The sequence below is a fragment of the Lissotriton helveticus genome, chromosome 5_1, assembly GCF_964261635.1.
Source record: "Lissotriton helveticus chromosome 5_1, aLisHel1.1, whole genome shotgun sequence".
NCBI lineage: Eukaryota > Metazoa > Chordata > Amphibia > Caudata > Salamandridae > Lissotriton > Lissotriton helveticus.
The window spans coordinates 2,040,470,353-2,040,758,710 of NC_136065.1; the positions used below are offsets into that span (position 1 = coordinate 2,040,470,353).

General features: G+C 45.9%; 1 protein-coding gene and 1 long non-coding RNA gene across 5 annotated transcripts; one reads left to right on the forward strand and one right to left on the reverse strand.

Annotated features, from left to right (window-relative positions):
* Window positions 1-822: 822 nt before the first annotated feature.
* On the reverse strand, window positions 823-13,327 carry LOC144753961 (uncharacterized). The gene is made up of 3 exons (XR_013594614.1): window positions 13,250-13,327; window positions 1,346-1,449; window positions 823-1,263 (listed from the first exon to the last, which is right to left on the reverse strand). It is a non-coding gene; the product is annotated as an uncharacterized LOC144753961 (long non-coding RNA).
* Window positions 13,328-13,487: 160 nt separating this feature from the next.
* Window positions 13,488-212,178, forward strand: LOC144756238 (histone H3-like centromeric protein A). Of its 4 annotated transcripts, none has more exons than XR_013595106.1 (6): window positions 13,532-13,676; window positions 89,968-90,266; window positions 161,539-161,663; window positions 181,190-181,267; window positions 208,627-210,548; window positions 211,147-212,178. XR_013595106.1 is itself a non-coding variant. In XM_078645865.1 (5 exons), exons 2-5 carry the CDS (start codon window positions 90,011-90,013, stop codon window positions 208,759-208,761), a joined length of 594 nt encoding a protein of 197 aa, XP_078501991.1. In that variant the 5' UTR covers window positions 13,488-13,676; window positions 89,968-90,010; the 3' UTR covers window positions 208,762-212,178. The 4 variants fall into 4 exon arrangements, 2 of the variants coding, with proteins under 2 accessions (XP_078501991.1, XP_078501990.1); XR_013595105.1 differs by having other exon boundaries at window positions 161,539-161,659; XM_078645865.1 differs by having other exon boundaries at window positions 13,488-13,676; window positions 208,627-212,178.
* Window positions 212,179-288,358: the final 76,180 nt, after the last annotated feature.

Consider the following 288,358-nt stretch of genomic DNA (forward strand, 5'->3'; position numbering starts at 1 on the left):
CCAACAAACAAATCCCACAGTTGAACAACCGTGAATGTATTAACATGTATATGGGACCCCCTCTATATTTACTTTGCAGGTCAGGGAACGAGGGGAGCAACAAAAGCAATAAACAATGAACAATGTTCCCTCACGACCTATATAGTGAAAGTGATACCACTTCTATACTTTTACTCTTATTATTTCACACAGTATACGGCAACATCAACTTTTTTTCATTTGTATTTTTTATTCTGAAATTTTTTATATATTTTTATAAGTACAAAAGTCACTTTTATCAATTTATCATTTAAAACATATATGTTTCCTGAAAATCATTTAGTCGAATACACAATAATTCATTTAAGACAATAAAAACATTTTTGTCTACCGTGCAGAAAAAAACATACTTGAATACACCAATAAACTTCACCACACACAAACTCACTCATTCATACTACATTCGCTCCTTTCTCTGTGTCTGAGGGATCGCAGATAGACACGCGATTTTTTACGCAAGGTCGACGCGTTTCGGTGGTATGAAACCACCTTCCTCAGGACCTTCTGGCAGAAAAGACAGATACTCTTTGCACAAAAATAATCACTGCACGGTATGATATCTGTAACAATAAGAAAATATATATATTTGTAACATGCGTTTTTACAGATTTGTACAAATAAATTTATCTAGGAACCACACTTCCAGTTGCCCTGTGTAGTCATATCAGACCAACATTTCATTTTTTTTAAAAAAGATTCAATACTTTGTTACTGGCATAATTGGTGCATATCCAGTGTAACAACACCCTTCTTTAGCTTCATACAATTATAGTTTGTCGAGATGTCAAACAAATTTAAAAAGAGTCATAGAAAAAGAAGAGAAAAAGGAAGAAAGATCTCTTTGACTTCCTATTTAGCTGCACACCTTCCATTTTAGAAACTTAAATATGATTTATATACTAGAACTATGAGACTCAGATTCTACGCTAAATTCAAAAATTAGGTCTACAGAAATGATCATCTTTTCTTACCCGCAATTTTTAGAGTGGAAACCTGCTTCGGTCAGCTAGTCTCAACTTAAACACCCAAAATTCTTTAGGCGATCCTGCATTAGGTTAGAAATTGTTCTGTATAAATGCATACTAGTAAAAGATAGTGACAAATCAAAATGCTGATATACACTAAACCCAGCTTACCACGTATTAAAAACGCCTATTCCTTAATCTTATGTAGACCTCGGGTTTTTGTCTTGGGTTCTTCCTGTTTTTCAAAAGCCAAATTATTCTGTAAAGAACCAACAGTTTTCTCAGGACTATGTACAGTGAACTAAAGATTATTCATTAGAGAGAAAAACCATAATACTAACCTTTTTATCGCTCTCGTGTCCACAAAATTAGGGGCCTCCTTTTGTAACTATTGTGTTCCGATAGTTTTTTGGTTTTGGTCACGTCTATTTTGGATGTTTTATATCTGTAATTAACAGAATACCAAACGTTTAATTGATTATGTCCTAGGCTGCAGTCTATTTCTTAAATTCGGCTCAAGAATTTTTTAGCCTATAACTTCCCATGTATATCAGCATAATTTAATATACGCAAGTACTAGTTCCCCCCGTAAAACTGGTGTAAAAACATGGTGTCTTAATAAACTTGTCTTTTGCATTTTTCAGTTTCCGTGCCAACTTCTATTCTATGGTGTTCGAGAGTTTTTGCGCAGAGTATGTAGATCTGACGAAACCCAATACCACACTACACTCCCTCAACTCTGTTGGTCTGACCATTTTGCTGTTCCATTTCACATTAGAGTTTTTTCCCATCCCCTACAGCACAGCCGAATCTGACATCTAAAGTCAGAAACTGGTCTAAACTTAACCTCTCAGCACTAAATGAGCAGCTACTTAACACTAAGCCTACCTCTTTTCAACAGCTTGATCTCGTGCCGCTGAGTACCCACATTTGTCACCACTTCAAGGATCTTGTTATCACCTGTGTGTGCCGCTGGGTGCCCGCCTTGAGGCATCGTCCCAGGATTATCGTGAGTGCATGCCACGGACAGCTACAGCTGGGAGCTGCTGCGAGTCCGCCTGTCATCACTGTGGCTTCCTTGTGAGGCTGCCTTCCGTGCCCTTTTAAATCTCAGGTACATTGTGCATCACCGGGTCACGTGGACCCTGGCCTCAAACTAAGTTTGTTCTACAAACTTTTTGAGTGCCTTTAAAGCTTTTAAAGTGAATCTGTAATGTGGCTCCTTGAGCGCTTTTAGCCTCGTGTTTAGTCTATATAAAGATAACTATTTTTCTATAACTACTTGTGGTGTCCGTTTGTAGCGTCTCCTGCGTAAATGTGTATGGTCATAAATGCTTCACACACAGCCTCTGAGATAGGCCTGTCTGCTCGTGCTACGTTACCACAGCGTTGAGCAGGGGCTATTAAAGGGTGTAGCCCCCTTACTCTGAATTATGAAGAAGGATCCCTATTTGGACCTCGGCGCAGCCACTGCCAACTAGAGATCCCCATTTCTAACAGGAGGGTGTCACCCTCTTTTTAGGTTTCGCTTATGAGACATTTTGTTAACTTACAGTGAATTAGAGCCCGCCTATTGCTCGCCATTGGTTGGTTTCATTGTCACTCTCATTTCCTTGCTTCTCTTTGGTCAGCGTGTGTGGGGTTCACTTATTTGCGTTTGTCCCTCCCCTGGAGCATAGTCCAAGTACTGCTTCCTTCCCCAGCGACTGTCCTCTGCTATTAGCACGTTCATACTAGGCTACTCCATAAGAGTGCATGTGCTCGCAGGCCCTCCCACTTCCCTCCTGCATTGTGTTGCTTCTCCTGAGCCTCCCATCCACCTCTCATGTTGCATTGCTTCTACTGTCCCTCCCACTCACATCGTGTGATGTGTTGCTTCTCCCAACCCTCTGGTATTATATTGCTTCTCCCGTGTTCCTAGCCCCCTCTTTCACTTCCTTGTGATGTTTGTCCACTCCCTCCTCTTGATGTCTGAGTTGGCTAGTCCCCACCCACTGTAACAAAAACAAGCATTGGCACAGCCCATAGGTTTCGCCTTTGGGACCTTATAAGTGTTTAGTTATCCAGTACAATATCCTTGGTGCAACAACATGAACTGTTGCATGGCTAAACACTTATAAGATCCCAAAGGCGAGACCTATGGGCTATGCCAATGCTTGTTTTCCTTCTTATGATCCATTTTTCTAAATCCAGCAGTGGAGGGAAAGGAGAGATTTGTGGGATCATATTTATTTTTTACCCATATTTCAATTACAGGACATAAAGAATCCATCTTTGTGTTACCACTCATTCTGATATTCAGATTTTGTATTTCTGATTTTCAATAAAGTGGTGCTAATGTTTTTTGTCACAAATTACGCACTTTTGATGTGTTCCATTTTTCAGGACAGATTCCGCTTTTAGCCGTCATTCCTGATAACTCTTTCAAAAGAGCCACACCCTAAGGAGTCAAGAGATTTGTGGGAAGAACAAATACGATTTACGTTTCGTGGAGGAAATGTAATTTTTGGGGTACATAGCGACTCTCCCGACTAGATATGAGTAGCAGCATGCAGTGGATCATGTGCTGAAAGGAAAGGAAGGTTGAGGAGGATGACTAAAGCTTTCTTATGCCACTACTTAAAACGGTTAATGAACGAAAACTACTTTCTCTAATTTTATCAGGCCTACTGCACATTCTAAAGGTAACTTTCTAAATGGTTTAGTACTTGATTCATTCTTGTTGAGTTCAGCTAAAAACAACAGGGGTGTCTCCCTGCGGCTTGGTCCAGTAAATAGTGGCTCAAAGAGGCAGCAGGGCAGACTTTCTTTTGTTCGGATGTTCTGTGACAGCTTGGAAGCCCGAGGCCTACAAAACAAGCAGTCTGCATTTTTCAAGCACTTGTGCTTGTGGCGGCATCCACCTTGCAGGAGCGAGCGGCGCCGCACAGGGGCCATCTGTTTGTAATTAAAGTGGCCGTGCCGCTGCTCCCTCCCGCAAGGTGGATGCCGCCACAAGCACGAGTGCTTGAAAAGTAAAGACCGGGTCTGTCTATATCAGCCTCCAAAAAAGTGTACATCCTCTATTCATCTTAATGGAATCACTCTCCTAAACGCCTGACAATTGGCATTTTTGGGAGTTAAGAAGTTGCTAGGTATGAACTGTGAATTAGAGCAGCTGAGCTCTTCCTCCCAGCCAACCTCATCAACACATGTGGCCGCTCCCAAGCTTGCTCATACTACCCCCATTACACTCCTAGCATTCCTTTAAAAACATAGAATCTCAAAAGTCACACAATGCAAGGTGGACGTTCATGTTAGGAAAGCGACGCAGGTGAGTGACCTTATGTAAGTACCTCATGGCCACTGTTGTGCATGGCCATTTGTAATCATACCATTGCACATAAAGTAATACATGAAATGTACCTTATCTCATGAATGTGGATTTTTTCTGCACACAAACAGTTTTACACAACAAAAGCCTTAAAGTGTCACCATAGGATAACTAACTTAAAACATTAAAAAGTAACATACAGGGGGAGGAGCTTGGCAGGCATCCGAGATGGCCGCTTGAGCACAGCGCTCTCCGGACCCTCGCCGCTCCCGACATTTTATCCTGGCTGAATCCTGATTTCTTGCAAGAATTCGTGTAGGGGACGTTTGGCTGATTACCCTAGCACTTTTCAGAAATCGATTTGGATCTCGTATTCCTGAGATATGGTGCTCTGAACTTTTGGGCTCCGCCCTTGTGGTGCGCCCGGGACGGGGTGCGGTACTGTAGCCGTCCTGCAATTGAACAACAACGGCAGGAGATCTGGCCTTGTGGGTCCCCCCTTCCTAAGTTTCGGTTTCGATTCCGTTCCGACTTGGGCCACGGCTGTGGATGCCGTGTTGCGACTGAGACTTGGAGGCAGATCGGCTGTTGGGCTTTCATGTGACCTATTTGCTGGTTTGGCGACCTCTACCCGAGTTGTGCCCCCTTTTTCTGTACTTTTGATCCTGTACTTTGGGTGTCGGGCCCGTCGGACCTGGTGGCTTGTCCTGTGACGCATCTTCAAAATGGCGGGCAGAGGGGACAGAGAGACGCGCAAGACGAAAACACCTCTGCGCGGAGCTCCAGTTCAATCAAATGTCATGGACCGTTATACCCATTCTAAGGGGTCCCCCGGAGCTGCCCTGCCTGGTTCTAGTATTGCGTCTGAACGAATTTTGGAAGAGTCGGCGGAGCCCTCCTTACAGGATATCATGGGCGCCATCTCGGGTGTGAGAGAATCCATCGGCCTACAGTACGAGGCCTTGGCCCACAAACTTGACACCGTGGCTATTGAGGTGAATCTGATTCGTGCTGACCTCGGCAAGACGAATGAGAGGGTACAATCACTGGATATTAAATCCTCTAGCCTTACGAATGACGTCTCGGAGCTCCAAACAGAGATTGGAAATCTCCGTCGGGGGAACGACTTCATGACCCGTCGCCTGGAAGACTTTGAAAATAGGGCGCGTCGCTGCAATGTTCGCCTGGTTGGTGTACCGGAAAACCCTGAACCCCACTCGGTGGATCTCCTGGTTGAGGATCTGGTCTTGAACCATTTGGCCCCTTCTGGTCTCACAAAATTTTTCACGGTGGAACGTGCACATCGTGTTCCAGGGGGCAAAGTCAAGCCGGGAGCCCCGCCGAGACCCATTGTAGCGAAGCTTTTTCATTATAGAGACCGGGACGCTATCCTGCAGGCCTCGCGGGTGAAGGGCCCGGTGGCCTTTGAGAATGCTACGGTGAACTTTTACCCGGACTTTTCCCAACAGGTTCAGAGACAACGTATGGAGTTTCGTGGTGCCAAGAAACGTCTCCGGGATCGGGGCCTACGTTACGCCATGCTCTTTCCCACTAGACTCCGGGTTGAATACAATGAACGTACCCTTTTCTTTGATCGGCCAGATGCTGTTAATGACTGGCTGGACTCATTGCCTGACTGTCCTTCTGAGACAGACTCCGCCGCTCACCCTGGCGGTGCCGAAGGTGGTGTGGAGATCTAACTGTTCGGCTCTTATGTCTTATTTTGAATACATTCTCAGGAGTGTTGGCCGGCGTCCCTCTACATTGTGATCATTCTGTCTTTTCGTTTGTTATTTTTGTTCTTGCTGAGGTCGGGGGGTGGATGGAACGGAGACCTTTCCTCCTCCGGGGTCTTTGTGTAGAATAGGGGTTCTTGGGCGACAGGCACACTGCAGGTTGGGGTGGCTCTTTAGCTTTTTGCAGGGGTGCAGGGTGGGGGGTGTTTCTCTTCAGTTTGGGGGAGGGGGGTTGGGAAGTTTTTTCTTTTCTGTGTGTTGTTTTCAAGGCGAGTTGCTCCTGTGTTTGCTGCTGTTTCTGATGTCTAGCTCATGGACGAGGGGTCTTGGCTCGGGTGGTTGGGATGGGGGGTAGAGGGTTGAAATTTCTTTCCTGGAACGTTAATGGCCTGGGAGATCGTATTAAGCGCAGTGTGGTCTTAAAATGTATACGACGTTTGTCACCGGACATTGTTTTCATGCAAGAAACCCATTTGATTGGTAATGTTTGTTATGCGATGAATAGATGGGGCTACCGCCTTGTGGCGCACTCAGGGTTTACCTCCGGATCTAGGGGTGTGGGTATTCTTGTTCGAACCTCCCTCCCCCTGGCTATCGATGAGGTGATTCATGATGACCGTGGGAGATATACTGTCCTGGTGGGTAGATATGAAGGCCGCACCCTATCTCTCTTCAATGTTTATGTTCCCCCGGGTTTGCAGGCCTCTACTTTTACTGACTTGGGCCGTGTTCTGTTGGATCTCCCTGATAGCACTCTCTTTCTTGCCGGTGATTTTAATTCGGTGCTTTCCGGCCTTCACGATCGCCATCCCCCTAGAGATACCCCGCAGGCTCAGCAGTGGTTGGGTGGGTTTTTAGATACCTTTGGCCTTGTGGACTGCTGGCGACTGTTGCATCCTACTCAGCTCCAATACACCTTTCATTCTGGGGCCCATGGCAGTCTGTCCCGGCTGGATTATTTCCTGATGCCCGCAGCCCAATCATCGGCGGTTCGTGAGATTTTACACTTGCCGAGGGGTATTTCTGATCACTCGCCGCTCTGGCTTCGTTTCGAGGTTGGGGTAGAGGCGGCGGGCCGAGTGGCTCCCATTAACCCTTAGTATCTTTCCTCCCCTGAGACTCGTACCCTCTTGCTCAAGTCCATGGATGCATATTTCCTGGAAAATGAGGGGTCGGTCTCTTCGGCTGTGTCCCTGTGGGAAGCTTTTAAAACTGTGATTCGTGGACAGGCCCTTTCCTTGATTGTTGAAGTTAAGAGGGCAGGGAGGAAGGAGGTGGTGGACCTTGAGGGGGAGATCTCTGCTTTGGAGGACGAGTTGGAATCTGGTGTCACGCCTGACAAACTCCATGCCCTGGGTCTAAAACAGTTTGCATATAAATCTCTGGTCACTGACGCTGCAAAGGTGATGTTTCGTGAGCAGCAGGGCAGATTGTACGATGTGGGTGACAAGGCGGGCAAACTCCTAGCGTGGTTGGACAAGAAAGAAAGAGTTAATCGTGTGGTGCCCGTGATTCAGTCTGCGAGTGGTGAGAATGTGATTGATCCGACCGCCATTGTTGATCGTTTTGCAGAATATTTCCGTGTGGTATATGCTCCCGTGTCTGTGAGGGATGTTGCCGACTCCCGCCTTCTTCTGCGTGATATCACTTTGCCCTGTGTCACCGACTTGGACCGTATTGCTTTGGACTCCCCTTTTACGAATGATGAGATAGCCAATGCAGTTCGATCGCTCCGTTCGGGCAAAGCACTGGGCCCGAACGGTTTGCCTATTGAGTTGTACAAATTATGCCCCGATAAGGTGGCGCCGTATCTCCGCGCCATGTTTCTAGAATCTCGTGAGCGGAACATGCTTCCCTATGATCAGCGTCTGGGGACAATCGTCGTCATTCCCAAAGAGGGTAAACCGCGTGACCTCTGTTCCTCGTATAGGCCCATATCCCTATTAAATGTTGAACCTAAGGTGTTGGCTAAACTTTTGGCGACCCGTCTCCTTTCGGTTCTTGGGGAGTTGGTCCATCCGGATCAGTCTGGCTTTATCCCGCATCGCAACACTGCTCTGAATTTACGTCGCCTCCACGGCGCGCTGGCGAGGGCGGGGCTTTTGACTGAACCGGCCATTTTGGCGTCCCTGGATGCCTCCATGGCCTTTGATACTGTGGAGTGGCCCTATTTATGGGCGACACTTGAGAAATTTGGATTCGGGTGCGAGTTTATTAGCTGGGTTAGACTGTTGTACGCGGAACCTCTGGCGCAAGTTGTAGTGAACGGTAGAGTGTCGACCCCCTTCTCCTTGGGCAGGGGTACCCGTCAGGGTTGCCCCTTGTCCCCTCTGTTGTTCGCGCTCGCTCTTGAACCGTTGGCGGCCTGGCTCAGTTGGGAACCGTCCCTTAAAGGTATTCGATGGGCCCCGGACTTCGAAGACCGCGTCTCGCTTTATGCGGACGACATCCTCTTGTATCTTACTTCCCCTCGCAAGTCTTTATCTGTTTTATTTGACGTTCTTGCGTCCTTTGGTGCTAACTCAGGCCTCGTCATCAACTGGTCTAAATCCTGTGTATACGTTTTATCTGGTATCTTGCCTCCGTTGCCGAGTAGACTTCCTCTTCAGGTGGTCCGGGATGGTTTCAAATACTTGGGGGTTTTCGTTACCTTGGATCCGTCCCTTCGTTTTGATCGTAATCTCCTTCCCCCGTTGCTTAGGCTCCGTTTGGACGTTGCCCGCTGGCGCAAACTTCCCCTGTCTCCACTGGGTCGGGCGGCCCTGTTTAAGATGATGTCACTACCGCGGTTTCTCTACGCTCTCCAGAATTATTATGATCCTATCCCCAAGACCTATTTTCGGGAGATTGAGAGCCTTCAGAGGCAACTTATTTGGGATGGGCGACCGCGCATTGCTCTCGCGAAACTTTCTATCCCGTGGTACGATGGGGGCATGGCGCTCCCCGATATTAAGAGATACTACTGGGCTTCCCATCTGTCCGCTATTAATCACGCTATGTTCTCTCCGGGTCGTAATCCGGCGTTTGAGATGGATAAACTTCAGCTTCCGGGAGGTGACTTTAATAGAGTGCTCTATTCTCGCTCCGCTGGGCGCCATCTTGTGGGACCTACTTTGACTGCTTTGACGGTGTGGCGTGCTGCGAATGTGAGCCTGGGCTGGGAGGATCGCTTGACGTTGGCGACGCCTCTTTATGCTTCAGAACGTCTGGGCGGTCTTTGGTCTTCCAAGGGTTTTGACCGTTGGGACTTGATTGGGATCTCTAAAGTGGGGGATGTATATTCTAAGGGTTCTGTGCGCCCGTTTCAGGCCCTCCAGGCTGACTATGTTGGTCAGTACAAATAAGAATGGTCTGAGTGTAACAAATGTACTATACATATACATACAAATTCAAATATAACCATGTTCACCTAGAAAGTTTTAACAAATCAAAAGAAACAATTTAATTTTTTGTATTTCTTTCCGGCGTTTTATTCAATCATTACCAAAGTTGTGTTGAGCAATTTATGTTAAAGACATGTAATTGTTTCGTCATTACATTCTGTATTCGGAATCGGTGCTCTCAGTGAAAAGGGAAGGGTAGGTGAGTACGTGAGGGGGACAGAGTAAAGGTGTTGTGACATAAATAGTTGCATCCAAGTTAAAAATGAAAAAAACCTCTACAACCAAGCTAATGGGCAAAGGTTCCCAGTTTTACATCACACATAGATTTATGAGAATATATCTCTTAATTGGCTCCTATGGTGTGTCAAGGAAAAACAGCGATTCCGAATACAGAATGTAATGACGAAACAATTACATGTCTTTAACATAAATTGCTCAACACAACTTTGGTAATGATTGAATAAAACGCCGGAAAGAAATACAAAAAATTAAATTGTTTCTTTTGATTTGTTAAAACTTTCTAGGTGAACATGGTTATATTTGAATTTGTATGTATATGTATAGTACATTTGTTACACTCAGACCATTCTTATTTGTACTGACCAACTGACCCAGGTCCTGAGTTTTAAGGGCTAACCCCTTTCATACTCACACTCCAGGCTGACTATGGCCTGAGTAGTCGGGAATTCTTTCGTTATTTACAGATCAGGCACGCTTTGGTTTCGGTGTTTGCTCCTGGTGAGATTCCGCCTGACTCTTCCCCACTTGAAGACCGTATCCTTGACGGACATCTTCCTGATAGCACTATCTCCCTGATCTATAAAAAGTTGATCAACAATCGGACTGACTTATTGGCCCGACTTCGGGAACAGTGGATGGGAGATGGGTTGGAACTTGATGATGAGGATTGGCAATCGGCCCTCTCCTCTCCGAAGGAGGTGGCTATACCGGCTCGACTCCGTCTGGTCCAATTGAAGATCCTTCATCGGGTGTACGTGACGGGACCGCGACTGATGGTGATGGGCTTTTCCTCTGATGGACTGTGTAAGCGTGGATGTGGTTTGCGTGCTACTTTCCTGCATATTCTTTGGGAGTGCCCGATGGTGGCTGCTTATTGGGTGGCCGTGCTTGATCTGATGACTGAGGTGACGGGGATATCCTTGCGACCGGAACCTCGTCGCTGTCTTTTGAATGTTTGGGAGCCCACGGACTATTCGGTGGCACAGACTAGATGGGCCACCCTGGGCTATATGATTGCGAAGCGAGATATTGCGCAACTCTGGGGGGCCTCCAGGCCCCCTGCCCTCGCGCAATGGGAGGATAATATGGATTGGTCCATGTTCCGTGAGAAAACTGTTTATGTGGCCAGGGGTAGACCCAGGGCATGGGTGAAGGTATGGGGTCAATGGAACGAATACCGTGGCGACATTTGTACTCCTCCCCTTGTGGACACTATCGAGATTACCCTATCTCCCTAGGCTAGCGTTCCCGGAATCTTCATATAGGGACTGAGCTGGTGTCACCGGCTCTTCCCCCCCTTCTTCTTCCTGATCTCTGCCCCCCTCCCCCCCCCCCCCCGCTCCATACTCCTTAGTGCTTAGGATATTATTACCGCACCTCCGCTGCTGTCCCCCCCTTGCGTCCCTTGGGCTGACCTTCAGTGATACACTCTCGCCTTTTTGTATGTTTGTTCTTTCATATATATAAAACCTGTTTTGGTCCTGTAATTAATGTGGAATATTGCATTGTTGATTGACGGTTACCTCTGCGGGCTTATGTGATATGTGTCTACTCCTTTTTAGCGGCTGGCCCGTGTGGTTGTAGGCCCATCCTTGTACGTTTCTGCTTGCTCAAATAAAGGTTTTAAAAAAAAAAAAAAAAAAAAAAAAAAAAAAGTAACATACAAACATACCAGAATCCAGCCCTGCCAAGGATCATGCATCGGTTGTTAGACTAACGCATTCCAGTGCGGTGATCCACATCACCGCACTGAAATGCCAAGTCACGCATAATAGCGCCAAGCGCTTCCTCAGCTGTGAAGCTAGAGCGCTATTAGCACCACCGGTAAAAAAACCTGTCTGGCTCCGGGCTGCTTGCAAGCAGACGTTGGGGCTGGCTCAGCTTGTGTCTTTTCTTAAGCAGTTTGTTGCAAAAAAATGTAGCATTATTCAATCTCGCCTGCCGCAGCATTAACTGACGTCAGGATTTGACTCGGACAAGTTTAACCAATAAGAAGCGCCGCACGGCCTCATGTAGCGTGGGTAGACAGTGACGTTAGCTGCCTCACACTCCGTGTTGAGGACTGGTCGCAAGGCCTAATTATGCTGCGAGAACTTGCCGCAACCGGACACACACCGTGGCCGGAGGGCTGCTGCACTACAGTCTAGCAGCCATGTAAATGATGGGGCCGGAGCGAGTCATGCACCCACTGCCGCTGATGCCAGGAGCAGAAAGTAGTTGCAGCAGGCCGGCCCTTTCCGCTGATGGCGCTGCCTGCTACAGCGTACTAGTAAGTGTCTGTGTGTCACAAGATTATCTCCAATCCTTCTCCAGTTATTTTTAGCACGTCTCATACTGAGCAAGTAAAGTTGCGGCAGCTGAACCTGAGGCCTCAAAGCCTGTAGCTCCACTGTGACCATTATGGGCTGAGTATACTCAAGCTGCTGCTGGTGCCGCACAGGCTGTGGGGCTGGGGCAGAGGCACTGCACTGCACCTACTCGAAAATCGTTTGCGGAAGTGACAAGCCACTTCTCATTTGTAAGACACATTTGATGCCCTATATCCCCGTTTACAGGGGTGGGGGTCCTCATCATCAGGCAGAACTGTAATCCTAGGTAACGTTGGGACATGTTCTGCAGTGACGTGCCTGCAATGCCACACCCAGAGAAGGTGACACAGAGCAACCCTATGCTTTGTAGTCTACGGGGCCTTGTCTGTAGGTGGTCGTGCTCCTTGCAAAGCCATATGTCTGAACACCGTCCGTCCAAGCCTAAGAGCAGACCTTCCTCAGTCTGCAACCCTGTGATCCCCCAGTATGGCCTCAGTTTGAAGATTATTACAGCTATCGCCTGGCTCAACCGGTCCCTGCTGTCATGTCTGGTCAGCATCGGTGTTCGCAGTTACCGAGTGTAAGGTACAGGCACAGTTCACTTAAAGTTGCATTAAAAATTATACCGCACACACATTAAAAATGAAAGACAAGCGAAACTTAAATAATCAGAAGGAAATTAATTTTTTTACATTACGAACTCCTGATCTTTTTCGTTTCTAAATGTTTTCATCACATCCACCATACTACATAGAAGAGTTAAAGAAAATTAGCATTATTTTGTTTCTATTTTGTTTTACATCTGCAATATTTTGTAATTCAGAATATTGTGTATTTTTACAGGAGCTACAGTCAAATGCCCTGTTCTTATTGGCGTTTCTCTCTCTGTACTTTCAGTTGAAGTTTTTAATAACACTAATGTGCACTCTGGTATTGTTGCGAGCATGGAAGCTGATATTTCCTACCAGATACAAGTGGCATGTATGGGGGGAAGGTCTCTCTATGTGTCGTGTTGGTTAGTATCCTTCCATTTCTAGTGTATTGTAGCAGTTCTAAGATCTTTTTAGAGTTTCTTGTTGCTCAGATGGCTTTAACTTCTAATATGTGTATGTTTCAATCGTCTTCATTACTTGATTTTGCTCGCGAGAAAGTGTCACTCATAGTCATTCAAATATCACTCATAATTACAATGAAATTATGAAAATGTCACACATAGCAATATGAAACCTTGGCAGCTATAAGAATGATCAGGCGCTCTCCTCACCTAGAGGAGGGGCGCACACAATTCAAACACGTCGTGCACAAACAACCCAACCGTGCCGTCCTCTTTCCTTTGTTATTAACACGCGCAAGACGCCCGGTAGCTAGTTACATTGTACGCATGCGCGCCAGAAGGACCGCACGCATGCGCGCCAGAAGGTCGAAACGCTGACGCTGCGAAGAACGTGAAAACAACATAACCACGGCACATGCGTTCTGTTGCCATGGTGAAGTTGATTTTTAAATGACACCGGAAGTGATGTCGATACATGAGCGAGTGCTGCCCGGGCTCTTTGAAAACGTATGTGCTGGGAAGACTGACAGCCACGGAGCGCTGCTTCACTGCACACGGAAGAGCATGGTAGACGATGGGTGAACGAAGGCTATGAGGGGTCGCAGGGAGACACCCTTAATTGGCTTGTTTGCAAAAGGTATTTTTTATATATTATATATATTAACCTTTCATTTTAGTAAACGTTACGTTAACAAGCGGCGAACGGCTTTAGGGGTGGCTGGCTTCCCCCTCCTGAAATGGTGGTTATGTCTGGCACTGCTCCGAAATCGGGTGCAAGGGACTGGTGCTTAACGCCTAGCAAGCGTTGTCGCAGGTGCCTGATGTCACCCGCTGGAGGGTTTAAAGGGATGGCAGGACAGAGCGCGCCAAGTACGCCTAACCTTCCATCCAGTGGTGTTACTTATTTTTTTTATTTATTATATTTAAATTAAGCGTTTTTGTATAGCGCGGACTTTACCCGAAGGTGTCAGAGCGCTTCACAATAGGAACAGTACTGATACATGAGGAGAAAATTACAAGTGAACAAATTACAAAAGCAAACTTTAAGTTACATGAGGCAATAGTGACAATTGTGAGCAAATAAAATACAAGAGGTAGCAAAGGTACATTACAGGAGGAAAAAGTGACGTGTGCAGGTTACACAAGCGTACAAAGTACAAGTAGAGGTATAGTACTGCAATAAATGGCAGACACTCAAGCACAAGAACAAACGTTATTGTATGCAATGGTGGCACTTGTGCAAGTATCTAAAGCAAACACAATGTAAGAGGTAGCAAACAGTGTGTTACAAGAGAAAAGTGACGTGTGCATGTTACAAAAGAGTACCAAACACAAGTAGAAGGATATTACTGCAATAAATGGCAGACACTCAAATCACAAGAACACACTGGGAAGGCACTTATAGGAAGGCGTATGGGTACGTACTCAAGTCGTACTATATACTAATATCACATACGCACATTTCAAACCCACCCCACCAGTTTTTGTTTATCGAGACATTCGCATTCTGGAACATCTGATTCCAAGACACTACTTTTTGCACATTAAAGGCTGGATTACAGGTACCAGGATGCAATGCGTGTAAAGGACAGGTTGAGTGTGCTGGCAGTACAACAGCAAATCGCTGCTTTCAGATTATGAATCCTCACAAACCCCATTGCATAATTAGCATTTTATGACTACTGCAGCTATGCCGTAAAATATTTTTTATATTTTATATTATATATATATTTCTTTGTTTCCTGATTACATTATACTGTCTATTGACTGAAGTCTTTAGGCACCATGGCATTCTATTTATGGCCTCAAGGCAGGACAGACACCATACTTCACCGTACGTACCCCTGCCACCTGCAGATGGGGAGGTTAGAGTGCATGGACCACTGGCTCAGCTTGTGAGTGTACTACAGGGCCACTGGCCTTATGCAACAAGGGAAGACCGAATTATGTAGTAGGGTTGAGCAAATTCACCAAGAAAAGGCAAGTTTTACCAGTATTCATCACGTGCTGCTGAGCAAAAAGCGATGGTGAACTAAACAAGCATTTGCAATGCAATCAGTCTTGCCTTTTGAACCTTATATGTATTTAGCTATGCAGGTCATTAGCCTGGGTGCTGAAACATCTACTGTGCTTTAACATGGAGGTAAAGTTAGCACCAAACTTCGGAACAAGCCAGGTATGGGAACACCTCAAGAGAAATACTGTCTATCAGCAGGAAATTGTATCGTCCAAAGCACTGTTTTTAATTCAAAATCTCCCCCTTGGTAGTCATATCACTGAAAATACAAGATTTGAAAAAAATATTATTGTTCGTGATTGCTCGTTGAATTCAAGTTTCTGTGGCCTCGAATCTAGGGAATGCTAAAGTGATTCTGGTATTTTACTGACTTCTGCAGGTCGCTTTCTATCAAGAAAGGTAAACAGAGGCAGTTGCTAGAAAAATAAAACAATAAAATCCCTAAGCAGAAAGCAATTCTGGTATTTTACTGACCTCTACTGGTCGTTTTCTATCAAGACAGCTAATTACAGGCAGTTGAGCAAGCAAAAAGCAATTCTGATATTTTACTGACCTCTACAGGTCGTTTTCTTTCAAGACAGTTAAACCGAAGGCAGTTGAACAGAAAAAAGTACCAAAGCTAAGGCAGAAGCAGACAAGTCCTAGGGCTGATCTCCAGATCCCACAATGTACCTACAGCGGATCTTTCAGACAGCGCTGTCTAGGCTCAACTAAAAATGGGTGGGTTGAGATGGGAATGGAGGAGACTGTTTGAGAAATATTTAGAGGAAGGTTGGCCATAGTAAAGAGCATTGGCCTTTAGTTGCACTTTTGTTCTTCGTGGCTCGAGGAGAGTTGTCAATTGAGATGGTTGTACCATCTGGCAGAAAGAACTGCATTCCACCTGCTGGTATGCATAGTTTTTCATGTGATATGGCCTATGGTAGCCATTTGTTTAGGAGAAATGCTCTGACCAAGCAAAGATTAAGAGAGTGATACCGGAAGCCTAGAATAGATGGGGAAGATGGCAGAGTGGGTGAAGAGCTGCGTAGAGTTGGTGAATGCTGAAAGGAAGTTGATGGCAATAAACCACCTTTGACTGATGTGAGCCTGGCATGTAAGGTGTGGGAATGGGCTTTATCTACATATTATCAGACTCCTCTTTGATTTGCAATTTGAAAGGCAATGTTTTTTTGTAGTGGCTGATGTATCTATTATAACTGGTACAGGTGAAGTTGTGAGAGATCTATCCAGAATGCACGTTTTTTAAACTTCTAATATTTGATGAACAACTACCTCATTCCATTAAATTATTACACGTCTATATAACTAATGATATCATGGCATCATTAAACATTTTGAGCATGTAGCTGTTTAGTGAGATCTATTTTTAAAAGATACTTTACATTTTCACATCTCGCTCCTAATCTATAAATTAATCTATACATTTGTTGAGTTATTTTTAAGAGAGAGGGACCAAGCAGCTAAAATTCTGATGGATAATGGCTACGTTTTTATTATTGGAAGACATTAAAGTCTATGGTTTTCGGTATAGCAGGGTAACAAGTAGAGCATATGAATTTCCTTAAAAGTTGCTATAAAAGTGCCTGTAGGCAAAAGGTCGATGTTACTAAAGTGGCTGACGAAATGCTAAGCGTGTATAAGAGCACCCAGAATGATGTCAGTGGATGACAACTTTTTCGTGTTCCGTCCATGAAGAGTAAAGTTTGACAGCCTCAAAGAGATGAGCAAGACTGAATATAGAGGCGAAATGATTAATATAATAAAGAAAGAAGGGAGTGATAATTGTCCAGGCAATGCAATTAAAGCGCAACTGCATGCCGGCGCATGAACAATCCCAACGGTGGTTATTTTCGTACAACATTTTCAGAACTGGAATATCATCAAAGAGTCTTCGTTTGTAAAAACAGCAGAAAATGGCACTTAGATTGCAAGCGAGAATAGAGTGACGAACTGGAGGCTGGGCTAAAAGACGAGGTGGATGTTTGTGAAGACACCCATATTGAGAGCAATGTTCCCTCTAATTTGTTTCTCTCTGTGTGCAGCAACGTAAGGTCTCTGTGTGCTGCAGCCAAGGCTATGTGAACCCAAAACCTGACCACGCGTTGGGGCAGCGACTAATATCATATAACAAAAATATAGGCATTAGGACGGGGAGGGCAAGTAGGGGGTATGTAATTTAGGGTGGGGTGGTCGGAGTAGTGGCGACCTTAGCCACGCAAACCCCTTCACCATTCATGCCTTTGCCACGAAAATGCATGGCAAATGAATGCGCGGTTAAGACACATTTGTGGTTCGGGCTGAGTGGTAGAAGTGTGGTTTAGCCACGCATATCTTTATCATACAACCAGTCAAAGTGCATTAAAAACAAGCATTTACAATGCAATGGTTTCGCCTTTGGAAAAGTTAGAGCTATTGGCATTGTAAATGACAACATTTGTATTTATGTGTTGGTTTTGAAAACAGATAAATAAATGGCATTGTCATTTACATTGCCAATAGCTGGCTATTCTGAACAAACCATTGGTATCCGGCCTGGCACTGAAACGAAAACAACTCCCAGAATACCTTAAATAGCTAAATGAAACCTCAGAAGTAGAAACATTATGTCCTGACTACACGAGAGAGGCTGCAATTGTAACTGCGAGGGCCAAATACCACTGAACTGGGAAGAAGACGGTGTACAACTATAGTGGAGGAATAACAACCTCGTACACTACTGCATACCACTGTGCTTTGGATCCAGGAACACCACAGGCCCAGGTTTGGACGCTACTTCAGAAATGCCACAGCACAGAAAGAATAACATTACCTAATGTACTTGCGTAATGTAGTTGGTGCTCATGTAAAGCACTCCAATACCTACTTTTGCGTTATTTAAAACTGCCCAGAAATAGAAGCGGGGTTGAAGTCCTGGCAACGTGTTACAAATGCAGTTCATTAAAAAACTTTTTTCTTGTTATTGAGGCCGCAGAAACAGCCAGTCTCGAGGAGCAGCGTCCAGCATGGGGAGTAACTGTGACGGTGAGTACGCTGTATTCTGGGTTAGTTCTTTAGATGCTTACCGTGCCGCGAGAGCGGGGACGGGGCTTCATGATAGGAGAATAAAGACTCTGCAATGGACAGAGGCTGGTAATCTATAAGAGCGGCATACGTGGCATTGTGTGAGGAGTTGGGCACGAGGTGAGACATACCCTCCTATCTGAAATGAAAGAAGAGGTAAAATGACCGTGCCTCCAGGAATGAAGAGAGATGGAGGCAGACCTTGCTATCAGTAATGAAGGAAGAGAGACCCTGCTACCTCTAATGAAGGAAGAGAGACCCTGCTACCTCTAATGAAGGGAGAGGGAGACAGACACCGCTACCACTACCCCTCACGATAGAAGAGAGAGGCAGGCATCACTTACGAAGGAGGTGGAATGCAGAATCTTTTACAGCATACGAAAACGAAGGAGGGCGATGAAGACCCTGCTATTAATAATAAAGGAATTGGGGACCCACCCCACTAATGTTAACCTGCAATACAGGTCAGTAATTACATATTCATCTTCTGCGGGTCATAACATTGAGCCCTGCAAGGCCAACTCCGATTCCTATGCTTCGGAGGTGGGTACAATGAGCACCATTGAATTGGGCAGTAGTAACACCTGTTGTTTACAGCATCTAGAAACAACAGCATTGAAACTTTATGTAAGAAGTTATCATTGCTAATAAAAGATGAGGAGGGCCTTCTACCACTGACACAAGAACAGGAAACAGGAAAATAAAAAAAAACGGAAAACTGACCCACTGACTATTGGGCAGGATGCAGGCCACACTACACTACAGACAGGAAGTCAAGCACAGCCTGCTCCAATAATGAAAGATGGAATAAGACGGAAACACCAGCGATGGACAGAGGAAGTAAGGCCACCCTGGTGGTCCATAATGTTATAACATGGTCTGCTACGAACCATAATGTACACTGTGTTCTTTCTTAGAAGCCCAAACTCATTCAGTGAGCTCTTGCTTTCCCCTCCCCTCTCCGCTTAAGGGTCATTGTGCACAACCATCTAATCTGCGTGTGAATTAGCAGCCTCATATGCTGCAACAAATAAACTGAAATACTATGGTAGAATGTACGCCATAGAAATAGGTCTAACATAACATAAACGTGCAGTGACTGACTCTCGGGAATGTATCAGCTCACTGCACACTTCTCGATGTGTACATGTCGTTTTTATTTTCAACATTATCATATGCACCCGGGGGTATGAATTCACTTTATCGACCTTGTCATTAGAGATGGGCGTACAAATCATTGCAGCTGGTGTATTTATCCACTCAACAAGCGCTCTTTCTTGTTGCTCTGACCAACAATGAGTTATGTTAAACAGGGGCCGACAATGTCACGGACCATCGCGATTAAACAAAAACATTAAAAAATTAATTTCCCAAAAATACTCTATACGTGCTTTTATCCGAATTGCATCAGAGATACATATCAGGTGTACATTGAACAAAGGGGTTGAATCAAGAACTGCACGTGAATGTGGCTTAACGGCGAGAGCGGCGACTTTGACGCTGGGAAACCGGGTTCGAGTCTGGCGGGAGGCTCAAACATCCTGTGATTCTGGGCAAATCTCCCCGAGCCTAAAAACGAATGTGTCCGTCTGTAACGTATCTGGTGCTCACGTAAAGCGCTCTGATACTTTCGGGTCGAGTTCACGCTATATAAAAAACATAAATCGAACATTCTGAGGTTTAAAATAAAAACTCTTTTCTCAAGCCCACTCGTGAGTTAACATGGTGCGTAGGGAACGTTTCATGTTCCTTCTTCGTAACTTGGGCGGGGGGGTGGGGGATGTTATGACTTCAATTTATTTGGGAAGAGATGAGGAAAGAGCTGATGACCCCCTACAGGGAACAGTTTGGTGCTGTAATTGTTCCAATTGCCTTTACAAAGTGCTTACTGCCCCTGACGAAGCGCGTGATTGGTTCTCGCACAGGATCGATTAGCACGTCGGGTGATCCGCCTCTTTCTAAACGACCATTTTCTCCCATCTGCAGATGTAACCGTTTCTTCAGGAAGTGCTCCATTCACGAAGGCGCCGTCCCAGCAGGAGTGTCGGCTCAGGACAAAGGGCGCCCAAAGGCAGACAGATAAGCGCCATTTACCGTTAAGCACTGCGAATTAACTGTTCCTGGTCCAAACAAGCACCTACGAGGACAGGGGGGGGGGGCGGGAGATGACACGAACGGCGGGAGAGGACACGGACGGGGGGAGGGAGACGGGAAACGTGCACAGGACAGCGAGGGGAGGGGGGACGGCGGGAGGAGGGACACGGAGGAAGGCAGGACAGCAGCAAGCACGGCCCGGCCGGACCAGATTCGGGGGCGTTCCCGGCTGACGTCGCGTGACGTCAGCAAAAGCCAAAGAATCTCGGGAACGCCCCCGAATCTGGTCCGGCATTGACGGACAGGCCCCTCGTCCAATGGCTAGGCTCCATTTATGGAGCCAGCCAATGAATGACGAGGGCCGACCCAAAGCCACACTACAGTTCTCATAAGATTTCTCCTGCGCAAAAGCTGCTTGCGCAGCTTTTTGCAGTCGAAACCTAAAAAAAGTATGGGAACTGTGATGCTGTGTGAAAGGGGGCAGGGTGAGTGAGGTTATGGGCGAAGCTAAAAAAACAAAATATTCTGTAACTTTTCACAGTCTTTATCTTCCGGTAACTACATATAAAATAACAAACAGCTTAAATGAAAAATAATTTTAATCGGTGAGCGATACACTATTGTAGACTATAAAATATCTATTAGTTAATGCATTGCACCAAATCTTGGTTGATGCGTTGGAGAATGGTGACTTGTGTATGTTTAGTGCTACAAGGTCCCAGTCTGTGACAGAAAGCACTGTGAACATATAAGTCATTATGTTGAACTTGCATTACACACGATATAAGACCGGCTGCTAAAAAATGCGCTAAAATGTTTACGATAAAAAATGTTTCCAAAATATAGGTTTTTGGCGGCTATACGTAGGACAGTTTTTGTTTTTTTAATGATTTTTTTTTAAAAGCACACACTTCACATCTTCGCTGGTAGCTAGCTTCCTTACAATACCTCTCAAAATTAATAAATGTGTGTCACCAGGAAGCTTCAAGTGATACCATCAGTTAAAGCCAACACGGATTTCCAGAATCTATTTACAATTGCCGATTGGGCATTTGTGCACATTTACATTTCTTTGCCACTTCTTTCTTAATACTTCACTTGCCAAGAAGGCTTATTTAGCTGTCTGCTCCTCCTTGGGTTTCACAGCTCAGGAGGCTCCTGGAATAGCACTTCAGCGGAAGCTTTTCAACTCCTGTTAACCGTTTACCTTTGACAAAAACTAGCAGAACTGATGTCCTAAAATTAAAAAGGTAATGGCAGGCTGTGGCCCTCAGACACAACACCCCCCATCACTCCTCTGCTCTAAGGCCAAGTAAAAATCTGTCTCTGTTTATGATCCCTGAATGGGAAATGCTAGGCTTTCTTTTCAACCCTCAGCCTCCTCCTGTTAAAAAAAGAAACGGAGCAGGTCTACAAACACGGCGTGTGCTTTCAGATGATTCTGAAAGCACACATCATGTTTGTAGAATGCTGCATTCCTTTTGTTAATAGAGCACTGCTGCGGGTGATTGTGTGCCTTTGAGAACATGTTCATGTTAATTGCACTGCAATTAACATGAACACTTTCTCAAAGGCACCCAATCACCCCGCAGCTGGCTCTATTAACCAAAGGAATGCAGCAAGTGCAGGAGCCACTTGCTGCTGAATGTGTGCCGCTCTTTACCTGCACGGTCTCTCGCAGGATCTGTGCTAGATAAAAGAAACTATGTGCTCAGGGGAACATAGGTGCGTGCATCTTACAGGGAACCCTGGTTAAAAGCGAAAGTACGTTTTAAGGGGCGGATCAAAACTGAAACAATTAGACCCAGTTTTTTGAAGAGATAATGTATAATAATAATTACTACTAGGTTTTGCATCTTCAGTTTTCTATGTGACTAGGGTTGTTTTTAGTTGAAATAAAATTTCTGTAAGACAGGGGTGTTTTCCATTTTGCGTTACAGTGTTTGTATTGTGTTAAGGAAAGGTGGACTATTGTGTATAGAATATGACATTCTATGCTGGGAAGGCAATGTCTACTGCATGTCTCAGTCAAGCGTGCAACCTTAGTTAAAGTTCCCTTTACAATGAGTCCCTATGTACTTTTTCCGCATCAATGCACAGGACAATAATGGATACATGCTGAGCATCTGTAGCAAAATGAAATGAGACTTGGAACGAGGACCTATGGTCTGGAGGCGCACACCTCCTTTTCTGAGTGAGTGGCTATTGTATCTCACAGGACAGAGAACAGGCAGTTGTGGTAGCAAAAGTTTACAGTTGAAGCAGCAGGCTGTTTTACTGGTAAATCTTCGTCTTTGAGTCGCCTGCTTTCATCTCCTGGTTAAAATGGTGTGTGACATCCTTTGAACAGGGTCCTTTGCTTCATCTATGTATGTGCATGATTGACACACGTTTGCTCTTCAAGTATGAGGCTATGCTTGACTGCATGAATTTGAGAATCCATTTTGGAACCCCTGTGGGTGAATTTCTAACAAGATGGAAGATGGTGAAAGACTGCAAGACAGGAATATAATTTGGAAGAATTCTTGAGGTCTTTTGAAATGGACAAGGCTCCCCGAACTGCTTGACTGACTACTATAGCAAGGGTGCAGAATTCCTACAGCATTCAAGACATTTTGTTTGGCCAATAACTGCTTAAGGTGTCACGCTTGAGACTGACCTACTTACCAGATTTATTCTAAAGCTTAAATTGCACAATTCTTGTTCAACCACCAGTCTTAACATCACCTAACTTGACAGCAGTGAATTTATCGCCCTCAAAATGATGAAAAGCTAAATGCACCACCTAGTTTTAACTTGTCTCCAGCCAGTTGCACGAAGCCCTCTGCAGCAGGCACGTCACTCCATTGAGCTACCTGTATAGCTCTTGATTGTTTTTCCACATCGTCCTTGTTCAACCTCTTGTCATTTGTAGCTATGCCACACACTTCATAGAAGCCCTTTTTAGGTTGCTTCTGCCTGGTTTGCTAATGACGTTTTGTGGACCTTCTGAAAGCTTTCCTGGGAATGCATTCTGCCCACTGCTGGCCCTTGGCTTTGAGGTTAGTAACTCACATTTACTTGCTTTCTGTTTGCTAGTTTAATTTGCTTTAGGCTGTCCAGCTCAACAAACCCATGATTGATTGAGCTTGAGTCCGTCCAGCTGGAGGAGGAGTATCTTGTGTTTACTGTATCCTTCTGAGTGCTCGTTTTCAGTAAACAAGCCTTTCAAACTTGTTCTTATCTTGTCACATTTCGTGTGCATTAATATAAGGAGGTCAGATGTCGGGCTCTGTCTTCCAGGAAGCCTAGTGTTAACTTTTCTTTCTCTGACTTCAAAGTGAGAGAATTTATGTGACCATCTTGCTCTAAAAGGGAAAGGCTTTTTCCTAGCACACAACAAGCAATTGCAATGCAATACGTCTCGCATTACTTAAAGTCTAAGCTATTGTTGTTGCAAATAATATTGCAACGCTAATAGCTCATACTTTCAGTAATGTGAGACTTATTGCATTACAAATAAGTGTTTCTTTTATCCAATGAGAGTGCATGTGTGTTGCTTTCCCTCTCACATTCCCACCTAGAGCCCTCTGTGTTGCTTCACTTGAGCGATTGTGCTGTTCTTTGAGAGCAAACTTTTGGTTTTGTACTATCTTTATGATCACATTTTTAGAAGTGTCTTTACGTTCTTTTGCTTTTTTTCTGGGGTCATGTTTTGTAAATTAAAGCATTTGCTCAGTTTTGATTTAACAACGGTATGCATAAAGGCACTTTTCCCTTAGACTTTTTATAGAAACACTTTTTTTTGTTTTCTTCTCGCACTCTTAGTTTGCTTTTTACAACAGTTTTGTCCAAATGTGTGTGTTTAAATGCTACCTAACTTTGTTTAAGGTAATTTTAGTTATCCTCAGAGGTTGCTTGTAAAGCACCTCCTAAGAAAGATTGCCAAACAACACTACTTTGTAATGATCAAATAATATTTTATGGTTAAAGAAGAGCTGAGCATTGTAGATGGAAAGTTGATGAGAAGGAGCCAGTTTGTTCCTCCAGAAGGAATTCATGCACATATTGTTGATATTGCGCATGAGGGGCATCTGGGACGTGGAATGACAAAGAGGAAGGTGAAAGAGTCTTTTTGGTGGCCAGGAATGGATGGTGTGGTTGAGGACAAGGTAAAGAACTGTGTGGCTTGTAGCAATAGTGATCAGACTAAAATTATGAGACAACCTCCTTTGGGTTGTGTAGTTTTTCCAAACAAACAGTGGGAGAAGTTGGCTGTTGACTTTTTGGGGCCTATAGCGAGATTGGGTTCATTTTGTAAATATATGTTGGTGTTAATTGACTATCATAGCAAGTGGTTTGTAGTGGAGCCGGTTGAACAAGTGAATACTTCTGGATTGATTCAGTTCTTTAAAGAGACATTTCTGTAGGAGGGAATTCCGAAGACCATATTATCGGATAATGGAGTACAGTCTATTTCCAGGGAGAAGACTAGTTATTTTGCAAAAATGGGAATTGTTCATGAGAGGGTGGCTTTATTCCGACCACAGGCCAATGGACTGGTGGAAAGGATAAATAGGTTGATCATGGAAAATGTGCAGTTGTCTTTGGCAAATGGTCTTCTGTGAAAGAGAGAGTTGAGGAGGATGATTTGGGCACATAGGACGACTCCCAATTCTGTCACCGGCATGTCGCCTTTTCTGTCCTTGAAAGGTAGAGAACCGGATGTGAAGTAGTGTCCTATTTGGTTGAGGGGAAGGAGTGATGTGATGGTTGATCGTGAGGAGGTGAGAAGGAGAGTGGAAGGTTCTCAGATTAAGAATATGGAGTATTACAATAGGAGGAAATGCGTGAGAGAGTCTTTGATTCAGAAGTGAGATTGGGTTGTTGTACGGAGAACTGGTTTTGTGAGCAAAGGGGCCAACAAGTATCCTAATCCCTGTAAAGTGATGGGGGTTAGAAAAAATGTGGTAATTTTGGATGATGGAACGACGAGGAGTAGGGGATGTGTGCAAAGTTTGAAGATAATATATATATATATATATATATATTTGTATTTCAAGGTGGCTCTTGGCCAAGGAAGGCACACACAGCGGGTGGAAATTATCCTAGTTTATTTGCATCAGAGGTCCACAATCACCGTCATTTCATCTGTTTGGCCGACGCGTTTCGATGCTGTTCACATCTTCTTCCTGGGCAGTGATGACAAAAAACGGCATTTCATTCCCAACCCACTTTCCGCTTTAGTAGTGACTGGAGGTGGGTGTGTCCGCTTAGTAGCTCATGGTTTCTGGGATACGTAGTTTTAACTCATAGTGAGTTCCGTTTTGTCACCATATTTTACACAGTCTTACGGTGGTAAGTGACTTCACCATAAGATTCCAAGCACCACAGTGTGCTCCGATGTTTTGTGTTCCTCCGCAGTATTGCAATCCCGCTGTGCCGATTGACCAGAATTGCATTGGTTGACACGGCTCCTGACACCAGCGGCTCCTTCCTCCTTTCCTAGGCGGTGCTCCTCCATACGACGAGCAGTCGCAGCAAATGTTTGTATTTCAAGGTGGCTCTTGGCCAAGGAAGGCACACACAGCGGGTGGAAATTATCCTAGTTTATTTGCATCAGAGGTCCACAATCACCGTCATTTCATCTGTTTGGCCGACGCGTTTCGATGCTGTTCACATCTTCTTCCTGGGCAGTGATGACAAAAAACGGCATTTCATTCCCAACCCACTTTCCGCTTTAGTAGTGACTGGAGGTGGGTGTGTCCGCTTAGTAGCTCATGGTTTCTGGGATACGTAGTTTTAACTCATAGTGAGTTCCGTTTTGTCACCATATTTTACACAGTCTTACGGTGGTAAGTGACTTCACCATAAGATTCCAAGCACCACAGTGTGCTCCGATGTTTTGTGTTCCTCCGCAGTATTGCAATCCCGCTGTGCCGATTGACCAGAATTGCATTGGTTGACACGGCTCCTGACACCAGCGGCTCCTTCCTCCTTTCCTAGGCGGTGCTCCTCCATACGACGAGCAGTCGCAGCAAATGTTTGTATTTCAAGGTGACAAAACGGAACTCACTATGAGTTAAAACTACGTATCCCAGAAACCATGAGCTACTAAGCGGACACACCCACCTCCAGTCACTACTAAAGCGGAAAGTGGGTTGGGAATGAAATGCCGTTTTTTGTCATCACTGCCCAGGAAGAAGATGTGAACAGCATCGAAACGCGTCGGCCAAACAGATGAAATGACGGTGATTGTGGACCTCTGATGCAAATAAACTAGGATAATTTCCACCCGCTGTGTGTGCCTTCCTTGGCCAAGAGCCACCTTGAAATACAAACATTTGCTGCGACTGCTCGTCGTATGGAGGAGCACCGCCTAGGAAAGGAGGAAGGAGCCGCTGGTGTCAGGAGCCGTGTCAACCAATGCAATTCTGGTCAATCGGCACAGCGGGATTGCAACACTGCGGAGGAACACAGAACATCGGAGCACACTGTGGTGCTTGGAATCTTATGGTGAAGTCACTTACCACCGTAAGACTGTGTAAAATATGGTGACAAAACGGAACTCACTATGAGTTAAAACTACGTATCCCAGAAACCATGAGCTACTAAGCGGACACACCCACCTCCAGTCACTACTAAAGCGGAAAGTGGGTTGGGAATGAAATGCCGTTTTTTGTCATCACTGCCCAGGAAGAAGATGTGAACAGCATCGAAACGCGTCGGCCAAACAGATGAAATGACGGTGATTGTGGACCTCTGATGCAAATAAACTAGGATAATTTCCACCCGCTGTGTGTGCCTTCCTTGGCCAAGAGCCACCTTGAAATACAAACATTTGCTGCGACTGCTCGTCGTATGGAGGAGCACCGCCTAGGAAAGGAGGAAGGAGCCGCTGGTGTCAGGAGCCGTGTCAACCAATGCAATTCTGGTCAATCGGCACAGCGGGATTGCAACACTGCGGAGGAACACAGAACATCGGAGCACACTGTGGTGCTTGGAATCTTATGGTGAAGTCACTTACCACCGTAAGACTGTGTAAAATATGGTGACAAAACGGAACTCACTATGAGTTAAAACTACGTATCCCAGAAACCATGAGCTACTAAGCGGACACACCCACCTCCAGTCACTACTAAAGCGGAAAGTGGGTTGGGAATGAAATGCCGTTTTTTGTCATCACTGCCCAGGAAGAAGATGTGAACAGCATCGAAACGCGTCGGCCAAACAGATGAAATGACGGTGATTGTGGACCTCTGATGCAAATAAACTAGGATAATTTCCACCCGCTGTGTGTGCCTTCCTTGGCCAAGAGCCACCTTGAAATACAAACATTTGCTGCGACTGCTCGTCGTATGGAGGAGCACCGCCTAGGAAAGGAGGAAGGAGCCGCTGGTGTCAGGAGCCGTGTCAACCAATGCAATTCTGGTCAATCGGCACAGCGGGATTGCAACACTGCGGAGGAACACAGAACATCGGAGCACACTGTGGTGCTTGGAATCTTATGGTGAAGTCACTTACCACCGTAAGACTGTGTAAAATATGGTGACAAAACGGAACTCACTATGAGTTAAAACTACGTATCCCAGAAACCATGAGCTACTAAGCGGACACACCCACCTCCAGTCACTACTAAAGCGGAAAGTGGGTTGGGAATGAAATGCCGTTTTTTGTCATCACTGCCCAGGAAGAAGATGTGAACAGCATCGAAACGCGTCGGCCAAACAGATGAAATGACGGTGATTGTGGACCTCTGATGCAAATAAACTAGGATAATTTCCACCCGCTGTGTGTGCCTTCCTTGGCCAAGAGCCACCTTGAAATACAAATATATATATATATATATATATATATATATATATATATATATTATGTGCATAGTTTTATGATGCATATATGTATAGTAGCACTATAGGATATCCTAATTTTGCTTGTTTTATGTTATGCCTATGAATTTTGGTTTTTATTTGTTTAGATTTCTGTCAATTCTGTGAGGGGGAAGATGGTAGTGTTGACTAAAGAATGTTGGGACGTTAGAATGTCATGAAGGGATGACATCAGAAGAAGGAAATCTGGAGAGAGACAGGCGGTGGATCTACCGGCTGGGGATGGGAACAATTTCTTTTAATAAAGAAGACGTCTTGGGGGCGTGGCTTGGATGGCAAGGGGGAGAGGAGCCTAAATCCGGAGCTCCGTCCGACCCCCGGGAAAGAGCCAAACTAACGGCGCGAACGAGCAGCACAAAATCAAAAAAAAGAGAAGCAACACTGATGGGAATGGTGTAGGCACTGGAACGGACCAGACAGAACAGTAAAGCCTAAAAGAAAACAGAGTTTTTAAGCATAAGCCGCGGAGAACTGCCTTACCACGGAGCTCAAAATTGCGAATGGCTGCAATACCAAACAACGAACGAGCGCAAACAAGAACTGAGAATAAACGATACTGCTGGAGGAACAGTGCACCAAAGGTCAGTCGCTCAGTAATGTTACTCAGATAGGCGCCCCCCCGCGGAATATATGGAATAAAGCCGATATTGAGCAATAACAACGTTAAACGTAATCAAGCGCATGTGAAAACGAAACCAACATTGGGCGCAGCCATTTTGGGGGCGAGTGAAAACAAATCCAGGTGCGGCCAAGCTGAGGCAGATAATCGGAACAGAGCTGGTAGCGCGCGGATGCAACAACAGCGCTACCGATCAGACGTGCTCATGAGAGCCATCCTTGGGGCGAGAGGAAAACAATTACAAGCGCGGCCAGGCGGAGGCAGATAAACGGAAGGAAGCTGGAAGCGAGCAGATACAACAACAGCACTAACGATCAGATGCGTTAACGATACTGCTAGAGGAACAGCGCACCGAAGGCCAGTCGCTCCGTAATGGTCCGCAGATGAGCAATAACAAAGATAAATGTAATTAAGCGCATGTGAAAGCGAAACTCACATTGGAAGCAGCCATTTTGAGGGCGAGAAGAACACGCAGATAATTGGAACGAAGCAAGTAGCGCGCGGATGCAACAAAAAACGCTACCGATCAGACGCGGTCACGAGTGCTCCCAATCAACAGTAGTAGAAGGCGGAAACTCCAGAGTGGAGGGGCACAGCCTACAAATCCTGTAAGCTGACCAAGACGAAACCGTTACCTATCGTGGCGCCCATCCGGAGCACCATTTTGTGCACCAAACGATAAGGACAAAGGCAAGCGGAGAGAATAACAACACAAATCCTGGAAGCAGACTAAAACGAAACCGAAGCCTACCGCGGCCGCCATTCTGAGCGCCATTTTAAGCACCAACCGATAAGAACAAAAGCGTGCGCAGTGAATAAGAACCTGAGGTGTGTGAGTAGCAGCGCTAATGGACGTAAACAGCGCAAAGAAATACCCTACAGTCTAACGAGAGAACCCAGCATAAATAAAGTAGTAGACAAAGCTGCAGCAAACTAGAAAGACCCGATTAACGGAACGAGCGTAGACAAAACCTACCATAAACAAAGCTCATCATCAAAAAGGGTCGATAATAAACTACAAAGCCCAGGGTATAATGTCTTAACTACAAAAGAAAAACAGACCAGAGAGCAATACGGAATCTCCAGTCAAGAATAGATCGGATGTCTCTGGTACATTGGACAGCATGCTCAAGAAACTGGCGGAGGTACATGACCTTGCCAGATCTACGAAGAAAACAACGGACAAGATTGAGCTCGAGCTCGCAGCCATCAGAGCAGACATACATGCCACGAACAACAAAGTCGAAGCGGTGGAACAAACAGTCAGCGACATAGAGGACAGGTCACAACTAACGGGGAAAGCCAGAGGCAACATAGCCAAAGCTACCAAAGAACTCCGGAGACAAGCAGCAGAGCTCGAAGACTGAAACAGAAAAGGCAACATCAGAATCCTAGGAATACCGGAAGGTGAGGAAGATGCCGCCGGTTCGTGCATGGCACTACTACAGAACCTCATCCCAAAGCTAACTAATCTGAAATTTGAGGGGCCCTTCGAACTAGACAAAGCGTATAGGATACCAGCAAACAGACAACAAGGAAGCAGAACAAACCCTAGACCAATAATATGCAGACCACTATTGTCACACCAAACCGACCCCATATTTGGGGTAGCGAGAAAAACCCCCAACCTAGTTTAGAACAGTCACAAAATAATTCTCACACAAGACTTCTCAAAGCCAAGGTGGAAATAAGGAAAAGGTTTCTAGCCCTACGCGACAAACTAAGGAAGGAAAACATTACCTTCTCATTCACAGGGCCAACAAGGTTCAGGATCAACAACAAAGGCATCAACTTGACCTTCGAAGACCCAGAAGAACTTTCACGCTATCTAAGAGGACCTCCTACAGAAGAGATGGAAAACTCGACACCGTCTGGGAAAAGAAGCGCATCACCCACCGCCGGAACCGACAGTGGCTAAGCAAATGACAAGTCTACACCCGAACATCTACAACAAAGAACACCTAGGTAGCTAACCGCAAACATTCAGTTGGAAACAAGACACGGACACTACAACAACTTGGTACCCCAAATGCTCCACAAGTTGAAGCCAAGATAACCCAAACAAAGCATACAGGTACCAAGCCAGTAGCTCTATCACCACAACATCCTACCTCAACGTTGCACGTGCAAGGAGAGAAAGGCGGAGAGAATTTGAACTGAGGTGTCCAGAGGCAGCGGATGAACATTATGATACAACTTTCTACCTCAATATCCTTTACAGTCTATTTTCATCAGCCATAAGCTAGCTAAAGACATGTGGCTCAATTCCGGGGGGAGGGCGGAAGTGGGAGGGTCTTGCTGTCGTCCGTCCACAGTACGAGAGAACAATGGGCGAACAGGAGGGCGGGAGGGGAGGGAGAGGAGGGGTCCAAGGGAGGTAGAGTAGAAAGTATAGAATGTATAGTAAGTCTTGTACGTTATGTTTGTCATGTTTGTCTTGTCCAAAGTAATGCCATCAACATAAACAGATCGACGGTAGCATCTGCACAACCAGGCCAAATCTGCGCCGCCAGTGGACAGCATAGTTCCACCACACTGCGGGCGTCTGGGGCCATAAAAAGCACTCGTCAGTATAACCACTACGATGACAAAACCGAGTAACACACCACTCCAGACCGACCTTAAGGTCATCTCACTCAATGTGAAGGGTCTCAATCACCCAGTCAAAAAGAAAAAAATACTAGAATATCTAGCCAAAACAAAGGGAGACATCATACTATTAGAAGAGACAAAACTAGGCCTAGAAGACGCAGACAAAATTAGGGCAAGGTGGATAGGCCAGGTTGCCTGCTCCCCGGCAGTTGGGAAAAAAAGAGGCGTCATTACTCTGGTCAGCAGCAAATCCAAGATTACCATTGAAACATCTCGGCAGGATGAGGAGGGCCGACTACTGATTACACACATGAAGAGGGGAGAGGAGAAAATACTAGTGGCAAATATCTATGCGCCCAACACAGACGACATACCATTCTGGGAGAAAGTAACCAACGACCTGGAAAACAGCACGCCTCACGACCTGATGGTAGAAGCAGGAGATTTCAATATGGCAATAGACCAAACACTAGACAGGCAAGCCAAAAACAGGACACGCACGCCGTCCTCGCACAAAACGTTAGTGAACCTTTGCAGTAAACTAGACCTGGCAGACCCGTGGCGCCTACAACACCCTGACACTAGAGATTACACTTTCTACTCGCACCCACACAACTCTTACAGCAGAATCGACTACATTCTCATAACCGCATCCCACACCCACCTAACGGAACACACAGACATCGCTGCCAGAACGATATCAGATCACGCCTGTATCAGCCTACACCTAGCAGGCAGGCACAACGAGCACCTTACACGAAGATGGCGTCTTAACCCCACAACCATATCAAAACAGGAAGACAGAGTTAGAATTCAGAAAGCTATCACAGATTACATCACAGAAAACGAAACACCAGACACAGACCCGGGCATGCTATGGGAAGCTCTCAAAGCAACCATAAGGGGAATACTAATAGAAATAAAGGCGAGAAGAGACAAAGAGATAAGAGCACAGTTAGCACAACTAGAAGCAGACATAAAACGACTAGAAACACAACACATAAGGGACACCACCAATCAGAACGCACTGACGGAACTCACTAAGAAGAAATATGAATTCAATAGAATACTCAGCGAACGCGCGGGCCTCTGGACAAGGAAATAAAAGGAGATTAACCTCTGCGAAGCAAACAAAGCTGGCAGATCATTAGCGGCCTACCTCAAACGCAAACAAAGACAACACAACACCACATCGATCACTGACAACTTAAACAAATCACACACTCGACACGAGGATATTGTTAAAACCTTCAGAGAATTCTATGTTGAGCTATACAAGAAAGATGAGGGGCTAGACACTGAACGAACAAAAGCCTACCTAGACAAACTAAAGCTACCAAAAATCACTGAAGAAGAAGCAGATGCTTTAGGCCAAGACTTCAAGCCGCTAGAGATCAGGACAGCCATCAAATCACTTAAAGATAACAATGCCCCGGGGCCCGATGGCTACACAGCAATGTTCTACAAATCGTTCCAAGAGCAACTAGTACCCACCCTAACAAAAACATTCAACTTCTGCGGGAAAACTGGGGAAGTCACTGCCACAATGGCACAGGCAAACATTATAGTCATCCCAAAGGAGAACAAAGACCCACAATGGCCTAAGAACTACTGTCCAATTTCACTCATTAACCTAGACTGCAAACTGTACGCCAAAATACTAGCCACGAGACTAAGCAACCTGCTACCACAGCTGATAGGCAATACACAAGTAGGGTACATGAAAGGTAGGATGTCCAGTGACAACACCAGACTACTTTGCCAAGTCATTGAACATTGCACACAGACACAGAAACCAGCAGTCACAATCGTGCTTGATGCAGAGAAAGCATTTGACAGAGTGTCGTGGCACTTCTTAAAAGAATCCCTACAAGCATACAACCTAGGAGATACGTTTGCTAGGAGAGTCATGGCCATGTACAAAAGCCCGAAAGCACAGATCACAATTAACGGCACAAACTCAGCCCCTTTTGACCTACAAAGAGGGACCAGGCAAGGGTGCCCCCTATCCCCACTACTGTTCCTACTGGTTCTAGAACCCTTGATCAAAGACATTATCAACAACAACAGCATAACAGGCATCTCCATCAACAAAACGACAGCCAAACTAGCGGCATACGCAGCTGACCTACTGATAATAACAGAGGATCCCACATCATCCATACCCGCACTCATGACCACCATTGACACATACACCTCTCACTCAGGGTACAAACTAAACCGAGACAAATCAGAATGCATGCCCATGAACATATATACGACCAGAGAGGTACTAGGGAATTCTGGGCTGGTATGGCAACCGCAATCTATTAAATATCTAGACATCAACTTTGGTAGAGACCTAAAGACCACCCTAGACCTGAACGAAAGGAAGACACTTATAAAAATAAGAGACATGCTAGAAAATTGGTCACCCAAATTTATTACCTGGAGGGGAAGGACAGAAACGATCAAGATGATGGTTACTCCTATAGCTAACTATTTGGTTAGTATGCTCCCCCTACCAATGACTTACGACTTCCACAAGAAAATAGATCAAGCAATAAACAAATTCATCTGGAGAGGTAAAAAAAACCAGAATTGCGCTACCAAAACTTAGACTGGGGAAGGAACTAGGAGATCTGAACCTGGCGGATTTAAAGACATTTCAGACGGCCTGCATAGCCAGACAAGGGTTGGACTGGGCTTCCCAAAAACAGAAATACACACCGACCTGGCTGGAGCTAGAAAAAGCTATCCTAGACAACTCAGACCCTTTAACCATCCTCACAGCCAACAAACTGGCACTTAGGAGTAACCCGATATTCAAGGCAACCAGATCGGCCCTCCTCAGGCTAGATCAGAAATTAGAAGTAAGTGTTAAGAACTCGAAATGGATAGCACTCTGGAATAACACAAAAATAAGATACAAAGGGAAAACCCTGGATATAAAATCATGGCGAGCTCTAGGCATCTCACACCCAGCACCCCTAGAAGAAGCTGGCAGTCCCCTCACTTTCAACACCTTAAAGAGTAGGTTCAAACTCTCAGAAGCCGAGCTATACAACTTTCTGACCATTAAGACAGCGATTACAAAGGCGAATCTCAGCAGCCTAACCCCCTCAATCTTCAAATTCACAGAAAACCTAAACAAAATGGGGCACCAAATATCTCACATATACAAAATCCTTCGACCTACTACATCAAAACTCAACGACAAAAACATAAAGTATTGGGAAAACCAGATAGGCCGAACCCTCACAGAACAAGAACCAACACACTTCTGGACCTCCTCCTCGCATAATATAATTTCACCAGTAATCGCACAAAGCAAATTCTGGCTACTGCACCAGGCACACTGGACTCCAACAAAGGTGGCAAAACTTAACCTCAGAGAAAACAGCCAATGTTGGAACTGCAACAAGGCAGCGGGGGACCTGGTCCATCTAATATTCAAGTGTAGCAAGGTCAAAAAATTCTGGGATAGAGTCTTCGTTTTTATCAACCAAACACTAAGATGCAACCTCAAGAGAGAGTTCCATACCCTGACAACAGCCCTTCTTAACACTGAGATCACCACACAGCAAGACCGGAACCTTCTAGACTTTCTCCTAACTAGCGCCATAAAGGTTATACTGTCCAAATGGAAGAACACCGCCAAAGCGACTTTTAAGGGGTGGATAAACTGGGTGACATTCCTGAGAGGGGCGGACAATACGGCTCTGAGAAATACTCCATGGAGGAAACCAACTAGACAGATGTGGGCATCCCTAGACAAAGCACTAGACCCTTTCAAACCGCCTTAAGTAACGGGTAAAGCAGAGAATGTACAAGGCAGAATGTCGCACGCCGATCACCAACAAACGGGCCAACACCTATATGTTACATGTTTTATGTTATATGTGTAGGAACAAACATAAAGCCACCGGAGCCATACCAGGAGTATGTTTACAGCGTTAACCAGCACAATGGACTTGAACCAAACGCCAAGAATATGGTAGAGCAACCTTGTATAATAAGCTATGTAACTTACCGGCGCAGTGCCCTGTCAATGCTATATATGCTCATACTTCTGTGTTCACCGTGTCTATGTAAAAATCAATAAAAATATATTTTTTTAAATAAATAAAGAAGACTTCTTATTTGGAGAAGACTTGTGAGTGTCCTCTTTACACCATTCCAGAATCTTATCAGCAGACGTACAAAGAACAACAAGCATTGGCAAAGCCAATAGGTCACGCCAATGCAAGATAAATTGGCTTTGACAATCTGTTTTTCAGCTATGTTATGCAGCAGCATGAATGCTGTGCAGCATGGTTGGAAGTAAATAAAAGTGTGAAGCACATGTGCCAGAGAGAGAGGAGCATGGAGCTGTTGGGGTGCAGCACATGGGCAGGAAAGCAACACAGAGTGAGCGGAATCACATGGGTGATAGCGAGAGCACCACATAGGGGGTGAGGGGGAAAGAGCCCTACTCCGGGAGACATTTGCAAAGCTCATGCGTTCTCGTGTCGTGCTGAAACAAAAATAGAAAGTGGGGCTTCAAAAGGGAGCATGGGAAGGATACAAATAATGCTTTCATGTTCCAGAGGTGGGGCAAACCCAAAACGAGGAAGTAAAGTGCACACAAGCTAACAAATAATACACACTGGCAAAGCCAATAGGCTTCGCCCACACAAAATCTATTGGCTTGGTCAATATTTAGGTTTCGCCTGAGCCAGCGCTTGAGCTACTCTGGCGAGACTTTTAGTAAGTGGGCTTCAAGCTCACCACGCGCTTTTTGTGTGGCCTAGACCGTGCGGTTATGCGCACAGTTACGCGCCCAGGCGCCACCCGGCTTTCCTGTCTCGTCATGGCTCATTAAGCGTATCGCTCATGGGCACCCTTACAGCATGCAATCACTTTCGCAGCCGGGTCACTTTCACGGCCGGGTCACTTTCATGGCCGCGCGGCCAATGCTTGTTTGTGTTACTGTTATTTGTATCTTACTCTTGCTCTGGATACAAATGTATTAAAAATGTCAAATCTATTGACATTGTCCAACGTGTCATCGCCCTGCGAAATAAATACTCTACAATCCTGCAGCAGGATGGTATTATGTAAGAGATCTCAATCTGTTAATAATGCCCATCGTGCGTGTCTTTAAAACATGGATTTAGACATGTTTAATCCAAAAACTTGCAGTCAAAACTTGTTTTTGTGTGGCATATTTTGTATGTAAACTTTAGTAAGTGGTTCTTGTGACGTGTCTTTCAAAGCGGTAAAATGTGTATTTTGTTTTATAATTTTCTGGTTGCAGCTTCACTATGTTTTTAAGTTTCGATACTAGTTAAAAGTGTCGCCCTACATGCTTCAACTGCCACGAGTGTGCAGCATGCTTCGGCCCGATCTTCCAAGCTAGTGCTGACATTGGTCGCCGCTCATCTGAGAAATGTCTCCTGCCTGCCAAAGCGTTGCAGGGAGTGAGTGTTCTGGATGTGGAAGCGCTCATGCAATTTGACAGAGAGCGGCTCTTTGTCAGCGATTACTCACTGTGGTAATGCTACACAGGCCCTCATCACATCCGTGAACGATAGTCTCTATTTAAGAATGTATCGACATCTGAAACGTTTGCTAATTAATTGATCTGTGGTGGAGTTAATAGTTGAGTTTTCTGCAGTGTTGAACATTTTAACACAGAAGCAGGTGGATGGATATATACGTTTATTCGAATCCTAAGGTAAACGAAGCAGTTCCGAAGATTCTGCATGTACTATTTTAGTACCCCCAGCTAGCCGCACAGATCTGTTTCTGTCGCCATGTGCAGTTTGAATCTTTAGATACTTTTTGTATTTATTTTTTATATAACATGTGTTTTTTTTTTATTATTATATATAATATTATATATAAATATATAATATTATATAACAAGTGCGGGCTGCGATGCATTGTGTTTTTATTATTACGAGGAGTAAAAAGTTATTTTTTTTAGAGTACCTCCACTGCTGCCATGGTTTCATTTTCTTTTTAAATATAGTTTTGCACGGTTAAGGACAAATAAATTACGGTTTCAAAAAGTATACCTGTTGTATGCAGCACTGTTTTGGCAGGGGCTTCCCTCAGGATTTCTGTGGCATGCTATGAATGGACTGCCTTCCTATGTCGTTTCAAGTTTGTTTGCTTACTTACTGCTTTGGAAGTATTTTAAACACGGGAAAAACAAAGGGGATGATGGACGGAGTGTTGAACATTGCAAACACTCACCCCCAATCAACTGATCTGGGTTTAATCCATCATCATTCTTTAGCTCACTCCACCACCCCAGTTCAGACATGGCCATATGCAAATCAGTCTGACCCTGTGCCTCATGGGAACAGTCCAGCCCAAACTGCCAAGCCGTGTCTTCCCTGGACCGGAAACAAGCATCCTGGGACTGGTTTCTGGCTAATCAGCTGTCATCAGCCAGGTTAGCTGGAATCCAGTGGCAAAGTGAGCAAGGGACCCACGTCTGGGCATACCCTGCCAACTTACGGCGAACAAAGCAAAACCAAAGGGGATGATGGACGGAGTGTTGAACATTGCAAGCACTCACCCTCAGTCAAATGATCTGGGTTTAATCCATCCTCATTCTTTAGCTCACTCCGCCACCCCAGTTCAGACATGGCCATATGCAACTCAGTCTGACCCTGTGCCTCATGGGAACAGTCCAGCCCGAACTGCCAAGCCATGTCTTCCCTGGACTGGACACAAGCATCCTGAGATCGGTTTCTGGCTAATCAAACGTGGCCTGCCCAAGTTATGTGGTTTTTCTACTGAGTTTTGTAACATTAGCCAAGAATTACAATTGCGCCCAAGTCAGGAGATACTTTTTCAATAGATAACAAGCATTGGCATAGCCAATAGGTCTCGCCTTTGGTACATTATAAGTGTTTAGTTATCCAGCACAATATACAGGGTGCAACAACATCAACTGTTTCATGGCTAAACACTTATAAGGTCCCAAAGGCGAGACCTATTGGCTATGCCAATGCTTGTTTTTTACCTGCTGCTCAGCAGATGAGCTACTGTGCAACATGGCATGAGGTAAAAAAAAAATTCTATGACTAGGCCAGTGTGGGAGCCAGCCAATGGTAATTATTGGGCAGGCTCTAAGCCACTTTTAAGATTTAAAAACTATATTTTAATTCAAAAGATTTTGCAAGCACAGCACAGGGTTTTTTTGTGGGAGTGAGGGTGTTATTTTGGATAATAGCCCAGGCCGCACAACTGTAAAATGCACTGTACAACCAGCTATGGCTCACTCCTGCTCAGGAAAGCCCTGGAAATTGTATTGTTTTAGAAAGAGATTGTCTGCCACTATGCTTGGTTACCTCTGGTCACCAATGGAAAGCTCTAGATATACCATGATGATGATGATCATGATGATGGCAGTGGTGATGGTGGTTTTCTGCAGAAAAGGAATGATTGTTTAAATGTCCAGAGACAGAACGGCGGCCCCCTGATTCCGCACCTCACGCTCGTTCCAATTCGTAGTGTTCCTGCGCAGCCAACCCCAACGCCAGCCATTGCTTGACGCCTCTGTGCTCGAGATCCAAAATTGTAGTTAAATAAATGGGGGTGCACCAGGTCATGAAGTCCAATAGTCAGATAGTAGTGTAAAAATAGTTCTTTATTTCAAATTCATAAGTCCGCAATACGAAAAGCTTAGCCAACGCGTTTCATTCCTTCACGGGGAACTTCATCAGGGCAAGAAAGTAAAAGATGGATTGTACTAGCTCAGATGGCTGATGTGTGGGTTCAGTTGTGGCTTGTACTGCGGGTACTTTCCGATATAATTCCAGATTCTCAAAGACTGTGTTTAGAAACATGTTGGAGAACAGCGAGAGTGATCACGCGTACAGATAGTCAAATACGTATTTTAGTCGAGTGTATTGTGCTGGAACAAACAAGATTCGTCTGGTTGTGACCTCCGCGATTGTTTAGTTGAGAGATCTCTGTGTGCACACTACTTACTTATGCTTTACTGCATAGATGGAGCAAGTAATGAACTCTGAGGTGCTGGGGTGACCTTTAATGCTGTGTGGTGGTGACGGGCTACGTTCTACGTTTGGCAAACCCAGACACGCAGAATATTAGGCGCCTATGGACCATGTTTAGATGAAGTGGGTAGAGTGTCCTCTAGGAGAGGAGCTGAATTATCACTCACTACTGCCACTGAGCTACAGGCCCAGACTCTGCTCTCTGTATATGCCACTCCACAGAGGCCACATGATGTTTGGTTATTTGACCCCATTCATGAAGTTTACACAACCCACTAGGACTTGAAGAGTAGACACAGTGGGATAGGCCGATGGAGCCCAGCCTTATAGCAATATACCAATAAAGCGTGATATGCATAGGAACTACAGCAAAGTCTAACTCATTTTCACCTATGATGACACAAACGCGCTAAGTTCCATAAAAAGTACCTGTAGGAATTTGAATGGCAGATGTTGGCCACTGGAAGCAGTGCTTGACCCAGACTCCACTGTGTAATGAAGACTTGAAGTCTAAGAGGAACACCGTGTCTGAGAGGAGGTGCTGACATGGGAGTCACGTTGGAGCCAGTCAATAGTAAGGAAACATGACATGGGAACCAGTCAGTGGTATGTGGCCCTTTTACAATTTTCTTTTTTTTAAATACAAGCGATTTCATGAGCACATGCATAGGGAAGATGAAACCTAAAAAGCAAGCAAATGAGTGAAAATAAAGGCAACCATTAGTGAGAGGTCTTTTCGCCAACATATTAGTGCTGTCTGGTAGGTGAGACCTAATTAAAAAAAAAAACTAATACTGATCGTCATCCTGCAGTAAGCTGACCCTTCCATGGAACACACTGATAAGCCGTGGTGAATATTGGTACCAACTGATCTTCTTCTGCCTTACAAAATGTGGTGTTTGATTGTTCTTTCAGGTGAATAGCCTCCGCCACCAGAGATCACTGGTCCACTCGTTTATACAACCCATGATATTCACTATAATAAATACTGTTCGTATAATGCATCTACTTTTGTGAGGTTCTTACTCTACCATTAAATGAGACATTTTTCATTTCACTGTTATTTGTTTTTGGCTGAGCGATCCAGCTACTATTTTGGGATATAGGATTTTGCATTGCTGAGTATGCTAGAATGTGAATTCTCACTACCTTGTAGGCAATGCAGCATATTTTAAAGGTATTGCCGGCAGAGAGGTACCATGAGTATCTGCCTCCTAAAACAAATTGTGGCTCCATCCTATCTGGTACAAATGTTTTGGAAAAATAATTACCAATGACTCCACTATTTGAAACTACTGCAACCTATAAATAACCATGTAATGGAACTTCCTGCATGGCATAAGAGAATTGCAATTCTCCTCATAATATGACGAGCATCTGGATTCCATTAAAGACACAGAGGCTAACATTATGCATATTTCTTTTAACCCCTTGGATACGTCGGACGGCTCTCCCGGCTGTCCGACACTACGGGTGGCGTATGCGTCGGACGGCCGGGAGCCGTCCGAATTGCACACTGCGATAAAATTTTGAACGCATCCAAGTGGTTAATGCTAACTCCAAGCAGCCATTTAGAAGCAATACATCACAAAGTAAAAAGATCTAGAATAGTATCTGCCATGCACATAGAATAGTCTGCCTCTTTCAAATGCGAGGTATCAAGGTAAGTCTTTTCTGTATAACATTTTTTCTTTATTTTCTTTCTTTGTTTCTTCTTTTTTTTTTTTTTTTTTTTTTGCGTTCCGGACGGGAAGGACAATGAGAATTTGATAGATAAAAGAACGAAAGTTGGATGAAGGGAAGTGAAGGAAACACAGAGTTTACATCTTCAGAACATCCTCTTGCAGATATAGCTGTATAGAAGAATCAGTTATGATAACTATCTGAAATAAGAGACAGTATTAGTGTTCTATTTTCATGCAACCTAGGAAAGGTGAAGTGTAACATGCAGAAGTTACAATAACTTTTTTTTATTTCATTATCTTTATTAGTTTTTTTTAAACAATTCACTGAAAGAATGTTGTACGAAGACTTTAAACAGTACATTCAATGAAACTTCCAACAATACATCAAATAAAACTGGCATTATAAATTATGCATCTGTTATTCAGTATTTCATCATCCACTCATGGGAGTGAAAGGGTGGGATAATGTTAGCCTCCGTGTCTTTAGTGAAATCCAGATTCTCTTGTCATATTATTAGGAGAATAGCAATTTCATTAGAAGACAGGTGGCTACCATTTTGCATGTTGATAATTTTGTAAAACATATAGGTGAGACCCGCACTCACATTTCATCAAAGTTCATCAAATGTAGTCATTTAGGGGTGCTATCCTGGTTAGTGCTATGTCCTAGAGCACTATGAAAACTATGTCGAACTAGCTGATATTGAATATAGTAGTCCCAGGATTCACCCACCGCATTTCTGGATCATACAAATCATCATAAACCAGAAGTAATCAATCTTAATCCACATTCATTTTCATTAGAAATGTTTATTGTCCATTTAGTAGAATTGGTGAAACATGATAACTCCAATGTGCAAATGCATGTATAATGCCGTGGCCTTTAATACAGCATATCGGATTTCCACGTTTCGTAATTATGTATTTAACCCAATGCATTTCAGCCCTTCGGCCTTCGTCAAGGGTAACTCTGAAGTAAAGAAAAACATTGTATCAAAAAGTGTTTTTATTTCCTCTAAACAAAACATACTTAACTAGTAGCTTGGCTGTCTAAACTTAAAAAACACTCTAGTAATGAAACCCTCATTTCTTTTAAAGCAACACAATCCACTATTTGTTTGAGCCCATCCCATTAACAATTCACCCGCATTATAGTCAAAGTAGTCGTTTGTTGTTAACCCTCAGTTTTGTAACACTACATCTGACATATGTTCAATAGGTTTACAGTAGTGCATAGAAAAAGTGCTAGAATTAGACCAGTCCTCTGCTTTGAGAATGTCTTCTAGTTTACCCCCCTTTACAAAAGGATTTACTTGCCATAGCACCCCTTATTGAGTGTGCTTGGAACCTTTTACGGTCAATACCGGCTGATTGCATTGCATATTTTACCCATCTTGCTATAGAAGCTAAACTAATGGGTTTGAAGGGTTTCAAAAAAGGAGATAAGTAATTGGTTCACACCATGTGCACGAAGTTCGCTCATTCTTCGCCATCATATTCTTCCATACAATCAACCACACAAAGTTTTGTGCATGCATTAAACCTTGGATAGAAAATTGTCTTAATTCTTTAATAATCTCGAAACTGACACCAAAGGCGTCATAGGTTCTGTTAGTTATTTCCAGCACTTTAACGTCTGAAACTCTGCTGCAGGAGATTAGGCAGAGTAGAGAAGCTAGTTTTATGGAGAGTCTCTTCTTATCAAGGTGTCTTTTATCAGGCCAGTTAAAGAAAAGGTCAAGTAATAGTTTAACATCCCAGAGGGTTTCATATTTTGGTTTGGGTAGTCTCCTTCGTCTGAATCTTTTCATAATTCTGTATATTAGGGTGTTTTCCCCTATGGTCTTGCCATGTATTAGAGTGTGTCATGCCGAAATAGATGATCTCTAGCAATTCATTGATCTGTGCGTAAGCCCTCTCTCAAATTTTTCGACTAAGAAGTTTGCCGCGTGTACGATGGGAACCACAACGGAATCCAAGTTTCTCTCCAGACACCAACATACCCAACTTTTCCAGATGCCATTGTATCTATGGTGGGTTCCAGGTGCCCATGACTCTTGGAGGAGTGTTGTAGCCTGTCGCAAAAGGTTTGTGATATCATTAGATTTCCTGACACTTTCCAGGGGAGAAGGTTCAAAGTCCCTGTCTGGACTAAGGATATTCCCATCCGTCTATGTCTCTTAAAAGGACTTCTGTGGCTGGGATTAGGAAAGGAATTTCGCAGGCAAATTCCAAGCTTGTCTGAAACCACCGTTGAGAAGGCCAGAAAGAGGTTACTAGTATTAAGAAGCATTGTTCCTGTCTCACTTTCTGGAGGACTCTGGATTATTGCAAAGGGGTGGAAAGGCGTATGCTCGAATTGTTTTCCATGGTTGGAGAAAGGCTTTGACTGCTTGAGCATCCAGGTCTTGCATCCAGCTGAAAAAATTCTGCAGTTGGAAAGTCAATCTGCTTGTGAAAAGGTCTATTTCTAGAGGGCCCCAGAACTGATCTAGAGCTCTGAATGCATTCACGTTGAGTTTCCAGTCACTGTGGTCTAAAAGGAACCTTGAATTCCAGTCTGCAGTGATGTTCTTTTTTCCCGGTAGGTATTCTGCTTTTAGGGCGATCGCGTGTTCCAGACAGAACATCCAAAGCTTTTTGGCTAAATTCAATAGGTCTGAAGATTTTTTGCACCCTAAATGATTAATGTATGCGAGAGCCGATATGTTGCCCATTTTTTGAATTGCCGATCTGCCTTGAAGGGAGTGTTTGAAGCTCATCAGAGTGTAAAGCCCAGCGGTTAATTCCAGGTAGTTTGTGGTGTGAGCTCTCTGTATAGGACCATAGACTTCCCATGTTGTGATTGTGTAAGCACATACCCCAGCCATGAAGGCTTGCATCTGACTCTCGGATAAATTCTGGTGAGTTTCCAAAAATTGCTTTGTTGTTCCAGGTATCTAGATTTTCTAGCCACCAGCTCAGGTCTGATTTGCCTTCGTGGTCTAGGGATACTTGGTCTCCGTATCATAGACCGGCATGGAGGACTTAGGCCATTATCTTTTGGAAGGCTTGATAATCTAACGGACCCAGAAAGATTGCTTGGATAGAGGAAGATGGGAGGCCGAGGACTCTCGCTAGTTCTCTTTGGGATAAGAGTTCTCGCTTTAATACCAGTCTAATTGCTTTTTGTATTTTTGTGATCTTCTTTTGGGGTAGAAGTAAACTTTATTTTACTGTGTCTACTGTGAATCCCACAAATTCCAGGGATTTCGAGGGAGTCGTATAGATTTTTGTCGGTTTATTATGAAGCCATGGTTTTCTATGAGATTTTCTGCTGTAGTCCGGTCTTGAAGGATCTGTAAGTGGTGTTGTGACATAATGAGAATGTCGTCGATAGACAATCATTCATATCCCTCTTTCTCTTAAGAAGGATGCTATAGCTCTCATTACCTTGGTGAAGAACCAGGGAGCAGAGGAGAGTCCAAAGGGGAGAGCCTGGAATTTGAATAGACTATTGTTCCATGTGAATTGGAGTTATGGTTGGGATTCTAAGGCCATGGGAATTGTGAAGTAGGCATCTTTTAAGTCTAGCTTCACCAGCCAGTCCTTCACCTCCTGAGGAGGTGTATACCCTCCATTTTGAAGTGTCTGTAGATGAGATATTTGTTCAGTTCTCTCAGATTTATGACCAGTCTTTTTTCTCTACCAGAAACAAATTGCTTACAAATTTCATACATTCCGAAGTTACTTCTACAATTGCTCCTTTCTCTATCATAGACATTACCTCTTCCTCTACTATTTTCTGTTGTTCTATTGTCAGTGTTAGGTTTCTTGGGGGTGAGGGTTGTGTCAGTGTTTTTGTAAATTCTATTTTGAAGCCTTGAATGGTTTCTTAAACCCACGGGTCTTGAGTAACTGTTTTCCTTGTGTGTAAAAGTAATTTGAGTCAACCTCCCACTTTTCCCGGCAAAAAAGGAGAAGGAGGGTTGTTGGTACTCACTTTGGAAGTTACTGTAGCCAAGTCCTCGTGCTTTGAATCCTTTACATTGGTAGGTTCTTCCTCTTTGGGTGTAGAATGGTGGGGGGTATATTCGATTCCTCGTTGTCTATATGAGGGTCTTTGGTAAGCACGACCTGTAGGCGACCCCCTTCTGCTGACCCGGGCAAAAATACTAGGGTTAAATACTTGACGCATTCTGTTTTGGGCCTTGTCTAGGGCTGTGAAGGTTGCAACCTATTTGCATAGGCACTTAATCATGTCCTTGTGGGGGCTAATTTTGGTCAGGACTACTATACGACTCTCTCTGCATTTATCCCTGCGTTCACATTCCCCAGTAGTATCAGGGTTCTTTGACTCCATCCTATTAGTAGTTCTATGTTTAGCGGAGTACGGTTAGTGAGGCTCTCCTTAGCCATATCGATTTTTCTGCTCAGAGGTCCTAAAATATCAAACATGCGATCTTGGCAGGCCTTCAGAGACCTTTGCATGGCATTTCCTGGGACTCTACCCAGTTTAAATAAGAACTTGATTGGCTCTGGATCCAGATTGGGTTGGAGGCATACTTTTTCTTGGACCACTGGTCTGGGACATTCTGCTCTTAGGATGTTTTGTGTCTCCCTTTCTAGAGGGTTCCTAATCCGTCTTTTGAGGTATTTAGCTATGTGATTTTGGGGCCACCATTCTGAGCTCATAGGGTGTCTGATGTTGTATGGAGAAAACATCTCCTCACCTAATGGGTTAGTTATGATTTCTTTAGAGGAAGAAGGTAGTTCTTCCTCTGATAGGAGGAATTCGAGGTCAGTTTTGTCCTGGTCTAGGTCAAGGATCAGGTTTAGGTCCCCTTGTGGTTCAGATTAAAGTTCTTGTGTATCAGGATGAGCACTTAGATATTTGGTGCCGCTTGGGACACCTTGATAGAATGTGTCGCTTAGGACACCTGATACGTTTGAGGTGCTTAGACCTCCTTTATATGATGAGATGCTTTGATCTTTTGCCCCCTTTTTAAATTATATTCCCCGTTATGACCTTTCTGGGATTCGGTAGTGCCATCTTCTTCCTCAATTAGAGGTCTTTTGCTTATAAGTGGCTGCTTGGAGTTCGCATTAAAAAAATATGCATAATGGCAGCCTCCGGTCTTGTAATGAAATTCACCAGCTAACTATGGTGCCTTGCTTAGAGTTTGATTAATGTGATTGACCTTTGACACCCATCATGGCCAATCATGGAGTTTCTATAGGCTCTAAGTACCAGTGGGCAAGCTGACCAGTAATTTATGGATTACTATTATTTCACAAATGGCAAAGAGGGGAAACCTGGAAAAGCTACAAAGTATTCCCTTATAATTACCAACAACTTTGTACTGAGAGCCACTGGTGGACTCGAGCATTTTGTGACAGCAGGGGTAAAGCGAGTGCAAGGATCTACTCAGTAGTGCATGGACATGCCATGGGTATATAGGCTCAGGAGTGGCTAAGTACAAAGTCAGTGGCTGCAGAGCAGCTAATCAGTATGTGCTAAAAGACAAAGATGGTGAATTAGTTTAAACTGAAGTAAATGGCCAAAAGGGCAATCATTTACAAAAACAAAAATACTGTAAATTAATATTTATTCATTTAGAAACCTATAACACACTGAATGAAATTCATAAGAATTAATCAGATATCTGATATTATGGATTCATGTAACTAAACATTAAATGAAGGAGCAGGAGTACAATGACAATCAGATGGTATGTATTTGAACAAGAGGTTTCAAAGGGTTCTTTTAAAAACAAAGTATGGACATCTGTCCAGCGTATTGGTTGTACAAATTTCCATAGACCATTTTGTTTAGATAGAAGTGTGCGATCCCTTCTTGATGCAAGGAACATTCCTGGAAAGCTTATCTCTGTGGTGTAGGAAATGTCTAATAATGATACATCTATGTGAAAGTAGTGAAATGTACTTCAAAGTTAGTTGAGAGAAAAGTGTTTAGGAAACATGAATAAAACTATGGACCTAAACAGACATGATATGGTTATCAACACAATTTTGGCTAAAAATGATTGTGTTTTGTTTTTCAAAGTGTCCATTATAATTTGATGAATTTAGAAAAGTGATTATTGAACCTTACTAACTGTGACGTTTAAATATATATTAGCACAGAAGTATTATAATTTCTGATGGATACATCTGCCAGTGGATTCCACACCTTGTGAATATCCCCCTGCGTCAGCAACGTTCGGAAAATTCTTTTGTAGTACGCCGGCGTGGACGACGTCATAGGAGCACGGCATCACGCGCGACTCTGACTGACGTCACTGACTCCTTATTAGGCCTACGTTGGCGTGATGACATCAGTTCCCTTTTTTCCGCGTCGTCGACGCTAATGGTTTTGAGGGATCTTCTGTTGAGTTGATAGTAACTTTATTACTATTGTGAGTTTTCTGTATCTCTTCGATGTTGATGTCTTCTGTCGTGATGTCGTCGAAGAAGACTGGGTTTAAGCCGTGTGATTCCTGCGGAAAGATGATGTTCATTAGAGATCCGCATGGTGACTGTCTATGGTGTCTGGGTTCGGATCACGACGTCCAGGGTTGTCGATCCTGTTTGAAGATGAACCCAAAGGCTCTTCGAGAACGTGAGGCAAAACTTCTTGTTGCCAAATTGAAGGGTAAGGATGCCAGGAAGAGTTCTAGGTCGAGGTCCCGGTCTGCATCGAAGTCGACTTCGGGACATGCTTCCAGATCGTCGAAGAAGAAGCATAAGAGAAGGAAGCCTAGTTCAAGGCACCATTCCGGAAAACGAAGTAGTCTTCTAGAAGGCATCATAAGGCAGTGGCGGCTGGTGGAATTTGAAACTGGTGGGCCGTATGCATACTGAATCAACGTGAGCGAGCGATCTCAACGGCAATAAGGTGGGTTCGGGGGGGTTCTCCCCCCGTGAAGAAATTTTTAAAAAATGTGCATCTTTTTGGAGCGATTTTCAGCACTATGTCTGTGATAAATTTACTAAAAATTCAGTTCTTCTAGGCATTCATAAAATAAAACTCATACATTATTTCAGAGAATTTCTGGTTTGCCAAGCAAGTCTGACTTCTGAAGTGGGCTAGGGTACTAAGCAAGACTGCTTTGGCTCTACCCTTTGCAATAGAAAACACTAGTTAGCGATGTGAACAAGTTCAATGGACAAACCTGGGGTCTAGGGAGAGTTCCTCTCCTGAGAAAGAAATGTAAAAAAGATTGGCAAATGATGCATTTTAAAGCAAATGAATGCATTGATAAAGCAAGGCTTATTATGCAGTAGGAACGTATAGTCTTGAAATATTAAACACATTAAAAACTGTCCTGTATCTTCTAGCATGATTTTGTTCAACAGTTACTGTAATATGTAAATTGTTCTGCATGACAACTTTTGCCTTTTAAAATGTATGCTTGCCCGGTGTCTTGCACTGCATGCAGCATTAACATTGGAAAATATGCTCTAACTAGACTTCGAGAAGCACCCACAGCTGCTGACTGTAACCAGTCATATAGAAATATGCGCAGATGAGCGAGTTGAGGCAGCCTATCAAGTGTCCTTTTATAACAATATCCCAATAATGTTGACCGTGCCTTTTATTTCATTAGACATACCCTTAGCACCAGAAGCGCAGAAGATTTAAAGTCTCTTGGTTCCAGTGCTAACACCTAACCACTAAAATATATGTAGTGTTGGCATTGGTGGTCTTTTCAACCCAGTGAACTTCCCACCATGGTAGGTGTGCTGTTGGCATGAGTTTGTTTAATTGGCAGGCATTCCCTACACGAAATTAAACCCTCCCAGTGCTTGCAGATAAGGGCATAATGAGGATAGAAAGGGATGGGAGGAGCTGGAGGGAGACAGTGGATAGGCTTTTTTCCTGAGTCCTGGGCCCCAAGCGGCCACTGACCAGAATCCCTGGTGGATGCTATTGTTCACCATTGGTGTCACATGGTCAAGGATGTCATTGGATAACAAACTAACTCTTAGCCCCTTCAAAGGGACAAAGGCAATCTCCGGAGGTGAGAGAGGAAAGAAATACTGTCACAACTAATCTTAGTAAAAAGTCAATGTCCGCAGATCTATGTTTATTAAAGAGATGAGGGGCCTGGTTTGTAGGAGGATGGTGTGGCTTGAACCCCAGAAAATGCACTCCCAACATAGTACATATTAACATCCAAGCCCACAAAGTGTCCTGTAAAATCAAAAAGTGAAGTAGGCCATCCTGAGCTAACATCACAGAGCTGTCTGAAATTAAAAACTAAATAGACAAGTGGAGAAAACACCCAGCCGTTAATAAAACAACAACATAAAACACGTCCTCCCATCAGTGTACGATTGTCCATTCTGCCTCTGGGTTCATCAACTCAAAAACTGCACCTTTATAAAATGTCTACTTTACATTTTTGGAGAAATTAGATGTTTGCTGTGTGCAAAGAGCAATGTTCAATAATAGACATGGGGATGGACGGCTGTTACAACCAATGCGGTGAGATCGCATTCATTTCCTCTCATTGAATTTGCACACAGACTGCCATCTGCGCCTGCCTTGCCAACAAGTGGCTGTAAACATGCAGCCGCAGGATGAAGGCTGGAAGCTATTAAAAGCATCTCTGAGCTTATACAGCCAAGCGTCGCTTGGGAGTCTTTTAAGGCTAATCAAAAAGCCAATACATGCTGCAGTGAGACAATAAAAGCTCCTTTCGTGGTGTCTGATCTGACTAATCAAGTCTATTAGTTGGTGGCTGAGCGAGCTGATTTATCTTTGACTACATCAGAGGGAAAAAACAGAGCTTAAGATGAAAAAGACAAGGGAGATCACCTCTCGCGCGCCACGGCTGACTCTGCAGGTTTACCAATCTCCACACCTGATGCTTCGGATGGGAGGATGGGGGTGGCAAGCCAATGGCGCTTCTGGAATGCAGTGCAACCACTGACATTTTAGCAAAGTAAGCAGTGACATTTACAGCACCGCTTGCCTCTAAGAAATGCGAGCAAACAACACACTATAAACAACACCAGACTCCTCTGTGATGAACTCCTTGAAACCGGGGCATGAAGGTTATCGACCCAAGAGGTGTAATAAGGCTATACTAAAGGTAAAAGGTGCACCATGCAAAAACGTGTCACATAAAGTTACTTGACTATAAAAAGAAAAGAAAACTATAAAAAAAAATCTAGGAGGCAATGGATTTTGGTTTAAGCCTGTAACTCAAACTGATGTCACAAAGTGGAAAGCAAGAGAAGGATTTAGATTCAAATTTGATTTATGTTTTTTAGGTTAATATTCCCAATGTTTGTATTATTTGCATGTGAATGAAATAATCCACTCGTGAGAGAAACCATGCGGCACGGCTTCAGCTGTTTTAATGTTGAGTCTCTTTTTGTGATGCTTAAGAGTAAGACCACTAATCGCTTGGCTAGGATATGCTTTGTGTTAGACCTGTCTGCTTCTGGGAAGACTCTAACCATCGTGATTTATTTTTGTCCCCCTTAGCCTCCCAGAGTTTCTATTTTTATTTTTACATATGTCCATCAGGAATTTTTTAATGCTGTCAGGGGGCTAGGTGTTCCTTGGCGATGACGCCATTTTTCCCTCATAACCTGTGAGGCCTAGTCAGCCCCCTTGAAAATCTAGGAATCTCCAGAGACCTAAGATGGTGTCCACCAACTGCCATAACGGACACCACTGGAGGACAGGTCCATAGGTTAACATTAGGGAACTTTCTAGAATACCCTAGAGAATTCTGCAGGTCTCAGGCCACCCTATATAAGGCCAGTGACCAGCAGCCATTTTGTGCTGACCCCAGAGTAGAGGAGTGAGGCAGTGGTGAGAGGAGGTGGACACACTGAGAGCAGCTAGTTTGTCACTGAGGCTGACAGTTACTTCAGAGGATTGTTCCCCCTTCAGCCTTTGACCGATCCCTCTCTCAAGACAACCCCTACTAACAAAGAAATCGAACTACTGAAAGAAGAAGATCCTTTTATCTCAGCGGCCTCAGCAAAACCACCCAGAACACCCTTAACTGTGGGTATTCCTGACTGACCATATCCAGCGCTGTGCTTACCGGTATTGTGGATCAGCTGTAGGAAAGGTGGGCGTCTGTGGCACCTTAGCGCCTTGAAGAGCGAGGGCGCCGTGTCTGCGCAACCTTCCTGAGAGGCCGGAGCTGTAGGTGACTGAGGAGGGGCAGCGGCGCTGTATTAGCGGATTGCGGGACCCCGGGGGCACCAGCTGCGTCAAGCAGAGCAGGTAGTGCTTCTGCGCATGCTCCCAGCGCGCCCGCTATCGAGAGCAGGAGGGGCCTAGGGTCGGGCAGGCCCAGGAGATCAGCGTCAACGTGAGGAGCAGCGTCCTTCCTATGAGCGAGTGCGGAGGCGGAAGAGGTACGAGAACGTCTGCGCATGCCCGGAGGTTCAGCGCGACTGCCGGCTTAGCTGAGGAGACGCCGGAAGATCTCCAAGGGCGCCGCCTCGTCCACAGTGACCCCCCTGCGTGCGAGCGCTCTCTACGAGGCCAGCGCCACAGCGGACGTCACAGCAAGGAGCCTGGGGGCCAGGGAAGCCTTCCTCAACCTTCCTCGACCGCCGATTGCTGCCAGGTTTCAGCGCGAGCGGGGAGAGCCCTCGCATCACACCCAGAAGCCTACAAGTAAGCTGGTAGTGTGGGAAAGGGAGGCAGCAGCACCAGGGAAAGGAGACAAGACAGTGGGGCTATAACTGAGACTTAGACTGAACTGCACCAGGAAGCCCAAGTGAAGAAAACGGGCTTGTGTTCAGCCTAATAATAACTACAGTGGCCCAAAAGTAATTGGAGCAAAGAGGAGGAAGCGGTGTAGGGAATTACAGGGTTCCTGGGGGAGAAACCCTTGTAGTTTCTTGGTAAATTGGAGGAATAGATCTCCTTTTAGCAAATTGAGCCTTTAAATTAGAGTGTGTGGAACTTGGCTAATATTATTGTGTCTCCCCTTTTTAGTCACATTGCGGGTTGGTTATGCAGTGAAGAACTACATCCAGGTCATTCTGTGAGTTGAGCAGTGCTTTAGAGAGTGGGGTAATGTACCTGCTAATGAGTCTTTAAATACATATTGCACTGTCAGGCTGCATTTTCCTTCTGTAAAGTTCTAGTGAAGTGTATTGTGTCCTGAATAATTCTAAACCTTAAATGTACCTTTGATTCTTAAATTCTGAACAGGAAAAATATTGAAGTGTGATTTGCATTCCATGTAAAAGGTGTAATTTGATTGACTTTCATCCCTGACTAAATAGCATAACAGAAAAACATATTATTTTTATAAAAGGTAACGGTATTTTTCCAAACAGAGGTGTTGTGTCTTTATTTTAGTGGTTCATTACTGAGTTACTGTGAGTGAGACTTGTAAGTACTTAGCCAACGCCTTGAGTTAGCTGTAGACCACTACTGTGCCAAGCTACCATATGTAGGCTTGGGTAATCTAGGTCTAACATAATTGGTGTTTCAGCGGTGGGATCACGGATTTGTACTTACACTCACTTATTAGTAACGCAGTGCTAACCACAAGACCTCACCTGGAGTTTTCTCCCTGCGGCCCTCCTAATTTATATTTTTGATTTTTCTAAATTTACTTCTGGTGGTGGGTGGAGGTTAACCTCAAGTCACTTCGTGGGTTTCTCCTGTGAGTAATTTTATACCATGGCAAAGCTGGAGGTGAATCTTAAAGAGTTGGAAGCCAATACTGTGGCCCAACTCAGGGATTGGTGTCAGCAGAACGGGGTATTTTTCAATAAAGGTGCCAAGAAAGGAGAGTTGCTGACAAGCATAAGGGCATGGTTAGAAGCTCGCCTAAGGGAGGAACCAGAAATGGAAGTGGGTGATGGGGACACTGTTACTGAGGCTGCATTGCTGAATCAAATGGGGAGAGGGAATCTTCTGACAGGTCCCAGGCTACCTTCAAGGGCAAGCAGCAGTGTTTCAGACAGGGGCTTAACCGAAGCCGAGCTGGAGGATAGGAGGGAGGAGAGGAGGTTGAAAATAGAACTAGCCAGGATGGACATGGAAAGGGAGGATAGGAGGTTGGCACATGAGCGAACCATCAAAGAGATGGATTTACAAGCCCTAAACCGAGGATCCCCCAAATCAGAGAATGGTGGCAGCGATACCCAGACCAACATCAAAGAACCTAGACCGTACCTACCAAAAGATATTATGGCTTGTTATGTACCCAGTGACGACATTGCTAAGTGGCTAGCCGCCTACGAGGTCTCGCTAAGGGCCCATGGGATTCTGGAAGTCCACTGGGGAGGTGGGTTGTACAAATACATGCCCCCCACTGGCAGGGATACTTTGTTGGCTCTTGACCAGAGTGAACAGACCTACTATCCGGCTATGAAATCAGCGCTGCTCAAGAAGTTTGGGTTGACCCCTGAGAAATATAGGCAAAAGTTCCGGGGTAGCTACAAGCTGGGCACGCAAAACTGGGTAGATTTCTTGGACTACGCCAGGAAGGCCCTGGAGGGTTGGGTAAGAGGCAGCGAAGTAGGAGACTATGAGGGACTATATGACCTCATACTCAAGGAACACCTACTCGAGAAGTGTCTTCCCGAACTAAGACAGCATCTGGTGGACAGCAAGCTGACCAGCCCCAGGAAGCTTGCTGAGGAGGCGGACATCTGGGTTAGTACCCGGGTGTCGACTAAGGGGACTGGAGGGAATTCCCAGAAGCAAGGACAGGGCGCCCCCCAGAGGAAAGAGGGAGGGGAAACTAAGAGGGAGTTCTCAAAAGGGCCACAAAATACTTCGCAAGGAAGGGGCAGAGGATTCATCCCCAAGAGTAACCCCCCTCGCAACCCTACCCCTGGCCAAAGCCAGCAGCCAAGGGTTGTTCATTGTTTTGAGTGTGGTGGTGTGGGACACTATAAAGGAGATGTGAGGTGCCCAAAAAGACCACCCCCTCCCACTGGAGGAAAAGCCCCGGGAATCACTAGTGTAGTGCTCGGGGAGGAGATGCCTTTGGTTAATGGAGGGAAGCGGGCGGGTGTCACCTTAGTGTCCCTAGGAGATAAGGAGATGGTTCCCAAGACCCAGCTGCCCTCTAATACTACTAAGTATGAGCAGTGGGTCACCATCAATGGCCGTAGAGGGGAGGCTCTGAGAGACACAGGAGCCAGCATGACTATGGTAAGGAGTCAGCTGGTGTCTCCAGAGCAGGTCATCCCAGATGTACTCCATCCCGCCGTAATGGCTGACGGCAGAGTGGGCCACTATCCTGTGGCTGAGGTTCCCTTTGAGTGGGGAGGGGTTGCAGGTCCACTTCGAGTTGCCGTAAGCCCTGCCGTGCCTGTTGACTGCCTGTTAGGGAATGATATGGAGCACAATGCTTGGAGGAGGGTGGAGTACCAGACTCACTCTGAGATGCTGGGACCCCCTGACTGGACTTGCGTCAGCACCAGGTCCGCGACTGCCCGAAGGGGGAGTTCATTGAAGCTGGAGCCTGGAACAATGGCCCAGCCGACTGCCAGAGAGGAGAAGGACAGGAGGCCGGAGGACCCGGCCTCGACATCTCCACCTCGTGAGACAACTGGACCACCTGCGGAGGTGGATCTGGAGTCCACCGGGGAGAATGTTGCTTCCCTGGAAAACCTACCCATCCCAACTGAATGGCATGTGGAGGGAGGTCCTTCCCGGGAAGAGTTCTGCAAAGCTCAGAAAGAGTGTCCTACTCTCGAGGGGCTGCGGCAACAGGCCAACGCCCAGGCAGCGGGAAACATTGAAGGGAGCTACCAGATTTACTGGGAGGATGGACTCCTCTACAGTGAGCCCAAGACACCTGGTCACGGTTCAGCCAGAGCCTTGGTGGTCCCTCAATGCTTTAGAGCCTTTCTACTGGAACTGGCTCATGAGATACCATTGGCAGGACACCTGGGACAGGACAAGACCTTTGCCCGGCTTGTCCCCCATTTCTACTGGCCTCGAATGAAAGTGGCGTCGGATACATATTGTCGGACGTGTGTGTCTTGCCAAGCCAGTGGGAAAACTGGGGTGAAGCTAAAAGCTCCCCTGGAACCACTACCCGTCGTTAGCACCCCCTTTGAGAGGGTGGGCATCGACATTGTAGGGCCATTGGATCCACCAACTTCAGCTGGACATCGGTTCATACTGGTTTTGGTGGATCATGCCACCCGGTACCCAGAGGCAATACCTCTGAGGACCATCACTGCACCTGCAGTGGCAAGGGCCCTGATGGGGATTTTCACCAGAGTGGGTTTCCCCAAGGAGGTCATTTCCGACAGGGGGACTAACTTCCTTTCAGCATACATGCGGGCCATGTGGAAGGAGTGCGGCGTTACCTATCGGTTTACTACTCCCTATCACCCACAAACCAATGGTCTTGTGGAAAGGTTTAACAAAACCTTGAAAGGTATGATACGGAGCCTTCCTGAGAGCTTGCGAAAGAAATGGGACATTCTCCTACCCTGTCTCTTGTTTTCCTACAGGGAAGTGCCACAGAAGGGAGTGGGCTTCAGCCCCTTCGAACTTTTGTATGGGCACCCTGTAAGGGGACCTCTCAGCCTGGTGAAAGACGGATGGGAACAGACTCCCAGGAAGCTTCCCCAGGACGTGGTGAGCTACATGCTGGCCTTCCGGAGCCAAATGGCTAAGTTGTGGAAGCAGGCTTCAGACAACTTGGAGGCCAGCCAAGCAGTTATGAAAGAGTGGTATGACCACAACGCTCACCCAGTGGAACTGGAGCCTGGACAGAAAGTGTGGGTAATGGAACCTGGCGAGCTAAATGCCCTCCAGGACCGTTGGACAGGCCCCTTTGAGGTTTTAGAGAAAAAGGGGAAGTCTACCTATTTGGTGGATCTTAAGACCCCGAGGCAGCCCCTCAGGGTGCTGCATGCCAATCGCCTCAAGCCACATCATGAGAGGCCCGAGGTTGTCTTAATGCTGGTGACCGATGGAGCAGAGGAAGAAGAAAGTGAACCTCTCCCTGATCTTCTCTCGTACAAAGAAAAAGATGGATCAGTGGAGGGAGTGATTCTCTCGCCATCCCTGACTTCTGAACAGCAAAGCGATTGCCGTCAGATCCTGGAGCAATTTTCTCCCCTGTTCTCCCTTGTCCCAGGTAGGACCCACCTGTGTACCCATGACGTGGACACAGGAGACAGCCCACCTGTGAAATCTAAAATCTACCGGCTGTCGGACAAGGTGAAGGCCAACATCAAAAGTGAAGTCGCCAAGATGCTGGAGCTAGGGGTGATTGAACCTTCTGGTAGCCCTTGGTCTAGCCCGGTGGTTTTGGTACCAAAAGCTGCCCCACCAGGCACCACACCTGAATTGAGATTCTGTGTGGACTACCGAGGCTTGAACTCCGTGACTAAAACTGATGCACATCCTATCCCACGGGCGGATGAGCTTATTGACCGGCTGGGAGCTGCCCAATACTTAAGTACCTTTGACCTGACTTCAGGGTACTGGCAGATTTCCCTTACTGAGGAGGCGAAGGAAAGATCAGCCTTCTCTACACCTGAGGGACACTACCAATTTCGTGTGATGCCCTTTGGGCTCAAGAATGCCCCTGCCACTTTTCAGAGGCTGGTGAACAGGGTCCTTTCGGGAATGGAAGCTTTTTCTGCTGCATACCTGGACGATATTGCTGTCTTCAGCAGCAGCTGGGAGGACCATTTGCAGCACCTGCAAGCTGTTCTTCATGCCCTGCAACAGGCTGGCTTGACCATCAAGGCCAGCAAGTGTCAGATCGGACAAGGGTCGGTGGTGTACCTAGGTCACTTGGTGGGCAGAGGGACGGTGCAGCCCCTCCAGGCAAAGATTGAGACCATCATCGCCTGGGAGCCCCCCAAGACTCAAACCGAGGTCCGAGCCTTCCTGGGCCTCACTGGATACTACCGTCGCTTCGTGAAGGGGTATGGCACTATCGTGGCCCCCCTCACTGAACTTACTTCCAAGAAGCAACCCCGACGGGTAGTCTGGACAGAGGCTTGCCAGCGAGCCTTCATGACCTTGAAACAAGCATTGTGTTCCGCTCCCATTCTCAAGGCCCCTAATTTTGCTAGAGAATTCATTGTCCAAACAGATGCGTCAGAACATGGCATTGGGGCAGTGTTATCGCAGCTAAATGATGAGGGCTTGGATCAACCCGTGGTCTTCTTGTCCAGAAGGCTACTCCCCAGGGAAAGGAGATGGAGTACAATTGAGAGAGAAGCCTTTGCGGTGGTTTGGGCTCTGAAGAAGCTGCGACCATACCTGTTTGGTTCGCACTTCCTAGTTCAGACTGACCATCGCCCCCTTCGTTGGCTGATGCAAATGAAGGGGGAGAATCCCAAGTTGTTAAGGTGGTCCATCTCCCTACAGGGAATGGACTTTAGGGTGGAACACCGACCTGGGGCAGACCATGCCAACGCAGACGGTCTATCCAGATATTTCCGCCTTAGTGATGAGGACTCCCAAGGGGTTGGGTAGTTCTCCCCACTTTCAGCTGGGGGGGACGCGTGTTAGACCTGTCTGCTTCTGGGAAGACTCTAACCATCGTGATTTATTTTTGTCCCCCTTAGCCTCCCAGAGTTTCTATTTTTATTTTTACATATGTCCATCAGGAATTTTTTAATGCTGTCAGGGGGCTAGGTGTTCCTTGGCGATGACGCCATTTTTCCCTCATAACCTGTGAGGCCTAGTCAGCCCCCTTGAAAATCTAGGAATCTCCAGAGACCTAAGATGGTGTCCACCAACTGCCATAACGGACACCACTGGAGGACAGGTCCATAGGTTAACATTAGGGAACTTTCTAGAATACCCTAGAGAATTCTGCAGGTCTCAGGCCACCCTATATAAGGCCAGTGACCAGCAGCCATTTTGTGCTGACCCCAGAGTAGAGGAGTGAGGCAGTGGTGAGAGGAGGTGGACACACTGAGAGCAGCTAGTTTGTCACTGAGGCTGACAGTTACTTCAGAGGATTGTTCCCCCTTCAGCCTTTGACCGATCCCTCTCTCAAGACAACCCCTACTAACAAAGAAATCGAACTACTGAAAGAAGAAGATCCTTTTATCTCAGCGGCCTCAGCAAAACCACCCAGAACACCCTTAACTGTGGGTATTCCTGACTGACCATATCCAGCGCTGTGCTTACCGGTATTGTGGATCAGCTGTAGGAAAGGTGGGCGTCTGTGGCACCTTAGCGCCTTGAAGAGCGAGGGCGCCGTGTCTGCGCAACCTTCCTGAGAGGCCGGAGCTGTAGGTGACTGAGGAGGGGCAGCGGCGCTGTATTAGCGGATTGCGGGACCCCGGGGGCACCAGCTGCGTCAAGCAGAGCAGGTAGTGCTTCTGCGCATGCTCCCAGCGCGCCCGCTATCGAGAGCAGGAGGGGCCTAGGGTCGGGCAGGCCCAGGAGATCAGCGTCAACGTGAGGAGCAGCGTCCTTCCTATGAGCGAGTGCGGAGGCGGAAGAGGTACGAGAACGTCTGCGCATGCCCGGAGGTTCAGCGCGACTGCCGGCTTAGCTGAGGAGACGCCGGAAGATCTCCAAGGGCGCCGCCTCGTCCACAGTGACCCCCCTGCGTGCGAGCGCTCTCTACGAGGCCAGCGCCACAGCGGACGTCACAGCAAGGAGCCTGGGGGCCAGGGAAGCCTTCCTCAACCTTCCTCGACCGCCGATTGCTGCCAGGTTTCAGCGCGAGCGGGGAGAGCCCTCGCATCACACCCAGAAGCCTACAAGTAAGCTGGTAGTGTGGGAAAGGGAGGCAGCAGCACCAGGGAAAGGAGACAAGACAGTGGGGCTATAACTGAGACTTAGACTGAACTGCACCAGGAAGCCCAAGTGAAGAAAACGGGCTTGTGTTCAGCCTAATAATAACTACAGTGGCCCAAAAGTAATTGGAGCAAAGAGGAGGAAGCGGTGTAGGGAATTACAGGGTTCCTGGGGGAGAAACCCTTGTAGTTTCTTGGTAAATTGGAGGAATAGATCTCCTTTTAGCAAATTGAGCCTTTAAATTAGAGTGTGTGGAACTTGGCTAATATTATTGTGTCTCCCCTTTTTAGTCACATTGCGGGTTGGTTATGCAGTGAAGAACTACATCCAGGTCATTCTGTGAGTTGAGCAGTGCTTTAGAGAGTGGGGTAATGTACCTGCTAATGAGTCTTTAAATACATATTGCACTGTCAGGCTGCATTTTCCTTCTGTAAAGTTCTAGTGAAGTGTATTGTGTCCTGAATAATTCTAAACCTTAAATGTACCTTTGATTCTTAAATTCTGAACAGGAAAAATATTGAAGTGTGATTTGCATTCCATGTAAAAGGTGTAATTTGATTGACTTTCATCCCTGACTAAATAGCATAACAGAAAAACATATTATTTTTATAAAAGGTAACGGTATTTTTCCAAACAGAGGTGTTGTGTCTTTATTTTAGTGGTTCATTACTGAGTTACTGTGAGTGAGACTTGTAAGTACTTAGCCAACGCCTTGAGTTAGCTGTAGACCACTACTGTGCCAAGCTACCATATGTAGGCTTGGGTAATCTAGGTCTAACACTTTGTGTTAGCATATCTGCTCTACCATGAAAAGTTTAATCCAAATATTCAAATTGCAGTGAAGCACGTGTTGGCAGACCATTAATTGTTTGATTCATGTGTAAAACAGACACACTTTGAAAATGTAAACTTGAAATAACAAATGTAACGACTTTATAGTGCCTGCAAGTGCTTCTCAATGCACACGTAATGAGAATAAAATGTCATCACGTCAGTGCACTACCTCAGTACAACGCACCCTTTCCTCACAACTATCTTCAATGTGACAAAAATGTGGAATTACACATTGACCGTTTCCAATAAAGGGGGTGGTTTCCACAAAGAGGTTACATGTGACATCATAAAGAGCAAAACTCAAAATATTTACTACTGGGCTCATAGCTTTAAATTTACATTGGCGATATGAAGTTTCCCCTGCTCACAAATTTAAACATATGGGCTATTTTCCATTGTGCATGAAGTGTTCTCAATAAAGGACAGAGCATCCTGTTAACAAAACGGTCATGGAGGTTATTATATTGTGTTTTAAAACACCCATGAAAGTGACTGGTAGGGCTGGTCTTGGTGGGGGGAAAGACTTATTTTGAGCGACCATACATTGAATGTAGATGTGCGATGGGCAATGGATACCTTGCTATGGGAGTGAAGTGGAAAGGCAATATTGTCTGGGAGGCTGGGACAATACAAGCGATTAGAGAGAGGAGTTATTCCCAAGTGGGTGTGAATTTCGTCCTGCATTTAACGAGTGAAGCACATAAGTTTTGCATGCACAGTGAAATTATTTATTCAACATCCACAAGGTGGCAGTACAGAGCTATTAATGCTTTTTGATAGAAATTAGTTAATTTCTATGTCAATGATCTCGCTAAAATATACGAGTCTCTGGACAGTTACGAATTTTGTCATGTTATTAGATATTACAACACCTGTTTTATAAAGGATTGTGTTCAGTACATTACCCAGCTTTTGAAACGTCAAAGTATGAAAAGTAGTTAAAAAATGTGCAATGCTTGATTAATATTGGAAGCTTTTAACATTTGCTCCTGCGTCATGCTGACTGACAGGCATTGTCAGTTCTCCCTCGGCGTCTTTGAACGTAAGTAAACTGAGAGTTTACTTCAGTTCAGAGACGCCGAGGGAGCTGCGGGGGCGGGGGGCAACGCCCCCCCCACGCCCCAATGGACGCACCGCCCATGTCGTAAGGACATGGTATCACCCTCTCCAGTTCAGAGTCCTGGAGGTGAGGCCTCGCCTTTGGAGTCACGGGAACATTCACCGGCTCCGGTGTTGAATCCGTCTCCGGATCCATCTCAGTCTTCGGGACATGAGGAAGAAGAAGAGGAAGTTCCTGTTGCTCAGGGTTCGACTACTCCGGTTCACCAACCCGAGGAACAGGAGGAACAAGAGGAGTCGAATCCGGTGCAGCCTCCTCAGGAGCAGCCGGTGGATTCGTACCCTCCTTTTCCGGGTCCAGGACAGGACCCTTCGCATTTTTTTAACGCCATGTGTGGTGTTTATGCTCGGGCGCCGTTCTTACCATTTATGCCAGCACCGGCTCCACCTTGGCATCTCTTGGCGCCGCCCAAGTCATCGACGCCGCTTAAGGCTTCACCGGCACCGGAACGACCTCGAGATCCAGCTCCATGTTCGACGCCGGCTCCAGCTCCTCGTTCAATGCCGGCTCCAGCTCCATATTCGACGCCGGCTCCTTCGGAGTCGATACCGGATCCGACGACGTCAGTTCGAAATAGAGTGGTCGAGGCGTAAAGCACAGCGCCTTTTGGAGGAGAAGAGTTATGGGGAAGCTGAAATTGAAGACAGTGAGCTTCAAGATCAGTAGGATTATTTTGACGATCTACAAGATGCAAGTGGTCTAGAACTGTCTCCTGATTGGGAGTTGGCCACAGTGTCTGATGCTCCTTCAAAAGATGTGGCTCCCTACCATGTGGTAATTAAAAAGGCTGCAGATCTGTTAAATTTGACTTTGCCATATGTTGAATATAAGTCGAACATTCTGACTGAAGTTCTCCATTCACCTTCATCTGTGGTTGAGCCTTTACTTCCTTTTACTGAGGCTCTAACTGATCCCATCTTGGAGGTATGGAATAGACCACTTACAGCTCCTGCAGTTTCTAAGGCTGTTGCAAGGCGTTATAGAGTGGCTCCTGGCGACCCTGAATTTTTGTCTACTCATCCCTTACCAGAGAGTTTGGTAGTACAAGCTGCCTGCTCTAAAAGATCTGCAGGTGCTTTTCCCCAGGTACCTGGCGATAAGGATTCCAAAAAGCAGGACCAAAATGCAAAAAAAGTGTTTTCGTCAGCCAGTATGACCCTAAAATCTACAAATGCCACTTGTTTGCTGGGTCGATATATCCATGCTTTGATGGATACTGTTAAACAGCTATCTCCTAAGCTTCCTGAAGAGGACAGAAAGAATTTTAATGAGGTGGTTTCTGACACGCAGGCTGCTGCTCGGCAGGTCATACAAAGTGGTATGGACACAGCGGATTCGGTGGCTAGAGTCATGGGGTCTTCGATTGCCACCAGAAGAGCTGCCTGGCTGAAGACTTCCGAGTTCTCTGCGGATGTTCAGGCTGCTTTAATGGATTTGCCCTTTGATGGCTCAGGCCTTTTCGGTAAGAAAGCTGATGCTGCATTGGAGAGGTTCAAGGACAGCAGAGCTACAGCCAGATCTTTAGGTTTGCAAACTAGAGGATCTGTGGGCAAAAGATATAGGGGCTTTGGAAGATCTTTTTTTCGTCCCTACAAGCAATCACAGCAACAGCAGCAGCAACAAAATACGTTGTATAAATCTTAGAGGAAAACAAAGGGGTCGTCCTCGAGGACGTCGGGTCTCCTCCTCCTCCTCCTACTCTTCCTCTTCCTCTTCCCACCCCCCTCATACTACAGCAAAGCAGCCCTAGATCCGCCATTCCGGATCATGCGGGTCCTGTAGGGGATCGGCTTACCTATTTTCTACGGGATTGGGAATCGGTCACGTCGGACCTTTGGGTTCTCAATCTCGTAGAGAATGGGTATGCACTTCCCTTTCGGGAATTCCCTCCGAATTACCCTCCTTGCCAAGGTTTGTGCTCGGAGGACCACCTGCTACTTCTGCAGGAGGAAGTCCTGGCATTGTTGAGAAAGGGTGCGATAGAAGTGGTTCCGGAGCAAGAAAGGGGTCAGGGATGCTACTCCCGGTATTTCCTGATCCCAGGAACTTCGTCCAATCCTGGATCTCAGGATCTTGAACCGTTGTTTTTTTTTTTTTAACTTCTCTTTATTGGTTTTTGTAATACTGCAAACTGTGTCCTTAGGTTATGAGAGGTTGCCCTGCCTGGCACAAAGCCTGATTGGTCTGGCAGTAACAAATTTTCCATTAACAGACTTGGGCGCGTTGCAATTAACTTAGCCAAAATCTTTGTGTCACAGTTGAGGAGTTAGTGGTCTATAGGAGTCACACTGTGTGGGCTCCTTCCCCGGCTTGATTAGGGACAATATGAGCGCCTCCCTCATGGTAGCAGGTAAATGTCCCACTTCCAGTGCGTATTCGTATACTTCCCTAAGTATAGGGGCCATCACGTCTATGTACGTTTTATAAATTTCCGCCGGTATACCGTCCGTACCCGTGGCTTTCCCGGACTGAAGACTCATGATCGCCTCCCTCACCTCATCTAACTCAAATGGTGCACACAGAAAAGCCCTCTGTCTGTCGCTAAGCCAGCCCAACGTCACATCTCCCAGAAAGTCCTCTAAGTCGAGCGTGGATGTTCTTGTAGTGGTGTAAAGTTGTTCATAATGTCTCGGAAAGGCGTTAAGTATTGCAGGTGTCTCTCGACAAGCTAACCCTTCCGGGCCACCCACTTCCATCACATATGTGCTACATCGGGGCCGCCCCACCTTTTGCGCCAGAATCTTGCCGGGCCTATCTCCCTCACCATATTGCCAGGCTACCCAATGTTTCCCTCTGAACTGCACCTCCCTCTTAGCCTCGTCCATATATGCCGTGAGCTTTTTCCTGAAGGCTGCCTGCGCTTCGCCCTTGGGATTCGTCGTGAGGTCCAGCTCTAGTGCTTTTAACTCGGTTTCTAATGTTCGAAGGGTGTGTAATATGTCCTTAAGTACTCCTGCTCCCTTAGCTATGCAAAAACCCCTAATCGTCACCTTGAAGGCTTCCCAGACTATCTCCACGCTTTCAACAGAGCCCTTATTACGCTCAAAAAAATCAATGATCTCCACTCGTAGTTACTCCTGGAAAACCGTGTCAATCAGCATGAAGGGGTACAGTCGCCAGGGGCTACGGGGTAGGCTAAGCCAGCAGCAGAAAGACCCATCACTACCGGCGCATGGTCTGAATATGTCCTGGCTAGGTGATCCACCCTGGCTAGCGCTGGCGCCGTCCCTCAGGACTCTAGAAAATAATCCAGCCGTGCCCACGTGTGCGCATGTGCAGTGAAATGCGTGCCTTCTTTCCCATTCAGATACTTATGCCTCCAGGCATCAGTCAACTGGTACTCGGCTATGATATCTGTTAACACCCCCTGCACTCTAGTGTAGTGATGTGGTGCCGGGTGTGATCTATCTAACCGTGGGTTGTAAGTCACATTAAAGTCCCCTTCCCAAAGGACGTGTGTAGAATCTATCTCGAATATTTTGGCCCAAAGCGTGTTAAAGTACCCGGGGTCATCTGTGTTAGGCCCATAGCAGCATGCGAGTGTAACTGTCGTGGTACCCACCCACCCCCATGCTAGGCAGTACCGACCTTCCGGGTCCTCTGCTGTGCCCACAATCCAGAACGGGACCTGCTTTTTAATTAGTATCGCCATTCCCCGTGCATACGTGGAATATGAGGATAAGATCCTATGGTCCGCCCATCTAGCGGCAAAGGTGTGTTGTTTGTGCCGTGCAAAGTGGGTTTCCTGCAGCATGTGTATAGTATGGCGGTCCAAGTATGCTAATATTTGCCGTCTCTTTCTCGGATCCCCCAGACCTCTAACATTCCATGTGATGATCTTCAAAGCACCAGTGGATGGATTAGCCATAATATCCGGTTCCTGTGTTTAGAATGAATGTGAGACATGCATTCCATGCCTGCCCTGACCCAAATTCCTTCTGCAAGCCTCTTTTCCGACGCTGTACACCTTCTACCCTGCCCAACCTTTCCTCTTTTTGTGAACTATGTTGACAGACATCCTCCCATACATAACTAACCATTAAGCTGCCTGTTCCTCCACCCCCCTCCCACTGAAGCTTCCCCAACTTGCCAGAATTGAAGTCCCCCCCCCTTCCCGTCTCAACTCGCATCTCCCCAACAGTTTCCAAGATCCCACCACTTGCAGAGGTGTACCACCATAACTCCAATTTGCAACTGCCATTGTAGCATTCACAGGTAGAAAACACGTCATTCATGTGTAGTGTCCCCCAACAACCCCCCTCCCAACCCCAATCACTCTTCCAAATAGTCGCCCTTCCCTCCGCCACCCACTGAAGCAATCCAAACTTGCCAGCAACTAGAACCCACCCCCTTTCCCCACCTCCCTCAAACATCATCCACCATGTTAGCACCTCTACCCCCTTTAGAACATTAACCAGTGTGGGGGAATACCCGTTTGGGTACATAACCAGACAGTTGCACAGTTCCTCCACTCCCCGCAAGCCCCCTCGAGATGGTGCGGAAGGCCTGAGCTCGGGGGGGCGGGGGGTGAGGGGGGAAGGGTGGAGCCTGAGATTCAAATAAGTACATGTAAATGAATCAATTGGAAAGGTCTCACCTCCCATTAGGACATTCAGGCCATGTGATACATCAGTCCGCTAGTGTCCAAACCACATGTTTGAGATTCTACCTTGAAAAGAAAAAAAGGCATTATTCTATATGTTCATCATCATTATCACGTTCTCGTCGCTGCAGCGCCTCCTGGCCGCCTGCTCCTCTGGTCGCTCGCTTCACTGATCGAAGAAAGTCCTCCACTTGTTGCGGGTTCGTGAATAAGCTCTGAGTCCCTTGATGCGTCACTCTGAGTTTCGCTGGATACAGGAGCGCGTAGTCAATTTGTGCAGCTCGTAATATCCTTTTTACATCCATGAATTTGCACCTTTCCTCTTGCACCATAGGTGTAAAGTCAAGATAAATAGAGAAGTTGTTCCCATCATAGGACAGTGACTGTTTGGTTCCTGCTGCCCTGAGGGCCACATCCCTATCTCGATAGTTCAGTAATCTTGAGATAATTGGACGTGGCGGTGCTCCAGGCGCCGGCCTCGGCCCAAGTGACCTATGCGCTCTTTCCACGATAAACTGCGATGAGAAAGCGTCCTGGCCTACAGGCGCCAACAGTAGCTTCTCAATATATTCCTCCATATGCCCAGTGTTGGGGGACTCTGGTATGCCCGTGACGCGAATGTTATTGCGCCGACTGCGCGCCTCCAAGTCCTCATTCTTGGCTGCTATCGTGCGCAAGATTTTTTCTTCATTCTCGGGAGCTGTATCGTATGCTGGACAGTGACATCATCAGCCTCCGATATGCGACGTTCCGCCTCTGTAATGCGGTCTTCGTGTCCATCCAGCTTATGTGCGATTGCATCCATCCTGGATGACATGCGATCCACCTTGTCCACCACCGTTGCAAAACCCTGACAGATCTCCTGCAATATCGTGCTAATTTCCGGCGATTGATCAGTAGTGCTTCCGCTTGTTTGCGCCACAGTCCCCTGCTCTTGGTCACCTTGCACCTGCTTAGGCCCTCTCTTTCCCGCATCAAAGGTCAGTTTAGGTTGTCTAGCGTCCGGTCGACCCATGATTCAGCAGACAGCGTAGGTGGGGGGCCACCGGGTGGTTCCCTGTGTATGGTTTGGCTGCTGTGTCTGAGCCGACCCGATGAGCGACCTCCGCTCCTACTGGACGGCAGTCTTCACTCATGCAGCAGCCACTATATCGCGTCCTGTATGCCCCCTTGCGTCATCCAGCCAAATATGCGGCCTGTCTCCTTGTCCCCCTCACTGGCGTGATAGGTGTTATGATTTATCTCCAGGACCTCGTGGCAGCACCTCTGCTTCGTATCCAGGACCACTCCAGGGGGACTGAATGCCTGACCATCGCCCCCAGGCACCGCAGCGCCAACACCACAGACTCCCCACACCGTCTAGCGCTCCGCATAGGCCTCTAGCAGCCTCCAGTCTCTATCAGCTCCCAAATGCGCAAATCGTTGCCCCACTCACAACGCTGTTTGCAGTGCTTCTTACAGGGTGCCTCGCCGTTCAACGTCCAGCACCCTCTCTCTAGCCGGGGGGGGGGGGCCGTGGCAGGGCAAGGGGGAGTAAGCCACTCTCCGGGCCGCTCCAACTATGATTTGCCACGCGACGGAAGCGTCACCACTCCCAGGGCCCCAGGCACACCGCCGTCCAACTGCAGGGTGCACTCACCGCCGACTGTATCCCCCGCCGCGCCGTGTATTTCCCGGCAGCAGTTCTCCGGCGCGCCGCCCGCTCCGATATCCTAGCTGTGGTGAGCGAGTTCAAGACTGTCTCTACCCCCCCCGGGGGCAAGCACCCGCCGCCGCCTACTGGTCTTCACGGTCCCGAGCCACCACAATCCGACCGCCGGTCCCCAGGGCAATGTCCCAGTAGCCCAGGGACGGGCGGCCTAACTGCCCCGTGGGACGCCTCGGTGTTTCCTGGACGCGGCAGCCGGGCAGACGGTCTCCCCCGTTCCAGCGGCCAGCGCGGTCTCAGTTTCTGCTGCGCTGTTCTCAGCCTTCTAATCACCGATCTTCCCGTTGTTACCGGAGGTGCAGGGAGGTATTTCCAATCCTGTGCCGATTGTCTCACGTTGTTTTTATGCCATTCACACAGGATAAGTGAAGGATAGGAATCCCAGGAAGCAGGAGCCTCACAGAAGTGCGGCCATACTGCTTGCGAGCTCTCTGGTACCCTCCCAGCGCAACCTGTTCATTGGTGCGGTACTGGATACAACTGTATGTCGGGCATTCCCTCCTCCACTACGGATTCGCGATATACAGGAAATGATTCCTTTATTTCACAATGGAGGGTCGTTCCAGTCTTGAAGGTCCTTCGTCTGCTCGGTCTGATGGCTTCCTGCATTCTGCTGGTCAACCATGCACGCTGGCATATGAGGTCACTCCAGTGGTGCCTCCGCAGGCAGTGGTATCAACACAACGGAGATCTCAGGGAGTCGATCAGGATCTCCAGAGAAACTGCAGCGGATCTGTCTTGGTGGAGTGTGGATGGCACTCTCTCTCAAGGAAAGCCCTTCCAACTACCTCCATCGGTGGCCACAGTAATAATGGATGCATCCACTCTAGGGTGGGGTGCTCATCTGGGGGATCTGGGGGATCTGGAGATCAAGGGTCTTTGGTCTCCAGAGGAAAGGTTGCTTCACATCAACCTTCTGGAATTGCGGGCGATACGTCTGGCACTCAAGGCCTTCCTCCCTTCCCTTCGCGGTCGGTGTGTTCAGGTCCTGACGGATAACACCACCACGATGTGGTATGTCAACAAGCAGGGAGGAGTAGGGTCGCAGTGTCTCTGCAGAGAGGCTCTGCGTCTCTGCTCCTTGGTTCAGGACCATCAGATTTGTCTGATGGCAAATCATCTAGCCGGAGTTCTGAACGTGCCTGCAGACAGTCTGTCAGCAGTTCTCGGCCGACCACAAGTGGAGGCTTCATCCAGAGGTAGTTTGTCACCTCTTTCGGACGTGAGAACACAACTGTTTGTTCACAGAAAATAAGTAAAGTAAATCACCATTTGACAACAAGACACCAAAATAACCATATACCCCACCCAAAATCACTAAGATTTTAATCAAGTAGAAAATGCAGAAAACTGGAAAACCTACTATGGTTGCATCCTGTAGTGTCTTGCGAGTTAGATATGATGAAACCCTTTAGGCTACTGATGGACTCTGTGGAGGTATGACGTAGGGGTTAGAGCGGAATGCAATGAAGGCTAATTTTATTTATTTATGAGATTTGTAGAGCACGCAAATACCCGTGGGTGTCTCGGCGCTGAGGACAACAGACCTGTACCCTATAGCAGAGAGCTTACTGATTGAACAGCCAGGTTTTTGTCCTTCTTCTGAAAACGAATAGAGACGGGCTGGATCTAATCCCAGCTGGAAGGACATTCCAAAGTTTTGCGGTGGCCACGATGAAACTCTTGTCACCCCAAGAAGCAGTTTTTGTACGTGGGACAGTGAGCAGATTAGCTGTAGAAGAGTGCAAGGACCGAGTAGGAATGTAAGCTGCTAAAGCCTTGTTAAGGAACTGAGGTACAGAGTTGCAAGAAGCTTTATAAGCAATGCATAGAGCCTTAAACTTTATGCGGTTTCTCACAGGGAGCCAGTGATATTGTCAAATGATGTGGGAAATAGACTTGTGTATTCAAAACGCACCTGGCGGGAGACTTTACTGGAGGCATACTGCATCTTCCTGAGCATTTTTCTTAACCTGCCCTCGGACCTCGCCGCACCCGCTCCGCGGGTGCCGCATCGCCGGCCTGTGAGTGGGGCTGGACACTGGACCTTGCAGGGAACAGAGGAGTGCTGCCATCGGGCTGAGGGCTGCAGCGGGGCAGCGAGCGTTGCAGGGACTCCATTGCCCAGGAGTCCCTGCATGACCGAGTGAGAGCTTCCGGTCCGCTCTCCCTGTTGGCCCGCCCACCGCCCACTAGGAGGCCTTTTAAAAACCCCTGCCCCCGTTGTAACTTTGGGACGATATTCAAAACGCACCTGGCGGGAGACTTTACTGGAGGCATACTGCATCTTCCTGAGCATTTTTCTTAACTTGCCCTCGGACCTCGCCGCACCCGCTCCGCGGGTGCCGCATCGCCGGCCTGTGAGTGAGGCTGGACACTGGACCTTGCAGGGAGCAGAGGAGTGCTGCCATCGGGCTGAGGGCTGCAGCGGGGCTGCGAGCGTTGCAGGGACTCCATTGCCCAGGAGTCCCTGCGTGACCGAGTGAGAGCTTCCGGTCCGCTCTCCCTGTTGGCCCGCCCAACGCCCATAACGCCCACTATATCCAAGACCTGTTCTCCCGCAGCGCGGGACGCAGCTCGGGGCGAAGACCGGGCAAAGAGCGGGCCGTTTGAGGCCGTTCGAGGATGGAAAGGACTGGACTGGGCCCCCCCCCCCCCTGACTAAATTGTGATCACACGCGCAGGTTTTAACCATTTTATATTTGTTTAATATTTAACATGTGCTCACGGGGTACTCGTAGTAAAACTGCCAAGGGAGGGCTAAAATCCAATGGGACACTCGATGATTTCATTGTCAAGACCAACATAGCCATTGACAATGAAATCACTAAAATGCAACATAGAGTGTCACTGGAGCTAGAGGCAGCGCGAAGACTATCTCAGGATTTAGCATTTTCTAAAAAATCATCTTTAGGCAATATTGCCTCTGCTAAAACTCCTGAACGCCTGTCCGGCCCCCGGCCCCTGTTAGTTCAGGCGGACATCCACCCCCCCCCATCAATCCCTCCACCAGAGTCACAATCTATTCCTTTGTCGATATCCCCTAAGCTCACCCAGCCTCTGATGTTAAAAACCCCAAGTTTAACTTTGGCTATCTCCAAACAATCTGACATGTTAAAGCAGCCAGCTAATGTTAATAAAAGGGATGCTGCACACTTAAGAAAACGTCTTGCCAGGTCAGCTTATGCTCGGAAAAAGGCCAAAATTGCGAGGGCAAATTTTTTTAATAATCGTCGTCTCCTGGCCTTAAATAGAGCAGGCACTAGTGTCGTGCCGACTAATACTTGCACTTTTGGTGTGGACACTGGTATTAGTATAGATAGTACAGACCTAGATCCAAAAATGTGGGAATTAATCCCGAATCCTGTTGAGGGAGCCCCTGAGGCACCGCTAGGTGAGTCTGGCAAGTCACAGGGGTGTGATGAAGGCTTCATCAAAATTGTATGGGACACATTGAAGAGGCTTCTATCCCCCCTGGAACTTCGACTCTCACGAATTGAAAACAATCTATTAGAAATGGACAAAACAATTGTCACTCTAGCTAGTCTTGGCCTAAAGCAGATGGAGGCAAATACCCTACTTGGTGTTGAGAGCATCCCACAGGCCCCAGTTGCACTTATACCGGCCCCACCCTTGCCTAAACCCAAACCCATACCAAAACCTCGCACTAAGGACTGTAACCCTTTAGCTATTAACCCCCATCCTATTGCCCCAATTCCTTGCCCCTTACAGAATAAAGTACCTACAAAAATGGGCTCTCAGGCTAGTGCCCAACAAATAAATAAGAGTGTGAATCCACGCACCCACTCCAAGGGATTTAGAAATGGAAATAGTCACAACTTTCGTGGAGGCTACATTGATTTACCACCAGATGCCAGGTCTTATGTTGCAGTGTTGGCAGGTGTGCCTGTTCTGGAGCCATGGTCTCAAGAGGATCATTGTTCACTAAAGAACAAGGCTATTCATTGGCTTAATGTAAATAGACAACTACCGAATAACCTCAGAAGTAACATCCTAATGGTTCGCAGGGTTCCATGGGTAGGCCCTTCACCCAAGTCAATCCCGGGTGATTGCATAGTTATTTCCTTCGCGGACCCAAAGACTGCTTACCATCTATGTTCATGGGATGTACGAAGCGATAACTCTGGTATTACTGTTAAGCCACTTACCTTTTTTTACCCCCCACGACCACAAACAAACCTAGGAGGGAATTGGTCCACAGTTCATAATACCTTATGGGGTGGACGTAGGGTGGGCTGGAAGGGTCAAAATGGCTGGTGGGAAGGGGTCCCCACTTCGAACAGGTTTGGTTGCCTTGACGAGGTCGATTGACTTCGGAGGGCTAAAGTATTAGCTCACAATTCTGAATCCATCCCCATCCCTGTGCTTTCTGTCCCTACCCCTCTAGAAGTTTGTGCAGAAAATGTTGTTCCCTCTGAAGTAGCAGGGCCAGCTCTAAGACCTGCAATTAGGCTTTCAAATTCTAATTTTTTTGAAACACATGTGGTTATTGATACACCCTTGGAAAGCCCACAATCTGTTTCAAAACCTGTAATTGGCCCTATTGAGATCAGGGTTGAAGAGGCAGGTCTATCAGAGGCAACACCCCTCAGAGTCCTAGTGAGTCCGCCAAGGGTGGCTTTTTGTAACAGTCGGGCCAAGGGGAGGTATGGTACTGTCCCCTGCTGCGCCTGTACGAATGATCCCTCTGGTAGTTCCATCATTGGATACATCAAACATACTGTCTTGGAATGTTGCAGGGGTCAGGGGAAGTTTGAATTCAGAAGATTGGTTGGAGTTTGTGGACAATTTTGATATCATCCTGCTACAGGAAACTTGGGCACCCGACCCAGTCCATAGAGTAGGCTTTGTAAATTTCTTCAAACCAGCTATCAAGGGTGCCAAAGGGCGCGCCTCCGGTGGGTCTCCTGACTTGGGTGAAACAGTCATCAGGATATCGCCCATCGGAGATTCCTGTAGACAACCCGGACCTTCTGGCAATCAAATTGAGCAAAGAGGGCTATCGGGACATGATTATTATCAATGTATATGCACGGGGGCTTCCAGGGGGCCGCTGCCCTGCTGTGTTGGATGTATTGGATCACCTTCTCGCAGGACAGGCCAGAGAAGACTTTATCCTCCTGGCAGGCGATTTTAACTGCACCTTCGAGCCACTACATGTAGCTGGAGACAGCTGGGGCTCTGCAGAAGATGCAGCCTGGAATATTCCAGATTTACTGTTAAATAAAACTGTTAAAGCTACTGAGGCCGCGTTGAACTGGATGGCTCTGTGTCTCACCCAGGGGCTCAGGGCAATAAATGGTCGGTCTAGATCGGACTTGGGTGCTAACTACACCTTTGATAATGGTACGAGGAAAAGCAGGATTGATTATTTCCTGCTGAAGTTGGAATACTGGCCGCAGCTGGTTGATATGGAAGTTGTACCTCGCCCAGAAAGCGACCATAACCCCCTTGCACTTAAATTGAGGTTGCCAGGTATGAAGAGACTAAAAGAATTTGATATCACCCGGACAGGGGATGTTTTCCTGACTAATGACCGTAGAAGGTTAAAATGGTCTAGGCTAGCGGGGGATGAGACCTTCCATGAGAGCGTTGAGATCGTGGTTTCTAACACGTCTAGCGAAATTGTGCGTGAGGAATTGCAGGGGGGTGGATTTGTAAATACTGCTATTGATCTCCACGAGCGTTGTTTTAATGAGCTCAAATTCCTTCTCTCTCTACCAGGTCAGAAGGGTACTGCTAAACAGAATGCAATTCGCCAGAAATGGTACAACAAAAAGTGCAGGGAGGCCCACAGACAACTCGTTAAAGAGGTTAAGTCCCGAAATATGGGTGCGGTTAAGACAGCCAGGGAGCAATACAAGAAAGCTCAGTGGGAAGCCAAACGGGAGTGGTAGGACATGTATTGGTCCGATCTCCTGGACACCTCCACCTCAAATAACCAGCTTAGGTTCTGGAATCTAGTGAAATGGGGTAGGGACTCTGACTCGCGCATCCCTACAAACCATGTATCCCCTGAAGTCTGGGTAACTCATTACTCGGCCGAAACATCTGAAACTCCCTTTAAATTGGATGAGGTATCTCTGTCACCCATTCGAGGGGAGAAACTCATATTCACAGAAACCGAGGTGGAGGTGGAGCTAGCACTTGGCCTGTCCCAGCGGGGTAAAGCACCAGGTATGGACCTAATTCCTGCTGACCTGTTTAAAGCCAACCCCGCTCTTTGGGTGCCCTACATAACAAAGATTGCTAACGCAATAGCCAAAGGGGCAAGAATTCCTAGGTCGTGGAAGGGTGCGGAGATACTCCCAATCCACAAAAAAGGCGATAGGTCTAATCCGGGCAACTATCGCCCGATTAGTCTTATCGACTCCCTCCAAAAAATTATTGCACGCATGGTTTTGAGTAGAGTTCAAGGCTGGATCGAACTAGAGGATATTCTATCTCCCATGCAAGCGGGCTTCAGATCTGGAACGAGCACCATCGATCAGGTGTTCAGATTTTGTCTGATCTACTGGAAGGTGGTTTTGCTCGGCGGCGGTACCATCTATGCCGCTTTTATTGATCTGAAGTCCGCTTTCGATCTCGTGCCGGGGGTAAAACTGTGGTGCGTCTTGAGGGACTTGGGTCTACCAAGGGAACTTCTTGATCTGATGGTTAAAATGCATGAGGATAACTACGCTAGGGTGAGGTGGGGAGGCCAGGGACAAGTATCAAAATCTTTCCCCGTGACCCGTGGCGTTCGACAGGGTTGTGTCCTGGCCCCAACACTCTTCCTGCTATTCATCGATCAAGTAGTCAAATTTTTCGCAGACACTCCCACTGACGCCCCCTGTTGGCAGGGACGAGGTTTCCAATGCTTATCTTTGCTGATGACACTCTGCTCCTCTCAAAAACACGCAGCGGTCTGCAGCTGGCGCTGGATCGCTTTGAGGAGTTTTGTGCCATCAATGATCTTAGGGTAAACGTTGGTAAAACCAAGTTCATGGTTCTTAGCAGGAGGCATCTTGTCCGTAGCTCCGTAAGTGTGAGTGGAGTCGACTTGGAACAAGTCGAAACCATGACGTACTTGGGGGTCACCTTGGACCGTCGCCTGGGTTGGAAAGATCAGGTTGGTGCCCAACAGCTTAAACTTGCCCGACTCACTGGGTGCCTTCTGAGTGAGCAAAGGAGATCAATTACCAAACGGGTTTCCCCAGCGCTAAAAATTTATGACACTAAGATCAACACCGCAATATTGTATGGTGCTGATCTCTGGGGTTATACTGATCTCTCCAGCCTATTCAGAACCCAGTGCAAGTTTTTGAGGGGCTTGATCGGGTTACCCCAATCATCACCTTCTATACCTCTATGTTTGGACATGGGATGCAACCCTATCAATAAGATGGCTAGATTTAGACTGGTGGCCTTCAGGAGGCGTCTATGGACATCCCCTGACCTTACCCTTTTTGCCAGGGAATTGGCCGAAGTTAGGTCAATTGGGGGATCTGGGAGCATCCCCTGGTTAAAAAGTGTAAAATCCATCCTGATTGAAATGGGACTTTAACATCTGTGAATTTCTCCAAGCACCAACGTTTTCCCATCCAAACAGGATTTCAAGGCATTGTATTGGGCCTCAGTCCGTTCATTGTTAATAACGGCCACCAGTTCTGTTGGTCTCACGGGGAGGTTCCTGACCATCAAGTTGGATCCCTCCCGTGAGACCTACTGGGATATCATTACCAAACCACTGGACAAGAAACTTTACCACCAGTTTCGGGTAGGATCACTGCCTCTGAATTCCTTTATAAAAAAATGGGCTAAAGGAGCATCTGAATTTTGTAGTTGTTGTACAAGTTATAAAGAAACTGAGGGTCATTTCCTGTTTGCCTGCCCGATTTATTCTGCACCCCGTACAAAATGGCTAAAACCCTTGTTCCAGCACCTCCCTTATAGAAGGTCCTCGGAGGCTATTCAGGTTTTAAAAACCAATACCTCAGAGTTGATTGTGGTGAGTACAGCCAAATTCCTAGGGTGGTCCCGGGCCATTAGGGCAAGAAGCAGATAACTTGTTAGGGCCTTTTAATTTCCTCATAAAGGCCTCCCCACACCACTCTTAAACTAAATTTTGGGAAAAATTGTATATAGCATGAGGTACGTTTTTTGTATCTTTTGTCTGTCTCACAAATTTTAATACGTTCTGGTCAGGTTTGTCTTGTATTTCTGTATGTTTAATAACTTTTTAAAGATAATGTGTTGTTGTTTTTAAGGAATAATGTAATTATAATGAAATGTGTTGAAATATTGTCTTTTATGATTTTGATATCGAAATAAAGACTTTAAAACCTGAAAACCTGACTTGTGTTTAGCAGTTCCTGATAACATTCTGGCTGCAGCATTTTGAACAAGTTGGAGTTTATAGATGACTTTGTTTTGGGCATTCATAAGAAATCCACTACAGTAGTCAATGGTGGACATGACCAGGGTACTGACTAATGTTTTCCCCGCATTCAGAGGTAGACATGGCAGAAGCTTATTTATCATTTTATCATACGCAACTTGTGGAATGATGATGATACCACCGAGTTGGCATGGGGAACAAAGGACAGTCTGTTGTCCTATATGACGCCCAGATTCCTAACCTTGGTCACTGAAACAGTGCGAAGAAGGCCACCAGCTGGGGGACCAGGTTGGTGATAGCTTACCCAGTATCATCACCTCTGTTTTCTCAGAGTTCAATTTGAGACAAGTAGTGGTCATCCAACTACTGATGGCAAGCATGCCCTTCTGAAAGTTAGCTGCCACTATATCGCCATCATTATGTACTGTGAGCACCAATTGGGTATCGTCGGCATATGATGTAAGGCCCATCCCGTGTGATTTGATGATTTTAGCCAGGTCCGACACATAGATGTTAAAAAGTGTCGGACTTAAAGAAGATCCTTGTGGAACACCACATGGGAGGGGCAGTTGGGATGAGTTAAAGGGGCCTAGATTTACCGATTGTGAACGGTCAATAAGAAAAGAAGACAGTAAGGCTCTGGCTGTCTGTGTGATGCCTATTTGTGTTACACAGTCGATCAGAATCGGTACAAAAGGGGGTGGTGATGGACGGAGCATCTGAACCAATCAAACACTCACACCCAGTCAAAAGATCTGGGTTTGATCCATTACCGTTCTTTAGCCCACTCTGCCACCCCAGTTCAGACATGGCTATATGCAAATCAGTCTGACCCTGTGCCTCATGGGAACAGTCCAGCCCGAACTGCCAAGCCATGCCTTCCCTGGACCGGAAACAAGCTTCCGAGGACCGGTTTCTGGCATTTCAGCCGTCTTCAGCCCGGCTTGCTTGAATCCAGTGGCAAAGTGAGCAAGGGACTCACGTCTGAGCATACCCTGCCACACTTATGGCGGCCAAAAGCGGTACAAAAGGGGGTGGTGATGGACGGAGCATCTGAACCAATCAAACACTCACACCCAGTCAAAAGATCTGGGTTTGATCCATCACCGTTCTTTAGCCCACTCTGCCACCCCAGTTCAGACATGGCTATATGCAAATCAGTCTGACCCTGTGCCTCATGGGAATAGTCCAGCCCGAACTGGGAAGACAGGGCTTGGCAGTTCAGGCTGGACTGTTCCCATGAGGCACAGGGACAGCTTCCCCAGATCCCAATTTAGAATCATCAAATTATTCTAATTGGCTGCATAATGCTTTTAATCTGTTGGTGCCTAATAAGACTTTCTCGAAAATTTGCTGCTCTCCATCGGCCCCCTGGTTCTCTGAACCCCTTGGAGCACAGAAGAAATTGTGCAGGAACCGCAAAAGACAGTGGCGTAAAAATGACAAAAGTCAAGATAAAATTCTTTACAAAGAATCACTTAACAAATACAAATTGCTGATCATACAGGAGAAAAGTAAATATTAGATCGCACAGATTGAATCTGCGCAAGACTCCAACAAACAGCTTTACCAGGTAGTCGCCAAACTGTCAGGACAAGCCTCAAATTGTAATCCAGCTCCATCACAGGCATTATGCGACTCCCTGGCTAATCATTTTTTTGAAAAGGTGAATGACATTTACACCAATTTCTCATCTCACACCCAAACGAATGATCAGCCTTTAAACCTTGACCCCACTAAATACTCTCCCTCCCTAGCGCAATTTGAGAAAACCACCCCCGACCAGATGTCAAACCTAATCGCCACCATCAAGTCCGGCTCTGCCACTGACCCTTGCCCTCCTTCAGTACTCAAACCCCTAGCTGACCTAGTTGCACCATCACTTTCTAACTTCTGTAATGCAATGTTTACATCAGGCATCTATCCCAGAGTTTGGAAAAAAACATTATTCAACCCCTATTGAAAAAAACTAATCTGGATCCGAATGAAACTACGAATTACAGACCCTTAGCTAGTCTGCCGTTCCCAGACAAAATAATTGAAAAAAGTCATAAATACCCAGCTCTCCAAGTACATTGAAGATCACCAACTCTTGGATGACACTCAGTTTGGCTTCCGTAAAGGCCACGGAACAGAAACGGCGCTTATCAAAGCATCAGAAGACATTAGAATTATGCTCAATCAGGGAGGGGCAGCTGTCCTCATACTGCTGATCTCTCAGCAGCTTAGACACGGTCGATCATGCCATTCTGATCGACTGTGGTACAAAAGGGGGTGGTGATGGATGGAGCATCTGAATCAATCAAACACTCACACCCAGTCAAAAGATCAGGGTTTAATCCATCACCGTTCTTTAGCCCACTCTGCCACCCCAGTTCAGACATGAGTCCCATGCTCACTTGGCCACTGGATTCAAGATAGCCTGGATGATGAGGATTATGAATCCGAAACCGGTCCCAGGATGCTTGTTTCCGGTCCAGGGAAGACAGGGCTTGGCAGTTCGGGCTGGACTGTTCCCATGAGGCACAGGGTCAGACTGATTTGCATATAGCCATGTCTGAACTGGGGTGGCTGAGTGAGCTAAAGAATGGTGATGGATTAAACCCAGATCAGTTGACTGGGGGTGAGTGTTTGATTTGCTCAAACGCTTCGTCCATCATCCCCTTTTGTATCGCTTTGTTCGCCCGAAGTGTGGCATGGTATGCTCAGACGTGAGTCCCTTGCTCACTTGGCCACTGGATTCAAGATAGCCTGGCTGATGAGTATTATGAATCCGAAACCGGTCCCAGGATGCTTGTTTCCGGTCCAGGGAAGACCGGGCTTGGCAGTTCGGGCTGGACTGTTCCCATGAGGCACAGGGTCAGACTGATTTGCATATAGCCATGTCTGAACTGGGGTGGCTGAGTGAGCTAAAGAATGGTGATGGATTAAACCCAGATCAGTTGACTGGGGGTGAGTGTTTGATTTGCTCAAACGCTTCGTCCATCATCCCCTTTTGTATCCCATTAGGGATAGCGGCAGCCTACACCACGCCTCTACATCGTCTTCCAGCTTGCTGAACGCGACTCCATAGTTCTCTCTAAGCAGTATTTCCGATTCTGTGTGCAGCTGGGCTCCAAAATATCGCACCGACTCCAGAGACCATTGCAGCGGGTATTCCATGTCAAACTGACTGGTCGCTGGGTTTAGGGGAAAGGCCACCGATTTCGTCCAGTTGACCCTCAAGCCGGAGACAGCCCCAAATCGCACCACCTCTCTAAGTACCGATGACAGATTGTTCTCCGGATCTCGAACATACAGCAGTGTACCATCTGCGTACATTGATACTACGATTTAGTACGTTGGAAAACAGACACCTTCATTACCATGATACTCACGCAACGCGCAGGCTAGGGGTTCTGCCACTAGTGCGTAAAGCAGTGGCGATAGCGGGCAGCCTTGTCTAGTTCCTCTGCTGACCGAGAAGGAGTCCGTCACTAGATCGCCTAGGCGAAGCCTTGCCATCGGTTTGTGGTATAAGGCGCCAAGCATTTGGAGAAATGGCTCGCCCAATCCCAATCTCCGCAACACTTGAGTCATGAACTACCACTCAACTGAATCAAAAGCCTTCTCCATATCGAGGAAGACTGCTATAGCTTTCGCATCTTGTTTAACATGTTGCATAGTGCCCAGTACTATTCGTATATTATAGGTGAGGTTCCGACCAGGAACAAAAAACGCCTGTTCTGGTGCAACTAACTTGGGAGCCAGCAGCGCAAGACGGGTCGCCAATACTTTTGCATATATCTTAGCATCTACGTTAAGGATGGATAAAGGCCTATACGAACCACACTCGTCGTGAGGCTTGCCAGGCTTAAGTATTGACTATCAGCGCTTCCCTCATGGATTGCGGCATGCTGCCCTCTACACAAATGTCATCAAATAGTGTGGACAAGTGTGTGAGTAATTTATCCTGAAATGCTTTGTAGAAGCCCACCGTGAGACCGTCTGCCCCAGGAGCACTACCGGAGCGCATGCCAGCCAACGCCTCTATATTTTCATCTTTACCTATAGGCTGCATGAGGAACTCCCGGTGTGTGTTCGTAAGCATAGGCAGGTCTATATGCTCCAGGTATTCCACTATGTCATCAGTGAGGTCACCACATTTAGAGGTGTACAGATCCGAATAGTAACTCCTAAACCCGTTTGCTATCTCTGCCTCATCCGTGACTACTCCACCGTCGGTTGTCTTTAGTTCGGATATCTGTATCTTCCCTCTTGTGCCTTTCAGCACCCTAGCGAGGAGCGAGCTGGGACACTCCCCCTCTCCGTATGTTCGAGCTGTTGCTTATTTCCCCATGTGCTGAACTTCTCTGTCCGCCTCTTCGTTATATTCCGCTATCAATAACTTTATTTCCTCTGTAACTGTTGTGTCCGGACTGCTTTGCTGCTGCCTCTCTAGTGACTCTAACTGCTGTTCTAGTAGCAGTAAACGTTGCCTAATAGATTTGAGGACGCTCAAGTGTTTGGACATAGCTATACCCCTTATGTAAACCTTAAAGGCCTCCCATATTGATTGAAAACTGTCTACCGAACCTATGTTGGCCTCGAAAAAGACATCAATCTCTTCCGCTAGCTCCCCCCGGAATTGGTCGTCTAGTAGTGAGTATGGAGGAAAACGCCACGTGAATGGTGGGATCTTCTTCGTAGGTGACTCCAGCACCAGTAGCAGGGGCGAGTGTTGAGAGAGAGTACGCGGCAGGATGTACAAGCCTTGATGCGCCCCATTATGTAAGAAGACGCCAGCCAATAGTCAATTCTGGTGTGAATATTGTGGTAGGCAGAATAGTGTGTGTAACCTCCCTGTGCTGTGTGCCTACGCCTCCATACGTCCTCCAAGCCTAGATCAATAAGCTCTGTTTGCAGCGTTTGCGCAGCAGCTGAAGATCTACGCGGTGAGCCTGCTGGTCTGTCCAGCGCTGGGTTTAGTACCAAGTTAAAATCCCCACCCCAAAGCATCTGTGTAGTAGTGTAAGAGCGGGAGACATGCTCTAAATTACTATAAAAATCCGGGGAGTCATAATTAGGACCATAGACATTGATGACTATTAAATCGAAACCCATCCCTTTGCATCTGGATATCACAAAACGGCCCTCCGGGTCCGCCCGCAGTAAAGTCAGTGTTAACTTCGATCTAGGGTTAACCCAAGTCAAAACTCCCCTGGAGTGTGTCGTGAACCCAGCAGCTGTGGCATTGCTCGCCAAACCCCTACTGAGCAACATTTTGCTTGTGAGCGGTAGATGTGTCTCCTGTATCAGTGCTAAATCCACCTTTTGTCGCTGCAAGTAGCTCAGCACCTTCCTAAGTTTGCGGTAATCATTGAGTCCCTTTACATTCCATGTGAGGGTTCTAAGCACAGCAGGCCCATCATTAGAGATCACTTCACCTACCCTCGTCATTGCACCAAAGTATGTGAAGTTCATGTGACGGAGCATGGTGTGGGCCCGATGTGGGCAGTGTGTGCAGTCGGTATCTGACAACCACCCCCATCTCAACCTTGTGTAACAAAGAACCACAGACCTTCCCCTCCCACAGCAGACCTCCCCCCCAACCTGGCCTTGCCGAGCCCAAACCCACCCGTTTCTCCCCTCTTCCCAACCCTCAACTTAGTAAAAGAAAACACTGGTGTGCATTGCGCGCGGGGGCCAAGGTCGCCGAGCAGCTCATATGCTCTGGTGTCGTACATTTCGCTAGCAAGTCTCGACCCCCGCTGCCCCCACGCTCTGCGGTATGCATCATTAGAGCACTGAAAGAATACTAATGTTTGCGTTCAAATAGTCCCGTCCCAGCCCTCCCCCTCCCGTCAGATAGTGATCCCACCCTAGTGCATTCGCAAAGAGGCAATCAAAACGATGTCCAGTTTCCAGGTGTGATCCATATATTGGCAGGGCTCCAACCGTCCCCCTCCCCCCAATGTCATTAGGCCCAACATCTGAATGACAGTCCAACGGTATGAAGCCTATCTGAAAGAAACAGGTTAGTATTAGATTCCTTACCTTAGAATATCCCCAGGCGTCAGTCTGGATCCGGAAACTTTTGCGTAGCAGTACCCCTGCACGTCGGTAGGCGTCGTCTGCAGGCGTCCCCTGCGGCTCCGCGTCCGTCGTCCGCGTCGTGCGCCGTGATGACGTCGCTGGAGTATATAGACGCCGCCTCCGCGCGCTGACGTCAGTTCTTCTTTTTTCCGCGCCAGTTAGCGCAGATCCGAGAAGTGCAGTACTCCTGTCTTTTGAACAAAGTTTTTGTGAATCTTGATTACTTGTTACGGTGCCGGTAGGATGCCCGGTTTTAAGAACTGTGACGGTTGTGACCGCACGATGTCGGTCACGGATCATCACCGACTCTGCCTCCGGTGTCTGGGCCCCGACCACGCCGTGGACGACTGTGTCGATTGCCGGGCCCTGACGAGTAAAGCTAGGCGGGAGCGGTCCCGCAAGCTACTCGAACTACGGCGCCTTCGGGCCCTGTGCTCCCGTCCGGGGGTCCTAGCGGTTCGGGTGTTCCTGCCTCAACGCCGTCGGGTGCTCCGGCTCCGACGCCGCCGACGGCTCCGATCCCGGCGCCGCAGGGACCCTCAGGGTCGACGCCGGCTGGTCTACCGGCCTCTCCGGCGCCGATTCCATCGGGGTTGCCCCCGACGCCGCCCCCGCGCGGCGCCGGTGCTCCGGGGCCGGCTCCGGGCGGCGCCGTCCCCACGACCTCTCCGACTCCGGACGCGGAGTCGGACCGGCGTCGCCCGACGCCGAGTCCGACACCGATGGGGCCTGTGGACCCCGAGGAGCCGGTCTACATTGTTGACTCCGAATATGGTGAAGATGTAGAATACGGAGAGGTTTGGGAGGGGTCTGAGGACCCTCTGTCACGTGAGTGTCAGTACAATGTGGACTGGACAGGTGATTTGGGTGACGCCAGTGGTCTGGACGACTCTCCTAACCCTGGTTTTGTCTCGCCTCCTACTGTGGCTTCGGAGGCTGGGGCTGCTTATTCAGTGGTGTTGATGAGGGCTGCCAAGGCCTTACACCTTGAGCTCCCCGTCGCGGTCGTGAGGCCTAACATCCTCACTGTGGTCTTCAAACCGCAGTCATGCCCACAGGAGCCTCTGCTGCCGTTCAACGAAGCCTTGACAGACGTTCTTTTGGGCACGTGGTCCAGGCCCGCTTCAGGTTCGCCTGTTGATAGGAACGTGGCCAGACGCCACCGTCCGTGTCCGGACGACCCCAAGTTCCTGTCCACCCATCCCACCCCTGAGAGTCTGGTGATCCAGGCCTCGACCTCCCAGACCGCATTCCCGTCGGCCCCGCCCGACCGGGAATCCAAGAGGTACGACCAATATGGAAAGAAGGTCTTCTCGGCCCTGAGTTTGGGACTGCGGTCTTGCAACACCGCATGCCTCTTGGGCCGCTACACCCACTCTCTGTGGGATACGGTCACGGAGTTGCTGCCAGAATGCCCGCAGGAGGTACGGGTAAAGCTCGGCAAGGCTATGATTGAAGGCCGAGATGCAGCAAGATACTCCATCAGGTGTGGTCTTGATACGACCGACTCGCTGGGCAGAGTGATGTCCACGACGGTGGCGATTCGTCGCCACGCCTGGCTGAGATCCGCCAACTTTTCAGCAGATGTCCAAAATACTTTGATGGACATGCCGTTCGATGGCAGTCGCCTGTTTGGCGACAAGGCGGACCACGCGCTGGAGCGCTTCAAGGACTCCAGGGTCACGGCCAAGTCCTTGGGTCTCTCGACCCAGCGCCAGCAAACGGGTTCGTTTCGCTCCTTTCGTGGCCACGGAAGGGGCGGTCCCACACGTGCTGCCAGCCACGCACCGCAGAACACTTCTCAACGCGGTGGCGGCCGTGGATTCCGCCGTGGAGGCGGTCGGGGACAACGGCGAGGTCAGACCACTCCTCTGCCCGCAGCATCAGCCTCCAAATCCTCCTAGTCCGTGCTTTCAGGCCCATGTGACGCCAGTGGGTGGCAGGGTTCGCCATCACCACTCCCATTGGCGCTCTATCACATCGGACAGGTGGGTGCTGCAGCTCGTCCGAAGGGGCTACTCCCTCCCCTTCGAGACCTCTCCTCCAGCCATGCCACCGCAGAACCACCGTGTGTCGGGGGACCACTTGACACTTCTGCAGGAGGAAGTTACGGCCCTCTTGGCCAAGGGGGCCATCGAGCGCGTTCCTGGGCCAGAAGTAGGGCGTGGTTGCTATTCCCACTACTTTCTGGTACCCAAGAAGGACAAGGGGGGCCTACGTCCTATCTTGGATCTACGGAACGTCAACGGCTTCCTCCGGAAGGAGAAGTTCAAGATGTTGACTTTGGCTCAGGTCTTGGCTGCTCTAGACCCGCAAGACTGGATGGTGGCGTTGGACTTGCAGGATGCGTATTTTCACATCCCCGTCCTGCCGGCCCACCGGCGTTACCTGCGGTTCACGGTAGGCCACGAGCACTTTCAGTTTATCGTGCTCCCATTCGGCCTTACCAGCGCCCCACGGGTGTTCACGAAAGTGATGGCGGTGGTCGCAGCTCATCTGCGCCGGTTAGGGGTTTCAGTCTTCCCCTACCTCGACCACTGGTTGTTGAAGGCGGGCTCGCCCCAGACAGTCGTCCACCACCTTCAGATGACGGCAGACCTCCTGCACGAGCTGGGGTTTTCCATCAATGTGCCGAAATCACACCTGTGTCCCCCTCAAAAGCTCCTTTTCATCGGAGCGGTTCTCGACTCGGCGCAGTTTCGGGTTTATCCTCCGGAACGGCGGGTCCGGGATATACAGGCTTTGATTCCCATCTTTCAGCCGTTATCCCGGGTTTCGGTCAGGTTGACGTTGCGGCTGCTGGGGCTGATGGCTTCCTGCATCCTTCTGGTGCATCACGCCCGGTGGCGGATGCGGGCTCTGCAGTGGGACCTGAAGTTTCAGTGGGCCCAGCATCAAGGCAACCTATTCGACCATGTCCTGATCTCGGAGGGCACTGCGAGCCAGTTGCAGTGGTGGCTTACGGACCGCGATTAGGTCAGAGGCAGATCCCTCTCCCTTCCCCAACCGGAGCACGTAGTTGTGACGGACGCGTCCCTCCAGGGCTGGGGAGGCCACTTGGGAGAGACGGAGATCAGAGGCATCTGGTCTCCGGCGGAGTCCCGGCTCCACATCAACATGTTGGAGCTGCGGGCAATTCGCCTAGCACTGAAGGCATTCCTCCCCTTTGTCAACGGGAGTGTAGTGCAGGTGTTCACGGACAACACCACCGCCATGTGGTACTGCAACAAGCAGGGCGGAGTGGGGTCGTGGACCCTTTGCCAGGAGGCTCTGCGTCTCTGGCAATGGCTGGAACGTCAGGGCGTGACTCTGACGGTTCAACACCTGGCAGGTTCTCTGAACGCCAGGGCGGACGAACTCAGCCGTCGGTGCTCGGTGGATCACGAATGGCGTCTGAACTCGGACGTGTCGAAAGGCCTCTTTCTGCAATGGGGAGAGCCTTGGTTAGATCTATTTGCCACAGAAGAGAACGCGCAATGTCATCAGTTCTGCGCGTTGGAGTTTCCAAGACGGCACTCGCACGGCGACGCCTTTCGGCGCGAGTGGAGCTGCGGTCTGTTGTACGCCTTTCCGCCTATACCACTTCTGCCCAGAGTGCTGAAGAAGATCAGGTGCGACCGGGCCCAAGTTATCCTTGTGGCTCCGGACTGGGCTCGAAGGTACTGGTATCCCGAGCTACTCAGCATGTCAGTCGGTCCCTCGATCCGACTGCCCCTTTGGGAGGACCTTCTGTCGCAGCAGCAGGGGACGGTCCTCCACCCGAACCTGTCCAGTCTCCACCTCCATGCGTGGAGATTGAGCGGCGACAGTTGAGGCCATTTGACTTGCCTCCTGAGGTTTGTGATGTGATTCTGGCAGCCAGGCGTCCCTCCACAAAGTCGGTATACGCCTGCCGGTGGAACAAATTTGTGGCATGGTGCACAGCAAAGGCTGTGGACCCTCTCTCTGCCCCTCTTTCCGAGGTTCTCCTTTCTTCTCTCTCTTGCCCAGCAGGGCTCTGCTCTGGGCACTATCAAGGGCTACCTTTCTGCCCTTTCAGCCTTTCTAAGGCTGCCTGATCAACCTTCTTTGTTCAAGTCCCCTATTGTAACGAGATTCTTGAAGGGCATCACGCACATGTATCCACCTGTTCCGTTCGTGATGCCTCAGTGGGACTTCAACCTGGTTCTGACCTTCTTGATGTGCGCTCCCTTTGAGCCACTTCATTCCTGTCCTCTCCGTCTCCTGACTTTAAAGACGGCCTTCCTGGTTGCCATCACCTCTGCCAGGAGAGTGAGTGAGCTCCAGGCTCTTTCTGTCAAACCTCCTTTCATGTCCATTCATCCAGACAAGGTGGTTTTGAGAACTAGACCTTCTTTCCTGCCCAAAGTAGTTTCTGCTTTTCACATCGGGCAGTCCATCACCTTACCCTCCTTCTTCCCGCCTCCGCATCCCTCAAAGGATGAAGAGCGGCTCCATCGTCTGGACCCAAAACGTGCGCTTTCATTTTATATGGATCGCACACGCCAGTTCCGGGTGGATGACCAACTGTGGCTACGTGGGTGCGAAGAAGGGAAGGGCGGTGCATAAACGAACCATCTCTCGGTGGGTCGTCCTGTGCATCAAAGCGTGCTACTCTTTGGCTCGGAAGGAGCCTCCTGTTGGGCTGCGAGCCCATTCCACTCGGGCCACGGCGGCTACTACTGCCCTGGGCCGGGGAGTCCCCTTGCAGGACATTTGTCAGGCGGCTACGTGGGCCTCGCTGCACACGTTTGCGAGGCACTACTGCCTGGACAGTCAAGTCCGGAGGGATGGCTTTTTTGGCCGTTCTGTCCTCCAGGACTTTCTGGTGTAAGCTGTATTGGTTCGCAGACCCACCACCGGGGTTGGTATTGCTGGGGTATCTATTCTAAGGTAAGGAATCTAATACTAACCTGTTTCTTTCAGATGAACAAGTTACTTACCTTCGGTAACGATATATATGTAAGAAACAGTAGTTGGTATTAGATTCCTCACCCCGCCCATCCTCCCCGTTCTGCGAACTGATACATAGGGTTAAGGTCATCCCCTTCAGGGCCCTAGTTTCGCATGGCACCAGTGTTGGTTCTTACATGGCTCTGCGTGTTCTGGCGCGGAGGCGGCGTCTATATACTCCAGCGACGTCATCACGGCGCACGACGCCGACGACGGACGCGGAGCCGCAGGGGACGCCTACCGACGCGCAGGGGTACTGCTACGCAAAAGTTTCCGGATCCAGACTGACGCCTGGGGATATTCTAAGGTAAGGAATCTAATACTAACTACTGTTTCTTACAGATATATCGTTACCGAAGGTAAGTAACTTGTTCAATACCGCCATAGGTATAGTTCCCAATCACTCAGCCTCAGGGGCTGACTTACAAAGTTGTGTGCCCAGTCGCCATAGGCGAGTCTTACCATACAGCACGCCGTTCAAGGTCATTCCTGTTCATCAAGTTGGCTGCTTCCCTCTCCCTCTTCCGACGGTCTGTTAGTACCACTGGTCCGCTCCCCCGACCAGCGTTTCAGCGCCTGTTGTAGTGCCCGCGGGTCTGTAAAGAGGTGCGAGTGGCCCTGCCGATTCACTCGCAGTTTAGCCGGGTATAACATTGCGTAGTCCAGCCCAAGATCTCTGAGTTGCTTCTTAAAGGGGATGAAGTGCTTGCGTGCCTCCTGGACCCTGGCAGTGAATTCCGGATATAGGGAGATAACCAAACCCTCCAATTGCAGTGATGATTTAGCCCTTGCCAGTCTGAGGGCAGTGTTCCTGCCGCGATAATTAAGAAGCTTTGCGATGATAGGACGAGGGGGAGCCCCGGGGCGCGGGCCCAACGAGCAATGCGCCCATTCCACCACAAACATCGTTGAGAACACCCCCTCTCCCAGAAGGGTGGTGAGGAGTCTTTCCACAAACGTTTCAATGGTGCCCGTCTGTGTGGTTTCTGGCAGGCCCGTGATGCGAAGGTTACAGCGTCGTGAACGGGCTGCCAAATCCTCCGTCTTATCCTGTAAAGCTTGCATGATCTTTTCTAGCTTCTTGTGACCCGTATCCAATTCCGTCTGGGCCTCCTCCACCTCTGTTATTCTTCTCTCCGACATATCATGTCTCTTAGCATGTTTGTCAAGGTGCTCCGCCATGCGGTCCATCCTGTAGGTTAGCGCATCTATCTTGGTGCCCAGCGAGGACATGCTTGTCTGTAGGCTCTTTTCAATATATAAAAGCATAGTCTTAATGTCGGGTCCTGCTACCTGGGCAACTTGCTCTGAGTTTTGTCACCCTTCACCATCTTGGTAACTTGTCTTCAACGCGGACTGAAGGGCGCACCGGCGGTTGGGCTCTTGGGAGACTGCAGGGCGCCACGGTCTGTGACGCTCCACTCTGTAGCCCCACCAAGTTATGGGGGACTGTCCAGCAACCACTACTTCCAAGCCCAGAGCACTATCAGTGCGACTCGCCGCCGTAAAGGCAGATCTTTGCAGTCTGTGTACCGTTGCTGGGCCCACCACATGGCGAGGAAGGCCTTCTGTCCAACTCCGATGTTCCCAGTCGATCCGCAGCCTCACCCCCTCTGCGCTCCCACCCCTCTGCACCTCCAGCGGGCAGTAACTTCTATTGCAGTGGCATCGCTAACGTCCACTCAGCGATAGGGGAGTGCCTACTATACATCGCAACTTGCCGCTCAGGGCTCGTGGCCGCCCTGGCAATTCGCCCCTTCTGGCGACGTATTGGCTGTACTCGAGTGCTCCTGCTACAGCTGGACACTGTCCTGATACTCTTAGGGCCCGTGTGCAGCCCACCGGACCCCCTCTGATGGTCTTCCCTCCATGCTATCGCCTCTACGTCAGCGGGGGTGCGTGGGGGTCCCCAGGCTCTAGCGTGAGAATGTTCTCGTGTCCCGGGGTTGAGGACTCGTCTTCGGCATTACTTCTCCCCTGGCTCCACGCTGTAGACTCCCCCACGCCCGTGCAGCCCTGCTTTCCGGGCCTAGATATGTGACCGGCCACGCTACTCCTCCGGCCTCACACCGATCCACAGGAGTTTCTCCGCCTCACTCCCTCAGCGCCCACACTCCTCAAGCGTGTGGGCTAGGTGGGATGGCCCGGGGGGGACAGGGGGGGCGCCAGTGCCCCAGTGTATAGACCCCCTCCTCACCTAGTTTTCCAATCACGCAGATTAATCCGGGGTCTCCGGGCGCTTCACCTGATATCCCTGACAATGTCGCTCCCTCCTCCCGCACGTCTCGTCACGTCCCTCGGCCTCGCGGCACTCTCTGGCCCACGGCTTCAAGGCCTACCAGGTCACGGCCTGCCGCTTCGCGTGTCTCAGCCCAGACATCGCCGAATCTCGGGGGAAAGGGCTCCGCCGGTGGCCCCGCTGGTCGGCTGGCTTAGGAGGGGTCAGGGAACCGAGACAAACGTGCTCTAATGCAGGATATTTTAGGATAGGTGAGATTGCGTGGCGGAGCTACGGGCTCAGGCGACCATCGCAGTTGCTAGCAAGCTCCGCCCCCCTGCTCACAGTATTTTTAAGTGTCTGTACCACTCCCAGAGCACAGATTCATCCCAGAGCTTGCCTGTCCAACAACTCAACAAGGAGCCAATCACAAAACGGGGAAGGAGGACACTGCTTGGCTGTGCGACCAATGGTAAAAACTAAATACTTTTACTGAAGCAAGTGTTATCATGCACTGAATTTACAATAATGCATCTGAGCGAACTGAGTCCTGGGGTGTGAGGCAGTGTACTCCCTTCTTCCTTTCTTTGATAGGGTTCCCTTAATCTTATGAGCTGACTAGTTCTTGTTGCCAGTGAGTAGGGCAAAGACTTGAGAAGACGGAGAGCAGCATTCCCAGCACCTTTAATATAACTTAATACTCTCTACTGAAGAAGGAAAGCAATCCTAAAACACGTGTCTAGAGATACACAGTACTGCCTGCACCAACAATGATGAAAACTAAAGACTTTTACTGAAGTAAGCGTTACCATACAGCAAATTTCCATAATGCATCTGAACGAACTGAAAGCTGGGATGTGAAGCAGTGTGCTCCTTTGTTCGATATGGCTTCTGCTGTTATGCTATTAACTCTGCATCTTTCCCATCCGCTCTGATTGATTTATCAGTGCAGACCAAATCAGCAGCCACTAATCAAAACTATCCCACCAGGATCCACCTAAGGTACAAACTATCGCTGGGCTAAGTGAAGATGTGGACTAGTGACTGCCAGTTGTTTTTTTCTGAGTATGTCTTCCCTTCTTCCTGTTTTTTCATTTTGGGTAGTTATGAGTTCTGTCTTTGGGCCACAAAACACTGACCGGTTCCAGTGACCTGCCTAGACTTCTGTCTTCTTTTATTTCCATTTTCAGTCATTTGGAGGATACACTACACAGGTTTTTATGTACGTAGCGTTAGATCATCGACAAAAGTACAGGCTCTTGAAATCTCTGCAAGATCATACGTTTGCTGACACCTTGTAGGTGATTGAAAAGGGGGTCATGGCTCTGATTCTGATGATAGTCTGTTTTTCCTCCTCAGGTGCATGCTGCTCGCTGGGGAGGCCTGCAAACCCTGAAAAGCTATGCGGCATACCATAAGTCCTCCTAGCACATCTGGCTCGAAGCGCAAGGCCAAGGCGCCAAAGAAGGTGGTAGACCCCAGAAGACCCCCTTCACCACAGCCTGGGCCTTCTACTGAGCGCCGGGGTCAGCCTTCCCCACAGCGCCGGGGTCAGCCTTCCCCACAGCGCCGGGGTCAGCCTTCCCCACAGCGCCGGGCTCAGCCTTCCCCACAGCGCCGGGCTCAGTCTCCCCCACGAAGACGTCCATCTCGAGCAGGTAAGAATTCAGGAGGCAATTGATTTCAGTGAGATGGTGGATTAAAGGCTGAGTTTTGATATTCATATGCAGTACAGTTGTGACCTATGTATTCACAAGTCAAACCAAGAGGGATGCAGTTCCTAAGGAAGGGGATGGGTTTGGTCTATGTGGGGGCAGAAGACTAGAATAGAGAAGGATCTGGAAAGGGGGGGGGGGGAGTGCTCCAATAAGGAGCAAGGGCACTTGCACACCCCGAAAGGTGTCATGCTTCATCATAGGGCAGCTCCTTGTTGGGCCGGCGCTGCAATGCCCAATGGGCCCTGCAGGGGGGGGGCTCTGTGCCAGAGGTCTTCTGTGTTGTAAGTCGGGAGGCCCTATGTGATGAGGTGGTGGGGCAGACGAGTGGTGAGTAGAGTGGATGTAGTGAGCTTGAAGGCAACAAGCCTTGGCAATGCCAATTGGTCTCGTCATATTGATGAGTTTAGTGGTGTAGGTATTAATAAAGTAAAGTATTATAATGCTAATGTTATGTGAAGTTGAAAGGAACAGAAATGTTTTTAAAGTATAGCTTAATGTTTTCTTTAAAATATTTGTTGGCTCTATTTTTTTGTAAGAATCTCTCTTTACGAATTCCCCTCCCCCAGACAGAAAATCGCAGGACGAACGAGTGGGCCCTGAGACATTGCACAACGTAGAAGTTCTTCAAACTGTTTGCACGATTGTGACTGCTTAAGTAATGGGCAACGGAGTGAACTAATGTTACCTTTACACGAGTGTCCTCTTTCATGTTTGGAAAGGGAAGAGCCCTTTATTAGGTCTCTGCTAGCGTAGGCTGCGCACATGCCAGTCTCGCTGGCGAGATTTAATGACTCTGAGTAGCGAGGTTAAGCCCCGCCCCTCTTCTCCATTGGCTGGCCTCCTAAACGGCGGCTAACCATTGGAGAAGAGGTCCTAGTGACGACATTCTTTCGATGTAAGCCCCCTCCTTTTCGGATTGGGGGCGTGTTTTTGACATTCTTTCTAGGCTGTAAACAACAGTCAAAAACATGCCCCCCCAGTCTGAAAAGGACGGGGCTTGGAGACAAATGGCGAGGGTTTTTTTTTTTACGTAGACGAGAGGAGGTTTCGGGGCTAGACGGAGGAAACGCGTGCCCTGCTTCAGACCCTCGTCTCGCAGCAGCAACGAAGTTTACAGCCTGGCAGAAAAGGCTTTTTCACTGTCCTGACAGAAGCTTGTCACTTTTATTCTTTATAATTTAAAACCACAAAGCACCACGCGCGGGCGGAGCAGTGGAGTTGGCAGAAGGAATGTCCCTGGTCTGTGGCTCCTGCAGCAACCCCCGTCCATATGTGTCCTGCAGCAACCCCCACCCCCGCGTTAAACTTTGCCCGCGCTGCTTCTATGTTCTTCCCGACCGGGGAAAGTTCTTAAGTGCGGAGCAGGATGAAAGCTAAGCGAAGTGAGTTGTGTTTGAGTGCCAGGGAGTGGGTTCCAGGCTGGTTACTATGCCAGGAGGCCGCCGAGCGATCATGGTGTGCTTCATTGTGGAGAGGTCAGTGACAAGTTCCGTGAACTTTAAGGTGCGCAAGCTGAGGTAATAAAAAAGTGGACTGAACCGACCGTGGCAAGAGGCTTTTGGTTTTCACCAACTCGACATATCTTTGCGGGTTTATGTGGCACCTACTGTCGACAAAGTGACCACATGTCAAAAATCTTGTGAACATTTGTCCTCTAACGCGAATACCAACCGACCTTAATTAAAAGGCATTGTGTCTAGTATGTTTATGTGTTTGTTTGTTTTTTACGTTTTACGCTGTCCTTTTAACCGCATGCGTGCTAGCGGTTTTCCCGCTGTGCACTGCGTTTTTCTAAAACCCGCGGTTCATGACGAGCTGAGCTCGTCATGAGCGTACGAGAGGCGTAACTCATGACGAGCTCAGCTCGTCATGAGCGTCGAAGGGGTTAAAACAGCGAGGTGGCTGAGTAAATTATAAGCACACCACCCGCATATGAACGGACGCACATGTGCTCGGGCAGTGTGCCTCGTCGTGCGTGCTCCAGAGGTTGACATGTGTGGACACAGCTCATTGTATGCTGCCAGCCATGTGCTCTGTTGTTCCTGCGCTCGGCTCTCACAGAAGGGGTCAGTACTGCTGCAGCCGCCGACCGAACACACGAGGCGAGAAAACACGCAGATGCCAGAACCTTTTCCTCCCCTCCTCCAGCTCGCTGGGACAAAGGCTTGCGTTTCTCCCCTTGGCTCCAGGCGGGAATCCAGAGCTTTTTGTTCTGGTTTGTCAGCCACTGGTGCTTGACAAAGGTGGTGGGAGTCACCCACCCACAAGGTGGTGGTGTAGTGTAGCTCCTATTTTCCCAATAGGCTCTGCGCATTGGAATAGTACCTACAGCAGTAAAGGCCTAGGCCAGACGTTAACTAGGTCTACTACTGTCGAAACTAGACTTAATTTTTGGGTTTGCCACCTAAGCTCAGAGTTCGCTAGAAACTTTCTCGAATGTTCAAGGAAGGATGAACTCCCCTGATTAGACAAGAAGGGATTTAGTTTCTGACAACCATAGAACATGACAACTTTGCTCTCCCCTAATCAAGAGTCAATCTCGAGAGTCGTGTGAGCACAAGGCAATTATTTTACTCAGTCAGTACGTGCATTCTTAGTCTCATCAGAATGTAGAGAAAAGGAAGAGACGGGCGTGTTCAATAAAAGATGTTATTTATTGATCAGTCTCTTTTCTCGTACAAGAGAAATGGATCGATATTATTGCAATACTTATAGTTAAGTAAAGTGCATACATTAGAAGCAATAGTATAAAATAATACTGTAAAAACATTGATATGGTTTCTGAGCCATATGATGTTTAAAATGATTAAAATATATTTACATACACATATACATTTGACTAAACGTACTCAACTGGTGTTTCTAAATACGCCTACCCCGTGTACCTGACCTAAGTCTAATGCGTGGGCGGGAATAGAAAGTTACAGTTTAGTTTAAGTTTGTTTTTGCCAAGTGAATAACTAAAGAATTCTCTAGGAGGGGTTATTCAGTTCTGTACCTGGAATTTAGGATGAATGAGGAATGGTATCTCTTTCTCTGCTCTCGATATTCCAGGCTGCCTGCGAGGGCTGCCCAGAAGCGCCGGTGCTGGGTCTCTCGGCTTGAGATAGCAGCGCGTCTCTCAGCGCGTCAGGAAGGCGGGGCTGCTGCCTGCGGGGTCTGCTTCTGCTCTCGGCTTCGGCAAGTATGGCTGCTCCGTCTTGTCACCACGCGTGTGTTTGCATAGGGCAAGGTCGGCAATATTTATACCTTAAAGGTGCCGAGATTGACGTAAGGATGGACATAGGTACGTCAATAAAGATGTCATACGACTTGCTCGTTAGCACATTCTTTACTAAAGTTCTCTGTGAAATCAAAACAATGGCCGCACGGATTATCCAGGTTGTCATAGGTTTGATTTGTTATGAGAACGTCGTATGCCTTATCAGGGGCTGGAGGAATGTCGCTTGTCTAATTAGATCTCAAGCGTTATGACCTAATCAGATAACACGTTCCTGTGCCGTAGTGTGACTGCGTCAGATAACGGTATCTGCATCATGGGGGATTTCTTGCCTCATGGGCTGACTGTTAGTTAACTAGCTAGTAAGTTTAACCAGAATAGGGTCAGGAATAGGGGGATCGAATCAGAACCTATAGAAATACACGACACCCACTCCACGCTAACTATGGTCATATCTACTAATCTATGCATAGTATAACATAGTACAACATACTATAGAGTATAGTGTATACCTTACCACCCCAAAATACATAAATGCATTTCGAAATTTTCAAATATACTGAAAAATTGCAGTCATATATATTGTATGCACTTAAGCTATGAATTAAATGCAAAAGTGAACACGCATTGTTATGCATTATTGATTGTTGGTATATGAGAAATACACATGAAATGGCTCTTAATATGGCTATACAGAAAAAAAGTCGAAACCATTTCATCACATAAAATCTATTGCGAACATACCAGCGGGCAGCTAAAGTCTATAAAGTCTATAAAGTATCTAAAATAGAAATCTTAGTTCTCTAGGAATAGTCTCTTACTTTAAGCAGAAAATCAGTGTCCCGGGAAAAAATATATAGAAAAATATTTTAGGGGCTTGCTGAAAAAAGTTGCTGTCCGTGAACTGGATTGTAATTGTTCATGTGACTTTATTTTTAAAGTTGAAGGCCGAATTCAGGGAACGCCGTGTGCGAGTTTACTCAAAAGTCTCTATTTCTGTTCCGGAGAGAACATCATATCATTCAGGCTTTCGAAAAAACTGTCAACAGCTTCATGGGAAAGTTCCTCTAAGTCGGAAATAGGGGTAACCATGCATTCATGCGCATGATTGTCTCCATTGACATTCTGATTTGCATTGCTGACAGAAGGTCGTACCTGTTCGATGCTGCTTTCATCTTGAACTTCACTACTCTTCAATCGCAGTGGTGAAGATTCCAGGAATGCCGTCATCAGAATTGGCAGCCTTTGAGGGCAGCACAGTGCGTGAACCTTGGTAGGAACCAACAGTGTATCTGCATCCACCGGCGCATCCGATTGTAGCGTCAGACAGGTGTCTAACACGCATTCTTCTCCGCATAGCAGACACCTTAGTACAGGTAAAACACACCTTTGCCACATTGGTCGAAATGATAGAAACCAAGTCATGTTTAGGTCTCTAAGCCGGGATAGTCCCAGGATTTTTGATATCCGGTCCCGGTATCCAATGGCTAGGATCGTATCTTCCATTGTCGCGAGAGTTTGATCTGTGACATGGGTTGCCATAACGAAAAATAAGGACTAGGAATAGGATTCCTGCAATTAGTCCTAGGATCAGGGGAAGTCCGCCAAAAATCGAATGGACGAAGTCTGGAAAAATACCCAGTATGGCTTTGAATGGTGTTAATGCCATCGAAAATACTGTCTTAAATACCTTTGAGACCCCTGTGGTATCAGAAATATTTAAGATTTCGCTCAGGATTTCCGCGAAATGTACGGGGGAATTAGTTGATAATAATGTATGTATCTCTGCAGTCGTCCTTGCGACTTGTAGATCATACGTTTCTTTAGATGACGTGAGCCTTGTAGGCGTCTGAAGAAGCACTGTTTTCATTCTGCTTAAAGTGTCTATTCGAATAGAAGTAATTTTCAAACTGGGCCATGCCCTCGCCTCCCTGTCTGGAAAGGAGCTGGGGAACAAAGAACGTCCACAGCACTTGACCTTCGCCGTCGTAGTGACGAGATAAGGAGTCCCGGGCATAAGACTACAGCATCTGCGGTCTACAATAAGAATGTAACTCCCATTATAGAGTCTTTGAAAGAATGGTTCTATTTCAGTTGCAGGTGCGCCTTGCTGGTGACATGAAAGGTTGTATGAATTCCCTTCACAGGCTCCGTGCAAACTAATACCGTTACACAGAAGCGTGCCGCTTAGTGACATAGCACAATTGATGCCACTAAGAAACACTTTCTGTCCTTTGTTACTGATACATGCATGTGAATAGGGCAGGTTCCATGTTGTTTTAAGGTACCCCTTTCCCAATTTCTCGTACATGCCAGCCTGTATATATTTTTGGCAGTATTGAAACCTGAAGGTTGAGATTGGAATATTTATGATTCCGTGGATTATCCATTCACTGACAGGTCGTTCTGACATTGTCAACGGTAATCTTTCTAGTTTTTCAATGCTCAAGATTGTATAATCAGCACCCTTCTGCGCCATACCGATTTGTCTATCAGTAAGGTTAAAGATTTGAAATAGTGACGTTGTGTTGATTAAACGCCAAGGCACATAGCCTGAACGCAGATTTTGTAACGTCCAGCCAAGCTGTACAATAGAACGCAATTGTGACTGACCATGTTGTAATAACAGTAAGTCTTGCGATAATATATCGATTGCTGAAGACACAATGCTGTCCAATGAAAAAATTCTGGAGGACAGAGTCATTAACCCATTGTCCACTACAGAAAGTGATTTTTCCAAATTAATACGGTCAATTTCCCGTATTCTTTCTGCTGTCTCAATTTGAGTAACCTTCCAGGCCTCATTGTATGCTGCATATACAGAGGCTGCTATGAAACGCTTTTGACGCTGTTTGCGTGGTCCCATTATGAAATCACGCAAGTCAGCACCATCAGTAAGTAAAGTTAGGTGTTGCTTAATTTCAGGCAGTGTGGAAGTTTGTAGCCATTGAAGGCATAATTTGCCCACACTGTAGGTTGTTATTATCCCTGGGTGATGTCTTTGGGGATATCTAGGGTCTGGCCTGTTCATTTTGAAACCCTGTGTTTTATTCAGGAATCTATCTTGACAGTTATTTGTATCTGTGGGCCAGATCAACCATTGTTTCCAATCAGGATGTGTTCTGTTTTGGTTAAGTATATGGTTTATGTCTATTTCTTCATCTGTTTCAGAGTTATTGCTAAACATTGTTGGCTTTGGAATAGACAGGTTATTTAAATCTTTGATTTTGGCTAAGCCAAGACAGGTGGTTTGTTGAACGGTGTCATTTAAAAATATCATTTGTTCTGGGATCATGCAGGCTCTAAACAAAGCTTCTATACCCTGTACTTGCCATTCTTTTGTACCCCAAACACTTTTCAAATCAACATGTTTGTCCCAATAATCAAATCCAAAAGTATTCATTTTTTCAAAGAAAGAATCTGAATATATCAATTTTGTGTTGGTTATCATGGTTTTCATCCCTGTCTTGTTTGACAATTTGTAATAAAATGTTTCAGCATTAGTTATGTTAAAACCTGAAAAATATGAATATTTGCCATACACGGTTCTAGAGCTCCCTTTTGGAGGTGTAGCACAATGTTCCCATTGATTAAAATTTAAAACATTTCTAGGTTGTGCAGATTTATGCAAGAAATGGTTACCATAATGGTTATAGCAGTACATGCTGTCATAATTTGTAGAACCCTGCAAATAATCATGTTTTGTAAATTTAGCAGACATTACTAAGTCAGACATCATATTGTTTATACTTTCAAAGTCCCAATCATCAGCAAATGAGTTTGGTTTTGCAAAGTCACTCAAGGAGATCTTGATTTGGTGTGGATATTTCAGGATCTCGACCGGACCATAAATTTCATAGTCAGTGTTGTCCCAGGCTACCCCACCAGATATTGGAATTGCTGTGAAGTTGGCTGAAGAAAGTTCTGAAGAAAGTTCTCTTTTCTCGACGTGTGAAGATGTGTGTGGTTTGAGGACCAAGTTGATGTTCTGACTTGCTGTGTCCATTTTAGCATATTTTCCCTCAATGAAGCGTCCCAAGGTAAATACCATGATGAGCCAAAGTATGAGGATAAATGCACCAAAACCCACCCAAAATTCAATCCATGGAGAAACTAGATATGTTTCTTTCAGTTGTTTCAAAAGTTCCTTCGCTTTGTCTTTAAAGGATTTTGATGATGGCTGTGTCTTTTGTTCGCTGAAGCCTTCAGAGGAATCATCGAAGTTGATGAAGTAACCGGATGCAGTTCTGTCAATTGTTCCAATTGGTTCAGGATTTTTGTTTCTTGCATTTTCACTTGGTACTTCTGTATAGATTGGTGTGTCTCTGCTAAATGTCTTTATTTGGGTTTTCAGAGGTCTAAGTTCTATTGCATTGTTGCATAGTCCTTGTTGTTCTTCTGTAGGCGTTTAGAATGTGATGAGCCTCTTTGATAGGACCTCTGTACTGGTAGCAAACCTTGGTGTTCTGCTACTTATTGGGAGTCCACTGGGCCTACTGTTGGTTATCGGCCACATGTTGTGGTTTTACCAGGTCGATGGATACAACTCGGTTCTCCTTTTTTCCAGCAAGTGGCGGTAGTACAACTGATCTTGTCCCGTTGACAGACAATACAGGAACTGCTTTTCTGTAAGAAGGCCCAAATTCCTTCTTTACCGCGATCTTCTCCCTGACTAGATCCCCGACTTTTGGAATCCAGACAGGTCTTGCTGGGACAGGTGGTGATTCTTCAGTGGTCGTTGGCTGTTCTTTCAACTGTATGTTGCTCAGGTCTTTTCTTGTTTTGTTTAAGTCCTGCAAAATAGCCAAACGGTCTTTGACATCAAAGCTTTTTTCTGTTACCACTGAAGTCTGACTATCAAGGTCAGAGATCAACATCCTAGTTCCGAATAATAATTCGTACGGACTGAATCCCTTCAGAGAATTTCTTGGCAAGTTATTTAGACTACGTTGGACACTTATTAGATGTTTGACCCACCCAGCTCCCGAACCTAATACCTTTGCCGTTATAGATTGCTTTATGTCACGGTTTTTTCTTTCAACAATTCCGTTCCCCTCAGGGTGAAATGGACAAGAGTACCGCAATTGCACGCCCATGCTGACCATGGCCTCCTTATAAGCCCGAGAGCTAAAAGCAGGACCATTGTCCGAATGCAGAATGCCAATTGCGTATGTGCCGATAAAGACCCGCAAATCTTTTATAACAGTTCTGGCGTCAGCCGTTCGCTGGGGCCACATCCATATGAATCTCGTGCATGAGTCCACTGCGACCAAGATATATTTATAGTTACCGTCCCTTTGTAAGGGACCACAGTGGTCTAGATAAACACAGGCTAATGGTTTATCCGAGATTAGAAGGGGCGTCTGTGCTGGACGTCTCACAGTTGATACTTTCATTTTTTGACATATTTCACATGCTAGAACATAGTTCCTTGTTTGTCTTCTCATTTGCGGCCACCAGTATCTCTGTTTTAATAATGATACTGTGGCTGAGACGCCAGCATGGGTAGAAGCAAGCCCTTCGTGTGCCGCTATTATTAGTCCTAATCTGTGTTCCATGTTTGGAATTGCCCTATCCCCCACTCCAGGGATTCGAGCAAAAGGAATGGAGTTTGCATCTATGATGTATGTGTAATTGATTGGATAGTTGATCGGTAACGCCGAGCAGTCGCCTTTTGATGACGTTTTTACTGCCAGCACTGTTTCGCCGTCAATGTATTTTAATGTACGCTTTTTTCGATCTACGGGAGCCGGTTTACTGGCTGCCGCTGCGGCTGTTTCAGCCAATGAATTCCCTACAACGTGAACGCCATCACGCTGGTGACTCAGTGAGTGTGTCACGTGAGTCTTTGGTAGTTCTTTTTGTAAAAGAGCTACTTGTTCCCATAGCATTTTATGCTTGATTGTGCCTCCTTTCGCATCCTTGAAACCATTTTGAAGCCAGATCTGCAAGTATTCATTATAAGATTGAACGCAATAATACGAATCGCACACTATGAGTGTGGGGAATTCTCGATCGGTATTTTCAAGCGCCATCTTGAATGCTAGTAATTCAGCTCGCTGAGCTGTGCAATCTCCTAGAGATTGGGTCTTAGTTAGGGTTGGTTTAAATTTCCCTTCGTGCCAACGACCTTTAACAATCGCGCACGCAGCACTGTAAGCTTGTTTACCCCCTACTGCGGGTTGTGCTGATCCGTCTGTATATATTATACAGCCGTATTGGTCTAGAGGCAGAATTTCGGTTGGCAGAGGACATTCGAATTCATATTGTAGAAATTCTTGTGTTTTTAAGTAAGGATCAAATTCGTACACCACGTCTGTTGCAGCAAGAGAGTTAGCCCATTGTATCCATCTCGGATGGAGTGCTTTCGCATTAGGAATGCTTGCCTTTGTTACCGCCTCTAAGGCTGGTATTGGTGTCACGATTATTATTCGTTTACCTTGTGCCAGGGCTCGTTCTTTTGCTATAGCTGTCTGTGTTGCTGTAAGAATTTTTTCCGTTGGGCTAAATTTCATTTCAGCCTTAGTGTACAAGTGCGATTTAAATGCAATTGGTACCTTATCTCCCTCATTAGAGGTTAGGTATGTGAATCCGCATCTCCCTGGGATGACTCGGATCACAAGGTTGCGTGTATTATCACGGGTTTCTAATTTTGTTTTAATTAGCATGTCTGTTTGTAAGGATCTCAAAATTTCTGTGTGTGCTTGAGTCCAACTGGATCTTTTAAAGTCTGGTTTAATTAGATCGTAAAGGGGTTTGACCCTTTCTGCGTAATTTGCAATGTAAGTTCTTCCGAAATTTAGGAAGCCTAGAATTGACTGTAGGTTTTTTAGTGTTTTAGGAGCTTGGATTACGGCACATTTCTCTAGGAAATTGTCTGCCAGGCTTTTGCCTTCACTTGATAACTCATATCCTAAGAATAGGACCGTCAGATGGGCAATTCTGGACTTTTTGAAGTTGAATTTGTAACCCTCTGCAGCGAAACCAAGTATTATGGTGTTCACTCTTTTCAAGTGAGTCTCCAAGTCATCATCTGTTAAGTAAATGTCATCGACATAAGATAATGCTTCATCATCATATAGTTGTAGTAATTCTGTTACTCTCGCTGAGAATACCCCCGGGCTGTTCTTGTACCCCTGGGCTAACCGACAGAATTGTTTTTGAGTGCCATTTACTGAAAATGCAGTTAAATATCTGCTCTCTGGTGCTATGTTTTGACAAAAGAATCCGTTGGAGATGTCCAAGGTTGTTTTGTATTTTTTGCGCACTATGTTATTCATTAGTGCAGCACTGTGTGAGTTTTGCACTGCAAAAGTTTTGCAACATGTGTTAAGGTGTCGGTAATCCAAAACTAGACGGTACGAATTGTCTGGTTTGGAGACCGGAAACAAAGGATTGTTCATTTGTGAGGTGCAAGTTTCAATCACCCCCTGGTATTCTAGCTGATCTAGTATTTCATTTACTTGTTTTTTAGCTTCTTGCTTAATTGGGTACTGCCTTTGTGCAGTAGGTTGTGATTTTAACTGGACTTTGTGAGGAGGAGAATCCTCATCCCATCCTACGTGATTTTTATATAAAGCAGGTGCTAAGGCCACTGCCCACTTTCTAGCAAGTGTGTATTTTTTATGAATCGGTATTTGATTCGAGAAGGCAGGCATAATTACTTCTTCGCCATGAGGGCACTCCCTGACAAACTCCGGTGGCCAGTCTTTTTCAGCTAGAAGGATGTCATAGCCCTTGGATAGGTTATCCCAAAATAGTCCCCTTATTTTCCTAGTCTTATCTCCCTCTATACGTAATGTTATCTCGTATATTTTGTGGGGCTTGCTAACTCTGGTATCTGCAGTTTCCACTTGAAGGTATTCATTCGTGTCCACTGTCTCCAGATGATTCATAAGGACTTTGCGAGCTATGCTCACCTCTGCTGCGCTGTCTAGCATTGTCTGAGCCCATTCTCCGTTTTTCAGTTGTGTCCTCAGTATTCTCGGCATTGTTAACTACCTTGATACTGGCTACCTTCTTTTTTGGAAATTGTGATTTCTTTTTCAGTTGAGCAGGTTCCTTGTCTTTGGACTTGGCGTGCTCTTCTGATCGTCCTCTTCTTTCCGATTTCTGCGAGGAATTCTGAAAAGATTGAGACGGACGTGTATCAATGTCTTGATATCTATCAGGTTTTTTAATATTATCCCTATTTCTAAGGTTATATCTATTCCCAGAGGGTTCACTCTGAGGTGACCTTTGTCTCGGGTTTGGAGATTTCTCTCTTCGCCTAGGAGACCTTCCTCTGGACTGGAATTTCTTTTCTTTAGGATTGGATTGTTTATTTCCATCCCAGTTCTTTTTTGGTGAATTATTATTAAAAAATATTTTTTCTGGACTTGTAGTCAGTTGCGGTTTTACTGGTATTCCACCTAGACTATCTCTGCCTAGTTCTTCATAGGATTTTTCTATGATTCTGGCAATTTCAGCTGGTTGGTCTGCTATATCTGTCTCTTTTAACCTCTGGCGGATCGCCACGTTTGCTGCTTCACCCTTTATGTTGGCTAGTAATATAGCCGAGACCTGCTTGAAGTCTTTCAGTAATTTCATACCAAGAGTTAAAGCAGGTTCTGGACCGTATTCATCTTGAATTTGTTTTAGCACATCTGGTATTACCGAAATGGATGGAACACCGTGCGTTTTTGTGTAGATTGAAGCAAAGACCGTACCCCAAGTGTCACAGTCCTCAATGTGTGGTGCGATTCCCATTGGGAGACATATAGTCAGAATCCTGTGCTTTTCTAATGGGGTGGTGTCAGGAAACACCGCCTCTATTTGGGTGATTTTCTGTGCCAACCAGAATGGTATCTGTTCCCGTTTAGCTGGAACTTTACCTAGGCAGGATTGGATGTTCTGTGGTGTGATTTTATTTGTGTTCCCCTGGTGAGGGGTCAGCTGTGGAATTTTAATCGCTGGCTGAATTGTTGAAGTCCGCATTACATACTGAACTAATTGTCTGTGAATTTTTAGTAGTTGTTTTATCTGTATTAATAGCTCTGGTGCAGTCATCTCGTCGATGTCTGGATGTGGTGTGTATCCGGCTAAGACCGGCCACGTTGCTCCTGGTCTTCCTAAAGGACCGAGCCTTGTAATGTGATTATTATGTTTTAGGGCGCCATCAAATAAGAGCAAATGCTCTTGGAATTTGAGTGGTACTTCCACCTCCTCGAAAGGAGTGTACGTTTCAGGAGGTTCCTCTACTTTGTAATAGTGGAAGTACTTTGTTACAGCATTTGCTGCTGGAAAATGTATCCATGTATAGTATACCTCTGTCTGCCGATATTCGTGTGCCTCAATTACGAATATGACTGTGCCACCTCTAGGTGTCAGTCCATTTTCTATAAGTTTTAAGGTTATAGATCTCCTTTTGGCGACCTGGATGAGTATTATATCCGGGTCTGCTGTTTGCATGGTAGCATCAGCATCTGCTATTTCAGTAGCTAATCTAATTGCCTCTCTTTCTCCATCACTGTCTCCCATTTTACTGACAGGATGGTATTATTTTTATTTGCAGATCAGGTTTCTTTATGGAAACAGAGATTAGGTGCACAATATTTTGGAACTGTTTTATCCTTCAACGTTGACTAGACCAAGAACCATACATAGGAGTTCCCTCCTGCGAGGTTTTGGAGGATATAATAACCTTTCACCCACTCCAGACGTCTTTGGAGTATTTGGGAGAAGGGGTCTGAGTGAGAAAGCACGACTGAGTTACTCTAAATGTCTTACGTTAGTTTTATCGCCCTTTCCAAACACGTTGGGCGCCATGTAGTGTAGCTCCTATTTTCCCAATAGGCTCTGCGCATTGGAATAGTACCTACAGCAGTAAAGGCCTAGGCCAGACGTTAACTAGGTCTACTACTGTCGAAACTAGACTTAATTTTTGGGTTTGCCAGCTAAGCTCAGAGTTCGCTAGAAACTTTCTCGAATGTTCAAGGAAGGATGAACTCCCCTGATTAGACAAGAAGGGATTTAGTTTCTGACAACCATAGAACATGACAACTTTGCTCTCCCCTAATCAAGAGTCAATCTCGAGAGTCGTGTGAGCACAAGGCAATTATTTTACTCAGTCAGTACGTGCATTCTTAGTCTCATCAGAATGTAGAGAAAAGGAAGAGACGGGCGTGTTCAATAAAAGATGTTATTTATTGATCAGTCTCTTTTCTCGTACAAGAGAAATGGATCGATATTATTGCAATACTTATAGTTAAGTAAAGTGCATACATTAGAAGCAATAGTATAAAATAATACTGTAAAAACATTGATATGGTTTCTGAGCCATATGATGTTTAAAATGATTAAAATATATTTACATACACATATACATTTGACTAAACGTACTCAACTGGTGTTTCTAAATACGCCTACCCCGTGTACCTGACCTAAGTCTAATGCGTGGGCGGGAATAGAAAGTTACAGTTTAGTTTAAGTTTGTTTTTGCCAAGTGAATAACTAAAGAATTCTCTAGGAGGGGTTATTCAGTTCTGTACCTGGAATTTAGGATGAATGAGGAATGGTATCTCTTTCTCTGCTCTCGATATTCCAGGCTGCCTGCGAGGGCTGCCCAGAAGCGCCGGTGCTGGGTCTCTCGGCTTGAGATAGCAGCGCGTCTCTCAGCGCGTCAGGAAGGCGGGGCTGCTGCCTGCGGGGTCTGCTTCTGCTCTCGGCTTCGGCAAGTATGGCTGCTCCGTCTTGTCACCACGCGTGTGTTTGCATAGGGCAAGGTCGGCAATATTTATACCTTAAAGGTGCCGAGATTGACGTAAGGATGGACATAGGTACGTCAATAAAGATGTCATACGACTTGCTCGTTAGCACATTCTTTACTAAAGTTCTCTGTGAAATCAAAACAATGGCCGCACGGATTATCCAGGTTGTCATAGGTTTGATTTGTTATGAGAACGTCGTATGCCTTATCAGGGGCTGGAGGAATGTCGCTTGTCTAATTAGATCTCAAGCGTTATGACCTAATCAGATAACACGTTCCTGTGCCGTAGTGTGACTGCGTCAGATAACGGTATCTGCATCATGGGGGATTTCTTGCCTCATGGGCTGACTGTTAGTTAACTAGCTAGTAAGTTTAACCAGAATAGGGTCAGGAATAGGGGGATCGAATCAGAACCTATAGAAATACACGACAGTGGAAGGTAGACAAAAAGGCTCTTTTCAAAATCAGTCCTTGTGTAATTTGAAACCCCTTTGATTCTTTTCCCAAGGCAGCGGCAAATTTCTGTTTTTCTGTGGGAACTTAAGATGTTGAGTTCAGGCAGGGGAAGAGACAAGAAAGGAAACTGGTTCAGCTGCTTTTTTGGAAGCTCGAGGTGAGAAAAGGCGGAAAGTCCCTGGCACCACTCTGGCGTCCTCATGCCAATCCCTCACCACCCTGCAAGGGGCACGAGTAACTCCTGCATAACTGGCCACTCTGAGGCGAACGCACGCCCCTCACTGGGCAGGTGAGGTGTTCACACACTGGGTGGCCTGTGGTTTTTAATCCGGTAAAGTTGGGGTACACACAGCGCCTAGCGCTGTCTGCTTTCCCTTGTTTCGACGACTTTAGCTCGGCGCTGTAATGTCTTAGGCTTAAAGTCTGGTACCAGTCTCTCGATTTCTGGGGAACTTTTGGAGCCTAGAAGCCTCCCCCCCCTCTCCACATGAAGAGTGCCAGGGATGTTATCCCTTCTGCTTCTGTTCTAGAATGTTCCCAGTATCTGTGCTGAGTGCCTGCCACCCCTCCCCCCCCAGTTCCCGGTATGCACACTTTCCTGTCTGTGCACATGTGCAGGTATCTCTACTATCAAGGTATCTCGCGCTCGGCAACTCCTTCGTTCGGTCCTAGCTGTTGGGTCATGAGATCGTTGCATTCTGGGGCCTGTAGTGTCTTTTCGTGTTGTACTGTAAGCCTTCAGTTCCAGCATGATCCGTGTGGCTGCGATCTTTGAGGGGTCCTGTAGGTGGCTAAACTACTAGCTAAATCCAAAGAGCCCCCAGCTCTGTACTGGGGGGCTGCAAGGCTCTGTGTGTGTGTGGCTCTGTGTGTGTGTGTGTGTGTGTGTGGCTCTGTGTGTGTGGCTCTGTGTGTGGCTCTGTGTGACTCTCTGTGTGGCTCTGTGTGTGTGGCTCTGTGTGGATGTGGCTATGTGTGGGTGTGGCTGTGTGTGGGTGTGGCTGTGTGTGGCTCTGTGTGTGTGTCTCTGTGTGTCTCTGTGTGTGTGTGGGTGCAAATGCAATAGGTCTCGCATTTGCGAGAGATTAAGCTATTGGCATTGTAAATGACAATGCCATTTATTTATCTGTTTTCAAAACCAACACATAAATAAAATGTCATTTACAATGCCAATAGCTCTAACTTTTGCAAAGGCGAGACCGTTGCATTGTAAATGCTTGTTAGCATCGCAATGAGTATTGGATGGTAAAAGTGGCATTTTTTTCTTTGGTGAAGAACATTGTGACCTGGTGCAAACTCTGCCTGCTCGGCCCTTTTTTCTACGATCAGCAAACACCAATCTTCTCATTTGCACATTGGTGCAAAATGGTAAGTAATAGTGAACAATCTCCATGTGAGATGGTTGTGTTATGAGGTTTTCCTATACATTACGAAATCAAAGCAGTGTTATGCACACGTTCCCAGGCAATATAAAGCTACTTTACAGAATCACTTTTTTCCCTTTTTAAAATAAAAACGGTCTTTGATAACGATGAGACGTACCCGCGCTTGGATACTCTAAAGATGTGGGACTCCTCTGCTGAATGAACCCTACGCGAAGTCTTGCCAGAACCTTAACGCGTTTTGTCTAATTAACAAAATATGTGTTTTTACATACGGAAGAGGTGGTCCCCACAACGGGTTTTGTGGGACACAAACCGAGCACGTTACCTTTAATTACATCTCCGCATTTAGAGGGAGAAATAGTTGTCAACGTTGTTTTTGCAGTAAAGACTTTTCCACTGTCCTAATGGGAAAACGAATGATTGTCCAAACATTTCAACGTTGATTACGTGTAAAAATCCTGAACTTGTCTCCATTGAGGGTTGAATAAATGAGCACGACTGGTCTCACAACAAAGATTAACCGGCGTTCTCGCAAAATTTAGCATTGAAAGCAAATTGCTCAAAGGTTAAAAATGAGTAGCGATTTTTATATTTTATATTTGTATATTAATTGTGTAGGGCACCTCGTGTCCTTCACAGAAGACATTTATGCTTCGGAGGCTGCAGTTTCTACAAAAACAAGTCTCGGCAGGGATGCTCAACATCCTGTGATTCTGGGCAAATCACGTAATCTCCCCGTGCCCAACAAAATGAAAGCGTCCATCTGTAATGCAACTGGTGCTCATGTAAAGCGCTCTGATACCTTCAAGTTGAGTTTATGCTATATACCCATCCCCCCCCCCCTCCAAAAAGAAAAAAACAGGATGGGGGCTGTTCGTGGTTACAATACCATTTTGTTGGTTTGAGTTCACAGCCTGGGGGTGAGGGGGGCCCCCCAGATGCCTTGCAGGGAGGCCCCCTTAAGGTTTGATACGCCAGTGGTTGAAGTTGGATAAAACTGCATAATAATCAAATATCTAATGCTATGGCAAAGTTACTCCAGTATTGGAACTTTCATAGATTCACATGCCTGAATCATTCCCCGTCGTCGAGACGGGAGTCTCCGGTATATAAAAAAGCAGTGCTTAGTAGTGTAGCAAACTGAAAAGAGGCCTAGGCCCATTTCCCTTTTGCAACCCTTAGCCTTTGTTATGTAAAAAAAGGCCCAAACTTTTCCCTGAACCAATCAGAGCTCCTCACCCTCTAGACAACTCCTGAGAGAACCTTCTGCCCCTCAGATTTTTCTACCGCACGTTGTGCTAGGGAGTCTCCTTTGAGCTCTGCTCAAACTCTTTAATTCTACAGTATTTTGGCTTGAATTGGAAGTTTCTTCATCAACCATGTCTGAGAAGGAGAAAAAAGGTTTATTTAGAGCTTGTTCAACCTGCTCCAAGAAAAGAACAAGATTGCAGACACTCTCTTAGTAAATGACAAAGTACATAAAAAACTCATCACATACTTCATTGTCAGTGGACAATTAGTTTCGACTGCACAAGTCCTATTAAGGCAATCTATGAGTAGCTGCAAAAACTGCTCCTGTTTCAGACTAGCCAGGAGCTTTCAATCCGCCACCTTCACTTGATCTGCCAATGAGCCTTCAGCCAGCAGAAACCTGGTGCAGATCACAGTGGTCCAGGACCGCCGACTTTGGTATATTCTGAGCTAAATAAACTACCTCTGCTTCAAGTTTTTGGTGGGTGTTCTGGGGTGCTGTGGAATGTGCTGGGAACGAGGAATCTTGGGGTGAGATCCAAAAGGGAGGGTTCTAGTATCTGCAGTTCCTGCCTCTTGGGGGAGGCCAGTGGTTGTGTGAATAAAACACCCAAAACCTTACCCGGCTCTTTCCATTTAGGTTTCGAAACGTGGAGCTATTCAGACTGATCTTCACCTGGGAGCTTCTTTGGGCGGTGAGTGAGGAGAACTTAATATGGGTGTAACTGCTGCATCTACACCACTCTTGAGATATTCTCCCTAATAAATAAAAAAATATCTGGCTCTATGGCAGAGTGCCCCAATCACTCAGCTTTATTTGCCACTGTTGGGGTCAGGTCCATCCCCAACACAGCTCATGAACAAGTCACTGGCCAGCTGTCCTCTAAGAACAAAGCACTCACAAACAAGTCCCCAGGCCAGGAGTCACTGACTACATGCGGATTCCATCCCATGCACTTTACTGTGGCCCTCAGTGCAGCATGGACCTCAATGCACATGCGCAGTTGCTGCATTTTTTGTTTAGTGTTTGGCTTCCGTCACAACTATAATGACCAGATCGTCGCATCGCAGAATATACATGACCTACTGGGTTGGAATTATCACCGGTTCCAAGTTCTAAGCATCTACTTGGCTTGCAACAGCCCTGAAAAAGTCTAGGGTTTCAACAACCCATTAACGAAACACGTGTTGGCTGGCTTGCTCAGAAATACAACATTAAAAGTTAACATTACAAATACGGATACCATCGTCTTCATTCATGATTAACAGAACCTGTGTTGTACTGTTCTTTTACTCATTTGCGTGTGCATAGGACTTATTGTATTGATGTTGTGAGTGTTTTAAAAATAGCTATGAGTGTCCTTGGGAACATTTAATTGCTGGACACTGATGATATGACCTGTTTCACGCCTATAGTCTCCTAATGGATGAGTGGCGGTTCATCAAAACTGGGGGGGGGGAAAGAAGGAACTTCATCTTCTCTGAAAAAGAGGGACAAAGTGAAAAGTGGAAAAGAGTTTGTCCTTCTAGCGAACCTCTAAGGGGGATATCGTGGGGTATCAGCCTGGGCGTCCAAGACTGCTGTTACAATGATGGAAAGGAGTTACCACTAAGTCAGTGCTCTAATGTGTGGGACCTACCCACGTTCGGACGCCAGTCATTGTAATGGCTGCCTTGGACGCCCAGGCTGGTCCCACTTCATCCCCCTTAGAGGTTCACTAGAAGGACAAACTCTTTTCCACTTTTTGTTTTGTCTCTCTTCCCGGATTACCCTTGAATCGATGATACAGGGACGGTACACTTTAGGATACCCTTCTGATCATCTCCTCTATTTCAGAGTAGATGAGGTTTCTTCTTTTTTTCCTCCTGATCCTTATGAAACTCCACTCATCCATTAGGATACTATAGGCGTGAAACATGTCGACCTTTTAACCACTTTCACCCCTCATCACACACATCGAGCTGCAGCAGGTTTATTTCAACTTGCCAGTCATGACTCTTGTAGTCTGTTTTTAGCCACAGCATCAGTGTCCAGCAATTAAAGGTTCCAAAGGACACTCATAGCTATTTTTAACACACTTACTACATCCACTCTACCCACCACTCGTCTGCCTCACCATCTCATCACATAAGGCCTCCTGGCTTAAAAAACAGAACACCTCCGGCAAAGAGCCCCCCCTGCAGGGCCCATTGGGCATTGCAGCGCCGGCCCAACAAGGAGCTGCCCTGTGATGAAGCATGAAACCTCTCGGGTGTGTGTGGTCCTTAACTGAGCCCCCCCCCCCTCCTTCCTGATCCTTCTCTTACCTGGTCTTCTGTCCCCCCCCACCCCCTAGACCCACCCATCCCCTTCCTTAGGAACTGCATACCTCCTTGTTTGACTCCTACGTTTTAGGGCATGTATGCTGGACCTAGATCTTAAAAGCCCTTGTCCCTCTGATTATGTTTACTATATATTCACAAGCCTGCGTGTTTCAAGCAATAAAGACAATGGGTTCAATATTTAAAAGATTGCATAAAATATGCTACTTACACATTTGGTTGGGTTGACCGGAACAAGAGAGACTACACAGAGGCACCTTAGCCTGCTCTCATAAAGGGACCATTGTCACATGCCCCTTGAAGAAGTCATTGTTCATCCAGGAGGGCTTAACAGGCTGCTCATTTATCTCTTGTGGATGTATGAGCCATCTGAACTGATGAACATGGGATTAATAGGTGTAAAGCACTGAGATTCCACTCAGAAAATGTAACACACTTTAGCCGAGTTTTGCCGAGTATGAGATCATCGACCACAACTGCTAGAAGGGTAACTAGTAACTGGAAGCTAACTGCATCAATGATCTTCTAGACTGCGTTGTCTGTGTATAGTGTCTGTCGCTCTGATCTGTTTTACAGTTTAAAAGTTGCAGATTAATGGTGATGTTACATTTTTATAGCTTGCATTACATCTACAGCACTACCTTCTCAAATATATATCCTTCAATTCATTTCTGTTATCTGTACTCCTGGAAGCTGTACCAGGTATCACTTTTGGACATCTGAGGGCTGGACGATATCCCAGGAAAGGGTAGGATTAATAAAAGAAAAGTTGTATCTTTTTCCTAACTAAAATTGATTTCTTGGAGTCAAGCGTAATGTTTCTAACTTGTTGCCATGTACAGCAAATTATCTGTTCACCCAACCGGAGCGCTTGTACTCTATACCTTCGGAAGTAGCCTTGGATATAAACTTTGGCCAGATGATTGGTTCAATTGCCTTAGGGGAGAAGGGGGTTAAATGTTCCAACAGATGTAGATTGGTCATTGTTCAGGCTGCAGAGCTTTGCATTAGCTGTAGTTTATGAAAATGTGTTTTGGAATTGTCGATCAAGAGAGCATTTGCATAATCCATTTTGATCTTAAATGGTTTTATTTGGATGCTAATAACAGCTCCACATCTTATCATTTACCTCCAGTACAGCCAGCACCCTTATTGCTTAATTAATTTGAGTCTAATGGTAGCCCGTAGAGACTTTAAGAAACATGTTTTTATTTTTTTGTGTGTCAGAATACAATGTGTGGAGGGCTATGATATAATTACCTGGCAAAACTATATATATATATATACTTGTCCATTTTCCATCTGCTTTTGCTGTAGCTTACACTTTTGGAACCTTTTCACCCATCATCTTCCTGTGTCCTTGTTACTACATAACTGCCACTGTTGTGCCCAGATGTGAGCCTGTGTTTAGTATCTCCCTGGACAAGCAGCAGCTCACGGATGAGGCCCAGGTTGTATTCCTTTCGAGATGGCTCCTAGGGCCAGATATACGACCCTCAGTGTTTGCGACTCTCAATTTGCATTTATTTGCGACTCACAAATTGTGAGTCGCAAACACTGATGTACAACCATGTCTGAGACACTGTTTGCTATTCCCAAATGAGTCGCAAATGATATGCCTCATTAACCCCATAAACTGCTGGGCCTTTCCTCTCCCAGTGCTGAGCCCTTTTTGGCTATTTGAGGTAGTTTGTGCTTATGGCTCTATAACTTTTTTCCCCCACATAAGGTATGCAAGCCAAATGTACGCCCTTTTTTACCAAAGTACTAGGGGTGCTACAGGTAGCCAGGGTTTGTTGATTCCCTTAGATGGGCTGAGACAATAGTCAAACTATAGCAAAAAAAAAAGGGGAAAAGTGCTCCAGATAAATGTGTCTGATTTTTTCCCTAAAAATGGCATCTACAAACAGTTTCGTGTACTAATGTCACCATCTGCCCAGCTTTCAGGAACATGCAGAGCTGAATCAGAAAACCAAATTTTGTGGCATTTGTCTAAGTGGTAGTCCATATTCACAATTTTTGTGCTCTCAACCTACTTCTAGTTTGGGGTGGAAACAAGTGTAAAACCCAAGGGTGATATAGAAAAGTAAACATAATTCTGAATTCAGCAAGGGGTTACATCTGTAAATCCCTCCCGGTTTTCCCAAGGAAAATAACTGTTGAAAAGAAGAAATATTGGAGATGAGTAGGAAAAAACAGGCCTTTCTGATAGATACATCTGCCAGTGAATTCCTCACCTTGTTCCCTTTCTTCCGCGTCGTCGACGCTAACGGTTTCTGGGATCTTCTGTGGTTACAGATAGAGACTTTGTAGCTATTTGTGTATTACTGTTTCTGTTCTTCGTCGAGGATGTCGTCGAAGAAGACGGGATTCAAGCAGTGCGGCTCGTGTGCCCGGATGATGTCGATTACCGATCCACACGGAGATTGCATGTGGTGTCTGGGTTCAGATCATGACGTCAAGGGCTGTCGATCCTGCTCTAAGATGAATCCTAAGGCTCTGTAACAATATGAAAAACATATATACAGTGTACATAGTACATACAACTCAAAACTGCACACATAGTGCGTAGCAAAGGTATAAAAAAAACAATATATATACAAATATAAATATATATATATATATATATATATATATATATATATACATACATAAGAATGCATAAACTCAGGTATAGCAGAGTGGGCAATGGGGAGGCGGGTGGGTCAGTGAGGAATCCACAGGCAGATACTGTATCTACCAGAAAAAGCGTTACCGAAGGTAAGTAACTTGTTCTTCTGATAGATACATCTGCCAGTGGATTCCTCACCTTGTGAATAGAGTCCCACAGCAGTCCCCACTCCCGGAGGAGGGTGTCCACCCTGCTACACAAAGAAATCTTGAGGACAGAGCGCGCGAAGTGGCCGTCCCTCCTCACTTCGGTATCCAAGCAGTAATGCTTCGCGAAAGTGTGAAGGGAGGCCCAAGTCGCAGCTCTGCAAATGTCCTCAACAGGTACACCTCAAGACAATGCAGAAGTAGCAGACCTTGCCCTGATAGAATGAGCTCTTATACCCTCAGGAGGGTCCTTACCCGCCAGGGAGTAGCAAATCTTGATGCACAGGATTATCCACCTGGAAAGCGTGCGCTTGTGCACTGCTCTACCCTTCCGGGAGCCAGCAAAACCAACAAACAGCTGGCCGTCCATCCGAAAGTCTTTAGTTCTGTCCAGATAAAAAGACACCGTCCTCTTAGGGTCCAGACGGTGCAGTCTCTCTTCCTCCTTGGAAGGGTGAGGGGGAGGATAGAAGGAAGGAAGGAAGGAAGGGTAATGGACTGTCCTAGATGGAAGGGAGTTACCACCTTAGTCAGAAAATTAGCCCTGGTCCTAAGAACCATTCGATCAGCATGAATGATCAGGAATGGGGGCTTAGAACTAAGAGCTTGAAGCTCACTCACCCTCCTTGCCGAGGTGATTGCAACCAAGAAGACCGTCTTGAAAGACAAAAACCTCACAGGACACTTGTGTAAGGGTTTGAAGGGAGAACCCATTAAGAATGTTAAGACAAGATTTAAGTCTCATTGAGGCACGATAAATGGAGAAGGAGGGAACTTATTAGTGAGGCCCTTCAGAAACCTCAAAACCACTGGAGATTTAAAAAGAGACGGCTGATCCGGCAAACAGAGAAATGCCGATAACGCCGAAAGGTAACCCTTAACTGTGGCAACAGCAAATCCTTGCTGCGTCAAAGAAAGAGCAAACTGCAAAATATCGGACAGATGAGCCCTCAAAAGGTGAATAGCCTTCTCCCTACACCAAACAACAAATTTAGACCATCTATACGAATAGATGGAATTGGTGGAGTCACGCCTGGCCGAAAGAATGACATCCACCCCATCGTGAGGGAGAGTAAAGGAAATCCGGTTGCCCCGTTAAATCTCCAGGCATGAAGGTGTAATGTCTGGAGGTGGGGGTGTAGAACCTGCCCCTCCATCTGAGAGAGGAGATCTACCCTGAGAGGGAGACGGAGCAGCGGGTGAGAGGAGAGGTGGAGTAGGTCAGTGTACCACACCCTTCTTGGCCAAACCGGGGCGACCAATATGACTTGGGCCCAGTCCTGGCGAATCTTCCTCAGAACCCGAGGAATCCAGGGTATGGGAGGAAACGCGTAAAGGAGTTGACTTCCCCAACTCAACTGAAACGCGTCCCCCAAAGCTACTTGCTTCGGATACTGGAGGCTGCAGAATGACAGGCAGTGAGCATTCTCGCGAGTGGCGAACAGGTCCACTAGAGGAGTCCCCCACATCTGAAAGATGTCGTGAACAACCTCCGGATGGAGCCTCCACTCGTGGTCAGCAAAGAACTGCAGACTGAAAACGTCTGCACGTACGTTCAGAACTCCGGCCAGATGATTTGCCATCAGACAAATCTGATGGTCCTGAACCCAGGACCAGAGACGCAGAGACACTGCGACCCTACTCCTCCCTGCTTGTTGATATAACACATTGCGATCGTGTTGTCCGTCAGGACTTGAACCGAATGACCGCGAAGGGAAGGGAGGAAGGCCTTGAGCACCAGACGTATCGCCTGCAACTCTAGAAGGTTGATGTGAAGCAACCTTTCCTCTGGAGACCAAAGACCTTTGACCTCCAGATCCCCCAGATGAGCACCCCACCCGAGAGTGGATGCATCCGTTATCACTGTGGCAACCGATGGAGGCAGTTGGAAAGGCTTTCCTTGAGACAGATTGCCTTCCACGCCCCACCAGGACAGATCCGCTGCAGTTTCTCTGGAGATCCTCACTGACTCCCTGAGATCTCCATTGTGCTGATACCACTGCCTGCGGAGGCACCACTGGAGTGCCCTCATGTGCCAGCGTGCATGATTGACCAACAGATTGCAAGAAGCCATCAGTCCGAGCAGGCGAAGGACCTTCAGGACTGGAACGACCGCTCCATTGTAGAATAAAGGAATCGTTTCTTGTATGTCGCGAATCCTTTGAGGTGGAGGGAATGCACGACATACAGTAGTGTCCAGTACCGCAACCTATGAACAGGTTGCGCTGGGAGGGCACCAGGTGAGACTTGGGTACATTTATCGAAAAACCCAACCTGTGCAACACCTGAGTTGTCTCTTGCAGATGAAGGAGCACCTTCTCTGGCGACTCCGCTTTGATCAGCCAGTCGTCCAGATACGAGTGCCGCCACCATCACCTTGGTGAAAACTCGAGGCGCAGTAGTAAGTCCAAACGGAAGGACCGCAAACTGGTAGTGTTGCGACCCTACCTTAAAACGGAGATACTTCGTGTGCGACTTCAGGATGGGGATGTGGAAATAAGCATCCTGCAAGTCGATCGACACCATCCAGTCTTCTTCCAACAGCGCTTGAAGAACCTGCGCAAGAGTGAGCATCTTGAACTTTTCCTGTTTCAGATACAAGTTCAAAATCCTGAGATCCAGGATTGGTCGAAGTCTGCCATCTTTTTTGGGGATCAGGAAATACCGGGAGTAGCACCCCTGACCCCTCTCCTGCTCCGGAACCACCTCTATCGCACCCTTTCTGAACAGTGCCAGGACTTCTTCCTGCAGGAGAAGCAGGTGGATCTCCGAACAATAACCTTGGCAAGGAGGGTAATTGGGAGGGAACTCCTGAAAAGGAAGTGCATACCCATTTTCTACGAGATTGAGAACCCAAAGATCTGATGTAACCGATTCCCAATCCTGTAGAAAATGAGTAAGCCCCGCATGATCCAGAATGGCGGATCTAGGGCTGCTTTGCTGTTGTAGGTGGGGGGTGGGTATTAGAGGAGGAAGTAGAGGAGGAAGAGGCCTGATGTCCACGTCCCCTTTGTTTACCTCTGTATGACTTGTACAGAGGGGTCTGTTGTTGCTGCTGTTGTTGGCTTTGTTTGAAGGGACAAAAGGAGGACCTGCCAAAGCCCCTCAACTTCCTGGTGGTAGAGCCTTTCGCTTGCAGGCCCAAAGATCTAGCCGTCGCCCGGCTATGTTTGAACCACTTCAAAGCCGTATCCGCTTTCTTTCCAAAGAGGGCAACGCCGTCAAAAGGCAAATCCATAAGAGTAGCCTGAACGTCAGCGGAAAACTCTGAAGACTTTAGCCAAGCGGTTCTTCTGGTGGTCACTGAAGAACCCATCACTCTAGCCATAGAGTCCGCCGTGTCCATGCCACTCTGAATAACCTGGTTACTGATTTAACATCTGCTTCTTTTTTATTTAGAGCAGAGTACCACACCAAGGTAGTTAATCCTTAGATGTGTATGTTTGTTTTAAATAGATGAAAGGAATAATTACATCAATTTACATGTTCATAACAGTCCGAAGATTTACTCACTGTCCTGCACATCGGCACGTATACTTACAAGTGAATACATATATACATTACTATACAAAACAGAACAAAAAATTCTTGTGTGCATTTGTGACAATTCAAAACAACAATATTCGACAAATGAGTGATTGATTCATAGAAGTACCCTATCCACTATTTCATAGTCAGGCCAATAGCATGCAATTATTTTTCTATATGTTTTGGCCTGATAGCGCAAAGGCAAGTGTTGCAATGAGCATTCAATTATATTTTTTATTGTATGGAAAACAAAGCCTTATGCGCAACAAGAGGACATTCGGATTTAAGACGAATGAAGACGCCTGTGGGCCAGAGCGCCTGTGAGCCGACGCGTTTCCGAGCCTGTCTGTCTACTTGTTCAGGCTCTTCTTCAGGGCTGCGTGGTTGGGTACCTATGTGAATATAAGTGAGGGGCATATTAGACATGGGACCCTTACTGATGTTGTCACTAACGTGCTGAAGCAAACATTGTTTTTACCTTGTGATTCAATTTGACACTTTGATTTTTCATATGGTCAATCGCTTGGAGGACTCCTTGTATTCTGCAATAAAAGCAGTAATATAGTATCTGTACTAAAGTGGAGTTTTAAAACACTGTGTGTTCCGGAATTTCAGAGCGTCACTCACGTGATTTCATGCAAGGCGTTTTCCACTGAATGTAGGATTTCAGTGTTTGAAGTTGACTACCGCCGAGGCTGAAATAATAACAGACGTGCGTTTTAAGGAATGTTCGTCTTTTCCATGGAAAGCAGATTTTTTAACATTAGGTCACAGGTGACTGATCGTATCTGCACTTACTTGTTTATGTTCGATTGAGCGCGGAGTAGCTGGCACCACCTCCTATCTTTTGTGAGATTTCTGGAGCTGTGAACTGTAAATGATATTGCCATTTAAAAAGACGTCAATCTGATCGTCTGCGGTGTTTGAAGGTTTAAGCAAAGAAAACACCTACTTGCGCTATATTTTTAGATGTGCCGGGCGCCAGGTCTCTGCTGCTCGGAGCGTTGCTTGTCCTCGTATTCGTTCCGAGGGAGCCGTTGGTGCTGCAATTAATCAGCATATTACAAGTTTTTAAGATTCAGGTTTCCCAGTTTTGTGTGGAAACAATGTCTGAACGCAGTGCATACGATCATTTACCTGTGAAACTTTTGCTGGACGCTGCTGTCTGCTTCCTGGTTCCTCGAGTGAGTGAATGCTCAGGTCACATGGGTATTTGAAACTTAATCATGTGACTTGGAGGTTGTGGGACTTGTAGTCCAGAATATATTTGGTGATTATTTTGACCGTGGTTTGAACTGACTGGGACCCAGTTACTGATTCTGGCATTCTGTATGCTCGTTCAATCCTGCACTCACGCAGTCGTATTTCAAAATTAAATAGGCTTCCCTTTTTGATAGCAATGTTTCTACATTCCCTCCTCGTGTGGGAACCTTTATTTTTGATAGTACTGACCACTTCAACTCTTTCTCTGTGTGACCAAGGTCAATGCAGTGTTGTACCATTGGTGCAGTGAGAACTTTTTGTTTTATCCTTGATCTGTGCTGCGACAATCTCTGTGAGACTTGTTGTGTGGTTTTTCCAATGTAGAGTTTGTCACATGGACAAATAATTACGTACACTACATTTTTGCTCTTGCAGTTCGTGAATTCCGCATGGGTCCATCTAATGCTGTGATGTTCGAATGTGGAACCTTCAATGGTATTGGGACACGAGATACAATTACCACATTTGTGGTGTCCTTTTACCGGGTCTAATTTCCACAATGTCGGTAAATCACTTTTTGGTTGCTGGATGCCCATATCCGGGTGTCTGTTGTTCAACCATTCATAAAATTCTTTTAGCTGTTCCTCAGTTCCTCTCCACTGACACCAGATATCGTCAATATAGCGATACCAACTGTGGATGTGTATGCTATATGGATTTTGTTGGTAAATGAAACGTTCCTCATACAGTGACATGAAGAGCACCGCCATCTCTGGAGCATAAGGACACCCCATGGCGGTGCCCTTCACTTGCATGTAGAAAGTGTCCATGAATCTGAAGTAGTTGCGTTTGAGTGCCAGGCTTGCCAATTCTATGATGAATTTAGTTGGGACTCTATGGGGTCTGGGCCGTGTTTCAAGAAAGAATTCTATGGCTTCTAATCCCTCCTCTTGGGGGATTTGTGTGTATAAAGAGTTGACGTCAAATGTGACCATCAACTCCTTTGTGTCATCAAACTGAGTGGTTTCTATTTTGGTGATGAAATCTGTCGTATCTTATATATACGATTTCACATCACACATGAACGGCTTTAGGAACACGTCAACATATTTGGCCAGCGGTTCCAGAATCGAGTCACACCCCGAGACTATCGGTCTTCCGGGTGGATGTACCAGATTTTTATGAACTTTAGGTAAAAAATAAATTACCGGAGTTCGGGGATTTCGCTTGTTGAACAACAGACACCCGGATATAAAATTCAGTATGACCAGCAGCAATACCCGCTTAACCTTTCTTGATGTAGAAGTGTTTCAGGAGGATGGCAAGTTAGCTACCACTCTCCATCGTAAACAAACTGACAAAAACACAATTCTACACTATCAAAGCTTTCACCCGAAAAGCTTGAAATCAAATCTACCGTACAGCCAACTGTTACGAATCAGACGTAACTGCTCAAGGAAAGAGGATTACGAAATACATGCAAACACACTGTGTGACCAGCTGGTCAAACGAGGATACCCTAGAAAAATGTTGAAACATGCCACTAAACGTGCATGGTTCACGCCCAGAGAAGTGTTGCTAACAAAAAAAGACAAAAAACCATTGGAACAACTAGTTTGTGTCTCCACGTATGGTCCCCTTACAAATAAATTCAAAGCTATAGTACTAAAAAACTGGCATTTGTTGTCCAACTTAAACATACCCTTTCCAAAGCCCTTGTTCGCCTTAAAAAAGAACAAAAACATCGGACAACAAATAATTCGTGCGGATATGGGCATCCAGCAACCAAAAAGTGATTTACCGACATTGTGGAAATTAGACCCGGTAAAAGGACACCACAAATGTGGTAATTGTATCTCGTGTCCCAATACCATTGAAGGTTCCACATTCGAACATCACAGCATTAGATGGACCCATGCGGAATTCACGAACTGCAAGAGCAAAAATGTAGTGTACGTAATTATTTGTCCATGTGACAAACTCTACATTGGAAAAACCACACAACAAGTCTCACAGAGATTGTCGCAGCACAGATCAAGGATAAAACAAAAAGTTCTCACTGCACCAATGGTACAACACTGCATTGACCTTGGTCACACAGAGAAAGAGTTGAAGTGGTCAGTACTATCAAAAATAAAGGTTCCCACACGAGGAGGGAATGTAGAAACATTGCTATCAAAAAGGGAAGCCTATTTAATTTTGAAATACGACTGCGTGAGTGCAGGATTGAACGAGCATACAGAATGCCAGAATCAGTAACTGGGTCCCAGTCAGTTCAAACCACGGTCAAAATAATCACCAAATATATTCTGGACTACAAGTCCCACAACCTCCAAGTCACATGATTAAGTTTCAAATACCCATGTGACCTGAGCATTCACTCACTCGAGGAACCAGGAAGCAGACAGCAGCGTCCAGCAAAAGTTTCACAGGTAAATGATCGTATGCACTGCGTTCAGACATTGTTTCCACACAAAACTGGGAAACCTGAATCTTAAAAACTTGTAATATGCTGATTAATTGCAGCACCAACGGCTCCCTCGGAACGAATACGAGGACAAGCAACGCTCCGAGCAGCAGAGACCTGGCGCCCGGCACATCTAAAAATATAGCGCAAGTAGGTGTTTTCTTTGCTTAAACCTTCAAACACCGCAGACGATCAGATTGACGTCTTTTTAAATGGCAATATCATTTACAGTTCACAGCGCCAGAAATCTCACAAAAGATAGGAGGTGGTGCCAGCTACTCCGCGCTCAATCGAACATAAACAAGTGCAGATACGATCAGTCACCTGTGACCTAATGTTAAAAAATCTGCTTTCCATGGAAAAGACGAACATTCCTTAAAACGCACGTCTGTTATTATTTCAGCCTCGGCGGTAGTCAACTTCAAACACTGAAATCCTACATTCAGTGGAAAACGCCTTGCATGAAATCACGTGAGTGACGCTCTGAAATTCCGGAACACACAGTGTTTTAAAACTCCACTTTAGTACAGATACTATATTACTGCTTTTATTGCAGAATACAAGGAGTCCTCCAAGCGATTGACCATATGAAAAATCAAAGTGTCAAATTGAATCACAAGGTAAAAACAATGTTTGCTTCAGCACGTTAGTGACAACATCAGTAAGGGTCCCATGTCTAATATGCCCCTCACTTATATTCACATAGGTACCCAACCACGCAGCCCTGAAGAAGAGCCTGAACAAGTAGACAGACAGGCTCGGAAACGCGTCGGCTCACAGGCGCTCTGGCCCACAGGCGTCTTCATTCGTCTTAAATCCGAATGTCCTCTTGTTGCGCATAAGGCTTTGTTTTCCATACAATAAAAAATATAATTGAATGCTCATTGCAACACTTGCCTTTGCGCTATCAGGCCAAAAAATATAGAAAAATAATTGCATGCTATTGGCCTGACTATGAAATAGTGGATAGGGTACTTCTATGAATCAATCACTCATTTGTCGAATATTGTTGTTTTGAATTGTCACAAATGCATACAAGAATTTTTTGTTCTGTTTTGTATAGTAATGTATATATGTATTCACTTGTAAATATACGTGCCGATGTGCAGGACAGTGAGTAAATCTTCGGACTGTTATGAACATGTAAATTGATGTAATTATTCCTTTCATCTATTTAAAACAAACATACACATCTAAGGATTAACTACCTTGGTGTGGTACTCTGCTCTAAATAAAAAAGAAGCAGATGTTAAATCAGTAACCGGGTCCTTGTCTTCTTTCCACATTTGAATATTGTCCTACCCAGTTACATTGTTGGACACAACCCCACTTGTAAAAGACTCTGAATAACCTGGCGGGCTGCCGCCTGAGTGTCCAAGACAACCTCGTTGAAGTTTTTCCTGTCTTCCTCCGGAAGCTTAGCTGACAACTGCTTAACCGAATACATTAAGGCATGCACATACCTTCCTAGTAGGCAAGTAGCTTTTGTGGATTTCAAAGCCATGCTACCCGAGGAGAAACCCTTTTTAGCAGCTTGATCCAATTTCTTGGAGTCTTTATCTCCAGGAACCTGGGGAAAAGAGCCTGCTGACCTGTTCGAACAAGCGGCGTGCACCACCAGACTTTCCGGCGAAGGGTGAGAAGACAAGAACTCAGGGTCTCCAGGAGCCACCCTATAACGTCTCACCACTGATCTGGACACCGCAGGCGCAGACAAAGGCTTTTTCCAGACCTTTAAAATCGGTTCAGTCAGAGCCTCAGTGAATGGCAGAGTCGGCTCAACAACTGAAGAAGGCGAATGTAAGACCTCCGTGAGGATATTAGATTTGAACTCCACTGTAGGCAAAGTCAAATTCAGCAATTCAGTAGCCTTTTTGATTACAACATGGTATGGCACCACATCCCTAGAGGGTGCATCCGAAACCACAGACAACCCCCATTCTGGAGAAAGTTCAAGGCTACTTGCGCTATGCAGATCCTCAAAGCAATCCTCGTGCTCCTGAAGCCCGCCTTCCTCCACTTCAGGTACCCCAAATTCCTTCTCTTCCAAGAGACGCTGGGCTCTACGCCTCGACCACTCTAGTCGAATCGAAGTCGTCGGATCCGGTAACGACTCCGACGGAGTCGGAGCCGCTGTCGAACGAGGAACTGGAACTACAGGAGGTTGAGAAGCCGGAACCATCGTCGAGCCCCGATTCAAATCCCGAGGTTGCTCCGGAGCCGGCGAAGCAGTAAAAGGAGTCGATGACCTCGATGGCGCCGTGCCGAGCCAAGGAGGATATGGCGCCGGCATAAATGGTAGAAAAGGCGCCAGTGCATAAGCTTGGGGGACACTCAAGTTAAATGACAAAGGACCCATGGGACCCGCAGGTGCTCCAGTGGGGTACATTGCCCTCGCATAAACACCAAACATGGCATTTAGGAAATGCGAAGGGTCCTGACCAGGACCAGTAAAGGGAGGGTACGAACCCGTTGGCTGCTCCGTAGGAAAAAAACAGGCCTTTCTGACCACATTTTTATCTGCAACGTCTTGTCACGATGGCCGATTTTACTTAAGCAGTATACCATTGCGTCCGCTAGACCTTTTTGATTGCTGGAATATATAGGGTTTGCAGGCTTTCCAAGAACCAATGACACCCAGAGCCAACAACTGAGCTGCACTCTGCAATGGTTTTGCATAGAGTACCGAGTATAGACCAGTTTTAATATAGTTGAATAGGCAGATGGAAAAATGAGTATGTGGGAAACCTCTGAAATGGGCACAAGATATGGATTGTAGGAGCAGTGGTTATTTGTACATCTCTGAATTTGTGGGTACCCATACTAGAGCGGGATTTACAGGGATTTACAGGGATTAACAGTGTATTCTTCTAAATGTCATGTTTTTAATACACTCTTACATTTGAGGGGCACAAATGTAGCAAAAAAACTATTAGTGATAACAAATATTCTTCTACCCTATGCTCCCCTAGTCTTCTGATAAAAATGGTACCTCATTTCTGTGGGTAGGCCTAAGCCCACGCCAGAAGCCGGCTCTAAACTCAACATGGATGCATAAAATTTTTCCACCGAAAACTGGCCCTCTCTTCCAATGTGGGTCGATCTAGATTTTGGACACTAGCTCAGCCAACACCACGGGAAACCTAGCCAACCTGTACATTCTTTAAAACTAGACACCTAGGGGTACCCATGGTGGACTGACTTGCTTGGCTCTAATCATGTTTTGTTCAACCAGAATCTCTTGCAAACCTCAAACTGTGACTAAAAAGCACAATTTCCTCACATTTCTGTGAGGGAAAGTTCTGGAATCTGCGTGCAGCCACAACATTCCATCCACCCAGCTTTCCCCCCAAGTCTCTCAATAAAAATGGTTCCTCACTTCTGTGGGAAGGCCTAATAGATTTTACAGGAAACTGTCCAAAATGCAACTGGTCATGGTGCAAGTAGCGGCGTCATCATTGCTGAAACGCTGTCTGTAGACCCAAGTTCAAAAGAAATTGGTTCTGTTGGGTACGAACAAAACTTATTTTCAACATGGTCTTGTGAACCAAGATCCAATACCCTCTAGGTAACTAAACAACTGAACCCCCTCTGAAAGAAAAACGAAGAGAATTCTTGCAATCAATGAAAGAATAACCTGCAAGTGACTCGATATTTTCTTTATATTAAATGAATACCACTCTTACATAATTTTGTCTGTACAAGGACTGTCAATATCTCCAATAAAGTGCAAAAGAAAACAGTGATCGAAACAAAAAAACACAATAATGCAAAAGACAATATATACACAATCAATGCATTCAATTACGCAATCTATACAAGTATACAACAAATACAAAATTCTTGTTTCACAAAGGCCATCAACAGATATCAACTTCTTGAACTCTTTTTGATTTCTTTTATTTCATAGGAGTTCTGGAGTTAAGGCGCCTGTAGGAAGTGTCGACTCTATCAGCGCCAACTTATTGGTCGCGGCGGGTCTTTATCAAGACGGTTAGATGCACGACAGTCCTAAATTACAGGTGCAAGCTTGTCACCTGCAGTCAAGATAAAATCTTCTGTTCGGCAAATGGAAATGTCCGTGTCTATAATTAAGTCAGCACGGCGCTCTCCTCAAGACTGTTAACACCCGGCTCGTAATTTCCGACGTGTTGGTCTGTAGACCCATGGCTCTAGTGCCAGACAGGGCAATGTGTGGTGGGGTGCCCAGAGGTTGTGTTGCAACCATCTGTGTCAGGTGACGAGCTGGAGTCGATGGAGCTGGTGTCTGTGGGCCAAGGCTGCGGTGTGAGACGGGGTGGTCGTCGTGTAACTTCCGAGCTGTGCCCTCAAACCACGGTGGAAGCAGCGATGTTTATGTCAGCTTCGAGCATTGTCAGTTAGACCAGGGCTGTAGTCCACAAGTCACGATGCAGGCAGCGGCATCCTTGATGGCATTGTCGGGGCGGTGGTGTTAAGCAAGGCGATGAGGCGTGCGGTGCCCATAGGTCACAGTGCAAGCAGCGGCTCGGTGGCTTAGTCGGTGAGGCCAGGGTTGCAGTGCAAACTGCGGCGATGCCCTCTGCAGTTCCTTCAGGTCACGAAGCCAGCCGCGGCCCAGTTGACGGCGTCAGGCAACTTTTTCTTTTGTTGCAGCACAAAACACACCGTTCCCAGTGCTGATGGCAGATGAACTTGAAGTCTCTGTTGTTGAGACTTTTTGAACAGGAGAAAGCTCTACCTCAAGCCCTTGGGGAAACTCTGGGTAAAAAACAGATTCAGAAAGTCCAATCCAGTCCTTTCACTTGCCAAGACAGAAGCAGCCACTGTAGGCCAACACAGCAAAGCACACAGCAAAGTTGTAGTTCTCCTCACAGCTTCTCCAGCTCTTCTTCTTGGCAGGTTTCTTGTTCCAAAAGAGTTCTAAAGTTCTGGGGTCAGGGTCCCAATATTTATACCACATTTCCCTTTGAAGTTGGCACAAACAAAGTTCCACTGGCATACATAAACTAGTTCTGCCTGGCTCTAGCCCGGTTCACTTCAGTAGGGGGAAACTGCTTATTGGAAGGCATCCGCAGTCCGTTAAAGTGCAAGTGACCGTTCCGCCCCACCCCACCCAACTACTCTAAATGTAGCCAGGTCTTTCAGCCTGGCTATGAGTCACCCAGGAAAGGCAGGGCCCCCCTAAACCCTCCCCCGTGTCTGTCTAGTGTGAGCGTAATATGGAAGCCAGGGGTGAAGCCGGCATGTATGCTATCAGGATGCTCTCTGAGAGGCAGAGGGTGTTCTGTGTTTTCGTCGGTCTGGAGTATGTGGGTGATGTGGTGTTGTAGGCTATGATAAAACTCAGAACCAGCTGGATTGGTGTTCCTTGTGGCTAGGGTATTGGTGGAGTGATGACCTACTGTGATATCAAAGATTCAGGAAGAGGGAGTATATCCAGAAGCTATAAAGGTCTTGAAGTGGATCTTCTACTGCAGGGGTCTCCAAAGAGTAGCTAGGGAGCTACTAGTAACTCACTACCACCCACAAAGTTTCTTTCAGAGGTTAGCCAAGCCCAGTATCCCATTCAGAGAGTCTGTGTATATTAAATAAGACAGCAATGCTCAACTCAAGGCCCTTAGAATGACAGCCGGCCAAACCAATGACAAGACCTTATGATAACACTCAAACACATACTGTGTTGTCTCAGGGTATGCCACATGCACCCTGTAGCCACGATCAGTCTAACTAAAGCACAAGGACACTGGCCAAGTTGTAGGTGCTGCTCTATTATCAGTTGCACCAAGTGTGTAAACAATGGACCATGAAAGAAGTGACCATAGTACTACCTTGAGCTGTAACCAGGGTTGAAAAATAGAAGCATCCCTGTTTTATAGTGACAACATTTGCTAGTAGCTCAGGAGGATTTTCCTTGAACAGAAGCAGCTTTCACTACTGAAGAGGTTGAAGACTCCAGTCCTACTTGAATGAACATTCTTCGCCTCGCTGGGAAAATGGGCTGTTCCATGGGGACAACTGCGTCCGAGTGAACAGAATGGACTGAGATTGTGGAGTGTCTCCTTTTCAGGGTCCGGTGCCGGAGGGAGAGACATTCTTGGTGTTGAGATATCATTTTGCCTCGGCCTTGAAGATGGTTCCGCAAAGCATCTTGGCATCGAATGATTGTGCCGTGGAGTTACCATCAGTTTATGAGTCGTCATTGACAGGTCTCTCACCAGCATCCTCGTTTGCTCTGTGGCCGGTGCCGTCACTGTTTAAGGAGGAGTCCTTAACATTGAGGGCAGTAGTACGTAAAATTAGTAGTTGGTACTTTGGCTTGTGGTGAAAATGTTGTTGGAACTGTAGACCTTTTTGTCAGTGAGCCTGTTGGTGCTGAAGGTTTCATCATCTGTTGATGCACCCGGGAGTGCTTGTAGTTGTGATGGTGGCGTTTTCAATGCTTTCTCTCCATGGATCTTTTATGTGGGTAAACAGGAGGAACCTGGTTCAGTAGAGGAAGCCCCCTCCTCTCCCCTGCTTCTTCCTCGACCCTGAGTTCATTCAATTTTCCTGAGGTGTATTCCTTTGCCGTTATTAAAGCCTTTTTGCAATTTCTTATTGGCAAAAGGGTCAGTCTTTATCAGTGTGAGAGGTAAGTGGACCACACAAAGGTCATAAGTATCAGAAACAGCTTTCTTTCTTGCGCGGGAGGGCACATCACAAAAAGTGATGGCATTTTAACAGAAACAATATTCCCAGCTGTTAAAGCACGGGGAAAATGTTGGCGTCTCCAAGAAAAGTTGAGTGCATGTGAAACAAGCATTTACAATGCAATATGTCTCGCAGCATTAAAGTTTGAGTTATTAGCATTGTGTATGACAATGCGTTGCATCAATTATTTTTTAAACTTTGAATTGGTGTATAAATGAACACCTGGGCTTGGTGGTGCATAGCATGGCGAGAAGGGACAATATGATGTTACGTGGTGTCCTAATATAGCGTGCATAAGTCCTAAATCCGCCTTGGGGCGCTAAGTGACAACAATGAAGACATGGCTTGGCAGTTCGGGCTGGACTGTTCCCATGAGGCACAGGGTCAGACTGATTTGCATATAGCCATGTCAGAACTGGGGTGGCAGAGTGGGCTAAAGAACGGTGATGGATTAAACCCAGATCTTTTGACTGGGTGTGAGTGTTTGATTGATTCAAATGCTCCGTCCATCACACCCCCTTTTGTACCGCAAGTGACAACAATATGCGGAGGAAAGGAATGACAAGTTTAAGCTATCGGAATTGTAATTGTCCATGCTTTTTATTTAAAATTTAAAAAACAATACATAAATAAAAGGCATTGTCATTTACAATGCCAACAGCTCAAACTTGCATAAATACGAGATCTATTGCATTGGAAATGCTTGTTTCGAGTTGGTTGAGCTGCGTGTCTCATTAAGCGCGCCAGCCATTATTAAGCATGTAAATAAAACAATTAAAAAACAACGACCCCTTCTGCTTTCTTAAAAATATTTCCGAGATTGGGCAATGGGAACCACTTTTGTGGCTACGTCCTGACTCCTTGACATATGTCCATCCGGCAAAAATGTCACTAGTGTGCTGAAAGACGTTGTTCAGATCTTCTGCGAGAGTGCTCAGACATTTTCGTGTACTTTTGTGCAGCAAAAAAAAGTCAGTATAAACTGACTTTTCTGTGGGTATTTACACGAAATTCATTTAAAAAATGGGGGAAATCCTAAAGTGTCAATACCATCATGTTTTCAACATCTGAATATCACAACTGCACGCCACGAATTTTAATCCCGACTGGGTTGAGTCAGCCTTTCATCCTTCTGTGCTCGTTGAGCCTTTCATGGTGGCAAACAAACACCATAGGATAAACTGGAGGAGGCACAATATTGGGACTTCCGGGAATGGACAGGGGGCGTCAAGAAATACAGGAGATCACATTATTGCCAAAATAGAGGGTATCGGGGCGAGACAAGCAGCGCATGGAGTCGAACATGTGGGTCCATTGCTCCGGCACTGGGCCGTATTTTCCCTGCTCCGTGGCGGCTATTGATGACAGGTCATCATCGCGGAAAGCTGCCAGCGACTGTAGGCCCTGTGGAGTAGTGGGAGCCCGTATTTAAAGACCAAAGAGGCGACCGCGTTGCAAGATGAAGGGGCCCATCGGATTGTAGAGGTCCAGCTGTGGTGATTGCCCCCAGAACTGCCAAATTTGGGCGACGATGCATTTTACTTCGGTTCATTTCAGCGGTGTGAAGTATGAGAACACCGGGGGACACGACTAAAGTTCAACTCCGGCTGGCACCTGTACGATGCGGAGACAACGCAACCGCTCATCACGCCCGTCCTGCGAGCGCCCCTGGCGCAGCCAGCCTTCCCTCCATAGGATGCGCAGGAGCAGCCCTTACCTCCTTCCAGGTAGCAGCTCCCATTACTGACAGCCGCGGGGAGAGAAGGGCTCCGCCGCACGGGACCTGGTGCCCGCTCTGTCCCGGTGCCCGCCTGCCAATGGTTGCCCCGCTCAGAAGCCCGTCCCGGGGAGGGGGCGGCGGCGGCTCGGCTGCCGGACACAGGCTGTAGTTTCCTTGATGCTGTGGCAGCGCAAACCGCCTCCCGGGTGCCTAGTCTGGGCCATGCTCTTTGTCGGGAACCCCTCGCCTCCTCCGCTCTGACCGCTCCTTCTGACGCCCCAGGAGCGTCCCTCGCACTTTCCTTAAGTTTGGCAACTCGTCTGGCGCTCGCAGGGCAGCCTTGCTTAACCCGTGACCGCCGTCCGGTTCTTGCCGCTGTCCTCCTCACCTCCAGCGCCCGGACCCCTCCTCACTGTTGTGCAATCGGACCAGGGATGTGATGTCAGCGGGAGAGGCACTCACTCTGCTTGGCTAAAAAAACAAGCTGAAGCAGCGCACATCGTGCCTGCACAAAGAGAAACTCATTAAAACAAGAGCTGGCCATGCGCAGCATTCAGAAGCATGGCAGAGTCGGATTCCGACGCGTGCCTTGGGATTGGGTTGCGCGTGTGAGTTGTCTATGTTACAAGCTCACGCGCGACCAATCCGAAGGCGCACGTCGGAATCCGCCTCTGCCATAGACAATGCTGCGCGCGTGACCAGCTCTTGTCTCCACTCGTTGTCGGCTGAGCCGACAGCTATAGTTCTCTGGCGAGAACGCGACAATGCTGCGCGCATGGCCAGCTCTTGTCTCAACTCGTTGTCGGCTGAGCCGACAGCTATAGTTCTCTGGCAAGAACGCGCTTCGCGCGTTTCTAGCTGAGACCTAAAAAGGATTTTTTTCTAAATAAAAAAACTTCAGAAGAAGGAGGGTTGAAAACCACTGAAATGTTCTGATGTCAAGTCAGCATGGCCCCAAACAAGAGCTGGGGCTTTGTGGCGAACTGCCAGTACAGTGCATGTTAGGTAATGGAAGCTGTTGGTTTCTTTAAAGCTACAGTATATGCTGAATGCATATGGTGCACTTTTGATCTGACTGTCATCCTGTTCGTTCATGTTCCTCTGCAATTACAGCAGGTTATCAGGTTCTGTTAACTATATAACACATTTCTACAAATAGATGCTGCATTGTGGTTTAGTTTTATTATGATACTGCAGTCTTCTACATAATATTATGGAGATTTCACCTAACTGCAACTTTAGGATGTCTACAGGCAGGTGGGACTCCTATACATTTATGACTATCGGTGAGAATCCTACAATGCAGAAGTTATGCTTTGGAGGAGGAAGGAAAACAATGCCATAAGCAAGCACGAAAATCAGTGATAAGCAATGGGCAGGCTCTTGTTAGGTTTCACCCTTGCCCAAACACTGCAGGAACGAAGTATGGCCCAACACACTACCTGCACCCTAAGGCTGTTCCCCGAATACCACACAAAGAGCAGACAATTGAGTGCAGGGAGGGAGAGGGAAAAAAGGATCCTGGAGACTGTCGAGCACAGTTCGGACCACCCCAGATAACAGTACGGCCTCACCAGGTCTGCAGCTGGAAAACAAAATAAACACCAAATTACCTGTCTGCTGTGGCTCACACAAAAGGACTCCCACTCCCCTTATCTTTGACCATGCAACAACAACAACATTGACTAGACTCTTACCAGTCCGTGGTGTAGCGCAGTCCTCACTGGGGAGTCATGCAACCCTCTCGTGTGATATAGGGCTGTGATGTTCTCATAGGAAAAGGCAATATTAGGCGGCTACCAGACGTGTCTCCAGGGTATTTGAGGGGAAAAAAATCTGTGCATAGACATAAAAAACCCCTATGGATTCCGTATAAAGTCCCACGAAGCTTCTCAAAGTACAGAAAGTAAACCGAACCGAAGCGTAGCAGCCGCTACCTTCGTCTAACTTCAAACGCGGAAGGACCCAAAGTTCACACAACGATGTGGACAGAATCGCTAGGACGCGGAAGCAGGAGACGCGTCTTTGTTTGGTGCGGAACGGCTTTCCAGGACAAGCCGAAATACGACTCCTCGAACCACCGATTTCCAAGGGAAGGAAGGGAAGAGGGCTAGTCCAAAGGGTATCGGAGCCCCGAATACCCTAACAAAAACAAGGTGAGTGCTCAGGCTCAAAAACGGGAAAAATGAACCACACAAGTCACAAGAGGTGGGGGAAAAGGGGGCAGGAAACAAACAAGCCAAATCCAATGTGAATGGAACACGAGGAAGGATAAAAAGGATAGAAAACTCACGAGCCCGTGAGTGGAAATGAAGCAGATAACCTCTGCTAACAGGAACCAGACCTGGAGTTGAAACCCAACGCGAAAAAGAAACCAACCACTAACACAAAAGTGTGCACAGTATTTAACCAATGGCCAGGTAGGTCATGTGATGCTGAGTACATGGTCAAAGAAAAAGGACTAACGCTGATAACAGTACCTCCCCCCAAGGACCCTCCCCACAGGACGGGGCTTAGAGGGATGTTGCAAGTGAAACAATCTAACCAGCCTAGGAGCATGAACCCCACCCGCTGGTTCCCAAGTACGGTCTTCAGGAGCATACCCCTTCCAATCCACCAGATAATATAGTCAGACTCTCCTATATCTAGAATCTAAAATACCCTGGACCTCGAATTCCTCCTGACCATCAACTAACCAAGGGGGAGGAGGCGGCAACACCTGGGCAGACTCAACATAGGGTTTCAAGAGCGAGGTGTGAAAAACTGGATGGACCCTATATTCTACAAGCAACTTAAGCTTCATAGCAACAGGATTTATAACCTGAGAGATCGAAAAAGGGCCAACGAATCTGGGCTGCAGTTTCTTAGACCCCTGCATCCTAAGGTTTCTGGTGGCTAACCACACGCGCTCTCCAACCTTATATGGAGGAGCCGTGCTCTGTGTATCCGCATGCGCCTTCATAGTGGCATTAGCCTCCAACAGCGTCTCCCTGGCCTTCGCCCAAATGTCACTCAAAGCTTTACACATTTTGTCTATGGCTGGCACGTGTCCAGTGGGTTGAATGGCCATAGCTCTCGGGTGGTATCCCATCGAACAAAAGAACGGAGTCATTCCCAGGGCAGAGTGCAAACTGTTGTTATATGCAAACTCCACCAAGGGTAGAGCCGTTACCCAGTCACAGGAAAGAGAGGACACCAGACATCTGAGGTATTGTTCCATAGTCTGATTGGTGCGCTCAGTCTGCCCATCAGACTGCGGATGATAGGCGGAGGACATTCGTATCTCCATCTTTAACTTTACATGTGAATTCATCTGCTGTAGTAGCTCCTACTATCCGATCGCCAGAAATCATTGGTCTCACTTCCCTTTCCGGCCCCGCATCCCTTGGATCAACATGTATGTGGGAAAGAGCATCTGACTTCTTCTGCTGGGCAGCGGGCCTATACGTAATAACAAAATCAAATTCGTTAAGAAACAAGACCCACCTCATCTGGCGTGGTGTCGCAGCCCGAGCAGAACGAAAGAACTCCAAGTTCTTATGGTCGGTGTAAATAGTGATGGTATGCCTTGCTCCCCATAAATAATGCCTCTATTCCTCAAAGGAAAGCTTTACAGCCAACCGTTCCCTCTCGGCCACAGTATAACTACGTTCTGCCGGCAAGAGTGTTTTAGAGAAATAAGCTATAGGGTGCAGAAGACCGGACTGGACATTCCTCTGGGAGAGTACCCCACCTACAGCACACAATGATGCATCAGTCTCGACATAAAACGGCAGGGCAGGATCAGGATGCACCAACACCGGCGCAGATGTAAATTCCCCAAGCAACTGCTGGAAAGAGGCTTGCGCCTCGGATGACCAAACAAAAGGAACCCCTTTTCTCAACAGCCGTGTCATGGGTGCGACCACATCAGAAAAATGCGAGATGAAGCGCCTATAAAAGTTAGCAAACCCCAGAAGGACCTGTACGTCCTTGGCGGTAGATGGAATAGGCCGGGTAACAATAGACTCTATTTTCCCGGGGTCCATCTGAATCCCTCCTACAGACACAATGAAACCCAGGAACTCCACCTTGGGGGTGCTAAACTGACACTTCTCCAATTTGACAAACAGATGATGGTCTTTTAACGTCTGCAATACCTGTGTTACATGTTTCAGATGTTCCTAATTGGACTCCGAAAAGATCAAAATGTCGTCAATATAGACGATGACGCTTATATCCAAGTACTCTCTGAGGACTTCGTTTATAAAAAACTGAAAGGCCGCTGGCGCATTACATAAGCCAAATGGCATTACGCAATACTCAAACAGGCCGAATTTCGTTTTAAAAGCAGTCTTCCATTCGTCCCCAGAGCGAACTTGGATAAGATGATACGCGCCTCGAAGATCCAATTTAGTGAACACGGTGGCCTTCTTTAACCGCATGCGCGCTAGCGGTTTTCCCGCTGCGCGCTGCGTTTAAAAAAAACCCGCGTGACGAGCTGAGCTCGTCATCAGCCCCGAAGGGGTTAAAAGATCTAATAAGACCGGTATCAGAGGAAGAGGGTACTTGTTCTTCACTGTTACTTTGTTGAGGGCCCTGTAGTCCACACAGGCCCGCAACGTGCCCTCCTTCTTCGGTATAAAAATGATAGCCGACGACACAGGTGAACAAGACGGTCGTATGAACCCTTTTCCCAGCATCTCATCCAAATATGTTTTCAAATGCAGTTCCTCCGGTTCAGATAGTGCATAAATGCGGCTGCATGGCAAAACCGCACCCGAAACCAGATCGATCTTACAATCAAACGTTCGATGCGGGGGAAGACCTTGGGCTTGACCCTCATCGAACACATCCATGAAAGCTGAGTAAGGAGACGGCACAGATACTACCTCACCCACCGCACAGGTTAGCGGAGACACCCAATCCGTAGCCTCCTGGTAGCAATGTTTAAAACCATGCGTGGAATCAAGAGTCACGGAACGACGGACCCAATCAATCTTAGCGTTATGCCTTTGCAACCAAGGTACTCCCAACACTAACCCAAAAGAAGGAGCGTCTATTAAATCAAAACAGACTGACTCGGAGTGACCATTCTCACAAATCAAACATAACGGCTCTGTCTGTCGAGTGATGGACCCTGATGTCAACTCGGTCCAATCAATCGCTCGTACTAGTTCGGGCAACTCCTTATCCACACATGGCACCATCAATTTGTCTGCCAACGAGATGAGTTTCCTGTGGCACCAGAATCCAATAATACTGATACCATCACTCTATTGTTATTGGCAACCAATAAACAAGCGTTGATTATGAAATGCCTGGGGACCCTTTCCACAGCACCTACCACCTCATAGGCCCCCCAACATCCTGCATACCCAGCAACCCACTATCCCGTTGAACACAGGCCACCCCCTTACTCAACGTAGTACTAGATGGCTTTAACGGGCATTCTCTGGCATAATGGCCACCCTGACCACAATACAAACACAAGATCTTGTCCCTCCTTCTTCTCTTCTCTTCTCGTCAGGGGTCAAAGCACTCCTGACACCCCCAATCTCCATCGGTTCGGGTACAGATTTATGCTCCACCACCTGCTTTACATCAGGTCTAACATACCCCCCACGGGAAGGCTGAAAGCGGTTACGTTCCCCTCTGCGCTCCAACAGCCTATGATTTAATTTAACCACAAGGTCAATAAAGGCTGCGCAATCATCAGGGGTGTCAACTACCTGTGACACTATGTCCTTAAGATCGTCGCATAAACCCTGATAAAACAGTGATGTCCTTTTGGCCATAGGCCACTGGGTCTCTCATACAAGTCGATTAAAGGTGGATATGTATGTTAGTAAGTCCTGCCTGCCCTGCCGTAGCTTCAAGAGTTCCGCATCACTCGCCTGCATAAAGGCATGTTTGGCAAACAGACCTCTCATCATCTCCTTAAATGCGGGGTAATTATACAGAACCTGATCGTCGTTGTCCACCAAAGGGACAGCCCATACAGCAGCCGTGCCAGCCAAATACGAGATGATAAATGCTACTTTAGCTGAGTCGTCAGGAAAGGCAGCAGGCCTACACATAAAATGCAGATGGCACTGGTTCATAAATGTGCTGTATTTGTCACTGTCCCCCGAGAACCGCTCAGGGGCAGCCAAAGGCACCGGAACCGGTGTAGTGACTGTGACGGCAATAGGAGCCCCACCGCTAGCTGCCTGACCTGCCCCTCTCTCATACTGAAACGTAGCGGGCTGCAGTACAGTACCCTGTTGACCCCGGCCCTTTACCGTACCCAGTTCCTGTTTCAGCCCCAGGTTTTCTTGTCTCAACTCCTGGACCTGAGCTTGCAATGATGTTATAGCTCCCCATAAATCCTCTAAGGGATTCCCTAAATCATCCATACACGTCCGGGCAGCGCTATATAATTTGTGGGCTTGGTTTTCTGTTATGTTTCACCCTTGCCCAAACGCTGCAGGAACGAAGTATGGCCCAACACACTACCTGCACCCTAAGGCTGCTCCCCGAATACTACACAAAGAGCAGACAATTGAGTGCAGGGAGGGAGAGGGAAAAAAGGATCCTGGAGACTTTAATATGATACTGCAGTCTTCTACATAATATTATGGAGATTTCACCTAACTGCAACTTTAGGATGTCTACAGGCAGGTGGGACTCCTATACATTTATGACTATCGGTGAGAATCCTACAATGCAGAAGTTATGCTTTGGACGAGGAAGGAAAACAATACCATAAGCAAGCACGAAAATCAGTGATAAGCAATGGGCAGGCTCTTGTTAGGTTTCACCCTTGCCCAAACACTGCAGGAACGAAGTATGGCCCAACACACTACCTGCACCCTAAGGCTGTTCCCCGAATACCACACACAGAGCAGACAATTGAGTGCAGGGAGGGAGAGGGAAAAAAGGATCCTAGAGTCTGTCGAGCACAGTTCGGACCACCCCAGAGAACAGTACGGCCTCACCAGGTCTGCACCTGGAAAACAAAATAAACACCAAATTACCTGTCTGCTCTGGCTCACACAAAAGGACTCCCACTCCCCTTATCTTTGACCATGCAACAACAACAACATTGACTAGACTCTTACCAGTCCGTGGTGTAGCGCAGTCCTCACTGGGGAGTCATGCAACCCTCTCGTGTGATATAGGGCTGTGATGTTCTCATAGGAAAAGGCAATATCAGGCGGCTACCAGACGTGTCTCCAGGGTATTTGAGGGGAAAAAAAATCTGTCCATAAAAAACCCCTATGGATTCCGTATAAAGTCCCACGAATCTTCTCAAAGTGCAGAAAGTAAACAGAACCGAAGCGTAGCAGCCGCTACCTTCGTCTAACTTCAAACGCGGAAGGATCCAAAGTTCACACAACGATGTGGACAGAATCGCTAGGACGCGGAAGCAGGAGACGCGTCTTTGTTTGGTTTGTGGGGTACAGAAAAATTATGCACGGTCACTGAGCAAACATACAGCAGGATTAGACATGTTTTAAAAAAGCTTTACGTTTCACCTCCACATGGGCAAACGAAAAGAAGACGGTGGTAATTTGTAGTGGTCCGCATGCGGGGTGACGTGTGTACATGTGTCATTGCGCTCAGATGCTTTTTTTTTATCACCAATCTGAGCTGGGTTAATAAAAATGTTAAAAGTATCGGTAAAGCGAGCAAGTGGGGAAGCAAAGCAGAAGTATACGAGTGAAGAGAAAAGGAGCAAATGAGGTAGAGCAACACTGGTGTGGGGGAGAAGCACACAATCCAGAAAGCAACACTGGGTTTTGGGGGGAGGCATGGAAATTGGCAGCAGGATAAGCACATTAGTTCACACAACGATGTGGACAGAATTGGGAGGACGCGGAAGCAGGAGACGCTTCTTTGTTTGGTGCGGAACGGCTTTCCAGGACAAGTCGAAAGACGACTCCTTAAACCACCGAATTCCAAGGGAAGGAAGGGAAGAGGGCTAGTCCAAAGGGTATCGGAGCACCGAATAACCTAACAAAAACAAGGTGAGTGCTCAGGCTCAAAAACGGGAAAAAGGAACCACACAAGTCACAAGAGGTGGGGGAAAAGGGGGCAGGAAACAAACAAGCCAAATCCAATGTGAATGGAACACGAGGAAGGATAAAAAGGATAGAAAACTCATGAGCCCGTGAGTGGAAATGAAGCAGATAACCTCTGCTAACAGGAACCAGACCTGGATTTGAAACCCAACGCGAAAAAGAAACCAAGCACTAACACAAAAGTGTGCACAGTATTTAACCAATGGCCAGGTAGGTCATGTGATGCTGAGTACATGGTCAAAGAAAGAGGACTAACGCTGATCCTAACAGCTCTAAGCCCACTCTAAGCCCCTGGTATGTGTACGAGAGGTTCTGGCAAAGCAAACGTTCTTCGGTTTCCGTTGGGCTTGATGCCAGAGTCAGTCAAATATCGGTCTCTTGTTAATTGTTTGGCCCCTCTTTGCATCATGCTGCGGTTAAACACAAGATCTTAGTAAGTTTCAAGTACCTAACTTAATCTTGAAATGCCTGTAAATCTAATAAAGCGGTACAAAAGGGGGGGGGTGATGGACGGAGCATCTGAACCAATCAAACACTCACACCCAGTCAACAGATCTGGGTTTAATCCATCACCGTTCTTTAGCCCACTCTGCCACCCCAGTTCAGACATGGCCATATGCAAATCAGTCTGACCCTGTGCCTCATGGGATCTTTTGACTGGGTGTGAGTGTTTGATTCAGATGCTCCGTCCATCACCACCCCCTTTTGTACCGCTTTTGGCTGCCATAAGTGTGGCAGGGTATGCTCAGACGTGAGTCCCTTGCTCACTTTGCCACTGGATTCAAGCAAGCCGGGCTGAAGACGGCTGGAATGCCAGAAACCGGTCCTCGGAAGCTTGTTTCGGTCCAGGGAAGACATGGCTTGGCAGTTCGGGCTGGACTGTTCCCATGAGGCACAGGGTCAGACTGATTTGCATATAGCCATGTCTGAACTGGGGTGGCAGAGTGGGCTAAAGAACGGTGATGGATTAAACCCAGATCTTTTGACTGGGTGTGAGTGTTTGATTGATTCAGATGCTCCGTCCATCACCACCCCTTTTGTACTGTAAATCTAATAAGGCTGCCAGAAACCCACTTCTGTAATAAGATGTGGGTTAGAAAACGTGTCCGCCGAGTAACCAGGTTCTAACAAGCGATTTCTTGTCCTCATCTAATTTTGCCATTTGTTAGTTTTAAATGTACTGCTTTCTAAAAATGTTGTAATGGGTGCAATGAACATTCTGGAAAACTTGCTCGCTCTCTTAGATGTTTAAATGGGTAAAGGGGGAGCCAACTGATGCTCATGAATTGAGTCAGATGAACTCTACTTTGGCCAATGCCTTGGACTTGGGACACACCAATCTCATCAGTCAACTTCTTAAGCAACAGAAGACGTTAATTGTGAAATGTACCGTGATGAATGTTAGAATCAAATCACTCAGACTTCAAAGACTGCAGTTTTTGTTTAAAACAGTTCTATAGAATGAGTGTGGCCCAGGCAGGGTATTGCTTGGATGGAAGAAGAAATGTTGCTGAAGGTTCCAGCTCTGCCAAATTTCCCAGGTCAATGCTTGATGTGCAGCTTCAGGTTTAATAAACAATGCTACAGATTTTAAAGGAACGTACCATGACTGGAGCAGCACACCACAAATGGACCTGGGAACTTGATGGCTACAAGGTTCAATGCTCTGTGTTTAATACTTGGGCCAATGGTAATGGCCATCAACTGCGGAACAAATGGTGGTCCAGGTCACTTTATTAAAATTAATTACAAATCACACTTCACTAATAAAGGTCATGCAGAAAGATTTAGGCAGCTTGCAGGCGTTGGTACCCATCCTAGTAACAAACCAGCATTGGCAAAAGCAATAGGTCAATAGGTCTGTTGTTGACTGACGATTTTTGGCTTTGCTAATGTTTGTAAAACTGTACATGAGAACTACTTCTTGTGTGTAAGTCCACTTTGTGTAAGTGCAGACTGTTGTTATATATATATAGGGCAAACAGTTCTATGGTAGTCTCATCGTCATGACTTTAGTATATCTGTGTATGGTCCCATATAGTAATGGTCTAAAAGCAATTAAATTCCTTCGTGTTTGTAATGTTCCAAATTCAGCTTAATCAAAAAGCAGCGAAAAATTCCTTAAATTGGACTACTTTTTCCAGGTCCAATCAATTTATCAAATCGAAGTTCATTGGTCTTTTGTGGACTAGAAATACAGGTCCAAAAGTATAGTAGTGTAGTAAGTCCTTGATCAGGTCTCAGAGAGTACTCCCGCCATCATTCGAACGTCGTCAGTAAGCTCTATTATTTGCAATGCAATCGGTCTCACATTCGTGATAATTAGAGCTCTTGGAGTTGAAAATGACAATGTTTTTTACTTCTGTGGTTTTTGTAAGCAATGGAGTGATGATATTTGCATAGCGTGATAGCCATTCATATGACTTACGGCGCTGGAGAACCAGAAAATGGGAAATAGGTTATGACAAAAACCTCCTGAAAAGAGACATTACTGTCTTAAATGCTGTCATATCAATTAGTAAGGCAGGGGTTGGTATTTCAGAAGACGGTAAAGTGATAGACATGAAAGAGATGTAGGGTTTGATGAGGAGTTCTACAGCCCAAGCATAGGATATTTCATAAATTCACATACTTAAATTATCTCCTGTCACCAGTCTATGATCCCTGCGAATGTTAGCATAGCAGCGTAGGCCTTGCACTCAATAACACTGAACTTTCCAGTCGATTTTAGTAACCCATCTACATCCTTATAGATGAACTTGCAGCCAATCGGAGACCAGTAACCCCATGAGTTCCCTTGCTATAGGGTTCCAACTGTCAGGTTTTCTAGCAGGCGTCGCAGTGTGGAAACCTCTGAAGAAGCCCTCCCTCTTCAAGTATTTTTACAGCAGAAAACATATTTTAACATTATGGCAGGGCTGGGCCACAAGACATTGATCTTCAGAGCATGTATGGCTTGTGGAAAGGAGAACATCTATATGAATGATCGACATACCAAATGCCTTTACTGACTATACATTCCAGCTACAGGCTGAGGTCAAGCCACAGAAGCTCTGACAAGAAACTTTCAGAGCAGGATATGAGACCCAATGACCCCCTGCTAAGGGTCAGACACCTGGTCAGCTGCTATCCGTGCCTCCACTGGAGGTCCTGACAACCCAAAAAAAACACTGACAACATGAAGAGGAAGGTAGTCCAGTTAGGAAAACGTTGTTTTTATATTTTATTAAGTTATGGGTGAAGATAGAAAATACCGCAACAAAGATAAATATTACTTGAAAAACAGGAGAAAAGGACAAGTGATATGCCTATAAGTACAAACTTCTCTTTGTCTATTTGTCGACAACTAACATGCCACGAAAATCAACAGTAAGTCATTGTCCACATCGACAGATGAGTCATCGACGACATGATTACAGAGCCTACAAAAACCTCTTCCACGCAGCCAACTAGAGCCGAAGAATAATTGGTGATGCAACCATCGACGTAGACACCAGCAGAACTCTTGCCAATGAACAGAGCAACGCCAAAGTCCTCGTTGACAATGCGAATTAAAATCTCGATGAAAGCATTTTAACTAAAGAATTCACGATTTGCACAGCCGGTGGAGAAAAACACCCACCAAAAAATCCATTCCAATTTTAGAACACCTCTGGGAGGAAGGCTTTGTGACAATGGAAAATCCAGACACAGTTAATCTGTACTGTACTGAAAAGAAATACAAAGCCACAAATACAGCACCATCTTGTAATTCAAATCAGGTTAACAAGTGATTCACCGGTTTCTGCGGCTGCTCAGTGAACATTACGCAACCCCTGCAACAGTGTGTTCTGCACTCATCGATAAGGAAGGGCGCACCTGGAAACCAATGGGTAAAAGAGTACATGTATTCACTCTGGACGCAGGAAGATTTGTAGGTGCGTTTGCAATGGTAGCACGTTTGGACCAGCAATTATCGAGTGATATAACTCCTCTGTTTGAGAAACTTCAGAAGGTAAGGAGAAAGCAAAACCCATAATTATTGACGGGTAACAAGCATCTGCCTCCCTAATCGATGCAGCCATGAATGTGTCAACCTATGCCATTCAGACAAATACAGTAATGAGATTATATGGATGGTTGGAAACCACAACATTTAGACCTGAAGTTCAGTCCAGAGTTAGAATTATGCCTTTTGATGATTATAATCTCTTTGTTAAAAAGGTTGATATCACCTAACAATCCATTAAAGTGGATACTGAAACAGCAAGACCGTTGAGTGTACTTCAAAATAGACAACAATTCAGAAATTATAAAAGACAAGAACTTACACTCGGGTGTCTTTTTTTTTTTATTTGATTTGTATTACTCCTACAGGCAATATGGATTAGACTGGCAACATTCGAAACAGCAGAGAAAACCAATCCTAAAACAACAACAGTAACAACAAGGGACAAAAAAGGAAATCAGTCCTCAATATACAATACTTGGGGAGGATGAACATGATTTGCTAATCGAGGAATGATGCCTGTCAAGGTTGCCAGTAGGGGGCAAGGTAGCTTTGTTTAAGAAAACCTGCCAATGTGAAACAGACAGATGGGTATTAGATATAGTACATCGGGGTCACACGCTGGAGTTTTTAGAAAAACAACAAACTGTTCCTCCAAGAAAAGAAAAATACAAATATCTTCCACAATTGCAATTTGAGAAATCCACAATAATGTGGATTTCTCAAATTGAAAGAAAGAGTCAAAGAAGAAATACCAGTTGGAGAAAGATTTCAAGGTTCTCATTAAAGATATTTTCTCATGTTAAAAAGATCAGTGCATTGGTGACCAATCCTAAACCCGAGGAATCTCAGCAGTTTCTTAAAAAGCCAAAGATTTTGCAAGGTTGCTCTACGGGAGATTTTGCCCTTCCTGAAGCAACAATATTTTTTGACATCCATAGATCTGGAGGATGCCGATATCCGTATTCGAATACATTTAAAATCCAGAAGATACCGGTTTCATGGTGGCTGGTCATTACCACTTAACAGCCTTACCTTTTGGCCTAATGTTGGTGCCACATATTTTTTACCAAAATGCCTAGCACTCGTTGCCACATTTATAAGGCGAAGATGAGGTATGGTATAGGCATATATGGACAACTGGCTGTTATGTGTAAGAACTTATAATTCGGCAGTATGCACAACAAACTTAACAAAAAGTCTCCTATTGCTTCTAGGACTAGCTATCATATTTAATAGCAAGCAAAAACCTCACGTTTCTTGCAGCAAAAATCTCAAATATAGCCACAGCATACCCATCTTAACAAAGAGGAGAAAATTGAAACAGTAGTCAATATTCTTGCAGACAAAGAAGACCATCACATTAAGAATGCTAAAAGCTGTCTTGGGGGTAATGTCTACATGCAAACTGTTGATTGATACTTCATTATCACTTACACATGAAGATAAGCCAAGAACAGTTAAGCAACCAGTGGCTGCAGATGTCTGGAGACTTGAACAAAGTTGTCCATGTGACTACGCACATAATACAGTCACTCCTATTACGGTTGATAAGAGACCAATATTGTACAAATTGTACAAATTGTAACAACGGATGCTTCAGTCAAGGGGTGAGTTGCTTATCTGCAAGGAATGGTAACAAATGGTCTGTGGATAAAAGAAGAATGCGACTTGCATATAAATCTCCTACAGCTAAGAGCAGTAAGATTGGCACTGAAAGTGTTTTGCCTCTGGTGCAAAATACGCATATCTGAATATGATAAGACAACACCAAAACCATTTTTTCTATTTTGAATCTGGGAGGAACCAGGTTGCTCTCTCAAGCCAAGGAAACCCAAATGTTATCAGGATCTGTTGTTTGTTACAATGTGGAGCTATCGGTTGAGCATATTCGGATACCCATGAATGGGAGTTAACCCACAACCAACTCAATCTAATTTTTTAGAGAATGGGAACTCCACAATGGGGAAATGTTTGCAGCGGAGAAGAAATGTGTCAACTTTGAAAGCCCAGGTTGAAGAGGAAATGCATTTGCAACAGACTGGACTGGGAAGTTCATTGATGCATTCCCTCAATACATTTGATAATGAGAGTTCTTTGCAAGGTGAGAAGGGAACAATGCAGGATGATCTTAATAGCATCTGCATGAGCTCATCATCATTGGCACTTAGAACTATCGAAAAAGTATGTATAAACACTGATCCAGTTCAAATCAGATCCCCATCTACTGTCAAGAAAGAAGAGAAAAATCTTGCATCACAATAGTCTAGCTCTTAAATTGACAGCATGGCTCCTCAGGGCATGAATTTGGTCATTTGCTGATCCCAGAAAATTGTAGACAAGTACTGATGCTGCTAAAGCATAATTTACGGTCAAACCGTATAATGCAAAATTGAAACATTTTGTGATTTGGGCCAACAAGCAAAAGCTGGACCTTTTACGAATATCCTCTCATAAATTCTTGCTGTAGTTATTAAGCCTGGCTAAGAACTAGCTGCCTGATTAATCTATTATAGTGCATTCTGCTTCAATATCTATATTATTAAGAAGGCCAAATAAATTATCCCTTTGCTCCTAGATTATAAATAGTTTATGAAATGTGTCTTCTGGATGTTTCCTCCATCGCCAAGGTTGGCTTTGGAAAGACCGTTAAATATGGTTTTGGCAGTTCTAATGTGTCTGCCATTTGAGCAGATCCCAAAATCTACTATCCAACATAACTCTTAGAAAACCACTTTTCTACTATCCATCACCTCACCTAGACCACAAGCTCTCTCATACAAAAAAGTTCTTATATTTTGCAAAACGTAAGGTCATTTTATCAGCCAATCCTAAATCCCTTATGCTTTTTGTTTAAAGCAAAGAATCATTCTGCAAATAGAAAGATCTACATTCTTTGGATGTGACTAGATGCCTTACATTTTATTTAAATTCCACTAAAGGTTTCTGCAAATCAGACCAGTTATTTGTTCCCTTCAGACCACCAAACAAAGGAAGCCCGATAATGAAAACAGACTCTAGCAAGATGGATTGTTTTTGCATTACACAATACAAGAACATTGGAATGTTGAGTGCTCTGGGCGTCTAATGGACGGTAACAGCCCGAAGCATCAACATTCCAATGTTTGTTCACAGCAACAGCTGTAAACTAAGGGATTTCAACCCCCTCGGGCTCCGTGAGGCCTTTGTTTTACAAATTAGAACGATAGGCCCTCTAGGGGCAGAATGTTCTAATAGCCTCCAAGTGGCTCTACCGCCCATTAAAGGCCCAAACTTTGTTACGCTGGAGCGGGCCTTTAAAGGCTGGTAGAGCCCGCCATGGCGAGCTTTACAGCTACAGTACAAGCTCATGAATAAGACGCTAACAAGATGAATAAGAGCACACTCTACAATGGCAACTACAAAAGCTCTTTTTGCTAGACTCTTTTTGAAAGAAGATATTTCCAATGCTACGACCTGGAAGATAAAGCATGCATTCTCCAAGCATTACTCAATTGTTGTTGATGTCACCAGTGATGCAGCAGTGTGAAGGGCAGTGCTCAAAAGCCTTTTACATAAGGTAATCCGTAGGCCCTCTGTATTGTGAACTGCTATGATAATCTTAATTTAAGCATGGGACTCTATGAAAGATCCAATTCTGAAGGAATAAAGTTACCTATCTGTAAATCTGGTTCTCCAGCAATGGATTCACATGCAACCCACCATCCTACACTTGTCATGAGGCTTGGGGAAATTGTCATAAAAACATGTTACGAGCTAGAGAGTCTGACCATTGGAAGCCTCTAGCAAGGGAACAGCTGGGGGTGCTGGTCGCTGATTGGCTGTAGTTTGATAGTCTATAAGGATGTGGATAGGTTACTCCCGTCTATTGGAAAGGTTATTGTGTAAGGCCTACACTGCTATACTATCTTTGTTAACAGGGTGTCTCAGTCTGGCGACTGGAGATAATTCAAGCATGTGAATCTATGAAAAATGGCAATGCTGGAGAACCGGAGTTGCAGGTAAGTAACTTTTTTACTTTCATCACAACGTTATATCTCCTAATAGCTCAATGAAGTATACAGGCATTGGTCTCTTGGAAGGTGGGTGGCTAAGCACAGATGCAGAGTAATGTAGAAACATTGAACTTTTGATCCAACTTAACATGTCTTCGTGAAATGTAGTATTTAGGGGAACTGGAATTAAAAAATTTCTCCAGTATTAGGGGTGTCTTTCATAGATTCACATGCTTGAATATCCCCCGTCGTCGAAGTGGGAGTCCCACGGTACATAAAATAGCAGTAACATATGCATGTATACATGAAAAATATCCATAAATAAAAATATACATACATATAATGCAATAAATTGTAAATTCAAAAAGTACCATAGAACATAATAGGCCCATTGAAAAGCCTAAGGGATAACTCACTTTAGTAGCATATCAGTGTCATTATGTGTTGGTCCACATTCCAGCCAATCAGGCTGCAGCCTCCTCTAGAACCTTCTCCTCAGAAGCCCAAGTCCTCAGATTTTCTACCGCACGTCGTGTGAAGGGAGTCTCCCTGAGCTCTGCTCAGTTTTCTTCAATTCTAGCTGTTTTTTCATCAGAAAATGTCTTCTAATAAGAAATCTTTGTTTAAAGCCTGCCCTTCTTGTGGTAAACTATGCCTTTTCCACGAGGATCCACACAGTAAATGCATTTACTGTCTCTACCCAGACCACGAGGTGAAAAACTGTAAGTACTGTCGCACTTTCCCTCCCAAGACTCTGAGGGATAGAGAGGCCCGTCTCCTTCTGTGGCTACAGAAGTTGAAGACTTCAGAGTCTGTGGTTTCTGACGTGGAAAGCCTGTCATCTATTGTTTCTAAATCCTCTCAGAAGCGTGGGTCTGAGACTGAGGTTCCATCTCCTTTTCTTAAGAAGAGTAGACTGTTGGAGTCCTCCAGGATTGTCTCCCCACAGGATTTGCTTCAGGGCACGTCTACGGGACCTGGTTCTCTGACGTCTGCGCCCAAAGCCTTGCCTTCCATTAAAAAATCTGGTTTTGGCTCGTCGACGGGCTCGTCGACGCGTCCGTCGACGTCTTCAGCGTCAACGAAATCAGTGTCTGCCATCTCTACGTCGATGACGACATGTACTATGTCGACCAGCGCTACGTCGACGACGATCACCTCGTCGACGGCGACCCAGAAGGTGAGACCCATCTCTTCTATTGTGAAGATCTCGTCGACGACCGTCAAAGAGAAACCGTCGACGACGAAGTCATCGTCGACGCGAACACAGTCGACGAAGATCAAGCCTTCTAGAAGCAGCTCGTCGACGGGCCCGTCGACGGTTGTCTCGTCAACGGCGCCTCCGTCGACCACCATCACATCGTCGTCGGCCTCGTCGACGGTTGTCATCCCGTCGACGTCCACGTCATCGTCGACGATCAAGGTTCCAGTCTCGTCGATGGACAAGAAATCCTCGTCGACGATGAAAAAACCTTCCATTTCAGCGCCGAAAACCTCTGTGGTGACGACGCAGACGCCTCAGGTTGATTCTAACACTGCCACATTTACGTCAACGGGCTCGTTGACGTCTCATCAACCTTTGCCGAAAACAGCTGCCATCTATACAGTGGTTACTGCTTCTTCTTTGAGGAGAGTACCTCTCGTCCAACTGAGTCCAGTGAGAAGTGGCACTCATCTCCCAGACCAATTGTTCCAGTCTGGTGAGGAAGAATCTGGAAACGATTCAGAGGTGGAAGGACTCATCAAACAGGCAACCAGCCCTTCTGATTTACACATCAAGGAGTATAGTGATGAGGTGGATGTGATTGACAATGTCGAAGATGGGAATGAATTATTTCCTGTTGATGCGTCAGAACCAGTGTCGTCGGAACCGATTACACAGATACCTCTATCTCTGGTCATGAACCTACAGCACATGCTGGATGACTATAACCACAGGTTTCCTCCTTCTACACCTGCCTCTCCGGCACCACCACCTCCTCCGCAGCCTCATCCTCAACTTCCTCAGGCACCTGCACCAGTTTCACCCGCGTCACCGGGTGGTACTCATCCTGACACTGGCGACGAGGATCCGGATCCTCACAATACTGATGACGACAATGACGTCGATATGAATGAGTGGGACAATTACAGGGCTCAAACACCGTCCACTCCGCCCACCTCACCTCTAGCATCGCCTCCAGTAGACATTGCAAATTTCCACAATTTGATGATCCGTGCTGCAAAACGTTTTCACCTCAGTCGAAAAACACCAGCATGAAAGTGAATGCTTCTTATATGATTTTAAGGACCTATCTCAAAGGCAATCTCACACTATACCTATCGTTGATTATATTTGGCAAGAGGGCCTTAAATTAATGGAACGTCCAAATTCCGTACCGGCAGTTTTGCCCAGATTGGACAGGAAATACAAGGCTCCACCGTCTTCCCCGGCCTGTTTGGTGTCTCAACCAAAAGCAGATTCAGTTATAACTCAGGCTGCACAGAAAAGATCACGCAATCCTGCTACGCCACTCACGTCTCCTCCTGATCAGGAAGGCCGCAAGTTGGATTCTATAGGAAAGAAATTCACAACCATGGCGGCTACTACGGTGAGGGCGGCTAATACTTTGGCTATTTTGGGCCGTTACGACCGCCAGATGTGGTCCGAAGTTGCTGCACTGATTCCTCAATTACCTGATGCAATCCGGGCAGAAGCGCAGACCATTATACAAGAGGGGGAGTTGATTTCATCCGAAATCATTGATTGTGCACTTGACATTTCTTCAACGGGTTTTCGTCAATTGGCTGGGGCTGCAGTCTTGAGGCGTCAAGGCTGGTTGAAGTCTACCACCTTCCGTCCCGAGGTACAAGCTAGAGTCCTGGACTTGCCGTACGACGGAGAATTATTGTTTGGTAAACATGTTGATAATGCCCTAGAGGCGATCAAAAAGGACACCGACACTGCAAAGTCCTTGGCTACCCTACAGTAGAAGAAGCGGCCCTTTCGGGGGGCACGAGGTAGAGGCGGAGGTTCCTCTACTTTTCGAGGATCAAATCAATATCGTTCATACAACACCTATAACGATAACCGACAGAGGGGTTCTTACCAATCCCAAAATCGTCAGTTCACCACCAGACCATACCAACGGAAAACTACATATAGAGGTGGCTCAAACAACAAAAAGCAGTGACAGTCTCAGTTCCTTTCTTCTGCCGACTGTACATCTTGGAGGTCGCATCTCAAAGAACTTTTGCAAATGGTCCGAAATCACCTCCGACCAATGGGTCCTAGACGTTATTTCCAAAGGACATACCCTGGAATTCACAAAATTTCCTCCCACTCGTCCACCTTCGGGGCCACCCTCTCCCCATTTCAAAGAGCTTCTGGCCCAGGTGAAATTGATGATCAAAAAAGGAGCCATCGAACTCGTGCCGCAAGGTCAACGCAGCAAGGGGTTTTATTCCCGCTTTTTCTTAGTCAAGAAGAAGTCGGGGGAATGGCGTCCAATTTTACATTTCCGAGCCCTAAACAAATGTATCATTTCAAAAACTTTTCAGATGTTAACTCTGCTTCAAATTCTGAATTTTCTTAATCCAGGGGAATTCTATTCAACAATCGACCTCCAGGACGCATATTTCCATGTGCCAATCCACCCCAGACACAGGAAGTATTTACGCTTCACAGTCGGACAGCTGCACTTTCAATTCAAAGTCCTACCATTCGGCCTTCGATCAGCACCGAGGGTCTTTACCAAGATCTTAGCCCCGGTAGCTGCCTTCCTGCGTCTCCAAGGTGTCCAATTTTACCCATACCTGGACGACTGCCTCATCAAGGCCAAAACGTTTAACCTAACGGAGCAGCACACTCAAGTCTGCGTCTCCCTCTTCCAAACCTTGGGGCTTTCAATCAATTGCCAGAAGTCACACTTTCAGCCATCTCAAAGGCGAGATTTTCTCGGAGCCTCGCTAGATTCTCGGCAGGGAAAAGTGTTTGTTTCCCAGGAAAGACAGGACCGCATGGTAAAGATGGTGCGGTTCCTCCAATCAAAACTGTACGTTTCTGTCCGAATGTTCAAATCATTCCTTGGCATGGCTTCCTCGTGCATCCAACTTATTCCAAATTGCAGATTTCACATGAGGGCTCTACAGGAGGAATTGGACAAGCAGTGGATACAGGTGTCAGGGTCGTTCGAGGACAAGGTTCATCTAACACCTCGCATCCAGACAGCGCTGGAGTGGTGGGCTCACCCTCCAAACATATCTGCGGGCCGTACATTCCAGCACGAACCTCCAACTTTGGCACTTACAACAGACGCGTCTCTCGAGGGATGGGGAGCGCATCTCGACGGCATGTCTGTGAAAGGAAAGTGGACAGCAACCCAACGAACTTGGCACATCAATCGCCTGGAACTCTTGGCGATTTTCTTAGCCCTAAAATCCTTCCAGAGGTTAGTGCAGGGACACACTTTGCTGGTAAAGACGGACAACACCACCAGCATGCACTACCTCAACAAGCAGGGCGGAACGAGGTCTCTCCCACTTTCACAACTGGCACAAGAAATATGGGATTGGGCGATCCAATGTCAAATCCATCTCACAGCCATTCATGTGCCGGGTGTGGCCAATGTTCTTGCAGACTCACTCAGCCGGGCATCGTCGGACAATCACGAGTGGGAACTCAACCAGCCAACGGTCGAGTTCATCTTCCAGCGGTGGGGCCGACCGCAGATGGATCTTTTCGCGACTGCTGCCAACAGGAAATGCCAACGCTTTGCAAGTCGGCATCCCCACAGAGAGTCGAGCGAAAATGCATTTTCGATCAATTGGTTGAACGACTTCATCTATGCTTTCCCTCCGCTTCCTCTGATCCCTCGCCTGTTACACAGGATGAGGTTCCAACCTTGTCACATCATCCTGATTGCACCCAAATGGCCGAGACGTCCATGGTTCCCGGACCTGCTCCTCTTCTCGCAGTCCGACCCATTACCGCTTCATCCTCTACCGCACCTCCTCACGATGCAGCAAGGACAAATCTGTCACCCGGATCCAGCATACCTTCAACTCCATGCCTGGAACCTAAGTACAACGAATTTGCACGTTTAAATATCGACAAGGACTGCAGGGAGGTGTTAGCGCGTGCTCGCGCTCCCTCCACCATAAAAACGTACCAATTAAAGTGGAAGCTTTTCTGTGTCTGGTGCCGCACTAAAGATTTGGACCCAATGACTGCAAAACCTGAACAAATGTTGCCTTTCTTTTTATCACTGGCAAGATCGGGACTGTCACACTCGTCTCTTAAGGTGTTCCTGGCGGCGATTTCCCGTTTCCGCCATGATGGTTCCACATCTCTATGTTCCTTAAGGATTATTAAGCAATTTTACAAGGGCCTTTTTAGGATGTTTCCACTTATCCGTCGCCCTCCGCCTGCTTGGCGCTTAAATTTGGTATTGTCTCAACTGCTTTTACCACCATTTGAGCCTATTCACTCTGCAAATATAACATTTCTCACATGGAAAGTTGCTCTCTTGCTCGCCTTGACATCCTCAAGACGTGTCAGTGGCATCCAGGCGTTTACCATACAGCCTCCTTTCCTACAATTCTCCAATGAGGCCGTGACATTGCGAACTAATCCTAAGTTCATCCCGAAGGTTCCCAGTGACTTTCATCTCAACGAACCTGTAATTCTGAAAACTTTCTTTCCGGCTCCGCAAACTCCAGCTGAGCGGTCCTTGCATTCATTAGATGTCAAACGTTGTCTCAAATTCTACATTCAACGAACTGCAACTATCAGAAAGTCAGATCAATTGTTTGTGGCATATGGTCCAACTTGCAAAGGACAACCTGTTACCAAACAGACCATAACCAGGTGGATATCCTCTACCATATCCTTCTGCCACCAACGGGCTGGGAAGCCCCTTCCTGCTCCAGTTCGTGCTCATTCAACTAGAGCAGTGTCCACTTCGGCTGCCCTTTTTGCAGGGGTACTCCTACGACAGATCTGCAGAGCTGCTACTTGGTCGAGCAGCCATACTTTTACTAAGCACTACTGCCTGCAATCAACAGACGCCGCGGATGCGGCAGTAGGTCAAGCGGTGCTGCGGAATCTTTTCCAATAAAGGTGAGCCTCTGTTGCTACCCGCCTCCAGTCATAAAGGTTTTTTGCTAATAATGTTTTAGTATTTATTGCATATTGTCTAATATGTTTATCTTATTTGCTTGGTATGTCACCTTTATGACTTATGTGATGATTTACTGCTTTCTACTCTTATTCAAGCATGTGAATCTATGAAAGACACCCCTAATACTGGAGAAGAACAAAAGTTACTTACCTGTAAACTGTGGTTCTCCAGTATTGGTGTCTTTCATAGATTCACATGCGACCCTCCCATCCTCCCATCAGAGGCTCTCTTCTCCTCAGGCACTTTATTTACTTTGTGCTACGAAAATCTGAGGACTTGGGCTTCTGAGGAGAAGGTTCTAGAGGAGGCTACAGCCTGATTGGCTGGAATGTGGACCAACACATAATGACACTGATATGCTACGAAAGTGAGTTCTCCCTTAGGCTTTTCAATGGGCCTATTATGTTCTATGGTACTTTTTGAATTTACAATTTATTGCATTATATGTATGTATATTTTTATTTATGATATTTTTCATGTATACATGCATATGTTACTGCTATTTTATGTACCGTGGGACTCCCACTTCGACGACGGGGGATATTCAAGCATGTGAATCTATGAAAGACACCAATACTGGAGAACCACAGTTTACAGGTAAGTAACTTTTGTTCATATGGAGTATTTGAAGAAACAAAGCTGTTTGAAGTGAAGACCGATTCAGGGGCGACATAGCCTTCTTGATTTCCACTGATAATAAATTGAGTGCCCCAGCGCTGTCGCTGAGTGGAACTACGATAAAGGTTGTGTTGATCAGTAGTGAGGAAAAAGGACAACAGGAAACGTCTAATGTTATCCGTACTCCTTGCTACCATTAAAATTAAAGATGGGCATTTTTTTCCTTTGTCTTCTATGCCATGGTTCTTAACAAACGTGTCCTCGAGTTCAAATTGTAATGGCAAAGGTTTTAAACTATAATGTATTATACCAAGAGTAGTGTGAAGCCTCCTTCTGTAGTAAGGGATCTCTGTGTATAGTCATAATCTAGTGAATAGTCCCGCCCATGTGCGTGGACCCCGGAGCAATCAAAAATAATCTCTTAATGTGTCGAAAAATGCAGAACTGCACAGACACCTAAGAGAGAATTAAAGACAGATAATGCAGCCTATATCCACAGGCTACACTGTCCAGTACTTCAACTAGAAATTCCACCAAAAAACCACAAACAGCAATGCCTGTCCAGATTTCCCTTGCTTTAACAGCAAAAACCCTCTAGAATGATGGAGAGGGAGACATGGACAGACAAGCCCCATAGGCTGCCATTATGTGGCTCAGAACAGGATACTGTGCCTTTAAGAGAACTTTCCAGAACTTCACAGTATCCCAGAATGCACTGCAGGTCCCTTTTACTTTCAGTTCTTTTTTCCGGCTCCTGCAAGCAGGACCCTGGAGCATTGAGCTCTCCCTTTTCAAGGGTTTATTGGTGATTTGTTCATTTTTTTCACATATTTGAGTCCTTTTCTGAAGTACTTTGGGGCTTTGCTTCCTGGTGTGTGTTTTGGTGCACTCTTTAAGGTCAATATGCCTGCATTATTCAACAAATGCCCTGAGTGCTCCAGGAAGAAGGCCCAGTCGGACCCACACGAGGTGTGTATCATCTGCCTTCCTTCATCTCATGTCCCAGAGTAGTGTGACATCTGCCAGGGATTCTCTAGCAGGACCCTGAGGGATAGGATGAAGATCAGGCTTCAGGGCCTCGAAGACAGAAGACTGAAGGCACAAGGTGGGTCTGGAGGGGCTTCCTCTGCCCATGCTGAGACCTCTGGGGGGCTCCCCAGGGGCAGGAAGACCAGCAAACGTCACCATTCTCCGCCTGCGTCGATTGCACCGACTACGGCGTCGAGAGGGATGACTACAGTCTGTTCCCCGTCTCCCCAGGGCTCTGGGTCGAAGCGACGTCGCCGCTCGGCCTCGAGGGAACTGAACAGACCTCCGTCGAGGTCTCCGGTGACGATTTCGTCGTCGTCGTCGAGTACTCGACGTCGAGAGGTGACCCGGCGTCGGCGCTCGCCGCCACGGCGACTTCGCCATCGTCGAAGATGAGAAGGTAGTCGTCGAGGGGATCCTTGCCGTCGAGGAGAGGATCGCCGTCGAGGCGTAGGAGGTCGCCGTCGAGGCGTAGGAGGTCGCCGTTGAGGCGAAGGTCGTCGTCGCCGTCGAGGCGAAGGCATTCGCCGTCGAGGGATAGGCGCTCACCATCAAGGAGACGAAGCTGGCCGTCGAGGGGCCGACGTTCACCGTCGGGTCGCCGTTCTTCGACGCCGAGAAGGCGCAGAAGGAGTTCTGGCGCCAGGAGTCAGTCTGGCAGGCGTCAAGTGCCTATGGGAGACTCTCCAATGTCCCAGCCTAGTAAGGAGGGCGGGTCACCAGGCTCGGTGTACTCCGTTGTGTATACCCCTGCTAGGCCGAAGACAGTTACGCCTCCTCCTCCATTACCGAGAGGGATTCCTCCGCGGGTTCCCACTCCGCCTCCACTTCCACCACTTCCACCTCATCCTCAACCTCAGCCTCAACCTCAACCTCAGCTGCCGGCTGACAAGCCTCCTCCAATTCCTCCGAGGACAGTTTCTCTGCCACGATATCCGACTCCTCCAAAGGGGACCCCTCGGCCGAGGGCCCCAGCCAAGCCAAAGTCGCCCACCCCGGTGGAACCGGCGGGGCGACCAAAGCCAAGGAGGTCGCGATCCCGTTCCGGACGGAGGGGGAGATCGCGCAGTCGTCACAGACCCTCAAGGTCAAGACGGCGCCACAGGAGGCGCGGATCACGGTCCCGCACGGACTCTCCCAGGACCAGGACCTACTCCTCGACTTTGTCGGAATCCCCAGGGACGAAAGTGTCTCCTGTGGACGACATCAGCACGTTCCAGGATGTTCTCCTGAGGGGTGCAGCAAAATTGGGAATCACGGTGACGGCTCCAACACCTACAACGTCCGTGATCTTTGAGACGCTTCATAGGAAGCATTTGTCTCGCCCTTTACTACCGCTCGTACCAGGATTGGTAGAGCCCGCGGAGGAACTGTTCCTCACGCCTGCAGTGACGAAAGCCGCTCCATCCCGGCTTCTTAAGAAGTACAGGGCCCCGGATTCCTTCCCGGCTTTTCTGCGGATAGACCCGATTCCGGACTCCGTTATAGTGACGGCAGCCAGGAAACAACATTCTACCTCCCCGTCTTCTACCGTGCCTCCTGATAAGGAGAGCCGAAGGATCGACTCAGCTGGCAGGAAGGCCTGTGGGACGGCGTCTACGGCCATGAAGGCCTCTAGCGATGCGGCTTTGCTAGGGCGGCATGATCGTGCCCTGTGGGAATCCCTCCAGCAGTTCACGGAACTCCTGCCACGAGATAAGAAGGAGGATTTCCAGGAGATCCTGAAGGAGGGGATGCTGGTTTCGAACCAGGTCATCAGCGCGGCTGCTGATATCTCTCTTTTGGCGGCCCGTGGGTACTGTCATGGGATCAACCAGCGGCGCCATGCTTGGCTCAGGCTCACATCACTCAAGCCGGAGGCCCAGCAGCGGGTGGGCAATCTGCCCTTCTCGGGGGAAACCCTGTTCGGAAAGCATGCGGACGATGAGATGGCCCGCATGAAAGCGGAGGCCGAGACCCTGACGGCTGTGGGCTTGGAGAAGCCCAAAGAAAAGAAGGCCTATCGCCCGTTCCAGAGACGGTTCAGGGCACAGGGCAGAGGGCAAGGACAAGCTTCGGGACAGCAGCAGCAACAACAGCAGCAGTTCCGGAGGCCCTTCCAGAGCGCCGGAAGGATAGAGGAAGCCAGCAGTCCTCTACAGCGAACAAAGGCCCGGCTGGGTGTCAAATCTGAGCGTTTACTTCCCCTACATCCGTTACCTGCTCCGGTGGGGGGAAGCATTCAATTTTTTCTGGCAGAGTGGAGAAAAATTACTCGGGACAAGTGGGTGCTGAATATTGTTTGCAATGGATACAGTCTTCGGTTCACCAGCCCGCCTCCATCAATTCCTCCGGTCAGCTCACAGTTTCAGCTGCGAGAGCTCCAGGCGGAGGCCAATGTCCTGTTAAAGAAAAGGGCGATAGAAGACGTACCTCTGTCTCAAAGAGGAAGAGGTCTTGTAATCTCTGTTCTTCCTGGTTCGCAAGAAGGACAAGAACGAGTTCAGGCCCATTCTGGATTTGCGACAAGCAAACAAGTGGATTCGCAGAGCAAAGTTTTGCATGCTGTCGTTGCATCAGATTTATCCTCCGCTGCAACAGGGAGACTGGCTGTGTGCTATAGACCTACAGGATGCGTACTTCCATGTGCCCATTGCACACAAACACAGGAAGTTCCTGCGATTCCAAGTCAGCGCCAATCATTATCAGTACACAGTACTGCCATTCGGACTGAAGTCTGCACCCAGAACATTCTCGAAGTGCATGGCAGTGGTAGCCGCACACCTGAGGAAGAACAAGGTGTTTGTCTATCCGTACCTGGACGATTGGTTGATCAAGGCCTCCTCCTTCTCGGAAGCTCAAGCACACTTCCAGAAGACGTACGTTCTCTTGAACAAGCTGGGGTTGCGCATCAACATGTCCAAGTCGGTCCCGACTCCGGTCCAGTGCATACAGTACTTGGGAGCCTCCATCAATACGCTGTCAGCAAGCGTGTCTCCTACGGAGGAGCGACGATTATCACTCCTTCGGAAGGCTCAGGCTCTTAGGACCACTCCATCTACAACAGTGAGGACGGTGTCTTCTCTACTGGGATCGATGGCCTCTTGTATCTTCCTCACGCCACACGCACGGCTGCACATGAGACCATTGCAGGAGTGCTTGGAGGATCAGTGGGATCAGAGGAAAGGGTCTTGGGACGACAGGATACGACTGTCTCTGCATGCTCTTCAGTCTCTGAAGTGGTGGTGTTCGGCGGAGAATCTCCTGAGATGGGTTTTCTTCCACAAGGACATCCCACGCAGACTATCGTGACGGATGCGTCTCTCCACGGCTGGGGGGCGCACTCCGGAGACTTACAGATTCCCAGACGAAGTCCACGTACCATATCAATTTCCTGGAACTCAGAGCTGTTCACTTGGCGCTGAAGGCCTTTCTTCCGTCCTTCCAGACCAACTCTCTGCTTGTGCAGACGGGCAATACGACCACAATGTATTACCTCAACAAGCAGGGGGGCTCGAGATCGGGCACCCTGTCGCAGGAGGCGCAGGCGATTTGGAACTGGCTTCTGGCCAGAGGACTGACGATAACGGCTACCCATCTGCCAGGTGTGCAGAATGTTCAGGCGGACGCACTGAGCAGACTGATTCAGGAAAACCACGAATGGGTCATAAACGACGAAGTTCTAGGAGAAGTCTTTGCAAGGTGGGGGACTCCAGACGTAGATCTGTTCGCCACCGCCGAAAACAGCAAATGCCGAGACTTTGCCTCCAGGTACTACCAGCCGGGGACGCTGGGGAATGCGTTATGGATCAACTGGTCGAACAGCTTTCTATACGCTTTTCCACCCATTCCCCTGATTCCGAAGGTGCTCATCAAGCTGTCCCAGTCCAGGGCGTGGATGATCCTGATTGCCCCGGAATGGCCCAGGCAGTGGTGGTTCACAGACCTGCTTCACCGGTCTCTCCTTCCTCACATACGGTTGCCATGCAGGCCGGATCTTCTCACGAAGTTCTGGGGCCAGATGTTGCACCCCAACCTCTCGTCTTTGAGTTCGGCGGCATGGCTCCTGAGATAGTGCAATATGGCCATTTGAATCTACCTGAAGATTGCATAGACATACTGAAGGAGGCTAAGCGACCTTCCACTCGGACTTCCTATGCTTAAAAGTGGAAGAGGTTTTGCATCTGGTGCAAGTCCAAGAACTATGACCCTACGACGTGTAAGGAAGATGTCATCCTTCCTTATCTTCTCCATCTGGCGCAGTCTGGCCTTAATGTCCATTCCTACAGGAAATGCCCTTCACAGACTTCCTTCTTTCAAATTCCTGTGATCAAAGATTTCTTGGAAGGCTTGAAGAAAGTGTTCCCTCCTGTCCGGCTTCCTTCGCCTTCATGGGAATTGAATGTGGTGCTGTCCAGATTGATGAAGGAGCCTTTTGAACCTATTCATAAGGCTTCGTTGCAGCACCTGTCCTGGAAAGCGGCGTTCCTCGTGGCCATTACATCGGCCCACAGGGTGAGTGAAATTCAGGCGTTGTGAACCTTATACTGTATTTCATTCTGCTAAGGTTGTTATGCGTACTCACCCTAAATTTCTTCCAAAGGTTATATCTGATTTTCATGTTAACCAGACCATAACTTTACTTACGTTTTTTCAGAATCTGGATAAAACCAAGGATATGCATAGGTCAGACAATTGTTTATCAATTATGGATCAGTCAGGATGGGTCTTGCTACCTCTAAACAGTCCATCTCTCGGTGGATTGTGTCCTGTATACAATTGTGTTACCAAAAAGCTAATAAGACCTTAGGGGGTAAACCTAAGGCTCATTCCACCAGAGGCAAAGCTGCCACGACTGCTTTGCTCAGTAATGTTCCAATTGCAGAAATCTGCAAGGCGGCCACTTGGAAGTCGGTCCATACCTTTGCTAAGCATTACTGCCTGGACACTGATGCCACCGCAGACGCTCAGGTTGGGCAGGCTTCGCTGCGAAATCTGTTTGCACAGTAGTGGTGTTATTCCTCTTTTCTCCACCGCCGCTTTGGTGTGGGGATGGGCTTGCCATTCTATTCACTAGATTATGACTATACACAGAGATCCCCTACTACAGAAGGAGTAGTTTCTGTCCTGTAACTCCAGTTCTGTAGTAGGGGTATCTCTGTTATAGTCATAAGCGCCCGCAATCCTCCTCGGTGGAGAGAGATATTCATGTAAGGAATGCTACAGGTCTGGCGTGTTACGCCTTCAAAAAGAATTGAAAGTAAAAAGGACCGGCAGTGCATTCTGGGATACTGTGAAGTTCTGGAAAGTTCTCTTAAAGGCACAGTATCCTGTTCTGAGCCACATAATGGCAGCCTATGGGGCGTGTCTGTCCATGTCTCCCTCTCTATCATTCCAGAGGGTTTTTGCTGTTAAAGCAAGGGAAATCTGGACAGGCTTTGCTGTTTGTGGATTTTTGGTGGAATTTCTAGTTGAAGTACTGGACAGTGTAGCCTGTGGATATAGGCTGCATTAGCTCTTTAATTCTCTCTTAGGTGTCTGTGCAGTTCTGCATTTTTCGACACCATAAGAGATTATTTTTGTTTGCTCCAGGGTCCACGCACATGGGCGGGACTATTCACTAGATTATGAGTATAACAGAGATACCCCTACTACAGAACTGGAGTTACAGGACAGAAACTACTCCTTTTGATACATGTGACTGTCTAGGACCTTCCAAAAGCAATATCAATCAAACAAACTACAAATGCTAGAGGCAAGTTTCTCTGCGAAAAGCTTAGCTATACATTTTGAGCAATTTAATGCCTGGTGACCTTCAGGTTCCCCAGATTATCTTACACTTCCCAGCAAATGGCATTAAGAACGTGGTAGACTACATCCTAGTACAAAGGCAACACTTTGAACTTTGCATCAACTTTGCTGTGTTGGAACCTTTTGTGAATGACCACTTACGACCATTTTGTAACCTACAAGGATTTGACATACTGATGGAGACAAAAAGATTAATTGGACACTTTAAAGTGGCTGTCTCAACGGTTTAAGGCATTAATATATCTAATGGCCCCAATACCTGTTCCAATCACTGCATCTGTTCCCCATGGAAACTGAGAGGTAATTGGCTTTTATTAGCCTGTTCTGACATTTGCAAGGCATTCTGGGTAAAAAAAACAACAAGCTGCAATCCAGGCTGTCAATACCTCAGTGAATTCTCTTTAATCTTCAGAAATGCCATGGTTTTGTAGGAGTTTCTAGGTGTCCGATGACTCCAGCCTCAAATAATGCAGCAATCCCCGCCCACACACTTGTTCAGTCCACATTGACTTCCCCAGTCCTGCAAGTCGTGGTTTGGTTTACACTAATACATTTTAGTGCTGGTGCCTGCATCACTGCATTAAATAGATAAGTCAAGTAGATTCATGAAAATGTGCGAGGAGAAGCTACAGTTGATTGAATTATAGTGGTCGATGGTAGTTTTTAGAGTCTGTGTTAGCCAGACCTAGGTTGAAGAGAGGTGGGTTGTCATGGGTTGTTATGGAGCCTTAGCCCAGCTAAGAAATCCAACGGGCCAGTGACAGGCTCCTCATAAAAGACAATGACAACCAGAAGGCGTCTGTTCTCCTGCTAGACCACTAGAAGGCATCGGTTCTCTCTGCCAGTGGGAGGACACATCCCAATTTTCTAGGTCTCGCCTACGCAGCGCGCAAGCGCCTCATAGGAGGGCCTTCAGCTGTCGCTCTTCACTTTTTCATGCACTGCACTCGTGCTTGTGGCGGCATCCACCTTGCGGGAGCACGCAGCGGCGCACCACAAGCACGAGTGCAGTGCTTGAAAAGTGAAGACTGCTTTCCAAAGTGCGCACGCGCACTTCTCTCCTCGCCCACACGTCCCGGCCACTCACTCGCTCCGCCCTCTCCTTTTTCTGCTCCTGCTTCTCTTGCGCTTCTTGTTCTAAACATTCATCAGTTTTCCACCCTTGTTGGATATATTTTATTAATGAGGAATCCTTTACTTTTATGCCAAGCTCTCGCCTATCTTTTTTGATGTCTCTTACTCAAAGCGACCGTCACTCTGTTTAGCGCATTTTTTATTTTAAGCTTCCTCCTTGGGCGCCACTTTATTTGCTCAACCAACATCAGCACCCACTCAAGTATAAATGTCTTTCTCTATTTCCATTCTTGCTATGGGCTGAATGTTTTATTATATATGTGCACTGCCTTACCAGTGTGTGTGAGTACTTCTGAGCACTTTCTATTAGGACAGAAAGGAGAAGTCTTTCCACACACAGCCTTTTTCCTTCCATTAGTGATCTCCGGGGACGTTCATCTGGCCGGGACCGAGAAATTCTCCAACTGAAGTCCCTTCCATGGCCACACAGATGTTGCCTTTGACCCTGCCCTACAGCCAAACTCCCCAACGTCTTACTACTTTCTACCCATGCGGGGTTGTCACTTCAACAACCGAGCCTTCCTCCTCCAGGCCAAGGTAAATTCAGTTCCTCCCCTCTTCTCCTCATCAGGGATCGCAGTCCTTTTTTTCAAAACAAAAAAAAAGAACGTCAGCCTGTTAACACTACAGTCAGTCTCTACTGTATAGAGTTTTATCTCCTCCACCCCCCCATTTCAAATCTCGTCACCCCTGCCTATTTTCTATACTGCAGAGAAACTTGACCTAGTCGATCAAGAGATCCCAGAAACTTTGCATAAAGGTGTTATTGCTCCTGCTCCAGCCAAGTGTTGTTTTGAAAGCTCTATTTTCCTAGTACACAAGAAGGAGCAAGCATTTGCAATGCAATAGGTATTTACTCGAGTTTGAGCTATTGATATTGCAAATGACAATGCCTTTTATTTTTGTTTTTTAAACATAAATGAAAGGCATTGTCATTTACAATGCCAATAGCTTAAAATCGCCTAAATGCGAGACCTATTGCATTGCAAATTCTTGTATAACATGGTGGGATAAAGCGGCTAACAAATGGTTTCTGGACATCGTGCATTAAGGTCACACCCTAGGACTCATCAATAAACCTCTGGCACATCTCCGAAAAGTTCAACATAAGCAACTACAGGAGCTCAGAAAAACAATTGCAATTCTTCTATCCAAAAAGTGATAGAAAAGGTGCTGAAACATCACAAAACAAAGGATGCTATTCCGGATTCTTCCTAATCCTGAATAATTGAAAATGGAGACCAATCCAGGACCTACGGAGCAGCAAACCAATATCTTAAGAAGAAACAGTGTTACTGAATGGTAACTCCTTCTTTTAATTCAAAAACATGATTTGCTTTCAACAGATCTAGACGATGCATATTTTATATAACCATACTTCGTGCCCATTGCCAGTTTCTAAGATTTGAAGACTGCCAACATTATCAATTCAGAGCTTTTCTATTTGGCCTCTTTTCGGCCCCATCAATGTTCATGAAATGTATGGTACTGGTTGTTGTTGTTGTCTATCTACGGCAAAACAAATGCATGGCCTGTTAGTATCTATCTTACTGGATGATTAATAGCACCATCATACAATCATGCACAAAAGGAGATACAGTTCACACTGTCCACCTTTGCAAAGCTAGGTTTAGCAGTAAACATCAGAAAATCCAAGCTAGAGTGTGAAAGAGATAATCTGGAAGGTACGTCCATCACAGGAAATGGGAAGAACATTAAAAGACTGGGCATTCCTTACACAAGCCCGAAAAATAGTACCAGAAAGGTTCATAAAAAGACACTTGTCACATGTCTTCATACACCTAGCTACTTCCACATTGTCGCCTATGCATAATGCCAGTGCGGGAGGAATTCAGCGAGCAATGGATTCAGGCAGAAGGCAAATGAGGACAAAATCCATATAACGCAGCATAACGAAAGTAGCCTCACATGGTGGATGATAGAAACATGTTTGCAGGCTTACTATTAATGCTATCAGAACCCCAAGTTTGAATAATTACCAGGATGCATAGCACATCTCTAGGGACAGCTTATGAGCGGACATTAGAACAAATCGAAAAAATCAATGCACATCAATCTTCTGTAGTTAGAAGCAATGGGACTTGCTCTAAAAGGAGTCTATGATAACACGTGTTGATACGCATGGACAGTACAACTATGTACTATATAAAAAAGAAAGGGAGCACAAAATATTTTGCACTGTCCCAAGGACACCACATCTGTGGATGTGGGCACTCGAAAATGATGTGGTTGTTCCAGTGGCGCATGTACTATGGCGAAAAACTCTGCAGGCTTTGTTCAGTAAACCACGAATGGAAATCAACCAACATCTTCTGAACTATTGTTCAAGTCATAGGGACAGTCACAGATAGACTCCTATGCAATAAACACCAACCAAAAATGGTTGAAATTCTCAAGTTGATGCTGAAGAGCTGCAGTTCTGAGGTATGGGAATTTCAGCAGGCTGCATAGCAGTATTTAAAGCGCTACAAGTCCTGATTTTGCATTGATTTACGTAACCGAGCACACAATAAAATGTTACAGACATTGCTGTGGTACAGTCACTAAATGCTGGTGTTGTGCTGTTACCAAGTGTAAATGGAGTGAATTGCTGTAATAGAATGATGTACTAATGAAAGCCCCTCCTCTGTTCTTTCCCTGTAGGTGCTGAACACGGGTCTCCTCGGAGAAAAAGAAGATATCGGCCAGGCGAGCGGGCATTGATGGAGATCCGAAAATTCCAGAAGAGCACAAACCTGCTCATTCATAGGCTTCCTTTCTCCAGGCTGGTACTTGAGCCTCTTTTTTTCACCTGTGGTCGAGAGTTCAGGTGTTATAGTGGTTTACATTTTAAAGCTAGATTGAAGTCCTAGATGCCAAACGAAACAACTGCTTTGTGCCTTTTGCAGTACCCCGTGGCACTTCAGATCTTTCCTCGTTTACTGAGCAGTAATGGGCACTCTAGGGATGTGTGTCCTGTTCACCGCTTTAATGGAAGAGCCTGGTCTGGTCCTTGATTGTAGTGAACACCACAATACCTAGCCTCAGCACACTTGAACCACCTAGGTTGTACAGTAACGTGAACTGTGTTTGTGCCGGATTCAAGTTTCTCCTTGGTTGTGTCTTGATAGTATTGCTTTGAGCTTCCACGACAATGGTTGAGGGAGTGCTGCAGGTGGAGTGGGTGCTGAACAGGAGCACATAGGCTTTCGGAGTGTTCCTAACCTTTTATAATGGGCTCACCCCAGCTACCCGCTACATCTCACAGGGCTTGATTTCTTGTGCATAGCCCTGCGAGAGGCCCTGTGCTAATATACCAGCCCTGTGTTCACACCCTGGGCAGGCAACTTGTGAAAACAAGCAGTCCACACACTATGAAGCTATAGGCACCGTTTAGAGAATTCCTTTTGGTAGATGATCCTTACAGCCATCCTTGTGGGATGTAAGGGCCTAATAAGATTTTGCACTCAAGTGCCCTATGGAACTGACCACACGGGGTAGGAGGACCAGTGCAGGGGTGCCACCCTCTCCATTCAATCCTCCACAGCCGTCTTCCTTGCAGGTCTAATGTAAAGGTGCACACAGAGGTGTGGAATATAAATTGAGTATACAGAAAACTTCAAGGTCCACCTTCTTCTTTTAATCAGAATATGTTAGGGCGAGTAAGCCTTCTGGATTTGCTGGGACAGTCGGTAACAGCAAACGTTGATTAATTCAGTACATGCCTGGGCTTTCAGAAAGGGCTGAGTGAACACACAGAGATGCAAACTTACAGGTTTTTCAATGAACAAGTTAGCAGCCCCTAGCAATGTGGTCCCCATCAAATAGCTCTGAAGCAACATGTTGCTCACTACACCCTCAAATGCTGCTCCTCAGATGATCCAACCCATTTGATATTTATGTTTATCAGTCCTATAATGCCCACGTATTGTTTTTCTTTTGAAAGGGAGGACGAGGAGGCTTTTCTGATTTGGTGACCACTTCTCAAACACTTGTTCCCCAGAGGCACTGACAAAAGCACAAAGGTTTGAGCATCCTAGGGGGTAAACCACGCCAAAGATGCCAGGTCTAACTGTGTGCATTGACTGGAGTCTGGTACGCTATAACATGGCTAGCACGCTTGGATGTGTCACCTCGAATACCAATGCTGCGTCAGCAAGACTTTAACTTATATGGAAAGGGGCTCCTGGTATTGGAACCATCTCCCTAGTTGTATGAGCTTCTGCCAGTTTGCTGTGTTATGAGAGCCTATTTTATTTCCACAATGGATTTGAAAGCCAACAACTAATTGACTTAATAATCCTGTTTCAGGAGACCAGCTCCAGATCTTCATCTCACTGTTTTGAAACAGTCTGCCTTGTGACTGACTGGTTGTTCTCTGTATCTCTATCTGTGTGTGTATGGTATTTTTGTAGCGCAAACCTAGCCAAAAGGTAGTGGAACATTGTACATGGGTCTAAGTATGATAAATGGAAACATGCCAAAAGCAAACCACAATAGTTGCCCGAGTGTTAACATCCGTGCTGGGTTCACACATTCGTATTTTATGGCCTGTTTTGAGTTCACCTCGGGTAAAGCGCAGAAGGCTTTATTATCCAGAGGTGTACTTGTGTGGTCATATTTTATATGAAAAAGCAAGATTTGGTGGCAAAGAAATTCTTGCGGCAGGAGATAGTGAAGTTGTAGTCCCATGCTACTGAGAAAAGATTTTTTTTCTCTTCATCAAACATCAGGTGTATTAGTTAACGTACTTCGTGCCTCAATGCTCAGGATAGTGCATTGCAGACAGTTATGTAGCAGTGGGTTGGAATCTGACAGCCTACACAAAATCTGGGTGCAGGCTACTGAAAGTGGCCAAATGCATTTGACAGAGTCTTCAGTTTGCTGGGGGATTTGGTCTATTGTTTAATTGTTACACCTCCAGTCGGGAGACACAAATTGCACACTCTAATTATGGTAAATTACTTTATCTCCCAGTCCCTCAATTTATAAATTTGTTAAATTGTGTATATATTTGTGGTAGGGAAATGTAATAGTTTACTGTCCATGCAAATTATTTTCCATTTCCTGGTTACTGTAATCTGACTTCTGATAGATACATCTGCCTGTGGATTCCTCACCTTATGAATATCCCCTGCTCCAGCATTCCGCAGAATTTTTTCCTTAGCTCTCCGCGCTGACGAGGTCGTCACAAGGCCATGGCTTCGCATGCGGCTCCGCATTACGTCACTGGAGCCATAAGAGGACCACGCCAGCATGATGACGTCCGTTCCCTTTTTTCCGCGCTGTCTACACTAACGTTTTTTTCTAGGACTCCCCAATTCTTTCGTCTGGATACTTTTGTTTTTTCAATTGTATCTCTTTCTCTTTTGACATGTCTGTCCCGAAGAAGTCTGGCTTTAAGCCCTGTAAGGAATGTGGAGGGTATATGTCTATAACTGACCCAGATGAAGACTGTCTTTGGTGTTTGTCGTCTGACCACGACGTCGAGGATTGTTCTTCCAGCAGGAAAATGAACCCGAAGGCTCTGAAGGAACGGGAGGCTAAGCTGTATAAGTCTAAGTCGTCGACTTTGCATGACTCCAAGAGAAGACATAAGAAGAAGAAGAGACATGCTTCTCGGCGCCGATCGTCGAAGGTTGTGGTGTCTAAGTCGCCTTCTTCAGCTCCTCGACGTCGAGTTAATGACTTTCTCTCCTTCTCCTTCAGTGTCTCCTCAGGCGACTCCGGTCCATTCCCCATCAAACAAAGGTACTCCAGAGTGTTCACCTACGCCGAGGTTCTCGCTGGCTCCGGAGGGAGTGTTGAATCCGGCTGATGCTGAGGTTCCTTCAGCCCCTGCGGATGCGCCTGCTGGTTCAGCGGCTCCGTTTCCAGATGTGCCTCGTTTGGATCTCGAACCGGCTCATCTTCCACAGTTTCCGGCTCCGGGTTCAGATCCATAGTGTTTTTTTAATGCAATGTATGGTGTTTTCGCCAGGGCCTCATACCCCTCTGGTGCACCTGCAGGTCCCATGGGTCCTTTGGCTTACAATTTGGGTGTGCCTCAACAGTATCCACAGGCCCCTTTTGTGCCCTTTATGACAGCGACGCCGTCCTGGCACTTTCCGTCTCCGAGGATGTTGACGCCATATGGGCAGTCCCTGGCTCCATCCCGAGAAACTTCTCGGATTCGATCGGCGCCGGTTACTACAGTGGAACCTTCTTCGACGCCGCTCCCAGAGCATTGGACGCCGTGTGTGGTGCCGCTTATTCCGCAGCTGAAGATGCGCTCGAGGAGAGAAGCACAGAGGTTATTGGAGGAGGAGCAGTACCAGGATGAGAGGGAAGAAGGAGAGGTGCATGACACTCAGGATTTGTTTGAAGACTTGTGTGAGGGAAGTGGACTTGATGTTTCTCCTGAGTGGGACTTTGTTTCTCAGAAGGCTTCTCCCTCAAAGGAGGTTGCTCCATACCATTCTGTGATCAGAAAGGCGGCGGATCTTTTGGATTTGCAGCTTCCTTTGGATGAGTATAAGCCTAATCTTCTTACGGAGGTGCTCCATTCTCCTCCTTCGGTGGTTGAACCACTCTTACCATTTAATGATGCTCTGACTGAGTCAATACTTGAGGTTTGGCGCAACCCTCTGTCTGCTCCTGCAGTTTCAAGATCAGTGTCCAGAAGGTATAGGCCTGCTCCTGGGGATCCAGTGTTCCTTTTGTCTCAACCCTCTCCTGAGAGCTTGGTGGTACAGGCCTCTTTTTTTAAGGAGTCTACAGGAGCTTTTCCGCAAGCTCCCGCTGACAGGGATTCAAAGAAGCTGGAACAGTCTGCGAAAAAGGTCTTTCCTTAGGAAGAGGTGTGGCGCCGCGGCTAGGACGACTGACTCCGGAATCTGGGGATCACGGTTCAATCCCCGGTGGCAGATTAGTCCAGCACCATGTGACTCTGGGCAATAGCTTGCTTAATCTTCCCGACGGCCCCCAGCGCCTAGAGACCCTAACGGGTGATTGTGCGCTTTACAAATGTGGATTATTATTATTATTATTATTTCAGATATCATGGCTCTGAAATCTACCAACGCAACTTGTATCTTGGGTAGATATATTCATGCCTTAATGGACTCTGCCAAGCAGCTTCTTCCTAAGTTGTCTGAGGAAGACCAGGGAAATCTGAGTGAGGTGTTGGCGGACTCTCAGGCTGCTGCCCGTCAAGTCATCCAGTCTGGCTTGGACAAGGCTGACTCCGTTGCCAGAGTGATGGGCTCGTCCATTGCAACAAGGAGACATGAGCGGTTGAGGTCTTCTAGGTTCTCTCCCGATGTACAGGCTGCCCTTTTTGATCTGCCTTTTGATGGATCTAGACTTTTAGGTGAAAAGGCGGATTCTGCCTTGCAAAGATTTAAGGACAGTAAGGCAAAGTCTAAATCTTTAGGTCTGCATTCACAATCGAGAGGTTATGGCTATAAAAGGTACAGAGGCTTCGGGAAGTCTTCCTTTCGAAGTTTCAGACAGCCTCAGCAGCAGCAGCAACAACCGCAAAACCCCTTGTATAAGTCATATAGGGGTAAAAGCAGAGGTTGCCGATGTGGTTCCTCCTCCTCCTCCTCCTCTACCTCCCCAGCCCCTCCAGGTAATGCAGGAAAGCAGCCCTAGATCCGCCATCCTGGATCATGTAGGTCCTGTGGGAAGTCTGCTTACCCATTTTCTACGGAATTGGAAATTGATCACTTCAGACCTTTGGGTTCTAGGTCTCGTGGAGAATGGGTACGCCCTTCCCTTCAGGGATTTCCCACCTCCTTATCCTCCTTTCCAAGGTTTTTGCAGCATGCGTATTTTCACATCCCAATCCTGAAGTCGCACAGTAAGTAACACCGATTTACGGTTTGGTCGCATCATTATCAGTTTGCGGTCCTTCTGTTTGGTCTTACTATTGCACCTCGAGTCTTCACCAGGGTGGTGGCAGTGGTGGCTGCCCATCTCAGGAGGGCAGGGATCCCGGTTTTCCTCTATCTGGACGACTGGCTTCTGAAAGCAGAGGGACCAGAGATGGTGCGTCATCATCTGCAGGTAACAACTCAGCTGTTGTTCAAATTGGGTTTTTCAATAAATGTGCCCAAATCTCACCTGGTGCCCTCTCAGTGCAACCTGTTCATAAGTGCTGGACTGGACACTACTGTGTGTTGAGCATTTCCTCCACCACAAAGAATTCTCGACATTCAGGAGATGATCCCTTTATTCCACAATGGAGCGGTTGTTCCAGTTCTGAAGGTCCTTCACCTGCTCGGTCTTATCGCCTCCTGCATTCTGTTGGTCAACCATGCACACTGGCACATGAGGGCACTCCAGTGGTGCCTCCGCAGGCAGTGGTATCGGCACAACAGAGATCTCAGGGAACCAGTCAGGATTTCCAGAGAAGCTGCAGCGGATCTATCTTGGTGGAGCGTTTAGAACAATCTTCCACCTTCCTCCATGGAAGGCCACGTTGATAAACGGATGCCTCTACCCTATGGTGGGGAGCTCATCTGGGGGATCTGGAGATCAAGGGTCTTTTGTCTCGAGAGGAAAGGTTGTCTCATATCAATCTTCTGGAATTCCAGGCGATTCGTTTAGCGCTCAAGGCCTTTCTCCCTTCCCTTCGCGGTCAGTCGGTTCAAGTCCTGACTGACAACACTGCCGCGATGTGTTATGTCAACAAGCAGGGAGGAGTAGGGTCGTACCGTCTCTGCAGGGAGGTTTTGCGACTCTGGTCCTGGGCTCACGACCATCGTATTTGTTTGATGGCAAATCATCTAGCCGGGGTGCTGAACGTTCGTGCAGACCGTCTCAGTCGGCAGTTCTCCGCTGACCACGAGTGGACGCTTCATCCGTAGGTAGTTCGACACATTTTCGGACGTGGGGGACTCCTTGGGTGGACCTATTTGCTACTCTCGAGAATGCACACTGCCCGTCATTCTGCAGTCTCCAGTTTCCGCTGTAGGGAGTGTTGGGAGACACGTTTCAGTTGAGTTGGAGCTCACAACTCCCATACCCTTGATTCCTCGGGTTCTGAGGAAGATTCGCCGAGACCGGGCCCAAAGCACAAGTTACTTACCTTCGGTAATGATATATCTGTAAGATCAGTAGTTAGTATTAGATTCCTTACCTTAGAATATACCCTGGCGTCAGACTGGATCCGGAAAATTTTGCGTAGCAGTACCCCTGCGCGTCGGTAGGCGTCGTCTGCGGCTCCGCGTTCGTCGTCTGCGTCGTTGGCGCCGGGATGACGTCATCAGAGTACTTAGACGCCGCCCTCGCGCACTGACGTCCGTACTTATACACAGCTTTTCCGCACCAGAAACGCAGAGCCATGATAAAAACCAACACTGGTGCCATAAAAACTAGGGCCCTGAAAGGGGATGACCGTAACCATAGATATCGGTTCGCAGAACGGGGAGGATGGGTGGGGCGGTAAGGAATCTAATACTAACTACCGTTTCTTACAGATATATCGTTACCAAAGGTAAGTAACTTGTGCATCTGAAAGAAACAGGTTAGTATTAGATTCCTTACCTTAGAATAGATACCCCAGCAATACCAACCCCGGTGGTAGGTCTGCGAACCAATGATCACACCAGAAAGTCCTGGAGAACGGAACGGCTGAAAAAGCCATCTCTCCGGACTTAGCTGTCCAGGCAGTAGTGTCTTGCGAACGTGTGCAGCGAGGCCCACGTAGCTGCCTGACAGATGTCCTGCAAGGAGATACCCCGACCCAGGGCAGTAGTAGCCGCCGTGGCCCGAGTGGAATGGGCACTTAGCCCCCGAGGAGGCTCCTTTTTAGCCAGAGAGTAACAAGCCTTGATGCACAAGACGACCCATCGAGAAATGGTCCGTTTGTGCACCGCCCGTCCCTTCTTAGCGCCCACGTAACCAACAAAGAGTTGGTCATCCACCCGGAACTGGCGTGTGCGATCCAGATAATATGAGAGTGCACGTTTTGGGTCCAGACGGTGGAGCCTCTCTTCCTCTTTCGAGGGATGCGGAGGCGGAAAGAAGGTGGTCAAGGTGATGGACGGCCCGATATGGAAGGCTGTGACTACCTTGGGCAGGAAAGAGGGTCGCGTCCGCAACACAACTTTGTCCAGATGGACAGAAAGGAAGGGAGGTTGAGAAGAAAGAGCCTGGAGCTCACTCACTCTCCTGGCAGAGGTGATGGCAACCAGGAATGCAGTCTTAAAAGTAAGGAGACGAAGAGGACAGTTATGAAGTGGCTCGAAGGGAGCGCACTTCAGATAAGTCAGAACAAGGTTCAAGTCCCACTGAGGCATCACAAAAGGAACAGGAGGAAACATATGAGTGATGCCCTTCAAAAACCTATTTACAACCGGGGACTTGAACAAAGAGGGCTGATCAGGGAGCCTTAAGAAGGCCGAAATGGCAGAGAGGTAGCCCTTTAGAGTGCCCATAGCAGAGCCCTGCTGGGCAAGAGAAAGAAGAGAGGAGAACCTCTGAAAGAGGGGCAGAAAGGGGATCCACAGCCTTTGCTGTGCACCATGCCACAAATTTGTTCCACCTGCAGGCGTATACCGATTTTGTGGAGGGACGCCTGGCTGCCAGAATCACATTACAGACTTCAGGAGGCAAGTCAAATGGCCTCAACTGCCGCCGCTCAATCTCCACGCATGTAAGTGGAGACTGGACAGGTTGGAATACGTCCCCTGCTGCTGCGACTGAAGGTCCTCCTGAAGAGGCCGAGAATCGGGGGATCGACTGACATGCTGAGTAGCTCAGGATACTAGTATCTTCGTGCCCATTCCGGAGCCACAAGGATGACTTGGGCCTGGTCGCGCCTGATCTTCTTCAGCACTCCCAGGGCAGACGTGGTATAGGCGGAAAGGTTCTCTTCTGTGGCGAATAGATCTAACCAAGGCTCTCCCCACTGCTTTAAGAGGCCTTGCACCACGTCCGAGTTCAGACGTCATTCGTGATCCATCATGCACCGACGGTTGAGTTCGTCCGCCCTGGGGTTCAGGGAACATGCCAGGTGTTGAACCACCAGGGTCACGCCCTGATGTTCCAGCCACTGTCAGAGGCGCAGAGCCTCCTGGCAAAGGGTCCACGACCCCGCCCTGTTTGTTGCAGTACCACATGGTGGTGGTGGTGTCCGTGAACACCTGCACTACACTCCCCCGGACAGAGGGGAGGAATGCCTTCAGTGCAAGCCGGATCGCCCGCAGCTCCAGGTTTATGTGGAGCCGGGACTCCGCCGGAGACCAGAGGCCTCTGATCTCCGCCTCTCCCATGTGGCCCCCCCCAGCCCTGGAGGGACGCTTCCGTCACAACTACGTGCTCCGGTTGGGGTAGGGAGAGGGATCTGCCGCTGACCCAATCGCGGTCCGTGAGCCACCACTGCAACTGTCTTGCAGTGCCCTCCGAGATCAAGACATGGTCGGACAAGTTGCCCTGATGCTGGGCCCACTGAAACTTCAGGTCCCTGCAGAGCCCGCTTCCGCCACCTGGCGTGATGCACCAGAAGGATGCAGGAGGCCATCAATCCCAGAAGCCGCACCGTCAACCTGACCGAGACTCGGGATAAAGGCTGAAAGATCGGAATCAGAGCCTGAATATCCCGAACCCGCTGTTCGGGAGGATAAACCCGAAACTGCGCCAAGTCTAGAACCGCTCCGATGAAGAGGAGCTTCTGAGAGGGACACAGGTGCGACTTCGGCACATTGATGGAGAACCCCAGCAGGTGCAGGAGGTCGGCCGTAGTCTGGAGGTGGCTGATGACTGTCTGGGGCGAGCCCGCCTTCAACCACCAGTCATTGAGGTAGGGGAAGACTGAAACCCCTAACCTGCGCAGATGAGCTGCGACCACCGCCATCACTTTCGTGAACACCCGTGAGGTGCTGGTAAGGCCGAAGGGGAGCACGGTAAACTGAAAGTGCTCGCGGCCTACCGTGAACCGCAGGTAACGCCGGTGGGCCGGCAGGACAGGGGTGTGGAAATAGGCGTCCTGCAAGTCCAACGCTACCATCCAGTCTCCTTGGTCTAGGGCAGCTAAGACCCGAGCCAAAGTCAGCATTTTGAACTTCTCCTTCCGGAGGAAGCCGTTGACGTTCCGGAGGTCCAAGATAGGGCATACGCTTTGCCTTTCTTGGGAACCAGAAAGTAGTGGGAGTAACAACCACACCCTACTTCTGGCCCAGGAACGCGCTCGATGGCCCCTTTGGCCAAGAGGGCCGTAACTTCCTCCTGCAGGAGTTGCAAGTGATCCCCCGACACGCGGAGGTACTGTGGTGGCATGGTTGGAGGGGTCGCCTCAAAGGGGAGGGAGTAGCTCCTTCGGACGATTTGCAGTACCCACCTGTCCGATGTGATGGAGCCCCAGTGGAGGAGGTGATGGCGAACCCTGCCCCCCACTGGCGTCAAATGGGCCTGAAAGCTCGGACTAGGAAGGCTTTGAGGCGGATGCTGCGGGGGTGGATGTGGACTGGCCACGCCGTTGTCCCCTGTTACCGCCGCGACGGTAACCACGTCCGCCACCGCGCTAAATGTTAGTCTGCGGCCCATGGCTGGCAGGACGTGTGGGAGCACCCCTTCCGTGGCCACGAAAGGAGCGCTGGGCAGAAGATTGCTGGCGTGGGGCCGACCGGCCCAAGGACTTGGCCATAGCCCTGGAGTCCTTAAAGCGTTCCAGCGCATGATCTGCCTTGCCACCGAAGAGGTGGCTGCCATCGAACGGCATGTCCATAAGGGTGTTTTGGACATCGGCCGAAAAGTTGGCGGACCTCGGCGTGGCGGCGAACCGCCACAGATGTGGAAACGCTCTTCCTAGCGAGTTCGTGGTATCTAGTCCACATCTGATAGAGTACCGCACTGCGTCCCTTCCCTCCGCAAGGGCTTGAGCGAGTTTCGCCCGGGCTCCCTCCGGGCACTCAGGCAGCACGTCCGCAACCGTATCCCACAGAGAGTGGGTGTAACGGGCCAAGAGGCACGTGGTGTTGACTGACTGCAACCCCAAACTAAGGGAGGAGAACATCTTCTTTCCGAACTGTTCATACCTCTTGGATTCCCGATCTGGTGGTGCCGTCGGGAATGCAGATTGGGAAGTAGAGGCCTGGATAACCAGACTCTCGGGGGTGGGGTGGGTGGACAAGAAACTAGGGTCGCCCAGAGATGGGCGGTGGCGCCTAGCGACGTTCCGATCTACAGGAGGGCCTGTAGTGGGCCTGGACCAAGTTCCCAACAGGACATCTGTGAGAGCCTCAATAAACATCAGTAGAGGTTCTGGGGAGCTTACCTGCGGTTTAAGGACCTCTGTGAGGATGTTGGACCTCACTGTGGCGACGGGGAGCTCAAGAGCCAAGGCCTTGGCTGCCCTCATCAGCACCACACTATAAGCTGCCCCCTCCTCCGTAACCACAGTAGGAGGGGAGACAAAACCAGTGTCTGGGGAGTTATCCAGGCAACTGGCTTCCCCTAGTTCCTGTGTCCAGTCCTCATATGACTGGCACTCTCGTGCCAGGGGGTCCTCAGACCCCCCCCCCACCCCCCCCAGTCTCCCTCGTCGTCCATGTCCTGAAATTCAGGGATAAAGAATGGACTCAGATCCTCGAAGTATTTCTCTTCGGCAGCGCCGAACGCGGTGTCGAGCGACGCCGCTCCGGTGCCAGATCCAGACAGAGGGTTGGACCAGGGACGGCGGCGTCCGAGGACGGCGCCGGGGTTGACACCCTAGGGATCGACGCCGGCGGGGTCGTAAGTTCGACCAGCGGTGATCCAGAACCGGATCCGGCATCGGGACCGAAGTCGCCGACGGCGCCGGAGCCGAAGCACCCGGCCGCGGAACCCGACTGGGGAGAGAGTGACCTCATGGCCATGAGGAAGGCATCGATCTCCTCCGGCGTCGCGTTCTGCCCAGGGACCGGCGGGTATGGAGCAGGCCGCGATGCCTGCGGAGCCGCGTGGGCGGTGTCACCCGAACCCACGGCCGTGTCGCGCGAGTGTCGGGGGGGAGTCAGAAGAGCGATGTCGCCTCTTCGGCTTCTTGTGCCTCTTACCTGAGGACTTGGAGCCCGATGAGTGGTGTTGACTCGCCGAGCTGTGATGACTCTGGCCCCGCGACCGGTCCCTCGACCTCCTTCCGGACCGGGACCTCGAGCGGCGCGGGGCCGACTGCCGGAGCTGAGACGTTTGCTGGACCGCTCCCACCTAGCCTTCGACGTCAAGGCCCGTCAGTCGGGGCACGACTTGTCATCGTGGTCGGGCCCCAGGCAATGTAGGCACCGGCGGTGGTGGTCGGTAACCGACATCAGTCGGTTGCAGTCAGCACAGGGCTTGAACCCGGGCATCCCTACCGGCACCGATAGAGTCGGTAGACTCGAAATGGATCCAAAAAGGATCGAAAAAGCTTAGTCAAAAAGTGACTAAGGGTACCACTTTCTCCGGACCTGTGCTTCCTGGCGCGGAAAAAAGAAGCACTGACGTCAGCGCGCGAGGGCGGCGTCTAAGTACTCCGAACGACGTCACCCCGGCGCCAATGATGTCGACGACGGACGCAGAGCCACAGACTACGCCTACTGAAGCACAGGGGTACTGCTACGCAAAATTTCTGGATCCAGTCTGACGCCTGGGGATATTCTAAGGTAAGGAATCTGATACTAACATGTTTCTTTCAGATTCATATTGATCGCCCCGGATTGGCCAAGAAGGGTGTGATACACAGACCTTCTTCACCTCTCGCGCACCCTCTGCCCGTGGGATTTAAATCTAGTGTTAACTTTTTTAATGGGTTCCTCGTTTGAACCCATGCACAGTTGTCCTTTGAGACTGTTGTCATTCAAAACCGTCTTCCTTGTGGCGATCACGTCGGCCAGGAGGGTGAGTGAGCTTCATGCTTTGAGTTCATAGCCATCTTTTCTGACCATACATGCTGAAAGGATGGTCCTCAGGACCAGGGCTGCTTTTCTGCCTAAGGTGGTAAGTCCCTTCCATCTAGGGCAGTCCATTACCCTCTCTACTTTCTATCCTCCCCCTTCCAAGGAGGAGGGGAGACTTCATCGCTTGGATCCAAAGAGGGCGACTAGTTCTATTTGGATAGAATAAAGGACTTCCATCAGGATGATCAGCTGTTTGTGGGCTATGCTGGACGTATGAAGGGCAAGGCGGTGCACAAGCGCACTTTATCCAGATGGGTCATCTTGTGCATCAAGATCTGCTACACTCTGGCTGGTAAGGAGCCTCCTGAAGGCATTAGAGATTATTCCACCAGGGCTAAATCATCTACTTCTGCCTAGTCTAGGGGTGTTCCTGTGTTGGACATCTGTAAGGCTGCAACTTGGGTCTCCCTACACACTTTTGCGAAGCATTACTGCTTCGATTCCGAGGTGAAGAGGGACTGTCATTTTGCGTGCTCTGTTTTACAAGACTTTTTGGTATAGAGGGTTGACACCCTCCTCCGGGTGTTGGACTGCTGGGGAATTCTATTCATAAGATGAGGAATCCGCAGGCAAATGTATCAATCAAAAGAACAAGTTACTTACCTTCGGTAATGCTTTTTCTGGTGGATACAGTATCTGCCTGTGGATTCCTCACTGACCCACCCTCCTCCCCGTTATCCACTCTTTTATACTTTCAAAGAGGTATTGGTTAATATGGTTATTTCATATTGTCATTTTGTATTTCCTCTATTTGCCTTTGTGTAGGCTTATAGAAAATGCGTGTTGTCTTTTGATTTCCTAATTCATTTTACACTGTGTGTATTGTATGAATACTGTGTACTATGTATACATTGTCTCGATGGTCGGTCAGTCCATTTTGCCTCGGTGGCACAGAAAAAATGGGTAGAATTGACGCCCTCACGCAGACGTGGTCCTCTTATGGCTCCAGTGACATCATGCGGAGCTATGGCATTGTGACTACCTCGTCGGCGCAAAGAGCTAGAGAAAAATTTCCGAGGAATGCTGGCGCAGGGGATATTCATAAGGTGAGGAATCCACAGGCAGATACTGTATCCACCAGAAAAAGAGTTACCGAAGGTAAGTAACTTGTTCTTTAGCTATAGCTCCATCAACAAATACTGTTCAGTGTCGAACACCTTGATTTTAAGATCAATCAATCAGTCGGTATTTGTACAGTGCAGCTAATCGCCCCTGAGGGTATCTTGGTGCTTAGGTGAAGAACCATCGAGGGTGCTGTTCGAACAGGGACTTGGGAGCGAGGTGTTAGAAGGAGCGTACTCTGCTGTAGCTATGGCGTATGCACGGGGCCTGAGCCAGGGGAAGAGATGGAACAAAGGTTTCTGGATGGCTGGTGAAAGTTCAGTCGGTGGTTCATGTATGCTGGTCCTTGTTTATGGAGGGCTTTGCAGGCGTGTCAGTAGTTTGAATAGGCATAGTTTCTGAATGGGAAGCCACTAGGGGTTCCACAGATGCTGGGTGATGTGGGTCTGTTTGGATAGGTTGAGGATCAGGCTGGCCTGCGAATTCTGTACTGTCTGGAGCCTTCTCATGAGTTCGGTGGTGGTTTTTGCGTACAGTGCGTTGCTGTAGTCCAGACGGCTAGTGATTTAAGGCTTACATTACTGTTTTTCTGGTGCTTGTGGGGGAGCAATTTAAAGATTCTTCAGAGCATGCAGATGGTGGGGAAGCAGGCAGAGGAGACTGTGTTGATCTTTTGGTTCATGGTGAGTTTGCTGTCCAGGATGATGTCAAGTTTCTGGGCGTCGTCATTTGGTTTGGGAGTGGGTCAGAGTTCAGCAGGGCACCAGATGCCGTTCCAGAGGGAGGTATGGTTGCCAAAGATCAGCACTTCGGTCTTGTCTGTTTTGACCTGCAGACAGTTTTACTTCATCCAGGCTGTGGCATTCTTCAAGCAGTTGTGGAAGTTGGGCTTCGTTGTGGTGGGGTCAGATGAGAGCGAGAGGATGTGCTGGGTGTCGTCTGCATAGAATATGATGTTGATATTATCGGTTCTGACGATGTCGGATAGAGCCGTCACGTAGATGTTGAAGAATGTAGGGCTGAGGGATCAACCTTGGGGGGACACCGCAGATGGTGCTTTTGGGTTCAGAGGTTAAGGGGGGGGGGGGGTGACAGATTCTCTGCATGCATTTTGTGAGGAATGATGCAATCCATCTGAGCGAGTCTCCAATCTGGTGCAGTCTCTTAATGAGTGGTGAGAAACCATGTTGAAGGCTTCAGAGAGGTTGAGGAGGATCAGGAGCAGCTGATTCTCCTCAGTCGAGTAGGGTGGTGCGGGTGTCGTCCGTGTTGGTAATCAGAACAGACTCTGTTTTGTGGTTGGTTTGGAAACCAGACTGGGAGGGGTCTAGCAGATTGTTTCCCTTCAGGTGTTTGGTGAGCTGACAGTTGATGGCTTTCTTCAGGACCTTGGCAGGAAACTTGAGCAGCGAGATGGGGCGGTAGTTCTGGAGATAGCTGAAGTCTGCTGAGGGTTTGTTGAGGAGAGATCTGACCTCTGCGTGTTTCTATGCGTTGGGAAAGGTGGCAGTGGTATTGGATGCATTGAGGATTGTGATGAGTTGGTGGCTGATCTTGTTGCTTCTTAGGTTGAAGATGTGGTGGGGTCAGGGGTCACTGAGTGCTCATGAGTGGATGGAGTTCATTATGGCTGTTGTGTCCTGTGTGAAGAGCTGTTCTCGTGCAGTGAGATGTTGTTCGGGGGAGGCTTCTGTTTGAGTGGAGTGGCGGAGTCGGAGGAGGTCCATGGTTCAGGGCTTTAAGTTCCTGTAGATGGTGGTTATCTTATTCTGGAAGTGATTTGCTAGAGTATCTCAGAGTGCCTGTGAGGGAGGGATCATGTTCTTGGTGGCTGATGGGCAGGAGAACTCTCTGATGATGTGAAAGAGTTCCTTTGTGTGTTTAGCACTAGCCTCAATGTGGTCTGCAGGGGCGTCCGTTTTTGCGTCTTTTGAGTTGTTGGTGGGCTGACTTGAAGCTGGCTCGTCTGTATAATCTCTGCTGGTGTGCCATCTTCTCTCTAGTTGTCTGCAGCTTTGTTTCATTATGCTGAGTTCCAGAGTTTACCAGCTAGCTTGTTTAGTGGGTCTGCGAGTTTTGGCTGGTTTGATGGCGGCCGCTCGGTTGGCGGCATTGGTGATCCAGGTGTTGAGGTTCTCAACTGCCTGTTTCATGTTGGTTGCGACATTGAGCTGGGTGGTGTTGAGGGCATCAGTCCATTGGTTCTGTGTCAGTTTTTTCCAGCTGTGGAGGGAGGTGCTGGGAGGGTTGGGGTGGTGCAAGGTGGTCCTGTGATGGTGTAAATAATGGAGTGGTCAGTACAAGTGAGGTCTGTGGTATGGCTGTATTTGACTGTTGCTGGATGTGGAGATAGAGTAGGCCACACACTGGACCCTGTCTGTGGATTCTGCAACCAACTTGGTGAGGACGATATTGTCCATTCTTTGCAGGACATTGGCAGAGTTTGTGTATGTTTCGTCGTCCAGGTGGTAGTTGAGGTCTCTGATGAAGGTGTAGTGCTTAGAATCTATGGCAAGTGGGTCGATGAAGTCTGTGAGTGTGTCTTAGAGGCCGGTCTGTGGTCCTGGGGGTCTGTAGGCGAGGGTGATTTTGATGATTGTGCCTTTGATGGATTCTCCTGATACATAAAAAATGTTACCTTCTTAAAGTCCTTCTTGAATGTCACGCCCCCACCCTATCACACATTCCTTTTCTGTTTTCATCTTGAGCATTTCATTATGTTACAATGTCTCAAATCTTGCAAACTTGCGGCATCCAGTGACCATGACCTGGTGACGTAGAAGGTGGCCTTCTCTGAGAGTGTTCCACAGGTGGTGGCTATTTTAGACTAGCCATACTGAAAAAGCTCTTTGGCTAGACAGTAACTGATAGTTGGAACTCTAGCCCTCGTTTAAAATCTGCTCTGCAATTTTTCCATGTGTGGAACAGAAAGGCACGTAGCATAATTTGATGGCAGCTGGGGTGTGGACAGACAGCGGATGTGTGCTCCGTTGGTGTACCAATTCCAAACCTGACTGTCAGTCTGTGCCTGACCACGTTCGCAGCCAAGAACCAAGGTTCTCCCCTCAGCCACCGCTACCCTTCTGTGCTTCTCCATGTTCTCAACCTCAGCCGCCACTCACTGTACAGTTGCCTTGCCACGCCACGCCACTCAACACAGAAGCAGCATTCACATGCACTTCCTATAAGTTCTCATGCACTCTCCCACACACTACACCACCCACTCCTGCACCAACAGCACCCAGCAACCAACTTCCTCACTCTCGCACAAACCAGCCGCCCGTTCACACAGACCAAACACCACCCGCAAATCACACCACACTCGCATGCATGCATGCTTCTCAACATTTGTTCACTCGCCAAATATGCACTGGAGATATGGGACCTACTGCACAACCATGCTTAGGACCTGCTCTTCCTCACAAAAACATGGCTAAACCAAACCTCTGCTCGGACATCATTGACGGCTATGCGATCATTAGGCAAGACTGTCAGCAAAAGCCTGGAGGTGGAGTTGCCATTATTTTCAAAGATACAATCAGCTGCACCACCTACACAGACATCCCCACCACCTACATGGTACACCTCATGTTCAAGATACATATCAGAGCCAACTTCTTCCCGGGATGAACCGTTGTATACAGCCCACCAGGATCCTGCACAAATTTCACCAGCTACCCCACCCCTCATCTTCAACAACAGCACCATCCTCCTCCTCAGAGACCTTACTTTTAACCTAGAAGACTACACTGACCCAAACTATACAACCCTTCTAGAAAACCTAGCAAACCTGGCTACACCCAGCAACTTACCGAACCCACCCACACCACCAGACACCTGTTGGACCCGATTTTCTCCTCAAACGGCAACCTCACAGTGGACAACCCAGCAACTATGACCTGGTCAGATCACGCTTCCGTCAGTTTTAGCATACCCAACCCGCAGGACCACCGACCTGCCACCATAGGAACTGCCTGCCGCAGCTGGAAAAGCATCATAGAATAAAGTCGACTTCAGCCCTCTCCACACACAGGCCTGAGCACACCAGCAACTTGCCGAAAGCCATTGTGAACCTCAACAGCTAGATCACCACCTGCACTGATACCCTAGCTCCTCTCAAGCGCAATCCATTGGCATGAGCCCAACCACAGGCCAGTTGGTACACAGAGTCCCTGGGGCTGACAAAATGGCACTGCAATAAACTAGAGCTCTAATGAAGAAAAAGTCAAGACACCACACATAAACATCTTCAAATATGCACTCAGACGCTACCACCCTCTTCAACGCATACATGATTCCTCTGGCTAATGTGATCAATGCACATGACCTCAAAATATATTTTTCTACACTGATGACACATCTCATACTTTCCCTCTCGGACAAGACCCCCAATACGAGAAACTAGTTCACCGACTGCATGACCGAGTGGATGAAAGTCACCTGTCTCAAACTCAACACCAACATGAGAGAAGTAGCAATCTTCAGCAAAAACACCTCACCATGGGACTCCAACTAGTGGCAGACCGGACCCACATCCAGCACTGACGCTAGAAACCTCGGAATAATCATAAAGTAAACTGGACATGACTGCACATGTCAACAACTGTTACTGCATCCTGCTTCCAAACCCCGAAGATACAGAGGAAAATCTTTAAATGGGTTCCAAGCAACATTTGAAAAACTGACACATCTTTAACCTTGCACAAAATACTCACATCACGCCACATCTCTGGGAGCTGCACTGCCTCCAGACACCCAAATACAATCCTTTCAAACTCCTCGCACACTTATTCAAGGCACTACACAACTCTGGCCTCACTTACCGGACTGCTACATCTCCTTCCACCGTATAATCTAAATAAGAGTCACAGTCAATCTCATAGGCAGCTTTATACATGAATTCAAGGAGGCCCAAGCTAAAATGGCAAGATGCCTAAAGTACAGACTTCTACCGGGTATTTTATGTCCGTAAACCATAAAAGGCAAGTTAAACTCACATCCAATCAGAATACAGTAACAAGGTGATTACTTCATTGTCATGAACAAATACATCATATCTAGTTGTCCTGAGAGAAGAGAATGACACAATCTGTAAACATATAACTAGTCAAAGAAGGAAGATGGTTTGTGCCACTGGCGTGGCAGAGTGAGTGATACTTATTTGCCTAAAGATAGGGAAAGTAGGGGATTTTCTAATTTTTGATAACAACACAGTTTGAGCAAATGCTTTGTCCAATCAGGGTCAGACGCTTAGTCCTATCTATGCATGGTATGCGAAGGATGGCTGCTGCTGAGCCAGTATGCTAATGCATGTTGCTAGTTGTGTGATTGAGTAAGACTTGCATTGCAAGCTGTCTAGTTTAGATTGGTTTATGTGAGATCATTCAATTTCTGTACATATTACTCCGGCCTTGTCATCATTGAATATCACAAAACGAGACCAAGACGAGATTGATTCCACATAAAATAAAACACGCGTTCACATCAACAACCACCCAGACACCACCCGCTCTGCAGGACTCCTTCTCGCACACATGCCAAGCATAAATAAAACCAGATAAGGAGAACGTGAGTTCTCTTTATCGCTCCTGAAGAGTGGAACAGCCTTCCACTCCACATAAAAGCCTCCTCCTCTCGTTTTGATTCCCCGAGAAGTTGAAGACCTTTCTTTACGAGTAACCAACCTACCACAGGCGGAACTAGGTACACACCTGCTCAATACCAAGATACTCTTGCGGGTGATAGTGCGCTTTACAAATGCACATACCATTACGTGGCTGTACGTAGAAGCCACTTAACAGCAGGAACTATGGAATGCTGCATCATTTAACCCAATCAGTCTTAAATTCTCTCCCTCTCGTGCTGACGCTGTCATCCCTACATTGAACTCGGCTCCTTGTATGTAGAGAAAGCAAACTGTGTGGGGACAGTGGTCCATTTGGAGTATCCCATTCTTACAGGTTTCATTGAACCTTTCCCAGCACTGCCCGTTCTCACTGAATTTCCTATGTGCCTTACTGATGGGCTAACCATTCTACAGCTATTTGTGTAGAGGGTGAAAAAAACAAATGGAAGTGTTCCTGTTTGTCATACAATTCTAGATGTGGGAAAATGTAAATGCTACTTTAAAGGTGTTTCAAAAGAGTTGTAACATTCTCTCGAAATATGGAGAAAGGTCATTGCTGTGAGTGGGTGATTTGTACCAGTTCAGGTGTAAAATTGTTATTGACGAGTAACTTCCCTTGATCATTCCATCTCAACTCTGTTAGAACAGTTTTGCCTTAGTTAGGGATATTTCAAGAATTCAAAATGTTAACATCTGTGCCACGCATTCTTCCTCTTCCACTTCGTAGGTCCGCGAGATCACTTCAATGTTCACGAGGGAGGCCGATTTCCGATGGCAGGCAACAGCCCTGCTTGCACTGCAAGAGGTAAGAGAAGGGTTGGCTTGGGCTGAAGAGTGAATGTGCTGTCGTGGTAATTCATATGTATGGACTTTCTCTCTGGCTGGCTTTATTTCTTTAAAACACATGTGTACATTGTCACCTGAACAACTTCTAATATGGATCAAATGTTTTGTCTGTCCTCCCTTTAGTTGTGGGTATTTTTTCTCTTGTTTGAAAGTTGGTCTGACTTTCATGCCCTGCGATTAGTGATATTTGTAGCTTATTTTCTCTCTCTCTCTCTCCCTTCAGTGCTTTTTCTCTTCCTTGTTTTTTATATGTGTTGTTCTTTTTACTCTTTTGATACACCAGGTCTATTGCCACGTGACTGACTTGACTCACCTGATTCGCTGCCTTCTTGCTCTTGTTTAGTTCTTGTTGTTTTCAATTCAATAACTCTTTTTCCAAAATATTATCCTTGCTAGAACTTTAATCTGTACATTGTAGGAACTTCAGTGATCATCAAGTAGTGACTGCTGCCTGTGTGTGGAGATTCCATAAATCATTAAAATTGAGCCATGTGGTAAACAGGGGATCAGTTGCTGGATTTAGGGTGGTAAAGCTTGCCTGGGTCAAATATGAGCCCCCCATTTAAATCCAAAACTGAAGAGTTCTCTTAAGCGAGGAAACTCCAGTGGGAGTTGTTGCTGACAAGGGATGTAGCAGTAAATCATTAGCAAACTCACAATCCGAGATGAGGTCCACTTAAATATCCGCCTCCTTGCTGGTCACGAGGGGTGAAGAAACTAGGTCCTTGTCATCTATTACTCTAACTCTGCCATTGAGAGCAGAGGGCTCGATAGGATTTTAGAGCACAGCTGAGCATAAGCCAAGATTGGTAGAGCCGTTGGTAGGAGGATTGGGGGAGGCTATACTCTTGCTTTTGGATGGCCTTCTTGAATATACCACAAGTGTTTCCAGTGTTTGGCCTACTGGCAGACATGTCATACCAAACGTGCAAGGGTAAAAAAAAGATTGATCAGTTGTAGGGCAAGGGGGTCTTGAAGAGCCTGGCAGACTGATGAAAGGCGCTCTATGGAAAAGTCTGGGGAAGCCTGTCATGTTTAGGTGGAATTGACAAAGAGCTTCATAACATGCCTTTACAGATGGGAGGAGAGGAGGGGCCCGCCATGCAAAATTATCAGAATCATTTATTGTAAGGAGTCCTCAGGCAGTAAACCTGAGAACATTTGGCCATGGAGATGTGAATTCCCCATGAGCTGATCTTCTTCAAATTGGCTACGACCTGAAAATGTCACACGGTCTCCATTTCTTTGGGTAGATTGGCAGGACTTCCCTCTTCCTTCCCTTCTTTATAGGTCTTGCCTGTCAGCGCGTATGCGCTATTGCTGCTTGGGGTATTGTATTCAGTGAAGGGTTTGCAGACCGCCCATTACTTACTATTTGGTGGCTTCATTTTCACTCTTCTTGGCTGCCTCATAATTGGCCACCATATTGCTCACGTCACTTCCTATGGTCTCCCTGGCACACAGACCAAGTACATATTGATTTCGTTTGATTAGTGTCCTTGCGCTGCCTCGTCTTGCTTGCCCGTCCCCGACCTCCACCCTTTTTGCTGCTTGCCCACCCCTCCTCCCTTCTCTCGCTGCTGCTTGCTTCACCCGTTCCTGCATGTTGCCCAGTTTTGACTGAAATCTGTTATTTAACCCTTTCGCTGTTAGGCCCCCTCAACGCCCCCCCCCCCCCCCCCAACGCTAAGCCTTTTTTGTGTGGCTATTCTGGTTGTTCACGATTAGGCCCCTGTAACATTTTGTCCACATAAGGTATCCACGCCAAATGTGCGTCCTTTTCTTCCGACATCATGGGGATTTTTAAGGTGCCTAAAGTCTGTGGATTCCCCTGGAGGGGAATTAAATTATCTTAAATACAGGTACATTTGTTTTATTTTGGAAAAATGGGGAAAAGTGCTGCAGAAGAAAGAGTCTGTTTTTTTCCCCTGCAAATGGTTTCAACAAAGGATTTGTTTGTGGTGCTGGAATCACCATCTTCCCAGCTTTCAGGGACAGGCAGGCTTTTGTCAGAAAACCAAAATGTTCTACAGTTATTTGCCATTTTACCGGGACATAGCCCATTTTTCCTATTTTTTGTGCTTTCAACCTCCTTCCAGTTAGTGGTCGAAATGGGTGTGAAAGTAATAATGGATCCTGGAAAGCTATACATTCTGAAAAGTAGAAAAAAATCTGAACTCAGTAAGGGGTCATTTGTGTAGATCCTTCAAGGTGTTTTTTTTATAGAAACAGTTGAATGTAAGAAATAATAAAAATGTTTTGAAAAAAAACAGCCCTTTGCCCAAACGTCTTCACCTGCAACTTCTTCTAAGTATGACAGATTCTTTAAAGCAATACACCGTTACATACGCTGGAATCTTCTGCTTCTGGGGATGTAGAGGACTTGTAGGTTCACCAAGAACCTGAGAAACCCAGAGCCAATACCTGAGCTGCGTCTTGCAATGGTTTTTCATTGTGTACCGGGTATATATAGCAATTCATTTGGTAAAATATAAAAGTGAAAAATCGGTATCAAAGACGCCTATGTATTTATGAAATGGGAACAAAATATAGTGCTTAGAAGCAGTAGTTATTTGCACATCTCTGAAATTGTGTGTACCCGTACTAGCATGTGAATTCTAGGACATTTTTCAAAGGGACTTCTTTTTTACACATTGTCTTACAATTTGGAAGGTAGAAATGCACAGAAAGTCAATACGTTATAACAGTTGCTCTACAGTTCTGTGTTCCCCCTAAGTCTCCTGATAAAAAATGGTACCTCACTTGTGTGGGTAGGCCTAGTGCCCACAACAGGAAACGGGCCAAAACACAACGTGGACACACCACATTTTTACAGTGAAAAATGTCCCTTTTTTGCAAAGTGTCCATCTGTGGATTTTGAGCCCTAGCTCTGCTGTCACTTAGAAAAACCTAGCAAACCTATACATTTTTGAAGACTAGACACCCAGGGGAATCCAGGATTGGGTACTTGTGTGGCTCTCATCAGGTTCTGTTACACAGAATACCTTGCAAACCTCACACTTTGTAAAAACAAATAAAAAAAAAAATCCTCATATTTCTGTGATGGAAAGTTCTGAAATCTGCGTGGATGCACACAATTCCACGTACCCCGCATTCCCCAAAGTCTCTAGATAAAAATGGTACCTCGCTTGTGTGGGTAGGCCTCATGCACGCAACAGGAAACTGGCCAAAACACAATGTGAACACACCACATTTTTATAGTGAAAACGGACCCTTTTTTTTTTCAAAGTGTCTACCTGTGGATTTTGAACCCTAGCTCAGCTGGCACCTCGAGATACCTAGCAAACTTGTACATTTTTGAACAACAGACACCCGGGGAATCTAGGATGGGTTCACTTTTGTGGTTACCCAGGATCCCTTGAAGACCTCAAACTTTCTTTGAAAAAAAGACACATTTTCCTCAAATTTCTGCGATAGATCCACAAACTTTCACCCACTCCACATTCCCCAAAGATTCCCAATAAAAATTGTACCTCACTTGTGTGGGTAGTCCTAGTGCCCACGACATGAAACAGCCCACAACACAACGTGGACACATCACATTTCTACATTGAAAAATGACCTTTTATTGCAAATTGTCTAGCTGTGGATTTTGAAACCTAGCTCTGGCAGCACCCAGGGATACCAGGCAAACCTATACTTTTTTGAAAACTAGACACCCAGGGGAATCCAGGATGAGGTAACTTGTATGGCTTGCACCAGGATCTGTTACCCAGAATCCCTTGCAAATCTCACAAATTGAGTTTGCAGGGAATTCTGGGTAGGAAAACGTTGGGGGATCCATGCAAGCCAAACCTCCATGGACTCCCCAAAGTGTCTACTTTTCAAAAATGTGTGGGTTTGGTAGGTTTCCCTAGATGGCTGCCGAGCCCGGGGCCAAAAACCCCAGGTGCCCCACCTTGCAAAACCAGGTTGTTTTGTGATCAGTCATTTTTATGTCTCCACAATATGTTTTGGGCCCTTGCCTGTCGAGGTTACTTGGCCCACCCACACAATTGAGGTACCATTTTTCATGGGAGATCTGGGGGAATGCTGGGTGGTAGGAAATTTTTGTCAGCGGGTGATCCCACATCTTTCCCACACAGACGTTTTAGAAAAATTAGATTTGTTTTCCATCCGAATTTGAGGTTTGCAGGGGATTCTGGTTAGGAACGCTTTGGGGGATCCACACAACCCATACCTCCCTGAACTCCCCAGGGTGTCTAGTTTTCAGAAATGTGTGGGTTTGGTAGGTTTCCCTAGATGGCCGCCGAGCCCGGGGCCAAACACCCAGGTGACCCCTTGCCAAAACCAGGCCATTTTATGAGAAGTAGTTTTCAAATTTCCAAAGTACGATTTGGGCCATTTCCTGTTGCGGCCACTATGCCTACCCACACAAGTGAGGTACCATTTTTATCCGGATACCTGGGAGACCGCTGGGTGGTAGGAAATATGTGGCGGCTTGGCGATCCCACAACTTTCCCACACAGAATGTTGAGGAAAATGTGTTGTTTTTTAAAGCTAAATGTAAGGTTTGCAGAGGAATGTGGGTAGGAAAATGTTGGGATATCCACGCAAGACACACCTCCCTGGACTCCCCTGAGTGTCTAGTTTTCAGAAATGTCTGGGTTTTGTAGGTTGCCCTAGATGGCCGCAGAGACTAGAAAAAAGGGTTAGGGGTTCTGCCCACCTCACCCTCCCGTACCTGAGCAGGAGACATCCAAAGATAAAAAAGTAGAAACAAATGGTACTGAAGGGATCAATCTACTTTTAATTATCAAACAAGACACAATCAATTGTCTTGTGATTTGCGAATTATATGCAGCGTAAGTATATATTAGTTTTGCAGCGTGAATCTTTCTGGATTCACTATGCTGTGCATATTCCGCAATCTGGTGGTTGGGTCCGGATTCGTAGTCTTTTTTTCTCTCTTTTTTTTTTTTTTTTGTCGTAGCCCAGGTGGGCGTCGACGTCCCACCATTTGGTGTACCTTCGGTGACGTCGGCATGCTTCCGGCGGAAGCTACCACCCTTGGGCGCCATCTTCAGATTCTTTTTTCCGCCGTTGGGTCTGGATCGTCGCGTGAAGCTCCAGAAGTTTTTGAGGAGGAAAGGAGAAAATATAGCAAATCTTCAACAGAAAAGACCTGAGAAGATCGGGAGAAGAGGACCTTTAGAGAAGAGACGACGAAGAAAGGAGAGAACTTCGAAATCTTCGACGTCCTGGGAGGAATGCGCACACAGGGGGCCCCCTGAGCGCAGGGATGTACAAGACGCCCTTTAAATTCTGCAAGAACTGCCACCACAAGTTCGCACAGAAAGACCAGGACCCAGTCTGCAACCTCTGCCTGCCTATCGACCACGAGAGCAGAGACTGCAACGCCTGCTCCGTCTTCAAGCCGAAGACACTCCGAGTTCGAGAAAGACAGAGGACGGCTCACCACACGATGCAGGGCAAGGGCCAAGCCCCGACGCTTTATGAACTTGGCCTCTCCACAGACGACGAGGACAACATCGCCGAAGGCCCAGATGACTTCACGGTCGCTGAGACCGATAAGAAAACGCCTGATAAGGTAGGAGAGTCTACGACCCCGAAAACTCCCACAGGGCCTCGAAAACCAGAGGCAGACTCTCGAAAGTCTGAGCCCAGAGCCTCGAAAGGAGCACCGGCGCCGAACAAATCGACGACCGAAGCTGCATCCTCCGAAAAAAAGCCCAGCGGATCCTCCGAGAAGGACTCCCGGAGGCCGAAGACCAGCGAAAAGCAAAGGTCATCGAAGCAAGCCCCCCAAAAAGGGCCTTCGACTTCAACGTCGAAAGAAAAGGAGCCGAAGAAAGCTTCGATGGCGCCGCCGAAAAGGCATCATGCATACACTTGGTCCCCAATGTACGCCTACAAATGAGACCACTCCAAGAGTGGCTACAACAGCAATGGTCAAAAGCTACAGGAAGTTGGGAGGATCTAGTGGTTGTAACGCACAGGGTGCAGGAGGAGATAAGGTGGTGGACCAGGGAGAGAATAACAGAAGGGAAACCTCTAACACCACCGGACCCAACAGTGACCATCACCACAGACGCATCCCAGAAGGGGTGGGGCGCACACATGAACAGGCTCAGAGTGAGGGGTCTGTGGAGCCCTACAGATGCAGTCAGGCAGATCAACTACCTGGAACTGAAAACTGTGTTGCTAGCCCTCAAGGCTTTTCAGAAACACCTGTACAACCAGAAGGTGCTAATACAAACAGACAACACCACAACGATGTTTTACATAAACAAACAGGGGGGAACTCAGTCGTTCCCTCTGTCAAACTTGGCACAGGAGATCTGGAAATGGGCTATACCACTAAAAATAGACCTGCTAGCCATACACCTGCCAGGGAAGGACAATGTAGAAGCAGATTGGCTCAGCAGGCAGACCTCAGCGTCCCACGAGTGGGAACTCAATACTCTATTCAGGAAATGGGGCACGCCAACAATAGACCTATTTGCAACACACCGGAATGCAAAATGCCAGTACTTTGCATCCAGGCAACCAGAGGCACTGTCCAAGGGGAATGCCCTATGGATAAGCTGGTCGAAAACATTTGCCTACGCTTTTCCCCCGATACCACTGATCCCGAGGGTTCTCAACAAATGCATGAAGAGCAACATGACGCTCATCCTTGTGGCACCACAATGGGCCAGACAGACCTGGTTTTCTCAGATAATGGAGATGGCGCAGGGGCCACCACGCAAGTTCTCAAAAAGAAGAGACCTACTCTACATGGAAAACGGAGAAATCCTACACCCAGAGCCAGAGAGCCTCAACCTCTCAGCCTGGCTCCTGAGGACTTAGAATTCGCACACCTAAAACTACCAGAGAGCACCCTGCGGGTGCTACGAGAGGCAAGAAGGCCCAGCACACGCAAGTGCTATGGGGAAAAATGGAAAAGATTCACTCAATGGTGTTGCAAGAAACAGCTCCAAAGGAAACTGACCAAGGAATCCACGGTGCTAAGGTACCTCACGCACCTAATTAAGGCTAAGCTAAGCTCATCCTCGCTGAGGGTGCACCTGGCAGCGATTGTGGCATACACAAGAGGAGAAACAGGGAGAAGCTTCTTCACATCTCAAGTCGTAAAAAGATTCCTGGAAGGAGCTAAAAGAATAGCGCTGCCAAAAAGAATGCCGCCAACGGCATGGAACCTAAATGTGGTACTGACGGAGCTCATGAAAGCACCTTTCGAACCCATCCACAAAGCATCACTGCAAATGTTAACAATGAAGACGGCCTTTCTGGTAGCAATCACCTCGCTACGGAGGGTGAGCGAACTGCAGGCACTCACACTGCAAGAACCCTACATCCAGATACACAGTGACAGGATCGTGATGAGAACAGACCCACACTTCATGCCAAAGGTGGTGTCAAGGTTCCACATGAATCAGAGTATTCAGATCCCTAGCTTCTTCCAAAACCCCATTACAAGCGCAGAGAGGTCACTCCACACCCTAGACGCTAGAAGGGCTGTGATGCACTACATTGAGAGAACGAAGGAACACAGGAAAACAAAACAGTTCTTCGTATCCTTCGCAAACAGTTACATGGGCAAACCAGTGACTAAAAACACCATAGAGCGATGGATCGCACAGACAATACAATTCTGCCACAAACAAGCTGGCCAGGAGCTAACTGGAGGGGCACAGGCCCACTCCACCAGGAAGAAAGGAGCAACAATTGCCTTTCTGGCCAACACACCAATCCAGGACATATGCCTGGCGGCAACATGGGCTTCAGTGCACACTTTCACTAAGCACTATTGCGTGGATGTACAGATGAACAAAGAAGCACAAGTAGGACAGAAAGTGCTTCAACATATATTCAACAACCAACGCTCCTCTTCCACCCAACCGCCACAAAAGTGAGGAAAACTGCTACAAAATCTATGCACAGCATAGTGAATCAAGAAAGATTCGCGCTGCAAAACGAATAGTTTCTTACCTGTCGGTGTAGTTTTGCAGCTTGAAGATCTTTCTGGATTCACTAGCGAACCCACCCGCCTCCGCCAGAAAGATGAGGCTGGAGAAGAAGGTGGAAACACATAGAAAGAAAGCAAGTTGAAACTTAGAAGATACGTGAAAAGATACGTGAAAAGAATTACGTTGAAAAAACGATTAACAAACATAGCCATGGATTCACTACAAAGACAGAAAAGGAAAAAGAGACAGAAAAAAGAATCCGAAGATGGCGCCCAAGGGTGGTAGCTTCCGCCGGAAGCACGCCGACGTCACCGAAGGTACACCAAATGGTGGGACGTCGACGCCCACCTGGGCTACGACAAAAAAAAAAAAAAAAAGAGAAAAAAGACTACGAATCCGGACCCAACCACCAGATTGCGGAATATGCACAGCATAGTGAATCCAGAAAGATCTTCAAGCTGCAAAACTACACCGACAGGTAAAAAACTATTCGTTCATATACACATATATGAGCGAACAGCCAGAGAGGCACAATATAAACAGATAACACAATCTATATACAACACATCACATGTACATTATATACAAATACACAGAACACTATACAATACCAAAAACACTTCTCTGTACCCTTGAGACAAAAGAATATATATATACACCAATTTACATATGTACCTCCTCTCAATTTGGGGTGGAGTACACAACAAAATGGTAGTCCCAAAAACAAAAACACCAGGGGGTTAACTTATCAACCCAGCCTACATTTGTGTTGGTGCGCCTAGGAAAAAGTCCAATCTTCCTTAAATTTTTACAGGGGACTCCGTTCAAAGCCTAAGGTGTCGACGCGGTCGCGTTTCAGCCAGATGATATAGGCTTCATCAGGACATGGGCGCTCTATTCTTCGCGGCCCTGGCTAAACCTCGGGCTGGTATCGCCGGCCCCCCACAACCACCAAAGTGGGTGGGGTAGGAACCACCGTCTAGACTCTATTCCCGTAGACTCCTTATATCTTCATAATGTCCGCCCAGATAGAGAATAATCTCTGAAGAGGCTCAAGTCTCGCAGTCTTCCTTCAGCATCCAAACAAGGTCGGCGGCACGTTAACTCAGTGCTCGCTCCAACGCCTCTCCAGCCAAACCACCAGAGAATCAGGGATGGCCGCAGAGCCAGGGACCAAAAACACAGGTGACCCCCCCCCCCCTTTGAGAAACAAGGTCGTTTTGTGATGGATAGGTGGGCACCTGTCTATTTGGTCCCAGGTTTGCAGATATCTTGGGGAACCTAAACAACCCAGACATTTCTGAAAACTAGACACCCGTAAGAGTCCATAGATATGTGGCTTGAGTTGATCCCCCATCATTTTCCTTCCAAGAATCTGCTGCAAACCTCAAATTTAGCTACAAAGTCACATTTTCCTCTAATATCTGTGTGGGGAGGTTGTGAGATCTCCGCATAGCACACATTTCCGACCACTCCACGTTTCCCTCAGTATCCCGATAAAAATGATACCTTACTTGTGTGTATGGGCCAAGTGCCTATGACATGGAAGGGCTAAAAACCTGTAGAGATCGAGGGGGTCCAAAGGGGCAGTTTGTTTATACATTTATGAGCTGACGCTACTTTGGGCACCCACACTAGTGAGGGCTAATTTTTCTTGGGAGACCAAGGGGAATGCTGGGCAGTAGGAAATGTGTGCCTGCGCAGGGATCCTACAACTTTCCCACACAGAAATGTGAGGAAAATGTGACTTTGTATGTAAATTTGAGGTTTGCAGGGGATTCTGGGTAAACATCTATGGGGGATCCATGCAAGCCACACCGCCAGCCAAGAGTCAGTACACGCACACCACCATCTATGCACAGCACCGGTATTAAGACATAATATCGAAGTAAACATATAGAATGGCCATAATATCGAATTAAAAATATAGAATGGACAAAATATCGAATGGACACAATATAGTGGTTAAAAATATCGAATTGAAGGAAAGTAATATCGAAGTCAAAATATCGAAGTATATAATATAGGCATCAAAATATATCGAATTTTTAATAATATCGAATTTTTTAAAGTGTTTTGTATGTTAGTGTATGTGTGAAAAGTGTATATTTTTGTAATGTATGTTTAATTTTTTTTAAGTAATGAATTTTATGTTATTTAATTTTAGCGTAATTTAATTCTGTAGCGGGTTGTGGGTTTATAGGGGAAAAGGGTGGGAAGTAATTTAATTGTAATTAATTACATATTTTAATTTATTTATTGGTATTTATTTTTAATTATTGTTAAATAATTTTTAATTGATAATTAATTTTTATTAATTGGTCATTCATTTTTATTAATTGATTGATAATTATGTTAATTTCATTAATGTATTTTCCGTAGCAGGTTGTGGGTTTATAGGGGAATAGGCTGGGAAGTAATGTAATTGTAATTAATTACATATTAAAAATACTTTTTGTGTATTGATAATTAATTTACTGTTAATTATTAATTGGTATTCATTTTTTTTAATAATTCGATTTTGTTATTGAAAATTAATTTGTTAATTAAATATGAATAGGGAATTGATTTTTAATAACTAATATTTCTGTAGTAGGGGATCTCTGTGTGTAGTCATAATCTAGTGAATAGTCCCGCCCATGTGCAAGGACCCCGGCAATCAAAAATAATCTCTTAAGTTGTCAGAAAATTGCAGAACTGCACAGACACTTAAGAGAGAATTTAAAGACAAATAATGCAGCCTATATCCACAGGCTACACTGTCCAGTACTTCAACTAGAAATTCCACCAAAACAACCCACAAACAGCACAGCCTGCCCAGTTTCTCCCATAGAGAAACTTCTATCGCCCAGCAAAAGCCTCTGGAATAATAGAGAGGAAGGCATGGACAGACAAGCCCCATAGGCTGCCATTATGTGGCTTAAATAGGATACTGTGCCTTTAAGAGAACTTTCCAGAACTTCTCCCAGTATCCCAGAATGCACAGCAGGGCCCTCTTACTTTCAGTTCTTTTTAAAGGCGTAACATGCCAGACCTGTAGCATTCCTTTCATGAACATCTCTCTCCACCGGGGAGACGGTAGGGCGCTTATGACTATAACAGAGATACCCCTACTACAGAACTGGAGTTACAGAACAGAAACTACTCCTTCTGTAGTAGGGGATCTCTGTGTATAGTCATAATCTAGTTCTTTTTTCCGGCTCCTGCTAACAGGACCCTGGTGCATTGAGCTCTCCCTTTTTCAAGGGTTTATTGGATTTTTTGTGCACTTTTGGCTTTAAAAGTGTTTTCAGTTGTTTCCCTTCACTTCTGTGTATTTGTTCAGGCTTTGTAGGGCTCTAAAATGCCTGCTCTCTTCGACAAGTGCCCAGCATGTGGAAGGAAGAACGCCAAGACTGATCCACACGACGTCTGCATACTATGTCTCCCTGAAGCACATGTCCCTGAAGATTGTGACATCTGTCAGATCTTTTCTACAAGGACCCTGAGGGACAGGCTGAAGATTAGGCTTCAAGGCCTGGAGGAGAGACGACTGCAGGCTGCAGGTGGGTCTGGGCAGGCTGTGAAGGCTCCCTCTGCCCCTGCTGAGGCCTCTGGGTGGCTCCCTAGAGGCAGGAAGCCCAGCAAACGGTCCCGGTCTCCGTCGATCGCATCGACGGCGACGTCAAGAGGGATGACGATGGTGAGTTCCCCTTCTCCCCGGGGCTCCGGGTCGAGACAGCGTGGACGGTCGACGTCGAGAGGCCTGGATAGGCCGCCGTCGAAATCACCGCCGACGGCATCTTCGTCGTCGTCGACGTTAGCGTCGAGCCATCGACGTCGAAGAAGGACCGACAGGCACCGGCGCTCGCCGGCATAGCGACACCGCCGGTCGCCGTCGAGCAGACGGTCGCCGTCGAGGGGATCCTCGACGTCGAGGACCGCGAGGAAACGGTCGACGCGGAGGAGTCGACGCTCGTCGTCAAGGACTGACCGTTCGTCGTCGAGGAAGAAGCACTCGACGTCGAGGAGACGGCGTTCGACGCCGGAGTCGCGGGGTCGACGTTCGACGCCTGATAAACGACGCTCGACGTCGAGCAGAAAGAGATCGGCGTCTCCGAGGCTTTCCGCCTCCCCTAAGCGGCGCAGAAGGAGTTTTGGCGCAAAAAGTCACGCTGGGTCTGGTGAAGGACGCCGGAGGCGTCGCTCACATTCTGGAGGATCTGGGTCGCAGTCTCCTCCCCCGAAGAAGTCACCGGGCTCGGTGTACTCAGTGGTTTATACACCACCTCTGCCTAAAACTCCTCCTCCTCTACCTAAGGAGGATCCTCCCACCAACCCGCCGCTTCCTCCACTACCTCCACTTCCTCCTGCGGGGCAACCTCCGCCACCGGTCCCACCTCATGGGCCCGCTCCTCGGCCGGAGATACCTCCTGTCCTACCACCGAGATCGGTGTTACTGCCTCCGCTCCCTACACCGCCTAAGGGGACTCCAAAACCTAAACCCCAGGATAGGCCACGGAAGACGCCTCCACGGAAACCTGTGGAGCGCCCACGTACTGGGAGATCGCACTCCTGTTCCAGGAGGAGGGAACGATCGCGCAACAGGTCGTCCACACGGTCGAGATGGCGCCACAGGAGGCACAGGTCTCATTCCCGGACAAGGTCTTCAGGGACCAGGGACTATTCTCCGACCTTGTCGGATTCACCGGAAACAAGGGTTTCACCAATTGATGATCTGGTGTCTTTCCAGGACGTACTTTTATGAGGTGCAGCGAAGTTGGGCATTTCATTGACGGTGCCCACGCCCAAGACATCGGTGATCTTCGAGACGCTGCACCAGAAACATCTGTCTCGGCCGCTACTACCACTGGTACCGGGCCTGGAAGATCCGGCCATGGACCTTTTGCTCACCCCCTCGAGACTGCAGAAAAAATACCGGGCTCCTGACTCGGATCCGGCTTTTCTAAGGGTGGAACCCCCTCTAGATTCTGTGATTGTGACGGCAGCTCGTAAACCGCATGCCACCACTCCATCCTCCACAGTTCCGCCAGATAAGGAATCTAGGTGGCTGGATTCGTCTGGGAGAAAGGTTTGTGGGACGTCGGCGACTTCCATGAAGGTCGCGAGTGCCACGGCCTTGTTGGGGCGGTATGGCCGAGCCCTCTGGGAATCTCTACAACAGTTTGTGGAACATCTGCCGCGTGACAAGCGAGAAGATTTCCAAGAGGTGTTGAATGAGGGGATGTTGGTGGCGAATCAGTGCCGCAGCCGACTCTTCCCTGCTGGCGGCGCATGGTTTCTGCCATGGGATTAACCAGCGAAGACACGCCTGGCTCCGCCTCACTTCACTGAAACCGGACGCTCAGCAAAGGGTTGCCAATCTACCATTCTCTGGCGAAACCCTGTTCGGAAAACATGCGGATGATGAAATAGCCCGCATGAAGGCAGAGGCAGAAACGCTCACGGCGGTGGGTTTGGAAAAACCCAAGGAGACCAAGAAGGCGTACCGCCCGTTACTGCGGCGGTTCAGTGGCCAAGGCAGAGGGCGTGGACAGTCTTCAGGACAACAGCAGCAGTTCAGAAGACTGTTCCAGAAGTGCCAGAAAGGCAGAGGCGGCCACCAGTCGGCAACAGCGACTAAAGGCCAGGCCGGGTCTAGGCCCTGAGCGCTTACTTCCCCTGCATCCGTTACCCACTCCGGTGGGGGGAAGCGTTCAATTTTTTCTGGCAGAGTGGAGAAAAATTACTCGGGACAAGTGGGTGCTGAATATTGTTTGCAATGGATACAGTCTTCGGTTCACCAGCCCGCCTCCATCAATCCCTCCGGTCAGCTCGCAGTTTCAGCTGCACGAGCTCCAGGCGGAGGCCGATATCCTGTTAAGGAAAAGGGCGATAGAAGACGTACCTCGGTCTCAAAGTGGAAGAGGTTGTACTCCCGGTTCTTTCTGGTTCGCAAAAAGGACAAGAACGAGTTCAGGCCCATTCTGGATTTGCGACAAGCAAACAAGTGGATTCGCAGAGAAAAGTTTTGCATGCTGTCGTTGCATCAGATTTATCCTCAGCTGCAACGGGGAGACTGGCTGTATGCCATAGACCTACAGGATGCATACTTCCATGTGCCCATTGCACACAAACACAGGAAGTTCCTGCAATTCCAAGTTGGCGCCAATCATTATCAATACACAGTACTGCCATTTGGACTGAAGTCTGCGCCGAGAACATTCTCAAAGTGCATGGCGGTGGTAGCGGCACACCTGAGAAAGAACAAGGTTATTGTCTACCTGGACGATTGGTTGATCAAGGCCTCCTCCTTCTCGGAAGCGCAAGCACACTTCCAGAAGACGTGCGTTCTACTGAACAAGCTGGGGTTGCACATCAACATGTCCCAGTCAATCCCGACTCCGGTCCAGTGCATACAGTACTTGGGAGCCTCCATCAATACGCTGTCAGCAAGCGTGTCTCCTTTGGAGGAGCGACGATTATCACTCCTTCGGAAGGCTCAGGCTCTCATGACCACTCCATCTTCAACAGTGATGACGGTGTCTTCTCTACTGGGATCTACGGCCTCGTGTATCTTCCTAACGCCTCATGCAAGACTGCACATGAGACCGTTGCAAGAGTGCTTGGAGGACCAGTGGGATCAGAGGAAAGGATCTTGGGACGACAAGATACGACTGTCTCTGCATGCTCTTCAGTCTCTGAAGTGGTGGTGTTCGGCGGAGAATCTCCTGAGAGGGGTTCCCTTCCACAAGGACATTCCCACGCAGACTATAGTGACGGATGCGTCCCTCCACGGTTGGGGGGCGCACTCCGGGGACTTACAGATTTAGGGGACGTGGTCACAGACTTAGTCCACGTACCACATCAATTTCCTGGGACTCAGAGCTGTTCACTTGGCGCTGAAGGCCTTTCTTCCGTTCTTCCAGACCAATTCTCTGCTTGTACAGACGGACAATACGACCACGATGTATTACCTCAACAAACAGGGGGGCTCGAGATTGCGCACCCTGTCGCAGGAGGCGCAGGCGATCTGGCACTGGCTTCCCATCTACCAGGTGTACAGAATGATACTGATTGCCCCGGAATGGCCCAGACACAGTGGTGGTTCACGGACTTGCTTCACCGGTCTCTACTTCCTCACATGCGGCTGCCGTGCAGGCCGGACCTTCTCACGAAGTTTGGGGGGCAGATGTTGCACCCAAACCTCTCGTCTTTGAGTTTGGGGGCATGGCTACTGAGATAGTGCAATATGGCCATTTGAATCTCCCTGCAGATTGTATGGACATACTGAAGGAAGCTAAGAGACCTTCCACTAGGACTTCTTATGCGTACAAGTGGAAGAGATTTTGTATCTGGTGCAAGTCCAAGAACTATGATCCGACGACATGTAAGGAAGATGTCATCCTTCCTTATCTTCTACAGTTGGCGCAGTCTGGCCTTAATGTCCATTCCATTAAGGTTCATCTAGCTGCATTGACTGCCTACAGGAAATGCCCTTCACAGACTTCCTTTTTCCAGATCCCCGTGATTAAAGATTTTCTGGAAGGCTTGAAGAAAGTGTTCCCTCCTGTCAGGCTTCCTTCGCCTTCATGGGAATTGAATGTGGTGCTGTCCAGATTGATGAAGGAGCCTTTTGAACCTATTCATAAGGCTTCGTTGCAGCACCTGTCCTGGAAGGTGGCGTTCCTCGTGGCCATTACATCGGCCCGCAGGGTGAGTGAAATTCAGGCATTGTGTTGCCAAGAACCTTATACTGTATTTCATGCTGCTAAGGTTGTTATGTGTACTCACCCTAAATTTCTTCCCAAGGTTATTTCTGATTTTCACGTCAACCAGACCATAACTTTGCCTAGGTTTTTTGAGAATCCTTCGTCTCCAGCGGAAAGGTCGTTGCATTCCCTGGATGTTAGGAGGGTGTTGAAATTTTATCTGGATAAAACCAAAGATATTCATAGGTCAGACCAATTGTTTATCAATTATGGATCGGTCAGGACGGGTCTTGCGACCTCTAAGCAGTCTATCTCTAGGTGGATTGTGTCCTGCATACAATTGTGTTACCAAAAAGCTAATAAGACCTTAGTGGGTAAACCTAAGGCTCATTCCACCAGGGGCAAAGCTGCCACGACAGCTCTGCTCCGTAATGTTCCAATTGCAGAAATCTGCAAGGCGGCCACTTGGAAGTCGGTCCATACCTTTGCTAAGCATTACTGCCTGGATACTGATGCCAGGGCAGACGCTCAGGTTGGTCAGGCTTCGCTGGGAAATCTATTCGCACAATAGTGGTGTTATTTTTCTTTTCTCCACCGCCGCTTTGGTGTGGGGATGGGCTTGCCATTCTATTCACTAGATTATGACTATACACAGAGATCCCCTACTACAGAAGGAGTAGTTTCTGTCCTGTAACTCCAGTTCTGTAGTAGGGGTATCTCTGTTATATTAAGTAATCAATGGGATAGGGAGGAGGAATGGGTGTCCATTTGCTTCCCCTGGATAAGTATTGAGGTTATCAGATGCAAAAAAATTGCAAAGAAATGGACACTTGTAGCAGATCTAAACCATTGGATAGATTGGTTATGGTATTCTCAAAAACACAATGTTTTTGTTGGTATTGCGGTATATATCTTTCATCCGCCCCTACATTGTTGTTGTGGCAGTTATCATTGAATACCATAAAAGTGCAAGGTGCCTGCCTCATCCAGAGGCTCCTCTGGTCTAGATTCGCAGTGTCCAGAGATCAAAAGGTGAGGTGAAAAATGAAGAAGTGGTAACCCCAAGAAAAAAAATTTTAATTTAAAAATTAGGTCAACACCCAATTTTTTTTTATTAATGGTGTGGATCTAAAGGGTAAAATAATAGGTACTTGTACTAGATCAAGTAACTGGATCTAGAAGTATAGTGTTAAAAATGGTGTCGACATGTTTCAGCCCCCTATGGCTCAACGGAGTCTGCAGGGCTTTCGTCAGGACTAAACAAACATACAAACATTAAATAGTTACTCACACCATTTGTGTAGTTACTACGATGGCTTACTGGTTAACTAGTCAGTGGCCAATCATGCTCTTTCAACCTGCAAAAGAGGGACACAAAACAGAAGAATACAGTACATATATTGACATATTTTTGTATGTACGAAGGCACCAGAGTACGTATTGGTCTCTACTGAGCTATTAAGAAATTACAGAAAATTTTCTGATGTGGAGTTTGGAACAAATAAGGCAAAGAACTGAAAGGCTGAATTGAGCGACTATGCTGGTAAACGGGTCCTGCATTAGCATGGCTGGACCATTAAAACACTGCCAGCATAATTGTGACATTACAAGTAAAATGAGGGGGCAAGTGGCAAGGTGTCAATAATGTCAAAAAAATAAGGTTGCTTTGCATAGAATACACCGCTATCAAGGTTTACAGTCATTTGAGAAGTGCGGTGCGCATATAAACTCCAGTGTATGAGACAGAAAGCTATGAGATGTTTCAGGTAATAACATTAGTGCAATTGCAAACTCATCGCCAATATGTTAGTATTCATGGCGTCTGTGTGCTCTAGTTGTATGAAATCAAACGCTGTTACACAAAAGTAGCGCGGAGCATATATTGAAGAACTACGGGGCATATCGAAACACAAATGCAACTGAAGTATGTTTTTCAAAAGTACCCGGAGTGCGAGCGCTCTTACCTAATGTTAAGTAACAAGAGGCTCCGTCAGGGGATACCAGCTATTTTATAGCCACAGAGCTGGGAGAAAAGAAGAAAATGAATCAATAAGCAGTCACCTTACCGCTAGTTTTCAGAGGGAGAAAACACACATCCGCCGCCATTACCCGCGTGGGAGGAGACTTCCACCACTTGTGCTGACTCTGCCCCTGGACTCCGGGCAGACGTCAAGGCACGTATTTAAAGCGAGACACGTGATTGTTCCAATTTGAATGGAAAACTTTATCCTCTAGGATTGGGCTAAGTTGGAATAAGGTTTGGATATATGAATATATGGATATGTGTAACATAACACAGAGTGCCGCAGTAGTTTGGTCCAGTGTATTTCAGGATAAAAAGGAATCATGGGGTGCACTGCTCTAGTCGATGATTTTTTTCATTCATTAAGTGCGGATATAGTGGCTCACATGACAGAGTTTGCTCTAAAAAGTTGTTAATGTGTGGCGAACTGATGCCAGGGTATATTATCATTAAGTCCCCAGATATGGGTTCTAAGACGATTTACCCATCTCTGCTCTTTTTCGTACAGCTTTTTCTCGGCATTGCGTGTTTTGTCTGTGAGCATTTCAATGACAGTCCAGCGTATTTCATCACATGTGTGTCCTGCCTCCAAATAATCGGCACAGAGTTTGGTAGTAGTTTTTTTGAGCCTGATATTGCTCCTATGTTCGCCTATGCGAGTTTTTATTTTTCGGCAGGTCATCCCAATGTAGGTTTTATTACAGGGACAGTTGGCCATATAAATTACATAGGTGGAATTACAGTTTGTATGCTGTCTCTGGGTCCATGTGAGATTCTCTGAAAGTTGTAACTGTTTTGAAGGAGTTGTGTACTTGCAAGCTATACAGTTTCCACAGGGGTAGTGGCCTGTGACTGGGGCCATCGTAATGTCTCTAGGTAATTCCATTTGTTGTATTTTCCTAGGTCGAGTGTGTACCAAAGTATCACGTGGGTTTTTAGTTCTCCTATTGGCGAACCGGGGTTTTGGCCATTCAAATTTACCGGTCGTCAGGATTTTCCAGTTTTTGTTAACCAATTTTTGCATTTCATAGGTGGCTGAACAGAAAGTTGTTACACATGTGACTAGATCTGCTGGGGTTTTTTTTGGGATGAACCTGTAGGAGACACGCTCTCGGTTGGTTGTTGGCGCATTTCATACATCTGCGGATTGTTGCCTGAGTATAGTCACGTGCTTTCAATTTTTCGCAGAGTACCAATGCTTGCTCTTTGTAATCCTCATTTTTGGTACAGTTTCGTTTGATTCTAAGAAATTGACTGTATGGAAGATTGTCTCTTAGTGGTTTGGGATGGAAACTTTTATAAGAAAGTAAACTGTTTTTCGCAGTGGGTTTTGTGTAAGTCTTACTTTGTAGGCTATTTTCAACAAAAATGGTTAAATCCAAAAAGTCAATTGTGGAGTCATTTGCTGTATCTCTTCCAGTATACCGAAGGGGCAAAGGCACTGCCCATGGAAGTACCATGATTTTGTAAATATAGTACTCCTTCATATTCAAAAAAATTAAAAAGCGCTTAAAGAGAATTTTTTTGAATATGAAGGAGTACTATATTTACAAAATCATGGTACTTCCATGGGCAGTGCCTTTGCCCCTTCGGTGGCTGGACTGTATGTGAGTCAGTTTGAAGACCTACATGTACTCAACGATTCCAACCCGTACTCTTCCAGTATATTATACTGGAAGAGATACATAGATGATATTCTCCTCATATGGGACATCAAAAACGACCTCGAACTTTTCATAAATTGGCTGAATGAGTGTGACCCCTGGTTAAAATTCACATATACAGCAAATTACTCCACAATTGACTTTTTGGATTTAACCATTTTTGTTGAAAATAACAGCCTACAAAGTAACACTTTAATATCCCCCTCATCAATCCTAGGGGGTCAGGAGGGGTCTACCTTGCCCCCTTTCCTTCATTTCCCCCTTCGTTTTTCACCACATCTTGTCTCTCGATCTTACGGAGAGACAAGATGGCGGCCGCTCCGGACTGTTTAGAATGTTGACAGACACCGGAGAGCCAATCAGCTTTGCTTCGCGAAGTTCCGTGACGCGTCCGGTACGCGAACCGGGGCTCTAACCGGACTGCTGTCACAGATATATATATTTTTTTAAAACGTTAATTTCTCAAAATCCACTGGAGCACATATATTGAGACATAGCAAAGGCACGTCGGGCAAACCATATCTACAATTTTGCCAAGTTTCATGTAAATCCATTCAGCCGTTCGAGCTAAAAGGGAGTCCAACCGCCCTATGGAAATTAACATGGGAAAAACGCGTTTTGGGACCCCCCTTTTTTCTCGGCCCCCCCTTGACGAAAACCCCCCAAAATTTCAGGGGCTGCTCAGAAACAAAATGTGACATTTTCCTGAATATTTCAGCCAATTCCGTCCACCAACGCCAAAGTTATTAGACATAGAATTTTCAGAAATCCCATAGGAAAAAAATCCTAACTATATATACCTACTGGCTATCGCCATATGTATATATATATATATATATATGTATGTATATATGTATGTTTTAAAAAATCTAATTGTATGTTTCTTTATTTTAACTTACATTAATTATTTATTAATTTTATGGTTATTTACGTTTTTTAAGTGTGTTTAGGTTAATTATATTTATTATTTTATTAATTTTCAATTACTTTTAAGACATAAAAAAAATTCGATATTTTGGCTACCTATATTTTTTACAACGGTATTTTTGATTCGATATTTTTGTACTTACCTGTTTGGAGATAGGAATTCGATATTTTTGCATTCTATATTTTTTCCTCGATATTTTGGTAGTTCTATATTTATGTAATCGATATTATGTCAGTGATCCCACAGCACCATCCACGCACACCTCCAGCCAACTGCCATCCACATACACCGCCAGCCAAGCACCATCCACACACGCCCCAGCCAAGCGCCATCCATGCACGCCACCAGCCAAGCGCCATCCATGCACACAGCCAGCCAAGCGCCATCCATGCACACCGCCAGCCAAACGCCATCCACGTAATCCACCAGCCAAATGCTATCAATGCACACAGTCAACCAAGCAATATTCACGTACACCGCCAGCCAAACGCCACCCACGCACTCTGCCAGCCAAGCAGGGCCAGACTGGGAACAGCAACACTTGCCTATGTGGCTTCTAACTGGCATACCAAAAAACATATCCCTGGTGCCTAGTGGGCTTTATGCCCCCTCCCCCGTAGGGGGCAAGTAAGGAGCTATTGCCCTGATCTGCCTTCCGGGGGTGGTGGGGCAGGAAGCCTTATTTGGTAGTTCTTGGCATCCCCCACCCCTAAGTATAAAAAAGAATCCCTGGTGCTTAGTAGGCTTTCTGCACCCCACAGGGACTGATTAAGAACTATTGCCCCTGTCTGCCTCCCGGGGGAGACAGAAAGGCTGTGGTAATTTTTTAGGGGAGTGGAGGCATTGGCATGGCCATTTTGGGCAGCCCCCACCTCTAGGTATATAAAATAAAAATCTCTAGTGGGCTTTCTGCCCCCCCTCTTTTGCCGGGAGGGCAGATCGAGGGCCACTGCCCCATATGCCTTCTGAGGGGGCAGAAAGACGGGGAAGGGTATTTTTTATTGGGGGTGGGGCATTACCATGCCCATCTCGGGCAGCCCCCACCCCTTAAATAAAATAATTTAAATAATCCCTGGCATCTATTGCGCTTTCTCCCTTTTTTTCTCGACCCCCCCACACACCCCTGGGGAAGATCAGGGGCTATTGCCCCATCTGCCTCTCGGGGGGGGGGGGCAGAAACACTGTTGAATTTTGCAGATATGGGTCATTGGAATGCAGAAAGACTGATTTTCTAAAATATGTAAACCTGCGAAAAAACCTGTGAGGGGTACTGCAACTACACCTAACAGGGTCGAGATGGACCCCGTTCCGTCACTCCCTACTATAGGACTCCCTGTCTGGGCTACCCATCTGATAATCGATCTACAGACACACATGGAACAGCTTATCAATTCCCATTTTAAATCATTGTCCACTAGGATTGATAAACTAGTTTCACTGATCAACAGTAAAGGCCTAGGGCGAGTCCAGCCAACCGGCCCAACGGGAAATCCTGACACTATAGGAGCCCCAAGCACATCTAAGCTTGCTGCTAAGGGCCCTAACCTAGGTGCGAGTACCTGTCCTGACTCCTTTACATCTGCTTTGATTCCTCTTAGTCAGTTGAAATCCACCACAGCTCATATGGGGTCTGGCCAAACTAATCGCCCTATTCCACCTTCTGCTGTATCTGGTTCTAAACTATGTGACCCACTCCCTCCTCTGACTACCTCGGGAAATATGGGTTCAGATTTGGTTAGGCCCCAACCTAACCCTGTACCGAAATTCGGAAATAATTGACCTCATAAATCCCCCCCTCGCCCCCAGTTACCCCCAGAGGCATCCCCATATGTGGTGGTGCTTACGGGAGTACCCCCACTGGCCAGTGAACGAGGGGAAACTTTCCCTGAGTTAAAGAATAAAATCATCTTCTGGCTATGGAGTAATAGACCATTAATGGGTACGGGTCAGGGGGAGATTTTGTTTGCACGAAGAGTCAGTTGGCTGGGGACTAGACCTAAAGACATTTGCGGTGATTGTGTCATTGTCAACTTTAGGGATCCTAGTGTGGTGGGACACATATTAGCTAATGGAGGGTCCTACAAAGCAGGAGCTATCAACACTTTCCACCTGGGGTATTTTTACTCCTGTACCCCTGCTTCAGCCAGACTAGAGCCAACCTACACCCGCCATGTCAGGCAGGATCTTGACTATAACATACCATTGGGAAATAGATATAGCGTATTGGTCACTGTTGATTGACTCATGCCATCTTTGGGCGCAGATGGAATGGATCTGATTCTGGTTGTGAACCACGTACTGGAGGGAGCCAGCCCAGTGGACGTGTCTACTAAGCAGGCCCCTAGATCTGAGAAGTGTAGTTGAACGGTAGTGTTACCGACCCGAAATACTGGTTCAATAGGGCATGAAAGGGAGGTGGACACGCCCTCAGACTTGGCTCCCCCACCCCATATCTTGCATCAACAAGTCGAGGATCCATCAGCAGTGGTGGGGACACGTAGACCACTCATTGGGTCTTGGAATGTAGCGGGGTTGGGGGCAAAGCTGCATAACCCGGAATGGGGAGAGCTGATGGATACCTTTTGATCTATGCCTGTTCCAAGAGACTTGGCTGTTGTCCATTCCGGTTAGGGTAGGATTTGCGTCCTACTACTCACCGGCCGTCAAGGGACCTAGGGGTAGACCCTCGGGTGGGCTATGTATTTGGGTTGCCCTACACCTAGGTTGATCCGTTAAGACTATAGACTCTCATTGCCCGGACATCCTATGTATTGTACTTAACTTTTTGGATGGTCTGGCGTTGGCAGTGATTAATATGTATTTACGTCCTCAACCACACCAGTTGGGCTTATCAACTCTGGATGCCCTAGATTCCCTTCTCCACTCGCTTTCTTAGTCGTATCACCAAATAATTGGCGCTGACCTTAACTGTCATTTTGAACCGCTCTGGGGAATTCCCTCGGTAACCTCGGACGAGGATGAAAACTGGCTAATTCCGGACTGTACTACATACCTGGAAAAGCGCTTACTGCCCATGGCCCTTGCGATCAACAATTTGGTCGTGTCACATTCTCTTAGAGCCTGTAATGGCACACTTCTCCCAGACGTCCCGGGCACATCCACTTTTAATAGGCCAGGCAAAAGCACGTCCATAGATTATATTATGGTATATGTAGAATTCTGGGCCCGTCTAAAAGCCTTTTCCGTTATTTCCAGGGTCGATAGTGACCATAACCTACTGTCACTTGAACTATTAAATACCCTGGGCCACAAAAACATTTTGGGGAGAGTTGAGCTCCCCATAAATTCAAACCTTGTCACGGTGGCTGGTGGTAGACGAATTAGGTGGGCAAAGGTAGCGCTAGAACCTGAAAGGCTAGCTGAGGTATACGGCCATGTCGCAGGCTCTCTAATAGAGGTCTCCCACCTTTTGAGCTCTAATTGTGAACTGCCCCCCTGCCCCTAAACCCCCCCCCATTTCCAGGATTTTCAGCGCATCCATATTAAACTCCTCTGCTCCTTGGCCGGTTATTTTTATACGACCAACACTAAAAGGCCAAGTGGAAAGAAGTGCGACCACTGGTTCAATAAAAGCTGCAGGTTGGCCAAAAACATCCTGATAAAGGAGGTAAAATCTGGGTCCCCTTTAAGTATCAGAAATGCGAGGTATACTTATAAAAGTTTGATCAAGGAGGCCAGTTCGGAGTGGGAGGCGTCTAGGTGGGAAAACATTAAGGCAGCCCTGGAAGCCCGAGATTATAGGTTGTTTTGGAACCTTGTTCGATCAGGGTCAGTGGAAGGATCGTCCGCCATCACTCCTAATCTTAGTGAAGAGGTCTGGCTAAATCATTTTAAGCCTCTCTATTCACTCAGTAATCCTGATCCACAAGTAGATTTAGTGAATCAAATAACCCTCCTTGAACCACCGCTCCTGGAGGCCAGGAGCGCTGATTGTCCTCCGTGTACCCTCTTAGAAGTGCAGGCTGCCCTTAGAAGCTTGTCGATGGGAAAAGCTCCGGGCCTGGATAGGGTCCGTGGGGATTCATATAGAAGTGAGCAAAAGGTTTGGGCCCCTTATCTCCAGGTTTATTTTAATGCCATCTTACAGGGTCTGGAGATCCCCCTAACTTGGCTGGGAGCGGAAATCATCCCTATTCATAAAAAAGCTTCCCCTCTTGACCCGGTCAACTACCGCCCCATTAGTTTGATTGATGTCCTCCAGAAATTATTTGCCTGCTTTCTTCTAGCCAGGTTGCAGAGTTGGATGGATGAACATCACACCCTAACCTCCCTGCAAGCGGGCTTTAGAGCAAAGGTTTCTACCATAGACCAGCTGTTTAGATTACAGCTGGTCTACTGGAAGACGGTCACTATTGGGGCAGGTAGTTTATACTTGATTTTTGTGGACCTCCGGTCCGCTTTTGACCTGGTCCAAAGGGACAAGCTGTGGGCATTATTGCTGGAGATGGGAGCCCCGGTCTACCTGTGCCATCTATTTAAACGTATGCACCTTGGTACATACGCTAGGGTGAGATATGGGAGGAGTGGGGAGTTGTCGGCTCCGTTCCCGGTGGAAAGGGGAGTGAGGCAGGGGTGCGTGTTGGCCCCCACACTCTTCTCCCTTTTCCTGAACGGGCTGATAGACCATTTATTGGGAGCAAAAGATATGGACTCCCCAAGCCTAGCGGGGCGTAAGATACCTGCCCTCATGTTCGCTGATGACACCCTCCTACTGTCAACACCATCTACGGGTGTACAGCGAACTCTAGAGGCATTCTGCTCCTTCTGCAGATTGAGGAACCTGGAGATCAACCTTACTAAAACCAAGTTCATGGTCTAGAACACCAGACTAGCCAATTGTCCCCACCCCCACTTGGATGGAATGGCACTGGATCGAGTGTCAACCTTTGATTATCTGGGGGTCACACTTAACGACAGAATGGACTGTGGGTCCCACATGGCTAAGGCCAACCTGAAGCAGGCTCACTCATCTGGTGGGATTTCAAAGGTTTTTAACGATACTTCGCTCAAACTGCTGGGTCCGCCTATGGAAATCTATAAAGCTCAGGCGAGAGGAAGGGCGCTCAATGGCGCAGACCTATGGGGCCACGTGAGTGCTGCTCCCCTGTCTCTGACTGAGAATAGCTTCCTTAGGCGTCTTTTGAGGCTCCCCATAAGTACCCCCTTGACACCTCTTCGGCTGGACTTAGGATTGATACCCATCCAGGAGATCGTATCAAATCGTCCCCTCCTGTATTGGAGACGTTTGTGGTCGACCCTGGAGCTCTTAAGTTATAGGGAGGTATGGGGATCTCTTGTCTAGGAGGAGTGTGGGGAAAATCCCTTGGTTAAACCACATTAAGCAACTCTGTTATGCCATAGGAAGGGGGGATATGTGGTCGTCTCCCGAGGAGAGCTGTGCTTTGTACTCTAAGAAAACACTAAGCATGGCACTTGAGCGTTACCGTACGGAACGTATAACAACAAACGCGTCCATAGGTAGGCTGACCAGCACTTTGCTGGACATCAAGACCCATCCACAATTTGAGAAATTTTTGGATGATATCCAACCCCTCTGGCTAAGAAACTATATAGCAAAACACACAAGATGATGGACGGAATGTTGCACAATGGCAAAACATTCACCCCCAGTCACAGATCTGGGTTTAATCCATCGTTATTTTGCTCACCAAGCCACCCCAGTTCAGACATGGCCATATGCAAATCACTTGACCCTGTGCCTCATGGGAACAGTCCAGCCCGAACTGCCAAGCCATGTCTTTCCTGGACCAGAATCAAGCATCCTAGGACCGGTTTCTGGCTATCAGCTCAGACGTGAGTCCCTTGCTCACTTTGCCACTGGAGTCAAGCAAGCCCGGCTGAAGACGGCTGTAATGCCAGAAACCAGTCCTGGGAAGCTTGATTTCGGTCCATGAATGAGGTGGATGTCTGACTAGACTGAATGCACCACTGGTGGTAAGGACTGGACAGCCAAACCTCAATCAGTGACAGCTGCACATGAACTGTAAGACTGAGTGCAATTTTCCATGGTGTAGTAGGAGTGGCGATCCTAGTCACAATCTCACTACTGCATTGGCCCTGGAGGGAACCATGTAAATTGAGGGGAACCATGTAGACCAGAGGAGGAACCAGGGAGACGGCGAGTAAAGGTACAGCCTGATCTGTGTATTAACATTGCATCTTCCCTTTATCTTGTGTCTAGTATTTAGCTCTAGTGCATTTAAAAGTATTTTTATTCATGAAAGTTAAGCAATGGATTGGATAATCCATTATTGTACTCCTGTGTGATTGGCAATTTTAGAGCTCTAGCACCGCCACACACCCTATCTGAGAAGCCTATTCACTGCTTGCCGTCGTGGTCACTGAGATTCCAGTTCTGAAGGGGTTGAACATGGACCAGTTTGCAGAGCCATACTAGAACAGACACCAGATAGAAGAGGCAAATGAGCTCAACTGCAACCGTTCAGGCCCCGTAGCCCCTGTTTGACCCTTGCTCCCCTCCCCAACAGCGTCTAACAGGTACCAAGACTGCAAGTAGTTCTCTCTAAAGAGTACAAGTTAAAACATGTTCCATTAATTATTGACTCCACTGTTGCCAACCTAGGAGTGTGGAGCATAGGTGCCCCAATACAGCAGAGTACGATTCTGCTTGGGAGCACCATGCCGCTGGCCCTCCAGTGGCCTCCAGGATTAAGGCAGCAGTACGGTAAGAACAAAGGGAAATTTAAACTGTTGCATACATATAGGCATGAAAGCCCATGTCATCCTTTTGTGCTTTTGTAGTGTCCTGCTATTCTCGCCTAGGTATGCAGCTCTGCTCCTTCATTTTAACAACTGTCCTCTTTGTTCTCAATATTGACGTCTGTTTAGTTTTGTTTTTAGACCTTGTCCGTTCTTGCTCTTCTGGCATTCCTTTTTACTATACAGATCTCCAACTCTTTTGACAGCCCTTTTCGCCTGTTGGTTTATTCTGGTCTAATTTTATCTGTAATGATCAGTCACATATCCTCACACTTTTCTGACTTTTTCCTTTCAGGCCGCAGAGGCATTCTTGGTGCTTCTGCTCCAGGACTCCCACTACTGCACTCTCCATGCCAAACGGAAGACGTTATATGTTCAAGACATCCAGCTGGCGCGGCGTCTACGTGGTTTCGATGGCATGCTTACATGACCCATCACCATGATCGGATCAAACCAACCATTATGAGCATCACTTTTAAAGTTGAGTCTGTGGTAAAGCAAAGAGTGGGACTTTGGCAAAGGCCAGGTACTCTACCAGCATGAGGCCCCCATTGAACTGTTAAACCACAGACGAGCCTTATGGACCAGCTCCGTCAATTCGCAAATCCAGGAAGCGCACTGTACTGAAGAGAAGACTTCATTCCAGAATTGTGGAATGTAAACCACAGTAAAAGTTTATGGCCCATTGCTGTCGATATGAGTGATGGAGAAGTCCTCTTTTAAGAACTCCATGAATATATTTGGTTACCCTGATATTTGTACTGACCCAAGGTGATCGAAGAGGAGTCGCAGTAAAACAGCCCCTTGCTCCTCCTTACATCCCCTAATAACCTTTCATAGTGAAAAGGTTTTGAAGAGTAATTCCTGTCCCTCAGTCACGCCGCAGACTGTTGTGCCATTAAATTCGGCATGTTTTCGCCGTTTTTAATTTTTATATTGCATACTGTGGTGGACCAAGGCAATTACATTTTTTGGCCCACCTCTTTGAATCTTTCCTCCATTTAGGAAATGTATAGATTGACTTTTTATATATGTTGACTTTTTAATGAAAAGGGTTTTATGTATTTTATATTCTGCATTCTATGATTTTAAATTTATAGGAAACGAAAACCTATTGTAGTCCTCTAGATTATTTACGGTAGCAGTTGACGGTTGCTTTGGATCTGCATTGCTTTTAATGTTCAATGTTCCCATCATTTTCAACTCGACTTATTCCAGACTGAAAAAAATAATGTTTTTAGTTTAAAGTTTTATATTTCGATCATTTATGTACTTATGTTTAACATTCTCCCTACTACCTGCACTATGCGACCCCTCATGCTCCTCATTTCCATTTTTGCTCTTAAAAAATGCTAGCATGGAGGAGTTCCAATTTGGTCCGTTTCCCTCACCTACCCTGAGCTTAATTCTCTCTCTTACTGACTGTTTCTTCCTCTTTTCTCAGCTATTCCTTTAATGCTTTCTAGCATGTACTAATTGTCTCTCTCCTTGTAAGCTGTCTCAATTGTTACTGATACAGAGGCCCTTATTTCCAAGTCTCTTTTCTCCTGAGGAGTTGCTCCTTTTTTACTCCATTGTTTCCTCCAGTCTAGTCTTCTCGGGCTTGTTTCTGCTGTCCCTTAGTCCTAGTGTTTGCTTTTTATGTCTCCAAGCAGTTGTTCCTATTCAGTGCTCCATTGCCTGCTACCCTGGTGATTGAGCCTTTCCTGCTTTCCCCTGCACGACTAGCTGTTGTTGTTTTCCTTCTCAGATTTCCCACCTGCATTTTTCCATTTTCCTGTCTCTTCAGCAGTTACTGCTGCCTCTATCTGCCCCTCATCCTCGTGGTAGTTTCTGTGCTTCCCCTTCATGTGCCTTTCTCCACCTGCTCATGCTTATCTGATCTGTCCTCCAAAGCAGTTTCTCCTTGTAACTACCCCCTCTAGCATTTCTTGATTTCCCCTACTTTGTCTGTCCCCTCACCGTTCCTGCTTCCCTCACATCACCCTGTCTGCAGCCTCCTTCTGTCCCCTTCCTTATACTCCGTAGACCCTGTTACCTCTGCTTCATGTCTGATGCTCCTAAAGCTTTCAGCGGTGCTGCCTTTCCAGCTGCTGTCTTTTCACGTTCTAAACCTTTGTTACTGCTGAGTGCTTTGTATCAGCACCGTTTTTGACGATGCAAAGGAGCCAAAAGCACTATAGACAGTGTCCAGGCTTAATGCAGCCTTTACCAGTTGTGGTTTCTGACACATAAATGCGGTGGGGCGCGATTACTCCATACGTTAAAACATACACACATCAAAGAACTACACTCAAACACATTAAAATAAACATCCAAGAAACAAACCTTTTTTTTAACCTTAACCTGCAGAATGTCCTCTATCCTCTCCAGCCCCTGCTCCAGACTCCTCCAAGCACAAGGTGATGTCACACAGCCAACTGCCTTATCCAATCCATATGCTGCTCTCATGCTGTGAAGCAGCTTGATTGAAGCATCTGGATTGACTGAAGCAGGCTGCCTAAGCTCTCTGAAAGGCACTGGAGGCTTGTGCCTGCTCTCCAACCCAGCTATCTAAGGAAAGCTGGGTTGGAGAGTTTGAATTGTGCATGTTTGTTTGGCCATAGCAAGGTAGCCAGCCAAACTGACATGCGCAATTCATACTGAAGGAGCCACTCGTCGTTGCAGCCAATCAGCAGCACTGGCCCAGCCCTGCCTTATCCATTCGGCAGAAAGCCGGAAAAAAATAAATGGTAAGAAAACCCTTTTATTACCATTTAATCTTTCTGTGTAGTAGTGTGGGAGGCGACGCTCCTCCGCTGCTATGGAGGAACAGCCGCAGGCCTTTGCCCATAGCTTGTTTTCAGTTTTCATAGCCATCATGTAGTTTGACTGGATACCCTATACATTTGAAAAAACGTTTCCATAATTCCTCATCTTATTGGCGGGGGTGGTGGGGTGTATCTCATATGGTGGAATGTATAAAGTAATCAAATGTTTCGTTTTTTATTTTATTTAAAACAATGATTCCTCTGAGTGTGCAGAAACCGGTTTCCAAGTTAGGGTTTGCTTCTGAGAAAGTGGCTGTGAAAGAACTGAATGCCTTGAAGCATGGAGAAACAGAAATATTACCCACTGTAAACCAAAAATCGATTGCAGGGCATCCATAATTATTGTGGCGGTTTTACAATACAGGATATTCCCTGTTAAATGTTGTTTCCTAATTTGGAAACTGCAGTAAAATCTCAAGTCTTGTATACCAAAAAATGGCGTTTCAGATACTTTTTGCAAAAAGTGTATTTTGGAATCATATTTGAATCATATTTGAAATTGCTATCCATTAGTTGTTCATTGTGTAAACCAGAGGTTAGTTATTAAACACATTTATTTAGGAAAACAAGTTTGACATTTTACCATAGTTCTGTTTTTGATGCATTGAATGGAGTAAAATTGATGACTCAAAGATGGCCACGATTTTTATCTAGTGTGTACCTGTTCCATTTGAATCTTTTCACTAATTGTACAGTACCTTGTTTTTTTTTCTTTCTTGGTTTGGAGTCACATGCACAGCTAAGCTATTAAGTATAGTTTTATTTACCCTCCATAATCCGTTTTATTTAGTAGTTTTACTAAAATCCCAAGTAAGACTCGTGCTTTCTCCATTGTAAATATGCTGTTTCACATGCAAAAGTTCTGCTTTTGACATCAGTGGCGTTAGGTTTTTTATCCAATAAGGCTGTTTTTCTCAGACCCATGCTGAGGTAAAAGTTGATTCTAATAACTGTTTTAATTCTGTTTTCCGCTTCCTATTATGATTTCAATTTGTAAATTTTTGTGCAAAAGTCAATAAACATGTAAGAGTATTTCACATTGTTGTACTGCGTTGTCTTTTACTAACAAGGCTGAGTGATCTGAACTGTTAGGAGGATAGATCATTTTCTCTAAATGGCAGCCAGGCCCCTTCAGTCCGAGTGCCCAGCTGAAGATACTTCCAGTCTGTGCACACCCCAGACAGGTAGACTCTGCCGGGAACCAGCTATTCCTTTACTTATCTTATGAGTGGGTGGCATCTGCTTCATGTTCATCTTGTGTTCTACTTTCCTTCCTTCACAGTTCATAATAACAATATAAAAAATTCCAGCAATTCGCATAGTATTGTGCTCTTGACTGCATGATACATACTGTTAACACTGCCTTCATCTATTTTTATAGTTCTCCATGATTGGATCTTTCATAGATTCACATGCTTAAATCATCTCTGTCGTCGAGGTGGGAGTCACACAGTAACTTCTATAAAAGCAATAAATGCCATACATAGGCTACCGTGCAATGAGAAATCATCACTGCCATAACCTATACACATTCTTTTGTAAAAAGAACCAAAGTTGAAACTAACCAATCAAATGCCTTCACCCTTTAGAACACTCCAGAGAGAGGCTGAGTCTCTTAGATTTTCTCCCACACGTCATGTGAGAGGGAGTCCGCCTGAGCTCTGCTAATTTTTCTTCACAATTTTGCCATTTCTTTAAACCCTGTTACCAGAATGTCAGAATCCCCTCAAAAAGGACTCTTCAGATCATGTGGATTTTGTGGTAAGATGCGTTTGCATGTTAAAGACCCACATAAAGACTTCATTCATTGCTTGCATCATCATCACAAAGTTAAGGATTGCAAGAGAAGGAAGATTATTAATCTGGCAACCAAGACTTTTAACATAAATCTGAAGTGCCTTCTTCGGATGCCTCTTTTAACTTCCCTCAATGTAATTTTACGCTCCCGCCTTGGAGCCTTCGCCCTGCTCCCTGCCTCAGCCTGCCAAAACGCCTGTCCCACCCCCTGAAGCTAAAAGCAGGTCTGATTAACTGCCGTTCATTGCCCCGCCACGCCAACGAGATATGGACGTCAATAATCTCTGACGCCTGGGATATCCTGTTCCTCACCGAGTCTTGGCTCACGGATACCTCCTCTCCCGATATCCATCTTGCTATCCCTCCGGGTTACCTCTTAAAGGGCATCAATCGTGAAAGGGGCAAACCAGGAGGTGGTCTTGCCATCATCCTAAAATCCCACCTCACTCTGTCTATTACCAAATTAACGAACATCGGGATGATTGAAGCTTTGCACTTCACTATCTCGGATACCGCGGCAGTAGTTTTGGCGGGCATATTATTCTACAACCCTCCTACTGCCTCAACTCTCTCTTTAACGGCACTCACCCACCTGTTGGCGGATCTCTCCCTCAAACACCAACATTTTTTGGTGCTAGGAGATTTCAACCTCCACGTGGACAACTCTCTCTGCTCAAAAGCTAACAACCTGCTAGAAACAATGCAGAGCCTGAACTTACTCCAATTAGTTAAGGGCCCTACACACACAGCTGGGCACACCCTGGATCTTATCTTTGCTAATTTTTCTAATATCACAGTATTTCCTTCCCTCCAGCTCACCTGGTCTGATCATCATCTTGTCCCTTTTAACCTAGAGCTAAGTTCAAGACCTGCCCCTACTGTCCTGTAGGAAAGAGCTAGGGAGAAAATGGCACAAAGTTACCCGTGCTACCTTAGACCCCCTATTCAACTTTCAGCCAGACCCTCTATCCTGTGACATTGATGGAAACGTTTCTAGACTCAACTCTGCATTGCTCCTTGCCATCGACTCCATTGCCCCCCTCAAACCTATCTCCTCTGCTAGGACCCGCCCCTCTGCCCCTTGGTTCTCTACAACCCTCCGTGAGGAAAAAAGCCGATGCAAACTACTTGAACGCAAGTGGCGGCAGAACTACGACCCTGATTCCAAAGCTATCTACAAAACTGCTCTGAAAAAAATTCTTAAACAAAAAAAAGCCACCATGAGAGACTTCTTCTTATTACAAATCTCCAACGCTAAAAACTCCTCAAAAACCCTGTTTAACATTGTCAAAGAATTTGTAAACCCCCCCGCTAGGGTCACGCAGAATCCCTCCAGCCAGGTACTATGTGATGGACTCTCGGACTACTTCCTTGAAAAAATTGAAAAAAATTGTACCTCATTCCCTAAGGTACCCCCCCTGATCCCCCATGTGATTGCCCCGGAATCCGCCTCCTTGCAGTCCTATAACAAGTTGTCTCTTGAGTCCGCACTCAGGCTATTCACCCAATGCAGATCTGGTTCCCCCTCCGACCCAATTCCTGCCAAGACCATGGGTGACCTAGCCCTCTCACTGGCCAACCCTTTTCTTTCTATCTGGAATGCCTCCCTCCATCATGGCATTTTCCCAACTACGTGGAAAGAAGCCCTGCTAGTCCCCATTCTGAAAAAAACGGACGCCGATCCTACTAAATTTTCCAATTATCGCCCCATCTCCCTCCTCCCCAAACCCGCAAAAATTTTGGAAAATGCGTGCAGCTGCAACTAACAGAGTATCTGGAAGATAACTCCCTGCTGCACGACTCCCAATCCGGATTCAGAGCAGGTTTCAGCACTGAAACTGCTCTCCTGGAAGTGGCTGAGACTATCCGGGAGTGCGTGGATAGGGGTGAGGAGGCCATGCTGGTCCTCCTCGACCTATCCGCCGCTTTTGATACGGTCTCTCACAAAATCCTACTAAACCGTTTAAAGCAGGTCGGAATCGGTGGCTCCGCTCTCGCCTGGATCGAATCCTTCCTCACTGGCAGAACTCAGAAGGTGGTGCTTAGGCCTTTCAAGTCAGAGGGTAAACCCCTGCTATGTGGTGTGCCGCAGGGCTCTGCCCTGAGCCCTCTGTTTTTTAACGTTTATCTCGCACCCCTGGCCCCAGTGGTGGAGTCCTGCGGAGTCAGAGTGGTCTCTTACGCTGATGACACTCAGCTGATATTTTCCTTTAGAGACCACTCAGACTCCACCTTTGCCAACTTCCGCCAATGTCTGAACAACATCTGTGACTGGATGACCAACAATCACCTTAGACTGAATGCTGACAAGACAGAAGTCCTGTTTTTTAACCAAAAAACACCTATCTCTCCCAGCCTGTGGTGGCCCACTGCACTTGACCCTGCGCCCACCCCTGTCCAATCAGCACGTAACCTGGGCTTCCAGTTCGATAACTCACTCTCTTGCAAAGCACAAGTCAACAAGGTCACCTCTGCCTGCTTCGCGAAGCTGCGCATGATTAAGAAGATCCTTCCTTATCTTCCTTTGGACGCCCGCCGAACAATCACTCAGGCCCTCATCACTTCTCACCTAGACTACGCCAGCAGCTTATATGCCGGTGCTCCTCAATATCTGATCGATCGGCTTCAGATCGTCCAGAATGCGGCAGCCAGACTGATCGGAAATATTCCTTACCGTCAGTCGGTTGCCGCCTATCATAAAGAACTCCATTGGCTTCCCATTGCAAGCCGCATTCAATTTAAGATCCTCACCCTCGCCTTTCAAGCCAGCAACGACCTCGGACCTGCCTACTTAAGAAAGCGAGTGTCAATTTCTCAATCTGTCAGATCACTGAGATCTAACAACTTACGCCTTTTGATTACACCTCGCTTTCGACGTTCCAGAATGGGCGGCAGAGGGTTCAGCGTAATCACTGCCAAACTTTGGAACTGCCTCCCTCTTGACCTCAGGTTCAGCCCGTCTGAATCCATCTTCCGTGCTAAATTAAAAACCTGGCTGTTCTCCAGAATATGATCCCTGTCTTTTCAGACGCCGGTCCCACCCCTCCCTCCCTGAGGTTCTGTTTTTAGCGCCGGGACACCCCTCCGGGGGTAGCTGCGCGCTGTATAAGCTACTTAAATAAATAAATAAAGAAGGCAGTGTGTGATCTCAGATTTCCCCTCCATCCAAGAAAAGAGAAAGGTTTCGAGACTCCTGAGGGCCACAAACATCTTTAAAAAAGCATCATCATACTTCTACAGGTTCCTCAATCAAGGACAAACATGCAATTCCTACTGAGATACATTCTGATCCCCCTACTTCCACCTCTCTGGTGGTGTCAAAACCAAATAAATCTTCCACAGACTCTTCATTATCAAAGCACAAATCAGCTGGTAAATTCTCCTCGTCGACGGACACAACGTTGAGACATTCGTCGACAAGTAGATCACTGATGAGGGTGGCTTCATCAACGCCTGTGCCCGCTTCGTTGACGACACCAGTGCGGCCGGTATCTCCAGCACTGTCGACAACTATCCTGTCGACGACAGTCAAGCCAGTAACACTGTCTACGTTACAGGTTCCGTCGATGATACCTTCATCTGCGTCTGTACCTCTATCGACCTCCTTGTCGACGATGACTACTATGACGATGACCAAAGTCTTTGATACTTCTACCACTTCAGCATCTACTACCACCGCATCGTAGACGGTTACTCCACCGGCACCAGTGTCGACGAAGAGCTCGTTGATGACTCAGTTATAAAAAGACCTTCATCTTTACTGCTCACACCAGTCTTTCTCTCGTCGAAGACAGGATTTTTACAAAATCCTTCCCTGGTTTCACCTTTGCGACCAGGAATCAGAGGATGATTAACTTTTTGCCAAGCTTCTAGCCCATCAGCGCTTAATGTTAAATTTCAGCAAGATGAAGATGATGAGGGAATGTATTATGCCCAGGATTACCGTCATCAGTACTAAGAGCAGCAACCATACATTGACACTTATCATGAACCCATAGTTCACGTCAAAGTTGCATTGATTCAGGACCTACAGGCAATGATTCAAGATTATCGCACAAGCTTTCCTTCATCTAAAGACGTAGTTTTATCTCCTCCTTCAGTCAGACGAGTGTCTCTGCCTCATATATCACCTCCTATGCCTTTGATGTCACCGGTTTCAAATGTAGCCATTCCCATGAAACAGGATGAGGAGGTTAATCAGGACGACGGTTGTGAGGAAGGTAAACTTCCGGACACCCATTTTCAAGTCAATGAATTGGATGTTTATTTAATTCCCACACCTTTCCGTCCCATTCCTCAATCAACAGATTCGCCACTGGAGGACATAGGTGGTTTTCATGCCCTGATGGAGAGAGCAGCCTCCAGGCTCAAACTTCCCATGCAAATTAAACAGTCTGACTGTTATTATTTTAAGGACCAGTCCAGGTAGTCTGCTTAATTAATTCCTATAGTTGATTATATATGGGAGAAAGGTGTGAAGATTATGAAAACACCAGCTTCAGTGCTCGCAGTCCTTCCCTAGTTAGACAACAATTACAAAGCTCCAGCTGACACTCCAGCTTGTCTGGTAGGACAACCAAAACCAGATTCGGTAATTTCCCAGGCTGCGCAGTGCAGATCCAAAATTCTTTCTATGCCAGTCACAGCTCCACCTGACAAGGCACAGAGCCGCACAGAGAATAGAACAAGAAAGGGCTAAAATCAAGGTGTGCGCATATAACCTTGTAAAGACCACTGAAGGAATGGAATCTTACCTATATTTGCTACACAATGCACAGGAAAGGTTTTTAATGACCCGTTTTAGGCTCAATTTTTTACCATATTTATTGGGATCACCATTAGGTTATTCACCGACTATTGAGCAGAAGGGAACCTGCGGCTGCGACAATAGGTCTCCGCAGGATTCCCTTCATTTTATATTGATATGTTCATTTTATTCTGAACCCAGGCGTAGATTCTTGGTAGATATTTTGAAAAAATCAAATATAAAATGTGCTAAAGAGGCTTTGATATTTTTACAGCAGGCCTCGGACCCCCTTACATTGTGTTGTATCATTAATTTTATTAAAGTAGCTGTCAGACTAAGAGCAACTAGAGGGGCGGGGGAATTGTGAGAACTGTGAGAACTCTGTGATTGTTTTTAATGGATTATAATGTTTTCTTTATTTCACTGGGACTTTGGCGTTGTACTTACACCAGGTTACATGTTAATTTTATGGTTTGTCTTTTTAGAAGAAATGAACTCAATATACATTGAATGTTAGTACTTTTATGGTGATTTTTAATCATCGAATAAAGAATCCAAATGAAATTAAATGAATGTATTGGAAAAGGGTTACCACAACTTCTGGCACAATAGTTTGAGTTGCCAATTGTTTAGCAATTCTTGGGAGATACGATCGCCAGATGTGGTCTTATATCTCACCATATTTAGATCTTTTTCCATTAGAAAAAGCAGGTGGCACGAAAGATACTAATGGAGAAAGATCAGCGTCCAAAATTTGACATTATGTGATGGATGTGGGATCACTCGTCTTAGGACAACTAGCAGGAGCAGCGGTTCTTAGATGCCAGGGCTGGCTTAAGGCTATCACCTTTCGGCTGGAGATACAAAGCAAAATTCTAGATATGCCTTTCGATGGCGATGCCCTTTTTGGTAAGCACATTGATGATGCCTTTCAGTCCATCAAATCCAATATGGATAGGGCCAGATCCCTTGGGTCTCTACAGTTTAGAGGTGCCGGAGGTAGAGCTACCTACTCCTTCTGAGAGGGTTACCTTGCATTTTATTCATTTCAACCATACCAGTCATTTTACCTGGCCTACCAACAGCGCCAGGCGTACCATGCTCAACCAGCGGCTGCATATCCTAGACAACAGTCCAGACATGACAGCCATCATAGTCAAGGGTCGCTGTACAAAAACAATGACTGCTCAGTACCACTATCTAGACGGCTCCCCTCCTTTCATGAGGGTATTCATCGCTAAATAGTACCACTAATGGCAACAGATTTCTATGGACTGGTGGGTCCTGGATCTTCTCAAGTATGGCCATACATTAGAGGTCACGGAATCCTCTCCACCTCTTCCAGCACCTCCAACACACTTGCATATGCTGAAGCAGGAAGCATTCATTGTTCCACAGAAGGGGGTGATAGATAGAGTTCCATCTTCTCACAAGGGAATGGGATTTTATTCCCCATTTTTTCTAGTAAGGAAAAAGTTAGGAAAAAGGCATCCCATTCTGGATCTCAGACGAATAACCAAATGTTTTTGGGTTAGTCGCCTGAAGAATGTTTTTCTGCATGGTCACACTACAGGAGATAGTGCAAATGCTCAATCACATGCCCAATCTCAATTTGCAGGATATGTATTTCCATGTCCCTATACATCCCTATACACCCCAAGCAAAGAAAGTTCCCCCGTTTCACTGTAGGAGAAGATCATTATCAGTTCAAAGTCCTGCCATTCGGCCTATGTTCAGCCCCTCGAGTTTTTACAAAGTGCCTTGCCCCAAAATCTTTGGTTTAAGGGTCTTCAACTTTTTCCGTATTTAGACTGGCAGGTGAAAGCTCCATCTTGCCAACAAACAAACGAAGCCAAGTTTACATGACTGTGCTGTTTCCATTTTCTGGGGCTTGTCAATTATCAAACATCCCAACGTTCTCTAAAGCAAAGGATAACTTTCCAGGGGGCAACTCTAGGCATGTTACAGGACAAAGCATTTTTGTCAATAGAAAGACAGAAGACAATAATAAGCCTGGCAAACGACCTCTTCAAAAGAGTTGATTTCTGTCTGTCTCCTCAAATCTTTACTGGGCGTGATGTCCTCCACCATCCTTTTAATTCCTTGCGCCTGTCTCCGAATGAGACCCATTCAGGAGCAACTGCACAGCCAATGGCTTCAAGTCACCAGATTGTTTGATGATCTGGTTTGGGTCACGCCTACAATGAAAAAAAAGCACTTCTTCGGTGGCAGTCCTCCAAAAACGTCTCAGAAGGGCTAACTTTCCTATCGATACAAAAGGGGATGATGGACGGAGCATTTGAACAAATCAAACACTCACCCCCAGTCAACTGATCTGGGTTTAATCCATCACCATCCCAGGATACTTGTTTCCGGTCCAGGGAAGACATGGCTTGGCAGTTCGGGCTGGACTGTTCCCACGAGGCACAGGGTCAGACTGATTTGCATATAGCCATGTCTGAACTGGGGCGGCTGAGTGAACTAAAGAATGGTGATGGATTAAACCCAGATCGGTTGACTGGGGGTGAGTGTTTGATTTGTTCAAACGCTCTGTCCATCATCCCCTTTTGTATAACTTTCCTATCTCCAGTTCCTCACTTAATTATCACCATGGGCGCTTCTCTGAAGGGTTGAGGAGCGCATCTACAGGAGCTTCAAATCAGAAGCAGATGGCGTGTCGCGCTATCCCAAATGCACATCAACTTTCTGGAATTAAGAGCCATTGCTCTAGCACTTTAGTCTTTCCTTGCAAGAATACGAGACTCTTCCATCCTCATTTGGGTCTACAGTTCTCATCAGAACCTATAATACCACCTGCATGCATTACCTCAACAAGCATGGAGGTACTCGATCCCACATCCTGTCCATGGAAGCGCAAAAAATATGTAACTGTGCACTTTTGCACCGTTATCTCGATCTAAGCGGAACATCTGCCGGGAGTTCAAGAACAGCTGTGCAGACACTCTGAACAAAACCAGCCAAACTTGCCATGAGTGGGAGCTAAATCAACCAATTCTTCATTACATCTTTCATCAACAGGGCAAGCACATTCTAGATCTCTTGGCTTCTCGAGAAAATGCCAGTTCTTCACCAGCAGGGAACTTCAGAGAAAGGTCATGGGGGAATTTCTTTTCGTTAAGTTGGCCAGGGACCTTTGCTTAATCTTTTCCCCCATGCCATCTTATGCCTACGATTCTCATGAAAATGAAACCATGCCGGCTGATTCTAATAACTCCTCGCTCACCGTCTTGCTTTGCACTTCCAGAATATCACTCTCCCACACGGTGGCTCAAACACGATTAAGCAATAGACACAACATAAAAATCTCCTGGAAAGGGATTTCACTTTATAAAATAAAGCACATGAGAGACTCTTTTTTCAGATAAGGCTTGGGATTTTATTCATTCAATGCTCTCTAACGGAAAGGCTTTCCCAGATGTCAAATAAGCAGCATTTATATATATATATAATTATATATAAAAAAAATATAAAAAAATACATATATTATATATGTACACACACACACGCACACACACACACGTACACACACACGTACACACACACACACACACGTACACACACACACAGAAAAATGTTAAGAAAAAATTCATAATACAGGATCCTGCTTCAATTTTACAAATATGTTGTTATTTAGTCACGCGCACAGAACCATCATTGTGGGGACTTGGACATGTGTTACCATCCTTGTGGGGACCTACTCAATAATTCTCATTTGTGATTGAATACACTCATTATCTAATAGATAAATGCTATTTTTCAGTGCCATACATACATAACATGATACTTTAGTCAAATTTGAATAGGTCACTATGTCCTAGGTGCACCTAGAACAGGTATTTGTCTAATAATGCATTTTACAGTAGAAAATTATCATATCTATAAAGTGCATGAACAGGGATTCACGGATGTTTAGCCTATTACTGAGTGCAAACAAACATTAAGGAATATGAAAACAACACATAGTTAAAATAATTTAGAGGGTTAAGATCCTGCAATGGGGTCAGATGGCAAAACCAAGTTGCCATCTGACCACCTAGTTGTTTTTCATCAACCTCACCAATTGGCACCATCTTCGTATGGCTGTGCATTAATAGTCTCCAAAGAGATGGCATGATATTATAATAATATTCTAGAGCTGACAAAGTAAGTGTACGATGATGATAATTTTCAAGCCCCCACAGAGATATTGCATGATTAGATTAATGCCCAAGCCCCCACAGATATTGTGGTTTTGGTGTACGATGATAGTCATGCTGCAGTTCATGCATAAATAACACTATTACAGTAATGCACAGGTCCCACAGAGATAGTTTGTGATTATAGAAATGCCCAGGTCTCCACAGAGATAGTGTGGTATTATAGCCATGTTCAAGTCCCCACAGAGATAGTGTGTGATCATAGTAATGTTCAAGTCCCCACAGAGATAGTGTAATCATATTCACGTTCAAGTCCCCACAGAGATAGTGTGTGATCATAGTAATGTTCAAGTCCCCATAGAGATAGTGTGTGATTATAGTCATGTTCCAGTCCCCACTGAGATAGTGTGTGATCATAGTAATGTTCAAGTCCCCACAGAGATAGTGTGTGATCATAGTAATGTTCAAGTCCCCACAGAGATAGTGTGTGATCATAGTAATGTTCACGTCCCCACAGAGATAGTGTAATCATATTCACGTTCAAGTCCCCACAGAGATAGTGTGTGATCATAGTAATGTTCAAGTCCCCATAGAGATAGTGTGTGATTAGTCATGTTCCAGTCCCCACTGAGATAGTGTGTGATTATAGTCATGTTCAAGTCCCCACAGAGATAATGTGTTACTATAGGAATGCCCGGACCCCCACAGAGACAGTGTGTGATTATAACCATATTAAAGTCCCACATAGAGAGCATTATGATAGTGCTGTTCAAATCCCTGTAGAGAAAGTGTACGATGAATCATTCTGACATTTCTTCAGAATTCGTATAGCACTTAATTATAGTCACTCTCAAGACCCCGTTGACAAAATGTGTGATTATATTCATGTTCAAGTCCCCTCAGAGATAGTGTGTGATTATTGTTTTGTTACATCTCCGCAGAGATAGTATGTGATTACAGTCATGTTCGGGCCCCACATAGAGAGTGTTATAACAATGATGCTGAGGTTCTTGCTGTTATAACAGTCATGCTCAGGCTCCTGCACAGGTAGTATGTGATTATAATGATGCCTAGGTGCCTGCTCAGGTAGTGAGTCATTACAGTCATGTTCAAGTGATGTTGAGATATGTTGTGATTATAGTGAAGCTTAGGTCCCCAAAGCGATAGTGCACGATTACAGGGATGCCCACTAAGTTGGTGATTATTGACCTATAGCGAAAGTGTGTGATACATGTTATGTTCCAGTCCCTCTAAAGACAGCCTGTTATGATATACATGTTGATGTCCCTGCTGAGATAGTATGTGATGACAGTCATATTCAAGTCCCACAACGTTAAAGTATATTGAACCCACATCCCCACAGAGATAGAGTGTAATTATAGACATGCCAGGTCCCCATTGAGATATGTGTGATGAAAGTCATGTTCAATTACTCAAAGATAGCGCTTGATTGATTATATTGATGCCCAGGTCCCCACAGAGATAGTGTGTGATTATAGTGATGTGCAGGTCCCCACAGAGATAGTGTGTGACTAAAGGGATGCCGGGTCCCCACAGAGATAGTGTGTGATTATAGGGGTGCCAGGCCCCCACAGAGACAGTGTGTGATTATAACCATATTAAAGTCCCACATAGAGAGCATTATGATAGTGTTGTTCAAATCCCTGTAGAGAAAGTGTATGATGAGTCATTCTGACATTCATTCAGAATTCGTATAGCGCTTAATTATAGTCACTCTCAAGACCCCGTTGACAAAATGTGTGATTATATTCATGTTCAAGTCCCCTCAGAGATAGTGTGTGATTATTGTTATGTTACACCTCCGCAGAGGTAGTATGTGATTACAGTCATGTTCGGGCCCCACATAGAGAGTGTGATAACAATGATGCTGAGGTTCCTGCTGTTATAACAGTCATGCTCAGGCTCCTGCACAGGTAGTATGTGATTATAATGATGCCTAGGTGCCTGCTCAGGTAGTGTGTCATTACAGCCATGTTCAAGTGATGTTGAGATATGTTGTGATTATAGTGAAGCTTAGGTCCCCAAAGCGATAGTGCATGATAACAGGGATGCCCACTAAGATGGTGATTATTGACCTATAGAGAAAGTGTGTGATACATGTAATGTTCCAGTCCCTCTAAAGACAGCCTGTTATGATATACATGTTGATGTCCCTGCAGAGATAGTATGTGATGACAGTCATATTCAAGTCCCAAAAAGTTAAAGTATATTGAACCCACATCCCACAAGAGATAGAGTGTAATTATAGACATGCCAGGTCCCCATTGAGATATGTGTGATGAAAGTCATGTTCAATTACTCAAAGATAGCGCTTGATTGATTATATTGATGCCCAGGTCCCCACAGAGATAGTGTGTGATTATAGTGATGTGCAGGTCCCCACAGAGATAGTGTGTGACTACAAGGATGCCGGGTCCCCACAGAGATAGTGTGTGATTATAGGGGTGCCAGGCCCCCACAGAGATAGTGTGTGTTTATAGGGATGGCAGGTCCCCATGGAGATATGTGTGATGATAGTCATGTTCAATTACTGAAAGATAGCATTTGATTGGTTATATTGATGCCCAGGTCCCCACAGAGATAGTGTGTGATTATAGGGGTGCTAGGACCCCACAGAGATAGTCTATAATTATAGAGATGTCAAGCTCCCCACAGTGGTAGTGTGTAATTATAGAAATATCCAGGTCCTCACAGAGTTGGTGTGTGATTATAGCGTTACCACAGTCCCCGCAGAAATAGTGTGTGATGACAGTCTTGTTCAATTCCCCACAAAGGTAGTGTTTGATTGATTATATTGATACCCATGACCCCACTGAGATAGTGTGTGATTATAGACTTGTTCAAGTCCCCACAGAGATAGCATGTCTCCACAGTGATGTCTGTGATTATAGGTATTATGAAGACTACAGATAGTCTTAGTCTGGTGGCTTAGAAAACGAATGTAGCCACTTTAACAGTGGCAGCTGCTCCGCTAAGGCATCATTGGCATCATAAATCTGAAGCACTGGTGCTAAGGTTAAGCGTCAGTAGTTCCACCTGGGGTTTCCATGAGAGGTTGGAAGATAGAGTATCACTTAAATAATTGATAACATCTACCCTCTCGAGTGGTAAACGCCACAGCTCTAATCTGCCTCTGAATGACTTATGTTTTTTAAAGGACAAACAAATAGTCTTAACAAAATTGATCTCTAGATATGAGCAGAGAAAAAATTCCTTGAATCTGGATAATGTGTGCTGGAGTGTCTCAGAGATCAATAAGGTGTTGTCCACAAATGGCAGTATAGCTGTCTTTGTAACAGCCAGAGAAGGGACAACAATTTGTGAACTAGAAAGAAAAATTAACAATATCATTAAGAAATAGAGAAAACAAGGTGGCACCAGAACGCAGCCTTGCAGACTCTTTTATTAATGAGGAGCCAGTCAGATACTTGGCCCTGGCTACCCCTGGGCATAATTTTCCTCATGTATACGAATCAGTAAACTCAGGTGGTTCTTAGGAATACCCATGTCACCCAGCACTTGCCATAGCTTTTGTGCGTTGGACAAAGTCAAAAGATGATTTAAGATCGACAAAAGCAACATAAATACTTCCCCCACCGATCTCCACAGTCCTCCAATACAGAAGGAGAAAGCGAAAAACCTGGTCCATCATGGATATTTTTTTCGAAAACCTGCCTGGAATTATGATGTCATTTTCTATAGTCCACTCCTGTATTTTGCCCAAAACTAACAAGCAAAAATATTTGTATGCAGTCGATCAGACTGATTGGCCTGTAATTACACTGGAGCGATCTATCACCTTTCTATTGGGATGACCTCCGCTTCTTTTCAGGAGTCAGGTATTGGGGCTCTGTGTGCAATAGAGTTTGAAAGAGAGAGGCTATACCAGCACCAGTTTGCTCTTTCCTGATGAAATTTGTCTGCAGGAATGCCATCTGGTCCTGGTGCCCTGCTTCTGGAAACTGCATCCAAAGCAAGGGAAACATCAGCTAGATCAAATCAAAGGTCAGATATGTGTGTACTCACAGTAAAAAACTAAGACTAAAGTGATGTTATGAACTCTAAAAACACTGAAATTCAAACTGAAATAGTTAACTAAAGAAACTGTAACTCACATTTCATCATGCAGAATTTTGGCACCAATTATGTCATTTCACATGTCATCCATCATTGATTTTATCAAGGATGTCACAGAACATTTCATAAGTGATATAATATGTGAGATAAGTAACACATGACGAGGGAGCTATTAATTAAGTTGATAGCGATATGAGTTTTTTATATTGCTCTAAATTTAAAAAATATAAATAAATTTTATGTATATTAATTTCTAACATAAAAATATGTTATACATTTTTTTAAACCTTGATAAACTTTTTACATGTTCATTATACTTTACCACAGGGAGAGCACCGCCCCATTTCATCCTCAAACAAAAGTGATGCAGATGTGGTGCAAAGTGTTGTGTTGGAATTTACTTTCCAGTTCAAGTCCCTATTTCTGTTGAAAAGTTGCCAAAAGTAATGAAAAGTAGCGCTCCCTGCCACTTTGCGCTATCTTGTAGTAAGGTAGCATTCCATGGGTGATATAGTGGCATTCCCATTGAACCACCCATGGTTTTTGGTGCAAATCCATATCGACTATCATTTGTAGATAGTGTTTCGGTGTGTATGAGATAAACATGGACTTTTCCTGCATGTACTGTGAGAGACATAGAGAGAAAAGCTTTCTCTGCTGAGTATAACTAAGCTTGCACTGCCACTCCCCAAGATTTCTACTTGTTTTGTGCGTGAAAGAAGTAACACTTCTCTAACCTGTGCTGTACATATTCTGTCTATACAAGAAAGAAGTTTGCAGTCCTACCAATGGTGGTACAACTGTTAAGTGTGTTTGGAGCATGCATTGGTGTAAACTGAATAGTACCTATTGTATATGTGTGAGAGAAATGTACAGTCTATTTACAATCCCCTGTTCTGCACACGCGAGAGGCGAATATATGACATTACAATGCAAACAATTACAACGCATGCTTTTACAACGCGGTTTTTACAGCAAAACTACCATTTCATTGCATGATTGTACAATGCATGCCAATAAACGCATTTTTAAAACTACCATTACAATGAATTCCATTACAACACATACCTTTACAATGCATACCGTTACAACGCATAATACTTTTAGTGCAACAGTAGGGTAAGTGTTGGATAGTGTGGGGGTAAAAATGTATATTCCCACTCCAGTGAGTGCAACAGTACTGAAAGTGTTAGATAGTGTAGGGGTAAATATTACAATTCCCATCTTCCCCAAAACCTATACCCACCCTAGAACAAAAAAATCTCCATTACTTACCTTATAATGGGTTGTGATGCATGAGTTGTAGCGACATGCGTTGTAATGGATGTTTCCCGTGAGAGAATACTGCATTGTGTTGTACCTGTCCTGTAAGTGAAGTGACACTTGCAACACTAATGTCTAAAATGTTCTTTCTCTGTATTTTTGGAAGCTTGTTCTATACCTGTTAAAATAACTAAGATTATCTAGGACTCTTGATGATCTATGATGCACCTATTGTATAACCTATTGTATAACCCTTAATATAGGTTCAGCAGTGAGGGTAAAATACTGTTCTACCCAATCGTAACTGGCCTTGTGTTCTCAGACTCCGATTTCCTTGCTGCAGGAACACAAGTATACGAGACCCACATTTACCCGTAGTGAATTAACCCACCAGAATGTCTGTCTGGTACAAAGAAAACTGAGGCTGAGCTGCAAGACTTACCTCACCTCACCCCTAAATCCCCACCCAAATTAGCCCATCCTATTTTACTTAGGGGGACAGGTAATGTTGACAACATATTTGTTCCCTTTCCCTTGCCCCATTCCCTTCCCAAATTCCTCACTGGCCCTGCATGCCGCATCAGAGCAGGTGCTAAATGTGAGCATTATTCCACATAGAACTTGAAATTCTATGTAGAATTTCCACCTGATTAAATGGGTTTACAAATCATTCGCCATACTGTAGTCATGAACTTGTAATTGCATGGTATTGGCAGCTTGTAGCTTCACTGTGTTTACAGGTGCAGAGTATCCACTCCACGAGTACAGTGCAATATGTAACCAGGCGCTGAGTGTTAAAGAAGATTCAGAAAACCCATGTAATTCCTTTAAAAGCCAAGAAAACTCACTTTGTCAGTGTAGCATATCTTTTTTTTGTACAACACCATGTGCAGTGTTGAAGGTTGAAAAGACATAGGAACAAACATATTCCTACGAACTATCTATGCATTGGACAAATATATGTTTATAGTTGCATATTTTGCTGTTGTGGATATGCATGGAATTATAACAAAACCATGTGAAAATATCCATCATTTTGCATTATATTTTAGCATGTAATGCATCCTTCCATCAATTTTTGGACCAGGATAGATAGCATTTAAACATAAGCTCCGCAAACAACACCCAATTGTGTTCTGCTGTTCTTGTCCTTATGTAATAGTTTTTTACAACAAATTGCGCCATTTGCAGTAAATGCGTACCACGAACGGTGTATAATTATGCAAAGTGGCGTAATGGCATAATTTTGGGAATCTCAAGCAAGAAGAGTGGCCCGAAATTCCCAAATTCATGTGAATTATGCCAGTGTAATTTAAATTTCACCCTGGTGAATGCTTTATGGCAGAGTAGCTGCATCAAAAAGACACTCAGCTAGATTCATCAAAGGGCCGTTTTGTGAGTCTGTAATAGCGATTCATAAGGAATCGCTATTAAGGACTTGCAAAACGGGATTCATGTAGGAATCGCTAAATAAATTGCGATTCCTACATATTCCTTATTTCCGATTAGCAATAAGGATGCGATTTCAAGGGTGCAAGGGTGTCCAAAGGACACCCTGTAGCACCCCTGAAATGTGAATTTACACTGATGTTGTGCACACACATGTCCATTTAAATGCATTTTTCTAAGTTTTCGCTATTTACCACGAAGATTGACTTCGTGGTAAATAGCGGTCCTAAATTGCGATTTCGCAATTTGAAAATAATTCATGAATTGCATTTAAGGAATCTCAAATAGAGATTCCTTAAATGCAATTCCTCGCAAATGTACGAATTCTTTATTAGCAAATTTTGCATTTGGGATGATGAATCCCAAATGCAAAAATTGCACTCGCAAAGGGCCAGATTCTCAGAATCTGGAACTTTGCGAGCGCAATTAAGCTTGATGAATCTAGCTGACTGTTTTATCTGTGAAAAAAAATGGTTTTAGCTATGATAATGATAATATTCCTTACCATGACGTGCACAGCCCAAGTTAAACAGATCACGTTTAGGGGCCATCATTACCGAACCTAATTACATTGTACGATCAGGATTTTACCCATCAGTGATCCCCCAGTGTAGTCTGGCTCTCAGCCTAGTAAGTTATCTTTTTGGCCTACCACCACTGCAGGATACAGTGGTGGTAGGCCAAAAAGTGGAGTGGTGTGGCTCACTGGTTAGAGGCGGCAGACCCAGGAGCAGGGGACGGCCCGGGACCAGGGTTCAATTCCCGAAGCGGCAGGGTCTTGGACCAGGGTCAACGGACTCGATAATTCTCGCCTCAGTGCCTACTCTAACCAGGGATCACACTCGGTAACTCTGGGCATTAAGCTTGCCTCATCTCTACAACGGCCCCCCACAGACGCCGGGGATGCCTGGTTTCACCTTGGAGATACCCAGTAGGGACCATCTCACAGGGAAAGCCAGGACGGGTTCCCCAGTGGTCTACAGCGCAGAGATACTCCTTCGGGAGTCGATTCTAGCGCTTTAGAAACCTTCAATCAATCAATCAATCAAAGCATAATTTCAAACTAATTTGCCTCGTGCTTATATAGAGCTGGTGTTTTAGTAACGGTCATATTTGTGTGTGCTATTTTTTTTCACAGTGTGCCTTTTTGGATCTACACTATGCTAGTCCAGGAATGAGATACAGACAGTGCTCTTGCAGCGATACTCTAGTATCATGGCCTGCAGACATCAAATAATTTGAATACGATGCACTTGTATCATAATTGAAGTTTTTGCCAGTTTCTCTGCACTTTGACACCCAGTGGAATGAATGTGTGCTCAGTGCACTTCATGGGGGTTGAAGGCTGCCCGAGTGCCCCAAACCATGGCGTTTTTAGTGTCTTGAGATTCTTGTGGTTGTGTCACTTATTTCACACTAAGCACTGTCCCACCCGAACGGAATGCAGCATTTCCCCTTCTATCTCTTCCCGGCTAAAAAATGAGAAAGGCTTTAGCTGCCCAGATCAGAAAAACGTAAATAAAACATTTCAGAATGTTAGGAACTCCCCTCGTTTCTTGTTTTGTCTGTAATACGACAAAAAACAATGCTGTGAGACACGAAGGACAAACAAGTTACTTTTACTAAACAAGGACATAGGCAGGTCCTGCAAGTAGGCTTTTACAAAAGAAAGACATTCAAAAAGACACACTGCCATCAGTAGCTGTTGGAGCAGAAGCGCCGCATTAACAATACAAAGGTTTCTATGGAAGCACCTTTTAAGTGACCGGCATTCAGGTGTGAATGTATGCAGAGTGCATCCTTTGACTTCTCGGCCTGGAGACAGAGGTCACATTCAAAGCGCTGAACTACGCGCTGTGGGATGAAAGGAGTACCTCTCCCCACCCCCATCCCTTAAAAGCACGTTTTGGTTTTGGACTTGAAAGTGCAACGGAAAGGAACATTCAGAAAAAAAAAGAGAGAGATGGGGTTCTACATATGTTTCACATTATGTCTGCACTGTATTTATTTCAGCGTCCACGGAATTTACATGTATGTGACAATTGTACACACCCAATGATCGGCCAAAACCTACGATTTCAAATTGCAACCTGTAAATGAATACATGAAATATGTAACACATTCTACTACCGTTAATTCTTGCCATTCTAAGTTGAATATTTTTAAACAAATAGGATTAGGGAAAGAAACCAAACGATTTGGTACAATTAAAAAAATAATTTCTTTAAAGTATGTTCTATGAAGAGACACAATAAATGTACATCCTGCAGTTATTTATAGCAAGTTCAATCTGCCTTTTTGATTGTATGTTGGGTTTAATGCATTGAATATTGCTGGTTATAAGTTACACATCTCCTACAGGGCAAATTGACTTTGCCACAGATTGAACTTGCTATAAATAACTGCAGGATGTATACTTATTGTGTCTTGATTTAAATCCAGGACCTTCTTCGACATACAAACTGCTACCCAGGTCCTGTGACTAATTGGGTTAACCCCATTGATTCAATGGTCTATGAAGAGACACGGCACCAGCAAATTACATGCTGCTACATATTTGGGGTGCACTGCAGCTACTTACCAGTGCAGGAAAAGGGTTTCTAGACCGGAATAAGTGTTTCTGATCTCTCTAGAAGAAAATGTAGTAGCTATAGGCAGATTCACACTTGCTGTATATGCTGGCTTGAACTTTACATTGAATATATATATATTGGGAACGCAGTGTTTAAAGCAAAATAATTGAACCTTGAGTGTAATAAAGCCAGAAATGTAGTTTATGTTAGCAGTAGAAAGCTTTTTGGATTCTTAAAGAAACACACGGGACTTACTATCAATAATGCAGCAGGTGAAGTGACCTAATGGACCAGGGGCTTACTAGACTCATTGTTACTATTATTCTACCACCATTGCAAGGATTGGCAGACCTATTTTCTCTGCTTGCATTAGGGCTCAGCACAACCATGCTACTTCAATTAAACACTATCACTGGTGGGGCCTACTGCTCAAAACAGCACGGAAATCAGGCTAGCTTTGGGCAAAAGTTAAATTACAGTGGCATAATTCCTGTAATTGTGGATTTTCACATTATGCTTGTTGTGCGAATTTGCCAAAATGACACCATTATTTCACTTTGCATATTTAAACATCATATGTCTATGAGGACATATTTCAAACTAAAATATAGCATGAAATGACAGATTTGCATTTTGCGTAATACATTTTCTATGTACAATTTTGGGGGACAGAATCATAATGAAGGCAATTTATCATACCTAATGAATTCCAAATCTGAGGTACTGAATTTACTTGTGGGGGAGGCTATAAATAGCACCCCACCTTCCAGGACACTCATCTAACTTAAATGGATAGGAGGAAGTGTGATTCTTGAATGTAACTAAAGCATTTTATAGTAGCATGTTGTCATTTACAGCCAGCCCATTTTCCATTGAAATGACCACTAAATTTGCACACACATACAGTTTTACTGATAAAACCATACACACAAAAATGATACTGTGCAGGAATTGGGTTTATGTGAATCATTTGAGCATGGCCAAGTAAGTGTCTTGATTTGTTTTAATCCTATTAAAATCTCTGTTTCCCGCACACTTCATAATTACAATACAGTGCTTAATTTCTGCTTTCCTAACTGCTAGATGTATACAGTTCATTTACAGGTATTTACATTTTGTTGTGTATTGCAAAAAACAACATTCTACATTGTCACATAATTCACTTTAAAAACTCCTTTTACTGTCCAGTCAGAGCAAACACAATGAGATGATGGACGGAGCGCTGAAACTTTTCAGACACTTACCCCAGTCACATATCTGGGTTGAATCCATCATGGTTCTTTAGCTCAATTCGCCACCACAGTTCAGACATAGCTATCTGCAAATCAGTCTTGACCCTGCCCCTAATGGGAACAGTCCAGCCTGAACTGCCAAGCCATGTCTTTCCTGGACCGGAAACAAGCATACTGGGACCGGTGTCCTGCTAACACCCCTCATCAGCCAGGCTAGCTTGAATCCAGTGGTAAAGTGAGCAAGGGACCCATGTGGAGTAGTGTGGCTCACTGGTTAGAGGCGGCAGGCCCGAGAGCAGAAGTCAGCCTGGGACCAGGGTTCAATTCCCGACGCGGCAGGGTCGTGGACCTTGGTCAGCGGACTCGATAATTCTCGCTTCGGTGCTTACTCTAATCAGGGGTTCCACTCGGCAACTCTGGGCATTAGCTTGCCTAATCTCCACAACGGCCCCACCAATTCCGGGGATGCCTGGCTCCACCTTGGGGACTCCCAGCAAGGGACCATCCCACAGGGAAAGCCAGGACGGGTTCCCCAGAGTTATACAGCGCCGGGACGCCCCGTTGCTGGGGCAGCTGTGCGCTTTACAAGTATACTACATTTACATTTACATGTCTGGGTATACCCTGCCAATTTAGGTCAAACAAAGCAAACACAAGGAGATGATGGACGGAGCGCTGAAACGTTTCAGACACTCAACCCCAGTCACAGATCAGGGTTGAATCCATCATCGTTCTTTAGCTCACTTTGCCACCCCAGTTCAGAATCCGCTATATGCGAATCAATCTTAACTCTGTGCCTCATGGCACCCCCTGCTGCTTCGAGTCGAAACAGAGCTTGCGTTTGATTACAGGAATGCTCGAGCCCCCAGAGAGATCTGTTTTTATAGTGATGTTCAAGTCCCCACAAAGATAATGTTTTATTATAGTTTTTTCAAGCCCCCGCAAATATAGTGTGTTATTATAGCGATGTTTAAGTCCCCACAGATATACTGCATGAAGATGATTGAGTTTAAGTCCTCATTAAAATAAGGCCCGATTCACAATGGTAAACTTAGATTAAAAATCGAACTTTTCTGCTTTTCAGTTTCAACAATGTAAACTGAGACCAAAGTCTAACTTTACTACTTATCAGTGTTCACAAAGACCCATATAGAGAATGCAAAGCTAATGATGCTCAAGCATGTAATTACAGGAATGCTCAAGTCCACACAGAGATGGTGTGTGACTATGGTATTACCATGTTTGCCAAAGAGAATGTGCGTGATTATAGCCATGCCCAGGTCCCCACAGAAATAGTGTGATTATAGAGATCTTGAGGTCCCCACAGAGATGGCATGTGACTATAGAATTACCACGGTTGCCTAAAACTGTACGATTATATGTCGTTGACTTGGGGAAGAACAACATGATGTGGAAAGACTGATGCTCTGAAAGACTTTTAACTGCTGCTCATACGATCATCTTATAAAGAGTAGGGCATGTTATAAGAAAAAGAAGGCAATAGCACTATAAAGGACCTGCTTTTAAATATATCTTTTTTCCTTTTTTCTAAAACACAAACATAGGCATGCAGTCAACATTTGTATCTGAATGTAAATACAAGTTAAAGCTATTGGCTTTCTTACTGTTTCTGGAAAAAAGGTTATGCCATCAAATTACAATAGAAATGTGTTTTAGGTGATATAGGCATCTTTTAGGGTTTAGGGTGCGTACTGGCTTTTGGGTGGCAAGGTAATTTCTAGCGTTTAGGGTGGATATGGGTTTTTGGGTGGTAAGGTATTTTTTAGGGTTTAGGGTGAGTATAGGTTTTTAGGTGATAAGGGCTTTTTTAGGGTTTAGGGTGGGTATGGGTTTTGGGTGGAAAGGTATTTTTCAGGGTTTAGGGTGAGTATAGGTTTTTAGGTGAGAAGAGCTTTTTTTAGGGTTTAGGGTGGGTATGTGTTTTTGGGCGGCAAGGGAATTTTTAGGGTTCAGGATGGGTATGGATTTTTGAATGGTGAGGTATTTTTCAGGGTTTATGTGGGTATGGGTTTTGGGTGGCAGCTGAATTTGTTAGATTTAGGATGGGTATAGGTATTTGGGTGGAAAGTGGTTTTTTTGAGTTTAGGGTGGGTATAGGTTTTGGGTTGGTAAGAGCTATTTTAGGGTTTAGGATGGGTATGAATAATGGGTGGCAAGTGAATTTTTAGGGTTTAGGGTGGGTGTAGGTTTTTGTGTGTTGAGGGATTTTTTAAGGTTTAGGATGGGTATGGGTTTTATGGGTGACGTGGGGAATTTTTAAAATTTAAAATGGGTGTGGGATTTTTGGGGGCAAGAGATTTTGTAGGATGTACAGTTGGTATGGGTTTTTGAGTGGTAAGGGAATTTTTAGGGTTTAGGGTGGGTATGTGTTTTTGGGCGGCAAGGGAATTTTTAGGGTTCAGGATGGGTATGGATTTTTGAATGGTAAGGTATTTTTCAGGGTTTATGGTGTGTATGGGTTTTGGGTGGCAACTGAATTTGTTAGATTTAGGATCAATATAGGTATTTGGGTGGAAAGTGAATTTTTGGGGTTTAGGGTGGGTATAGGTTTTGGGTTGGTAAGAGCTATTTTATTTATTTATTTATTACATGTGTATGGCGCAACAGCTACCCTGAGGGTTTCCCGGCGCCTTGGATCTGTTTAACTGAACAAAGAGTACTGTGGATGCTACTGATTAAAAAGCCAGGCTTTGACTCCCCTCCGGTATTAGAGGTAACTAGGTTCCAGACGTAGTTTGAGTGGAAGAGAATTCCACAGAACTGGGGCCAAATAAATGAATGAGCGTCTGCCCAAGCGTGCTCGTTTGAACCTGGGGACAACAAATTTGGCTTGTGACATAGACCGAAGAGTGCGGGAGGGCAAGTATTTCTGGACCAGTTTACATAAATAGGTAGGTGCTTCCCTATTTTAGGGTTTAGGATGAATATGATTTTTGGGTGTCAAGTGCATTTTTAGGGTTTAGGGTGCGTGTAGGTTTTTGGGTGTTAAGGGATTTTTTAGGGTTTAGGATGGGTATGGGTTTTATGGGTGACGTGGGGAATTGTTGTCATTTAAAATGGGTGTGGGATTTTTGGTGGTAAAGGATTTTGTAGGATTTATAGTTGGTATGGGTTTTTGAGTGGCAAGGGAATTTTTATGGTTTTGGATGGTTGTTTGTTTTCGTGGGGCAAGGGAAATTTTATGGTTTAGGTTGGGTATGGGTTTTTGGGTGATAATGATTTTATTAGGGTTTAGCATTTCTATGGGTTTTTTGGTGGCAAGGGATTTTTAGGGTTTAGCATTTCTATGGGTTTTTGGGTGGTAAGAGATTTTTAAGGGTTTGGGGTGGGTATGGGTTTTTGAGTGGAATGGGATTTTTAGGGTTTATGGTGGGCATGGGTTTTTAGGTGGCAAGGGAACTCTAAGGGATTTGGGTGGGTATGTGTTTTTACGTGGTTAGGGAATTTCTAGGGTTTAGGGTGATGATAGGTTTTTGGGTGGTTTGGGAATTTTTACGGTTTCGGTATGTATGGGTATTTTTGGTGGTAAGGGATTTGTTAGGGTTTATGGTGGGCATAGGTTTTGGGTGGCAAGGGAACCTTTATGGTTTGGGATGGGTATGGGTTTTTGCGTGGTAATTACTCTTTTAGGGGTTTGTGTTTGTGTGGGTATTTGGGTGGCAAGAATATTTTTTAGGGTGCGTATGGGTTTTGGGTGGCAATTGAATTTTTAGGGTTTAGAATCGGTGTAGGTTTTTGAGTGTTAAATGATTGTTTAGGGTTTAGGATAGATATGGGTTTTTTCGGTGGCAGGGGTATTTATATTGTTTAGGATGTGTGTGGGATGTTTTGGTGGCAAGGAATTTTGTAGGGTTTATTGCTTGTATTGGTTTTTGGAAGGCAAGAGGTTTTTAAGGTTTAGGGTGGGTGTGGGTTTTTGAGGGGCAATAGAAATGTTATGGTATAGGGTGTGTATGGGTTTTCCGATGATAAGGAAGTTTTAGGGTTTAGGGTGGTTATGGTATTTTAGTTGTGAGGTTTGTCTTAGGGTTTATGGTGTGTATGTGTTTTTGGGTGGCAAGGGAATTTCTGGGGTTTAGGGTGGGCCTGGGTTTTTGTGTTAAGGTATTTTTTAGGGTTTAGGGTGAGTATAGGTTTATGGGTGATAAGGTTTTTTTTTAGGGTTTAGGGTGGGTATGGGTTTTTGGGCAGCACAGGAATTATTAGGGTTTAGGATGGGTATGACTTTTGGGTGGCAAGGGAATTTTATAGGTTTAGGGTGGGTATGGGTTTTTGGGTGGTAAGGGATTTATTAGGTTTTAGGCTGGCTATGGGTCTTTAGGTGATATGTTTTTTTTTAGGTTTTAGGGTGTGAATGGGTTTCAGGATGGCAAGGGAAATTCTAGGGTTTAGGGTGGGTACGGGTTTTTGGGTAGTAACGTATTTTTTAGGGTTTAGGGTGAGTATATGTTTTTAGGTGATAAGGGCTTTTTTAGGGTTTAGGGTGGGTATGGGTTTTTGGGTGGCAAGGGATTTTTTAGGGTTTACAGCGGGTATGGTTTTTTTGGTGTCAAGAGAATTTTTAAGTTTTACAGTGGGTGTGGGTTTTTGGGGGCAAGGGAAACTGTATGGTTTAGGTTGGGTATGGTTTTTCTGGTGATACAGATTTTTTAGGGTATAAGGTAGTTATGGGGTTTAGGGCTGTGAGGTTTGTCTTAGGTTTTGTTTTTTTGAGTGGTAATGATTCTTTTAGGGCTTAGTGTTTGTATGGGTTTTTGGGTGGCAAGGAATTTTTTTGTGAGGGTATTGGTTTTAGAGTGGCATGGTAATTTTTAGGGTTTAGGGCGAGTATGGGTTTTTGAATGGTTAGGGATATATTAGGGTTTAGGGTGGATATTAGTTTTTGGGTGGCAGTTGAATTTTTAGGGTTTATAATGGGTGTAGGCTTTGGGTGCCAAGGGTACCTTTAGGGTTTAGGATGGGTATGGGTTGTTGGGTGGTGATACCTCTTTTAGGGTTTAGTGTTTGTGTGGGTATTTGGGTGGCAAGTCTCTGTAGAGATCATGTGTGATGTCAGCCATGTCCATGTCCCACAAACCTAGTGTCTGATGATAGTGATGCCCTGGTCCCCAAAGATAATATGAGTGATAATAGCAATACCCAAGACCCCACAGAAATGTGTTAGTATATTCATGTTCAAGTTCATAGAGATAGTGTGTGATGCTAATCCTTTTGCAGTCACTAAAGATAGTGTTTGATGACAGTGATGCCTATAGTGTGTGATTACAGCCATTATCAAGATTCTGTAGAGAACATGTGTTATGTCAGTCATGTCCATGTCCCACAGTGATAGTGTGTGATGACAGTGTTGTCAAGGCACCCCAAAGATAGTATGGGATGATATCAATACCCAAGTCCCAACATAGATACTATGTGATTATAATTATATTCAAGTACCCACAGAGATAGTGTGTGATGATAATCTTTTAGAAGTCACTAGAGATGGTATGTTATGATAGTGATGCCTTAGTCCCCACAGAGATAGCTTGTGAATATAATCATGTTCAAGTTCCCACAGAGATGGTGTTAGGTTACAGTCATGATCAAGTGTCCTTAGAGATCGTGTGCAATGTGAGTCATGTATATGTCCCACAGAGATAGCCTCTGATGATAGTGATACCAGGTCCCCACAGAGATAGCCTGTGATTATAGTCATATCCATGTCGCACAAAGATAGTGTGATGATAATCATGTGGAACTCACTGAAGATAGTGTGTGATTAAAGTGATTACACAGAAATATTGTGTAATGGTAGGCATCCTCAGTGATAATGTGGGACTATAATTGTCGGAAGAGCATTATTATTTGAGGTGGATGTTAGTCCACCACAAGGAATAATGTCACTAATCATGTTGGGTCTAATAAAGGTTTCAGTACTTTAAACCTGAGCTCAATCCCTGGAAGCTATGGCATATAGCAACCAAGCTTAACATAAGAAAATCTGTGTTCTACAGAGATAATGTGAGATTAGAGAGATGCCCTGGTCCCCCCGGAGATAATGTGTGATTACAGCTATACTCAGGTCCCCACAGAAATGGAATGTGATGATAGTGATGCCCAGGCAGATAGTGTACGATAATCATGTTTAAGTGCCCAAAGAGATAGAGGGTGAGGATAATTAAGTTGAAGTCACCAGAGGAAGTGTGTGATGATTGTGATTCCCAGAGATGGTGTGCGAATATAATCATGTTCCCATAGAGATAGTCTGTGATTAGAGTCATGCTCAAGACTCTGTAGAGATCGTGTGTGATGGAAGTGATGTCCATGCCCCAGCGAAATAGAGTGTGATAGTTGCCAAGTCCCCACAGAGATAGTGTGTGATTATAATGTTTAAGTCACTAGAGATAGTCTGAGATGGTAGTGATGCCTAGGTCCTCACAAAGATTGTGTGTGATAATAGTCATGTTCAAAGCTCTCAGAGATTGTGTGTGATGTGAGTCATGTCCATGTCCCATAGAGATTGTGTCTGATGACAGTGAAACTCAGGTACCTACAGAGACAGTAAGTGATGATAGTGATGCCCAGGTTCCCACAGAGATAGTTTGTGATTATAGTCATATCCATACCCCACAAAGATAGTGTATGATAATAATCATGTTGAATTTACTCTAGATTGTGTGTGATTAGAGTGATGCTCTAGTCCCCACAGAGATAGTGTGTGATGGTAGACATTCTCAAGTTCCTGCAGTGATGATGTGTGATTATGATGACTTTGAGAAGAACAATTACCTTACCTTCGACAACACTTTATCTGGTAGAGGCTTTAGCTAGCAGCAGATTCATTATCTTAGAATATTCCCCCAGATAAGCAGACCCCTTATGTAGTAGAGACACTATTTAGCTGCAGAATCCTTACCTTAGAATATTTGAGCAAGGCGTACGTAGGTGCATGGCATCGTCAGTGTAGTCTCTGCCAGAAATGACAAGCCCAGTGTCTATATAGTCGCCAAATCAGTGCACTGTCCACAAGCTCTTGACTGTTCTAACACACCAGAAGCACAGAGCCAAACTGAGGTGGAATGACTAGTGTGCTAGGGAGAGGTCATGAAGGAGGATGGGAGAGTTGGTAAGGAATCTGCAGCTAGATAAAGTCCATACCAGATAGGCATTAAAGAAGGAAAGTAACGTGTTCAGCTGATAGAGACTTCTAGCCGCAGATTCCTTATCTTACAACAGATACCAAAGCAATCTCTCCCCAAAGGTGGGTCTGCGTACTAAGTTGCATTAAGAAGTCCTGGACAACCGACAGGTGAAATGACGATCTTGTGATGGTGTTTCTAAGTAATATGGAATTACTATTCTGAAGTTGATCGGTGTGGGCTTCTCTACCGTGAGTTCGCTGAAGATGGGGTCCAGTAGTTGTCTGATGGGCATGAGAAAGTCCGAGGTTGGACAGGTCCTCGAAGATGTTGGCAGTATTGAGATTGGCGAGGTCATCCAGTTGGTATTTGAGGTGACTGAGGACGATAAAGGCAGTTGAGTTGAAGATCATGGAGCTGACAATATTTGCTATGGTGCTATTGAAATTGGCGCATGGTGGTAGACGACAGTGCCACTCAGGATGTATTTCATGATGTAGAGGAGTTTGAAGTGGAGATACACAGTATTTTGCATCCACGTCAAGAAGATCAGTTAGTCTATCATAGTCAGGGTTTCCTTTTGCCACTTTTTTGTGAGCTGGGTGCAGAATTGAGCTTGTCCAAGATGCTGGGGCAGTTATGTTGGTATAACAGGTCATGCCATTAACTTCCATCACCATTTGGGTCTCTTGAGTTCCCTTATCTGTCCATCATTCCTCTATAGTTTCTTCATCCTGTGTTTGCCTTAAGTCTTATATTTCCTCTGCAGTTTTCGGTACCATTAAGCTGTTGGTTATTAGGCAGATAAAGCTTATCCAGCCCTGTTATTTTTCTTTACATCATTTTATTGTTCACTATGTTTTCTCCATTGAAAATGCAGCAAGTACCAATATGCAAAGAAAAAAATTAACACTAGATTAGATACTAGTATCTGGTACAGAACACTTTGACTGTGTCGTTGTGCTCCCTATGTTTTCTCCTTATCTGTCCATTTCCCCTATTTACTTCAGTTCTCCCTGTATTTTCTTTATCTGCAGGCCTTTCCCCAGTTATTTACTCTCTCTCTGCATTTTCTGTACCTGTCCATCTCTTCTTGACTGTTCCTGCCATCCTGTCTGTTTCTGTAGTTTTTGCTTTTCCTGCATATCCATCTATCACCTTGTCAGTTCTTCAAAGCCCTGCAGGTTTCATAGAGTTGGGCAAGTCTATAAAGGCTCGAGCCATATGACCAGCTCTGCCTCAACTCGAGGTCCTCATGTGCCCTCAAACCCACAACCAGCTGAGCCACCACGTGGCTTCTGCCTCCCACCTAAACTCTACCATCATGTGCTAGGTATTAGAGACAAACATTAAACGTTCATGTAAAAAACAGGAGAGAGAAAGAGATACCCACCTGGTGACTGCATTGCAAAAAGTTTATCCCGAAAAATTGGGATAAATCCAAGCTGTCCTCTTTGAGCAAATTGTGTGACAATAGACAAATATTTTATTTAGACAAGCCTCCTTTTTCCTAAATATTGCATATGTAGCATTCTGCACCTTAGTTTATTGCCTTTGTTTATTGCCCTCCTGGCCCAAAGAAAGAGTTCAGTCAAAAAGTAGCGGAACGATTAGCACCTTACGTTCTATCTAAACATAATTTCCTCCTAATCGGGGACTTTAACTATCACACCGACACAGCCACCAACCCTGACATACTCACATTGGTATCTGACCTTGAATTGCTAGACCGTCACCTGACCAAGAGCGGTCCTACCTATTCAGCAGGACACACATTGGATCTAATGTTTTTACTCTCAGGTCTCTTCAAGCTGATGCTCCACTTTCTCTAACCCTAACTTGGACTGACCATTTCCTAATAAGTGTTCAGGTTCCTACCATGATCATGTATGCCAAACCTACACCTCAGGTTATTTGTTCGAGAACATGGAAACAGATTACTGTGTAAACTTTCCAATCTGTTTTTTCTGCTCCCATCTTAGACAATTTGCAGAATATAAACTCAGCATTAGCTCAATTTCATGACACCATTTTACATGCACCTAATATTGTTTGCCCTCATAAGCCACTTTCTGCCAAAATGTCCAGGCCCAACGCTTTGTGGTACACAGCTGATTTGAAAAACGACAAAAAAAGTTGCAGGAGACTAGAACGTAAATGGAGCGCTACTAAAACAAATACAGAGAAACAAACACATAAAACAGCCCCTCAAGCCTACCACTGTAAAATAAGATCAGACTGAAGGCATTTCCTTGTCAACCAGATAGAGAAAGCAAGCAATTCCTCTAAGGAATTATTTAAAATCTTAAACAACTTTGCCAAACCTCAAGCCTATTCAACGGCCATACTTGCTTCACAACTACTCTGTAACATTTGAGCTAGCCACTTTCAAACCAAAATCAACAATAGCTACAATAGCTTTCATTCAGTGACTAATAAACCAGATATTTTCAAAACCAATGAACCACCTCAAATAACTGCATCAGTAATATTAGAAGGATTTGAGCCTATCTCTAAATCCAAGACGCACGACCTGCTGATTTATACAAATTCAGATTTTCCTTCTGATCTCTGTCTATCCCCCGTATATCGCTGCCATTCTCTCTTCTTTTCTCGCACCAGTTATCACAGTTCTAGGTAACCAGTCCCTGACTCTAGCCTCTATTCCGCGACTTTGGAAAGCAGTCCAGGTTACAGCAATCCTGAAAAAAATAAATGCAGATACGAGTGACCAAGCTAACTTTCGCCCCATATCCCATCATCCTCTATTGGGCAAAGATCAGGCAACTCATGTCAACAAATAACTCTTCTAATATTTGGAGACTTAAGGTTTGTTGGATGCCTCTCAGTCAGGCATCAGACCTTCCCACAGTATGTCCTTCTTGCAGTCGCAGATACTATCAGGCTATCCCTTGATGATGGAAATCGTGCCATGTTGGTTTTGCTTGATGTGTTGGTGGCATTCGATTTAATGTCTTATTCTACTCTAATACAACGGTGTAAACAGATTCTTATCCAGGGCACCGCCCTTGACTGGCTCAAGGACTTTTACAGAAAGGGTCCAGAATGTCTCTGTAGGTTACTATCACTCTAAAACCATCCACTTGGACAAGGGGTTTCCTTAGGGATCCTTGTAGAGGCCCACATTCTTTAACATATATGTGGCATCCTAGCCCAATTGGTGAAGTCCAGTGGGTTTGAAATACTCTCCTATGCTGATGACACCAAACTGGTTATCCCATTCGTGCATGACATTGAGAATGTCAAACAGCGATTTGTCGCTTGTGAGGAAAATAGGCATTTGGATGTCCCATAACTGTCTTCAACTGAATGGAGGCAAAACAGAGATTACTTTGTTTGGTAATGCCCAACTCTATTGGTTGAATGACTGGTGGCCAGCCATACTCGGTCTAGCCCCTGTGACCAGCAGAACAGCAAGGAACTTGGGTATACTTCTGGACGACACTTGTCCATGAAAGACCAGATCATTTCCGTCTGCAATACTTGCTTTGGGACACTGAGCCTTCTTAGAAAAGTCTTCCAATGGCTTTCTCTGTGTTCCTGGAAGACACTAATCAAAGCATTAATCGTCAGCATCTGAGATTATGGCAATGCTCTGTTCCTTGCCATAAATAAATCTCTGGTAGCTAAAATACAGACTGTTCGAGACACCGCTGTCCAAATGGTTTACAATATGCCTCCACGCACTCTGCTACCCGCCAAACTTAGAGCACTCCAATAGCTCCTCGCAAAAAGACAGAATTGTTCAAACTCCTTTGCCTCACTTACAAATCTAGGTTCGGACTAGGCCCAAACTATATTCAGGACAGACTTACCCCATACCTCCCTCACAGGAATTTAAGATCAAAAAAGCAGCATCTGCTGCATCCTCGATGCATTCACATGTCAAAATATGGATGCCAGGCATTTTCTTAGCTTGCACCGCTTTACTGGAATAAACTCACTCAGTTTATTCATGCATGTTCTAGCTTTTCCAGTTTTAAAAAACAACTCAAAGCATGACTGTTCTAACAAGCAGCTCTCACGATGCTCTCTCATCTCCTGCCTGCTAATGCACCGAGATGTCCCTTTGGGGATGAGCTGTGCGCTATTTCAAAATTCAATTAACATAACATATGAGAGCACCTTGAAATACAGGAGTTCAGAATGCGCACTGTACAAAAACTTCTCTTGTCCTTGGTGTAATAGACTATAATGTTTATTCATATATAGTTCAAATAAGTCATATATAGGTGGTGCACATGACAACTGTCTTGCCTCATAGTTCACTAACCCCATTGTCGTCAGGTTGGAGGGCAAGAATGTTTATAATTTCAAGTTAAAAAATTATCATTTTTATTAAATGTCTCTCTGTTTGGTGAAATTATCTAATGTAAAATGAAACACTCAGTATGTTAAAAAGCACATTTTGAAGAGACTTTATTATATTTTTATAGTTGTTTCATGATTCGCATGTCAAATATTTTCATGGCTCAACTAATGCATGGGCTCTTACAGGTAGATTCATCAAGCCGAAATCGGCTTGCAAAGGGTCAGATTCTGAGAATCTGGCCTTTTGCGAGCGCTATTTTTGCATGCGCTATTTTTGCATTTGGGATTCATCATCCCAAATGCAAAAATCGCAATTCTAGAATTTGCTAAATTGCGATTAATTGCATTTAAGGAATCTCAATTTGAGATTCCTTAAATGCAATTCAAGAACCATTTTAAAACTGCAAATTTGCAATTTGGGGCCGATATTTACCTCGAAGTCTAACTACGTGGTAAATAGCAAAAACTTAGAAAAATGCACTTTAGTGCATTTTTCTAAGTTGTATGTTACACACACACATGTCCTTAGGACATGTGTGTGCGCAACACCAATGTAGATTACCATTTCAGGGGTGCTACAGGGTGTCCTTTGGACACCCTGGCACCCTTGAAATTGCTTCCTTATTTGCGATTCGCTAATTGCTAATCGCAAATAAGGAATGACTCCCCATTCATTTCTATGGGCCTTAAGGCCCATAGGAATGAATGGGAAAGCCATTCCTTATTTGCGATTCGCAATTAGCGAATCGCAAATAAGGAAGCAGTAGAAATCGCATGAAATATTGCGATTTCTACATGCATCCCGTTTTGCGAGTCTTTAATAGCCAATCCTTAAAATTCGCTATTAAGGACTCGCAAAACATGACCATGATGAATCTGGGGGTTAGTGCCAGAGCTGACCCTTGGCACGGATCGTCCTGTTAGTTTGTTGGATCGCACACATCTATTGTTTCCTGTCTACCCTTCTTTCTCCCTGAAGTAGCTCCTTCCCTTTCCTTTGATGTGCACCTACCTCTTTACTCACCAGGTCCTGGTTTTCACTATCTGTGCCATCACTGTGTGTGTGTGAAATTTGCTGTCATGTACCTATGTGAAATTTCAGTAAAATGATGTGAAATTATACAAAATTACTTGAAGTGCAAATATGTTATCTGATGCTATATTTTAGCTCAAAATGTGTCCTCACATCAATTTTTGATGTGAAGTGCATTTCGTGCAAAAAATAGTGCAAAAAAACGATAGCACCATGAAAAGCAGCTACCCACGTCTTGTTTTTCCTGTGCGTTTATGATAACCTTTTCCCACAAATGGTGCGTAAATATGCAAAGTGGCATAACGGAGTAATTTGGGGAATTTGACATAAAAAGTGTAATGCGAATATCCCAAAATTATGTCAATTATGTAAGTGTAATATACACTTTGTTCATGCTTAACTATCAAGTCTCTTCTTAGGAGCTAAGTTTTCCAGGTCTTTACAATTCCTCCTTCTTTGTCTTTCCCCTCTATATGGATCTTAATTTTCATATTCTATTTTCCACCTCGACTTCTGCTGCTTCTCCTTCTTCCCTACATACCTTTCTCTGTAACCCATTTCACTCCATCTATACTTTTGTTTAAATGTGAAAAATGCCAAGGAATTCTATTGTAATTAGGACAACCCCCACTTCCAATGCCACCACCCCACGCAGGTATTTTGGTGAATAATCATTCACCAGCGCTCTCGGCCCCTTGAAGAGAAAGGAGCAGGTGGGAAAGGCTAGGCGCTCTCTCCAGTGGGATTTAGTAAAGCCAATATAGAAAATCAACCGCTACAGCTACGATATAGTTATTCGAAAATCATCAAAAATGTACCCATTTCAAAACAAACAATGAAATATCTCCAATAAACCATTGCCAAGTCGTTTTCCTGTCTCTGAGCCTTTCCACAAACACAGCTGCTGCTTGCGCACGAGGGAAGCTTTGTTTATTTACTAGGTAGTTTTAAAATTACAATTAAGTGACCTGGTGAATATAATGTTTGGCAGGCCACTTGAAATTTTTACTTTCTGTACTTCTTGAGAGCATAAAAAGGCCACAGCGCGATTTGGGAGAGCCTATTTTAAATTGACTCGGCCCCATCATTGCTGTTGTCAGATTCACCAGACAATCCGACACCATGCTGCTGCCCTGTCTGCCCGCTTTGTAAAGTCAAGGTGGGCTCTGAGCAGCCGGACCCTTCCCCCAGCCGGTGTGCAGCAAGTTCAGGGACTTTCAGAGCCTTGGCCTCTGGTCATGCTAATCAGTCTTTTGTTATGCGCGATCGTGCATTTGCACGTCGCTGGCTGGTCTAACTTCAGCGCTGCTTGGGATTCTCACTGTCAATAGGAACAGTTGCATTAGTCGGGGCTTGTTTCCTCTAAGCTATTCTCATTCCTACACGTTTTTGTCCTGGATCTTTATTTTAAACAAGTAGAAGAAAATACAAATAATGGCGCGATACTCCGGCGAGAAGCTAAAGAGTCTGCATTACATTCAAATCAGTTTTCATTCTGGCGTACCCAATTCATAAAATATTGTGAGTGAACAACTCTCCATGTTGCATGAAATTGGAACTCTAAAATTCATGACCTAATGTACATAACATGGAGCAGCTAAGGGGCACATTTAGTTGTTGTCCGCATAACATTTTTTCTCGTTTTTGTACCCTCATCGCAATGAATACATATGCACACAGATTAATATTGGCTCACACCTATATTGTGCACCCACTTTTTTTATTCATATGCACACAAAAACCTGCAGCATTGCATTGTACAAACATTATGTATGCTGATGCTAAAAGGACAGTGGTTTCATGATGCTAAAGATAATGGGCTTGATAATATGCCCTTTCCTGCCGCTAAAGAGGCGATAATTTTAAAGCAGTTCTTGATAATATGCCCCCAAGCACTTTAACTTTTTTAGCCATTCCTGTTCCGAAATCCAAGTGCTTAACATAATTGTTTTTTCGACTTGCACATCAGCAAAAAAGTGGTGAAGCAGACCGTAGAACTTCCTTCTGTCTCATAGAGTATTGTGAATCATAGTTTGCGAGGCCACACATGACTGGCCAGGTAGCATGGTTGATGTGTGTTGAAGGTGCTGCACCTGCATCTATTTCAGCGCTTAGAAGTTGCTAAGTATGTAACAAATCACTATATATATATGATCTATCATTTGTCAGCCTATTCCGATATCCAGTAATTGAGATCAGTGTCCACAATCAGACACATTCTGACTGGCGATGTGTTTACGTTTATTGGTCTGGTCTGAGGCCGAGGACTGCATTTGCTCCCTCTGCCTGGAGAGTTGAAGTGAGTTTCGGGCATAGAACACTGGCATGGGACAAACGTAAGGGCCTTTAAACTTTCCCCACTTATCAGCTTCCCATGCTTCTTGAGTGAAGTACAGGAAGAATGTATGTGCACACTGGGATAAATGTACGGGACATCATCAGACTGAGATAAAAGGATCATCGTTTTGTGAAGTATACATTAAGAGGGTCAAAATTGATGATCACTCTATTTGCATATCCCCCTGATAACCACACATCTCACAAATAGCTCACACATAACATGTATCCAACAAACCATGACATAAATAAGGTAAAAAAGCCAGCCTTTCGGCAGTCTCCCCAGAAGGAAACAAGAATGAAAAGCCATCATCACTCGCACAACTGCATATACTAGTCCTGGGTGAAATTTTACTTACGTCAGGGTAATCAGAGTAGTTTCAGTAATTTTGCATTACTACTGTGATGTGAAAATACCAAACATTATGTGATTTAACCCACTTAATCCACTTGCATAATTTAGAGTAATTTGGGCCAAAAATGCCTATCGCGAACTGCTGCTGGCTGTTGCTGTTCCTTTTCTGTTGCAATTAGCGCTATTTTCATAGCTCAAAATGCATCCTGTGGTCCATTTTGGACACACAAGTGCATTTTGCACTAGGAAAATAGCACTAAATGAATGGTTACACTCTTCACGTCATTCTGTGTGATGTTGGATAATTTAGCTGGCATTTGGCGTAATTACGCAACAGCAAATTATGCATGTTATGCCTACCCCTATTATAAACTCATTGCATGTTGCATGATGGCATATATAAAAACTAGGACAAAATAAAATGTTTAGTTTCATTATACTAGTACCTAAATGTATAGATAGTTGCGAGAAACTGTCTCTCATAGTCATTGAAATTTTACTCATAATTACACTGAAATTATGAAAATGTCATACATAATCTGAAACCTTGGCAGCTATAGTATATGATTATGGGAATGTTCAAAACGGCATATACATAGTGTGTGATAATGATGTTCAAGTCCTGTAGGAAAGTGGCTCTGTATATACTGCACCAAAGTGAGGTACAGTGTGCACAGAGTCCACAGTCCCCAGAGGTTTGGCAGAGGCTAAAGTCAGATATAACCTTACTCTCTAAAGTGGTAGCTTGGTCGAGCAGTAAGGCAGTATCAGAGGACAGTGTAAAGCATTTGTTGTACACACCCAGTCAGCAAATGGTCTCACACACTCAATTACTGTACTCCAGGCCAATTGTTTTATATCAAAATATATAGTTGTTTTATTTTAGAACCAACAGGTATCAAAATATACTTTCTCAGGATGAGTTATTTCAGTTAAATACTTTTCAAATAGGCAATATACTTTTTGAATGCAATAGTTACAGTTTGTTGCAATAGGCAACACAATTTCAAACACAATGCAACATTCAGCTCAAGGGGAATTTCTAGTTAAAAGCAATTAGTTACTTTGTAGATTACTTTTCTAACCACAGGACTGGATCCTTGATTCAGTCCCGTGACATGAGCTGTAAACAGTTAAGTAAAAGTGTTTTGGTTACAGTAGTGATTTTTAAGGAATCATATTGTATTTTAAAAGCTGACACAAAAACCTTTTCAGTTGAAATTACCAATGTTATCCTATGGAAGGAAATTCAATTTGCAGGTAAAGTATGTTCACGTTACTTTTGTAATCCAGTGCTGGACTCCTAGGCTCAGCCCTGGAACCTCTATCTAAAACAGGTAAGTAATTACATTTTTATCGTTGGTACGATTTTTAGAGAATATTTGTAAGTTTCAAAAATCGACTCTTCGAAACTTTTTCAGCAAAAAGCAGGCAATGATATCCAACGGAAGGAAATTCAAGTTACTGGTAAGTACGGTTAGAATTACTTTTCAGGGTCAGTACTGGGCTCAAAGATGCAGCACTAAGGTCTCTCCTGATAACAGGTGAGTAAATCGGAATTCGTAGTTCGGCTGATTTTAGATGAATATTTTAAAGTTCCAAAACTCCACACTTTAAAGAATTTCCAAGTTTAACCAGTCAATGTTAGCCTATGGAAGAAAAGTGAGTTATCAGCTTTTAGGTAAGTACTCGACTGGCAGAGTTAAGGTTCTGGGCATAGACTCAGGGGTCTCCCAGGGTCAGGTAGGTTCAGTTTGAAACCCTTAGTGGCACAGGGGCAGCCGGATGCAGAGGTAGTTAGGCCAAATGTTTTCCAAAAAAGGCAGGGGGCCTTCTGTTGGTGGCTGCTGGCTAGCAGGCCACCCACCCGGCTGTGGGAGCTGGGCTCCTGGTCACTTGCTCAGGGCAAAGGGGGAAGTAGGATAGGACAAAGGTTGCACTACCAGGGGCACTCGGGCAGTTGGGTTCAGGGTGCTTTTGAGCCATCGGGCGCTCAATGTTATTCAATGGAGATCTTAAAAAGGTAACAGAGGCTGCAGGCTCAGGAACGGAGGATCTTCTGGAGCGACCAACACTTTGAGGGGTAAGCTGGGATCTTGGAGGATAGGTAGGCACCCCGGAGTTGGGCACAGGAGGCCGGGGGGCGCCGGGGTGTCTTTGGACGTCAGGAAATCTTACCCTCTGCTGGTCGCGGTTGGAGGGGTCCCTGGTTCTGAGACTGCAGGCATCGTCTGGGTCATTGAGGAGGGTCTTTGGGCACTGGATTCCAGGACAGAATCGCCGGGGGGTCGTCCTCAGGGTCTTTGTCCACTTGGGCACAGGCCGGGCTCGGTGGATGCAGAGTGAGTTGGATTCGCGGTTCCTGGCTGGAGAAGCTCACAAAGGCGGCATGCATTTGAAGCTTCCCCCTGCCCATCTTGGGGGAGGAGACCTAGCACCTCGCCCAAGGTTTGCATTGTTGCAGGCCCAGGAGTGCGGGGGGCTCTCCACCCAGGAGTCCAGCAACATGTCTGCTGTGTGGCAGCCTAGGCAGCCTCTCAGACAAGACGTGGATTGTAGGTTAGGTTTCCGGGGCATCTCTAAGATGCCCTCTGTAGTGCATTTTACATTAAATCCCACACTGGCATCAGTGTGGGTTTAATGTGCTGAGAAGTTTGATATCAAACTTGTCAGTCTTCAGTGTAGCCATTATGGACTGTGGAGTTCATAATGACAACCTCCCAGCACCATATACTCTTAATGGCATCACTGCACTTACAGTGCCCAGGAATGGCCCTGGGTACTGTAGGGGCACAGGGCTCGTGCACCTGTGCCCACACCACTGGCATAGAGCACCCAGCTAGAGGGGTGACTGATGTATGCCAGGGCAGTGGGTTTGTGGGCATGACACACAGAGATGTGCGCGATGTCGACTCTTTGTTTAGTTCGGCACCAGGACACTCAGTTTGCAAAGGCAGTGTGTGGGTGTCAGGGTGCAGGGCCCCTAATGGTGGTACAATAAGTGCTGCAGCCCTTAGGGGTCTTCCCTGGTCAAAATTGGATGGTATAATTGGAAGGGTTGGCGTGGGTGAGTCACTCTATATGCTCTTGAGGCTTGAGCCGGGAGAAAAACGCTGCTGCTGTCTTTTTAGAAAGTGTACTTTTACCATTGTTTTATAAATTACCTTGTGTCCACGAGTTTTTTAGCCTTTACGTGATGTTTTTATGTCCGTTCTGACTGCTGCTAAAATTTGCTACCTTGCACTCATGCTGCTAGAGCCTGTTTTAATACTTAAAAACAGTACTTACTATTACATTTGGGCAGGCACTCTGGGATCTGGGTGCTCGATTCCGGCTGAGGCCGGGGGCTGTACTGGGCAAAGCGGGCCGCCATTTTGGGGGAAGTACGGTCAGCGGGCTAGTCTTTTTTGCCCCTGACGGTATAATTGGAAGGGTTGGCGCGGGTGCGTCACTCTATATGCTCTTGAGGCTTGAGCCGGGACAAAAAACGCTGCTGCTGTCTTTTTAGAAAGTGTACTTTTACCATTGTTTTATAAATTACCTTGTGTCCACGAGTTTTTTAGCCTTTACGTGATGTTTTTATGTCCGTTCTGACTGCTGCTAAAATTTGCTACCTTGCACTCATGCTGCTAGAGCCTGTTTTAATACTTAAAAACAGTACTTACTATTACATGTGGGCAGGCACTCTGGGATCTGGGTGCTCGATTCCGGCTGAGGCCGGGGGCTGTACTGGGCAAAGCGGGCCGCCATTTTGGGGGAAGTACGGTCAGCGGGCTAGTCTTTTTTGCCCCTGACGGTATAATTGGAAGGGTTGGCGCGGGTGCGTCACTCTATATGCTCCTGAGGCTTGAGCCAGGAGAAAAACGATGTTGCAATCTTTTTAGAAAGTTTTCTTTTACCATTGTTTTATAAATTACCTTGTGTCCACAAGTTTTTTACTCTTTACGTGATGTTTTTATGTCTGTTCTGACTGCTGCTAAAATTTGCTACCTTGCACTCATGCTGCTAGAGACTGTTTTAATACTTAAAAACAGTACTTAATATTAAATTTGGGAAGGCACTCTGGGATCCTGGTGCTCGATTCCGGCTGAGACCGGGGGGCTGTACTGCGCAAAGCGGGCCGCCATTTTGGGGGAAGTACGGTCAGCGGGCTAGTCTTTTTTGCCCCTGACGGTATAATTGGAAAGGATGGCTCATGCGCGCAGCGGGCACGCCACTGGCGCCCTGAAGGCGCGCCAAGGGCAAGCCCGTTTGCGCCCGTCCGCGCACGACTAGCGCTCAGCGCTAGTACCCCTGTAGGTTACGGAGCTGGTAAGCCAGTTATACAACAATACTCTGGTGTTTACTTAAGCAGTGTTAATAGCAGGGCTGGAGAGGTGGGGTGCCCACATATAAGTCTTGATAAGGAGGTTCCCTCCTGCTCTACTACATGCCCTAAGTGTAATGTGGTGCTACCTGCCCTACTTTACAGACCTGCTAACTTCTGTAATCATACTAGAAGGAATAAGACAGACACCTTACAATTGCATGGACTGAAGTGCATTCTGTTTAATGCTAGATCCTTGGTAAAGCACAGTCTGGAGTGCACCAATGGTAGCCTTTATCACAGAATCTTGGACTGATGAGGAATCGGGGCCAGATTTAGTGAAGGCTACGCCCCCAGGTTATGCTTGCTATACCTTAAATAGGCCTTTGAGGAAAGGGGGGGGGGGGAGTCTGGCGGTTATCTACCACACCTCCATCAATGTGACTTTTGGAACAGCATCCATCCCAGATTGTGAGGCATTGGAGTTCTGCCTATACTACTCCTATCAGGCTACTTTCAAAGGTACTCTCCTCTATAGAACTCCTGGCCTTAAGAGGCCTTTTTTTTTAACATTGGTGGGAAATCTGATGGAAAAATGGCTTTGTTCCAGCTCCTACACCATACTGGGAGATTTTAACTTCCACTTAGAGGCACACACAGACCCAGATACCGTGAATCTTTTGGACTTCATGAAAAGTGTTGATTTTAAACAGCATGTTGTGGGGCCTACTCATACGGCAGGGCACACGTTGGATGGGATCTTTTCCAACAACCGGCAACTTACTTTTACAGGTCTGCTGCCCCTGGTCTGGTCAGACCATGTGGCAGTATGCTTTGAGCTAACTGGTTCCAATCATCATGAGGTGGGTAAACTAATTAAGAAGCAAAGGATCTCAAGAGCATGGAATAAAATTTATGCTAAAGAATTAGAAGATCTGCTGAACTCTACCCTATTCTGTCCGTCTGTAGGCATTGAAGAGGCGACTACTCAATATTCTTAACAGGATCGATGTAGCTAGCAATAAGTTAGCATCTAAAAAAGTCTCTAACTCTAATAGAGCACGGCCCTCCGCCCCATGGTACTCTCAGGAGCTGAAAGATCAAAAACTAAAGTGTAAACTGCTTGAGAGGAAATGGAGGAGGGGATACAACATCGCAGAAAAAGAGGCATATAAACTAAGCCTGGTGGCCTATAAAGTTCTACTTTTTACAACTAAGAAAGATTTCTTTGCCAACCAAATTAATTCTGCAATAAAGTCAGCTAAAGAACTCTTCAAAATAGTCACCAACCTAGCGTACCCTGGCACACCTAGTGTCTCTCCAAGTCAAGGGCTTTGTGAGGAAATAGCCATTTTTTTCTGTAGTAATGTAGAGGCTATTTTTACCACATTCAAAGGGCCAAGGACAGATGGAACACTTGGTGTCGGGGAGAAATATAAAGCTCGGTCGGGTCTCTATCCGAGTTTTGAAGAATTCACACCTCTGTCCATCAAGGACATTCGTAAAATCACTGATGTCAGCCAAATCGGGTTTCCCCTATGACCCATGCCCGGTGGCGTTGGTAAAACTAGCCCCTGAACCCGTTGTTATAACGCTCACTGCCATGATGAACTCGATGTTTAAGGAAGGATATTTTCCTAAAGCCTGAAAAACTGCTTCGATACTTCCTCTACTCAAGAAGTCGAATCTGGACCCAAAGGATCCCAATAACCTTCGGCCGATCTCGCACATCCCCCTTCCAGCTAAATTGATAGAGAAAGGCATGAATGCACAACTAAGTACATTCTTACGAGAGGCACAAATATTGGATCCAACGCAATACGGGTTCAGAGGGGGACACAGTATTGAGTCCGCTCTCTTAAAATCAACAGAGGAAATTAGGGCCGCGCTCGATCAGGGAGGCAAAGCTGCAATGATTATGTTGAACCTGTCTGCGACTTTTGACACGGTCCACCATGACTTGTTGCTGGACCGTTTGTGGGATTGTGGAATCCAAGGTAAAGCTTGGGATCTCCTGAAGTCCTTCCTCTCCGACAGAGTGCAAACAGTTTTGCTCTGCGCATTCTGTTCCAAACTGGGCATGAGCGGTAAATTCGGTTCCGCTCACGGAAATTGCGGAATTTGGGTAATTTTGCGTTCCGCGGAGAACGCGAAATTGCCCAAAATTCTGCGTTCCGCGACTTCGCGAATTTATTTTGCTTGTTCGCGTTCTCAAATGCGTGTTTGCAAGATATTACCCCTCGAGCATGCAAACAGTGATTGTGAACAGTAAAAAAGCATCGCGAACAAGCAATTCCGCGTGTTCGCAGAATTTCTGCGTGTTCGCGGAGATTTTTTACCATTTCGCAGAGATTTGCATAACGCGATTACGCAAATTCCCCCACCCCTATTCCAAACCCTTCTCTCTGCCCTGCGGAGTTCCGCAGGGGTCCTCACTTACCCCCACGCTTTCTAATGTCTACGTGTCCCTGCTGGGCCCCCTGATCAAATCCTTTAGATTTTCTCTGACATCGTACGCAGACGACACTCAGATTGTGGTGCCCCTGCTGCCTGGGCAAGGGACGGTGACTGTAAAACGATTTCATGACTGTATGGGAGCAGTGGGTAAATGGATGACCCAAAATTGTTTAAAACCTAATTCGGGTAAGACAGAAGTTATTCTGTTTGGCAATGACCCAACGCTCTGGACCCCAAGTTGGTGGCCAGATTTGCTGGGGGTACTTCCGACTCTTATGAGGAAAGTAAAGAACTTGGGTGTCCTGATTGATGACAAACTCAACTTTGAGGACCAGGTCAATGCAGTTGTCTCAGCGACTACATTTGCTCTTAGAACATTCAAGAAAATCTTGCAGTTTCTACCTAAGGAAAACCAACGAACAGTAGTGACGGCATTAACTATATCGCGGTTGGACTACTGCAACAGCCTTTACCTAAACATTCAGGAACGTTTACTGCATAGACTCCAACTTTTACAAAATTCGTCCGCCAGACTGCTCACAGGGACAGCTAAATATGCTTCAGTCTCCGGAGATATCAGAAGACTTCGCTGGTTGCCCGTTAAGAAACGGGTGTAGTTCAAATCACTCTGTACAGCTTACAAAGCTCTTCATGGTTTCGGGCCAGAACATCTGAAGCAACACTTTCAGTGGTATGTCCCCAATAGACCACTTCACTCTCTGGGAGCAAAATTGGTATCGGCCCCCTCCTCTAAAAAAGCTAGCTGGGGAGGTAGGAGCTTATTAACAGGTGCAGCCAAGGCTAGGAATACCCTACCACTTCATCCTAGAAACATTCTGGATTTACTGGCATTCAGGAAAGCCTTAAAAACTTGGCTTTGTGGCGCTTAACGCCGGGCTCTTCATCTATATCTCTTTGGGTTGCGTATAGATAGTGCAAGGACACCTGCGGGTAGCAGTTTGCACTTTAAAAATACTATAACATAACATAACAATGCCCTGGGTACCTAGGGTACCATTTACCAGGGGCTGACATGTGGCCAGAGATGCCAATTGGGTTTTAGCTTCAATACAGTTTTAGGGAAGGAACACAGACCTTGGGCACCTGATTGGCAGGAGCCCAGGGCACACTCAGTCAAAGCACATCAGCAATTCAGTAAAAAGTGGGGGCATACCATGCAAGAAAAATGCCACTTTCTCACAGTCCCCACAGAGATAGTGTGAGATTATAGGTATGATCAAGACCTTGTATAGATGGTGTGAGAAGGTAATAATGATCAAGTTCCCACAAAGACAGTGTATGAAGACGATATTCAGGTCTCCACACAAATATGTAGATAATGATGTTCTAATCCCCATAGAGATCGAAACTATTACAGGAATGTTCAAGACCTTACTGATTTTGTGTGAAGGTAATCATGTTCAAGTCACCAAAAAAATAGTAGTTGAAAATAATGTTCAAGTCTCCATAAAGAGTGTGTGACTGTAATGCTGTTTTAGTATCAGAGAGATACTGTGGTGCTGATTCACAAAGGTATACTTACACCTTTGAGTAAGTTTACGATTTTTCGAAATTCCCATGGAATTTAACTAGTAGTATCTTTATGACTGAGGAGTCTCTGCACTCGGGGCAGAGACTCCCCACATAAAAAGGTAGAGAGTCTTAAAAATACTGCTCAATAAATTGCTTTGTGGATTACAAAATGTCATAAACTTTCACCACTGTTTACGTTTACCTTTGTGAATCAGGCCCTGTGTGATTATGGGAATGTTCAAGATCTTCCACAGATTATGTGTGAAGTTAATCATATTCAAGTCCCCGGAAAGATAGTGTGTGGATATAATAGTCGAATCTCCCCACAGATAGTATATGGTTAGTGATATGTTTGAGTACCTACAGAGACAGCATGTGGTTATTGGGATGTTCAAGCTGCCACAAAGATAGTGTGTGTTTATTATGATCATGTACCCCCAGAGATAGTGTGCAACTATAGTAGTGTTCAAGTCCCAAAAGTGATAGTGTTTAAATAATCTTCATGTCCTTACACAGATAGCATGTAAAGGTAAGATTGTTCACATTCAAACAGGGATTACAGGCATATATAACCCTGCACATATATAATGTTATTATAGTGATGTTCAAGTTTCAAAAAGATTGCGTGTGAAGTAAATGATGTTCAGGTCCCCACACAGATAGTGCATGATTATAGGACTGTTCAAGAATTGACATAGATTGTGTGTGAAATTATAATGTGTGAATATGATGTACAAATCTCCCCATAAAAATGGTGCGAATTTAAACATGTTCAAGTCCCCACAAAGATAGTGTGTGAATATGATGTTCAAATATCTCCATAAGAGGAGGAGCCTAGCCTGGAACCATGATGGCCGCCTGAACCCTCGGCTCCGCTGCCCCGCTCTACTCCCCTCCGTGCCGTCCCGCATCCTGTCACTTATCCGGTCTTCTTGAGACGGTATCGGACTCGGGGAGTGCTGCTGATTCCGGCGGTGTGCTTCCCGACGTGATCCCTTCGACGGGACGGATTGAGCGTCCCTGTTCACTTTCTGCTGTTAATGGCGGCGACCGGGTCTTTGTTCTCGGAGAAGACGGGCTCCGGCCACCACAACAACGGCCACAGACAGCAGGGCGCAGTCGACCAGCGAGAAACGGCGGCCGCTTGGAGTTTCTGCGGCGACACGCTCTCATTTCTTGTTACCCCGGCACTTGTTTAGACTCGTAGCGGTTTGTGCTACATTTGTATCTCCTGTGCCTTCCCTCTACGGAACAGAGAGGGGGGCCATTTTGTACCGTGTACACAGCGATTGTGCCTGGTGGATTAACCGACTACAGAGGGTGTTTGCTATAGCCGACGACACACTATATCCGTGTGCCACATTGCTATGGAACTTGCTGCTCATGTCCCCGTGACCTGGCTGTGCTTGCCGGGGCGCTCATGGGAGGACGAACTGCGAGAGAGGGATGCCGGCGTGTTGGCTCGAGGACTGCCCCTGGTCGTCGACCCTCGTTTACATGGAGCTGCATTATCCTCCTCTCCGGAGGTTCCCCTCCAGATCGCTGAGATTCTGAGCGCCCTGGCTGCCTTGCGTTCTGATTGGGTTGGTCACGCCTGGGGGGCCGCTTGGATTCTGTCTTATCTACGTTATCCTCAAATCGAGATGGAGATCGCGTGCTGAGCGCTTCGCCACACCCTGAGCCTGTGCACGGTGAGCTGTCTATCCGGATGTGCATGGAGGCGCTGGAGGTGCGAGAACTGGCTTCTGCAACGGCACTGTCTGCTACAATCATGGAGTGGTGTGAAAATCCTGGTCCGGCGCAGCTGCGGGGGAGTCGCCTTTGGGCGCCATGTTTTGCACTTTATTCTGGTCCGGCTGGAGATTCTTCCTGTGGTGTCCTGGGCGCGCCGGTTCTGCTTCCACTGTTCACCAATGGGGACCCGATGTTGCGCACCGCTCTTCTCTGTGCACCGCTGACTTTGTGTTGGACTGGCCTTAACGGACGGCGCCCTGTTTCGCTGTGGTACTTGCAGTTGTTCACATTACTCTGGTGGGTGGTTTTATTTTTGCCTCTCGCTGCCACTTCGGATCGTCAGGGACAAGGTTGACAATGCCTTTCACTGTTGTTTCCTGTTGTTGGCTTGCTGGGACTGTGATGTGTAGACAAGGGAACTGGACGATGGATCTGTTTTAATGGGGGATCGATGGGTTGGGCGGCCGCAAATATCCTGGTGTTTCCTTTTAGGACACGTAATTCTGGCCCTCCTCCGGTAACATATGTGTATTTTCTTCTTCCTTTCTCTTCTTTCTGTATTTCGGGTATTCTTTATTGGGCGACAGGCACGCCGTTACGGGGGGGGGTAGGCCGTAGCCGCTACGTGTGTGCAGGGTGGGGGGTAGGGGGGGGGGTCTTTGTTTCGTTTTTTTGTTCCTATGGGCCTTCTTTTCCTTTCTATTCTTTAACTCTTTCTCTTTTTCTTTTTTCTGGGGTCAATGGTTCGGGTCGGGGTTGGGTGGGGGGTGATCGGCGCACTGCTTGTTATGCGATTTTCAATCCTGCTCAGTTATCACAGTGCGGCCATTTTGCTCCTGTCTTAATGCTCGTGGACTTCCTTGCTTAACATCGCCCGCCTCTGTTGTTGATGTATATTGCGACTTTTGATCCTTTCTAATGTCTCTTAATTGAATTTGTTTTATGAACATTATAAAATCAAAACCTTGCTTTCTCCTGCTTCTCGGTGGTATAAATGCTTCTGTGTAACTTTGATCGCTTGTACTTGTATTTACATTGCTACTGAGTTGCCGTATTGCTTGCTATTGTGCACCGATTTCTGTCTAGGCCGGCCGGTTGGTTGTGGGCCGTAATTGTTTCTGATTTTGTGCAATAAAGGTTTTACAAAAAAAAAAAAATAAAAATATCTCCATAAGAATTGTATGATTATAAACATGTTCAAGTCCCCACAAAGATAGTGTGTGGTTACAGGAATGCTTAAGTCCCCACAGTGATAGTATGTGGTTACTGGGATGTTTAAGCTGCCACAAAGATAGTGTGTGTTAGAATATTCAAGTCCCAACAAAGATAGTGTGTGGTTACAGGGATGTTCAAATCCCCGCAGTGATAGTGTCTGGTTACTGAGATGTTCAAGCTGCCGCAAAGATAGTGTGTATTTATTAGGATGTTAAAGTTCCCACAAAGACAGTCTGTGGTTACAGGGATGCTCATGTCCCCACAGTGATAGTGTGTAGTTACTGGGATGTTTAAGCTGCCAAAAAGATAGCGTGTGTTTATTAGGATTTTCAAGTCCCCACAAAGATAGTGTGTGGTTACAGGGATGCTTAACTCCCCACAGAGACAGCATGCGGTTATTGGGATGTTCAAGCTGCCACAAAGATAGTGTGTGTTTATTATGATTATGATGTTCAAGTACCCACAGAGATAGTGTACAACTATAGTACTGTTCAAGTACCAACAGTGATAGTGTTTAAATAATCTTCATGTCCTTACACAGATAGCATGTAAAGGCAAGATTGTTCATATTCAAACCGGGATTATAGGCATGTTCAACCCTGCACATACATAGTGTGTAATTATAGGGATGTTCAAGTTTCAAAAGGATTGCATGTGAAGTAAATGATGTTCAGGTCCCACACAGACAGCGCGTGATTATAGGACTGTTTAAGAACTCACACAGATTGTGTGTGAAATTAATCTTATTCAAGTCCCCACGAAGATAATAGTGTGTGAATATATTGTTCAAATCTCCCCCCAAAAATTGTGTGATTACTAACAAGTTCAAGTCCCCACAAAGATAGTGTGTGGTTACAGGGGTGCTCATGTCCCAGTAGTGATAGTGTGGGGTTACTGGGATGTTCAAGCTACCACAAAGATAGTGTATGTTTATTAGGATGTTCAAGTCCCCACAAAGATAGTGTGCAAAGATAATAGTGTTCAAGGGCCTGATATAGATTTCGGCGGAAGGGCTACTCTGTCACAACAGTGACAGATATTGCATCCGCCGAAATATAAATCCCATAGAATATTATGGGATTTACATTTCGGTGGACGGGATATCCATCACTGTTGTGATGGAGTAACCCGTCTGCTGAAATCTAAATCAGGACCTACGTCCCTATAGTGGTAGTGTTTAAATACAAACTTCAAGTATTCTCACAGATAGTGTGTGAAGGTAATGATGTTCACATTTAAACAGGATTACTATCTGATTATAGGCATGTTCAAATCTGGGTGCAGAGACTATGGGGCTTATTATGATGGTGGGTGGACATCATTCTGTCTGTCATCATAATGGTGATGGGACCGCCGCACGCACCCAGCCCAATTAGGATGCGTCCGCTACACTGGGGGGCGCTTCCTGGTCATTTAACATTGCGGACGGTGCTGCTGGCTGCAGCACTGTGCACAATTTCAAAATGCCACGATGTGCATTTCCATGCACAACATGGCAGGCACCACGCAGTGCCTGCAACTTTGTGCATGGAAATGTAGGGGGGTACCATGGATACCCCCCAGTGCACCCCCCACAAAAGGGGCCCACAACGGGCCCCCAAAGCCAGTCTCTGCCTGTCTTTTTGCGGCGGGATATCCGCACCAAAAAGACAGGTGGAAGGGCTCATGTTAATCACTACGGCAGTGCCTGCATGGTACCACCGCAATGATGTCCTGGTTCCGGGTTCTGCAAGGCGGGCGGAAAAGGACTGCCTTGCGGAACCATGGCGGACAGACTTTCCGTCCGCCGCAGAACCTATGTGAATCCCACCGCCATCCTAATGTGGTGGTGGGTTAACCACGTTGTGATGGCAGGAGGATTGCCACCGCCGGCCCGGCGGTGGCAATCCTCCCGCCATCATAATGAGCACCTAAATATCAAATCACAAATATCGACTTAGCTGAATATCGTTGCAAAAATATTGTGGCTCAAGAATATCGACAGACAAAATATTGTGATGCAGACTATTGATGTAAAAAATGTCGAAGTGTTTAATATCGTTTGCAATAATATAGATGCTAAAAATATCGATTTTGTATTAATGTTATGTATGTTTGTATATATTTTGTATGTGTGTGATGCATGTATTTTTGGTATAAGATTTGTTTGTATTTTTATTATATGTGTAAAAATGTTAGTAGTTATTAAAACATTTTGTTCTAATTTTGCATTTTTAGTTCCGTAGCGGGATGTGGGTTTATAGGGAATAGGGTGGGAAGTTATTTAATTATATAAAGTGTATTGAATGTTTTGAGTAGTTATTAATTTTTTTTAATTTTAATTTTGTGTTTTTAGTATTGTAGAGGGTTGTGGGTTTATAGGGGAATAGGGTGGGAAGTAATTTAATTATATAGAATGTACAGAATAATTTTAATTTAGTATTAATTGTTGAATTGAGATGTTATAGTCTTAAATGTGTAAATATTTTTTTACCAATAATGTAATAATTAGTTGGTAATTAATTTTATTTAATTAATTGGCAATTAATTGTGTAATTATTTGTATGTGTGTGTTGTGCTATTTATTAGTGAAATTGGTGGGAAGTATTTAGGGGCTCATTATGGTGGCGAGCGGACTGATGTCCGCCCGCCATCATAGTGCTCGGACCTCCCGCCTGCCATGCGGTGGTCCCACCAGCCCAATTAGGATGCGCCTGCCAGTATGTCGGGCTCATCCTGGCCTTTTAACATTGCGGATGGTGCTGCTGGCTGCTGTTAAAATGCCACAATTTGCCTTTCCATGCACAACATGGCAGGCACCGGGTGGTGCCTGCGACCTTGTGCGTGGAAATGTAGAGGGGGTACCCTCGAGCCCAAACCTTAGCACTTAGGATAAAGGGGGGCCTGCTAGGGGCCCCCGAAGTCAGTTTCCAACAGCCTTTTCATGTTGGACAGACCGGGTCGGAAAGGCTGTTGGAATCTGACATCGTAATTGGTCATGCAGAAACGCTGACAGCTGAACTGTATGAATCAGTTCCGACCGACTCGGATTCTCCAAATGCTGGTCGGAAACGATTTGGAATTCACCTTCCGACAGCGAGCATCATAATCAGTCGGTCAGAATTGTTTCTGACTGAGTCGGGCGGTTGGGTTCCAACATGGTCTAGGGGAATCTGACTGTCGGTCAGACGCTTTCAGACCGACGTCGTAATGAGGATAGTGTGTGATTATAGGAATGTTTAAGATCTCAAAGAGATTGTGTGTGAAGGTAATCATGTTCAAGTAACCTCAACGATTGTGTGTGAAGATTATGATGATTAAGTGCCCACATAAATAGTGTGTGATCATAGGACTGTTCAAGAGCCCACACAGATTGTGTCTTATTCAAGTCCCCACAAAGAAAGTGTTTGAATATAATGTTCAAATCTCCACATAAATAATGTGTGGTTACTAACATGTTCAAGTCCCCACAGAGATATGGTGTCTCCCTGGCTGGCTGCAAATCCACAAACACACCTGTTGTGGATGATCACAGTTCAGTGGGAAGTCTGGGACTCTTCTTACTCCAGTTACATGCTTAAAGAGTCCGGAAAGAATATCCTGCTAAAGGGAGCAGTGCATCTGTTTTTAATGAACCCAGAATGTCTATGTGGGTATGTAATAACTTGAAAAGTACAAGTTAGTGAATACGCTGGAGCCAGCACAGCTCAGAAACAGCTGTGTTGTGTTGCTTCAGCAGCTAAAGTGGGGGCCATAGTTCTTTGTGCTCCTATTCTGTCTGCACCTGGGCAGACAAAATTTCGTAATTAATGCAATAAATGTATACTGCCTCAATAGAAAAGCAAACAGGAGAAAGGAAGAACAAAAGATGAGTAAAGAGAAAAGGGAATGAAAGAGGGAATATTTAAAGGAAGGATGGGTGAAAGGATGGAAGATGGGTGTATGAGTAGGTGGATGAATGAGTGGGTTGATGGATGAGTGAGTGAAAGGATGCATCGAATGAATGGATAGGTGGATGGACAGGTGAAAGAATGGCAGAGGTAAGACATGGATGGATGGCAAAGCGATATATGAATAGATAAATGGAAGGATATGTTAAAGAATGACAGAGTAAGTAGCTCGATGGATGAGAGAGAGAATAAATAGGTGGATGAACATGTGAAAGGATGGCAGAGGTAAGACATGGATGGATGGGAGCGAAAAGCAATGGATAGATAGGTATATGGTCATGTGAAATGATGACAGTGTAAAGGTATTGCTGGATGGATGAATGAATGGATAGGTGGATGGGCAGGTGAAAGGATGACAGACTAAAGTGATGGATCGATGGACAGATGGATGAATGGATGGATCGATGAGTGGATGAAATGAGTTAATGGATGACAGAGTAGATGGATGGCTGAATGGATGGCTGAGTGAATGGATGGCAGAGTGGCTGGATGGGTGGATAGTAGATGGCTAGATGGATGGCTGAGTGGGTAGATGAACAGCACAGTGGATGGATGATGATGGATGGCAGGATGGATGGCTGAGTGAGTAGATAAATGGTAGAATGGATGGGTGGATGGCAGAGAGGATCAGTGGAAGAGTGAATGGATGGATAGTGGAGTGGATAATGGATGGATGGCAGAGTGGATGATGGATGGATGCCAGAATGGAGAGAGAGATGACAAGGTGGCTGGATGGATGGATGGATGCATGGCAGAGTGGATGGATGGCAAAGTGGATTGACGGATGGCAGACTGGAAAGATGGATGGCTTGATGGATGTAAAGGGAAAGAATGAATGAATGACTGATACAATGTGAAGGTAAAATAGTGGATATCAAAAGGTGGTAGAGTGAAAGGATGCTTGGATGGAAGAGCCAAGGGAGCTCAGCTAGGGTGGGTTTGACTCACTTACTTAGGGCCATCAAAGCTTTAGTTCAAAATCGGGGAGTATGTTCATTTTCTGGCTACTCCCTTGTTTAGAAACATAGAGCTGTGGTGCCACCCAGTGATCTAGATAAATTAAACATGGGGCAGTGCTATATAAATATTTGTAATATTCCGTTGCACTCCCTTGTACAAACAGGAAAAATAGTAAAGCACCATATTTTCAAAGAGTCGCATGCCAACCATGTCTGTTTTGTGTGATTCTAAGCATTGCACGACAGTGCCAAGGCAAGCTAATAGTGTCTTTTGTGAAATTTATATATGACGAAGCCCTTCAGTACAAACTTCAATATAATGTCAAGAGTCTAGGGGTAAGCTGTGTGAAGTGGATATTTTTGCAGACATTATATGTGTGTCAGGAAATATCCTAGGCTTTTCCGTATACCCATTGTTTGCTCCTGGTTTCATTTGGTAGTATCACTTCATGCAAATGCAGGACACATTAGTTAAGTAGATCTGGCTTTGTGTGGATTCCAGTTGTCTTTGAACTGTTCCCACCCTGATAGTGGGTTTGTGATCGCAGAGCAGAGAATTTGGTGCTGCACTCACATCAATGTTTGACACATAAATCATTTTATATGGCAAAGTTGATTGAATCCCCCTCAATGTCACATGAGTACATGATCAAAATGTGAGCAAATGATGTCTGTATTTATAATAGATATAATATTTATAATATACTGCCTACAGCTTAGCCACTAACTTAGACTATTTCCATGCTAGGGTATGAGCTGTAGGTAATGTAGCACAATTACATTCCAAAACAGACACACATCTACTGTTTTCTGCCCGCACCCATATCCATACCTATGGCTCTTTCTTCTTAGATGTATTCCAATAATTTTCTAGGCTTACCCAAAATATTAAGTGTAGTCCCTCGTTTTAAAAAGTACTGCCCTCCTTAAATGACAGTCTATTTACTGCAACATTCATGCTTCAATTCCAATATACATATGGTAGATTCCTTGCTAAAGATAGGCCTCCAAAACCTATAAACACTCTTTATAGTCTGCAGTTAAGCAAACCCCACAATATCTTCTCCCAACTACTGACCAATATGATCATAGACAACATATTATGGCAAATACATTTTTCATTTCTAAACAAGACACTTTTCACCCCCTTAATGTGATATACTTGTCCATACTTTATGCATCCTATGTCTGCAGTGAAAGCCTTTCCTCTCTTGGGTGGAGTATGAGGCTCTCCAAGATTGAGTCATTTTTATACAGAATAAGTGTATAGTCATAGTAAGGGCTTTGAGTAGTTAAAATAGTTCAGTTGTGTACAGCAATTATGTTGTCCAGACATTTTGATATTGAAGTATGTTATGCCGTGAGCAAATGTTTTTGATCAGTGAGGCCCTCTGTTTTGGATGCTTCATTCCCTGACTAGTTGCTTTCAAGGTCCTAGGTCAGACACAACACATACTGCTTCTCTTTCCAGAGGTGTACTGTTACCAGCAGGGCCCATCTCCCACTATGGGAGTGGAATCAACTTCAGAAGGTTCAGGTGCCCCGGCCTATTCACTTGTTAATGGGAAATGTGTTATGTGCAAGGGTCATTGCCCTAAAGCCCTGCCTGAGTTTCTTCTCCAGACACATGATAGTAACATTCCCAATTGAAGGAAAGTGGAAGGAATATAAACACACATGCAGTTCATCTTCTCAGTAGGTCTAGTACTGATGTGTAACATGCTGCAGCTACTTCATGACAGATCTCGAGACCTGAGCAGTAGTCTATATCATCCTCACCCATGGCTGTGGTTGCATTAATAGACTTAACCAACACAAAAGTTCTCATGGTGAAGCACCAGAAGCCACTTCTCACATACTTCTGTAAATGCCTCATTCCCACCAGTGCTGTGCCTGTGTCACTCCACTTTGAAGCACTTTACATGAGCACCAGTTAAGTCATGTACAATTTCTTTAGTCACAGGAAAATTAAGTGATTTGACCAGAATCACAGGATATCAAGCTAACGTCAAGAATTGAGTTTGAAGTTTGCAGCTCTAGCATAACGCCACATCGTCTCCACTCTTCCGACTTGATCACCTTCTCACTTATAAGGCAGGTGGTTCAGCACAGCCTATGCTACTGCAGTATGTTGTAGTTAAACTAGTATGATCTTGGAAGGCAAACTATATTTAAATACAAAGGAAGGGCAAATTGAAGTGGACATCAACACGAGGGTGCCCCTTTTACAGCAGAACTTTGCACCTTAGCTGAAGCACTAGTCCAAACAGTAATAAGTGTGGGTGCCATTGCAGTAGTAAGGGCACTGTGAGCCCAAATGCAAGCTGGGGATTTGGTCTCCTATCCACCTCCCCTTTGTTGGCTTTTAAAACATACCCACTAGTTAGGGTGAACCAGGAATCTGTGCCTCTGCACCTAATTCACTACGGTTGATAGATATCAGAGTCTCATAGGTGACACCTGTTGGCTTTGCCAATGCTTGTTATATGACTGTTCTTCACCCATCTATGGGAATGAAGCTGATTTTAATTTGTAAAGCATTAGGAACAGTTTTAAAATTAAGCAATTCAATTAAATGTGATTTCAACTTATGGCAATATTTGAATATATTTTTTAAGAATGTCACTGATGTTCTAAGAACATGCTTTTCTGTTAAAATTAAACTTCCCATTGCTGTAGGCATGACATTACTGCAGTTCGGCATCTGAGAGAGCATAGCTGTTCGCACAATGCGACTCTAGGCACTCACTCATCTAGCCATCATCTTAAGAGCGTATTCCAAAGTGCATATTAATATGTAATCAAATTTGTGAAAAACGATCAATCAGTTATATTGTATCATGTTTTAATGCACCATCATTATTTAATTGCAGATAAGGATCATACCACAATAGTGATGTAATCTGGGATTCAAATTGTATCCAAATTGCTTGTAACAATGTTTAACAATTTTTAAACTCAAATAGTCTGAATTCAAAATTTTCATGTAAATAAAGTTTTACTTTATTAAATGGGGAAAATTTTACTTTGCATGAAAAATATGTTTTTATCCCGGGTTTTGCAGCTTTTCCTTTGAAACATCTGTGCTTTCTACTGCTAACTTGTGTTCCTGGTGAACAAAGTGTGTTTAAATGCAAAGTGTGTTTAAGACTGCAGTACCGCCTCCTGTCTATGGGGGCAGAGGGAGCAAAAATATAAACACACTTTCTGAAACACAGGTCCCCACAAGACAATTTTTTTTAACAGTTGTAAAAATTGACACAGATGTTCCTGAAGCCATTTTTTATCATTTAAAGGACATTACCTTGTGGGGACCTGGGTTCAGGTCCCCACAGTGCAATCAAGTCCCCACAGCGTGAGTGTGTTATCACACCCAAGTCCCCACAAGGATAGTCTCTCTCTCTCTCTCTCTCTCTCTCTCTCTCTCTCTCTCACACACACACACCCCCCACTCACACACCCCCCCCCCCCACACACACACACACACACACACCCACACCCACCCACCCACCAGGTGTGGAGATCTGTTAAGCGTATTGGTTATGCACCTGCGGCGGCTGCATGGGCCGAGGAATGGTGGACAGGCCTGCCCACAAGGAATAGTTCAAGATAGCAAGTTGGCTCTGTCAGGCGTGTTAGAATTGCGCCTAGGATGACAGAAGCACACAGTGGCTACCCGGATCAAGAGATTTGGTGATGGGGCACCTGCACGGAACGGCTCAGATGAGCAAAAGTAGCAGTGCTGGAGTAAGGTCTAAGTGAGGCAACTCTTACCTATTAAGAAGGAATTCCGAAATAGCGTAGGAGCTGCGTTTGCGATCTCCGTGGTACGGGAGTCCTCAGTGCAGACAGGATAGGTTTTCTATCCTGACTGCACTGAGGACTTGCTCGTGCTTCTCACCGGGACCTTGTTCCCCATCCGAAACGAGATGCCATCGGACATCTGTTTCACGGAGATCGCGATTCTCGGCTCCTCTGTAACCCCGGCATTCTCCATTTGGAGGACTCCCGTACCATGGAGACTGCAAACGTGGCTCCTACGCTATTCTGGAATTCCTTCTTAATAGGTAATAGCTGCCTCGCTCCCTATTCTGTTGTTTTCTTGTCCGTCGACTAAGGAAATCTCTTTATTGTGATGGTCGATCTTGTCATCGGAGATTTGAAATTCGCCGTTGATGCAGCGCCCATTGAGAGAGCCGACTGTGGTATTAAAATGGCTGTCCATTCTTCGTCGATGGTCCCGTCGTCGAAGATGTTGTCTACGATGCATTCGTTGTCGAGATGGTCGTCGTCGACGACGTGGTCAACGTCTTCTTCGTCTGCATCGTGACAGAAGATACTCCGGTCTTCCTCGACTGGAGCGACGACAAAGCCTTCGTATCTGAAGGCTTTTTGAGGGGTGTATGAGGCAAAGAAGATGACGATTCTTTGAGTTTAGATTTTTCTTTTTTCTGTTTCTTCACCTCCGCTTTTTCCTTCAAACCCCCTCTTATTATTTTAGAAGAGTGCCGTTTAGATCCTTCATCAGACTCAGAGTCTGAGGTGGTCTTCTGTAATGAGAAGTCCACAGGTAATCATATGGTTTTAGGATAGTTTATTCCAAGTAAGATAGACAGACCCCACCAGGAGCATCCATCATGGTGCTCAGCCCAGCCAACTGTGAACTCTCAGGCAGATCACCAACATTCTGATAGATGCATCACATGAACATTCTATTGGAGGTAGAGAAGGACAGCATAGGGAATACCAAGATACTACATTATCCTCTCTTCTTAACGGAAAACAAAAAGCTAAAAACAGCAACGGAGAACAGGAGAAAATGAAAGCAAGAGAACTGAGCAAAAGTGGAAAAAGGAACAGCAAAGAGAAAATATTCATAAAAAGAGGACAAAGAAAGAAGAATGGAAAAAAACGTATAAACCATCCTCCCTTCTTACACCATATAAACCATCCTCTCTTCTTACATAACTATAAAAAGAAGAAAACAAAGGAATGCAATATAAAAGAGAAGGAACAAAAGAAACCTTTGTTTCAAGAAAAAGGAAGACGAGGAAAAGTAGAGGTGAAACCTCATCAAAACACTATTACCTCTAAGCAAGATACAATAACGTAATGCAAGAGATAACAGTGCAAACAGTTACAATAAAAAATAGATCAAATCTGAACATATCTAGCATAGAAAGCAAAAATGCACATAAATAGAGAAAACACAAGCTAAATATGTGGATGCAAATCTTTAAAAACTTAGACTCTTAAAAGTGACTGGTAAACTAGCATATGTGAATGAAAATACAATAACGCTATAGGACTATAACCCAAGCATAGCTCCTCTGAAGGAGACTAAAATATGGACACCCCAAAAGGGCATAAAACAAAAATAGACGAGATCTGTGTGGACAACTGACATAGTGCCAGGTGGGACTAAAACCCACTACAGTAATTTAAATTAAGTAGATGGGACTATAACCCACTACAAACAAATGGGACTGGAACCCATAGCAAAAACATTAAATTAAGTAGATGGGACTAAAACCCACTACAAACAAATGGGACTGAGACCCATCGCAAATACACAGAAATAGCGCAAGTGGGACTAAAATCCCCTGCAAGCAAATGGGACAAAAATCCACAGCAAACAAATGGGACTGAAACCCATAGCAAATTAAATAGGTAGGACTGAAACCCACAGTAAGCAAATGGGACTGGGACCCACCGCAAAAACTTTGAAATTAAACAGGTGGGACTAAGACCCACTGTAAGCAAATGGGACTGGGACCCTTCGCAAAAACATTGAAATAAACAGGTGGGACTAAAACCCAACGTAAGCAAATGGGACTGGGACCCATTGCAAATTAAACAGGTGAGACTAAAACCCACTGCTTGCGAATGGGACTGGAACCCATCGCAGAAAAACGTGGCCTCTCAAATAGATATGTCAAAGAATGTGTACAATGAATGAACAATGCAAGGCAAAGTGTATGTTCATGAGAGTAGGCAAAATAATGCATGATTAAACTGTGAATGACATTTACTACTAAATAGTGCACTAAAATTAAGCGTCAAATGTGGCAAAACAATACATAACACTGTGGCATTAAACTTGAAGCTTGCAGGTACAAAATTGGCAAAGATTTAAGTCGATGTATATATATAACATGATCAGAAATAGGAATAAATCCTATTCAATTAAGCAACAGGTCTCTAGATGGCAGTACAGTGCTAAAAATAGAGAATTGAAAACCAATCCGCCAAAACAAATGCATGGAAGAACTGTTACTCGTTAACACCAATTCGAGAAAAAAAACGAGTCATTGAGGGTTTGATTCCCATTTTCCAGAACGGAGAAAAAAAACAAAAAGATTCCGGTATTTTCATGAAGGAAATGCACAGTACCTAGAAAAGATTTATGACAGAGCTCCGTTGAGCATGAGGGTAAATTTCACTTGTCTCGCTGTCCACTGCATCGCATTGGTTTAACAACTGTAAAGGAAACAGCTGAGATCGCATGAGGAAAACTCCAAATGACGTTGGGGCAGAGTATGAGGCTCGTGATTGTTTGAATATGGCAGGCCAGTTAAACTGCCATTGCGCAAAGGCACAATGTAAAGAGTAGGAAAGTAAAAATAAAAATTCCCCACTCACCGGATATTATGGCAACACAGTCCTGTTCTTCAAGAAACAAATGTCAGCTCACAGGGGTATAACTGCGCATAGAATAAATGACCGTGAATTAAATAAACCAAACCGGTTGGCAAAACACGGTAAGAAGGCAGCAGAAAAAAAACAGTTTAGGTACAGATGCACTGGTGCTGACGCAGGACTTGTCATGCAGGCAGGAAATGACCCAAATGTAGAGTGGCAGACATTCTCTAGATCTTGATGCACATGTAGAAACTGTCAGGAACCAAGACAGACACACTACTTCATCAGGTAGTATGTAAACGAACTCACCACAGGAGATGTGTTTGTTAGGAGGCTTGATAAAACGAATAGCTTGCTCTCACAGGGCACAGCACAGAATGAGCAAATGTTTGTTGTTAGAAAGGCTTACCCTCAGAGGGGGACAGCTACAGTCACACAATAGACTCTCCAGACGTTTGAACAACTGGCGGACTGCTGTGGGCGACCGGTGGCAGGTCACTGGTGGGGTCAAAACGCCAGTTGGGGTAGGTTTTCTTGTTGCAGGAGGTCCTTTCTACTTTAAAGTTGTATGAAATACTTCTTGACTTGACAGAATGTAGGTTCTTTCTTAAGATCGTCGCCAATATGTAATTATGAGAAGTCCACAGGTAATCATATGGTTTTAGGATAGTTTATCCTAAGTAAGATAGACAGACCCCACCAGGAGCATCCATCATGGTGCTCAGCCCAGCCAACTGTGAACTCTCAGGCAGATCACCAACATTCTGATAGATGCATCACATGAACATTCTATTAGAGGTAGAGAAGGACAGCATAGGGAATACCAAGATACTACATTTTCTTTTTCTGAAGCCATAACAAGCAAGCTTGTCTGTCTTTCAGGGTTTTAGCTGAGATTGTGCGACGGTCATTTACCCTCCTTGGGGACGTGCTTAGGGTAAAGGCAGTATAAGCATTCTTTGCGAGGGTCCGCAGAATATAATATGGCCTTCCCACAAGATCTGCAAGGTCTGAAAAGCCTCTTTTAGAGCTGTCCGACATGGTGAAGAAATAGAGGAAACACAGTACCTCAATCCAAAACTGTAGGTACATCAAAAGTTCACCAAGTAACCAAAAACTGAGCAGTGCTCAGGGAGACTCCTCACATGACAGCGGTTGGAAATCTGAGGTATGGTGGCTCTGCTGGGGATTGTGATCTCAGGGCTGGCAGCCGATTGGTTGGTATTTAGACCACATAATAATGATGATAAGCTACCAAACTATATACTTCCCTATGGATTATCTATGCAGTTTTTTCTTTTACTGCTATTGTTATTTTTTTTACCGTGAGACTCCCACCATGACGAGGAAGATACAAGCATGTGAATCTATGAAAGATTCAATACTGAAGAATGTCACATTTTGCATCATTATGACAGTTCTTTTGATGTCCATACTCTGTAAGAGGCGATGTATAATTGGCAATCCTGCCTAAATGGGCCTTTTACATAAACATCACAGATTATTTGAGATCTTTTGCACTCCTCCACGTCATATGATGATGATGTCTCCGTCTCCTACAACATAAAAACAAGTGTATGATCAATGATCTACCTATCACCAATTAAAAGTACAAACCTCACTGAGAAGCATATCATTTTGTTAGACAGTAAAATATATACACATCATTCAATCACAGTTCAACACTTAACCCAAATGGACAGATCATTCCTCATCCTTATTTAAACCTAATGGGTGGATAGTTTCATATTTGATGATCATTCTAGATTCTAATCGTCTGAGTTCTCTAATTCTATTCCCTCCCCTTTCAGAGTTTAGGATTCTGTCCAAAGTACAGTATTTTAAGACTGCCATTTTTATCAGGAACATCTGTGAAATGCCTCGCTGTTGGATACTGCTTGTCCTCATTGACAATGGCTCCCATTTTTCCAGGATACGTTTTTTTACCTGGTGAATGGTACTTACGATGTAAATTAGCGGGCATGGACAGCTCAGCGCATATACACAATACTCAGACTTGCATGTCAGGTGCTTGTTAATTACAAATGGTTTCTGATATTTAGACAACTCAATTTGCTTGTGATTGACACTATGCTTACACCATTTAGTTAATCTACATGTAAAGAAGCCTTGTATCTGATGGCGCTCTGTAGCTGTTTGCAAAGTGCTACTGCATAGCTTATTACTCAAAGCTGTGCATTTTCTAAAGATGGTTTTAGGATTATCTCCCACATGTTTTTTTTAGAGTTTCATCTGTACATAGAACATGCCAGAATTTCTTAAGGCACCTTCTAACTTTACATTCTTGGTTACTGTAAGTTGTTATAAATCAAATGGGTTCCTCCTTGTTGCCATCTCTATTTTTTACTTTTAACAGGTCTACTCTTTTTTTACTATTTTAACTTTCTCACATGCCTGATTTATTATTTTGCTAGGGTATTCCCTTTCATTAAAACGTACTGCCTTTTTATCCGTTTCTGCTTTAAAATCTGCATCCGAGCTACAGTTTCTTCTAGCTCTTAATAGCTCGCAATATGGTATGCTGTTAATGAGATTTCTCGGGTGACAGCGATCTGCATGCAACAAACTGTTGCCAGCGGTTTTTCTCTGAATCAATCAATCAGTGGATTGTAAGGGCGCTACTCGCCCGTGAGGGTTTCAAGACGCTACTCTGCAGTTATTCACCCTCCATTCAACATTCAGAAATTCAATTTTATCCATGTGAATAGAACAAGTAAACTTCAACTTAAGGTTATTATCATTAATGATTTCCACAAATCTTGTTGCTTCAGTTTTAGATCCCTCCAGATACAAAATACATCATATATATATCTGGCCCAGAGGACGACGTGTTGGGTAAAGGCATCGATCTTACCAGTAGCTGAGGGTGTAGCAGGTCCCCATCGCCGTTCCCTGGGTCTGACGATAGATCACATGATTGAATAAAAAGAACTTGTTGGTTAAACATGCATGCATCATGGTCAAAAGCATTTCAGTATGCAGGAAATATGACAGATCGCGTGTTTTAAAAAAAATAACTGCTAGCATCTATACCTGATGTCCAGTGTCATTAGCAACCTGCCTTTCTTCCAGGTGGTATTCTCTACCAGTCGAAGGAAATCTCCAGTGTCACGTGCATACAATAGAAGTGATTGTACATAGGGTCTTAGGAAAAAATCTATATATTTAGATGTATTTTCATATAGGCTTCCTGTGGAAGACACAATCAGTCTTCCTGGTGGATTCAGGCTATCCTTATGGAGTTTTGGCAACATGTACATTACTGACAGTTTGGGATACTTATGATATATGTACTTAAATTCTTCATTGGTTAATAGTTGCTCATTTCTCCACTTAACCAAATTCATTCTATATTGTTTGTTACTTTTTTCATAACACAATCTATTTGTTATCACATAGTTATTCACATCATCCAATTGTCTCTTCCCCTCTTCCAAATACATCTGTAACGGCCAAACAACAATGTTCCCACCCATGACGGATTTCTTAATCACCATAGACTTATTGTCTTGTAATTCCATAATCACTTCCTGTTGTTCAAGAGTGAGATTGCCTCGTTTGCATGATTTACTTTTCTCTAGCTTTTTCAATTCATTTTTCACCCCCTTATCAAATATCTAAATGGCATCATTGTGTATTTGGAGTACAAATATGGATTTTGTTTTGAATCCCCAATTACTGATGCAATCAAGAATCAATTGTTCTTGAATCAAAGTTTCCTGCCTCTTACAGTGTATGGACATCGAAAGAACTGTCATAATGATGCAAAATGTAATGTTAATGTTATGAGTTTATGCTCGTGCCACTCATATGGTTGCCATTTGAAATGTATTTCAATTTAAGCCCACTGGGGCTTTATTGGTTTATTTGAAATTCAGTATAATGAAATATGAGTTTGCTGATGAAATCATTAGCATTAGGTTCAGTATTAATGTATTGCTGGACAAGGTGAGATAATAATATGAGCACTCTAGCATCTCGAAGTGTCTCGGTTTGCTGCATGCAAGCAATTGCTCTGCGTGCTATAATATATAAAGATGTCACCACTTTAAAATGGATGCCGGTTTTGCTTAGCCCCAGATGTGATGTAGTAGTCCTACATTTATTCCAGTTTTTTTTTTATCTGAGCACTATATGTAATGTGTGATTACAAACGATACTTAACCCGTGAGAAAGGAGCGGCTGCTCCAAACGCGTCAGGCGTTTTGCCATATGAAATACATTTTTGTAAACCACCCTTTATGGAATTGGGCTTGGCTTCTTTTGTGAATTCATGAAGGAGTGTTGGAATATATATATATATATATATAGAATACAAGCTCCTCCTCGGATTTCACAGCGTTTCAGGCAGCAGCGCACGCCGGCAATCGAGGGAGACGGACCACAGGAATCAGCAAAGGTGATTTATTGTTGCAACCACACAGAGAACAGCTACGCGTTTCAGGCTAACTCGCCCTTGTTCACACTGCCATATATATAACTTAGTAGGAAGTGGCATCAGCCTCCCACTAGAGGTACATTATTTAAGGACTGCGATAACCAGAATGCACTCCGCACACGCCCATTGGGCAAGACTATCCATGAAGTTAAATCACCTGCTGGCTGCCATTCCACATAAGCCATTACCTAGGAAAAGGGCGAGAAGACGCCCGAAACACGTTGGAAATTGATGGCAGAGTCTGTTACTGTGCAGATGGAGTTTGTTTTTGAGCTGCCTTGCAGAAATAAAGAATTAAACACTGCATGTGGGCCTCCAAGTTTGGGTGCTTGCAAATGGAATATGTAGCGGCCTGCCTTGGTCGCGGAGAGCCCCGACCGCAGAAGAGCAGATCCAGCGTAGCCAGGAGTGCAGCGCAAACGGAGCGGTGTGTGCTCTGCGAGGGAAAGATACAGCTCCCCGGCACTCACCAACTGACACAGTGCCCACTGTGGGATTTGAGAACTTTGTAGGAAGTGGCAGCAGCGTCACACCAGAGGTATGTTGTTTAAGGACTGCGATAACCAGAATGCACTCAGCACACGCCCATTGGGCGGGACTATCCATGAAGTTAAATCACCTGCTGGCTGCCGTTCCACATAAGCTATTACCTGGGAAGAAGGGCGATAAGACGCCCGAAACACGTTGGAAATTGATGGCAGAGTCTGTTACTGTGCAGATGGAGTTTGTTTTTGAGCTGTCTTGCAGAAATAAAGAATTAAACGCCGCATGTGGGCCTCCAAGTTTGGTGCTTGCAAATGATATATATATATTATATATATATATATATATATATATCAACCACTTCCGACCACACTTGTGCTTCGGCGAAGAAGGAACTCAGACCACCACAGCAGTTTCAGGCAGGATGTAAGTTTATTCGCTTTCCTCACACAGCCTACAACAACGCATTTCGGGCTTCCAGAGCCCTTGATCACATTCAGCTAATTACACGTCACTGCACTTTTAAAATATTTTTTACACACACTGTGCACGCCCCCTTGCTTCCGTGAGATGCAGGTCACATGTCAATAGAAACGGACAACAGACTGTGGTATTTCTAATATATATATATATTTTTTTTGTTAAGCTCCCAGGGCAGGTACACACTCGAGTCATTGACTTTTAACAATTTAATGGTAAAGATGCAGTCCCATGAACAGAATGCTTTCACAGCATACCTCCGGTTCTTCGGTCAAAATTGCCTGATGCGTTTCGAAGAAACATTCTTCTTTCTCAAAGGCTCGACTCGTTGTGCTGTTGGAGACATACCCTTCTTTTGACCAGATACCATATAGATGGGTGTTGAATTATGGTCCATGTAGTGTGCCTCCATTCAAACCCTGTATGGGTGCACTCCGTTATATGCTGCTGCCTCAATTAACCCCTTCTACGCTCATGACAAGGTCAGCTCGTCATGGGCGTAACCTGCGCTACGCGGATGACGAGCTGACCTTGTCACGTAACGCGGGATTTTTAAAATCGCAGCGGGAAAACCGCTAGCACGCATGCGGTTAAAGTCCTCGGATGGATCTCCGAACATATGTGCATCATTAATCCAGTTTGTCAATGCCCCACGAACAGGTAAGGTCAATCAATCACCACGTGGAGCCCTCGCCTGGGCTTGTGCGTTCACTTGCGGCAAGGGCTGGCATGTTAAATATAAAGCCCCAGTGCCCCTAGGGCACGAACGCACTCGAGTCATTGACTTTTAACAATTTTATGGTAAAGATGCAGTCCCGTGAACAGAACCCTTTCACAGCATATCTCCTGTTCTTCGGTCGAAAAAAAATAAATATATATATATATGTGTATTTGTATATGTATATGTATATATGCAAGCAATAATAACACACTTGGCAAATTAAACTGGTAAATGCATTGATAATAATAAACGTAAGCAGCTAATAATACTGGACGTCCTGCAAGAAATCAGAAAGATATATATACACTAAATACATCACATGTAACTTGGATGTGCACTCAGACTCGCTCACAAATCACAAAGTCAATACTCAAAGAAAACACCTCCGATGATTATAGCCACTGGAAACTGAATATGCACGCAAACAGCCACGCATCACAATGGCAACAATCAAAAAGCAAACACTTCACCTGGTGGAATCTTGATCCTGGCCCACTACAGACTAGGGGATTAACATCCGAAGTCAGGAGACTCAGCAACTAGATGCCTGCACTGATGAGGAGTCCACCATTCAGGTTCGAACATTCCTGGTCTCTAAGTCAACAATTCTCAGCTTTATAATCTCAAAACACACTAGAAGGTTCAGAGAGGCTTTCTCTCTGCGCCAAGGAAATTTACTGGATTTGGCCACTTTCCATGCAAGCATTCTGAAGGCAAAAGGAGCTCCCACGTTCCTTCTGCATTCTCACATGTTCCAGCCTTTATCTTAAAGGAGGTTAGGAAAGTCTCCAGTGGTACAGTCAACAATCTTCTCTCCATAAACAAAGCAACCTTGAACGTGAATAACCCAAACAACTTGAGCAATCTGGGGCCTTCCTTTGGGTGCAAAAAGCTCAAGCAAGACAGTCAGAATTCAAGATGACATGAGGGCATGTCAAAGCCAATAGAAAGAACTTCATAATACTTCCCAATGCACATTTGTGCACCACTGCCTATAGAATAACATACTTCATCTCTGAAGGTACAACATAATGCACATTTGAGCACCACTGCTCATAACACTGCACTACTAGACCAAAAAGTACATTCCACACCTCTCTCTCATGCATTCAAATGCACATCTCACACTTTGTTCTTGGCAAGCTGTTCTACTCTATTATAGCTCCACTTTAAAACTATGAGAGATACAAAATAAATATTCAAGGGAAACTTGCATATGCAGAGAAAAATGTCGTACATTCAGGCTAGGGTAAATTAAAACACCAAAAGTCAATCAAAATGATGGTAGTCAAAGGTCATCACGTTGTTTCAAACCATAGGAGTGCCTCTAGCTAGCACTACACTCACATCGACAGCATTGGTTCACAGAGCTTTTGCTGCTGTCAGAAGCCCAGCCTTATCACCTCCCAGCAACACCGAACCTGTTGACTATGAACAAGGGCCAGGTCCTTCATCCATTTTCTGTGTCTCTCCAATTGCATAGATGGCTCCTGAATTTGTCAAGTTTAAAGATCTAGATCTCACTGTAGACTGCAGGGAAATTATTTCCACGGCAAGGGCTGATTCCACTAACAAACCCTAGAAGTTAAAATGGAAATTTTCTGTGTTTGGTGGTCCAAAAATAAAATTAATCCGCTTTACTCTTCTTCTGAGCAAATTTGATCCTGCTTTCTCTCTTTGGCGAAATCAGGATTGATATATGCATCTATCAAAGTTCACTTAGCTGCCACATACCTTTTTTTCAGACGAATTTCTAGCTCCTCTTCACTCTGTTCTGCAAAGATTATGAAGCAATTCGTGAAGGGTTTGTTCAGGGTATTTCCTCCAATCCAGGCACCTGCCCCGAATAAAGTCAACAACGTTCTTTCACTGGACTAGAGGTCCCAATAATGGAACAAACATATAGACATTGGTTGAAGCTCTGTTAAAATTAACCAATTTGAAAAAGGTGGAAAAACGTGCAGATGCGAGCGCACCTTGCTAAAATATAACAAATCAACTCATGGTATATAATAATGATGACATTATACCGAAATGGCTAGTTAGGAATAAATGAGACAACGTCTATCTCTACTGAAAATCTTGGAGACAGAAATTATGATTCCATAATTCTCAGGAATTATATCTTCTACCTAAATTCTATATTAGGGATCACAATATGAAACGTGGGGGCACAAGTGTATCAATGATGCCCTCCAAAAGTCAAGTTCAATCCGATGCGAGAAACAAAACTAGCATCTTGAAGAAATGCTGAGTGATCTAAGTATTGTATCTAATAGCGTTCTCCCACCTAATTTCATTGTTAATTCCTTTTTTGTGTGTGTCAAGGACAAATATCCAAAAGACCTCTTGCCTTTTACGGATTTCACTGCTTTTATATTCTTGCGTTCATTCCATTTTCTCAAAAATATGCCATCTGAAGGCATTGGCAGTCTGGGCTTTATCCAGATCATGTTTAACTAAGGGAGCTGTTATCTTTGAAGTCCTGATTGCCGATTGATGTTCAGTTAATCGCGTTGACAGTGCGCGTGCCGTTTCACCTGCATAGCTTAAATTACAAGGACATGAAAGGAGGTAAATCAAATTTTGGGTTTTACAGTTAGAAAATGTGTTGGCATGTACGGTGTACCCATTATGGGTGAAATTGTCTCCTCCTATAGCACTTTTGCATGCTTTACATTGCTACATTTGAATGTCCTCTTGATAGGTAAAGTGCGGTCTACAAAACCAGAACCTTCGGCCAAGCAAGAATGAAAAATCATGTCTTTGGGATTTTTCTTTTGTCGGGGTCTAAATAAAGGTTTTTGCAATTTAAGATCTTGTGTCATAGAAGTATTAAGGATATGCCAATTAGAGTTGATTATCTGTCTCACTGTCTCATTCATCATAGAGTGTTTAGTGACACACCCCAATTGTGTTGTCACTGGGTGTGAACGTTATCTTAGCAAAGCGTCTGTCATAGAATCTGGCTCATTAAAAAGATTCACACATAGGCGTTTTGGATAGCCTCTCACGAGAAATTTCTGTTTCATGGTACTGTCCTGGAGATTAAAGTCTTAAAGGATGGAGCAGTTATGGCGCAGTCGTAAAAACTGTCCAAAATGGATACTCTATTTTTGTGTACGGGGTGGTAGCTATCAAAATGCAACAATGTGTTTCTGGCTGGGGTTTCACAAAATGATCTACCTCAAGATTGCCATTATTATGGCGAATCAAAATATATAAGAACCCAACTTGGGAGTGACAGTGACTCTGTGGTATCATTCCATATAAAGAATATATCATCTATATAACCGGACCAGTATGACATGGATTCGTAGAATGGTGCAATGCTGTTGTAGATTAATTTCTTTCCAAACAGCGCCATGTAGATGTTGGCTACCGAGGGTGCAACAGATGCCCCCATACTTACACCATTGATTTGTTTATATAGAGTATTACCAAATTCAAAGTTGTTTTCACATAAAACAGTCTCAAGACATCCGAATAGAAAGTCTTTCGGATAGCTGATGTTGCGTCGATGAACCATCCAACTGCCTCATGTGCTTCTAGCTGAGGTATATTACTGTACATGGACTCTATGTCAAACATCACCAGATTATGACTTTGCAGATAGAATGGTAAATGTTCCACTTTATTAATGATATCTCTAGTATCCTTGATATGAGATGGAATGAGAGGTCTGATGGGTCGCAAAAAGTTGTATACATATTTCAACAACGGTCCAGTTACTGATCCAATAGTCGTCACAATGGGAAGATATAGTGGATCTGTTGAGCTTTTTGGGAATTCTATATATGCTTGATATTTTAAGGTTTTTGATATTGAGGAATTCAAACTCTTTTACACCTATACCACCTGCTATTAAAGCCTCATTAGTTAACCGTTGGATTTTAGATCACATTTTCGTAGTCGGGTCAATAGTGATTTTTTTCATAGAAACTAACATCACTTAATAAAGTGATCTTTTTTAATTCATATTTTGTGGTGTCTAGAACAACAATTCCACCTCCTTTGTCACAATTCTCGACAGTAAGTGATTTATCACTTGATAATTGCTGTGGAGACGCATATTCATCTTTGTGAAGGTTAGTATGAGGTTTCGAAATATACTTAGTAATATATCTCTTTACATTAGGGATTTTACTCCGTGATTCAAACACAATGCGGTCGTTCCAACAACCGCGTTGTCACACGCAAGTCGTTACAATGACTTGCGCTAGATGGCACGCTGGACTTAAAAATAGTATGATTTACTATTCCAACTCCAGTGTGTGCAACACTAGGGAAAGTGTTGGAATAGTAAATCATACTATTCCTTATCCTAGAGCGCCATCTAGCGCAAGTCGTTGTAAAGGTGGTGCGTTGTGACAACGCGGTCGTTGTGTTTGCATTGCGGAGTAAAATCCGCAATATAAACATTGTTTCCCATACAGGGCCGGTCGTTCTAGGATTTGCGAGGCCCTGGGCTAAAAGGGAATGTGCGAGGCCCCTCTAATGTAGATAAGTGGCCCCTTGCAAGGAGACCATTCACAGACACTGTGGGAGGCCTATTGTCCAGCATTTTGTCGCCCCCCACAGTTTTAACTTTGAGCCCACAAGCATTTCTCACACCTTCATTCCGATAGGTGTGAGAATTGCTTATGGGCTAAAAGTTAAAACTATGGGGGCGCCAAAATGATGGACAATGGGCCTCCCACAGTGTCTGTGAATGAGTCTCCTTTCAATTGAAGGGAGCGTCTCCCTCCCTTATGTATCCAGATACCATCCCTGAGAGGCCAAGGGAGGGGGGCCCCTCCATTTCAAAGAAAGGTGACCCCTTTCTTTGAAATGGATCACCAGGGAACCGACAGGACACATCACCAGTGCGTGGCCCCATGCTGGTGGGCTGAGTGCGAGGCCCTGGGCAGCTGCCCACGCTGCCCATGCCTAGCACCGGCCCTGTTCCCATACTTAGTCGGTCTGTCAAGACTTTGGAGGACTGCATGCTCAAACACAGCCACCTCCGGGCCAACTTGTCCAGTGTTGGGGTACAAGTGGATGGTTTAGAGAGTCCAGATGCATTCATAGATATGGATCAAAATGTTTTTATTGTTTGCAAGGAAGTTTTTTGAAACTTACTTTGTGATTGCATTTTTTTTAATGTCCTGGTAGAGTTCGAACACTCTTGCTGCTGTATGAAGAACAAACGAGAGTCCTTTTGACAATAGGGTCATACATGAAGTATCAAGCAACATGGAAGATAAATTGAAGATAGGCATTAAGTTCCCTGCAGGTCCGGACTGGCCATAGCGGGAACCGGGGTATCCCCCGGTACGCCGCACGGGTGGGGGCTGGTTTTGGGCCCCTGGGGGCCTTTTTTGTTACAGGGCCATAGGCCCTGTACCAAAATCAGCCGAAAACCGGCCCGGCAAAAAGCTTGGCGGCACCTCCAACCCCACCGAGGGGGGGGAGCAGCCGAGCACTTTGCCAGGTTGTGGTTCCCAGTCCGGCCCTGCCGGGAGTCCAGCACCGCTGGGATCTTTAAATGACAGCCACGAGGAAAATATCACAGAATACCTCGTTGCTGTCCAGACAGGTGACGTTGTAAGAATAAACTAGCTAAAGTCAGTCGCTGCTTCAAATTTCAAGGCGGCTAGCACTGCTGCTGTACTGTCCCGGCATCTACACTCGAGTAGTTCTGAAGAAAACACGGATTGAGGGGAGAAATGTACTCAAAGAGTACCTTAAAGTCAAAACGAGGCCTGCAGACCTTGGACTCCCGCCTACTCCAGACAGCTCTGCAAGAACCCTGGCATTATTTTCGTCTGTAAGCTATCTTTGCTACTCAAATTAGTTGTGTTGCTGTTCCTTATTTTCAAATACTGAGACTGCTACTCAGAGTTTTTCTATATGTCCCTACAACTGCTGGCACTGACTGCGAGTGTCTTGTCTTCGCCTGTCAGATGCCTTCTGACAGTGGTGAGTTTTTGGATACCAAGGCGGTAGCCTCATTACTCCACATTAATTTTGAGTTTTTTAGTAGCTGTTAAGGTTTTCCTTTTGATTTGTGACGCTTTGTCACAGTTGAAGTTGGATCACAAGGTCATCGCTGTGATGGGCTGCGGGTAGTGGTCAATTGGGTTTGCAGAAATGTCAGCAAGTTTTATCGCAGAATCTGGCACTGCAGCCGCGCAAGATCTTATATCCTCCCATCTTGACCTGGGAGCAGCACCTATCTTCCCCGTTGTCTCCCCCGTTGTCTCCAGGAGCTCTGCTGCCCAGCCTGCCCTCATCCTTCATCTTCCCAGCATGCTTCCTCTCTGCCCATCTTGAAGGCTTATTTTGACTGCCACTTTGCAAACGTTCCTCTTTCCCAGCCACCTGCTTCACTCACAGCGATATAACAATACTGGTCCCATTAATCTGAGTTATTTTTTCCATATTGTCCTACTCATCGACTCTGTTCCTCATCACTTACCAGGCCTGTTATTTTTCAGAATATACATCGCAGACAGGAACGCTCCATACTGAAACAACGAACAACAACAACCAGCAGCACCCGCTTTTCAGTTTCTTTATGAAAAAACTTAAAACCTGGCTCTTCCAGCCAGCTTCTCCAAGCACCAGGATGCCCTATGGATAACAGCTGCCCTTTATAAATCTAGCTTCATCATCATCACCCTTGACTGTCATTCACAGGGAGGAATTTTGATTTGGCAGATGTCCGTACCCCTGATGGCATAATATAATAACTGTCTCAGTGGATGTCAGGTCTATAGTCCAGATGCAGGCCCCTGGTCGACACCAACGAATGAAATATTTAAAGATGCCGAACCTGGGATTCTACCTCCTCCAACGCTGCACTTATGTCTTTGAATGGGCGTAGAGGAACTATGCTGCTGTGAAGTATGGGGTGAAAGAAGGCTTGCCTGCGTTCATTCTCAGCAGCTGGAGTGCGTGTGCCTGGAGGAGCAGTTTGTTCCTCAGGGATTCGCACATAATGTTCAGCTGATTGGAAGGACCTGCTCGAGAACATCTTGATGAACTGGCAAGCAGGAAAACAAGAAGAGCATCTGGGTCAAGAAGCTTCTCTGTCTCCGGATGTATGACGGTACAACGCGTGGTATTACCACGCGTACCGTTACAACGCAGGTTTTACAACTCAAGTCGTTACAACGACTTGCGTTGGGGGGTGCTGGATAGTGAATAGTTTAATTTACTATTCCAACTCCAGTCCCCGTGGATAGTAGGGAAGGTGTTGGATAGTAAATTAAACTATTCCCTATCCTACAGCGCCCTCCAGCGAAAGTCGTTGTAACGACTTTCGTTGTAAATCCTGCGTTGTAATGGTGCTGCGTTGTTAAAGTTTTGTTGTAAAGGATGTTCCCCCGTCTCCTCCTACATCAAGAATAATGCGCTTGCTTCCTCCCTGAAGTATGCTACAGCTATATTGTACCTGTGTAGCCCTTTCTTCAGGACCAAAGAGACCTGAATGCAGTAGACCTTCACACCGATTGAGTGGGGTCTGGTTCTATTTGCTTGCGGAAGTCATCCTGATTTTGGAACGGTTTAGCTGTCTATCCTTTACAGTTCTGGAGATATCGCTGGTTGAAGCAGGAGTCGGGCATAACCCTAAGCTGTCTTTTTCCCATATGGGACCATTGTCACCTGATCCTGTGGGTGCCACCTCATTTTGAAAATCTTGATTGTGACTGGCAGATTCCAAGATCCAGGCCCTAATGAAAAGTCACCTTTGGTACTCAGTATTGGGAGCAGGCCCGCTATTTCAATCATTTTCTTCAAAAAGCACAGGGACCAGTAGGATGCTTTACATATCTCTAGACTTCTGTTGACTGGACTGTGTCCGTAGCTAGACACTGGGTTGCCATGACATCAGCCCCAAGGAGTACTGGGACCACCTCAGACTTCGTTTGGTGGCATATTTTTGTTCTGACTTGGAATAAATATTACCCATGGACTAGATTTGGGTGGAGAGGCTCCACATCTGTTTGCCTTGCGCTCTCTTAAAGTTATTTTGGAAGAGTTTAGTTCTTGTTGAGAACTAAGGAGCTTTGCACTGTAGAAGTTACTTAAATTGACATGCTATGAGCTAAGGAGCTGAAATAGTACGGTGGTCCTATCTTTGCATCAAGCACAAGAAAAGTGACGTTAGGAATGGTTGCAACTACCAGCCGAGCATGGTGGATGTGAGTTGAGCTCGCTCCGTCCGAGACCCTAACATAAGCTAATTATCCTGCAACTTATGGACCTATGACCCCCACTCCCCCAGCCCACACGAAACGGGATGTGTACGGGAAGTGCGGGGCGAAATTTGGAGACTCCTGCTGCTGCGGAACGATGTGAGCAGACCACCGGAGGGAAGAGGCCTAGATGAACAGTGAAAACCGCGGCCCACAGTGAAAGGAGACGCCGGACGGAGCTCGCCCCTTGGAGACTGCAGCCACACTGTACGCGTTACCGGCAGATCTTGGAGCGGAAACATCTGCCGGGGCATAGTAAATGGGTACATTCCCACTCTACAACATCCAGTGCTGTAAATAGGCAGACGAAACAGGGACTGGGGTTCGTTGGTGCGGAGGACTCGGAACCGCATACAAAAGATGCACGCAACCCGGAAGAGCGACTCCACGGAGAGCGAGATTGCGTGGGCGCTCTAAGCTGGGACCTGCTTACGGAGGTGGGGAATCCTGCTCCATACCGCACTAGATTCCGGAGCTCTGACTGCGGGCGTGGAGCCCCGAGTCGGTGTGGCTGAAACACCTCTGTTTGCGGCGGCCGCCATTTTGAGCGACAGGCGCAAGAGTGCCCGGCAGATCCGGGACACGGGGGGCCAGCTGAGTCGCGAACAACACCAGGCAGATCGGTGATGGCCCCATAGCAGAACCCACAGAGATCCTTACTGCCACGGTGGGGAGGCCCCCCCTCCCTGTCCTCCATAGTCAGAGAGAGATGCTGTTGCGGGACCCACCAGTACAAGGATTGTAACACCACTGCACGGCCGATTGGGGAGAGCCAAAGGGGAGACCGGAACACTGGCACGACCCGGAGGGGAGACTGAAGGGCCACTTCACAACACGCTCTGGCGCAGACAACTGCTCTCTGCAGGACGTGGATTACAAGAAGCCATATCTATTGAATGTGGAAGGGCGCTGAATCGCAAGGGAGGTGAGAGTGCTGCATAACCGCAAAGCGTCACCCAGATATACCCTCCCACACAGTCGCGCTAAAGGGCATACTGCGCTATACCATCGGGAACTGAGGGCTACAACGTGAAGGCAACTGGAGCGACTATTAACCATATACCAGCGCTAACAGGCAGTGAGGACCACGCTTGAGCGGTGCGCTGTGACGCAGTGCTACAGGACACAAGGCGAGGGAGGAAAATCCTAGAACGTGTGGTCCTGACACAGTGCGGAGAGGTGTGTTCGGAACGCGAGTGGGAAGAGGAAAATGGGGCGCAACAGACTCAGGCAGGCAGACCCCACGGTGAATGCCACAACGCAACGTACTAGTTCTGAGGACCCGCTGGCTTCATCCAATAACGAAGTAGTACCACCGAGGGGCATGGGCTCGCAAGAGGCGAAACTAGACTTGATACTAACCGAAATCAGAGCCTCTAGGGAAGCGCTGGAAGCGCGCATGGACACGATGTCGACTGGCCTCTCCCTCCTGAAAGCTGACCACAACAAACTGGCGGAGAAGGTCACTGAACATAAACTCGCCCTGAATGATCTAATCCCCCAACAGGCAGAACACTACACGAGGTTAGAGGAGCTGGAACGGCAGGTCAAAGACTTGAGGGATAGAGTGGACGACGCGGAAAGACGCTCACGCCGCAACAATATACGCATTTTAGGTGTACCGGAACGCAGTTCGTGGAAAACTGGCTGAGGAACCTCGTGGACCCAGCGGAACTCACTCAGATGTACAGTGTAGAAAGAGCGCACAGAGTGCCCCCAAAACCGCCTAGACCAGGGGCTCCCCCGCGCCCTCTGATAGCTCGACTCCTACACTACAAGGACAGAGACGCAGTACTGAAGACTGCAAGGGGGAATGCCCCGGTGAAATATGAAAACAGCGTGGTCTCGATATATCCGGACTTTACCCGAGCAGTCCAGAAGGCTAGATCATCCTTTCTAGGTGTGAAGCGTACACTACAGGATCATAATATGAAATATGCGCTTTTCTTCCCGGCACGTCTGAGAATCATCCACGATCGCAAGACTTATTTTTTCGACACCCCGGAGGAGGCATCAGAATGGTTGGAAGGGACACTCACGCGAAACCGCTCACGAGGAACTGCAGAGGACGAAATAGAAGGGGTCTCATCTGACATACTTGAACCACGCCATAGTCCAAAAGTACATATAGAGGGGACGCCCGCCGAGAATGGAAACGACACTACTGACGACAGACGCACTGGCAGCACACAATGCGAGAGTAGAGGCAATCACGAACAGTCAGGCCAGCTCACATGCGGCAGCGTCGGAATCGGACACTAGCTTACAATTGTTCCCACGCATCACAGCCCAGGAGGCGAACGAATATTGAAGAGCTATAGTGAAGAGGCAGATTGGTAATGAACAATCAGCTGTTTGAAATGTTGGTGGAGGGGACAAGGGTCCAGAGTATATACTGTTTATAGGGCGATGTACACAGACTTAAGTGCTATCTGGTGAGAAGTAACGACTGGGCTACCCCCCCAGGCGAAGGGAATGATTAAGTTGTATTCTAACCCAAGTTGGGTACTACTGTTTGGTCCTCAGCAGTTTTTGGCTGGGGACCTTAAGGTTGGGAAGTTACACACAGATATGGCGCTTACAATGCAACCTGCACAGAAGCCCCCTACAATGGGGACGGTACATTCACGCATACTAGTCACGCACTGCCATGACGACCCCTAATACATATAAGTTCTGCACCTGGAATGTACGGGGAATGGGCTCAGTACGCAAGAGACACAGAGTGTTGGCACAATTACACAGGCGGCAGGTAATGATAGCCTACCTACAGGAGACCCACCTAAATAGGTCGGAGGGAACAAAATTGATAAAAAAATGGAAAGGTCAGTTTTACGCCACAGATTATTCAGTGTTTTCAAGGGGAGTGACCATCTGGATCAAAAACTCTGTCCCATTTAAAATTCTGGAGCAAAAGGTGGACAAGGAAGGGAGATATGTATTTGTGAGAGGGACTCTTGATGGATCCCACATAGTATTAGGATCTATATATGCGCCTAACACAGAACAGTCAAAGTTCTTCGAGAATATTAATGGGATATTGTCGGAGTGAGCGGATCATGACTGGATAATAGGCGGTGACTGCAACACGGTCCTGGATACATCCCTAGACAGGTCACACCCTCCCTTACATGCGACAGAGAGCAGAAAGCAGGCAGAAGCTTTAGCACACTGGGCGAGCAGCTGGGAGTTGGCGGATACCTGGCGAATCAAGCACCCACATCACAGGGAATATACATTTTACTCCCCACCTCATAAGCTGCACACAAGAATAGATTGCATGTTCTGCTCTACTGCTCTTAACAGGGTCCATAGAATCGATCACGCACATGGGTAAGACGCTGTCGGACCACAACCCAGTGGAACTGACAATGCGATGGGGGAGGATACCCACCCCGATACCAACATGGCGCCTGACGCCGAGGCTGCTGGAAGACTCTGTCTTCAGGTCTACCTTACTAGAGGCATCCACAAGATATTTTGCCGAAAATCAAAATACATCAAGTTCCAGACAAATTGAGTGGGACGCTTTCAAGGTAACAAT

Bases quoted from the DNA above. Each gene is read 5' to 3' on its own strand.
- LOC144756238 (XM_078645864.1), top strand. From the start codon at position 90,011: ATGCGGCATACCATAAGTCCTCCTAGCACATCTGGCTCGAAGCGCAAG. The intron at 90,267-161,538 runs GTAAGAATTCAG...CTTTCCCTGTAG, and splicing joins AAGACGTCCATCTCGAGCAG to GTGCTGAACACGGGTCTCCT. The intron at 161,660-181,189 runs GCTGGTACTTGA...TCCACTTCGTAG, and splicing joins CATAGGCTTCCTTTCTCCAG to GTCCGCGAGATCACTTCAAT.